This window comes from Lynx rufus, unplaced genomic scaffold, assembly GCF_022079265.1.
Source record: "Lynx rufus isolate CCGP_SWC_20201006 ecotype Redwood Valley unplaced genomic scaffold, mLynRuf1.p SCAF_10, whole genome shotgun sequence".
Taxonomy (NCBI): domain Eukaryota; kingdom Metazoa; phylum Chordata; class Mammalia; order Carnivora; family Felidae; genus Lynx; species Lynx rufus.
This window is the reverse complement of record NW_025814824.1, coordinates 38,424,050-38,712,407: the sequence shown is the minus strand read 5'-3', so window position 1 is coordinate 38,712,407 and position 288,358 is coordinate 38,424,050. Positions and strand designations below refer to the sequence as shown.

At 39.1% G+C, this 288,358-nt stretch overlaps 1 protein-coding gene and 1 pseudogene across 7 annotated transcripts; both read left to right on the top strand.

Moving 5' to 3' along the window:
• Positions 1-59,304: 59,304 nt before the first annotated feature.
• Positions 59,305-189,849, top strand: MPDZ (multiple PDZ domain crumbs cell polarity complex component). Of its 7 annotated transcripts, XM_047097973.1 has the most exons (46): positions 59,305-59,320; positions 62,140-62,306; positions 82,396-82,605; positions 83,234-83,373; positions 84,002-84,215; positions 84,939-85,067; positions 87,346-87,552; positions 89,953-90,067; positions 90,417-90,505; positions 99,454-99,637; positions 100,401-100,472; positions 102,402-102,511; positions 104,962-105,108; positions 105,960-106,124; positions 107,339-107,524; positions 108,670-108,879; positions 110,542-110,658; positions 113,184-113,351; positions 120,938-121,219; positions 121,495-121,618; positions 130,339-130,537; positions 136,362-136,466; positions 140,197-140,289; positions 147,432-147,609; positions 150,699-150,809; positions 155,573-155,671; positions 158,717-158,879; positions 160,688-160,884; positions 162,017-162,108; positions 162,329-162,419; positions 164,527-164,607; positions 172,730-172,822; positions 172,907-172,981; positions 173,713-173,884; positions 176,545-176,690; positions 177,627-177,710; positions 177,883-178,076; positions 180,353-180,500; positions 181,358-181,444; positions 182,260-182,350; positions 183,248-183,291; positions 184,394-184,516; positions 185,759-185,863; positions 186,428-186,540; positions 187,788-187,911; positions 189,703-189,849. In XM_047097973.1, exons 1-46 carry the CDS (start codon positions 59,305-59,307, stop codon positions 189,847-189,849), a joined length of 6,207 nt encoding a protein of 2,068 aa, XP_046953929.1. The 7 variants fall into 7 exon arrangements, with proteins under 7 accessions (XP_046953929.1, XP_046953948.1, XP_046953939.1 ...); XM_047097992.1 differs by lacking the exon at positions 155,573-155,671; XM_047097983.1 differs by lacking the exon at positions 181,358-181,444.
• Positions 125,099-125,675, top strand: LOC124525567 (60S ribosomal protein L9-like; annotated as a pseudogene).
• Positions 189,850-288,358: the final 98,509 nt, after the last annotated feature.

The following is a 288,358-nucleotide window of genomic DNA, read 5'->3' as shown; positions in this document are numbered from 1 at the left end:
TTATGTGTCGTATTTTGATCCATTTGTTGTCAGAGGATGTTATAATCTGAAAACTCATGACCTTTAGTTCTGGGAAATTTTCTTGAATTATTTATTTAGTGATTTTCTTCCATCTGTTTCTTTTGTTCTCTGTTTGCATTTCTGATTACTGAAAATCTGGACTTCCCAGCTTCTTATTTTTTTATCTTTTCTCTATTATTTTTCACTTTATGTCTTGTGCTTTATCTCCTGGCAGATTTCAATTTAATAATTTAAAATTGCTATGCAGTTTTTTTTTATTTCTACCATTGGTTTTTATATTTCCAAAACTTTTTTATTTTCTCTTTTTTAAATCATGTTATTTTTTTATGAATGAAATCTTTTCTTTTTTCCTCTACCTTTAAGTACCTTTAATGGTTTTTTTGGTTTTTTTTTTTTTTTTTTTTTTTTTTTTACATTTTCCTCTCCTTGCATATGTCTTCCAGGTTCTTTCTTATTCTATGTTTAGGGGTCTCTCTTTCATGTTCAAGGCTTTCAGATGTTTATATTAGCAGACTCTCCAGTGCTGGATGGTATTACCAATAACCAAACTCCTATTTTCCCTCCCTTTCAATGTAAATAGCTCCCAATGGCAGCTGCGAACAATTTATCCCATCCTTGTATACTTCTCTTCCCTTGAGTATGGGTTGACCAATGGAGTGCCTCAGAAGTGATGCCAGTTCTAGGCATAGGCCTTAGGTGGCCAACAACTTCCATTTTGACTCTCGTGAAATGCTCTGACCACCATATAAATAAGTCCAGCCTAGCCTATTGAATAATGAAAGACCTCATGAAGGAAAACCAAGATGATTCCAACCAACAGCTGATACCAACTGTCAAACATGGGAAAAAGGCCATATCATGGCTGTTTTAGCCTCTGCTAAGTTCTTGGTCAAATGCAGCTACCTCAGTGAATCTGGTCTACACTGTAGAAAAGAATCACCCTAATGAGCCCAGCCAACCTTTAGAATCATGAAAAATAATACATCAATACATATTGTGTCAGGTCACTAAGCTCTGGGGTAATAGATAATTGATATAAAGGGTATTACGTATCTCTATGACATTAGGCTTAGCCATGTGATATACTTTAACCAATGAAATGTTAGCAGGAGTGATGTCTGTTACTCCTGAGCTTTATGCGTCATTACACAGTTTGCTATGCTCTTTGTAATCTGCAAAAAATCAGCAATATTTCAGTTAGAGGTTATTCCCCAGTAGCCTATGTCTCAAATGAAAGCTGAATTTGAGCAGAGCACTGCATTGTTATAAACCATTGCAATTTGGAGATCATCTGTTACTCCAGCACAACTTAACATTTCTCGCATGATACAGACTCTAAATAGCTAATGGGGAACTTGTGTGTGTGACAAATGTGGGGCTCACTACAGACAGTCTAGCAGGTGTTCCCAGCTCCTTCAGAACAGAAGGTCTAATTTTCTTAGCTGCTCAAAGTGCCTCCAGTTGACCGTCTTCAGCTGGAAATTGCCCTCTTTGGAAATAGCCCCCAGGTGAAAAAATTTTCCTCACCAAAGTGATGCGTCCTTCTTGGGGGCAACCTGCCTCCAATGACTGGCCAGTATGAAGGCATAAAAGCCCATTCCCTGTGTGGTAATGCAGGGCAACTCTGAAGGACCATACCTGCTCCGGATCTCCCATGGCATCAGTTTGAGATGTGGTCATAGCCCAATTACCTCCCTCCAATCCTGCTTCTTCCCTTCTCTCCCTTTCATAGGTGTGGTTTCCATGAGTACTCCCTAGTTAATCTCCTGTAAGCTAATTTCTATTTCAGAGTCTATTTCCTGGGGAACCTAACCTATAATTGTTTTTATTTTTATTATTAAAAAAAATAAATTTAGGGGCGCCTGGGTGGCGCAGTCGGTTGGGCGTCCGACTTCAGCCAGGTCACGATCTCGCGGTCCGGGAGTTCGAGCCCCGCGTCAGGCTCTGGGCTGATGGCTCAGAGCCTGGAGCCTGTTTCCGATTCTGTGTCTCCCTCTCTCTCTGCCCCTCCCCCGTTCATGCTCTGTCTCTCTCTGTCCCAAAAATAAATAAACGTTGAAAAAAAATTTAAAAAAAATAAATTTAGGGAGCATCTAATATCAATATCTTTAGGAATTTAATCTTAGCTTGATTGGATTCTTCAGTAAAGAATATTCCAATTCCATGCTTAAGGGTATAGGTCAGGTTGCTATTGTTCTGGGAATTGAATTGAAGAGGAGACTGTTGGGCATTAACAATTACCTTCTCACCCTCACTTCAACATCCCTATTTTTCAGTACAGTTTACACTAGCTCTCAAATGCCCCATTTTCTCCAGGGCAGAGGCCTTTGGTTTTACTCGTCACAAAGAATAATGACCCCCCCCCCCCAGAACCGTCTGTTATCATGATGGAAAAGACACAAAGGCCCAGGTGTGGAATGGGATAGGGAATCTGGGAGCTACTTCAGCTTAAAGATACTTTCAGCCAGTCTACTATTTTTGCACTACCTTTACTCTCATTTCCAGAAGTACCTGGCACCATCAATTCCCAACTCTGCAATGCACATCAAGTGGTTTTGTGGCTTTCCATTTCTTTCCAACATTACGAATTTGTTACTGTGGACTCTTCTTGCAATATTTTTACCCTTGTGTATTTATGACTACTTTTTATATGGTCATATCCACTTTTTCTCATGTAAGCGGGGCTCAGTAGCAGAGGGAAATGTGTGTATTTTCCTATCAACCAACTTTAATTAGAAGGTTCATGTATTGATTTTTCTATATATGCATTTGAGTTATTGGACCATTTTCCCCCTAACAGTTTCTAAGCAGATCTTTATAAGAATTACATTTAAATTCTAGATTAATGTAAGAGAACTGACATGCTTCTCAGTCTTCTTTAACAACAAAACATACTTCTCCATTTATTTGTGTCTTTTTTTGTGTGCATCAAGTAATATAGTCTTTTTAGTGTATGTCCCATGTTTTTTTTTTTTTTTCAACGTTTATTTATTTTTGCGACAGAGAGAGACAGAGCATGAACGGGCGAGGGGCAGAGAGAGAGGGAGACACAGAATCTGAAACAGGCTCCAGGCTCCGAGCCATCAGGCCAGAGCCCGACGCGGGGCTCGAACTCACGGAGCGCGAGATCGTGACCTGGCTGAAGTCGGACGCCTAACCGACTGCGCCACCCAGGCGCCCCTGTCCCATGTTTTAAGAAGTTTCTTCTTAGTTTTTTTATTCTATTGATTTTATAAATGGAATATTTTCTTCCATAATATTTACTAACTGTATTTGCTTATTAATAGGGAAAAGGTTGAATTAATAATATTAATTTTGTAATTAATTTTTTGATATATTAATTTTGATAATGTTGATTTTGTAATTAATTATTGGTGATGATTTGTTGAGTAATTGGAATGCTTTCGTTAGAGAGATGGCAGAACTTCCCATCTCAGGGACAATATAGGTGACATCTAAGAGATGACAGGCAGTTATAGAGGTCATATTAGAAGCTTCAGTACATGCCCCCATTTCTTTTTTTTTTTTTTATATGAAGTTTATTGACAAATTGGTTTCCATACAACACCCAGTGCTCATCCCAAAAGGTGCCCTCCTCAATACCCATCACCCACCCGCCCCTCCCTCCCACCCCCCATCAACCCTCAGTTTGTTCTCAGTTTTTAACAGTCTCTTATGCTTTGGCTCTCTCCCACTCTAACGTCCTTTTTTTTTTTTTTTTTTTTTCCTTCCCCTCCCCCATGGGTTCCTGTTAAGTTTCTCAGGATCCACATAAGAGTGAAACCATATGGTATCTGTCTTTCTCTGTATGGCTTATTTCACTTAGCATCACACTCTCCAGTTCCATCCACGTTGCTACAAAAGGCCATATTTCATTTTTTCTCATTGCCACGTAGTATTCCATTGTGTATATAAACCACAATTTCTTTATCCATTCATCAGTTGATGGACATTTAGGCTCTTTCCATAATTTGGCTATTGTTGAGAGTGCTGCTATGAACATTGGGGTACAAGTGCCCCTATGCATCAGTACTCCTGTATCCCTTGGGTAAATTCCTAGCAGTGCTATTGCTGGGTCATAGGGTAGGTCTATTTTTAATTTTCTGAGGAACCTCCACACTGCTTTCCAGAGCGGCTGCACCAATTTGCATTCCCACCAACAGTGCAAGAGGGTTCCCGTTTCTCCACATCCTCTCCAGCATCTATAGTCTCCTGATTTGTTCATTTTGGCCACTCTGACTGGCGTGAGGTGATACCTGAGTGTGGTTTTGATTTGTATTTCCCTGATAAGGAGCGACGCTGAACATCTTTTCATGTGCCTGTTGGCCATCTGGATGTCTTCTTTAGAGAAGTGTCTATTCATGTTTTCTGCCCATTTCTTCACTGGGTTATTTGTTTTTCGGGTGTGGAGTTTGGTGAGCTCTTTATAGATTTTAGATACTAGCCCTTTGTCCGATATGTCATTTGCAAATATCTTTTCCCATTCCGTTGGTTGCCTTTTAGTTTTGTTGGTTGTTTCCTTTGCTGTGCAGAAGCTTTTTATCTTCATAAGGTCCCAGTAATTCACTTTTGCTTTTAATTCCCTTGCCTTTGGGGATGTGTCGAGTAAGAGATTGCTGCGGCTGAGGTCAGAGAGGTCTTTTCCTGCTTTCTCCTCTAAGGTTCTGATGGTTTCCTGTCTCACATTTAGGTCCTTTATCCATTTTGAGTTTATTTTTGTAAATGGTGTGAGAAAGTGGTCTAGTTTCAACCTTCTGCATGTTGCTGTCCAGTTCTCCCAGCACCATTTGTTAAAGAGGCTGTCTTTTTTCCATTGGATGTTCTTTCCTGCTTTGTCAAAGATGAGTTGGCCATATGTTTGTGGGTCTAGTTCTGGGGTTTCTATTCTATTCCATTGGTCTGTGTGTCTGTTTTTGTGCCAATACCATGCTGTCTTGATGATGACAGCTTTGTAGTAGAGGCTGAAGTCTGGGATTGTGATGCCTCCTGCTTTGGTCTTCTTCTTCAAAATTCCTTTGGCTATTCGGGGCCTTTTGTGGTTCCATATGAATTTTAGGATTGCTTGTTCTAGTTTCGAGAAGAATGCTGGTGCAATTTTGATTGGGATTGCATTGAATGTGTAGATAGCTTTGGGTAGTATTGACATTTTGACAATATTTATTTTTCCAATCCATGAGCAGGGAATGTCTTTCCATTTCTTTAAATCTTCTTCAATTACCTTTATAAGCTTTCTATAGTTTTCAGCATACAGATCCTTTACATCTTTGGTTAGATTTATTCCTAGGTATTTTATGCTTCTTGGTGCAATTGTGAATGGGATCAGTTTCTTTATTTGTCTTTCTGTTGCTTCATTGTTAGTGTATAAGAATGCAACTGATTTCTGTACATTGATTTTGTATCCTGCAACTTTGCTGAATTCATGTATCAGTTCTAGCAGACTTTTGGTGGAGTCTATCGGATTTTCCATGTATAATATCATGTCATCTGCAAAAAGCGAAAGCTTGACTTCATCTTTGCCAATTTTGATGCCTTTGATTTCCTTTTGTTGTCTGATTGCTGATGCTAGAACTTCCAGCACTATGTTAAACAACAACGGTGAGAGTGGGCATCCCTGTCGTGTTCCTGATCTCAGGGAAAAAGCTCTCAGTTTTTCCCCGTTGAGGATGATGTTAGCTGTGGGCTTTTCATAAATGGCTTTTATGATCTTTAAGTATGTTCCTTCTATCCCGACTTTCTCAAGGGTTTTTATTAAGAAAGGGTGCTGGATTTTGTCAAAGGCTTTTTCTGCATCGATTGACAGGATCATATGGTTCTTCTCTTTTTTTTTGTTAATGTGATGTATCACGTTGATTGATTTGCGAATGTTGAACCAGCCCTGCATCCCAGGAATGAATCCCACTTGATCATGGTGAATAATTCTTTTTATATGCTGTTGAATTCGATTTGCTAGTATCTTATTGAGAATTTTGGCATCCATATTCATCAGGGATATTGGCCTGTAGTTCTCTTTTTTTACTGGGTCTCTGTCTGGTTTAGGAATCAAAGTAATACTGGCTTCATAGAATGAGTCTGGAAGTTTTCCTTCCCTTTCTATTTCTTGGAATAGCTTGAGAAGGATAGGTATTATCTCTGCTTTAAACGTCTGGTAGAACTCCCCTGGGAAGCCATCTGGTCCTGGACTCTTATTTGTTGGGAGATTTTTGATAACCGATTCAATTTCTTCGCTGGTTATGGGTCTGTTCAAGCTTTCTATTTCCTCCTGATTGAGTTTTGGAAGAGTGTGGGTGTTCAGGAATTTGTCCATTTCTTCCAGGTTGTCCAATTTGTTGGCATATAATTCTTCATAGTATTCCCTGATAATTGTTTGTATCTCTGAGGGATTGGTTGTAATAATTCCATTTTCATTCATGATTTTATCTATTTGGGTCATCTCCCTTTTCTTTTTGAGAAGCCTGGCTAGAGGTTTGTCAATTTTGTTTATTTTTTCAAAAAACCAACTCTTGGTTTCGTTGATCTGCTCTACAGTTTTTTTAGATTCTATATTGTTTATTTCTGCTCTGATCTTTATTATTTCTCTTCTTCTGCTGGGTTTAGGCTGCCTTTGCTGTTCTGCTTCTATTTCCTTTAGGTGTGCTGTTAGATTTTGTATTTGGGATTTTTCTTGTTTCTTGAGATAGGCCTGGATTGCAATGTATTTTCCTCTCAGGACTGCCTTCGCTGCGTCCCAAAGCGTTTGGATTGTTGTATTTTCATTTTCGTTTGTTTCCATATATTTTTTGATTTCTTCTCTAATTGCCTGGTTGACCCACTCATTCGTTAGTAGGGTGTTCTTTAACCTCCATGCTTTTGGAGGTTTTCCAGACTTTTTCCTGTGGTGGATTTCAAGCTTCATAGCATTGTGGTCTGAAAGTATGCATGGTATAATTTCAATTCTTGTAAACTTATGAAGGGCTGTTTTGTGACCCAGTATATGATCTATCTTGGAGAATGTTCCATGTGCACTCGAGAAGAAAGTATATTCTGTTGCTTTGGGATGCAGAGTTCTAAATATATCTGTCAAGTCCATCTGATCCAGTGTCTCATTCAGGGCCCTTGTTTCTTTATTGACCGTGTGTCTAGATGATCTATCCATTTCTGTAAGTGGGGTGTTAAAGTCCCCAGCAATTACCACATTCTTATCAATAAGGTTGCTTCTGTTTATGAGTAATTGTTTTATATATTTGGGGGCTCCGGTATTCGGCGCATAGACATTTATAATTGTTAGCTCTTCCTGATGGATAGACCCTGTAACTATTATATAATGTCCTTCTTCATCTCTTGTTACAGCCTTTAATTTAAAGTCTAGTTTGTCTGATATAAGTATGGCTACTCCAGCTTTCTTCTGGCTTCCAGTAGCATGATAAATAGTTCTCCATCCCCTCACTCTGAATCTAAAGGTGTCCTCAGGTCTAAAATGAGTCTCTTGTAGACAGCAAATAGATGGGTCTTGTTTTTTTATCCATTCTGATACCCTATGTCTTTTGGTTGGCGCATTTAATCCATTTACATTCAGTGTTATTATAGAAAGATACGGGTTTAGAGTCATTGTGATGTCTGTATGTTTTATGCTTGTAGTGATGTCTCTGGTACTTTGTCTCACAGGGTCCCCCTTAGGATCTCTTGTAGGGCTGGTTTAGTGGTGACAAATTCCTTCAGTTTTTGTTTGTTTGGGAAGACCTTTATCTCTCCTTCTATTCTAAATGACAGACTTGCTGGATAAAGGATTCTCGGCTGCATATTTTTGCTGTCTAGCACCCTGAAAATCTCGTGCCAATTCTTTCTGGCCTGCCAAGTTTCAAAAGAGAGATCAGTCACGAGTCTTATAGGTCTCCCTTTATATGTGAGGGCACGTTTACCCCTTGCTGCTTTCAGAATTTTCTCTTTATCCTTGTATTTTGCCAGTTTCACTATGATATGTCGTGCAGAAGATCGATTCAAGTTACGTCTGAAGGGAGTTCTCTGTGCCTCTTGGATTTCAATGCCTTTTTCCTTCCCCAGTTCAGGGAAGTTCTCAGCTATTATTTCTTCAAGTACCCCTTCAGCACCTTTCCCTCTCTCTTCCTCCTCTGGGATACCAATTATGCGTATATTATTTCTTTTTAGTGTATCACTTAGTTCTCTAATTTTCCCCTCATACTCCTGGATTTTTTTATCTCTCTTTTTCTCAGCTTCCTCTTTTTCCATAACTTTATCTTCTAGTTCACCTATTCTCTCCTCTGCCTCTTCCATCCGAGCCGTGGTGGTTTGCATTTTGTTTTCCATTTCCTTTAAAGCGTTTTTCAGCTCCTCGTGACTGTTCCTTAGTCCCCTGATGTCTGTAGCAAGAGATTCTCTGCTGTCCTGTATGCTGTTTTCCAGCCCAGCGATTAATTTTATGACTATTATTCTAAATTCACTTTCTGTTATATTATTTAAATCCTTTTTGATCAGCTCATTAGCTGTTGTTATTTCCTGGAGATTCTTCTGAGGGGAATTCTTCCGCTTGGTCATTTTGGATAGTCCCTGGTGTGGTGAGGGCCTGCAGGGCACTTCCCCTGTGCTGTGGTGTATAACTGGAGTTGGTGGGCGGGGCCGCAGTCCGACCTGATGTCTGCCCCCAGCCCACCGCTGGGGCCACAGTCAGACTGGTGTGTGCCTTCTCTTCCCCTCTCCTAGGGGCGGGATTCACTGTGGGGTGGCGTGGCCCGTCTGGGCTACTTGCACACTGCCAGGCTTGTGATGCTGGGGATCTGGCGTATTAGCTGGGGTGGGAAGGCAAGGTGCACGGCGGCGGGGGGGGGGGGGCAGGCTTAGCTCGCTTCTCCTTAGGTGATCCACTTCAGGAGGGGCCCTGTGGCAGCCGGAGGGAGTCAGATCGCTGCCGGAGGTTTGGCTCCGCAGAAGCACAGAGTTGGGTGTTCGCGCGGAGCGAGCAATTTCCCTGGCCGGAGCCGGTTCCCTTTGGGATTTTGGCTGGGGGATGGGCGGGGGAGATGGCGCTGGCGAGCGCCTTTGTTCCCTGCCAAACTGAGCTCTGTCGTCTGGGGGCTCCGCAGCTCACCCTCCCTTTGTCCTCCAGCCTTCCCGCTTTCCGAGCAGAGCTGTTAACTTATGACCTCCCAGACGCTAAGTCGCGCTTGCTGTCGGAACACAGTCCGTCAGGCCCCTCCGCTTTTGCAAGCCGGACTCGGGGGCTCTGCTTGGCCGGCGAGCCGCCCCTCCGCCCCGGCTCCCTCCCGCCAGTCCGTGGAGCGCGCACCGCCTCGCCGCCCTTCCTACCCTCTTCCGTGGGCCTCTCGTCTGCACTTGGGTCCGGTGACTCTGTTCTGCTAATCCTCTGGCGGTTTTCTGGGTTATTTAGGCAGGTGTAGGTGGAATCTAAGTGATCAGCAGGACGCGCGGTGAGCCCAGCGTCCTCCTACGCCGCCATCTTCCCAGAATCCCCCCATGCCCCCATTTCTAACACCTAACCTAAGATACTAGAACTCCATCACAGGATTGCAGTGTGGTTCCTTGATTTTTATTGACTCTAGAGACTATAGCTGGGGTTTACTTAGATCTTACTGGGGCATCTTACTATAGCTCAGGTGGAATCTTAGGAGTACCTAATATTTCCACAAAATTAAAAAAAAAAATGCTTCCTCCTCCTAGCCTACCTGTGAATGCCTTGTAACTCTCAGATATAAGCCAACTGGAGCAACCAGTGATAAGAAGAAAATTGTAGTCTATTGTTTCTGAAGATGGTCACAAACATCCCTCCCAAATGACCCGATGTCATGTGACTCTCATTTTTCTCCAATAAAGAGGTTGAGTCTCTTCCTCTTGTCTCCTGATGCCTAGGCCATACTGGTTGTTAAAAATTTTGAAGACATCCCTGGTTAGGCTCCTATTCAACCTCAATCAGTTGCTGATTCTGGATCATTGTGTTACATAATCTTCCTTTACTGAAAGGAAATGGGGCCATTGTGAATGGTTCATGAAAGCATCCTTTCTGGTAGCTACCCAGGTAAGAAATAGCATTATTGTTACTGACGGATTTTTGTAGATCAACTTTTAAAAACATCATTGTAATTTTGAAAAACGTTTATTACCCCAAAGACATCTTGGTGCTTTCAACTCAAGACTAGCTAGTATATTGTGTGACTGGCTTCCCACCTCTCATTACTCATAGTAGATCTGAATTCAAAGTAAATAGGTATATGACCATTTATAAAAAAAATAGAACCAAATCATATTCTGTTTCGTTAGCAACTGAAAAATCTTTTGCATTTGATTTTATCAGTTTCACTGTGTTTACTATGGTAAAAGCTGAAGCAGTTGTTGTAAGATTATTTTTGTGCAATAGGAAAAGTATTTTAATGTGTTGTAATTGCAGAGTCCTCTTAGTAGTGGTTAAAAAAATTCAAAAATGATAACATTGTAATCCCTGGTTCTACATTAAGGGCCATATTCATCCCAAGATACTAATGCATACAGTAGAATAGTAATAATAGGTACTTGAAAATGTGTACTCAGGGAAGAATATAACCTTTTAAAATTACTTACAAATGGAAATCCATGCACTAGGAGTGCCAAAACACATTTCATCACAACTAAAGCTAATTTTCTATTCTTGCAAATACAATTATAAAAATATACAATGAATTCCAAATAGTAAACTTAAGATAAAGTTTTCTAATTTCAAGTTCACATAATAATATGGATGGTGTTTTATAAACTTTCTCTAATACAGTAGTTTGCAAACTTTCCAACAGAGGTGGAGTTTTTCCTCAAATAATAACTTACCCAGAAGACCAAGTGATACAAAACAGATTAAAAATAAGTCTTCTTGGGGCACCTAGGTGGCCATTCAGTTAAGCATAGGACTGTTGAGTTTGGCTCAGGTCATGATCTCACAGTTGGTGGGATTCAGCCCTATATTGGGCTCTGTGCTGACAGCACGGAGCCTGCTTGGGATTCTCCCTCTCCCTCTGCCCCTCCCTCACTTTCTTTCTTCTGTCTCTTTCTCTCTCTCTCTCAAAATAATAAATTAAAATTAAAAAAAAAAAAGTCTTCTCTAGTTACAGGACTCAGAGGTCTGCCCAACAGACTCTCCTACTCCCAAATTTATTGATTGTTTTTTCAGACAGGTCTATGAGGCACTTCTTAGAAATTACTTATGCTTTTGAGACACTTAAAACCACTGATATCTCATATATTAAATTTTAAAATATATTGGGGCACCTGGGTGGCGCAGTCGGTTAAGCGTCGGACTTCAGCCAGGTCACGGTCTCAAGGTCTGTGAGTTCGAGCCCCGCGTCAGGCTCTGGGCTGATGGCTCAGAGCCTGGAGCCTGCTTCCGATTCTGTGTCTCCCTCTCTCTCTGCCCCTCCCCCGTTCATGCTCTGTCTCTCTCTGTCCCAAAAATAAATAAACGTTGAAAAAAAAATTAAAAAAAATAATAAATAAATAAAATATATAAAAATTATTTGATAATTTTGAAAGTAGGGGACCCCCAAGTACTGTAACAAAGACATGACAGTTTATTCTCTCACCAAATATAACCATCTAAACAAGTAGACAAAAATAGGTATGAAAACCTCACAGAGGCAACAGGGACCCAGGTCTTCTATCTTACTGCTCTGCTGTCCTCGGGTTGGGCTTTTATCCTCAACGACACTGCATGGTCCAAGATGGCTGCTAGATAGTCAACCATCTTACTTTATTCCAACAATAGAAAGGAAGAGGAGATAAAGGACAAAAAAAAAAAAGTACACTCTAGCTAGCTATCGTCCTTTTAAGAAGCTTTGCACAAATTCCTCCCAGTAATTTCTACTTATAGATCCTTTGTCAGAATTTACATGCCTGGTTATCCATACCTACAATTACTTTTCCACAAGTAAACCCTGGAATTTGATTTTACCTAACTTACAAGCTATTATGTTATCCTATTTCATGGATGCTGACAGAAGACAACAGACGATTGGGTCTTTATTAATCGTTATGCAGCATATCTTGTCCCCCTAGGTCCTCTGGGAATGATGTCATGGCCTTGACAACAGCCTGCACATGCGATTGGTTGCATTACAGGAGAAGAACACTGAGTTTTGGGAAACACAACATCTTACAGCAAGTAGAAAGCAAGCCTACTCTTGGTTCTGCCTGCTGCAAAAACAACCTTGAAAAATGGTCTGGGTCAAGAGTAGTCAGGACCTTGCATTCTTGACATACCCAATGAGAAAATGCAGGAATGCTCAGGGTCCATGCCTCTCCCAACATACATTACCACCCTGAAAAAATACAAGATTCCTTCACTAAGGAAGAAGGGAAGAATAAAATTTTACATAAAATGAGTAGTCTCTGTCACATGTCACTGTATTCTTGTGAGATTCCTACTTTATATAATGATTTTTTTTTAATTTTTTTAACGTTTATTTTATTTTTGAGACAGAGAGAGACAGAGCATGAAGGGGGGAGGGGCAGAGAGAGAGGGAGACACAGAATCGGAAGCAGGCTCCAGGCTCTGAGCCATCAGCCCAGAGCCCGACGCAGGGCTCGAACTCACGGACCGTGAGATTGTGACCTGAGCTGAAGTCGGACGCTTAACCAACTGAGCCACCCAGGCGCCCCAATAATGATTTTATTTTAATGAAACTTTAAATAATCCAATATGTTCTAAGGTATTTAAAAAGATATTTTATTATAATCTAGCATTCTGGCTAGATTGCAACTGGAACTTGCACATTTAGGGTAAATATGTAGAATATACTTCCCTAAAAATCCTTCTTCGACTCATGAGGTCTTTGATTTGGAATAAGAGCAAGAAACTTTTGGTGAATTTGTTTTTCATTTGTTTGTGGGAAGGGAGTGTTGCGATGATGTCTTTGAGGTGAGCAGAGGAGAGATGAGCATCATGGAGAAAATGGCATCTTTTCATGCACCCAGGCCCACTAATTGGTTTGGTTTCCATATCCTTCAAGTTATCCCTACTGACTACCTATTGTTTATTTATTTATGCCATCTGTTTCCTACTGGAACCATGACTGATGTATTTGTCAAACATATTTCAGTTTCAGGGTCTTTTCTTTGGCTGGTCTCTCAGCCTGGATATCTGCAGTATTTGTTTCCTTAAATTATTCAGGTCTCTGCTCAATGTTATTTCAGCCCAAATGTCTTCCAGACCACACTATCAAAACAGAAAACTCATGCACCTCTGCCATTCCTTTCTTCCCATCCTGCTTTATTTTTCTTCACTGCATTTATTACCACCTGAGATTTAAAAAAAAAAAAATCTATCTCCCCACATGAGGATGACCATGTCTCAAAATGCCTGTGTCTGAGATTTTTCCAGGTTCAGTGCTGAAGGTCCTACATCTAGAGAATCCCCTCAGTCCTCAGCCAAAAGAGACAGTTGCTTCTACTACCTCACGGTAGTATACAAGCTCTATGAGAGCAAAACTTTAATTTTTTCACTGTTGTGTATCCTCAGCACTTAGAACGGTGCCTAGCACTCAATAGTAACCTAATAAATATTAGCTGAATGAATGAATGAATGAATGAATGTAAAGGTGTGCAAGATCACATGGAAAGTATAGTGGGACACAATCCCCAATAAAAGGGAGATTAGAAAGGACCTTAGAAGTCAGTGTAATCCTCACGTTGTGTAAAGGGACACAAAAAATTAGTGGCTGTATCAAGTTTCCGACAGAAAAACAGTCTATGCCAGCTAGTTTCATAAAAGGAATTTAGCATGAGCAATGACCTACAAATGTATTGGAAAGACAGAAAAAACAAAGAAGGGCTGATGAGCCCTCCCAGATGTTAGCTACAGCAGAAAGCCCATAGTGTCCTTAGTGAGGGATTAAGAGACAAAGGGATGATGCAGATACACCAGAGCTCAAAAGCAGGGTGAATGGGGGCCCATGGATAAATCCAGAGGAAACAGACATCTCCAAGGAACAAGGCATTGCTAGAGGCTGCCCAAAGCAAAGAGAAAGAGGTCAGAAATGGTTTCTCCCTTTTTTTCTGTCCTTTTGTGGAATTGAGCTGGAAGTCAGTTGGTCAAAGAGCTTGAAAAATGTTGTTTTCTGAGCTAGGTAAGAAATGCATCTTTTGTGGTTCCATACTAATTTTAGGATTGTGTGTTCTTATTTTTTTTTAATAATTATTTTTATTTATCTTGTTTTTCTGTTAATATCTTTCCATTTATTTATGTCTTCTCCAATTTCTTTCATCAATATCTTACAGTTTTCAGCGTGCAGGTTTTTCATCTCCTTGGTTAAATTTATTCCTAAGTGTTTTATTCTGTTTCTGCAATTGCAAATAGGATTGTTTTCTTAATTTCTCTTTCCAATACTTTATGAATGTATAGAAATACAACTGAGCTTTATACATGGAGTTTGTATCTTGCAACTTTCCACAATTCACTTATTAATTTTAACTGTTGTTTTTGTTTTTGTTTTGTTTTGTTTTGCTGAAGTCTTTAGGGTTAGCAAATAGTGACAGTTTTACTTCTTCCTTCTTGATTTGGATGGCTTTTATATATTTTTCTTGTCTAATTGGTCTGGCTAGACTGCACTGAATAAAAATGGTAGGAGTGGGCATCCTTGTCTTATGTCTGATTTCAGTTCAACTTTTCACCATTGAGTATGATGTAAGCTTTAAGCTTGTTACAGCCTTTTGATGTTGAGGTACGTTCCTTCTACACCTACTGTCTTGAAAGTTTTCATCATAAACAAGTGTTGATGCTTTTCCTGCATATATTGAGTTGAGTATATGATTTTTATCCTGTATTTTGTTAAAGTGGGGTAGCACACTGACTGATTTGCATATGTTGAGCAATCCTTGCATCCTTAGAATAAATTCTACGTGGAGCGCCTGGTTGGCTCAGTCGGTTGAGTGTCTGACTTCGGCTCAGGTCATGATCTCGCAGTTCTTGAGTTCGAGCCCCATGTCGGGCTCTGTGCTGACAGCTCAGAGCCTGGAGCCTGTTTCCGATTCTGTGTCTCCCTCTCTCTCTGCCCCTCCCCTGTTCACGTTCTGTCTCTGTCTCAAGAATTAATAAACATTAAAAAAAAAACATTAAAAAAAAGAATAAATTCCACTTCTTCAAGGTGTGTGATCTTTTAGTGTATTGTTGAATTTGGTTTCATAATTTTGGTTTGGATTTTATGAAGAATCTTGCATTTGTGTTCATCAGGGATATTGGCCTGTAATTTTCTTTTCTTGAGGTGTCCTTTTCTGGTTTTGGTATCAGAGTAATGCTGGCCTCCTAAAATATTTGGAAGTGTTCCCTCTTTAATTTTTTGGGGAGTGTTTGAGAAAGATTGGTATTCATTCTTTAAATGTTTGGTAGAACTCACCAGTGAAGCCATCTGGTCCTGGACTTTTGTTTTTTGGGGAGGTCTTTTAATTACTGATGTAGTCTTGTTGCTAGTAATCAGTCTGTTCAGATTTTCTATTTCTTCATGATTCATTTCTCTTGAAAAAAACCCAAACAGTAAGATGTCTCCTCTCTTTGTGTCCTTTTAAGCCACACTAACCACTTCATTTACTACATATTTAGGACTAAATGACCCACAAAGCCACACTGTGGTCACGGGGTGCTATTTGTAGCAATTGCTTTGTTTTTGACCTACTCGTGCACTGCTCCAGTTTCTTCCCCACTCCAGTTTCTGTCCTTATCCTGATACCCAAATACTTTTCCTGTTTGTTCATTACCCTGTTTCTGCCTTTGGAGTCGACCTTTGTACTTGCTTTCCCAGGCTTGAGTCAGTCATGCCTTTGTCTCCTTCCACTTGAGAGTGCTTTGATGTGCTGACTGTACCCTAATCTTGCTGTAATCATCACTGCAATTTTTGTACTGCACCCTTGTGTATGGAGAGAAGGAGAGGTGGGCAAAACTCATTCAATGTAATTAGATTTTATTTGAAAAACAACTATAGAATTAGAAAAATATCTGGAGCAAATCGTTGAAGCAAAGTCCACAAAAATAGAAGGACGATGTTGTTGAAACAATCTTTGGGAATCATGTTTAATAAGTTAGGCAAGTCTCATGGACTTATAAAAGGCCAGACCACTTTCTTCAAGGTGGGATGAGTCTAAAGGGCCACCTTAGTTCAGATCACCTGTAGGATCTGCTTTGTTGCAAAGCTTTAACATTCAACACCTCCCTTTGCCCACTCCTATTACTTTCATGATCCCCTCACCTAAGTGTTGATCCCCATGGCATCCCCCAGTACACTTTACACTTCCCAGGGAATCCAATGATGACAAAATGTACAAAGTTAAATTTTACTTCAATAAAAGCTAAAACCAAAAAGTCAAAATCTCACAAAGTACAATCATTTTGATATGGCAAGAGCTTGGTTTTGTCTAAAGGTTTTGGAGACACCTATCTCTAGACAGAAAATCAGTGGTAAACATTTTCAAGGTTTTTTATAGGAAGATTGACATGATCAGCAGAGGAGAATTGCCTAAAATCCAAGAGAAGAGAAAACTTCAGGAAGAAGACATTCTCTGCAAATATTTGTTGGACCTGAACTAGGTCAAGTCAGGCCATCTAGTGCAGAAGTTGCTTGGATAAAAATGGCTGTTGGGACACCTGGATGGCTTAGTTAGTTGAGTGTCTGACTCTTTTTTTTTTTCAACGTTTATTTATTTTTGGGACAGAGAGAGACAGAGCATGAACGGGGGAGGGGCAGAGAGAGAGAGGGAGACACAGCATCGGAAACAGGCTCCAGGCTCTGAGCCATCAGCCCAGAGCCTGACGCGGGGCTCGAACTCACGGACCGCGAGATCATGACCTGGCTGAAGTCGGACACCTAACCGACTGCGCCACCCAGGCGCCCCAGAGTGTCTGACTCTTGATTTGGGCACAGGTCTTGATCCCAGAGTCATGGGATCAAGTCCTGCACCGGGCTCCATGCTGAAATGGAGCCTTCTTAAGATTTTCTCTCTCAATCTCCCTCTCTCTCTCTCTCTCTCTCTCTCTATTTCTCTGTCTATGCCTCTCCCTCTTGCTCTCTCTCTCTTGCTCCCTAAAATGAAAAAAAAAAATAATGGCTATAAAAAAATTAAAAAGTGTAATTTGGGTGGGCGGGTCAGAGTTGGGTGTTTTCTATGATCACATATGACTCTGCAGACATGTTGGACCTGGGAGATAAACACCATATCAAAATGTGGTGAAAAAAAAAGGCAAGAAGATATCCAGAAAAGAAAGCCAAAAATAAATCAAACTGGGTGAAGCTCAGCAATAAGAAACTGTAGCCAATTCCCCTAGTTTCTCTGTTTTCACTGAGGGGAAAGGAAATGTCCCAGAATTTGATTTTGGAGGTGCATATGCCCAGGTCACACTGTGTGTGTGCACAGAGTGATCCAACTAGGGCTCACAATTGGGTATTCACCTAATGTCCAAACATACAATCACCACCCACACAGTTGTCTGCAGCATGCAGTGTTGTTGGGGCTGATCATGGCCATGCGGGATAGGGAGGTGACTGGGAGAGAGTCGGTCGCAGCACTGGTGGTAGCAGGAAAGTGTCGACAGTAGGGTCCTTGTAAACAGCGTGTGTAGGTATTAGGAGCTATGTCAATGGGGTCCCTGAACAGTTCTGATATACATATCACCCCCATGGTTGAAGTCAATCCATTGTGGTGGGCCCGCTGCTTCCCCTCTTTGCCTCAGACTCTAAGTCTGGATGAATTTCACCTCACGCTAAATATTATAGTAAGTATTATTCATGTAAGCTCAGTTTCACAGGCTATCATCCATGTTATATGTAACATAACTCATAATCGCAAAAGAAAAGAGAAAAGCCTCAAAATTGAATTGCTGTCGATTATAAACAAGCCCATACTTTCTGAGTAAACTGGAGCAAGTTTCTCAATAATTGAACATAAAGACCATGGCATATATCGCAGCAATAAAGAGCCAAAACTCAGACACTGTTATGATGAGGCAAAGCCCTCCAAAGTAGGAACTCAAATATTTACCTGAAATGATATTACTGATATGTTAGTGTGCAGATGGTGTGTGTTATGTTAGTGTGTTTTCGTCAAATTTTTCACCTTCCCCTTTTCAATTTTGCTATAACGTTACTGAACTAAGATTACGAAGAACCCACCAAGTTTATTCATCTCATGCATTTTTTTTTAGAAAATATAATCACTATGCTCATTAAATGTGTAATTCTCTTGCAAAAAAGATAAGAGCTTTCAAAGGTGAATTATTTAGTCTATGGATAATTTGAATCCCTCACTTCTGTGTACCTAATGCCTCACTTAACCCCTTATCATGTATTAATTTGATAGGTGGCTGCTGGCCGAATAACTGGGTTTTTAAAAGGAATGTCACAGGGCGCCTGGGTGGCTCAGTCAGTTGGGCGTCTGACTTCGGCTCAGGTCATGATCTCATGGTTCATGGGTTCAAGTCCCGCGTTGGGCTCTATGCTGACAGCTCCGAGCCTGGAGCCTGCTTCAGATTCTGTGTCTCCCTCTCTGTCCCTCTCCTGCTTGCTCTCTCTCTCTCTCTCAAAAATCAATAAAAACATTTAAAAAAATAAAAAATAAATAAAGGGAATGTCACAGAAAGAAACACATCTCAAACGCATTGCTGTTATTGCTATCATCTATTTGCTTAGAAAATACAGATTCCATAAAATCTGCAAATGTTGCAACCTGTAACAAAATGCAAATAACCTTAGATTCTACTGAAAGAGAAAAAGAAACTACAAACTCCATTTGGATTGACTTTGGGTTTTCTAGTATTCTTGATTTCCACAAATTGAAGTATATAATTAAATAATTTTTCTTATCAGCTAGGAAAAGCTACGGGAATTTTGAGAAAATAAAAAGGTAGTGGTGAGAGAGCACCAGTTTATTACAACCTATTACAAAGTATAATAATTAAAAGGATGTGATATTGATGCAACAAATGGGACAAATGGGGCATGATCCAGGAACAGGCACTGTCATATGTGACTCTAAAATACAACAACACAAGTGTTGGGGCACTGACTGGCTCAGTCAGTTAGTAGACTGACTTTTTTTTTTTTTTTAAGTTTACTTATAGTTTTGAGAGAGAGTGTGAGTGAGCACACAAAAGTACGACGGGGGATGGGGGTGGGGGTTACGGGAGCGGGGGACCAGCAGTGAAGGATTGAGAGAGGGAATCCCAAGCAGGCCCCCTGCTATCAGTGTGGAGCACCAAGCAGGGGCTCGATCTCATGAGATCTCACAGCGAGATCATAACCTGAGCAGAAAAAAGTCAGTCGCTTAACCAACTGAGCCACCCAGGTGTCCCAAGCATACGACTCTTAAACTCAGAGTAGCAAGTTCAAGCCCCACATTGGACACAGAGGCTACTTTTAAAAAATGTTAGAAAATAACAGAAGTGTTAGTGATGTCAATTGGGTCATTTCTGTGGTCTTGAAGCTTTGATGAAGTCCCAAATTTCAGGCCCCAAAGGCTATTTGCTCCACATATTCTAAACAGAGAAATTGTTTAGACACATCGTCACCGCACTTAACTAAAAAACACAACATGCATCCTGATGCCCTTTCAGGCCACATTAAGAGAGACTAGGATTTCAACCAGTGTCTTCCAGGTGAGGCTTTCTGTGGCGAAAAATGCACACTTGGGAGAGAGCACTATGTTTCTTTACCACTTCTCATAGTCACAGAATCTCACTTCTTCACCATCTCCCTATAAAAATGGGGGGGGGGGCTTCAAGAGAATCTCTTACCAAGTCTAGTTGACTGATAGAGAGGACGCATTTCATTACCCATCCTGGATGCTTGCCAAGCTGTAAAACTTAGATCCTGCCTGGTGTGGTTACTGAAACGGAACCTGGTCAAGCATCTGGGTGGCTCAGGTAGCTGAGCATCAGACTCTTGATTTCCACCCAGGTCACGATATGGAGGTTTGCGTGTTCAAACCCCACGTTTGGCTCGGTGTTAGCAGTGTGGAGCCTGTGTGGGATTCTCATTCCCTCTCTCTCCCTCTCTCTCTGCCCCTCCCTCACTCATGAATGCTCTCTCTCTCTCAAAAATAAATAAACTTTTTAAAAAAAGAACATGGTAAGTACGTCTTTAAAGAAACTCATTCTGGGTCCTCTGGAGTTTGGGGAACATAAGGAATACTGACTCTTCCCTAGGAAAGTCTGGATATGAAAGCCTGTCTAAAATTGCCTTTATGGAAGGGCTAAGACCAATCCACAGATTTGGATGTGGCTAAGCTGCTGAGCTTTTCTGCAGTGCCATAAAGACAACTTGGATGTATTAGGTCTAGACTAGTGCCATTTTGAAAAAAAATTCCCAAAACAACTGCCTGCCTGGATGAGTGGACGCTACAGGAAGAGGCTGTGTGGGGTATATCAAGAAAGCAGGAGCTGAAGGAGAATCTTACAAGGTCAGCAGGAATGTACATCGTCCCTATAATGACAGAGGTCTGAGGAGCCAGAGTGGAGAGGGTCTCCCCATAACCAAATCACCCCCTAAGAGAAGGAGATGGCCTTTGGTTATCTGCCCTTGGAGATTGATTTCAACATTCGGCCAAGTAAAAAGATGTTTTCATTCCTTTTGATCTTAGTCTCAGCTTCTTACTCTTAATTTGGATGGGACAGAAATAGCAGTGAGTGAGTGAATGGAGAGGAAGGAGTGAATGAAACCAACAATATCCAATTAAACTTGGGTATAAAGAGGAGACACTTTGAATTGAAAGGAAGATGAATTTTAAAAAAAAGTCGTTTGGATAGGAATTTTTAATACTCAAAAATAAGGGTTATTCACTAAATCCAAAATTGGCTACAAAAGCAATGGGATCCAGGGTTTAAAAATACATCTGAAAATTCTTTGATACTCCTTCTGTCAAGAGACAGAGTCTATGTTCCCTCTCCTTGTACTTGGTGAGACTTTGTGACTGTTGTGATGAATGAAATATGGCAGAAGTTAGTTGCCTTGGGTGACTTCCAAGGCTAAATCAGGTAAGGAATACAGCTGGCCTGTGGCTCTCTTGGGCACTTACTCTGGAAGCCTTTAGCTACCATGTAAACAGCTCAGCTATATAGAAGATATCATGTGGAGAAATCGCATGTAGTTATCATATTAAAAAAAGAGACAAAGGGCTCCTGGGTGGCTCAGTTGACTGGCATCCGACTTCTGCTCAGGTCATGATCTCATGGTGCGTGAGTTCAAGCCCCAAGTCTGGCTCTGTGCTGACAGCTCAGAGCCTGGAGCCTGCTTCGGATTCTGTGTCTCCCTCCCTCTCTGCCCCTCCCCCGCTTATGCGTGTACGCACGTGCTCTCTCTCTTTCTCCAAAATAAATGAACATTAAAAAAAAGAAAGAAACAAGAGACAGACAGAAACAGAGGTTCTCTGACTGCAGGGCAGCCACTAGGAAGACTCATGTAAGGTGTGTGCGCTGGCCTTGGGCCAAGATTTAAGACAGAGGACATTAAACAACAACAACGAGTAATTAAGATAAACCATATTTAAATCTTTTTTTATGTTTATTTTTGAGACAGAGAGAGACAGAGCATGAACGAGGGAGGGTCAGAGAGAGGGAGATACAGAATCCGAAGCAGGCACCAGGCTCTGAGCTGTCAGCACAGAGCCCGACACGGGGCTCGAACTCACAGACCGCGAGATCATGACCTGAGCCGAAGTCGGCTGCCTAACCGACTGAGCCACCCAGGCGCCCCAAGATAAACCATATTTAAACGCAATATATTTCTTAAAAATTAATGTAAATGATGAATAAAACATCAATATATTACATAAAGACAGGTTCGATATTCCCGATTGTTCTTTGTTTCCAACTCCAGTATGGCTCAGCAGGGTGCTGTTACTAACGGGACTGACTGGAAAGGTCAGGACACAAGCAACTTTCCAGGCGTTGGAAATATTCTACATCTTGGTTTGATGGTGTCTATGTGGATGCATATAATTGTCAAAACTTAAAGAAATTACCTTTAAATCTATACATTTTAACGTTTGTAATTATACCACTCTATATGTGTATATGTATTAGAATGGGCCTGTGATCCAAATCAGTCGAAGGAACGTTGGAGGAAGGTTGCGGGAGGTTTGGGGCACAGAAGTCTCCTTACCTCGAGAGAGAGAGCAATGTGGTCTCTGGGTCGCACTCCATGAGAACGTGAGAGCCAGGACGCTGGTCCTCCAGCCGCCAACATGAACAGGAAGCTGGCACATGGAGAATGCACAGGGCTGAAAAAGTTGGAGGGTAAGAGGGCCGGAGCCCTGAGGGAACTGGGTCTGACCACTGCATTTACTGCGGACCTTTCCAGTTACTTACGCCAGCATCCTTGTTTTTTTATAAGCCAGTTTGGGTTGGGCTTTCTGCTACAAATTCAGAGGGACACACAGAGGAAGCTATAGACAGAAAGGGTGAGGCAGTAGGAGCCAGGGGCGAGCAGAGTCATGAAATTAACTGGAGCACAGTGTAAGCAGTGCTGAGTCCTACCCCCAAGCAGGCAGGGAGCTGGCACTGGGTAAAGGACAGGAAATGAGACAGATCTCTGCTCTCATTGAGCTTACATTCTAGCTGGGCTGAGTGCAGGGGAGGGGGTGGGGCAGGCAGAGTCAGCAATAATTTTAGATAGCTATAAATAATGTAAAGAATATAGTACAAGGTAATGTGATGTGGAAGGGGCTGCTAATTTTATTGGAGAGCCAAAGAAGCCTTCTCCTCAGAGGTGATATTTGATCAGTGGCATGAATGAGGAAAAGACAAAAAGATGCCAGCAATCTGAAACTCAGAAAAAAAAAAATGAAGCTTTCTGCATAAAGATATAAGTGGTACATTCCTGGAAGACAAAAAACAGATGAAAGAGTAGAAATTCTCTACAATCTTTAACATGTGTACAAATCACCTGGACATCGAGTTAAAATGAAGATTCTAATTTAGCTGTCTCGGGTGATGACTGGGATTCTGCATTTCTAACCAGTTCCAAAGAGATGCAGATGTTTCTGGTTTATTGACCATAGTTGGAGTAACAGGGCCCTGGAGAATTGCTTTGTGGGTAGCCTGGTCCACAAAGAAATTAAACATTTCTTTCAAGCTCTTTAGAACAATTGAACATTGACCCAACATCTACGCATCTAATCATTCGTAATTCATTTAAGGTGCATTGGTCAGTGATACTTTGGAAATTAGAAGCAGAAAGCATAAATAAATAAATAAATAAATAAATAAATAAATAAATAAATAAATAAGAAACAGAAATCTTCACAAATAGTTTGAGAAGCACTGCCCTAAGGCCTAAAATACTACAGCTATGGAGGGAAGCAATCCATGTACTAAGCTGCAGAAAAGCTGTGGATATTGAAATGTCACATATAATGGAGAGTTGAAATAAAATGTCAGGTACAAAACATGGGGATTAAAACAAATGACATTACTGGGGTGCCTGGGTGGCTCACTCGGTTGAGTGTCTGACTCTTGATTTTGGCTCAGGTCGAGATCTCACGGTTCATGAGTTCGAACCCACGTTGGCCTCCACACTCACAGTGCGGAGCCTGCTTGGGATTCTCTCTCCTTCTCTCTCTGCTCTTCCTGTGTGTTCTCTCTCTTTGTCTCTCTCTAAATAAAAAAATATTTTTAAAAACCCTGACATTCACACTACCATATACATGCATATAGACAGGCGTGCACACACACACACACACACACACACACACACAAATAAATATGTGCACACATATGCATATATACACATGGGCAGCTACCATACAGAACTCCTGGCAGCCAGGGGTCTATTTCTCAAACACCTAAAAACATCCTCTTTAAATCATCAAATGGATCTGAGAAAAGACTTCTTTTTCTGAAATTTCAGGGCTCCTGAATGTAATGCTGCTCCCTTAAAAGTGAAACATACATGGGGCTCCTGGGTGGCTCAGTCTGTTAAGCACCCGACTTTGTCTCAGGTCATGATTTCAGGGGTTCATGAGTTCGAGCCTCACGTCAGGCTCTGTGCTGACAGCTTAGAGCCTGGAGCCTGCCTCAGATTCTGTCTCCCTCTCTCTACCCCTCCCCTGCTCACACTCTGTGTGTATGTCTCTCTCTCTCAAAAATAAACATGAAAAAAATTACTAAAAAAAAGGAAACATATATGTCAACAAGCCTTACTGTGGGTACAGAACACAAGAGCTGTTCATTGCCTCATTGTTAAATCAAACAGAATATGAAGAATCACCAGATTTTCAAGGAACCAATTTAAGCAAACATTGTTAGAGGCAGAAGGAAAACAAGGTAAATAGAAACAAGGCTGTGCTAAATCATAATTATGGTAGAAGGGCAAAAACTCCAAGAAAACTAGAACTTAAGAGCTGGATCCTCTGAACTGACCTCCCCTTTCTCTCTGTGTGCTTGTGGTACGACCAGAAAGATGTCACATTTCACCTATGGAGACTCTTGTCTTCTTCACGATCCTAGCTATTCTTTAACAAACTCCTTTCAGTTGAGGTAATCTCAGTGTGTTCTTTGACACTTGAAAGTACCTGTCTAGCTCACTGTGAATGGCTTAATATGGATATTTCATAAGCTTAAGTGATTTTAGTTGCAAATAACAGAAAACCCAATACAAGCTACTTTAAGAACTAGAGGAGACTTTTTGGCTCATCTAAGTGCAAACTCAAGAGATGGGGCAGACTTCAGGTAATATGTGATCCAGTCACACAATGGTCATCTCGAAAGCTCAGTTGTTTTTTTTTCTCTATTCTTATAGAACATAGAGGGTTATTACCTAAAAGACACTGTGCAACTTGAACAAATTGTTTTCATTACTGTTAACTGCTTATTCATTGCTTATTTTTCTTGACCTCTGTTTGGATATTTGACTTACAGTCATATTTTGTAGGAGAGAGATTCTAAAATGTCATTCAAGTTTGCATGAAGTTGAGTCAGATTCTGGAACAGTGTTTGGATGTATCTACCCCCAAAATAACCCAGTTCCAATGTTTTTGCCCAGGATTTCCTCATTGCGCCGGAATTCTGTGGGTATAAAAGCAAATTAACTCAAGGTCAGATGGTCATGACCTCCTAGTGCCCTTTCTTTCTTCCTTAGAGATATGAGACCCAATCAGACACATTGTAGATTTCACTGCCTCTAATCTTCTATAAACAGTTGTTACATGAAGAGAGACAGATTTTTCTACATGTTCTCAAAAGAGATATAATTTTGCATTTTTCTCATGCCTGGAATTCTTTCTTAGCCATTCCCTCCTCCTAATGGCTTTCTCCTAGACACATATATATTTATTATGCTAACATTCTTTCCTGTCTTCTTCATATTCTTCTCTTTCAATCTTGTCTGTTTCCAATGGTGAAAACAAGCCAAAGATTGTTTAAAATGGTCTATGTTTTTCTAACATTAAACAGACTGAAAAAAAATCTCTTCTTTTATTTGAGAAACTAGAGGCCAACTGAACCCATTAAATCAGTCAGCCAGTGGACAGAAAAAAAAATCTTTCCGCAAACTGTAACAAATCAGAAATGTGTATCTGTTATGTAGTGGATAAGCTTTAGGCAGAGGATGATGCACACATGCTACCCTCTTTGCTCTTAAATGAAACATTAATCAGAGTTAGAGTGGAAATAGTCCACTGTCCCACACTTAGAATTTCTCCAGAGTCATTTAGTCCTGGGGAAAGGATTTGGTTCATATAAAGCATTGACCTGGAGTCCTGCAGAAACACCTCCCAGTGAGAGATGCCCGTCTTGCGCACCAAGGCTATCCGCCTGTAGGAAGGTGGAACAGAGACTGTGTGCTTGAAAGGCAACTAAAAGGGTCCTTCCTCTGTATCTTCATGAACCAAGAATTGAATGTCCATGGGGCACCTGGGTGGCTCAGTCAGTTGCACGTCCAGCTTTGGCTCAGGTCATGATCTCAGGATTTTGTGGGTTGGAGCCCCGTGTCGAGCTCTGTGCTGACAGCTCAGAGCCTGGAGCCTGCTTCGAATTCTGTGTCTCCCTCTCTCTCTGCCCCATCCCCACTCACACTCGGTCTTTCTCTCTTTCTCTTTCTCTCAAAAATAAATAAACATTAAAAACAAATTAAAACAAAAAATAATTGAATGTCCATGATCTATCCTCCTAGCAGACATTAAAGATTTTGAGCAGACAACTTGTGCCTTTCACCAGTTTTAGAGTTACAGAGGGGCAACAAATGTAAAATAATATTATGTACTTCATTTATGCTTGTGATTATTAAATTATAATAAAAAAATAATTTAAATCAATCCTGGAAGTCCCCCAAATCGTTTCCTGTATAAAAATGGTCTGAAGATTACTCAGATTTGAGAAAAACAAGTTGGTGTGGAGAATGCCTCACTGAGGATACACTTGGGATGCACACAGCATTCCTAATTCCCTCATCTTCAGATCCCAGAGGCTGTGATCTACACAAACTAGAATTATTGATCTATATGCTTGCGATGCGTTTCAACCCACCTCATAGAGAAGTGCAGCTCTATTTCATCTACTCTATAATTTGGGTTTCTCTGTAAGGTTTTGCTTGAACCTCTTGATTTTTTATTTATTTATTTATTTATTTATTTTTTTTTAATTTTTTTTTCAACGTTTATTTATTTTTGGGACAGAGAGAGACAGAGCATGAACGGGGGAGGGGCAGAGAGAGAGGGAGACACAGAATCGGAAACAGGCTCCAGGCTCTGAGCCGTCAGCCCAGAGCCTGACACGGGGCTCGAACTCCCGGACAGCGAGATCGTGACCTGGCTGAAGTCGGACGCTCAACCGACTGCGCCACCCAGGCGCCCCTTGATTTTTTTTTTTTAAATCAGAGCAATACACCACAGTGCCTTGCTTCTTGTAGAAAATCTTGGTCCCTCTGGCTTAGAACAAGCAGAGGACAAAAGAGCTATAACTGTATGGGTTAACTTCAAAAGGGGAAGTTCCCAGATGAAATCATCCCCAAATGCTAGATAATTTTATGGAAGAACTGACCTAAACAAGATGCCTGTTGTCCTCTGATATATCACTTTTTAAAGTGGGCCTGTAGGATTCGCTTTGCAAAATGAGACCAGAGCAACAGTGTCTTTTGGAACGAGGTAGAATCCTTTGGTTTTTTTTTTTTTTTTTAATGTTTTATTTATTTTTGAGAGAGAGAGAGAGAAAGAGCACGAGTGGGGGAGGAGCAGAGAGAGAGGGAGACACAGAATCCGAAACAGGCTCCAGGCTCCGAGCTGTCAGCACAGAGCCCGACGCGGGGCTCGAACTCACAAACTGTGAGATCATGACCTGAGCCGAAGCCGGATGCTCAACCGACTGAGCCACCCAGGTGCCCCTAGAATCCTTTGTTTTAATCTCATTTATATACTTGCATTAAATCAGAAAAGGAAATTCCTTAATCTTACCCTCTAATAAGGGCTTTTCCCCTAGAGTTCAATAGAACAGATGTCATTTTACCTTTTAAGACCCTCAGAATACCTGCAGTATTCAGATTTGTTCCCTTCCTGTACTTTCCTAGCGGTTAGCATTTCATGTACTTATTTCCTTTGCCTTTGAGAATGACCAGATTTGGAAAATGACAAATGGCAATGCTTTACTATTCAAAGAAGAGGAATCCTTCAGAATTTGTAAGCAATAAGAGAATCCTTTCCAAAAGGGATGCCTTGAGATGAGTCTATGGCGAGAACACAGAAGTACGGTAGATGAATCATTCATTCTTGCAGTCATATATTTGTCTATGTCATTTGAACATTAACCAGTTGTGAAACCTTTTGCTGGTCTCTGAGGATGAAACAGTGACCTGGTCCCTGCTGTCCTGGGGTTTGTGGCCTAAGGGGGCATAAAGCCACTGCATAGGCAATTGTAAAACTAACTATATAATTACATAATAGGACAAATACTATGAAGCAATAGAATACAAGGGGAATGTAGCACAGTGGGTTTATACTAATTTGTGGGAATCTGAATAACATCCATGGTAGGTCCATTCACTGAGACACTGAACTGTGAAAGATGACCAAGGTTGAGCAGAAATATCACGGTTCCATTTTGGATAATGTAGGTTTGAGACAGGCAAACAGGGAAGTCAAGTAAACACTCAGATACATAGAGAAAGCTAGATTGAAGTAAAAATTTAGGAACCTTTGACCAATAGATGATAAGCTGAAGGGGAAAATCAACTTACTTACGTAGGACCAGTAACTGAATCTTGAGGAACTCCAGCATATAAGGTTAGGGAGAGGAGGTTAGTTGGCAACGGAGATTGAAGAGCGGCCCGAGGTCAGAAGCAGATCTACTCTGAAGCTAATGAAGCCTAAGATTCTGGGTCTTTCTCAGAGGTGCTGGACTGGTTCAGTCAGAAGTGCATGCGGCTCTTAAGCTCAGGGTCATGAGTTTGAGCTCCACACGAGGGGTAGAGATAAATAAAACTTAAATAAAACTTTATAAAAAGGATTCTGGGTCTTTCTCTTGCCTAGGAGAACGTTTGCAATGTGTTTGCATGGTCACATATGTCTGTAAAGTTTTCAAAAGAAAGATATATTTGGTTTTCTTTTCTTAAAGCAGAGCCGCAAATTATATAAGCTTCAGGTCCCACACACCTGCCCCTGAATAAGAAGGAGCGAAAGAGTTGGTTTTTTGGAATCACGAGGTGGGGGGTAATACTTCAAGAGAGGGTTCAACAGTTATAAATGCACCTGAGAGGACAAGAAATATGACGAGAGAAACATACCCATTGGGCTTAGGTAATGGAAGGTTATTGGTGTCCAGCAAAAGCCCTTTCAGTGCAGTTGATGGGGCAAGAAGGCAGGATGCAGTTAGCTGATGTCAAGAAATCTAATAGCGAAGGAAAGAGAAAATGTAACTGAAGAGAGATGGGCTGGAGAGTAATGTTTTTGTCTGCCTTTCTCTCTCTCTCAAGATGAGATTTGAGCGTGCTGATTGAAAGATTATGCAACACAGAGATGTTGCAGATATAAGGGTTGAAGATATAAGGGATGAGTTTTCCCTTCAATCCTAACTTCACTTTCATTTTCAAACGACCCAGAGGAGATGGATATCCACAGATGCTGAAGAAATTTAGTCAGTGTTTTTAATTCGCTAGTGGGCAAATCTACGCTGATGCCGACTTTTGGCACAATGGGTCTTGGGCCAAGGACACTTCCTCCACCCAGGGCACTTGAATTCATTTTACTCCCAGTCATTTGCAGGCAAATGATCTAATTCGAACCTTATTCATTAAACATAGCTCAAATCAGTCTCCCTCTGCAGCTCTGTATGTTTTAAAAATTGTATTTCCCCTTAAATATTTGGTGAATACTGGAGAAATACAATGGACTATTTTTAGTAGACCAAAAAGAAAAAAATTACAAGTTTGTCAAAGAAATCGGAATTTTTAATTCAGGATATTAAAAGAAATTCTTGTAAATATTTTAAATTGGACTTCTGAGTATCTTTGATGTATGCCCTAATATTAGATTTATGTTTGGAGACAAGGAGCAATTTTCTTCCAAGAAAGGTCCCAAGGTCCTGGGACTCAGGAATTGAGGGTATCAGAAACATCCTTTAATGGCACAAAATAGAAATGAGTAGGTTTTTTCCTGGCACCGTGCGATTCTGACCCCTTCTTTGATGTTTACTGCTTTTGTCTGTTAATTGGATGTCTAAGAAGCACACCAAGTTCTGAAAGTTAGAATGTGAGATTATTCGTCTCCGCGCCCCATGCCTCATTAAAGCGCTTCTCTTCACCATCCCATACCACTTACCTAAGCTACCCATATAGAAGGCATCCACAAGGCAGTCCACGTAATAAAATATAAAAATAAAAAACAAAATTAAGACCTCAAACTATAAATACAGGCTACCAGTTCCCACAGGTTGCCAGACTTAGAAACGACAATACAGGCCGCCCAGCTAAATTCGAATTTCAGATAAACAATGAATAATTTTTTAGTATAAATGTTTCGTATGTCCCAAACATTGCACGGGCCACACTTGACCAAAATAATTATTCCTTGTTATTGGATATTCCCATCTAACGGGGCGCTCCGTATTTTCCCAGGCAACCGCACGGAACCCACTCCCCGCACCCCAGGACCGGCGGGCTGGGCCGCGCCCCCTGATTGGCCGAGGCGCGCCCGCCGCCCCGCCGGCCGCAGGCGTCACGCAGCCCCGGCAGCTCCGGCCTCGCCGCCGCCGCCGCCACCGCCGCCTCCTCCTCGGCAGTCCCGGTCGGCGCAAGTGCGGCGCGCGCGGGAGGGGGGGGGGGCGCGGCGGAGCGCGAGACTGGCGTCGGGCCGCCGCCGGCCGGGCGGGATTAAGTTTCTCGGTCGCGCGTGAGTTTCTGTGCGCGTTTATCCCGGAGCTCCCCGCCGGGCCGTTACTTCAGCAGAGAAGAGGGCGAGCGCGAGCGAGGCGAGGCACCCGAGTCCCCGGCGACCCCGGCTCCCCAGCCCTCCTCCCGCTCCGCGTCCCCGCCCGCGGCGGCCGCCGCTAGCCGGGTAAGCGGCGCCGGGGCCCGGGCCCGGAGGCCGGAGCGCGCCCCCGCGCTCTGCGCGCGCGCGCCGGCCGGGAAGGTGCGCGGGCGCCGGGGGCTCCGCGCGCGGGGCGGGCGGCGGGCGGGGTGCACTCGCCCCACCCCGCACGGCCGGGCCGTACCGGGAAGCCGCGGCTCCTCCGGCTCTTTAAAAGGATGGGGTCTGGAAGTTTCCTTCGCTGTTTGCATGGCCCCCGAGCGCTAGTCCCAGTCCTTTCAGCCCTCCCACCCCCCTCTTTGCCCTCGCTTACTCTAAACGGTTTAAAAGTTTTTTTTCGTTTTCTTCGCCTGGAGGGGCCCGAGGATGGTGCCAGGAAGGGGAACGGCGGGCCTGGCGCGCGAGCCAGTGCTCGGGGGGGGGGGGCGGGGGGGGGCGCGGGAGCCTGTTGCTCGCCGCTGGTGTGGCCGCGGTCCAGGCCGGACGTCCCCTCTAGCGTTATGCTGTGCCAGGCGGGTAGCGGGTGGGGAGAAAGGCCCCCCAGAGTGGCGTCTCCAGCCTAGTCGTCGGGACCCCAGAGCTCCGTTAATTGGTACCCGCCCCAACCCCCCGCGGATCGTGTGTCCTTTCATCCGCCGCCCCCCCCCCCCCGCCCATGGTGGGATCAGTTTGCTCTCGCCACCCTCTTTCTCTACCCCGCGTCTTTGGGGCCCCTTTGTCTGCGATTCCTAGCCGGATGTTTCTCGGGAAGCGCGGTTCGGGAGATGCTTTGTGTCTTGGAAGTTGTGTGTGTGTGCGTGTGTGTGTGTGTGTGTGTGTCGGGGGTGGTGATGGTGTACATTTTTGCTTGCGTTCCTTGCGGAGGCCCAAAGGCCAGGCTATTCTTTCCTGCAGATCACATGGGAATTCAGGCTGGGACTGCCTAACGTAGGAGGGGCCAGGCGACAGCGGGGAACTGGGGGGTGGGCGCCGCTGCGCAGTGGCTGGGGGCGAGTCGGGGGCGGCTGGACGTCTCCATCCAAGCGGGCGGGGCTTGCAGAGCTTGCTCAGCTTGCGAAGAACCCGGGCGTGGGCGCTACATGCCTTGTGTGGGGAGGGTGCCGGTGGCGGCTAGGGTTTCTTTGGTAGCATCAGATAAGAGGACCATGACTTCAGCCTAGAAAGAATACTCTCCATATTCCTTAGATGTCCAGAGAGGAAGAATCTGAAAAGTGTCTAGATGCTGTCATCCAGCTTTGGTGCACAGCCGTGGTGTAAATATACCTTTTGTGTTTCCCTAGACATCGCTCATTTAGGTTACCTTTTATGGAGTGGGGGGGGGCATTATCTTAAAAACTTATGAGATTATGGTTTGGGGCTTGGGAGTTTTTATATGTTGAATGCGGGTATAGGTGACTACAATGAACCTTTTTAGAGGGTCGAGTCAGCTAAATTTGTATAATACATGCTTTAGCGCCTGGTACATGTAAAAAACCGACAAAACTTCCAAGTTCTTAGGTTTGAACTTCTAATTCAATGTAAAACTCTGGATGGGTGCACCTGTGCTCTTGCCTGAAAGAGGGGCTGAGAGGGTTAGAGAGTGGTGAGGATAGTCTTGTCAAGGATCCTCAGATTTCCAGCTTGCTAATAAGCTAGTTTGCAAATGGGCAGGTCTATCTGGATTGGGCTCTATCTCTGCCCTGAGTTCATAATAGGGTCTTTTAAAGCTGAGGTCTCTAAACTTAAGGGCCATAGGCCACAATGGCCAGCAGCAGCCTGTTTTTACCCATAAAGTGTAGGAGTTAGAAATCGTTTGTACGTTTTTAAATGGTTGAAAATTAAAATCAAAAGAATAATATGTCATGTGAAAATTATGTGAAAACCAAATCTTAATGTGCATAAGTAAAGTTTTATTGGCACGCAGCCTCACTCATTCCAATCGTGTATGGTGATTTTTTACTGTCTGTGGCTGTTTTCAAAGCAGCAGTGGGAGAGTTGAGTAGTTGCATAGTTGAGACATAGATGTATAACCTTCAAAGTATGAAATATTTACTCTTTACAGAAAAAAGTGTCAACGCAGAGCAGCCTTTAAAAGTGTTGCTTAAATGCTCCCTCTTGTGATGGGTACATTGTCTAATCTCATTGCCTTTCGTGCTCTGTTTCTGGTATCCCTTGAACTGTCTGACTTTTCCTCAACAGTCAAATTAAGTTAATGTGTTGGATTTTTTTTCATTTCCAAGTTTCACTCTCAGAAACATTTCTTAACCTTTCAGTATTGCTCTGGGTCAGAATCTAGAATACAGTGGGTTTTCTGATTGGCAAAAATTGTGTGCGTAGTTACTTTAATATAGATAGCCAAATTATCAGGGTGTTCTGCAGTTAGTACAAGTGACATCTTACTGCCCTGCTACCTGAGCAGGTTGAAATTATAGTTTTGTGTTTTTAGGTAGAGACCAGCAGAGGCTGGGGGGCATCATAGATTCCTTTTTGTAGGGAAGTTACCACTTGAGACAAAGCCAGTTTGTTGGGGAGGCTCGACTCTTCACTCCTCCTTCCCAAACATTTGCTGAAACAAAAAATGATGAAGTTTATTCTCAGTATTACTAAGAGATTGATCATATGTGTACATGCCTCTAACACGTGTTCCTTTTCTTCTTCTTCTTCTTCTTCTTCTTCTTCTTCTTCTTTTTTTTTTTTTTTTTTGGCTCCCATTGGTCTTTCTTCTTTCCATTTCCCATGTCTCGTTTCTGGTTTTCTTTCTTGCTTTACCATACTTCTTCCTTTTATTGCCTGAGCCTGTTGCTTTTGACTTAGGCAGGGAAAGATGTCAGTTGCAGCTTTTAGTGTGCTCCAAATTCCTGTTACATAGACATTGCCCTGTTTGACCGTTAAAGACTTCTTTGCATTTCTGATACCTTTGAAATGCACATATATCATGAAGGAGTGGAGGCTGTCCCTAGAGTTTACTGTCTCACTGCAAGGTGGGAGTACTCAGAGAGATGTGTGGAAATCCCTGAAATGTAAGTTTGCATTGATTCAGGCTTTTACCCATTAGCTGCTGGCGTGTGGAGGCTCTGCCTTACAAATGAAGAAGTGGATCCATTGTCTAGAGTTAAGATTAAGGGATTTAGAAGCTGGCATCCAGCAGTGAATTGTACAGAAGATAACTAACTGCCCTGAGTTAAAGGCAGATTATTTTGTTCAGATTACATTCCAAGTCTGAGATCTTAACCTGACTCTCTTAGGTTGAGTTGCAGGTTGGTTCCACTTTGTACATTTATAATATGTACAAAGTACTTGATGAATTTCATAAAATATCTTGGAGCAAAGTTGATGTGTTGGACTGGAAATGTCCCCATACATGCTTGAGCAAACAACACATCTGCCAGAGAGAGATCCTGTACTTCAAAATGAAGAGGCAGAAAACTTCCCATAGAATTCTTAGTGGGACATATGACTGATGATATATTTTATCATCGTTGTATTTCCCAAACAGCTGTATGTGCTTTTAAAGTACATTTGGCCTAAAGTAGGAATTCATTTGGTACTGTTACATTGTTATGTACATTATCAACCCCTTATTTATAACAAGAAAGGTGTTATTTTCTCTTGTAAATTAGGGTTAGTATGGTAAAGTTGATATACTATGGTTAAATAATTATAGTGGGGTTCTGTGTGGGCGAATAAGGAGATGAAGAACTACTTCTACTTAAATAATCCATTGTCTTCCTGTGAAATATTTTCTGGGAAGATCTGAGGTAGTTATTTGTTCAGTAGATAATAATAGATGGACTAGGATGCATGTTGCATTGGGTTAAGCACTGAGGAGAACGTCAAAAAAGATACTGCTCTAGAAGCTTACTGTCTTGGTCGAAAAAGTAGTCACACAAAGAAAGGAAAGAATAAGAAAGTTTTACACATGTTAAAGTTACAGGATTTCAAAGAAATTGGAGATCAACATAGGATTGCTTCCTGGCAGTTTGTAGATGGCCATCTTCTCCCTGTGTCTCCCAGTCATACTGGATTAGGGGAGCCCCAATGATGTCATTTAATTTTACCTCTTTAAAGACCCTGTCTCCAAATACAAGGACATTCTGAGGTATGGGAGGTTAGGACTTCAACACGTGAATTTTGGGGCAGTGGGAAGAAGGACACAGTTCAGCACATAACAAACTTCTTAAAGAGACCTTAGGCTATACACTGGTGGTGACCTTGAAGAATGGACTGGTTTAGGGTAAGGAGGGAGGACATGTAGGAGGCTGTTGTGTGAGTCTAAGTGTTATTGTGGTAATTTGATGTTTGGGAAGAAAGAGAAACTGCCATTTGAGGAAGCCAGAGGCCACTTGTTTTCTTTTTCTGGTTTTCACTGAGAAACTGGCCTTTGTTTTTTATGGACAGAGCATTCATTACATTAGTTCCTTCTTATTGATGTGTAATTTGTAATTGATGTGACAAACTTCATGTATTGAAAGTGCAGCTTGTTGAATTTTGGCCCCGTGTAACTATCCCCATAATCAAGATAGTGAACATATTCGTTACCCTCAAAAGTTTCCTCATGGCCCTTTATAAAACTTCCCTGTCCCCCCTACCTACCCATCTCCTATAACCAGTGATCTTTCTGTCAGTACAGAGTAGTTTGCATTCTCTAGAGTTTTAAATAAATGCAGTCATACAAGATATTCTCTCATTTTATGTGACTTCTTTTGCTGTGTGTTTTGGGATTCATCCATGTTGCCTCTCTTCATAGTTTAATACTGTTTATTGCTGAGTACTAGTTCATCTTACTGAATGGATATACCATTCAGAGGTTTTGTTTTAAAGAAATAGTTTCGGGTTGCCTGGGTGGCTCTGTCAGTTAAGGGTCTGACTCTTGATTTCTGCTCAGGTCAAGATTTCAGGGTTTCTTTGGGCTTCACGCTGACAGTGGGGGGCCTGCTTAGGATCCATTCTCTCCCTTGCTCTCTGCCCCTCCCCTGCTCAGGTGCTTAAGCTTTTGCTCTCTCTCCAAATAAATAAACTTAAAAAAAATAGTTTAGAATTCTCCTGCACTTTATTCATTGTGTTGTATTTGTTGTTCGTTTTGACTTTGTTTTGTTAGACTTTTGTATTTGACAGTATTACTGACTCTTAAATTCATGCCTCTTTTGGATAAACTTAAAATTTAAATGCCCCTATATAAGATTACTTGAGATTTCAAAATATGTAAATTACATATTTTGTAAAAAAAACTAACAATTGTAAAATAGAGATTTAAAATTTTTCTAGTCTTTAAAGATATCAAGTAAAAAAAAAGGTCACGTGAGTATTGAGGCTTTCCACAAGCCTATGTATCCTACTTTGTGAAGTCAGTTTCAGTATTGAGCTCAAAACTTTTTTTTTGTTTTGTTTTTTTTTGTGTTTAGCTTTATTTTTTTTTTATATGAAGTTTATTGACAAATTGGTTTCCATACAACACCCAGTGCTCATCCCAAAAGGTGCCCTCCTCAATGCCCATCACCCACCCGCCCCTCCCTCCCACCCCCCATCAACCCTCAGTTTGTTCTCAGTTTTTAACAGTCTCTTATGCTTGAGCTCAAAACTTTAATACTGCTTGCCTTGTGCTCGCTTCGGCAGCACATATACTAAAATACTGCTTGCCTAATTCTCCTGACTTATTTGCACATGTTTCTGAAGTTTTTATAGTTTTTGATGAATTTATTTGTGATTTCTTGGGATAGATTTATGTGACGATCATATAGTAAATTTGCTAAGTTGTAATTTGGTGCCTAAATTGTCTAAATAATTGCCATTCAGTACATGTTACAACTAACATCGTCAAAGGTACCAAGAATTGGAGAGAGGATGATCGTTAAATTGTGAAAACATGTTGTTCTTGTTGGCATCACTCGGATTTTGGGGGCCGCTTTTAACATTTATATGTTTGTCTCTTAATTTTAGTCACTTAATTGAAATTAAGTGGCAAAAGCAAAGCAAAACAAAACTCAAACATTTAAGGCAGATGTGTTCTCTGGGTTATTACAAAAGTAAAAGTTGGTTTATAATCTTAATGTTAACAGTCTTTTGAGTACCATAGTAAAAGACTGTTAATGAATGTAGTTAAATTGTGGTTGAGTTAATTAAGAAGCAAATAGTCATGTTTATTGAGAGAAAATAAGACCTCTTAAAATGTTTTCAGAGAGAAAATACCAGTTGTCAGGATGGCCCTAGTGAGTCCTGTGGAATTATATGTAGTAACTAAATAGCGTAGCCTGTTAACAGTTTTCTGTCAATTAGTAATTAGGGGGTTGAATTGGTCCATGCTTATTTATCTTACATGGCTAAGTTTCATGTTTGGATAGGTTCATATGAATTTGGATTTCTTTGTATAATTTTCCCTAATCTGAAATACCTGTAATCTTGCCAGCAAGATGTAAATTGTCATCTCTTTTGCTGACTTTCCTCAGTGTATTCTCAGCAGTGTAGACTACCACTGACAGGCTTATCTGCTGATTTAGACCATGACATCTCTTTGGTGTCAGAGCAATACAAGGTTCTCTCCAGCCATTCTTTAGTTCCAATTATGTAATACATTGCTTTTATTATTATGAACAAATTTTGTTTTCCTCTTGACTGTATACATATTCAATTAACAAATTATCTGAAGGTGAATTTGTTTTGGTTTGGAGGTGAATAAGAGAGGATTATAGCTGATTTTATATTTTTTAAATATATTCCTTTCTGTATATGTAGACTTTATTTCGTTTTTGAAGAAATAAAGATTTTACTAGGATTTTTATTTATTTGAGAGAGAATGGGCGTGAGTGAGCGAGGGGCAGAGAGAGAGAGGGAGGGAGGGAGGGGGAGAGAGAGAGGGAGAGAGAGAATCTCACGCAGGCTCCACACTGTCAGCACGGAGCCTGAAGTGGGTCTCAAGCTCACCCGATGTGGGGATCAACCTCACCAACCATGAGATCATGACCTGAGCCGAAGTGGAATACTTAACCAACTGAGCCACCTGGGTGCCCCAGTTCTGCTAGGATTTTTAATTTACCTCACAGATGATTGTTGATGTCTAAGATATTTTGATTTGGGGCACCTGGCTGGCTCAATGGTAGAGCATGCAACTCTTGATCTTAGGGTTGTGAGTTTGAGTCCCACGTTGGGTGTGGAGTTTGCTTAAAAAAATACTTTGATCTCACCCTGTTTTTAATTTGATCTTATTAAGGTTATCTTCTGTAAGTAATTTGTTTTCACATTGGTCTAGGAACCAAAGTGAGGTCAAATAAGCTTTATTTTATATCAGTATCACAAATAACCTTGCCTAGTGTGTTGGCCATAGTGGGTGCTTTATGCATATGGTACTTAGAGTGATAGAGCATGAAGGGCCGGCCACTTGGCCGGCCTGCCTGCCTGCCTGCCTGCCTTCCTCCCTCCCTCTCTCCCTTCCTTCCTTCCTTCCTTCCTCCCTTCCTCCTTGAACATCCTCGTTCACTTTCTTGTTGAAGGGTCTTTATTTCTAGTTGATTTTTACCACTAAAATAATTCTTATATATTGAGCTATATTTTAAAATGTTCATGTTCCCCAGGGTTCCAACTTTAGTTCTCTCTCCTTGTTAATCCCTACCTACTTCTTGACTAATGTCTTTTATCTTCAGCGACACCCAGAGGCTAGTGATCACCTACTCTTAGGTCTTCCAAGTTCTTTTCTCCATAGATGCACATATGTAGTTGATTCATTCTTTCAACAAATATTTAGTTAGTGCCTAATCCAAGCCCACCACTGTTTGTGGTTCTGGGGATATAGCCCTGAGAAAAGAAGGGACCACCACTACCACGAAAACAACAGCAGCAACAACAAAAATTCCTGCCCTCATAGAGCTTAAATTCTAATGTTTCCTATTTTCTAGAAACATTTCAAACTGGTTATGTTCACAGGAGTGTATTTCCGCCCCTTCCTCTAAAAAATAGAAGACGATTCTCTTTCTGCTGTTTAAGCTAACGATGTCCCAATATTTCTTGGTTTCCCAAATTAGAAACATTGTGAGTCAACTTCCATTGCTGTTACTTACTCAGTCTGCCTGCCCCCAGAACACATCTAGTAGTCATTGAATTTTTTCATTTCCCTGTAATGAATGTGTCTGTATTTCCTTGTTTTTCTGGTCTTTGCCTTAATCTTGGCCTGTATTATTTTTCTATTGGTCTGTTTTAACAGCCTAACGTGATTATGCTATCATTATTTCTTTGTCTTTTTCATAAGTTACTTACCCTATTACCAAAATTGTTTTTCTAGGAAATGAATTTTAGTTGCCCCACCCCACCCCCAGTCCTGGGTATCTATGTATATGCACTGCCTCACCTGCAGGACAAGGGCCCAAGGAGGCTTGAAACATCGCTTTCCTGGCTCCTGTCTAGTTTGGGAGCCCTGTACTATAGAACTCCTGTCATTTAAATTCTCTGGTTTCTTTGTGGTTTCTTTCGTAGCAAGACATGCCCTTCCCTCTTCATGCCCTTGCCTCTTCTAGGCAGAACTCCTAGGTTGTGCCTTCTTTGGGACAGTTCACATGTCACATCTCCAAATTCTTTCTAATGCATGCTGAGAGCATTGGATTCCAGTGTACTCTCACAGAATTTAGCATATCCCATTGCAGTGTAGTTATTTAACTGTTTTCCACTAAATCGAGAGCTCAGAAGTTAGGTATCTGTCCATCTGATAGAGGCAGATACAGATTGTGGGGGCTTACAATTTGTAGACTTTGGGAGGCCCTCTTGAATAAAAACGTAACAAAATTATGAATACAAAATAAGATGTGAGAGTGCCTATTTATTTGAGAATGGAAGGATCCTGTGCAAATATTTCATGCTAAATCTGTTTAGGGGAACATAAGTGTGTGGCTAAAACTTGGTGAAATAATGCTGTGTGTATCTGTGTGTGTATATCCACACACACACGCACACACACATATATGGATAGATTTTTTTGCTTTGATTTTCTTGTTTTTTTTAAAAATGTTTACTTATTTATTTTGAGAGAGAGAGAGTGCACACGCACACAAGCAGGGGAGGACAAGAGGGAGAGAGAGAGAATCCCAAGCAGTCTCCATGCTATCAGCACAGAACTGATGCGGAGCTTGAACCTACGAACTGTGAGAAAATAACCTGAGCCCAAATCAGAAGTTAGAAATTTAACCGACTGAGCCACCCAGGCGCCCTTTTGCTAATTTTCTTAAAATTAGGACAATATCAGTTAACCATACTGATGCTGATAATAATAATGCGTAATGCTCGTACGGCACTTTTCATTTTCTCCATACTTTCACACACTTTATCTTACGGGATATTATTGACAAGCTAGTTACAAGGAAAGTGACTCAGACTTAATGATTGTTACTGTGTATGATTACTTGGTTGGTGACAGAAAATAGAGTTGAAGTTTTTCCTTTGAGATCAGATTTCACTTTGGTGGGGGAAGTGATTCAGTTCTTGTGCGTCTGGAATCTCCGTTAACACCCTGTTCCACCTCCTATTAGGCTAGTGAATGCTAAGGAATTTTCTCAGAGTTTTGTAAATTATCTTGCTGCCCCTCCATGTTTTCTATCTCTTCTCCATTTTAGCTTCCTCACCTCATTATTTTTTATTCCGTTCGTGCCCTATTTGTTTATCTCTGTCTTGCCACACATCAGACCTGTTCTCTCTCCATCTGTCTTCTCTGGAAGACAACATAATACTCTTAAGTGACAGTTCTTTGTGTAAGCTGAATTTGAGTTTGCAATGGTTGGATTCATTTCGACTTCTTTGAAGTATTGTTGGGGGTGACTTGGGGGATATTCAGCAGTACAAAAGTATGTATAGTTTTCAGCAATGGGGAAAGAAATGTCCTGAAAGCTGTGTGCTTTCTTTATTGTGCTTTGCAAATCCCAGTTCAGAAATGCTGGATTTTCATTTGTTAAAGAGTTACTGACTTAATAAACCTGATTAATCTGATAGAAAATTGGAAGTAGCAAAATGGAGAGATTAGCGTCCACACACTAATAGAAAACAAAATAATAGTAGCTTTTGGTTTGCTTATTATTTCCAGTCCCTTTGAGTGTTATTGTAAATGTCCACTTTACAACAGCAGCTCAGGATCTTACAATTAATAAAAAGGTATAGTGGTTTTGTAAGTGAGCTTTATAAAGTATTTTGGGAACTCTGAAAGTAAAGGCGCCTGGGGCTACATAATCTGAAGGTAAATAACTATTTTCTTATCTGCAGTAGTCTTATTAGAGCACAGAGCTATGAGGTGGAAAGGTCTTAGTTTTGATATCAGTCAGATATCAATCAGATCAGACTTGGGTTCATTTTAAATGACAGCTCTCTTGCTTACAAGCTTCATCAGGTTTGGGGAAACACTTTATCTTTCTGAGCCTCAATTTTCTTATTTAAAAATGTGTGTATCTAATATGAAACTGTTGGTAGGGTTAAAGGAAATGTATGTGTGTGAAGCACATATGCTCTGTTTAAGAAGACAGGGATACAGGAAGGCTATTTCATAAATAGTTTCATTTCCTACACTAGACATAATGTTAGTTTATTGCCAAAAATAGTCACTCATGGAGACTATTTAATTCCCTGGGAGAATTACTGTTATAGTAGATGCAATAGCAATCAATTCTTATATGCAGTTTTATTATTATTTTTTACTGAATAGCATATTTTTAACGGCCCCAAATAACAAGTTATTGCTTTAATTTATGGATTACAACCAAGTTTACATTTTAGACATCAGTGGTGAATATATGTTTGGAAACTTTGCCTCCTGAAGGGAGTATTTGGTAGTCAATTTATACCTGAGGAATAAAGTTTTTTTTTTTTTTTTTTTTTTTTTTTTTAATCAGCAAAATGACATGGAAAATTAAACACTTTGTTACTTAGGGAAGCTACTAACAGACATCCAATCAGATTGAATAAGGCTTTTAAGCCTATTATTTCTTTCTTCTTCTCTGTCCCCAAATCCTCTTGTAGCTGAATTAGATTACTTTTGATTGATAGTTTCAGATAATTGTTGATGTTTTATTACATAGACTTTTTGGTACCCCTGTATAGTAGTGGCTATCGAAATATGATTGCTTAGTAAACGTCTGAGTTATGTGACCTTGAGAAAGTAATCTTTTTGACTTTCTACTTCCACATCTGTAAAATGTGGTATTAGCAGGTTATATTATGGAAAGAGTAAAAACTCAGGAAATTTTCTTATGTTTTCAGATAAGATATTCGAAATGCTGCATCAATAATTGCAAAAACATACATTGATTTCTTCTTTCAGCTGAATTTAAGGGTTCTGAATTGGTTCATGAAAAGAATTGCAAAAATGGGCTCAGAGAAAGCATAATCTTTCAGCAGCCCTTCTCAGTACACACACGGTACTTCTGTGTGCAGACCAGGAAACCAGGCCACCGGGGGATGCAGACTACTAGTCACCCCGAGCAAAGTACAGGAGAGAAGAGAAGCCACATTAAATATCCCTCCAATATGCCATTCTCTTCCCAGAGGACTTCCTGTCAGAAATTTGAGCCTGCCCTTTTCTGAGTAAAGTTTATAATCTTTATCTCTGTTCATATCCAGAGTCAACAGGGGGAGATCATAAGGGCCACAAACTGAATTTAGGAGGCACTGATTGATGGGGAAGGATAAAAATATCTATAGCTTCGTGATAGCCAAGTAGGCGATATGATGATAGATTGCAGTCCTCCTAATTTTTGTAGAAAAGATTCCCAAACAGAAGAAACCATAAGGGACAACAATGGGGAAATGGCAGAAGTAGAGTTATTTGAAAAGTGATGGGAAAAAGCCCTAGAAAATGGATCTTGGCTGAAGAGCATGAACTTGAGGTAGTTGGGTGGGGAGCGAAGTTGAAACAGTAGGGTTATAATATTCTTTCCTCCCCCGCCCCTGCCTTTCTGCAGTTTAGCCTGCATTGAAAACATCTCTATACTGTCCTTTAAGGCTTTACCCTGAGGAATTGTTCAGTCACAGCTGACAAAGCTGTATATTGTTCTGCCTGGGTATCGTCATTGAGATCTCACAAACTCAATGAAAGTCCTGTCTCTGAGAGGGCAGCTGAGAAATGACAGATACTTCTGTACCTCCTCCTGCAGTTGACAAGTCCTAACAGCAGCTGTGGGCTGTGTTTCAGGGTCCCATGGGGACGCTTGGAGTATCCATGCTTTTTCTAAGCACCAAGGATACAGTTTGCTTCGGGTCCACTGGAGAATTGCCTCGCTCCAGGCAGGCAAAAGGGCAGGAGGCAGGAACCCGGAGTAATTTCCCTGGAGGATTAATGTTGCCAGTTCAGGAATTGCACCTGAGAATTCTGTGGCCTGAAGTTAATCCTTCTGTGCATTTTTGGTTTCCCTCAAGAAAATTCTGTGCCTAGAGTGAGTGCTCTGTGAGCAGTACCTGCCTCTGGAGTCTGATGCCGACCCGTTGTTGTTCCCCTGCAAGGGCAGCCCTTGGAGGGGTCCTCCGGTCTGGTTCTGTCCAAGAAATATGCTGGCCTGTTGCATGTTGGTCCTTAACACTGCAAATGTGGTAGCAAATCGTGGCAGACTGCCCAACAATCCGAATTCCTCTGAGTTTAACTAGGGAGTGAGAAACAGAAGGGTCTGAATGTGCATTCTCAGAAGCATCTAAATCTTTTCCCTGAGTCACCATGTTTGGGGTGAGTTCACAGTTTGGGGGGAGGGCTGCTGTCCTTCTGGGGATGTACTAAGATAGGACAGTATGCATGGAAAATATGTAAAAATGGGTCCCCAGAGAGCAGGTATTGTGAAGTCCGTATTTCTCGTGTGTTTGTGTGTGTGTGTGTGTGTGTGTGTGAAGTTATGAGTGAGGGTGAGGAGAAAGGAAATAAATATAATACAGTAGATTACAGACAGAATTGATGTGTCTAATAAATTTAAAGAGAAAGTTCGGCCTTTCAGATAACCAGCTGAGTAATAGTAGCAGGCAGCCTGAGGCTCTAATCCCAGACACACCGCCGATTTGTTGTGGAGCCCCTCCTTGTGAGGTGAGCTTCTGCTTGTCTTGTCTCTGAGCCGGATGTTTTCTGACATTCCTTTCAACACCAGCATTGGACTCCTGCTTTGGTGCGTTTAGCAAATAGGGGAAATTAACTCAAAAGCATCACAAAATATGATTTAAGTGTGTAATTCTGGAAGTGGTTATGAATCTGGTAAATGTCTTTATAAAGTAAGTATGTGCTTTAGGGAATCTGCAGTTAAGGATAGAATGTGCGTACTTTTTGAAGGGATAATGAACCCTTTACTGCCAGCCAACGGTCTTAAAGATAAAAGGAAATAACTTTCAAAACCAAAAGAAGTTTAATCAGCATGTTTGTTAGTGTAACTATACTGTGAAAATCTACCTGTAACAAAATATTCCAGTTTCTGTATTATGTGTATTTTCCTTTTCAGTAGGTTTTTTTGCCCTGTTAGGAAATTACTGTGAAAAGGAATGAGGCGATATTATTTTCACCAAAACTTGTTTAAAGTATGTGGATTCTTGGTCAAAGTAATGATTTTGATTTATGTATGTCTGTGTAATTGTGGATTAATTTGCTGTTTCTCTCTCTTATAGTATTAGCTTAGATATGTGACTGTTTATTACATTGAATTGTCATTTGAATATACATGAAAGATAAGTTTTCTCTTACTTGAAACGGACTTATATTTATGTGTACTCTCTTGGATTCACCCATCATTTCCAAAGGTGGGGCTTTGCATCTGCACTGTATATGCCTTCCGAAGTAGAGCAGCAAAGGTCATTCATCACTTCCTGCCCTGCTGCTCTCTCTCTCACAGAGTGGGCTAATCCACAGCCATTAGCTTCTGCTTTTACTAGGCTCTCACTTGCCTTTAGTAAGGCTCTTACTAAAACAGACTGGTAAAACTAGCATCTGAGTAGCCGTCAGGAAATCAGAATAAAGACACTTGTTGTTTTAAAGATTTATTTATTTTTGGGAGAGTGAAGTGGGGGAGGGTCAGGGAGAGGGAGAGGGAGAATTCCAGGCAGGCTCTGTGCTGTCAGCACAGAGCCCGATGTGGGGCTTGAACCCACGGACTGCGAGATCGTGACCTGAGACGAAGTTGGAAGCTCAACTGATTGAGCTACCCAGGTGCCTCTAAAACCTTATTTTTAACGATAAAAATGAAAATTCTTTACAAGACACTAATTTTTGAAGAAATCTTTTCAGAATATTTCATTTCCTTTCACGGGAGTTAAGTAATAATATAGCCTGCGACAATTATTTTCTGGCAGCATTTATCAATGACATTTTTTTTCTAAGTAACTTAGTAGTTTGAGGTGAAATCTTTTTTTATTTTTCCTGAGCAAGAATGAAGGGTTTGAAAAACATTGTGAATTATAAAAAAGGAAATACTCTTCTCTAGTTCTATTTTCCAAAATTAGTTATTAACATTTTAACATGGTTACTGCCCAGGTTTTTCTAATTTTTATTATGAAAACTTTCAAATGTACATTTTACAGTGAAGTATTATTATAGAGAATCCTCACGTGTCCATCATTCAGTTTCAACAGCCTTTGGTTCATGGCCAGTCCTGTTGCTTTTGTCCTCTTTCATTTTTTAGAAGTAAATCAGACATTTCACAATTTTATTCATAAATATTTCAACCTGGGTACTTTTTACATATATACTTTAAAAATATTTTAAAAGTATAGTTTCTTTAAAAAAATAGGGAAAGCTAAGGCACCCTTTGATCTCTCTGTGATCTGAGACTACCATTTTTGTCTGTCTACACCTAAAAGTAACTTATACTGTAATTGATTTTAGAATGTGCCCTTTTAATTCATTGTTGAATATAATGAAATCTGAAATCTGTATGTATACATATTTATATGTAAGCATATATTGTTATTTCATTTATGTATATGTGTGTGTGTGTATATGTGTGTGTATATATATATATATATATATATACACACATTTTTTTAATATAGGTAAACAATGCCAAATTCTTCTGCAACTCTAAATTTCATGTTTGAAATCTGGATTCCTTTTTGTTTGTTTGTTTGTTTATTTTGAAAGAGAGAGAGAGTGCAAGCTGGGGAGGGACAGAGAGGGAGAGAGAGAATCCCAAGCAGGTTTCATGCTGTCAGTGTGGAACCCGATGCTGGACTGGATCTCACAAACTGTGAGATCATGACCTGAGCCGAAATCAAGAATGGGAGACTTGGGGCGCCTGGGTGGCGCAGTCGGTTAAGCGTCCGACTTCAGCCAGGTCATGATCTCGCGGTCCGGGAGTTCGAGCCCCGCGTCGGGCTCTGGGCTGATGGCTCAGAGCCTGGAGCCTGTTTCCGATTCTGTGTCTCCCTCTCTCTCTGCCCCTCCCCCGTTCATGCTCTGTCTCTCTCTGTCCCCAAAATAAATAAACGTTGAAAAAAAAAATTAAAAAAAAAAAAAAAAAGAATGGGAGACTTAACTGACTTAGCCACCTAGGTGCCCCAGATTGTGAATTTATTGTTAATAAGTGAATCTAACCTGTTTATATTTATTGTGAATACAAATATTTGAATTTATTTTAGTCCCTTTGTTTTGTGTTTTTTATTGACTATGATTTTCCCTTTTTTCATTTTTTCCCCTCTGTTCCCAAGTTCTTTCAGATTGCTTGAGTATTCTTTGTTGCATCTTTTTTCTCCTGGTTTATAAATTATATCCATTTCTGGTTTCTTTCTTTTCTTTTCTTTTCTTTCTTTCTTTCTTTCTTTCTTTCTTTCTTTCTTTCTTTCTTTCTTGTTAATTTAAATCTTTTAACATGCATACTTGGCTTATTTTTCTAGTGGAGTTTGAAGTGAATATTTCTATTCTCCTATGACTAGAATTTTGAAGCCAGAAATATTTTAATTATTTGTGTTTTTTTCACATTTAGTAAGGTATTTATAAAATGAAGCCTTGTCAATTAGATCTTATATGCCTTTTCAACAGTGGATTTGTTTTGTTTGGTTGGAACCTGGGGCTTTGCTCAGGCTCTGGTCAAAACTGAATACTTCAGGGATGCCTGTGTGACTCAGTTAAGTGTTCAACTTTGGCTCGGGTCATGATCTTGTGGTTCACAAGTTTGAGCCTCGCATCAGGCTCTGTGCTGACAGCTCAGAGCCTGGAGACTGCTTCAGATTCTGTGTCTCCCTCTATCTCTGCCCCTCCCCCCACTCACATTTGGTGTCTCTCTCTCAAAAATGAATAAAAACATTAAAAAAATTAAAAACAAAACAAAACTGAATACTTCATAGTATTTTATTCACCTGCCATAGCAGCTGCTTCCCTATACTTTGTTTTTCTGATGTAACTATCCCCCCTGTAAGATTCTTAATTATTTCAGTGGTCTTACTAAATTTACCTTTGCCTGAAAGCTCCCTCAAATTCTTATTGGAACTAGTGTGTCCAAATGAAGTAGTTCAAGGAGCAAGGGTACTTCTTAAGCAGGATGCTTGGAAGGATTGCTTTTTTGGGGTGTGATAGTGTGATGCTGTACCCAAACAGGCTGTGATTGGTAGGTATTTGAATGGGACAAACAGAACCTCATACAAATTATTTCTGTCAAAATGAGGTTCACAGTAAGAATGAATGTCAGTGACTGTGCATCTTATGGACCAGCTATTCTGTTTACCTCTCATTGGCTGTGTTGGATCTCACAAGGAATACCTGTCACTCTCATGTCAGTTGTGTTATGTCTCTGTCAGCTCATTTGTTTTGTTCTCTTATAACTAAGGCTTGTGCTTTATCTTAGCCTTTTTTTAAATTATTCATCCTCTTATCTTTTCAACTCTAACTTCACTATCCGTTTATTCTCTCAGTGTTTCTCTTCAGTTCCCAAGAGAGAGACTCTAGCCCAGTTCTGCCTTTCAGGTCAGCACTTAGATTATCTTCCCTCAAGTGAGGAGCCCAACCCTTGTTCTCCTGGTTATGGGTGGAAGAGAAGAATGTAGAATAGTGTGCAGTAGCATATTCTTTGGAGCAGAGGCAGTGGAAAGGTTGAAATCTCTATTAGTTAGGTTGGTCTGCCATAACAAGTACCACAGACTAGGTAGCTTAAACAACAGAAATTACTTCCTCATGGTTCTGGAGGCTAGGAAGTCCAACATCAAGGTCTAGTAGGGTTTTGTGTCTGGTGAAAACTCTTCCTAGCTTGTGGATAGTCACGTCCTCACTGTGTCCTCACATGCCTTTTCTTTGGTACTTGCATGTGGAAAGAGGGAGGGAAAAAGGGATAGATAAATAGCTCTTCTTCTTATAAGACCATTAATTCTATTGGATGACGACCATTCCCTTATGACCTCATTTAACCTTAAGTATGTCCGAAAAGCCCTACGTCCAAATACAATCACGTTGAAGTTTACAACTTTAGCATATGAATTTTGGGGGATAAGTTCAGTTGATAGCAGCATTATAAAGTACTAGAACTCAGCCTTTTAAACTCTTGGTCAGGACCCATCTTAATTTCTGGAACAGTCATACCACACCCTTTTCTCATATTCTGTATCTTGGTGATTGATATTCCTATCCAGTCATAAACTCAAGCAGGAATGTGGGGTTCATCCTAGGCTCATCGTCCTTGCTTCCACATTACCAGGTCCTGTTGCTTATAGCTTTTCATTAATTCTTGAATCTGTCTCTCGTTTTCATTTATTCACTTTCATGTCTGTTTTTGAAAATGCCTCTTACCTGGCTTTCTTGTTTCCAGTTTCTCTTTTTACACGTCTTCCACACCATTATCACAGTGATGTTTCTAAAACAAAGTTTGACCATGCCATCCACTATACCAAATAAACTTCAAAATTAAATGTCTGGGGGCGCCTGGGTGGCTCAGTCAGTTAAATGCCCTGTCTCTTGATTTTGGCTCAGGTCATGATCTCATGGTCATGATATTGAGCCCTGCATTGGGCTCTGTGGTGGGCTGGAAACTGCTTAAGATTCTCTCTCTCCCACAACCCCTCTCTCCTCTCTCTCCTCTCTCTCTCTCTCTCTCTCTCTCTCTCTCTCTCTCTCAAAAACAAGAACAAAAAATGAAAAACCCTAAAAACCAAAATTAAATGTCTGAACTCTTTAAGAATGGTATGCAGAGCCTGTAGTAATTTAGCCTGTACCCACATCTCTAGCCTTATCACCTGTTTTTCCTTTTCTCCAGGCCCAGTCCACGTATAAGGAACTAATGGGGGGACCTGGGTGGTTTAGTCAGTTAAGTGTTCAACTCTTGATTTCAGCTCAGGTCATGGTTTCACAGTTTTTTGGTCAATCCCCATGTCAGGCTCCATGCTGACGGTGTGGAGCCTGTTTGGGATTCTCTCTCTCTCCTCTCTCTGTCTGTCTGTCTTTTCCTCCATTCATGCGCTCTCTCTCTCTCTCTCTCTCTCTCTCTCTCTCTGTCTGACTGTCTCGATAAACAAACAAACATTAAAAGAAACTACTTGCAGTGCGCAGAAGGAGCTGTGTGCTCTTGCCTCTGTGTGGCCTGAGAGTCATGACTCTCACCCTGACTCCCACCTGTTCTTCAGGACTCTGTGTGGGGCTCTTTGCCTCCAGGAAGCCTTCTCTTTCTCTTTAATTTGGGATTGGTGCCCTGCTTTTGTCATTTGTATTTTAATTGTCTGCTTATTATTTTTTTCTTCTATTCGCTTGGCCCATGAGTTCCCAGATCATGTCTTCATTTTTCCAATTCTGCCACCCAACAACATGGCAGTCACATAGGTGCCCCATGTGTTGTTGAATTGGTAAAAAACAGAATTTGAGTTCTTTTCTTGCCCTGTGATCCCCTTAGCATGTTTCACTTTGGACAGGTAATTTATCTTTCTGTTTTATAAAGGAATGACAGGACTGTCAATTAGCATTTCAAGTATATTGGGAAGGCAAGGTTATTGAATACTTGATTTCCTTTGATTCTGGGGAACAGAATGGAATTAATAAATTCTATTATTATCGAAGGCATTCGGAAAGATTCATAAATGTGAACTTGAGAATAAAAATTTTGTTCACGAATGCCTTTTGATCAAGCCTATGGAAATGAAGGGGAATTTGAAAAGAGCAGATACTAAGAAGAGGTGGAGTGTTTTCTGTCGGATGGGTGCACTAACATTGGTGGGTAGGGTGATGTTTCTGTGCTTTTGGAGTCCTCGTTCGGTAACCTTACCCTAGAATGTGAACTATGATTACAGGTGTAAGGTTTGCTCTCATGGCCAGTTGACATTGTGTCAGACTCCCTGCTAATGACTACAGCCTTGCATTTGTCTGCTCCCTTCAGGAATGCCCAGGCCACTGTAAATGAGACAGATGCTAAATTTGTGTGCAGTAAATAGATGCTGAGTGACTGTGACCAGCCACATAGCATTGCAGCAAGCTCATTTAAAGTTTACCCCTTTGGCCAGAGCATCTTTTTTCCTAGATGTCTCCTGAGGCAAGGGAGACAGAAGCAAAATTAAACTATCAGGGCATCATCAGAATAAAAATCTTCTGTACAACAAAGGAAACCATCAACAAAACAGAAGGCAATTTACAGAATGGAAGAAGATATTTGCAAATGATGTTTCTGATAAAGGATCAGTATCCCAAAATAAAGAGCTTACAAAACTCAACCTAAACACCCCACTCAACTTACAAAGCTCAACCTAAAAACAAATAATCCAATTAAAAATGGGCAGAAGACATGAACAGACATTTCTCCAAAGAAGATATCCAAATGGTCAACAGACACATGAAAAGATATTCATCATCACTTACCATGGGGGAAATGCAAATCAGTACTACAATGAGGTATCACTTCACACCTGTCAGGATGGCTAAAATCAGCAACACAAGAAACAACAGGTTTTGGTGAGGATGTGGAGAAAAAAGAACCGTCTTGCACTGTTGGTGGGAATGCAAACTGGTGCATCCACTGTGGAAAACAGTATGGAGGTTCCTCAAATAGTGAAAAATAGAATTACTTTATGATCCAGCAATCGTACTACTGGGTATTTACCCAGAAAATACAAAAACACTAATCCTGAAAGGATGCATGCACCTGGCTGATTATAGCAGTACTATAATGAAATAGCCTAATTATGGAAGCTGTCCAACTGTCCATGGATTGATGAATGGATAAAGAAGGTGTGAGACACACACACATGCGCGCGCGCGGACACAGACACACACACACACACACACACACACACACACACACACTGGGATATTATTCAGCCATAAGACAATGAAATCTTGCTATTTGCAATGACATGGATGGAGCTAGAGAGTATAATGCTAAGGGAAATAAGAGAAAGATAAATACCATATAGTTTCACTCATATGTGGAATTTAAGAAACAGAACAAATGAGCAAAGGGAAAAAAAGACAAATCAAGAAACATACTCTTCTAGAGAACAAACTGATGATTAACCAGAGGGGAGTCGGGGGGGGGGATGGGTTAAACAGGTGATGAGGAATGAAGAGTGCACTTGTCATGATGAGCACAGGGTGATGTATGGAATTATTGAATCTCTATATTGTACACTTGAAATTAATATAATACTGTATGTTAACTAACTGGGATTAAAAGCAAAACATAAAAAATAAAGTTTTACCCCTTTCACGGTTGAATGGTTTAAGATAACTAGAAAATTTTATGCGTTTAGGACAGTTTCTCTTTCTGGGTTATTTTTAGCCAGAAGCTTATTTTCACTTGTTAGTTGCCATATAATCTGCATTGGACAGAAAGATCTATTTTATGCCTGAAGCACTGATTCTTTACTGCATACAATCTGTGCCCACACATTACCAGTGCAACTTCTTGAAAAATAAAATGATTAGTCAATTAATCAGGTCCTATTTCTAAGTAAAACCAAATTTGATCTGATTTTTATCCCCTGCTGAAACTAGTATTATCAACTAGTTGTTGCACAGTCATTGGGTCCAGCTCAAATCTTTAGAGATTTGTAAAGAGATTTATGCAAGAAGCATAAAGGCCTTAAAGTAAAAATGATTTTCAAAACTTGATTTTCCCCTAAGGAAATATATGTATAAGTGGGATTGCCAGATAAAATGGATGTCTAACTAGAAATATGAATTTTAGGTAATCAAAAAATTGTTTAGTTGTATGTGCCAAGTATAGCACAGGATATGCTTATACTGAAAAATTATTTATTTATCTGAAATTCAAATTTATTTGAATTTGAAATTTATTTGAATTTTTTTGCATTCTGTATTTTTACTTGCTAAATCTGGCAACCTTAATATTGATAAAAAATTTTAAAAGCCCCAAAGAAATGCAGTGCAAAATAAGTTTCTCGGTGTCCCTTAGTCCCTCATATCCCACTATTAGTGTCTTTGGAAAGCTTGCAGAAATATTCTGTGCTTTTGTAAACATGTATATATTAATTTTATTTACATAAACATTTCCCTCCCCCTTTATACAAATACTAACAACTTAATACATTGTCCTGCACAGTCTTTTTTTTAATTTTATTTTTTTTAAATTTACATCCAAATTAGCATATAGTGCCACAATGATTTCAGGAGTAGATTCCTTAATGCCCCTTACCCATTTAGCCCATCCCTCTCCAGTAACCCTCTGTTTGTTCTCCCTATTTATAAGTCTCTAATGCTTTGTCCCCCTCCCTGTTTTTATATTATTTTTGTTTCCCTTCCCTTATGTTCATCTGTTTTGTCTCTTAAAGTCCTCATATGAGTGAAATCATATGATATTTGTCTTTCTGTGACTAATTTCACTTAGCATAATACCCTCTGGTTCCATCCACATAGTTGCAAATGGCAAGATTTCATTCTTTTTGATTGCCGAGTAATACTCCATTGTGTGTGTGTGTGCTTGTGCGTGCGTGTGTGTGTGATATATATATGACACATCTTTATCCATTCATCCATCGATGGACATTTGGGCTCTTTCCATACTTTGGCTATTGTTGATAGTGCTGCTATAAACAATGGGATGCATGTGTCCCTTCAAAACAGCACACCTGTGTTCCTTGGATAAATGCCTAGTAGTACAATTGCTGGGTTGTAGGGTAGTTCTATTTTTAGTTTTTTGAGTTACCTTCATACTGTTTTCCAGAGTGCCTGCACCAGTTTGCATTCCCACCAGCCGTGCAAAAGAGATCCTCTTTCTCCGCATCCTCGCCAACATCTGTTGTTGCCTGAGTTGTTAATGTTAGCCATTCTGACAGGTGTGAGGTGGTATCTCATTGTGGTTTTGATTTGTGTTTCCCTGATGATGAGTGATGTTGAGCATTTTTTCATGTGTCCGTTGGCCATCTGGATGTCTTCTTTGGAGAAGTGTTTATTCATGTCCTTTGCCCATTTCTTCACTGGATTATTTGTTTTCTTGGGTGTTGAGTTTGATAAGTTCTTTATAGATTTTGTATACTAACCCTATATCTGATATGTCGTTTGCAAATATCTTCTCCCATTCTGTCAGTTGCCTTTTAGTTTTGCTGATTGTTTCCTTCGCTGTGCAGAAGCTTTTTATTTTGATGAGGTCCCAGTAGTTCATTTTTGCTTTTGTTTCCCTTGCCTCTGGAGACATGTTGAGTAAGAAGGTGCTGTGGCCAAGATCAAAGAGGTTCTTGCCTACTTTCTCCTCGAGGATTTTGATGGCTTCCTGTCTTGCATTTAGGTCTTTCATCCACTTTGAGTTTATTTTTGTGTATGGTGTAAGAAAGTGGTCCAGGTTCATTTTTCTGCGTGTTGCTGTCCAGTTTTTCCAGTACCACTTGCTGAAGAGACCATCTTTATTCCATTGGATATTCTTTTCCTGCTTTGTCAAAGATTAGTTGCCCATACATTTGTGGGTCCATTTCTGGGTTCTCTATTGTGTTCCATTGATCTGAGTGTCTGTTTTTGTGCCAGTACCATACTATCTTGATGATTACAGCTTTGTAGTATAGCTTGAAGTCTGGGATCGTGATGCCTCCTGCTTTGGTTTTCTTTTTCAAGATCGCTTTTGTTCTTCGGGGTCTTTTCTGGTTCCATACAAATTTTAGGATTATTTCTTCTAGCTCTGTGAGGAATGCTGGTGTTATTTTGATAGGGATTGCATTGAATATGTAGATTGCTTTGGGTGGTATCGACATTTTAACAATATTTGTTCTTCCTATCCAGGAGCATGGAATATTTTTCTGTTTTTTGGTGTGTTCTTCAACTTCTTTCATAAGCTTTCTATAGTTTTCAGTTTATAGATTTTTCACCTCTTTGGTTAGATTTATTCCTAAGTATTTTATGGTTTTTTGTGTAAGTGTAAATGGGATCGATTCCTTAATTTCTCTTTCTGTTGCTGCATTGTTGGTGTATAGGAATGCAACCGATTTTTGTGCGTTGATTTTCTGTCCTGCAACTTTGCTGAATTCACGAATCAATTCTAGCAGTTTTTTTGTTGGAATCTTTTGGGTTTTCCACGTAGAGTATCATGTCATCTGCGAAGAGTGAAAGTTTAACCTCCTCCTAGCTGATTTGGATACCTTTTATTTCTTTTTGTTGTCTGATTAATTGTTTTGTGGATATTGACCCAGCTCTGCATCCCAGGTATAAATTCCACTTGGTCATGGTGAATAATATTATTTTTTTAATGTATTGTTGGAGCTGGTTGGCTAATATCTTGTTGAGGATTTTTGCATCCATGTTCATCAAGGAAATTGTTCCATAGTTCTCCTTCTTAGTGGGTCTCTGTCTGGTTTTGGAATCAAGGTAATGCTGGCTTCATAGAAGAAGTTTGGAAGTTTTCCTTCCCTTTCTGTTTTTTGGAACAGCTTCAAGAGATTATGTGTTAACTCTTCCTTAAATGTTTGGTAGAATTCCCCTGGAAAGCCATCTGTCCCTGGACTCTTGTTTTTTGGGAGATTTTTGATTACTAATTCCATTTCCTTACTGGTTATGGGTCTGTTCAAATTTTCTATTTCTTCCTGTTTCAGTTTTGGTAGTGTATATGTTTCTAGGAATTTGCCCATTACTTCCAGATTGCCCATTTTACTGGCATAGAATTGCTCATAATATTCTCTTATTATTGTTTTTATTTCTGCTGTGTTGGTTGTGATCTCTCCTCTTTCATTCTTGATTTTATTTATTTGGGTCCTTTCCTTTTTCTTTTTGATCAAACTGACTAGTGGTTTATCAATTTTGTTAATTCTTTTGAAGAACCAGCTTCTGGTTTCATTGATCTGTTCTACTGTTTTTTTGGTTTCGAGAGCATTAGTTTCTGCTCTGATCTTTATTATTTCCTGTCTTCTGGTGGTTTTGGGTTTTATTTGCTGTTCTTTATCCAGCTCTTTAAGGCATAAAATTAGGTCGTGTATGAGAGCTCTCTTCCTTCTTTAGGAAGGCCTGGATTGCTATTCTTTCCGCTTATGACTGCCTTTGCTGCATCCCAGAGGTTTTGGGTTGTGGTGTTATCATTTTCATTGGCTTCCATATACTTTTTAATTTCCTCTTTAACTTCTTGGTTAGCCCATTAATTCTTTAGTAGGATGTTCTTTAGTCTCCAAGTATTTGTTATCTTTCCAAATTTTTTCTTGTGGTTGATTTCGAGGTTCATAGCGCTGTGGTCTGAAAATATGCACAGTATGGTCTCGATTTTTGCACAGTCTTTTTATCTAACTGTGCATTTCCTCCATGTGATCTTTGCAGTACAATATGGAAAATATGGGGCTGTGTGAAAGAGTGAATGTGGGCTTTGAAATCAGGCAGAGTTGGATTCAAATCTGGGTTCTTTGCTTAGTGGCTTCGTGACCTTGAGTCAGACCTGAGTCTCTCCCTCCCTCTGTTGTCTTATCTGGAAGATGGAGCGGATATATGCAAGGCAGTGGAAGATATTGTGGAGAGCATGAGGGTCAGTGTCCCTGCTCCCGTGATGTAATGTGTGCAGACTGCCCTTGCCCAGCACTGTAGAGCTTCATAGGTGCTGAATTCATTGAGCCTTTTATGGGTGTGTCTTGTAGTTCTAAGTGTCACGGCTACTGAAACAGGATCGGTTGTAACCAAATAGTGGTTCAATTATATGGGCAGTAACTAGAAGGACTAGTGTACAGTAGGTATGTTTTTGACACTGTGAAAAAATGCATGTTTTCATTGTGCTGAGGGATTTAGCACCTTGAAATATAGCAGCCATGTTTTTTAATGCAGGTCGAATATTGATATAAGGAGGCTTATTTTTTCTTGGAGATTTTTCTTGAAATCTTGGGTTTTAAAAGTGATGTTTTTAAACATACATGGACATAATATAAATGGTGAATATTACTGATCTTTCTTTCATGTACCCACCCGTAGTTTCCAAAGTGCTTTGTTCTGAGTTACTCAAACCTTTGCTTGGATTGTTGGTTGCATTATCTACCCCAGTCCATTTCAGACTCCATGCAGTTTGGGCCTCTGTTTTTTCCTTTGGTTTCTCATTGTGTAGGGCAAAGTCAACATAGTTTTGAACTTGGAAAGAGGAAGAGGATGGTAAAGTGATCTTCCTCTTAACAAGAGGACCATATTGTAGAAGTTAAATTGTTAATTGGCTCTGGAGCCAAGCTGCCTGGGTTCACCTCTGGCTCTGTGATGTACCCGTGGTATGACCCCGCGCAAGTTACTTACTCTTCCACTTCCTCAGTTTCCTCATTTGTAAAGCGAATGGATAGTGTGAAGATTAAACGGGTTAGTTGGATGACATGTTCCGAACGGTGCCCAGGATGTGGTAGTTGTTATGTATGTTTGCTGTTTTCACCACTGCTTCCGCCCCAGCATTGGAATCACCTACTTGCTACCGTATCCACATCTCATTTCCTCTCTTTACTGCCCCTCTGACCCATCATCCTCACTCCTAGCCTGAATTGTCCAGAAAAACCCCAAGAATTTGGTATCTTCTGACATGTATTGGATCTACTTTACGTCTTACCCATGGGCCATGACCCACTGTTATCACCCAGGTGCCCCTTTGTTTCCACATGGTGGTGAGATAGGTGAAGGGGGAGGATGGATGGTGAGGTGAGAAGGAAAATCCATGCAGTTTGACGGAAAGTTGTGGTTACAGATGAGTTTTTTTATACTTAGAGCTGAATCCTGGGGATGAAGTATAGGTCATAGAAAGGAGCAATTTTTTTTTAACCTCTTGTCTCTTTGTCATGGCTACTAATTGTAAAAACTAGAAAACCTCAAAAAAGCCACATATTTATTTTAGGGACATCAGAGAAGAAAAACCATGGAACTCATTTTTTATCTCTGAAATCCAGAGGAATGGAGCTCTCCTCTGGGAGCCAATGTCAGTGACTTGCAGCTGAATTGAGCTTTTTTTGTCCTCTTTCTTCTTCTTCTTCTTCTTCTTCTTCTTCTTCTTCTTCTTCTTCTTCGTTTTAATCCTTTATGATAAGAGTTGCTCTGGGGAAAAGAAAGTAATTCTCTTTCCACATAACTGACTTGAGGTTCAACTTTGGAATGGCAGTGTTTTTCTCAGTAGGGAACTGCTTACTCTGTACTTTCTCTGTAGACTCCTCATAGGTCACTGGGTCTGTAAATCCACAGGCTACCACCCGTTCCACGTCATCAATACTGCCTGTCTTTCAAAGTTAATTTTTCAAAGGGGGAAGAAGATAGAGCTAACTTTATTGTGCATACCAAAGACTCGTGTATATAGTTTTTTCCTTTCAAAACTTTGAGTATCACTCATTTGCGGTTAGAGTTTTCTACTTCAGTAAAGATAGATAAGTGACTTAACAAGGACCTATAGCTGGTAAATGGTCAAGCTGAAATATTAATTCAGGTTATCAGACTCCCTAGTTCATGCAGTTTCATTACTATCATGCTTCCTCCTGGACATATATCAATTATAGACCTTCTTTATATTGGGGTATCTTTACTTTTATTTGTTAATTGTCAGAAGTTGGTAAGCTTTTGAGGGTGGACCTAATAGTATACTATTGTATGAAGTGTCCTTGTAAGTTAGAATAAAAATACGACGAGCTTATTTTAGAGATCTCCCTGTATTTTTCCCCATGAAACCATGCAGTGCATAAATGCTCACCTGTATGGGCTCAGCCTTGTTCCTGAATATATATTTGATAGTTATGAGTTATACTCTTGGAAATTTGTATACCTTATTTATCTCATTTATCACACCATACCCACTGATTAAGTTTTCTAGGAAACGGAGGTTTGGGTGATGGGCCCCTGGCACAGGCCTGTACTGTGATTTAGGGTTCAATTCCACGTTAGAGCTGGTGTTCTCATTTGACACCAGGGCATTTTATAAAACAAGTGCTAGTAGTTGAGCTATTTGACTATTGGAAGTGGAATTGATGGTTTAAATAGTGTATTCTAAATTGGGGCAAGGAGAGTCGATAAGAACTGTTCCCTGTTATCACACAGAGCTAATTACAAACGTTGGTTGTCTATAAGTCTGCTCACGTACGTCACATACTTCGTTTTTTCCGGATGCATTTTCTGTTAAAGAGACAACAGGGATGGCTTGTTCCTTCTCAGACAAATCCTGTTTCATCTTCCAAAAGTGAGGAAGTCTGGTTGTAGATTTTTTTTTTCCTCCCTTGAAGGAGTGGCTGAGGGTTTTCTGCAAGGCAGAGGATAGGTGTGACTAAGGAGAAGATTTATAAATTGTTGGAGGAGATGTGGTTAGCAAACAGTAGATGTGGTTAGTGATATGGACATTGTCATCAGAAATCTGTAGCTGGTACTTTAAAGAGTCTAGGTAAATATTTTCAGAGAAAGATGAGTCTGTGTGAGTTGAAGGAGTCGAGAAGGTTTATTTTGATTGAGGGAGAAGAGAATATTATAATCAGGAGGGTATTTTGAAAACCTTTGAAAACCCTTCTTCCATTGAACACTGTGCTCTCTTTTATTCAGCATTTCATTCATGATTTAATGTATTAGCTCCCCGTGGTTCACATACTCTGAGTGTCATAGTTCATTTCTAATTGGTATGCATATATTGTCTCCCCAGTTAACACTATGAGTAGTCAAGGGCAATATCACATCTTATGCTTTTTAAGTTTTAATGTTCTTCCCCACAGAATTTCCCATGCCAAGCCAAGTATGTCCTTATTCTTTGGGTGAGAATCTGTAAGTGAATCCAAGATTATAGTGGGCTGTGTTGAGACGTTCTTAAATAAATATTTTGGGGGCGCCTGCGTGGGTCAGTTGTTTAGGTGTCCGACTTCGGCTGAGGTCATGATCTCACAGACTGTGGGTTAGGGCCCTGTGTCAGGCTCTGTGCCAGTAGCTCTGTGCTGGCAGCTTGGGGTCTGGAGCCTGCTTTTGCATTCTATGTGTCTCTCTCTCTCTCTCTGCCCCCCTCCAAAATAAATAGGGGCACCTGGGTGGCTCAGTCGGTTGAGCAACCGACTTCGGCTCAGGTCATGATCTCACAGCTCGTGAGTTTGATCTCCGTGTCAGGCTCTGTGCTGACAGCTCGGAGCCTGGAGCCTGCTTTGGATTCTGTGCCTCCCTCTCTCTCTGCCCCAACCCACTCTCATTCTGTCTCTCTCTCTCTCTCAAAAATAAACATTAAAAAAATAAAATAAATAAACATTAAATTAAAATATTTTGGGTACATCTATCACCCTATTTAAAACAGATTGTATGCCTTTTACTTTACTATGGTAGTGTTACCTGCAACTGTAATTTTGAGTAAGTCCAAAAATGATTACTTTTTCCTACATAGAAAACTATCTTAAGTTAAATCGACAAGATTTTAACGATCAAAGGAATTATAGTAGCATCAAGTACTTTTTAAAGTATATAGTTTTAAAGTTGTGGTAAAACATAACCATTCCATTTTATTTTTTCTCCCCAGAGTTCTGTTTTAGTTGCTGTTTAAAATCATCGTAGAGAAGAACGCTGAAATTGGGAAAAACATGTTAGAAACTATAGGTAAGACCTATTCTTTCTTCTTCTTATTTTTTTAATGTTTACTCTCTAGAGAGAGACAGAGCGTGAATGGGGGAGGGGCAGGGAGAGAGGGAGACACAGAATTCAAAGCAGGCTCCAGGCTCTGAGCTATCAGCACAGAGCCTGACGTGGGGCTCGAACTCACAAACCGTGAGATCATGACCTGAGTTCAAGTGGGACACTTAACTGATTGAGCCACCCAGGTGCCCCTATTCTTTCTTATTTTTATAAAAATCAAACCTTTTTCCATTGGGATCTTTGAAATGGTTTTTCTACATAGCAGGATTTTGACTTAAAGTTTTTACAAGTTTGTATCCACTAGAATTATACCAGGGTAATGTGTTTCTGTATTTGGATGATTTAATCTGAAGTGTTTCAGGCAAAAGATAAAGCCATATGAAACGTTCTACCAATTATGAGAAATTTAATGAAACCGTAGTTTAATGTAAACCTAGTTGATTTATGGACCCACTTCTGGTTAATGGTTGTGTATGGGTAGCACCAGAAAGTTTAACAGTATTTTTAATACTGAAAGAAGCTCAATGCCTGCTTTATTTGTGGCAGTTGAAATACTACTGAGCTTTGCTTTTAAGTTGATGATGAACAATAACGGTAACAAACATTTAGTGACAGTTTAAGGCAGTTTAATTTCTGCATGAGATAATATAGGTTGAAATATCCAAATTCATGTGTTAGTCTATTTTTCAGTGCTCTTTAGTTTTACAGAAGGTAGTTTGTAGAAATTGTTTGAGGTATATCAGGTATACCCATCCCTTGTCTGATGGCCCAGTGCCTCATATTTTCCGGGGAAGTCTTTGGGTATGATTATCGGGAGGTATCTGAATTTCACCCTGGTGCCTTTATGATTGTGGCTGGTGCCTTGATACCTGCATGGTTTGGGGAGTAGGATGAGAGTAGGTAGCAGGGAAAGGAGAAGGAGCTGTCTTTGTGATAGATGGGATCATGACTATGACTTTTGTTCGTAATGTGCTGTGCCAGTGATGAAAATGCATGGGTGTGTATTTCCCTCATCTCATTTTGTGGTAAAGTCACACACCATAAAGACTACTAGTCCACAAAGCAGAGTCTCTCATAAAAAAGTGGATAGCAAAGGGGAAATACAGAATTATTTAAGCTGTCCCCTTCCAGTCTTTATTTTGTAAGTTATTACTGATCTGTACACTTTCTGAGAATTGACATGGAAATTAATATTAGATTTGTATTCTGAGATCCCATGGGAAATAAGCCTAGAATAAAATTCTCCTGTCTTTATTATGCCTTGTAAAATTATGTGTAAGAGTAAATCCTGTTTGTTTAAATTTGAGTATGTGTGTGACCTCATGGTCAATAATAATTCATGCCTTAATTTCCCCATTTCTGTGTAATCCCACATTTGGTGCTATAGAAAGTGTCTGTGGTGATCACACTCTTTGATTACTATAATACAGCAAATGAATGTTAATAGGTACACTTATTACCATGATGAATCCATTAGAACATATATTTGAGTAGTCTCTATTCCTTTAAAACAAATTTGGGTTCATTTGTCAGAGAGTGAGAGATAGTTTTAGGGAGATGTTTTGATTTTTTGTTTTTTAAATGTTAATTTATTTATTTTGAGAGACAGAACAAGTGTGCTTGCATGGGGGAGGGGCAGAAAGAAGGGGAAAGAGAATCCCAAGCAGGCTCTGCACTGTCAGGGCTTGATGCAGGGCTCAATCTCATGAACAGTGAGATAGTGACCTGATCTGAAACCAAGAGCTGGACGCTTAACCAACTGAGCCTCCCAGGCGTCCTAAGGGAGATGTTTTTAACTGTTATTTGTCATAGAAACTCACCATCTGGTAGTAGCATGCATGTAAAATGGTAGGGATTAGGGCCGGTAGGTAGGGTTACTAGGGATACACTGATTCGAAATACTTATTTTGCAACTTTATGCCTGATACATAGGGTGATCGATAAATATTTGAATTATTTTGCCTTGATGCCTATATGAATATGCTATTTAATTTTAGGGAAAGACATTTAAAGGATTAAAAAATAGTGTTTTTAGGGGCGCCTGGGTGGCTCAGTCGGTTAAGTGTGACTTCGGCTCAGATCTGATCTTGCTGTTGGTGAGTTCAAGTCCCACATCGGGCTCTGTGCTGGTAGCTTAGAACCTGGAGCCTGCTTCGGATTCTGTGTCTCCCTCTCTCTCTCTGTGACCATCTCCTGCTCACATTCTGTGTCTTTCTCTCTCTCTCAAAAATAAATAAAAACATTTAAAAAAGTAGTGTTTTTGAAGGGTTATACATTGTTGTGATATATTTTCAAGTAAATTCTCAAGTATAGAATATTTGTTCCTTAATATATGAGACTGTCATATTTTGGATGTTTTGCTCATCAGTGACATTGTCTGCATCCACTTATTGGTTATATTTCTAATTTTTCTTGAATGTAAATAATGTCTTTTAAAAAGTAATAACACCAGCATTTGCCAGATCACAAAGTGGTTAGTTTCCAGTAGTTTGTATAAGAGCTGACGGTTGGCACTGGAATTCAACTGTACTTCATCTGAATTGGTTTCCATAGTTTACAAGTAGTTGCATGGAGCATACGCTATACCCAGTTCTCTGCTTTCACACAGACTGTCTTACCGGAAACTTGAAGGTTTGAAGGATACATTTATAGGGACATACTATAGTCCCTTTTGTGCTGAGTCAATTTTATGCTCTTGAAAGGAGTAGTGTTAGGATTTCTGTAAGCATGGTTTGATGTGTGTCTTTCGAATCTTGTTAATGACCTGCTGCCCTTTGATTTAGACAAAAATCGGGCCCTGCAGGCCGCAGAGCGTTTACAAGCCAAGCTGCGAGAACGCGGGGATGTAGCGAATGAAGACAAACTGAGCCTTCTAAAGTCAGTCTTGCAGAGCCCGCTCTTCAGTCAGATTCTGAACCTTCAGACTTCAGTACAGCAGCTGAAAGACCAGGTAAGACACGATGCTCCTGAAACAGGCATTCATGGCAAGGATCTCATGAAAGTCTTGTGTTTTTCTAAAAAGCTGATTTTTGAATGTGTTAATGAATAGTTAATGAAGTCATTTAAACCTCCAAATGAGACATTCAGATTCACTGTGACTTTTCACCCCCCCTAGTTATTTTTGTAATGGTTGTTGCTGTATATTGTAGATGGTATGACATTGTGTTGAAAGCTGTGTGGATGCTGAAGTGTGAGTCCTTACAGGAGAAGGGGATGATAAAAATAAGTGTAGGGTAGATGGCCATAGACTTGGTTTCCCTTCCCATTAAGGCTTTTTGTTCACCTGATCCTGTGTCTTCAGATTCAGACATTCAGCACGCTTATGAGATTTCAGATAAGCCTGGATTTGCATGTGTAATCATGTGTGTGAGGAAGGGAAATCACCTCTATTTTGACAGTAAAAGAAATAATTACATTGTCATCAGTTAGAGGAATTGCAATTCTCACTTCTTATAAGAGTGTAAGTAGCAATTGCTTCAATGACAGCATCAGATGGTGATAAACATTAGAACTTCTAAATGTAACACTGTTTTTTTTCTGTAAAAATTAAGAGCTTTAAAATTTCCTAGCATTTATATTAAAATTGAAACATTGCAATGACAGAATGGGCACTCAAGTTAGATGTTCTTTGAACTTAATTTAATAATTACTTCTCAGGTTTTTTAACAAAATGTTTTTAAAATGGTTTTTATCCTTACATCGTTTCAAGTCAATCTCCTCATGCTTTCAACCTAAGTTAATTTTCATTCTGATGGTTTTAGAATTAATTGAATTACTATGGATGGGTTGCTAACAGATATTTTACCTTTTATTAAAAGGTTAAAAATGAAATTTGAAGACTAGTTTCATAGTTCAGTGAAAGAATAGCTCTAGCTAAAAACAAATGTGCCAGATGCAAAAAGAACAAATAGTAGCAATAGGGAAGGAATTTATTTAATGTCACATCACTTCTTAATCTAGATATTTTGGTAGCAGAAGGAAAGAAAAGAAAGAAAGAAAGAATTTTAAAAAATAGTCTTCTCTAGTGAATGTCTGCTTAGTGATTTTAAAAGTCATGATCATGATTTAAGAAAAAGGTGTGTTTTATTATATGTAGTTTTTTTTTTTTTTTTTGCAAGTTATTGTAAAGATTGGTTTTAGGTACTCCATTTCAGAATGAATGGGCAAGAATTTAGAGAGATCAGTGTCCTGAATAGAAGTGTAATTATGATGAGGACGATTATCTGGTTTTTCAGAGACAGTGAAGAAGTTGAACAGGTATCTTCTCCCCCTATTATATTATATGAAAATATGAATAGAATGAGAGGAAATGTTGAAACAAAAAGTACTAGTGTGTTAGGAAATACCACTAATCCAGTGAGATAACTGGAAATATCCCTGCTAGCTCCAAAAGGAGGGCAGAAATGGCTCTGCTTGTTGACCCTGTTCTACCATCTCCAGATAGAAGTTGGATACGGGCTCCGAAACTTTGGGTCCCGAGTGATTCAGCTGAAATCTCCCTGGAAACCCTTGAGCAAAACGTTATCAAGCCAGACAGTCTGCAACTAAAGAGAGTGTGATCTTGTTCATTAGTGATAGATGTGGATATATTTCAAGACTCAGTACGTTGTGAGGTTTGGAAATTCTATGGGCATGTCTCACGTGCCTTTGGACTTCTGGCTAGGTGGTCTCTTCAAATACTGAAAGGGACCCAGGAAACGAACTGGCCCATACCCTGCTTATTTCAACTACTTAGTGAGGTGTAGTTACTTGCTTGTAAGGGCAGAGCCAGAACTAGAACTCGGTTTTCTTGGCTCCCGAGGTACAGTCTTCTCCCTTTGTTTTTATTCTGCGGCCTGTCTCACATCTTTTTTTTCCCGCAAGGGTAGGGTAGAAACTTGGCCCCTGTAAGTCAAGAGTTTAATTTTGGCAAATACCATTGATTTCTCTCACAGTTTTTGTGACTCCTCGCTTCATTCTTCATTCTGACTAACTCAATTTCATGTGTTTGTGGAACCAGTGTTTTTCTTACATGAGTAGAGTAAATTTTAAAACCTTGTATTGTGTTCCATTTTAAAGTTTAAACATAAATATTATAGGCTTCATCATGCTAGAATTAAATTTTCTATGTAGTTTACCCACTGCTAATTTATAAATAATTGTTATTTAATATTAATGAACCTAGGAGTTAAATTTGTGCTTTTAAACCAGTAGCTACACCAGTCTGACTGCTGGCTAGCTTTTACTTATCATCTTCCACCTGCATTATGTTTTAGATGTATAGTTTTATGTGCACAACAGGTACAAGTTATTGTCTCCATCTTTTTTAGTATTACCAAAAAATTTGACTCCTTCAACTTTACTCCACCATCATTTCTCCTACCTTTTAGAAAGTGAAAGGAGCGAATAATTGAAAAGCCCGAGGTATGTGCAGCATATTGGAGAACATGATCATATTGTTGCGTTAATGACAGATGCTGACATGCCATGTTGAATTAAGCCAACTATTTGTTCCCCTCAGATCCTTCTCATTACTTCTATTCAATAATGTGTAATTTTTCCAATTTGCTTCTTCAGTATTAAGACTGCCCTTAGAAATCAAACTGTTTCCCTTTGGCAAATTAAACACTTGACAGGTGTGTAACTGAGAGGGCAAAAAAGCCATGCCCTGAAGGGATGTGCTATTTAAATATTGTCAAAAATATTAACAGGTCTGAGAGCATAATTGATGCCTCTGTTTAACTCTGCCACATTGTGTATTGTTCTAACCGCCAGCTAAAAGGATGTGTGCTATTAAACCTGAATAATCTCTAATAGCTCCAGTTCTTTTCCTATTGCATGATTCCTGTTTAAGTGAAGAGAAGGAAGAAAAAGAGCTGTGACTGTGTGTCAGTGATCTGTCAGATGCAAATTCTCAAGTAGTGTCCTCACTGTCACCTAGTCATCACAGCTAATCACTGCAGGGCTCACCGCGTATTCACGACAGAAATCCAGCTATTGTGGGGGAAATAAACACGTTCGCAGTTTAATAATAGAAACTTGTCAGCCATGAGGGTGTTGGATTTGCATATTTATTCTGTGATGTTTCTTCAGTCCAGTAGAGGTGGATACTGCTTTCCTGATTAATTAATTGCCTTGCCTGATGAGCTGACCATAGACCTGAAATTAAATGTCTTTTTGCCCAGAGTTATTGTACAAAAACTGTGAATTAAAATTATTACTTTCAGTGGAAATTTAGGACTAGTACCTTGAAATCGGCATTGCTGCGATTTTGTTTTTTTAAGCTATGGCAGCCAAGACCAAAAAATGATGTGGATAATTCAGGTTACAAATGCTGCTGATACAGGGAAACAAGCCTCAGGGCACAGCATATTCTGGAGGTTTCTCCATGTCTATGATTTCCAGCTTTTTTTGGAGTATGATATTCTGTTATTTTGCTGTTGTTTTTGTTGTTTGATATTTCAAGGCTCCTTGTTCTTCACCTTTTTTCCAGAAAAGTGTTGGCTTATATACATACCATCTAAATGCATAAAGTGTATATATACACACACAAAATGAAGCCAGGATTTTTCTAAGTTTTTCTTTGGAAACTTTATGACATGTCTTGAAATAATTGGACAGGTAGAATCATGTTGGAAATTATTGTTCAATGTTGATTAGAATAATTGGATCCTTCTTTTTTATTTGAAATATAGTCTTCATGGTATAAAAATTTTGTCTTGTATTTCCGTGTTCTTAAATTTTACCTATTCACATTCCCAGAAAAGAATTTGGAACAACTCTCATGGCAAAATGTATTGACTAATGGGTGATTCAAAGGTAAATCTAAATAAAGACCAAATATAAACATCAGAGAACTAGATATTCCAACGACCTTGGTTTACTCAAGTTGAGTATTATTTAATTTCCATTTCCCAGGAGCAAAGGCAGCAATAACAATTGTATACATATAAAGAGAGAGCTGGAGGGTTATATATTGCTCAGTGTGAGACATCAATCTGTGAGCCAGATTTTCCTTGGCAATTGGGGGGTTATCTCATGGATGCTTTTATAGAAGACTTATAATCATTTAGTAATAAAGTCGATAAAAATACAATGAATAAATAAGATGAAGGTTCCCATTATATAGAGGGGGGAAGAACATACATGCATTTTATGTAACTAAATGAGAAAGTGAGAGGTATAAGAAGAAGGAATTATTAACTTTGACTTTGAAAGAAAACTTTGCATTGGAGGGAACTTGTAAGACGGATCTGAAAAGTGAGTAGGAGTTTTCTGCAGTGATAGGGGAAATTATTTCAGGTAGAGGAAACAGTGTTTACAAGGGAATAGAGGAGTTGTTCTCAAGTGAAGGTGATTTCACATTCTCTCTCTCTCTAGGGGTTGTATAGCAATATGTGGAGACATTTTTGACTATTGTAACTTGGGGGTGGTTAGGGCATGCTACTGGCATATAAGTGGACAGACATCAGGGATATTGTTAAACACTGCTCAAACGCATAGCACAGCTTCCTAAAACAAAGAATTGCTGGGTTTGTAATATGTGTAATGCTGAGGTTGAGACCTTGATACAGAATCAGCTAGAGATGTATGTTAACAGGGCAGTAGCCTATGTGTGGGCTCTTGGCAAGGGAGGAAACTCTGGAGCCAGATTGTGAAGGATTTACTAAGTGGGCTTTTTTCGCTTTTCTGGGGAGGGTTGTATGTATGTTTATCATCTTTTCTCTTTTGCACTCAGCATTCTGTATCAAACGTCATTGGATCAAGTTGAAAATTGTATCAACTTCTAACACTTCTTTAAATACGATATTCAGCCATCATATATTTTGTTTTTCCACATTTTAAAAATTATAGCAAAAACATGTAACAATTAAGGTAAATTTAAAGTTTTTACTGACATTTTGATAAATAAGACCTTGAGTTACAATCGTAAAATGCATAAACTGTTCAAAGAAATGCTTCTTTCATCTTTCTAAGAATGCAGTACATTAAGAGCACACACTATGAATACAGTGTCCCATCCTAATTTAGTGATGGCTCTTCTGCTAAAATGTACTGCATTCTATGAATTTTTTTTTCTGATGCTCTGTCTTAAAAGAGGGTACGTTTTAGAGAATCTGGAGAAATAAGTAGTCAGTATATATTTCACAGTATCCCTTTCAAATATCCGATGTAAGCAGGGGGTGTTGGCTAAAACACAAGTATTCAGGGGCATGCCTGAGGAGTTACTATTCTGTGGGTACTCATTTGTAAGACTGCTAACTCAGGTTCATGGCCAGCCTGTTAAGGTATGTTGCTTTTAAGCAGTGGCATCAGCAGCACTGGTAATTTCTTACAATTATATTTTTTAGATTGGTGGAAAGACGAGAATTTTGATAACTGGGCATTTTGTAATCAGAAAGATACAGTTTTGTAGGATTCATGGAAAAGAGCAGAAATGCCTGTGTTTCTTCAGCTTTATTGCTTACATAAATGGTAAAAGCATCACCCCTCTCTCTACGGTTTCTAATTTGAGACTGAAATGGAGACGATTCGTCTGCAGTCTTGCTATCAGTAAAGGGAATAACTGCTGTCTCCCAAGAATGCCTGGGTTAAGTTATGACTTGGTGGTGGCGGGGGAGGAAATACAGAGAGAAAGAAAATATGCCTTGACCCCATTAACAGGAATTATCTAAAAATGGAATGGAATTCTTCCAAGTTGGTGTTGCTTGTGAAAATGAAAAAATATTTTTCTTACCCCTGAAATGGTTTTACTTTCATGATAGAGCGTTGCAGCATTGCAGCTGCCTAACAGGAAAGTATCTGTTTCTTGAGACTTCACCATACATTATCTAGGGGAAGTTAAAAGAGAAGGAGTGAGTCTTATGTTTTTACATTTACCATAGAGTTTATTTACTGTGGGAATTTCAAATACTTTATTTTTGGTACAATAACAGCTTTTAAATGTTTGTTCCTTTAACCAAAAGTTTGTAAATATAGAGCCTTTGAGGGACTAAAATTCTTGTTTTATCCTGGGCAAGAAGGCACTGTTCAAGCTTTTTATACAGTGCTGGATTAAAATGCAACACCATCTTGCTATTGGGTATGCATGTGTATCTAAAACAGCAAATGGTGCTAATTGTATGGTGTTTTTGTGACAAAGTTAAATGGTCTTTGGAGAAGAGGGAAAAAATGTGAAATTTACTGGGTGTAACCTAAATGAGTTTTTTAACCCAGGAATTTACGAACAAGAGAGGTTGATCTACATCTGAAGCTATAACCAAAACAACCACCACTGCCTTTAGGAAGCCCTCCACTGCTGTGGACTTTGTCTCATTTAACTAGTCCTTCAGCTCTGTGAGGTATGTATTATCCCCATCGTGTCCAGGAGGAAATTGGGGCTGAGACAGGTGATGTAGCTTAGTCTGGACCACACGATTAGTCTTTGGTAGATTTAGAGGAAGAATGTAAGTCCATCTGACCCTGAAGCCAGAGTGCTTTTTTATTTTAATTTACACTGTTCCTAAACTCTTAGTTCTCTTCCATAAAGGAACAAATAGGTTAGAAAAACAGTTATTAGCATTACTAAAGAGAAATGCACTTAATGTTTAGTAAATTCACGTTCATGAAGATTGGCCATTTCCCTTAAATTCTCCCCCAGATTTTAATCAGAGGACCTTTTACATACAAAACAGAATTTTCATTCTGCTTTTTAAAATATTCTAGATTTTAAAGTAGATGAACTGGGTGGGATAATAGTGGGATGGAGAGGCCATGTGACAAAGTGACATCAGCTTCCTGTGCCCATTTCCATATATTTATACTTGTCTGTAAGGTTTTGTTTTATTTTTCTCTAAGCAGACTGTGAACTGTGAATCAGTTTTATTTGTCTTCTGGAAAAGTGGGACTGATAGAAAAAACACTACAAACATTCTAACATGTTGTTCGTCTGAGTTTTCAATTTCTAAATTTCTATTTGTCCTGGCGTTTAAAATATACTAATTTACTGATTTTTGATACCTTCACCCCTTTAATGTAGAAAGTTTTAGCATACTTTGATAAGAATATTACTTTTGGTCAAGCTACATTCCTTAAATTTTTTTCCCTTGGAACTTTTGCTAAGAAAGCACAGAAGTGTTGAGGTTTAAATAAAGAAAAGACATTCTGCAAATACACATCAACACACATGCCTAGACCGTGGTGTGTATGCTGCATTCCACTTGCCATTTGTTCTCACCAAGCATAAAAAGGAGTTGTAGAATTAAGTGCATTTCAGATTTGTTTGGAGACCATTTATTGCTTTTTGGGATAAAACCATGTCATGTTCATCTTTGACTGCTTTGTGCCTAATACATTTCACCCAAGGTCAATAAATGATTGCTTGATTAAGGAATATGTAAATATTCATGAAAATTCAGAATTGTTATACATCAGTGATTATCTTTCCTTGCCAGAGAACTAATCTTTAATATAAATAAACTAGCCAAGTAACTGAAGTTACTTTGAAGACCTTGTATTTTTCTTACTAGCCATATTGGAAAGATGCACCACTTTTCACCGTCAACATCATAGCAATTAACAGCTATGAAATTCTTACTGTGTGCCAGAACTGTTCCAAGTACCCGTTTTGTAATTACAACAATACTGTAAAGTGGTAGATACTAGGAGATAGATGGAGTAGATAATGTTACCTTTCTTCTTTAAGGGATAGGGAAATGGAGGCACAGGGAGGTTGAGTGGTGAAGCTAGTATTTTGTTTTGTTTTTTTAATATTTACTTTTGAGAGAGAGAGAGAGAGAGAGAGAGAGAGAGAGAGAGAAAGAGGGAGACAGAGAATTCCAAGGAGACTCTGTGCTGTCAGCACAGAACACGGTTCCATGGTTCATGGAACTTATGAACCATGAGATCATGACCTGAGCCGAAACCAAGAGTTGGACATTTAACTGCTGAGCCATCCAGGTGCCTGAACCTAGCTTTTCTTTAAATGGTAAGCTTAAAATTTCTGTAAAAATTTTATTTACATAAATACAATTAAATAAATAAATTAAATAAATAAATACAATTTATTTTTATAAAATTTACAACAATAATGAAAAAAAGTTTAAAACTGTTCTAAACTGACTATTTTAAGCTCAGTTTCTATTGCAATCTTTACTCAAGTATTCATATATATTTTAGGAAAATGGGTCGAGGGGAAGAACTTGAATCTTTTCATCTATGAGTATTTCTAAAGATTTTAGTGAAATTTAGACTTTTAAAAAATTAGTTTATAAATACACATGGAGCCCCCTGCTTTATGATGCCTCAGCCTGACATTTTAGTGCCGTATGCCTTGTATATTGATTCTACTTAGTATCTTTTGTGGTGTAGTTTTAAAAATAAATCAAATTTTCATAGATGCAGCTCTGAATGAAGACTGAAACGTTATAAAATAGCATAACTTGCCGTGTGGCCATTCATTTAACTTAACAACATCACCGAAGTTGTATAAAGGTACAAAGTTTACCATTTTGTTACTTGATCTTGTCATTTAATGGCCTATAACAATACACATTACTTTAGGTAGATTTTTGATGATTTATATATATCTTTCTAAATATCAAAAGGGAGAAGACAAGAAGAGTCGTGGGTACTCTTTAATTCATTTTTTTCTTTGTGTTTCATCTTGGGTTTCCTGGTTGATCATTTATCCTTTTTATGTAGCACATGGGAATTTTAAGACAAATGTGCCTCTGAAACTTTGTACTTGTATCCACATAGAGGCAGATGCAGAAAATTTACATTTTGATTACTCAGAATGACTGCCTGAATGTTCTTGGGTTAAGGGATTATTTTCTAAATTCAATAACCTTATATTTTAAATTTGTCAGCCAATGATCATCAATGGCTACATTAAGAATATCTGTAAATTCTCATCCACTATCTGCCTTGCTATTCAAGAACTCATAGCTATGAAAAGAAAGTTTTCTATCTCAGTAGGTGGGTTAACTATGCCTGGTAGAGTAATTTTATAGGATATCTAACATATTAGTGATTATGCAAAGCATTTTATATGTTTAATTTCTGTCCTGTTACCTAGAGCCCAATGTCTTGGACATTTGAGGTACTCAGTAAGTATTTGAATGAATGAAGAGAAGTTTTCATAGAAAACACGAAATTATGCTGATTCCATCAGAAAATACCACCCCCCGCCCATACCATCTTATAATCTGCTCCATTTTGTATCTTGCTTAGTTCAGGAGCTATGAGGTACTTTATGTCCAAAATAGTCTCGTCACATTAAGCTAATCCCCGTTGAACATGCAACTCAATTTCTTTAATTAGCTTTAAAAATAAGGATCATTAAATCAGAGTGCCACCATCAATTACTGTGCAAGGGTTTGCCTGTTCAATAATGCATCAGAGTTGTGCTCTAATCAGTATTTCACTGAAAGATTTATGGAAAAGGAGGCCTCCCCTGGTTCCAAACTTGAAATGCAGTTCTATTATGTGTAAAATTTTTTTTCTTCTGATTGCTACCATTTTAGGTGCTGTATTTCATTGAATACTCTCGGTATCTTGTCTGTCTTTGCATTTCATGTTTGGGATCAGTTCCAGAGAGTGTTTTACAGCAGTTTTGTAAGTTCACAAGAAAATAAGCACTTCTCTTCCTCTGCAAGAAGAAAAGACAAGGTGCAGATTAAAAACAACAGTCTGCATTTCTATGAGGTGCACCTGTTATGGCAGATTCCCCAGAGTGCCTTATTTCTTATTTCTCATTACATTAAGGAGTAACAAACAAACAGAAATTGGGAAATTGAACTAGCAATATTTGTTTATAAATTTGTTTAAAGTCTACCAAAACTAGGACTGCAAAAGCAGTGGTCATTTTCTTACTTAATTCAAGATAATATATATATTTTAGCTTTTAAGTGATAGAAATATCCACCAAATTATATAAGCATTTGGGTCACTGTATTCTCTTTGCTATTCTAGCATTCAGAATAAGTCAAAATAACAGGACCATAAACAGGTTTTGATAATCTGTATAAAAATGCTTTAGGAAATTTGGTTTGGTCCTAAGCAATCCTTTTTCTAGACAATTATACGAGTACTTCTGGAAAGATTGATGCTAGCCATTAAAACAGAGTTAATAATATTAACTTCATCTTCAGTTAACAACCCAGAATAGATGGAGCATAAGAAGTCAATATTTCAATATTTTGTAGCAGATTAGTTAAGTGAATCTACATATTTGAGAATATTCTATTTTGTTAAACTTGAGAGCATAGATCATATTTTTATGATCAAAATATTTGAGACATTGATCTTTTCAAGTATTTTTGGATTGACATTAGTTTTACAGGATAGGTATTGTTGAAAAAAATTATAATTTTGAAACCTCATGTTGTGTCAACCTTGTATCAGGGTAGATCAGAATACTTAAGTATAAAAATATTAGATAGCATAATGATTATTTTTTCTTCTTGTAATTTGCTGTGCGATTAAATGATTACAAGTTGCAAAAATTCATGATCTTTGAGGAAGAAACATCTACATATGCTACAGAGGTTAAAACACATGTGCTGAGGATTCATCTTGACTTGAGCACTTGTTGAAGGATTTCTTCTGTAGATGGGAATTAGCCAGTGGAATCCGTATCAAGCCTGCAGAGGGCCATCCATCACAGTAATGGTCTTGGCTTCGTCTTCAGATACCTAGTTTCTGTATTCTCTTTCATTTAAGGTGAGTGCCTGATAATTGAACTTTAAATTCCGAGTTTCTGTCAGGAGATTTAGCTTAATAATACGGAGGTTGTTCAAACCACCTTCTTTCTTTCAGAGAAGTAGGGTTTTGTTGTTGTTGTTGTTGTTGTTGTTGTTGTTGTTGTTTTACTAGTCATTGGAGTGCCCCAAGTTCTTAGCACTTAACTACCTTGCAAACTTAAAAAAAAATCAGAATTAACATAAAGTCAAGGGAAAAACTATATAGCTCATGGGTATTTTATAAATGGAATGTACACATAAAACTCTTCACCTAAATCAAAGTATAGAAAGTTACTAAAACTCCATCATACTCTGTATCCCCTCAGTCAGTCCCCATCCTCTACCCCCAAAAGAATCACTATTTTTTTTTTCCAGGCTGCGTGAGATAAAATTGACATGTAACTGCATAAGTCTAAGATATGCAAAGGGATATTTGATACACATGTGTGTTGTGAAGTGATTACCAAAAATGAGGCTAGTTAACACATCTGTCACCTCAGTAATAACCTTTTTTTGTGTATGATGAAAACATTTAAGATCTGCTCACTTCACCACTTTCAAATATACCATAGAGTACTGTTAACTGTAGTGACCACAGTGTACATTAGATCCCCAGAACTTACTTACTTATAACTGGAAGTTTGTACCCTTTGATCAGCATCTCCCCATTTTCCCTGCCCCTGGCAACTACCAGTCTTCTCTCTGATTATGTGAGTTTGGCTCATTTAGATTTCTCATGGAAGTCAGATCATATACTATTTTGACTTTTATCCCATGAATAAGTATTTGAATTTTACATAAGTACAATATGAGTATACATGCTTTGTTCCTGGCTTTTTCTTCACTTTGTGTCTGTTATATTCCTTCATGTTGTTATATATAGCTGTAATTCTTTTCCATTTTTCATTGCATGAATGTACTAGAATATATCTGTACTTTCTTCTGTTGATTGTAATTTTTTTCCAGTTTTTTGCTATTACAAACAAAACTGCCATAAACATTCTAACACATGTCCTTTGATCTTCATAAGTGTACATTTCTCTTGGATGTTTACTTATGAGTGAAATTTCTGGGCCTTAAGGTATTTTTTCAGCATTTGTAGATTCTGCCAAATTGTTTTCCAAAGAAGTTGTAGGTCTACGTTCTCACTGTAATGTAAGAAAATTCTCATTGTTCCGCCTCATTGCTGGTACTGTCAGCTTTAAATTTCTCTTTTTCCATTTCTAGCCACTGTAGGGGGTATGTTGTAGTATCATGTGATGATTAATGATATTGAGCACCTTTGTATATGCTTATTGATCATTTTGATATCCTCCTTGGTGGAGTTCTGTTTAAGTCTTTTGCCAATTTTTCTATTGGTTTGTGAGTCTTATTGATTTACAATAGTGTGTTGTTGTTTTGTTTTTTTTGTTTGTTTTTTGGTTTCCTGAATACAACTTCTTTTTTGGATATTTGTATTGCAACTGTTTTTTTCTGCTTGTGTCTTGCCTTTTGACTTTCTTAGTTATATGTTTTGATGACAAGAAGGTTTTTTTTAATTTTAATAAAGTCCAGTTTTTAAAACTTTTCCTCTATGTGTATACACTGCCTTTTTTGTCCTACTTAAATCATTGATTATGCCAAGGATGTAGAGATTTTTCTCTCAGAAGCTTGCTTTAGCTTCTAAATTTTGGCTGTTTTGTGAGGTAAAGTATGTTTGTGAATTAATTTTCCATTTGAATATCCATTTGAACCAGAACCTTTTATTGAAAAGACCATTCTTTTCTCCCTTACATTGGCACAGTAAATCATGTGGTCATGTATATGTGAGTGTTTCTGAACTCTATGTTGTATTCCAGTTTTTTCAAATAATTTTATTATATTTTAAATGCAATCTTTTTTTAAAGCTTTTGATTTTCTAATTGCTTTTTCTTTTCTAGGAATATAGTTTCTTTTTTATATTGTTTCTATCAACTTTATTTAGAATTTTGTTCAGATCTTTTATATCCTTACTGATCCCCCCCCCCCATTCTGTTAGTTACTGGGAGAGATGTGTTATAATCTCTAATTAGGACTTGGATTTGTCTGTTTCTCATCTGGATTCTGAGCCCTTGTGCCCTACGTGATTTGAGGTTATATTTTTAGGTGACTGAGATTGTCTTATTTCTACTGAATTGACCCTTTATCTCTATGAATCATCTGCCTTTGTCTCCAGTAATGCTTCTTGCCTTAAAGTCCACTTGCCTGGTACCAGTTTAGGTGTACCAGGCTTCTTCTGGTTGATGTATGTATGGTGGACCTTTCTATTTTCATCTTTATCTTTTTTATTATTAGTCATATCTTTCGTAAACAGCAGGCATTTTGTTTTGTTGTGTTATACAGTGGGGCAATTGTAGTCATTTAATGCAATTATTGATAAATTTTTATTTTGATTCATTATTTTTTTCTCTTTGTCTTGTTTATTCATTTTTTTCCTTTTGGTATTAGTTCACTTTTAAAAATTTAAAATTTGGTGTCTTTTGTTTTCTTTTTCGAGAGACAGAGTGCGAGACAGAGTGAGAGAGGGAGACACAGAACCCGAAGCAGGCTTCAGGCTGAGCTGTCGGCACAGAGCCTGACATCGGGCTTGAACTCATGAGCCATGAAATCATGACCTGAGCCGTGAGATCAGGACAATTAAGCAACTGAGCCACCCAGGCGCCCCTAGTTCACTTTTTATTTCATCTTCTTCCTCTATTAGCATGCTATTTATACTTAATTTTATTATTCTTTTAGTGGTTACCCTAAAGAGTAGAGTGAGCATCCTTGGCCTATTAGAGTCAACTTTTAAAAAATCTTATAATAATTATAGATTCACAGGAGGTTTTCAATATGATAGAGAGGTCCTATATGTACTTCACCTAGTTATCTCCAGGGGTGATGTCTTGGTAATTACAGTAAAATATCAAAACCAAGAAACTGATAATGGTACAATGTGTGTCCATTTCTTCAGTCCATGTCATTCTCTGGCATACATTTGTGGAGCCACCATCGCAATCTAGGTACTATTTCATCACCACAATGATCTCTCTGTGCTACTCCTTAATAGTTACACCCTGTTCCCTTCCTGCCACCACCCCTGTCCTCTGGCAACTTTTTCCATCTTTATAATTTAACCATTTCAAGAATTTTATGAAAATATCATCATAATGTATGTGACCTTTTGATATTGTCTCATGTTTTTCATTACTCATGACACTCTTGTGATCTATCCAAGTTGTTGTGTATATTAATATTTTATTCTTTTTTGTTGTTTAGTATTATTTGCTGGTAGGGGTACACCTCTTGAGAGACATCTTGTTTGTTTCTAGGTTTTTACTCTTGTAGATAAAGCTTCTGTGAGCATTGCATACATGTTTTTGTGTGAATGTTAAGTATTAATTTCTATATAATAAATGCCTAAGGGTGTAATTGCCATGTTGTATGGTAAATGCATGTTTAGTTTTTTTTCAGAAACTGCCTAACTCTTTGCCAGTGGGGCTGTACCATTTCACATTCCTGCCAGCAATGTGGGAGAAATCCATTTTCTCCACATTCTTACCAGCACTTGGTTTTACCACTATTATTTATTCAGTCATTCTGATAGATGATGATAGTGATAGTGTTTGTGCTTTTAATTTGCATTTCCAGGATGGATAATAATGCTGAACATATTTTATGTTCCCATTTGCCATCCACACAACTTTTTGGTGAAATGTCTTTCTTTGTTCGTTTTCTACTTGGATCTTTTTTAATATTGAGTTTTCCTTTTTTAAGCCAGACCTGAGTCCTTTGTCAGATATATTACCCTGAAGTTATTTTGATTTTATTTTAATTGGAACTTTTACTACTTCTTGGAAAATGAAAGGAGCTTAGTACAGTTCAACCTCATGTACCCTACTCGTGTCTTTTATGTAATTGACATGTACTTTCATTCTACTTATATTTAAAACTCCACAAATTTTATTTATTGTTTTAAGATATCACCATTGATTTACTCATATTTTTGTTTTCATTTATTTATTTATTTTATTTTAAGTATATTTATTTATTTTGAGAGAGAGAGTGTATGTGTGCACAAGCTGGGGAGGAGCAGAGAGAGAGAGAGAATGAGAGAGAAAGAATCCTAAGCATGAACCATGAGATCATGATCTGAGCTGAAATCCAGAATTGGATACCTAACTGACTGAGCCACCCAGGAGCCCCTGTTTTTATTTTATTTTATTTTATTTTATTTTATTTTATTTTATTTTATTTTATTTGAGAGAGAGACAGACAGACAGAGATTGTGTGAGCAGGGGAGAAGGGCAGAGGGAGAGAGAGAAAGAATCCCAAGCATACTCCACACTCAGCATGAGCCCAGTGTGGGGCTTGATCCCACGAACCTGGGATCATAACCTGAGCCAAAGTCAAGAGTCGGTCATTCAACTGGACTGAGCCACCCAGACACCCCTACTCACATTTTTAAAACTTGTTTTTGTGTGTGTGTTCTTCAGTCTTTTGTGCTAATGTAAGGAAATTCCATGAGGGATCTTTATTAATTCTAAGAATTTACTTGTGAATGTCTTTTGTACAGTTCTGAAGCAACACTGTGTGTGAGTATGTGTGTAGGGAAGGTGTTCTGAAAATGCTCAGGTGACCTTTTTTCGTTGTTGTCATTTTGTACTTTTTTATTCTATTGTCTTCTGTTTTTCATTGATTAACTTGAAAAGTCAGCTGTCTGTTTTACTCTTCTCTGAAGATAAGGTTCTTTTTTGTTCTGGTGACTTTTAAGATCTCCCCTAGGTCTTGGCTTTCAGCAGTTTTACTATGACACTCTGTGGTAGTCTACCTCTGGGATGGACACCAATAATCCCTGCCATCTGGTATTCATGCTTTTGTGTGATCTCTTCTCTTTGAGTGTGGGGTGGGTTTATTGATTTACTTCTGATGAATAGAATATGGCAGAAGTGGTTGTTTCTTTTTGACACCTTCAGAGTTGTTCTCACATACAGCTCTTTGTATAAATTTTCTAATTGATCTCAGTGGAAGGATTACTCTGATACAGCTATTCCCACAGGGTGGGCTTAATTATATATAGAACGAAAGAGAATTGTTTATTTTCCTGGCATGCTATTGTAGAAGAGCAGCTCTCTTAGCAACACCTTCAGATGAGTGGCTTGCTTTTCAGTAGTCCTGGAAGGCATAGTGACTGATGCTCAGAGCACAACTTATTTCTTCAGACATGTCCTGTGTGCCACCTGTGTGCAGTGTCACCTGGGGGGCAAATGTACATTTGTCAGAGTCCTTTTTAGAGCTGTTTTGCCAGTCATATTTTTTTTTGTAACTATGTGACTCCATTACATAACATAAAAGTTATGGCAAAAACTTTTTCCATGAACATTTACTTAAATTCTCTTGAAAGACTATGTAAATGAATTGAGAAAACAGTTGTTGGTAAATTTATTGGGTGTGATCAAACTGTAACATTCTGAAGAAAGATCTTCTAAACGTCGAGGTTTTTTAATGAAATGGTTTCTCAGGTGTCCAAACTCTTGCTCCATCTTAAAGAGACTGAAATTAAAAATAATGCCATATTACTTGAGTGCAGTTCATGCAGGAAAGAAGGTGGGGACCTCTCATGCATCAAGATACTTGTGAATGAATACATACATGCTTTGGATCAAAATGCTTTCCAAGTTATGTATTTGTCCTTTGTTATGATTTCTGCTCAGTCTGACATTTTGAGATAACTCAACCAATTCCTGTTCTGACTGCATCTTATAAGACGACTTCACCTGTACTTCTAAAAACTGAGAGGTGTTTCATCCTGCCTTTTTACAAAGACTTTGACAACTTTTTCAATTGACTGATTTACATAACTTTCATTTTAAGTTATGTTTTAGGTATTAGCACTAATTAAAATCCATAAATTAGGTTAATCCGTCTATTTACTAAGAACACAAAAGGACCTTTTAGATTGAAATACTCAGCCAGAACTTAAACAGAGAACAGTTAATTACTTGGTGACTCTTGCTCGTTTACTAGCAACTTACATAAATTATACAGATTGTTTATCTGTATATAAAAATCACCAGATAGTTGTGTTTTCTTCTGTTTATTTTATATTTATAAACCAAGATGGGAGTCAAGCTTTTTTATTAAACATTTATGCTGTGTCTGCTATGAACAGGTCTGTCAAGGCAAGTAATATCCATTCCTGTTTTTCAAGATTATATATATAGTTCAGAAAGCCATTTTATTAAACAGTTATAGCAGAGTTGAAAGATGTGTTTGTGCTTTCTCCTATGAATGCAAATCTGCACATTTAAAAACAACTCTTTTGTATAATGATATAATTAGGTTATAGTTTTTAAATATGTGATCTCTTTAACCCTTGCTCTTATATTTACATAGACCTCAAGGGCCAAGAGGAGTTTGGAACAGTTATTGAGATTGGTTAAACCTTTACCAAATTTGGAGAAAACAATTGATATTCAATACTTTTAAATGATTCTCATAGTGTTGTACTTTTCTGGTCCTGTAATTTCACTCTTAGAGTGCCTTCATACGTGGTCTTCTATGATATCAGAGCTTCTGTTTCACCAGTCAATTTCATATAGGTAAACTCTCTGTTCTTGGAATGTGATTTGTTCATTCTGGCTTACCGTAGCAGAAGTCCAAATATTTTTCTCCTGTGCAAACATACCATAGGCATTAGGTCTTGGTGTGTGGGATCCTCAGCCTGTCACAGAAATCATTATGCCATCTGCTTCAACCTGAGCGGTGTATCTTCTGCTGGCAGACTTCATTGAAGTTGCCATGGTTGAGGATTAAAAAAAATCAAGTTTGGCATAAGGATCTTGCTTTTGAAAAAAATATTAATTGATAATGCCTGCTGTATATTGTAAAATGACCATTTGAAAGATTCCTAAAAGCCTCTTCTAAACACATTGATCTTTTTTTTGGTTTTTAATCCATGATTGTAGATAGCCAATATAATGTTTGGATTATTGGTAACTTTGTTGACTTACTGAATCTTCTGTTCAATTTTAATGATAGGTAACAAACTCTTAGGCATGCATTGGTGATGTGTTGTAAAATATTTTGATTGCTCTGTCAATGTAAACTCTTTACCGAATGTCCTATTTCTGGAAATGATACCTCAAATGACTGTTTGCTATATGTATAATTTTTTTTAATGTTTATTTATTTTTAAGAGACAGAGAGCATGTGAGCGGGGAAGGGGCAGAGAGAGAGGGAAACACAGAATCCGAAGCAGGCTCCAGGCTCTGAGCTGTCAGCACAGAGCCCGATGCAGGGTTCGAACCCATGAACTGTGAGATCATGACCTGAGTTGAAGTCGGACGCTTAACCAACTGAGCCACCCAGGCGCTCCTGTTTGTGATATGTATAATAGAAACATAGGAACAGTGTGATGAAAAAAAAATCTAGGTCACAGTCAACTTATTAGACGTGTGACTTTGTGAAACTGTGTCATCTGTAAAATGGAAATAGTGATAGTTGGGTTGTTGGGGAGATGAGATCAGAGTAGGTCCCTAAAAAGATGAACATTCTGCAAATGTGTATTGAATGCCAACTCTGTAAGGCACTCTTCTAGAGAATGAGGATATAATAGAGAATAAAATACTCAAATTCCTCCACTGGCGAATTCTACATTCTAGTCTGTCCCCACCAGCTGGGATGGAAGGTCTATGACAACAGGGTGCATCCAGGTGGTAATAAGTGCCATGGAGAAAAACAGGGCAGGGTAGGCTCATGGAGCCTAATGATGGGGTGCTCTCTTGGATAGCATTGTCAGGGAGAGCTTCTCTGGGGTGAAGTTGAGCACATCTCAATGAAATAAAGAAATAAGCATGTCGATACTTGCGGAAGGATGTATGTGGCTGATAGAAGGAGCAGGTTGGCAGTCTGAGGAGCCATGAAGGGGTCAGTATAGCTGGAGCCTGGCAGGTGAGAGACACAGTGCAAGAGATGAGTTCAGAGACATATCCATAAAGCATCATTGATGTACTCTTTCTGATAAATAATTGTGGGTAAAAATTTACATTAGAGACACCCTACAGAAATAGGAAATTATTTAGCCTTAACTGGTGCTCTTTATAACAGGTGTATACAAGTAATTATAGAATGCTTTTCCAAAATGGAATTATCTTTTTTTGTCACTGTTGTTACTTATGTGATTGTACCCGGAGTTAGCCAAACTGTGAGGTTTGAGGGCATAGTCCTCTAGACTTCCACCTCTGTTCAAGACTTGACACCAACAGCAAAGAGTTAAGATCTAACTATGGAGTTAGAAGGAAGAATCCACAAAAGACCATCCTCATTTCTGAGATGAGCTGAAAGTCCTGGATCTTCCTCAGACCATCTCCAAGTTTAATAATTCAGTAGAAGGGCCTACGGAACTTTCTGGAAACTGTTATATGCAAGCTTATGGTCCATTATAAAGAAAGGGTACGGGTAAAAAACATTAGCCAAAGGAAGACATAGTACAGGCTGAGAGGATTTCAAAATCCGAAGCTTCCATAAACGTTTCTTTTCCCAAATTGGTAGGCAACCAGTATGCATGGAGTATTGCCAACCCAGGAACCTTGCCTGATTTCGGTGTTCAGACATTTAATTACGGTATCATTTCATAGGCATAATTGATCGCCTATGTGTTGAACTTTGTGTCAGTGTGGAGTGATATCTTGTAGCTTTGGAGCCCCCCATGAAGAGCAAGAAGACCCTCCTATCATTCTGGAAAGTCCATGGGTTTAGCGGTTACTTCCTAGGAGCTGAGGATGAAAGTCAGACCTGTCTTTGGGAAAGGCCAAATTTCATTACTATATATATTGTTCTAAATAGAATTCAAGAATGTAGAAGGTAAATGGTGCCCTGGAATCCCCTCTCAGGGACAACTGTTATATTGGTTGGTGTATAATCTTCCAGATGTTTAATACAAATGCAAACATCTTTTTGAATGTACATTGTATCATACTATGCACATTGTTTGATAACTAGCCTTTTTCACAAGTTTGTATATGAACGTATGGTTGTGTGTGTGTGTGTGTGTGTGTGTGTGTGTGTGTGTGTGTGTTTTAATGATACCTTCAACACTGGAGGTAGTTTTTAAAAATTGTCCCATCTAATAATACTGCATTGAGCTTCCTTTTACACACATCTTTGTGTAGTATTCTCATTTTGCGCTTGAAATTAATTTATTGAAATAGAGTTGCTGATTGAAAGGGTACAATACTGAAATTATATATGTAACTTCATTATTACCCTCTTGGGATGTTTCCTATGAAATAGTTTATGGAATGTCAAAATTGTTAATAATCTCCTTATTGCTCCTAGGTAAACATTGCAACTTCGGCAATTTCAAATGTTGAATATGCCCACATTCCACATCTCAGCCCAGCTGTAATTCCTACTCTGCAAAATGATTTATTTTTATCATCATCAAATAATGGGAATCTGGAAGCATTTACAGGATCTGGTACTCCACACATCAATGGAAAACCTGCTTGTGATGACTTTGATCAACTAATCAAAAATATGGCCCAGGTAAGAACATTTCTTCCTGTTAGTTATGATAGAACAGTGCAGTCAGGTCCTGGATAATTGGAAGAATATGCTTGTTTATATTAACATTATATAGATATAAACATATATTATTAAATGTATTTATGGCGACATAACATTTGAAAAAATTGAAATGGAAAAAAAGTGGATTTTGCGTCAGTTTGGATGGTTCAGAGATTTTTCTATTTCATTTTTCTTTATTTTTTTATTCTTCAGGGTCAAAATAAAATGTCTCATTGTAGGTGATGAGTGATAAAAGTTATCTGAGAAAATTCTTTGAAATTTCTGTTATTTTTTTTTTAATTTTTGTTTTAATGTTTATTTATTTTTGAGACAGAGAGAGACAGAGCATGAACAGGGGAGGGTCAGAGAGAGGGAGACACAGAATCTGAAACAGGCTCCAGGCTCTGAGCTGTCAGCACAGAGCCTGACGCGGGGCTCGAACTCACGGACTGTGAGATCATGACCTGAGCCGAAGTCGGACGCTTAACCGACTGAGCCACCCAGGCGCCCCTCTGTTAATTTTTTTAAACAAAGTAATACCATTAATAAAATAACTGAATAGAGTGATTGACTTTTAATTTGATTTCTTGCTTTGTTTCCTGAACAGGGTCGCCACGTAGAAGTTTTTGAGCTCCTCAAACCTCCATGTGGGGGCCTTGGTTTTAGTGTTGTGGGACTTAGGAGTGAAAACCGGGGAGAACTGGGAATATTCGTGCAGGAGATTCAAGAGGGCAGCGTGGCTCACAGGTGAGACTCTCATGGTATCTTCTCTGTGTTTGATACCACATTCAGAAGGTAGAATATAGAGAAACAAAAATGAATTAAAACAGAAACAATCTGTTATTAACCAGTTGTTAGAATTCTTTAACACTGCTATGGTAAGCAAGTTATTTTAAGGGAGAATATCTTTTAAATACAGTCATAATCACTTTTTAGGAAGAAAAGGAAAATTTAAGCAGAACATTATTCTCATTGTTATTAAAACGGCTCTTTTTGATTAGTTTAAAGGTTACTATATAGAAAAATATACAAATGACCCATGATTGCTTGAATTACATTTTTAGTAATATACTCAAAGCAACAACTAAATGTATACACCTTTGCTTTTATTTGTTAGTAAATAGGAATATCTAAGATAAAACGTATAAGTTGAGTGAGTAGCTGTAAAGGTGGCTTTTAAATGGGAAGGGTTGATTAGGGATGGACCGGCTGGAGCCAAAACTTATATTTTTGAAAGTAAAATTGTAGGGAAAAGCTTAAAAAGTGTGGACATTAGAAAACTGGATTAAAAATAACCTGAGAATATATGCCAAAGAAGCTTTCCTTTTCTTGCGAGCTGTCAGGTATCTTTTACCCCTTTTTTCCTTCTTGCTAGAGATGGAAGATTGAAGGAAACTGATCAGATCCTTGCCATCAATGGACAGGCACTTGATCAGACAATTACACATCAGCAGGCTATCAGCATCCTGCAGAAAGCCAAAGATAATGTCCAGCTAGTTATTGCCAGAGGCTCATTGCCTCAGCTCATCAGCCCCATAGTTTCCCGTTCTCCATCTGCGGCCAGCACAGTTTCCGCTCACTCTAACCCGGTGAGTCCGTAAGATTTTTAAAAGGGACAGAACGTATTTTTCCATTCTTGTTGGTTGTCTATAGACCTACCTTTGTGTAGGTCCTATGTAGTCCTTGAGTTTTTCCCATTTTATGCTTTTATCTCTCCCTAGCTTGGAAAGTTTGTTATTTAAGTGTATGTCTTCTAAATCAACTTTAACCTTTCTTTGTGTGATTCTTTCAGTTGACTGACTGCATTCCTCAAAAAAAAAAAATTATTTCTTCAACAAATCAGAGTCTATCTGTAGGCAGATACAGTCTTGATTTGCTTTGTAAATTACAGAATTATACTGTTAGTGGTAGCTGTCAGTGACTTCAAAGGAATCTTGTAATTTGAAATTCTCTGAGTCAAGATTTTACAGAAGATAATCTTAGCAGGTGATGATTTCTCCTTGATCTTTTTCTTTTTTTAGAAGTTCTAGAAAGGATCTTGCAAATCAGTGCCTATCTTCAACTGATTAAATGCGGTCACTATAAAGTTGTATTGGTAATTTCAAGAATGATTATATCAGTAGCAGTAACAATGTGTTGAAAGGGAAGTATACTAAATAAAAGGGACATTGTTAAGGCTTATTATTATGTCTGAACTCCGTTATTTAATATTAATCACAAAATAATATTCACAGAAATCTCAACTGTAATAGAACTTTTAGTTTCCGCAGATTTTTTTTTTTTTCAAATTCATACAGGAGTTTTGTTTTCAGGTTCACTGGCAGCATGTAGAAACTATTGAATTGGTGAATGATGGGTCTGGACTAGGGTTTGGCATTGTCGGAGGAAAAGCAACTGGTGTGATAGTAAAAACCATTCTACCTGGAGGAGTAGCTGACCAGGTAAGCTATTCCAACAGGTCTCTTATGTCGTTTTATCAAATTGTATGCCTTTATTTATTTATTCATTCATTCATTCACTCATTCATTCTAAGATACAGACATTGAGTGGGGGAGGGGCAGAGAGAGATTGGGGGGGGAAGAATCCCAAGCAGTTTCCACACTGCCAGCAGTGGAGCCCAGTGTGGACTCACAGTGTGAGATCATCACCTTAGCTGAAACCGAGAGCCAGGTACGTAAGTAATGGAGCCACCCAGGCACCCCTGTGCCTTCATCATTTATATTTTGTGTTAGAAGAAACTTCGGCTTTACATAATGTCAAAGAAGCTGAATGAGAATCTTCTGTTTTGCTGGGCATTTTCTAAAGTGTTTTCGTAGATTTGGGAGAAATACTTTTGAAAAGGGACATTGATCTTAAGTTACAGTTTTAGGCAGTGATCTTAAGACTCTTGTAGAACCACAGATTAAAGTCCAGGTTATGGTTTTGATCCTTGTAGAGGTAGCTACCTTTTATTTTACAATCATGTATCCTATTTATAAACCCAGTTAGCTGCTGTATAGCCACAAGGTATTATGGAAAGAAGAATACTTTATTACTGAGAGGAAAAAAACAAGATTCAACTTGTCCCTTTAGTGATGGGTCACTTGTGTCTTCTTTGTAAAAGCACAGCCTATTTTTATCTCTCGGAGTAGTTGGTTAAAGCATTGCCGTTTATGCTATGTGACATTGCTGGAATATATGAGAGAAAAAATGGAAAGTTATTGTGATTTATATATTTAAAAAAATTTTTTTAATGTTTATTTTTGAGAGAGAGAGTCAGAGTATGAGTGGCGGAGGGGCAGAGAGAGAGGATGACATAGAATCTGAAGCAGGCTCCAGGCTCCGAGCCATCAGCACAGAGCCTGATGTGGGGCTCAAACTCACGAACCGCGAGATCATGACCTGAGCTGAAGTCGGATGCTCAACCAACTGAGCCACCCAGGCACCCCTGATTTATATTTTAATTTGAGAATTTCTAGTGTCAGAAACTTTTGCTGTTGTTATAACATTTTGTTTATAAATTTGTTTTTCCATGTGTATTTGAACTTAAACTAGGCAGGCAATTCATCAGATATTTCTCATATTCATATATACAAGGCTTGTTTAATGGCAGCTTTATCAGTAGAAGTATTAGCAGTAACACAATAATGTGCATATTTTCTTCCTTTTAGCTCTTAGCCAGCATGTACAGTATTGAATGAAATTTCCCTAGGTGACTGGCTTGCAGTAAATTAAGCTTTATCTTCAGTGTAGAATTGCCCCGTCCAATAATATAGCCACATGTAGCTACTTGCTACTTGTAAAACTCAAATTTAAATTAATTAAAATTAAATAAAATGACAAATTCAGCTTTTCAGTTGGACTAGCCACATTTCAAGTACTCTGTAACCACATGTTACTAGTTACTGCCATACTGGATGATGCTGTCATTGAAGAAAGTTCTAGTATGGAGATAATAAGTCTGCTTTTTTTACTCCCCTTATCCATCTAAATTTTCATCTCATAAGGATTTCATCTGCAAATGAGTTTTTTAGGGATATTTTTAATTGAAAACACAAGACAAAAATTGTAGTATTAATTCAGTGCTTTCTTGTGTTCTGTACTATATTTTTTGAGTAATATGTATTTGCATAGTGACTTGGGCTTCATCTTTGCTTAGTGGCATTTTCTTCTTTTTCTGTTCCTCAAAAAATTTTCAAAAGGCTTCATATTTTCTTGCATCTGGTGGGTAGACATCGAAGTGATAAGCTCTTATCAACTATTGGTTTAGGGAATATTTGTGAATTTCAGTTACTTTTATCACATTGAATAACATTAAGATGCTTCAAAAGGCAGTTAAAATAACAACCACATGTTTAATATTCCATGATTGGTAATTCGCATTACTGCTATTTTTACATTATTCTCTTTCCCTCGTTTGGGATCTCTCTGATGAAATTAAAATATTAATATCCTGGGGGCCTGGTTGGCACAGTCAGTTAAGCCTCTGACTCTTGATCTCTGCTCAGGTCATGATCTCATGGTTTGTGAGTTGAAGCCCCTCATTGGGCTCTGTGCTGACGGCACTGAGCCTGCTTGGGATTCTGTTTCTCTTTCTCTCTGCCCCTCCCCAGCTTGTGTTCTCTCTCTTTCTCTCTCTCTCTCTCTCCCTCTCTCTCTCTCCCTCTCTCAATATAAATAAATAAACTTAAGAAAATTAAAAAAAAATCAATATCCTGATTAACTGATCTCTTTCTTCAGCATGGGCGATTATGCAGTGGAGACCACATTCTAAAGATTGGTGACACTGATCTGGCAGGAATGAGCAGTGAGCAAGTAGCACAAGTGCTCAGGCAGTGTGGAAATAGGGTCAAACTGGTGATTGCAAGAGGTGCCATAGAAGAGGCAGCAGCACCTGCCTCTGTGGGCATCACCCTTTCCTCATCCCCATCTACGCCAGAAATGCGGGTGAGTAGGTGGAAACATTAGGAGGAAAGGCGCAGGCACTAGCGTTTAGATGATGGTGATGTTTAGAAACTAGTCTTAATGATATTCACATGTTAGTGCTAAAGAATATAAATTCAAGTGTAACTGTGTTTCAGCACTAATATCTTATTAATTAGGAATAATGTGTAACAGATGAAAAATAGGTTTCTTTAAAAAATTCTAGATTACTGTTTTACATAGTAAATGTTTACATGAAATGTAATGTTACATGAAATGTTTACAGAAATGTTTCGTGTGCTTTCTCTAAGCAGCACACTTATGAGGATAATCTTTTGAAATAATGGACTAAATTTTAAATAATTACTTGATACTGATAACTAAAATGTTTAATTCTATCTATCTCTTAACTAGAAGGCTCTAGTTAGGTGAGCTGGGAGTTCCAGTCATTCTCCTTCAACAGCTTTCCTTTTAGTGACTTTGGATGGGGGGAGGAATAGGGGTGGGAGTATCAACAAAATAATTTTATCCCCAAATCTCTTAAATATTTGAGAAAATAATTACACTCAATTTCTAGATAAGCTTTATAGCAAATGCAAGTGCTACATTCCTTTCTGGTAGATCTAAAAACATCAATGATTTTTTTTTTCCTGTTAAAGTTTTTTCTAATTAGTTGCTACAGATTCTTTTTTTAATATCCTAACCTCCTCCACAAGCCCTTTAAAACTTTATTAGAACACTTGAAATTTCCATGATTCTGTTGTTTTTAGGATTGAGTTAGTTGCTATTTTTTGCAGAGAGAAAGAAGTAAAGAAAGAAAGCTTGTGTATGAAAGTATTTAAATCACATTCTTTTGTGGTAAACAAAACATTTTATTCAGCAATATATAAATGAATGCAATACCGAAAACCACTTGATGTAATTGAAAGCTTAGAAAAATATCTATTCTGTGCATATCATCATTTCTGAAGCTTGTGCCCCTTTTAAAACCATTCGATAGTCAAATTGCCACCCTCTAAAATAGCACTCGCATAAGTCTTATTAAAAATAGAAAACACATTTGTTTCAATTGAAGCAGATTTCATCCTGTCATTTTCTTGTAATTATCTAAACTTTAAACTTTTGCTAAGTTTGCACAGATAATTATGTGCAATGAAAAAAATAAATCAAACTTTACTATAAAATTATATCTCATTTAGATGGACTATCAGTGAGATACAGAGTTTGCTTAAAGAAAATCAAAACCATTACCAGCTCACTGCAACGTGTATGGGCATTCGAACCCATAACCTTCGTTCCGTTACGATCTTTGTAGGATTCTCTGGGGACTCTGCTGGAACCACACAAGTATGTAATGCCAGTAGCTTGTTGGTGACTTACCACTCTAGTCCACCAGTGCTTAATTCAGAAAACCATGCCCTTCAGTCCAATGTATAATTAATAACAACTCTACATGTTAGAGAAACTTGCTTTCAGCTGTCATTTCAGGAACGAAGATCAATGCAGAAAGGCATACTTTTCTTACAAAGAGCTTTTTATGTTAAAGTCTGAATTTATAAAACAAATACAGTAACAATTTTAAATAGCTTTGTTGCATTTCCCTGGCTTTCAAAATAATCTTCAGTCTATTAATAAAATACCTGGAAGATAGATTAACTCATATTCATGGTACTAGAATCAACTATCAACTTAAGATCATAGCAGCAACAACTTAGTGGACACTGTGGCTCCTACATTCTCCTAAGGATTTTACATGCTGAAAGGCATTTTAAGAGCCTTGGTTTTGCAGCCAGCTTATCTGCATTTGAATTCTGCCTCTACCAGATTGCTTGCTGCTTGTCTTTGGTAAGGTTTATGTTCCTCAGTTTCCCCAGAGAAGAATTTATCAATTGTACCTAACCTCATAGGCTTGTTCTAAGGAGTAAATTAACTAAGACAAGTCAAGTGTCTGTTACATAGAAACCACTCAGTAAATGTTAGCTGGGCTTGTTATTCTTATTCCTGATAGACAGTTGAGCCAAGCGATGCTTAGAAAAGTTCAGTGGCAAAACTGGATTTGAACTTGTTGACCTGAATTCAAAATATGAGTTCTTTCAATTGTGGAAATGAATATAAACCATCTCTAAAAATAGAATTTGTTAATAACAGACTATTTGATTTAAAAAAAATTGTACACACAAATAATTATGTATTTCTCTGATAAGGGGGTGTTCACCCTTACTGCTGACATTCCTTTTGAGTAAAAATGTAATGGACAGTTCATGTTGTCAACATTGAAGGAGTAGTGCCTGCTATAATTCTCTAGCAGAGTTATTTGCCATCTAATTACATTGTATTATTCTTAGATAAAGGTTGTTGCTTTTTGAGTTTATCTTGTTTGTTTACATGTCTAATTGCTCTATTTGTTTACCAATTTTATTTTAGGTTGATGCTTCTACTCAGAAAAGTGAAGAAAGTGAGACATTTGATGTAGAACTCACTAAAAATGTCCAAGGACTAGGAATTACCATTGCTGGTTACATTGGAGATAAGAAATTAGGTAGTTTTAAACACTTTTTTTTTCTACCTGAGAATTGCCTCTCATATCTTTTCTTTGTCTTATGAAACATTGAATCGACATTATTATGTATTTTCAGATTGTTGGATAAACTGATGGAAAACTTCCTTGGGAATAATTCAGTGTAGGAAACTCTGATACTGTATTTGACAGACAAAATCATTGTCATATTTTCTAGCCTAAGTTTCTGTTGGTTTTGCTTGTGTGGCTTGTTGATTTATAATTATTCATAATTAGGACTTCATATTTGGAGAATGAAGGATGTATAGTTTTTGAGTGTGCTTTGTAAATAGTAAAAAATAAAATCTAAAAACCCTATTTCTAATCTTAGAGCCTTCAGGAATCTTTGTAAAGAGCATTACAAAGAGCAGTGCTGTTGAACATGATGGAAGAATCCAAATTGGAGACCAAATTATAGCAGTAAGTAACACATTTAATAAGAGCTTTGTTAATTTTCATGGTTGAGAAGTGCATTCTCATAGTTTACTCAGTTTTGGGAACTACTGTTAGCTCCATACTAATTTAAGCTTTTTGGTAATTTGAGGCTATCATCAGTCACCAAAAGACAAGTACTGTGTGTTTCCACTTCTACGAGGTACCTAAAATAGTCACACTCAGAAATATAATGGTCATGGCAAGATTTTGAATAGAGGGCCAATTGGGGAGCTGTTGTTTAATGGGTACAGAGTTTCAGTTTTGCAAAGTGAAAACATTCTGGAGATCTATTGTATGACACTGTGAATAAACTTAACACTACTGAACTGTCCATGTAAAAATGAGTAAGATGCTAAATTGTTTTGTTCTGTGTTTTCTACCGCAATTAAAAAAAAAAAAAAAAGAGGTGCCCTTATCTCTCTGCCTTTGCTTCTACATTGCAGCTTCTTCTTGGGCTTCAAACTAAGCACACCTGTTCACTTCTTGAAACCTATTCTGAAGATGCAGTTGTGCTTGCCACTTAGGTTGGTTGGCTGTATCCTGTGCATGAGTTTTAACCACTGTATTTTCTTTTTAACATAAAGTGAAAAGTAACTACTTTTTTTTTTATTTTGGAGGAAAAGAGAGAGAGAGTGCATGGACATAGACCCTAAAAACCATATCCAATACTGAATTAAAAATTGAAAACATAGCTAATGTACTCTTTTTTCCCCCTAAGATACGTATTTTAATCCATTAGAAAGCTGTTTTTAAAATGTTCAGTTACTTTTGAGAGAGAGAGCCTGTGAGAGTTGGAATTATACAATATGTGGTCCTTTGTGTTTCTTTTTTTTTAAATGTTTCTTTATTTTTGAGAGAGAGAAAGAGAGCGCAAGCAAGGGGGCCACAGAGAGAGAGGGAGACACAGAATCCGAAGCAGGCTCCAGGCTCTGAGCTGTCAGCACAGAGCCCGACACGGGGCTCGAACTCACAAACTGCGAGGTTGTGACTTGAGCCGAAGCCAGACGCTTAACCAACTGAGCCACTCAGGCGCCCCAACATGTGATCCTTTGTGATTGGTTTATTCCGCCTAGCATGTTTTCATGGTTCGTCCGTGTTATAGCATGTATCAATTCTTCATTTGTTTTTATAGCTGAATAATATTTCATTGTAGGGATATACCACCTTTTATTTACCTATTTATCAGTTGATGGACATTTGGGTCATTTCTGCTTTTTGGCGGTTATGGATAATGCTGCCATGAACATTCATGTACAAGTTTTTGTATGGATGTATGTGTTCATTTATCTTGGGTATATAATTAGGAGTGGAGTTGCTGGATCCCATGATAACTGTTTAGTAAGCTTCTTTCACCTACAAAATTGGGATAAGGAAACTTCCCGTGTGTAATTTCTAGGAAGACCAAATGAGTAATTAATATACCTGTAATTTAATTAACATAATTAATATACACTAGACATAGAAGTACCGTTTTATTAATTAGGCAGATACTTCCTGAAAATCTGAAATGATTACACATTTTAAAGAGTCTCACAATAGCTTCCCTCCAAACTTGTCATTTTCATTCTTATAAAAGTGGAAATTCATATACGGTTTTGCTCACATAAGGTCAGTAATAAAGGGCATTGTTGAGGAGAAAGTAGAAGCACCCTTCCTCTGTTTTCTTGCTTTCACTAAAATCACTTGTCTTCACTGTCATCAGTGTTCTGAGTTTTAATTTTTAGCAATCTGCTCTTCAAAGTTGCAAGCATCTCAGGCTCTAAAGAAACTTCCTGCAGTGCTTTTGCTCATGCATGAATTTTTGTGAATGTCGCCATCTTGTGGACTGTTGAGATGTTGGTGGTGGCATTCTTCACCCTGGTTGCGTTTTCACAACTGTAGTCTTTGCTTTTCAGTTTCTGTTTTGGCAACAGCTGTTTGAAGCTGTGCTATACTCTGTTTTTGTTTTGTAGTTGTTGAGGTGGTGAGAAAATTGAGAAATTGTTTCTTACTATTGTGAGGAAGTATTTTATAACATTAAACCAATTTTGCTATAAGATTCCTGTTTCACACATTGTGATCTGTTGACCCCTAGGGTTTCACTGTGACTATTACAGGGTAGGGAATAGAGCAGTTGACTCCATTTTATTCTGGTATATTGGTATTCCGTATAAGAATTATTTGATCAAGGGATTCTATTGTATTTTAAAAAGTTGACCAAACTTGTCATCTGATGAGATCATATACTCATTCCATTTAATTAATTAATTAATTAAATTTTAAATTATTTTTAGAGAGAGAGGGAGTGCAAGTAGGGGTGGGGCGGGGGAGAGAGAGAGAGAGAGAATGAATGAATGAATGAATGAATGGATCTTAAGCAGGCTCCCTGCCCAGCATGGAACGCAATGTGGGGTTTTAATCTCATGAATGTGAGATCATGACCTGAGCTGAAATCAAGAATCAGCTACTTAACTGACTCTGTCACCCAGGCATCTCATTCTTTTTAGATTGATATATAGAGGTCTTTGCTAAAAGCGATGTGGAATTATGATTGATTGGGGTTTTCAAGTTGTTTCAACTAGTGATTCTCTCCTGTAACTGTTCCTGCTGATTGTCGTGTCTGCCCTGTGCATTGTGAGGTTACTGGAGCTCTCCTTGAGGGAGCACATAGGCAGTTCTGTTGCTGTTGTTTGTAGTTCCGGTGCCCTGTGGTACCATTGGGTCTGAAGCCACGTCTTCACTCTGCCTGTGATAATGACAGACCATGGCCGCCTGGGGCCCTATTTTGGGCTCTGGTGACCTCATCTCATGTGTGTGATGAGTGTAATGATATTGAACAGAAAGTGCTCTCGGGAAGGCCTGAGATTTTCATGTTGGTGAATCACTTCTTCCGTCTGTTAACAATACCCGCTTCTGGGTTCCTTCCCAGTGTAAAGTGCTCGGGCACTGTAATTTGGGGGAAATCGTACCCTTATTCCCATATAACAGATGAAGATACTGAGAAATTGGAACTGAAATCTAGTTCCATGATTATTCCATTACAGCAATTTCTTTTGTACTGGTACCATCTCTATCTAACATTTGGGTAAAAGGGGATATGGTTTTAAATTGAGGTCATCAAATTTTGAAAGTAAAGGAAGAATGCAGGTTTTGGTTTGTTTTTGTTTTTACCATACTTGAACTTTATTGCTATTGACAAAATAATGTGCATTTGATTTTTAAAAATGAAATTGAGCTTTGAAAGAGTTGAGCAATAAAAATCTATTATAGATGAAAAGTTGCAACCTAAGTGAGCCTCAAAGTTGAGATTTTTATGATTTTTTTTCTTATTCTCTTTACTATCCTGGTGGTAAGTAACATGTTCATTTGTTTTTAGATTAATATTTGTCTTTGAGGTTTAAAGATCATAACATTGGAACATGGTTGAAAAACCTCATAGAAACCACTATTAGTATTTCAGAAAAATTCCACATATATTTAAATAGGATCATATTATATTTGCTTTACTTTTTTTTTTAAATTAATGTTTATTTGTTTTTGAGAGAAAGAGGGGCAAAGAGAGAGGGAGACACAGAATCTGAGGCAGGCTCCAGGCTCTGAGCTGTCAGCACAGAGCCGGAAGTGGGGCTCAAACTCCCGGACCACAAGATCATGACCTGAGCTGAAGTTGGACACTTAACCGAGTTAGCCACCCAGAGGCCCTTTTTTACCTTTTTTTTTTTTTTACCTTTTTATTTTTTATTTTACTTAAAAACATACTTGGAAGGTATAGTCATCTCATCACATGTAGTTCTATTGTAATATATTTAAGCGGTACATATTCATGGATGGTTAATGTTTTTTACAGTTTTCTGCTGTTATAAACACCTGGCATTACATACCACTTTTTATGTCTTTTACAGGCTGACTTCAAGCATCTGATTTTTCTCTAATACTGTTAGATTTGAATTTTACTTGTTCCTCAGCACTGGATCTTGTATGCCACTGTTTTCTTTCTTTAAATTTTAAATCTGATTAATCTCTCAATCAGCTAGAGTGTTTTGAGTAAATTTTATGGAAAGAGAATGTATTGGTAGGCTTGCCAAACCTTTTCTGTCTGAGAATCTCTTCTGCTGCCTTGGACAGTTTGGCTGGGAATAACAAAAACATTCCATAAGAGAAACTTAGGGGAGGTAATCTTAAACAACTTTTAAGATTTTGCAACATTCCTTTTTAATTTTTAATAGGGAAGGATTTTCCCTTTCCCTCTGGAAGAAATCTTATACAAGTATCATGGCTTACCTCATTCTCAGAGAATAAAATGCCCTATGGCCAATTAGAATCACTAAACACAGTCCCAGTTTAGTGACTGAAAATTTCTTCAGGCTCCTGGGTGACTCATTCGGTTGAGTGTCCCAACTCTTGATTTTGGCTCAAGTCATGATCCCAGGGTCATGGGACTGAGCCCCACGTTAGACTCGGCACTGAGCGTGGAGCCTGCTTAAGGTTCTCTCTCTCTCTCTCTCTCTCTCTCTCTCCCTCCCTCCCTCCCTCCCTCCCTCTGCCCCTCTCCCCTACTTGTTCTCTCTCTCTAAACAAAAAACGGAAACAAACCAAACAACAACAAAAACCCACCCCCCCCCCAAAAAAAAAGAAAGAAAAGAAAAGATAGAAAATTTCTCCTCCTAAGTAGTAATTGAATTTTAAACTACAGCCCTGGTGTAGCAGAAGCTTGCCCTGAAGTGATGGCTTACCTAGGGATAGAGAGTGTATGCTCCAGTTTATCTTTCCCTACCTAGCTATTCTTTTTTTCCCTCACCTTCTTATGGCAGGTTCTGCCCCTACCACCATGAAAGGTGAGAGAAGGAAGTGTAGGGAGGATAATCAGATAGACTGTCCTTGACTCTTCTGCTGTAAGATGGTTTTGTGCCGAGTGAGCCTGGCAGATGCTTAAAACTGCTGCTTAAGAGTTCCTTCTTGGATTCTTAGGAGGTCCTAGATGGGTTCCTGAAGATGTTTGATTTAACTTCCCAAGACGGATGATGGAGTTTTCATCTGATTTTTTTCTTACCTTTGGCCTCTGGTTTCTCAGCAGTCTACTCCGTAGATTGTCTTTGGGGTACCATCATTCCCTAGGGGCACTCTTGGGTAGGTTTCAAAATGGCTTGAGCCCGACTTTGTCATGTGTGTGGCCTCCCTCAGGTCTATGCCCAAAGTCAGACATTTATCAACATAATAGCCATTTTTCTCTTGCTCCCCTGTCAAAGCGACTAAACAGCCTCTCCCTTGTCCTCCCGATGAAGTTAGACATAATCCACTGCATCCTTCCCTACTACCGGTGACTGATCTCTTCTGACTTGAGGCCAAGGGTGAAACATCTAAGTGGGTGGCTTGGGGACTTACAGTCATCTTCCGTCTTAAACAAACAAACAAACAAAACAAAAAAAACAAACCTCTCTTTAATTTTTCCTGACCTGTAACAACCCACCTCTTCTATGCCGTAACTGTGTGTACGTTTTCATCCTTACTACTTGGTTTAAATTTCTGCCTGATGGGCCCGCTCATAGCTCGTTGTGGTACAGGATATAAATCATCTTAGCATCTCAACCATGATTTCCAGTTTTACATATATCACACTAAATGTAAAACTCTTGATTTGTAATTTCTTTACCACAAATTCTCTGGATAACCTGCTCACTCTGTTGTCTAAATGCTGGCAGATTCTTTTTTCTTTTGACCTTTGAAATCCAAGAATTTTACCAGGATATGTCTAAGTGTTAGCATTTTCTTTGGTTTTGTTTTTTAAATTTGTTTTCTGGTTTTTCATGTACTTCTTTTATTTGTAGACTAAGGTAAATTTTCCTAACCTCCTAATCATTTCTTTGCTTATTTTTTCCTCATTTATTCTCTTTTCCTTGTAATTCTTTTCATTTATATTGATTTTTGGATCAGCCTATATATGTCTTTAGTCTTTTCTGATAATTTTTTTGCTTATTCTTTTCTCCTGAAATAGGGGAACATTGTATGCTCCTGCCTTCCATTACCTGGCTGTTTTTGTAGTATTTAAAATCCTGTTGGCTGCCCTCGTTGTAACAGCTTTCCTTTTCTTTTCTGGTAGATATTTGTTTTTTCTTTATAACTAAATCCATGTTTCCGTGAATGCAGTGAAATATGAATCCTTTGGAGGGAAGTTTCAGAAAATATCTTTTTTCCTGTTCACTACAGTAACAATTTCATTGGAAGATGTTTGTAGTGATGCCTCAGTGCAAGCGCCTTCTTTTGGACATGGTATCTTCCTCCATATCCTGTGACCTTTCATCATTCTTAGTAGGAATTGTGCTTGTACAAATGGGATTTGAGATGGATTCTGCCAAAGATTGTGTTGGTTTTGTCCAGATGATTCAGGAATTGACAGAGCAAGAAGGAAGGGGAACATTTAAATTTATTTAAGTTTCACTTGTAGATTAATAAAGATGAAACCAGTGCTGGGGTATCACAGTGGGGAATTTTGCCCCTGTGTGCTGAGAGATTGTTTTCTGTGTCTGTTGTGGAGCCAGGAGTTGGTTGGGGTTGTGTGGGTGCATGTGTGTAGGGTGTGATGTCATTGCATATGTGTAATTCCATGCTGCTGCATGCTGCCAGCATGGTATGCAGCCTTTAGCACTTGGTGTAATTTTGTGGAATCACTGGTTAAGATCCACAGGTACCATCTGACTACCTCATTTTAATAAGAGACTGTTGTTGGATTTTACTGGAGTTTCTTCTCAAAGACCAAACAAACTATTCTTTCACATAGATTCAACCGGCCTGCTTTGGATCTGGTCATGTCCAGGCCACTCCTAGTAGAAGTTTCCTCCAAGTTACTGGCATAGGGACTTTTATTTTTCCATGGTTTCCAGTTGTGTTGCAGTGTTTTCTCTGTTGTTATATTTTTATTAGTTATTCCAAAAGGGAATCAACAGGGTGAAGGTAGGAGGAAAGAGAAGAGAGGTAGACACCTAAACTCAAAAGTATTATGTCAACTTTAAGTAACTTGCAAAGGGTAAGATTGTTGTCTAGATAAATGTAGAAAAATCTATATCAGAAGTCTCTAGATTTTTGAGTATCTCCCAATTAAACACTGCATTCTCCCTCTTCTTCCCCCCTTTATGTATTCATATGTGATATATATTTTCTCTTTCTCTCTGTCTATATATATATACACATATATGTATATATATATGGTATTATATATATATTGTTTCATATATAATTAGTATATATGTTATATGTGTACATAAAACAAATGGAATTTTAAAATATGTTTAATTAAAAGTCCTTTTATATTCTTTCAGAAACCTCTGAAGTAAGGTATTATATCTTAGAGATCATGATCTAGCTCTTGTAATTCTCATTCATTTCAGTGCCTAATGTGGCCAGCACTGTGCTTAGAAAAGCATGACACTTACACAGCCATTTTATACCCATTTTACAATGCAAAAGAAATATCAATGACTTTGAGTTTCAATATTAAATATGTTACACTTTTCCAAACTGTTTTCAATGTAGTTTTGAAATTTTATAATTTTCAATGAAATTTTTAAAAAATAAGGTGCTATAAACCACTTATTTATTCAAAAGGTAATTTGCTTTACAAATAAATCCTTGACAAATGGACCAATGACTCTATATTCCCATTTGGGATGAATATCTGCTGTATAGACAGCGGTATGTTTTGGTGACATCAGAGCCCGTCCTTTTGGAGTATGCAGTCACAAACCTAATAATGACAGAAACTGTAAAATTAAAGTTCTGGTAGGGGCGCCTGGGTGGCTCATTCGGTTAGGCGTCCGACTTCAGCTCAGGTCATGACCTTGCCGTTCCTGAGTTTGAGCCCCGCCTTGGGCTCTGTGCTGACAGCTCAGAGCCTGGAACCTGCTTCAGATTCTGTGTCTCCCTCTCTCTCTCTCTGCCCCTCCCCCGCTCGCACTCTGTCTCTTTCTCTCCCTCCCTCTCTCTCTCTTATAAATCAGTAAACATTAAAAAATTTTTAAAGATATTCTGGTTAATGCTGGGAGGGAGAAATGGTAAAGGGGGCTTTGAGTTAGTCAGAGACCTTATGATAGCTCAGTTCTGAACGTAACTATTGCACGGACATCTGAAGCAAGTACAGGTGTTTTCTGGGTGGACAGATGAGAAAGAACATGGGCTGGAGGGAGCCCAGAGAGTCTAGACTCGGGGAGCAGAACCTGCAGAGGTCTTCTGGCTAAGGGGAGCATTGCAGGGTGGGAGTGGAAATGCGTGTATGGGGGCTGGAGGGCACAGGGGTGGGCAGTCCTGTGCCACATGAGATTGGTGGTGCAGCTGGGGACACTTGACATAGGTCTTTCTAAGTTGTGTTCACAGTATGGAAAATTGACCTAAGGAATATTCTACCAAAGGCAGGGTTGGGACGATGTGATCATATCTTCAGTTTGGAAAGATCACAGGGGCATCTTCAAATGTTTCATCCTTTGTGAACTAGAAAAAGGGAAAACCCCATGTATTTTTTGAAGAGGCAAAGAAATAAAAAGGAAGGTAGTTTTGTCGTCTTTTTTTAAAGCTAGGTTAAGTGTGATTTTGGAATACATCAGTGCTGTCAGGGACTACTTTTGTCACTGTCTTCTACACTTTATATCCTGCAGAGTACTGGTTTCCAAGCTTGACTGTGTATCAGGATCACCTGAGGAATATAAAAGAGTATTCCCACCCTGGAACTGTTGGTTCCTAATATCTAGAAGCGAGACACCATAATCTCTAATACGCAAAGCAAAACTCTTCTGGGTAATTCTAGCGCTCTAAGTTATTACTAGTCCCCAAACAGGTGTTCGTTCATTCTGCAATTAGGGGAGCACTCAGCCCCATTCTTTTCCCACTAACAAGCAGTAAACATGCATTACGTGAATCGGTAATACAAATATTCATTTATTTTTTAACATATGTTGCTCTTATCACAGGTAGATGGCACAAACCTTCAGGGTTTTACCAATCAACAAGCAGTAGAGGTGTTGCGACACACAGGACCAACTGTGCACCTGACACTAATGAGGAGAGGAACGAAGCAAGAGGCTGAGCTGGTGTCAAGGGAGGATGTCATGAAGGACGCGGTCTTGTCTCCTGGGAATGCCAGCGGAAGCAAAGGTAGTGCCAGGTTCGGCTGGTTTTCAGTTAGACCCTCATATCCCTTAGATGTTTTTCTAATTCTGAAATTATTTAAAGAATGGTCTTTAGTCTTAACTGTTCACTATGAACCAAGTAAAAAGGAAATTTGATGAAGTTGGGACTAACGAGAACCAGGGATGTGTCCGTTGACTATAAAATGGGCTCTCGATTAAAGCAAATTTCTTTCTTTCCTGTTTGTTCAGTCCCCATTTCAGAGTCGGAAACGTGCATCTATCCTTCTGTCCCTGCCTTACTTTTGGGTGTCATTGCCATGTTTTCTTTCCCTTTAGGGGGAACCTTTTCGGCCTGGGCTGTGTATGTATGCAAGCCTCATGTTTCTAAACATCCAGCCTTCCCCTGAAGGAATCTACTTTAATAACACATTTAGAAATGTCTTTTATAAGCTGTTAGTACATGAATATCTCTGAAAATTAGTGAAATCCCCAGGTAGCTGACTGGTGTTAGAGTTTGTTAGTAGAAACCAGGCTTTTGGTTTGAAAATGCTGTTTCATTTCTCAAACTGTTGACCATTCTGGTATTTATGCCATATACTGTTCATTGCAGTACTAGGAAATTGGGAGGTCACAGGATTACTTCCCTTTAAGTACAGGTGGTTGTTTTGAAAGGTTTACTTACAAAAAAACACTCATTGAGGGGTTCAGATAAATAGAGTGGGATTTGAAAAACGTCATGTGCTTGATTATATCATAGATGTAACTACTAAAATATTCTTATCTTTAAGAAAATTATGAAAAAGATGAAGATTCTTCATCTTTGAGTAGAAACACCAGCATATTACCAATTGAAGAAGAAGGTAAACACCTGGAGCCAGGTTATTACGTTCTTTATTGTTTGTTTGTTTTTTAGAGAAATGATTTTTGCAAATGTGATTAAGCCTCTATGGATATATTGTAAATTACTAAAAAAAATCTATCATGAAAGAAAAAGAGATGTTTTTAAGTCTTTATTTGTAGATAGGATTAATTTCTCTAACAGATTAAAATAGTTCATTTATAGCTGGCATATTTTATGGTCGTATGTTCTTTCTTACATATTTTTTTAATTAAAAAATGTTTAATGTTTTTTCATTTTTGAGAGAGAGAGAGAGAGAGAGAGAGAGAGAGAGACAAAGATAGCATGAGCCGGGGAAGGGGCAGAGAGAGAGGGAGACACAGAATCCGAAGCAGGCTCTAGACTCTGAGCTGTCAGCACAGAGCCCGACACGGGGCTTGAATCCATGAACTGTGAGATCATGACCTGAGCTGAAGTCAGATGCCTGACTGACTGAGCCACCCAGGCACCCCAGTCTGTCTTACATATTTTTGAAACCAGAGGGCTTTAGGAATCAGTCAGTTATGTACAAGGTTTTGTATCAGTCCCCTTACTTCAGTATAGCCGACATGTTTGAATCTTATTGAGCAAGCAATAATAAAATTATGAAGTATTTTTAAAAGAAACATGAAAATCTTCTTTTAAAGCATAAGCTCTTAGGAATGAAACCGTTCTATTTTGGGAGGCTTTTCCTTGTCAATTTTTCATAAATTCTAAATCTTAATATTGGGGAATTGGTTTGGAAAGGAATTGTATGGAGAAATTATTAAACCTTTCTGAGATTTCTTTCAGGATAAACGTAGACTTCATCGAGCCATTTAAACATTTTTTAGAGCAGCATTGTTTTAATATATAATTATGCCAGAATATTATTGCCATCTTTTTAGGCTGGGAGCTATGTGCTTTCCTTAGCTGTCAGATTGCTTTAGGCGCTTTGGTAACTTACATCTACTGAACAGAGTCCAAGAGTGGTCTTCCTGTTAATAGTTCCTTTGGAGCTTTGTGGTTCTTTAAAGTATCTACTCCATTATTAACAGGTTTTATTTTCTGCTGAAAATTTTGCTTTACTTTTATTATTTTAAAAGAATATTTGTGTTTGCAGTAATATCCTGAGAGTGTGATGTGTAGGATTCATATGTGTTAATTGCACTCTGCCATTTTTATACAAGTAGGTGAAGAAATTATTTAGGCTAAAGTGAGTATCAAGAGTAGCAGGAAAGAATAAAAAGCTTTTAGAGCATGAAACTTGAGACAGTACATAGGGATGGGTGTGGGGGATCATCTCGAAGGCCCAGACCACGTCTTTGCTTGTGAATGTGCATATGTGTGTGGGAGAATGGGTGGGAGAGGCTCTAGACTTAGAATTAGAAGTCCCAAATTTCTTTTTTACACAAACTAGGGAAAAGCTTCTAAATGATTCGAATGCATCTACCCTAGTGCTTATCCTTAGACAACAAACAAACAAAAGAAATTAAATAGACCCATAGATATAGGAAACAACTGTTTGATACAAGATGAGGAGGGGTTCAGGAGCAAACGAAATAGGAGACAGGGATTAAAAGGTACACACTTTGGTTATAAAATTAATAAGTCATGGGGATGCATTGTACAGCATAGGGGATACAGTCCGTAATATTGTAATAGCTTTATATGGTGACAGATGATAACTAGGCTTACTGTGGGGGTCATTTTATAATGTATGAAAATATCAAATCACTATGATACACACCTGAAACTAATAGGATATTGTTTGTCAGTTATCTTTTAATAAAAAATAAGGGTAACATATACTGGGTGAAGAGTCAGACTTGCTACAACAGACAGGTTCTGATCACAGTGTCTCTTATATAGAATATTAAAATATGGAGATTTTTGTAGTTTGTCACTAACGTCATTGTGTTGACTATTTCAGGGTATCCATTATTGGCAGGAGAGATGGAAGAAACAGAAGACCCACAACAACAGGAGGCTGCCCTGCTGACGAAGTGGCAAAGGATTATGGGAATTAATTATGAAATAGTGGTAGGTTAGCTTAGCCTCCCTAACTTCCTAACTTGTAACTGTATTTGAGCAGGAAGTTCATGACAAAAATAAAGATGATCTTCATAAAGAGACCTAGAGAAGTAGCAAATGCCCAGGACTTTTTTTGAAGACCTAAATGCATTGATTCCTGTATTAAAAAATTTAGGTGGGAGAAAGTTGGATAGCAACAAAGGAACTGAGATAAATGGGTTGAAAAATTTAGGACTTGTAATTCACCAATATTTCGACAAGAGGAATGTTTTTTTTGTTGTTGTTTTGTTGTTTTGTTTTTATTCTTAAGTCTGGGATTTAGAGAAAGGATCAGAATAGAATGACAGAATTTACTTAAAGGTAAAAAAAAAAATCATCATGATCCATATATAATATTGTAAGAGGATTTTTCCCACATTTTTCCTTTACATATATATTTTCCTTAAGAGGCTTAATTCTGCATTCTCTTTTCATACCACTTATGCCACAGTGAATGTTTTATGTTTATTAACAGTTTGCATATCTCATACAGCAATCATGATTCGCTGTCCTGAAAAGAGACTTAACAATTGTGACCCAAATTGTCAGTCTTGAGATGTACACCAGCAAATTTCATAGTTTTCCAAAGGAAAAATAAAATACTAGGTTAAGTAGAATTTTTCCTATTGCTTATAATATTCAAACAACTCTAGATTAGAAGAGATCAAAGAACAGATGTCATATAATAGTAACTAGCATTTATTGAGCACTTTGTGCTAAGCGGTGTTCTTAGTGTTTCATTGAATCTTCATGACAATGATCTTTTTTTTTTTTTTTTAAACTCAAGATGGTTAACAAATAAGAAGTCCAGCTTCTGTTCTAATCAAGTCAGGGAAGAGTACAATAAGGTCCAGCTTAACTGTGGTTAATTTGGCATGAAAAGAAAGTTGGGAGATTCCTTCTTTGGGCTGGGATTAACATGGCTGGGACAAATAACCAGACTGCACTTCTTCGTGGGTAATTGAATAGTGAAGGGAACCTTTTAAGGAACCACTTGCTCACAGGACCTTGAACTTTTGGCTGCCTTTCATGCGCATTGTCCAGTAATCTGGTAGCACTCCCAGTTATGTGTCAAGGGCAAAGCATGCTGTAAGCAAGAGCTAAGCTATTTATTGGCCTTCATTGAACAAAGACATAGATCTGACTTTAAGTTGTTTGCTATGTGATTATACAGAATAAATGTAGTCATAAGAGGAGTGGTATAGTAGAAAGAAGGATTGATGGACATTAGCCGAGAGGGACCTGGAGAGCTGCTCAGAGGAAGTGACATTTAAATTGGGTTTTAAGGAGTTAGAAGGATTTCATCCAGCAGATTTCAAAATTGGATGATGCAGTTTCTGATAGTAGCCCTGCACACATTAGCAAGATTTGAAAGAGATCTTTTTTAATTAAAAAAAAATCTCTTTAATTAAAAAAAAAATTAATCTCAGCCCCTCTATTCCATAGTTTCTTGAACTGTAAAATAAAGGGACCAAAGTAGATAATCATTGGTATACCTTCTGATTTTAATATTATAATGATTGGATTCTTTGTGAAAGTGGGTGATTTCCTAACATTCTTCATTATTTAGTGTAATAGTGGGAAATAGGAAGTTCATTCTCCTATTTTAAGGTTTGGTTCACTTTTTTTTTAAGTTTATTTATTTATTTTGAGGGAGAGAGAGAGTGGGGGAGGAGCAGAGAGAAAGGGAGAGAGAGAATCCCAAGCAGGTTCTGCGCTGTCAGTGCGGAGCCACACGTGGGGCTCGAACTCGTGAACTGCGAGATATGACCTGAGCTGAAATCAGGAGTTGGATGCTTAACTAACTGAGCCACTCCGGCGCCCCAAGCTTTGATTCACTTTTAAAGACCGTTGTCGGTTGTTGACACAGCATAAGCTCAGGAGTGTGGGCTCCAGGTTCAGACTGCTTCAGGTTCAGAATTCTTTTAGAGCTGTCTGTGTGACTCTGGGAAAAGGACCCTCTCTGAACCTCATTTTCCTAATTTGGGAAACAAGGATAGACATTGGAATTATTATGAGAGGCATATGAGATAATCTGTGCAATGGGTCAGCCCGGTCCCTAGGACATAGTTTAAATGCTAGGTATGTGTCTTTTCTATACTGTTGTTGGAGCTCAGGCATTTGATTTTATCCGTGGTAGTTTAGACGACCCTCCATCTGTTACCAGCATCTCTAGGCACTGCAGAGTATCTTGGGTGCTTGCACCTGGCTCCTCCTTCGGGGTTTGTGTTGGTTCCTAGAGCTGACAGATAATCAATAATCCTTCAGAGGCAAAGCTCCAAAGCTTTGCAGCTCTACAATAAGATTTTTGAAGCTTTTGTGAGAAAGTTGACTGTTTTGGGGTGAACATAAAATATATACATGAGGGAAAAAAAACAAATGAAAAAAGTGCTAGATTCATGATGATTTTCTCCTTTCAGGTGGCCCACGTGATCAAGTTCAGTGAGAGCAGTGGGTTGGGGATAAGTCTGGAAGCAACAGTGGGACATCACTTTATCCGATCTGTTCTACCAGAAGGTCCTGTTGGACACAGTGGGAAGCTTTTCAGTGGAGATGAGCTATTGGAAGTAAAGAGCTATTCCATTCCTTTATCCCCTTAAGTAAACTTCTGAAAAGGCTGCAGGAGGGCTTAATGTGTAATAATAGTATGCATAATAAGTAAGTTCTTATTGTAAATTTCCCCTCCAAAGGGTACTTGAGAAAAATAATGCAAGTAAAAACCCACCAAAAGTAGAAATTTCAAATCTGTACGTACATTGATCTTCACACATAATTCCATGCTGGGTATTTTTTGGTTTGTTTTAGTCCAGAGAACCATAAACACTTTCTTTTTTAAAAATGTTAAACATCTTTTCATTTTTTAGACTAGATAATACATGTACATGTTTCCGAGTCACAAAAAACGTAAAGATGGGCAGTGAACAATCCAGCCACTTCTCATTACCCTTTATTAAGTAACTACTGTTATATCTGGTACTGTGCCGTCTTCCAGATATGTTTAAGGAATAACTAAGAAAATTTGAATATATTCTTTCCCCCGGCTTAGAAAAGCATACTGGCACGCTGTATGTACTGTTTTCCCTTGTAATGTATCGCTTAATGATATGAAATGTCACTTTGTAAAATAATCCCCTCCTTATCCCTTCATCCCTGGGTATTTTTATCATTACTTCTCCCTTTCCCAGCTACTACAGTGGCACATGAAATGTGGGTGGAAGATAGTGATTATCTTCCGACACAACTATAAATTGCATGTGAGTTGTTTTAAGTCAACTATGTAGGTGACTGTAGTTCCGAGCACAGCAGAACGATGGTAATCACTGGAGTAAAATCCCTATTTATTTAATAAAAGATGGATTTCAAAGGAGTATTCATGTTATGAAATGTTCCCTCTTGAGCAACTTCTCTTTTTGCACAGGTGAATGGCATAACTTTGCTTGGGGAGAATCACCAAGATGTGGTGAATATTTTGAAAGAATTGCCCATAGAAGTGACAATGGTGTGCTGTCGACGGACTGTACCGCCCACCCCCCAGTCAGAATTGGATAGCCTGGACTTATGTGATATTGAACTGGCAGAAAAGGTATTAGATCTGAGACCACTCGGAATCAATAATGGGAAGCCTAAATGGCGTCTAAAATGTTTTTAAGCCTTTCTTCTTTCATTTGGTATTTGAATTTGAATTTTGCATAATCTGCAGTCTAGTCAAATCTCATTTAAGGTATAATGAGACATGATGTTAGGATTTGATTTACATCAGACTGCAGGAATCGGTACAGTGGAGTAAATCTGAAAACTTTGAAGAATGTAGTATTCATATGAGTAGAACAGGGTAAATAAGGAACATAATTCTGAATTGTAGAGACACCAGTCTGGCACCGTGCATATCCGTATACATTTTAATGTGGTATAAAGGGGATTATTACAATAAAGCAGGTAGGCAGATTTGCATCCATGGTCCTAGCATATGCAGTAATTAACAGCAAAGGTAGCATATCAACTAGAATTTCATCATCAGAAACATGCCTTTCCTGAATTTGTTATGTTCATACAGATAAACAAAATTGAATTAATTTAGGTTCACTTTAATATATTTTTACTGAAAGAAGCTAACATTCTGTATTCCTATTTCTGTGCCAAATGCTTTATAAATGTTACCTCCTCTAATCTTCAAAACTTTTATCAAATGGGTAACTCTGAAGTCCAGCTTAAGAATATTGCTCAAGGCAACACAGTAAGAAATCATAGACCCCGTCTTTAAGCCCAGGCCAGTCTGACTTCACATCTTGTCTTAATGTGCGTGCTAATTTATTCATGAAATAATCACATGCACAAGTCACAACATTTTAGAACCTTTGTTTGCCGAGAGTACAAAACTTTTACGTATAGCCGTTTCCTCTCCAATTGTTGTTATTTATCATAAGAATTCCTTTTCTTTAATATCAAAATAGATCTACATTTTGTTTTTGACTGTAGAGGTGATTCAGACACTTGATGAAAAAAAGTGAAAACCGCCCACAGTCCTGCTGCTGAGATGTAACCATTGTGTATTTTTATAGGTGATCTTTGAACCATACATTTTTAATGCCTGTTCCAAGTTAGGTATTTCTTCCTCTGTAACAACTGTCAGTAATGACTGCCTTAATTTGCAAAGGTTTCATGGTAAGCTGTTGCTACCCTTATTTGTGGGTGTTTTATTCTGGACAGATGCGGGGCCGCTCCCTTTCCCTTGTAGTGTTGGTATGTGTCTGCTAAACTAGTGACTCTGAAGTAAGAGCTGCCCGGTCTGTTACGCAGCCGCACGTAGATCTGGGCGAGTTCACCGGGTCCTCGGAGACAGAGGATCCTGCGCTGGTGATGACCCACGTGGGCCAGAACGCGGAGGAGGTTCAAGGACCTTTGGCCATGTGGGAGGCTGATGTTCAGCATATCGAGCTGGAGAAAGGAAACAAAGGACTTGGGTTTAGCATCTTAGATTATCAGGTAAATATATCCTGTTTTTAACAATTTTTTTAAAAAAATGATACAATACTAAAGGTATATTGTGGATAATAGAAAAATCAGTTAATATTTTAGTTTTCAAAGACATTTCCTTGTTTCTAGCAAATCTTTCCAAATGATGATATATAGGATTCATTTATCATGAAAGGTTCTTTTAACATTGAATTCATTGAGCTCTTCTAGATTTCAGCCTTGAGAATTTGAAGAGCTTACAAATACATTTTAGGAATATCCTAGAAATAGAGTTTTGGTTTTTTTTTTTGTTATTTGGGGAGTATGTCTAAATTATTCTTATTCCCATGCTCATAATTGATAGTTCATACTTTAGTGGTAAGACTGAAAGTGTTAAATACTTATTTCTTTTGTCTGTAGTGAATGACTGAGTTCTAACTGGATATGGATTCCTGTCATTTGACTAAATGACTAAATTTATGAATAAGCTTACATTGGTCAAGTGCGGCCTCCACCCTTACCCTGCATTGTGTTCTGTGCTGAGTAACTGAGGAAATGCTTATGCCGGGTACGAGAGCACAGCTGTTGCTTCTCATTAATTAATACTGAACCGGAGAGCCATCTCTGAGGACTCATGGGAGTTGTGTTCTTCATGGGGCTTGATTGCAGAGCCTTGTTGCTGTGTATCTGAACGCTGCATCGTCACATACTACTGTACGGACTCTTTCTAGATGTCTTCATTTTAAGAAGGCAGGCCTGACCGTCATTCAGTACACTCCACAGCAGTAGCATCCTACTTAACAAACGCTGTTAATAATCCTGTATCTGATGTCTGGCCTCCAAAGCCTGTTATAAAATTGGGCAGCTTATCGAAAATTCAAATTACAAGTTTAAAGGGATCTGTACAGTGATGAGGTCTCCTCAGAAACAGCTTGGTACTTGAGGATGCCGTCCTTCAGGGGGGGAACTCCTTCTGCACTCTGCAAAACGGAGACAGCCTTTGCCCCACTCATTCCTCAGAAGTGGTGCTTGAAATTCTTTTTTGAGACATTTGAAATGAGTACCCATCCATTACAATTCAGAGTGACCAATCTATAAAAACTCCCACACCACCACCACCCCCCCCCATGTAAAAAGAAGCTACCTTATTTTTTTTTTTCCCCTCCTTTTGTCAGGATCCCATTGATCCAGCAAGCACTGTGATTGTAATTCGTTCTTTGGTGCCTGGGGGCATTGCCGAAAAGGATGGTCGACTTCTTCCTGGAGATCGACTCATGTTTGTCAATGATGTTAACTTGGAAAACAGCAGTCTTGAGGAAGCTGTGCAGGCGCTGAAGGGTGCGCCGTCAGGAACTGTGAGAATTGGAGTAGCCAAGCCTTTACCTGTAAGAATTCATGTTTTACTGTTTTTTTAAAATTTGTAAACAGAATGGCTTTCAGGCCTACTGTTAGCTTCGGAAGGTGTTCTCGTGAATGAATCATGACATTTGCTAATTTTGACCAAGATGGTTATTGGCTCTATGAGTATAAAGATTTAATTTTGAGTAATATTTTTTTAAAAAGTGAAGAAAACTGACACTTCAGAAATAAATTTGTAACTTTAAAATTATAGTTTTGTAGTTCACTTTTGATCTTTTTTTTATTGGGTAATAAGGTCACGATGAGTAGCAAATGAGTATTTTCAAAGAAATATGCCTTAAAACATCTATACCAATGTAGTGGGGTATTAGAGAAATTAATAGCATTAACAACTGACAGTGGAATCTTTAATTATAGTGGAATAAAGTAGAATCTCTGTCAGTGTGGTTTAAGGTCCTGCATTCTGTTGATTTCAACACATTTCTTGTCTAATTACTGCAGAGCAAGAAATTGAACTTTTCACAGTAGGTTCATCAGCTTCTGGCTCTCCTCCTGGGAGGGAATAGCCCTCCTGTTATTAATTAGTACAGTATTAAAAACAACTAATCAGTTCATGCTACATAACGTCAGTATGTTTATTAGGTATAATGATTACAACATAGCACTTATCACTGAATTGCAAATAAATATTAGAGACATTCTCAATATTTGGAGGGCTTTTTCAGTGTATAAATCTATTTTAAGTAAAAAGGGCAAATACACCTTTCTTAAAACACAAACACAGAGGTGTATTTGCCTAAACAGCAAATAACAATTTGCTGACTTTATGAAAGCATTTGTTCAAATAGTAAGCTTTATTAATATATTTGCAATGTTAATTAAATTTTTCATGCCTCACTTTGTATTACAAAGTGAACTTTGGTAGCCTATGAAAATATATTTATGAAAACAGAGAAAAGGAGGCAAGTTCTGCATATGTTATTAATACAGGGTGATGTGGGCAAGGCAATCTGAAGATTTTAGCCTATTTTATTTGAGATTGAAATAAAAATGTTAGGTTTTCTGTCAGTGTGATCAGTTACAATATCCTTATATTGGGTCTATAATATAAGCAGATTGTCTAGAGAGAGAATTTTTGTGTGTTTTTTTAAACCATGCTCAATTGAGAGGCTTCACTGTAGAGGTCACTCACATTCCTTGTCAAGTAAATCACATGCTTTATAATCATGTTCTAGTAAAGGATGACAGCTAGAAGTTGATCCTTCTTTTTAATGTTCTTTTTTTTTTTCATGCAGCTTCCTTTATATCTTAACACCTAAAAAGTGCCTTACTTATTTTTATATTAAGAAGTCATTGTGTAGCCAGAATATTTGGCAGATAAAAATGGCCAGAAGATTACTATAATATAAAAAATTATTGATTTGGATGATCTTTTATAAGAAGAATGAAAAAGTTAGAAGGGATTCTCACTTAACAATTGATGTGTTGGTATTAGAAGAAATATCCTTGTTGTATTTAACAAATCAAAACATTAAATATGAATATTTATCATTTGAAAACTTTCCCATTTTTTTTCCTCTTCTCTTCTGACTGTTCTTCTCCTATCCCCCTCCCCTGCTTTCCTTCTTTCCTCCTTGCTGTTCTCTCTCATCCTCATCCTCAAACACTGAGCCTCATTCTCCCTGCAGCTTTCACCAGAAGAAGGTTATGTTTCTGCTAAGGAAGATTCCTTTCTCTACTCGCCACACTCCTGCAAGGAGGAAGGGTTGGCTGACAAAGCCCTCTTCAGGGCTGACTTGGCTCTGGTTAGTGGCCACAACTTATCAAGCTTTCTTTCAGAAATCTTATGAGTCTTATATTTTGCCTTTCAAAATAGTCTAAAATCTTACTCTACTCATTATTCATTATGTTTTGGAAAAGTAAACACTTTAATTTCAACTGCAGTGGTTCTCATAGTTCAGAAATCATGTGTGAAAACCATTTGTTGGATTTGGGGAGGAAATTCAGTTGGCAGTGCATTCTGACAACTGGTAGAATTAATCTTCACGTCATACCAAAAGTTGTTGAAACACCCGATTGTTTTAATTTCATACTTGGGCCATTTCTAGGCATTTATGTAACTGTTTTTAGTATTCAGTAATTAATCAGGTGTTTTGGCTACCTGTTAACAAGGTTAACAAGTGTATTTTTTCCACTTGATATTTAAATAATGTGAAAATATATCAATTGATGCAGTTATTAAGAACACAAAAGTTTCCAAAATAGTCAAAATCCATGTTTTCTCGAATTACAGAACGTAAACATCACTGATTTGCTGGAAAATTTTTAATTAAAATTTTATTTTTACTTGATCTATGTAAAAATTATTTGTTGGAATAAGTGTATTTGTGGACCACTGGAGGTCACTTTGACGAGTAAACACATGAACCTTGCTCCTAAGAACTTTACAGTCTGGTAGAGGAGACAATACTATAGCAATAATTAAAATATAAAGGTAAATACTAGATATAAATAAACATGTGGCATTTATACAACATAAATATAACAGATTGTATATCCTATTGCATTACTTCTATTAAAGCCAGGTTCCTGACCTAACTTTTCTTTTGGGCAGACATTGCCCTGTGTGACTACAAAGGAATATGCCCAACTTTTTAAATTCTTGTGTCAGGGCATCAGACTAGAGCAAGGATTAAAACCCATGACATTCTCCATTATGTACTTATAACCAATTGTGCATATCTTGCTTTAAAACAAAGTATGAATTATTTGATTTTGATAATTCTAATTCTGGGGAGACAGTTCTCCTTGTTAATATTTTTATATTAACCAGCTCCTAAAATTGCCTTTTGGAAAGTTTTGGTGTATATTAAATGCAACAGTATCACATTACAATATTAATAATCCATTGCACAAAGCTTAGTTAATACCATCTATCTAGATAGCAGTGTTATTTATTATCTAGATTGTTCTATATGATGTGTATTTGTGAAGAGTAAAACTCAGCAAAGCAGTTAACTAATGAATTTTGAACATATATTTAAAATGTATTATTAGAAAGAGGGTCACTTGGAAATGGCCTGTGTTCTTACCATGTTTTTGTAAGAATGTGACCTGGTATAATGTTATAATTCTTCTCTTGGCAAAACACATGTAAGTTGAAAGCACAAAGAAGTAGAACACCAGGGATTTTGCCATCAAGACAGAAAATACTGGTAATATTGGAGAAGAGTAGTATTTATGTTAGTTCTATGTATTCTAAGGTGTAACTGTAAGTGAATTGTAAATGGAGCTTCAGACTCATCATGAGTTGATTGTTTCACTTCGTTCTGCTACAGAAGATAGTAATAGGAGTTGGGGTTTTTTGTTTTGTTTTGTTTTTTAAGTTTATTTTGAGAAAGAGCACAAGCAAGGAAGGGACAGAGACAGAGAGAGAGAGAGAGAGAGAGAGAGAGAGAGAGAGAGAGAATCCCAAGCAGGCTCTGCACTGTCAGCACAGAGTCTGATGTGGGGCTCAGTGCCACGAACCCTGAAATCATGACCTGACCCAAAATTCAAGAGTCGGATGCTTAAACACCTGAGCCACCCAGGTGCCCCAATAGTAACAGGAGTTAATATACAGTCAAATTCTCTACTTTCTATGAGTTTTCCAACAATAGGAGTTTGTAACTTTATATCTTCCCCGCAGCCATAATCAGGCCCCTTGTTAGTATAATTTCAGCATGAAACCACAGATACTCTTTCTGGTTTCTGATGATCACCATCAGGTTCTGAGTTTGCAATTTGAATGGTTTTAAAATCTAGTTAAAAATAATTTAAAATATATTGTTTTAGTGAGTTTTCTAAATAGATATTTGCCTGGATGCCTTGCTGAAATTTAATTCAACTTACATAAATAAAATCTAATAAACTTTAATAAATTTAATAAAATCTAATAAACTTGTTGAGTTTATGTTAGTTGAATAGGGAAGGTGTTGACCTCATTCATTTTATTAGACAGTTCTAGGAGTCGGGCAGGTATTTTTTAAAATAGTGTGACTGGAAAAAGTAAATATTTTCCTTAATTTATGGAACTTTTTAAACTTAGAATTGATCCAGGCCATTTGTTAATTGTTACCTTTGCCCTTTTATTGTTGGAATAAATAACTGATGCCAGCCCTGATTTGTCCTTACTCTCTTGCGTTAGTCGGTCTCTGATGTGTCGTAGAGTGTGAAAGGGGTCACGTAGGAGATAGAATGAATGCCGGGATGCTTTTTAGTCTCAAGTAGAGACTTGTCGTATATGTAACAGAACAGAATTTCCAACCGATACTATCATTTTTGTTCCTAGGTGGACACAAATGAGGCTGACTTAGCAGATGAATCTACATTTGAGTCTCAGTACTCTCCTGATAATGACAGTATCTACTCCACTCAAGCCTCTATTTTATCACTTCATGGCAGTGCTTGTAGCGATGGCCTGAACTATGGTCCCTCCCTTCCATCTTCTCCTCCCAAGGTACAAAGAGATTGTCATTTTATTTATGGGAGAGCCTTCCGTGTAATTTTCCAGAGGTCAGTGTTTATGGGGAATTGTGGGAGTAGCGTGTTAGAGGCACTGTGTTTCTCCAGTCATGGATTCATTCAGACTAAAGCGCAGTTTCATTCAGGTAGTGCTGATTGAGCATCTTTTACTAGACTACTAAGTACTACCTAAATGTTCGGTTTTACAGAATGATAGACCCAAGGATTCAAAGCTTTGATTAGGATTTGCATGTTAGAAAGAAAAAAGTCAATGTATTTCTCAAATTGTGTTTTTAGCTGTGTCTACTTTAGAAAAATCACAAGTATAACTTTATTTTCTTAATGGTTTTAAAATTGATTTTCATGCAGAGTTGGATGGTAAATGTTTCTCGCATTAATATTTACCAGCAAGTTAAATTTAATGCTGTTATATGTTTTTATGTAAAATGATGCCAAAAATACTTTATGTAGAAATCACAGTGAATGGCAAAGTATGTTTAAACGTCACTGGATGAAGAATTTAGTTATTATTTGACATATCTGTGCCAAGTATATTTTAGAAATAGAGTATTGGCATGAGTGCCCCAACTCCATTCATTTTCTTGGTGAGGTACTTTATAAGGTTTAATAAGTAATATTTTAAAACCTGTCCAATCTTCTGGATGTGAAATGGTATCTTACTATTTGGATTTGGAGTTGATTTCTAGTGGGGTTGAACACCATTTCATATATTGGCCATTTGGTTTTCACTCCTATCCATGGCCTCTTAATATCTTCTGACAATTTTTATATTGTGTTGCCTATCTTTCTGTTGATTCGTTGGGTTTTTAAAAATATTTTCTAGAAACCGATAGACAAAACAATACAGTGTATTTTATGAGGATTGTGTGTGAGTGTGTGTGGGAAATGACATTTTTTAACTTCAGGAAACAATTTATTCTTTGAGAAAGAAGGAAGCGTAGGAATTCAGCTGTATCTGTAATGAATTATATCCTTTTAAGAGGAAAGAGAGATTGAAGAAAATATGGCAAAATGTTAACATCGGTTAAATCCGGGCCAAGAGTTCATATATGGATATATTTTCCTTATTCTTCTATGTTGGAAATGTACTATAAATAAACATTAAAAACTAAGATAAAAAGACTGGACAATAACTTACTTAAATATAGGAAACATCTGTTTTCCACATAAATTCAGTGGGAAGGAGATCTGTATTTTTGAACAAGATGGAGAGCAGAATTTCCGTGAGTCTAGCACACTTTTTTTCCTCCTTTCCTGATTAACAAGTAATTTTTTGGCCAGAACATTTTCAAAGCATTTTCTTTCACGTTCAAGGTGCACCTGTTACCCTTGCAAATGATGCTGGGAAATCTCCTTGAATTGGTTTGCAAGGTATAATCTTGAATGGAGCAGCTGCTCCTCTCTCACCACACCTGAGACTGTCTGTGTGACCACGTCCCGTCTGGAACGGGTTCAGTCTTTACTGGCCTCAGGGCTGGAAGCTGAGTTCATCTCCTAATGGACTCTCCTAATCCACAGCATAGCACACTTCTTCTTGCCAGCGGGACAGATTGCATTGTTTAACTTAGTAATTGTTACTTAAAGGGATTACACAATCTGCATACTGAGAAGCATATATTTTACAGGGCAAATGCTGGCTGTATGCAGCACACCATATTGGCTTACTGAAGTCTATTTGCCTCCTTTTTTTTTTTTTTTCTCCCTAAGCAGTTTACTCTTTTGTTGAAGCAAATTTTGGCAAGCTGGCCTATCAACTGAAATATTTAAGCTACAAAACAACAAAGAAGACATTAATGAGGGTGTTTTAAAACACATTGAGAAACTCCTGTGTGGTTTCAGTTTTTCTTAGCAAGTAGGACTGTATCTGCATCGTGGTAAATCACTGCAGCATTGTTTTTTATTTTTGTTTTTGTTTTATGGCATCTTCATAGTACCACGGTATTTACTAGAAAATTGTACATAAATAAAAAACCAGATGATGCATCCATCTTCCTGTTTCTTTGCACTAAATTTATTTTAAAAAGACAGCATGGTTGGGGCGCCTGGGTGGCTCAGTCGGTTAAGCATCTGACTTCGGCTCAGGTCACGATCTTGCGGTTCGTGAGTTCGAGCCCCACGTCGGGCTCTGTGCTGACGGCTCAGAGCCTGGAGCCTGTTTCAGATTCTGTGTCTCCCTCTCTCTCTCTGACCCTCCCTCGTTCATGCTGTCTCTCTCTGTCTCAAAAATAAATAAACGTTAAAAAAAAAAAAAAAAGACAGCATGGCAATTTGACATGGAATTTAGAACTGGCCATTTTTCTTTTTTTTTTTTTTTTTTTTTAACGTTTATTTATTTTTGGGACAGAGAGAGACAGAGCATGAACGGGGGAGGGGGAGAGAGAGGGAGACACAGAATCGGAAGCAGGCTCCAGGCTCTGAGCCATCAGCCCAGAGACTGACGCGGGGCTCGAACTCACAAACCGCGAGATCGTGACCTGAGCCGAAGTCGGACGCTTAACCGACTGAGCCACCCAGGCCCCCCAGAACTGGCCATTTTTCTTAAAAGCGAGTTCACTTTGGAATCCTTTAATTGATAAGATAAAATCATAACAGTATATGATATTTAAGACAGCAGAGCCTCCATACTGATTTGAAAGAAGTATAAAATGAGTGTGAGGATCTCAGTGATTGCTCACAGTTTTGACTTTACTTTGTTAGCTATGTAATAATCTTGGTGGTTGGAAATGCACAAATAGTTTCACCTTTCCTCTTCCTTGATGAGAGAGAAGTCTTTGACCGTGGTCATGTACACTACCAGAAGCTGTAAGAACTAATCATCCAGAGCGGGGAGTCCTCTTAGGGGAAGGCCTGACTCCTACAAGCATTGTGTGGGCCTGGCCAGCAGCTTGGATACCAAGGCCTGGAGGCACACCTTGGAGCTCCTTTGCCCCAAATTCTCCCATCTGGGAGCCCATTCTGATTTTTATTTCTGAAGGAGTGGTGTTTGCTTAATTTGATTATCATGTAACAGTTCAAGGAAAATAACCATTACTCAGGAATCTGAAAAATACTGTCCAGCTACTTCTGTGGCATCTGGACTAACAGAGGAAGGTCATTGAAGTGTGAATTTGAGTGGCCAGAACCCAGTGGATTTTCTCATTGTTATAGGTTTGAATTTTTTTTCTTTTTATCCCCTTTTCCTTGTCACCTTCACAGACATAACAAAATGCAGAAATAATTGTTTTACAAACTTAAGTGCTTGTAGACGTTTGTTTAAAAGCTCAACATGGTTTTGGGAAGAGGATGCTTTCATTTATTTTTTCCTGTTTTGGATTTTTAAATACACCCAATAAAGATCAAATACTTACATAAGAATACATACGTACTTACATATACTTATAGAATACTTATATAGAAAGGAGTCTTCCTTTCTACTCCTTATCCACATTCCCATGCCCCGCCCTTTGTTTTACATCCACGCTGGCTCTCACCCCAGGGATGAAATGATTACCAGTTTTGTGCATGCCCTTCATTCTTCATATTGGTCCCACTAGGAAATGCTGTTGATTCTAGTGCAAGGGAAACTCGGTGTTTGTCCAGAGAGAAGCCCCTTCTTGCACCATGCACATAAAACACAGCTAATGGATTCCATGATTTAAAAAAATAAAGTAAAATCTGAGGCAGCTGGGTGGCTCAGTCAGTTGAGCATCTGACTCTTGATTTTGGCTCAGATAACGATCCCACAGTAGGTCCCGAGATCAAGCCTGTGTTGGGCTCTGCGCTGAGTGTGGAGCCTGCTTAGGCTTCTCTCTCTCTCTCTCTCTCTCTCTCTCTCCTGTAGGTTTCTCTCTCTTTCTCTCTCTGTCTCTCTTTCTCTCTCTGCGTGTGTCCCTTTGCCCCTCTTCCCTGCTTGTGCTCTCTCTCTCTCTCAAAAAAAAAATTAACAAAAAATAAAAATCTACCTATTCCTATAGATCTCCATTTAGAGTCATTCTGTAGTATTAAATGTTGCTGCCTTCACACCCATGTTTAAAATGTTTGTTTCTTTCTTTGGAGCAGGGGTTAGTATGAAAAACTAATTAAAGCACTTTAGTCAGAATGCTGAGAGTGATTGTGGAAGTCTTAGTGACAAACCGACAGGCTCTCAAGGTATAAAACCAGTCACTTCTTTTGCTCAGTCGGGTCAGTGTACCAACAATAAAGGAAGCACTATACCTTATCTCAGAAAGGGTGGGAGAATGATGGTAAGTTGGGGCAGCTGTGCTTGTAGTACACTTTCCCACATGAAAAGACTATGAAAAGGCTTTTGTGGTAGAGTGCTCATTGAGAATATTAGGTTGTGTCCAGTAAATGTTTCAGTATTTACTTAGTCTATATAAATAAATCATCTGAGTAAATAATGTGCCCAGGTATTACCCTCACTTATTCATCACCTTTAAATGGCGGTTTACAAGTGTCCTTGACATTTTTATTTAACCTCTCATTTTGTTTCCCTGAGAACAAGGCCGTATCAAGTAGAGGCACATATTAATGTGGATTTTTTGCAAGACTTCGGTTTAGCTACCAAGTTGCACTGGGAAATTATAGAATTATTTTTGAACATCTTACAGGGGAAGAGCTGCTTTTCTTTTAGATCCATAAGACTTTTTAAAAATAAAACTCAGTTGGTTGTTCAGCAACCAGAAACGTTTCTGAAGTAGGCGTATGTTGTCTGCTGTGTTGATTAGCTCTTTCTTTTCTGTGTGTCTGTGTTAACTCCTTTATGAATAATGCATGGAAATTTCTGTTACACGATTTATAGTAAACCCCAGCTAACAAGGGTGGCTTGACCTCTTTTTGTGATGAAAAGTGGTTTTTAATTGTAACCTTTATTTGAGGCCTGAGGAAGATGATTTACTGCTAAATATTATAATTAATATAGTAATACAGAAGCTAATTCTGTAGTAAGTGCATTGTTGTTTTTCATTAGAACAAAATCACCAAAGTTGGGTGAATGGGCCAACAGGTTATTGGTTAGACTCCAACTGTGTGGAGGATGATGGTTTCCTGTCATTGTTCCCGAAGAGTCTAAAGGTGTTACTTGCTTGCGTGATGCTCCCACTTGCCTCAGTTCTTTGTACCAAGAATATTTGATAATTCCAGAGAGATGATAACTTACACTGAAGAAGAGGAATGTAATGGACTGTATTGGAAAAATTGATTACCTTTTTATGAAAAACAGAAAGGGACCCATATCTCTTGCCACACCCTGAAATCAATTCTAGAAGGATTAAAACTGAATCTGAAAAGAAAGCATTTATAAATAAGAAAAATACTAGAAAGCATCTCATTTACTTTGTGTGGAAGGATTCATTAAGCAACTTACGAAACCCAGAAGCACAAAAATAATTTGACACTTTGCATCAAGAATTTCTTTCCATAAAGAATTCTTGATTACATAAAGAATTTAATTCCTGCATGTATATCTATATAATATAACATGTACAGGCTGAGGAGATAAGTAAAGACTCAGAAATATTTGTGGTATATATCACAGACTTTTCATATACAGTGTATCAATCACAGGAACAAGTGGAAACCCTGATGAAACTTATGAAAAGTTGGATTAAATATATGAAGGGAGTATTGACAGGAGATATACAATTGTCACGTTCTCACTAATTGTCAGGGACATGCATAGTAAACTCTAAATTTTATATTTATTTAGAATATATTTCTTTCAGCTCAAATTAGCAAACTAATTTAGGGTTGGCAAGGTCAGTTAATAGGTATTCCCATATTTTTGTGAGCAAAAATTGGAAGACTCTTTGGCAATATATGCCAGCATCTAAGTGTGCATATTATTCGTCCCATAATTCTAGTTTATACTAAATAAATTTTCTCATATGCACAAAGATGTGTAATAAAGATAACAGCAATGGCTAATAATTATTGGGCATTTTCTCTTAAGTCAGATATCTTATTAGTACTTTATAGTATTATTTTAAATTTTTTTAATGTTTATTTTTGAGAGAGAGAGAGAGAGAGTAAGAGAGAGAGAGCACAAGTGGGGCAGGGGCAGAGAGCGAGAGGGAGACACACAATCTGAAGCAGACTCCAGGCTCCGACCTGTCAGCACAGAGCCAACGCAGGGCTTGAACTCACAAACCGCGAGATCGTGACCTGACTGGGAGACAGATGCTTAACCCAACCAACTGAGCCACCCAGGTGTCCCAGTACTTTGTGGTATTAACTCTCTCTGTCCTCCCAACAGTCCTGAAATATGTCCTTTTATTTTCCCCAATTAATAGATGAGGGGACCACGACACAGAGTATAACTAGTGATGCAGTGAGCATCTGAGCCTGTGCTCCAGAGTCTATGCTCCAGTGCATTTCATACTTAGGAATAGTTTTGTGGTCACACGATTGAAGTCGATTTTTATTTACGGACATGGAAATCTCTCCTGCCCAGATATTAGATACTTCAATAAAGAAAGTGAAAACATTCTATTTAACTAATGGTTTCAGTGAGGTTTTAAAAATGTACAAGTGCATGTAGTATGTGTGAGTATGCACGTGTATGTGTATCTATTTATTATGCAAATAAATACAAACTTCTGACAGACATCCAACTGACTCCAGCCATTTCTACCAGGGAAAATAATGGGAGTAGGAGCCATAAGGAAAAGCTTTCAGATTGTACTCTGTAAGCACACACGTATATATCTGCATGGCTTGAATCTTTGCTGACGATAATGTATTCATATGCTACTCTTATACTTTAAAAATATTAATATGAGGATTGTAGGGAAAATTGATGTTTGTTCACTAGCAGTTCGTGTAGCAACGGCTTGCCCAAAGCACACAAGTGATACCGTATGTCTGTTGTAAGTACATGCCTGCATTTATGTCGAAGTACTGAATTTTAAAGTTTCAGGGAATTTTAGAAATTAAGTAAAGTATAAAGCCAAGAGAGGTTCTGCGGTGATGTATATAGATTGTTAATAAGAGAGCCTACTTTAGAACCTATACCTTATTATATACCTTCTTAATATTTCCTGTGTATATCTTGCAGAATATTTATGAAAATTTTCCCTATAATAATTTGAATAACATAGCTTTCTGTTCTCCATAAATACCTACAAGTGACTATCAAAATAATTTTTTCATGGAGATTCTTGTAAATCAGAATCAATATTCTCTTGATATTAAATAGGAACTTCGTACTGATTGAAAATGAACTGCTTGTTTAAATAGGATTTGAAAATACAAGTTACTTGCCTTCCTGTGTGGATTGAACTAAAAATAATTTTATTTGTGAATAGAATATAATATTGTATTTCAGTGATCTCGTGTATACAAGAATAACTCAGTTGAACATAACATCTATGATTTGTAGGAAATGTATTCAAAAGCATTATAAAAATAAACATCTACAGAATGTTAGCTAAGTGAAGAATTTGTATGTTTGCTAATACTTTTTGGGTAATGAATAATTGTGTTTTGTTTTCTACCAGATAGTTATTCATTAAGAAATGGTCTTACAAAAATACATTGATGTCTCTGGCCATGATTTTTTATCTTTTGTTCTTTCATCATCAGGATGTTACTGAAAATTCTTCAGATCCAGTACTTGATCTGCACATGTCCTTGGAGGAACTGTACACCCAGAATCTCCTGCAAAGACAGGACGAGAGTCCACCTTCAGTGGACTTGACCATGGGACCTGCCTCTGGCTTTACCGTAAATGATTATACACCTGCAAATGCTATTGAACAGCAATACGAATGTGAGAACTCGAGAGCATGGACTGAATCTCACCTGCCAACTGAAATTACATCCAGTGTAGAGCTTACTTCTGTGCTTCCTGATTCAGCTGGAAAGGTAACGTTGTAAAGATATGTATCGTATATTATGATGAGGTTGGAAGCAGTGACGTGGTCGAGGATTCAGGCTGGTCTCTGCATTTGGAGCAAGTGCTCTCTTGACGCTGAGATTTTCAGAATCCAACCTATGAACTTGTTTTGGTTATAGCTTCCTGCTGAAGAAAGCGCAACCAGTTAGAGAATATGGGTGATGTTGAAATCATACTCCAAAGTCTTGTTTTCCTTTCCATGTGACTTATTTATTTATTTATTTATTTATTTTTTTCCTGTCAGGGCTCCGAGTTCTTAATTCAGCAGAACTCCCTGACCTCAACTGCTGAGTGCGTCATGCTCCAAAATATAACCAACGAATCTTTTGAGAGGACTATTACTATAGCAAAAGGCAATTCTAGCCTAGGTAAGTCCCTTCCTTTCCACATATATCTTGCCTCTTCAACCCTCTTGCCAAAGATGAAATATCAAACATGGTTTCAGCATTGTTGGCTGTAGGTGATAAAAAAGGTGTTACAAATTTTCCTATAGTTTTTGTGGTTTCTCTTTTTATGTACTCTTTATTTTTCCTGAAATGGTTAATAGGTTTGTTTACTTCAGACTAGCGTAAATCCCTCACTCTCTTAATTATTTAAGAGTATTCACAAGCATCATTTACTTTCAAGAACAGATATACGAACTGTTTGTGTATGAAACAGCAAATCAGAAAAGGAATTCTTCGAAAATGAAAAGTCAGCAATTTGGAATTTCAAATTCTTTGAAAAAGTAAATTATTAGTTTCTTTGAATGTTACCAGTTATGCATAAGTCAGTTTGTGTTTAATTTCTCTCATTCACTGAAATAAAGACTAAAAAGACAGCCAGGTGTGCCAGCACCAAACTATAAATGCAAGTTATTCAGTATTTCTTCCCAGGTGGCAAGGGTTTTCGCGTCCTCTTTTACCCATAAAGGGTTGCATTTGGTGAACAGTCATAAAACTTTCTGAATCGGACAAAGAAGATTTCCTGTAGACATGCGGTCCCAATTACAGTAGCTAAAACCGTATGCAGGCAGAGCACAGGCTTTTGAGTTGATGACTCAGCTCTGTCCCTAGCGCTTGGTGCTGATAAATAGGATCATAAATTAGTTGCTCTGGATGCCCAGTCGTGGCCCGAGACACTCTGTTTAGCTCCACATCAGAGGTGATGTTCTTCTGTCATGGGACCAGGCAGTTTCCTCTGCATTGGTATCTTACGGAGGAGTATTGTTTCCTTGTTAAATCCGAGACTTGGTGGAGAAGCCAAACAGTGCTTCCTTGCTGAGCGGGATTCCAGTCTCTGTCTCCAGGATGTTGTTCCATTCGGTGGCAGCCAGGTACTGCTAACAGCAGCTAAGTGGAGAGTTATAGCAGAGAATTTCTCCGTAGTTACAATATTTCTTATATATTGTATTTGGTAGAGTAACATAGAACTTAAGCTACAGAGCTTCCTATTAATGTGTTAATTATGAGACAGATATTACGGGTATCTAAACGTGTCAGAAATATTACATCTGGTAATACAGGGTTTCTGAAAGCATGTTACTTTGTTTTTTTTATGTTTTTTTTATTTTATTTTATTTTAATTTTTATTACTTATTTATTTTGAGTTGAGAGAGAGAGGCAGAGAGAGAGAATCCCAAGGAGGCTCCGAACTATCAGCATGGAGCCCCACACGGGGCTCAAATTAACAAACTGTGAAATCGTGACCTGAGCTGAAATCAAGGGTTGGACACTTAACTGACTGAGCCACCCAGGCGCACCGCCCCCCATTAATTTTTTTTTTTTTTTGAGAGAGAGAGAGAGCTAGCAGGGAGGGGCACAGAGAGAGGGAGACAGAGGATCTGAAGCAGGCTCCACACGGACAGCAGAGAACCCACAATGCGGGGCTCAAACTCATGAACCCTGGAATCATGACCTGAGCCGAAGTACAATGCTTAAATGAGTGAGCCGCCCAGACACCCCTGGAAGGAAAGCATGTTACTTTGAATACTAGTTCTGTGGGATGTTCATAGGAGTGTAAATGGGCTACAAGTTTAGAGGTCTGGAATGTGATACACGTAAGGAGACAGATTTTTGTTTGCAAAAAATACTTCTTGGAATCTTCGGCACTCAGATGTGCACTGTGGATCTCTAAGAAGAGGTTATAGAATGCAGCATTTCTCACATTTCATTGGCCACGGAACCCATTTTTTTGACTAGCTTGTAAGGCAGAGGTTTTGCAAAGCCCATGTGAAAACCCCTATTCTAGTGTATTTATTTATTCAACTATCAAACACTTATTGTCTTCTGTATTCTCACCACCATGCATAGATAGCATGATTTAATCACTTTCTTCAAGGAACATGAGTTTTAGAGAGTAAGAAAATCAACATATAGGATCCTAAATGCATTAAAATACTCTACACGCTATGATAGACACTCATATAAAGAACATTTGAAAGCTTAACAGGAATAACTGATGCCTACTCTGAGTGTCGAGGAGTTTAGAAAGATTTCAAAGGGGAGATTTTTATCACATAACTGAGGGATGGGGAAAAATCGGAAGCTGCTAGAGCTGAGGCAGAGTGATGTGAAACATGACTGGTTTCTGTGGCGTGGATGAGGTGGGGTGTGACAGTGGGCAGAGTGAGAATTGAAGCTGAAGAAATGATAGGTGGGATACGGTTGCTGGAGGGGTTCCTGTGCGGGACACAGGACGTCTGTCCTAACACCCTCCTGCTTTAGGTTCCTACCAGAGGTGGTTGCTAAGGGCAGAAGAGGGACATGATCTGATTGCGTTTCAAGATCATTCTGGCACAGGCTGGTAGATTATATTGGAAGCAGTTGGGAGACTCTTGTAAGAACCATGGTGTGAGTATACCTGATTTTACAAACTGACCCCTTGGATTGCTTGCCTATTTTTAGTTTGCTGAGAGGATGTTGACTTTTGTCAAATATTGTTCTTCATCTGTTGAGACAATCATGTGGATTTTTTGCTTGCTCTATTTTAGTATGTCAGGCTATATCATTTTTTAGCGTCATACAGGATATACAGAATTGACCGTTTCAAATATTTTTAAGTGCGTATTTCTGTAACAATAAGTCCATTCACATAGTTGCACAGCTTGTCACTACCAGCCATCTCCAGTAGTTTTTCATCTTCTCAAACTGAAACTGTGTACTCATTAAATAATAAATACCCATTCTCCCTGTCCCCTGGCACCCATTCCGCTGTGTCTATATATATATATATTGACTGTCCTAAGAACCTCACGTAGATGGAATCATACAGTATTTGTCCCTTTGTGACTAGCTTACTTCTCTTAGCATAATGTCTTCAAGATTCATTCATTCAAATCACATGTCAGAATTTCTTTTATTAGGTTTTTTAGGATTTCCTTCCTTCTTAAGACGAAGTAAGAATGCCATTTTATATATAAGCACCACCTTCATTTATTGTTGGACACTTGGGTTGCTTCCACCTTGACTTTTAAGTTTAGATGTAAGAAATACACTAAGATGATGAAGCTCTTGGGGAAAAAAAGCAGTCAAATGTGAACTATCCTTGCGTTCTACCATATCGGGAAATCCCTTTAAAAACATTTTTTTTCACACTTATTTATTTTTGAGGGAGCTAGACAGAACACGAGTGGGGGATAGGCAGAGAGAGGCTGGGACACAGAATGCAAAGCAGGCTCCAGACTCTGAGCTGTCAGCACAGAGCCCCACGCGGGGCTCGAACTCATGGACCACAGGATCATGCATGACCTGAGCCGAAGTCGGACGCTTCACCGACTGAGCCACCCGGGCGTCCCAGGAAATCCCATTAAACCTCAGTTTGACTTTAAAATTAAATTCTAAGAGCTCTTTGCTGCATCTACTGTGAGAATGAAGACCATTGTCAGTAATTAGACCGTCAACAGCACAGAGAATGTTGACATCATTCTGAAGAGATGCACCGGTACAGTGAAGGTCCCCGGAGGAACTGTATGGAAGGACTTCAGTCACATCAATATGGAACTCAGTCTCTTGGAAGGAAAAAGAAGAGGCTCTGAGTTGACAAATGGTGGGGAAATAGAAATGAACTGGCTACCATTTGTACTATCTGTAGTCACGTGCAGAACGTGGTCAAGGGCGTTACACTGGGCTTCTGTTATAAGATGAGGTCTGTGTATGCTCATTTCCCCTTCAATGTTGTTATTCAGGAGAAGCCTTCTCCTGTTGAAATCTGAAATTTCTTGGGTGAAAAATACATCCACAGGGTTGGGTGAGGCCGGGTCTTGCTTGTTCAGTATCTCAAACCCAGAAAGATGAGTTAATTCTTGAAGGAAATGATGTTGAATTTGTATCAAACTCAGCTGCTTTGACTCAGCAAGCCGCAACAGCTAAAAACAAGGGTATTGGAAAATTGTGGGATGGCATCTATGTTTCTGAAAAAGGAACAGTCCAGCACGCTGATGAATAAGATCTAAGTCGTTCAGCTACAGAAACAGCAAGATGCCACATGATTTTTCTGATTTTTCAGCCTTCCTTGTGATATTTTAAAGAGGCAATAAAAGCTGCATTGATTTGGGGCTTTTTCTTAAAGTAAAAGAAAATAAGGTTAAATAAAAGCATAAGGGAGCCGTTTCATTTGCTTTTGAGACTAAACCACTTACTTGTAAGTGGGAAATTATAGCACCATTAGTTTGCCAACTAATTTGTAATATAAAAGTATAAGTAACTTGTAGTTTTATTTCTCCAGTTCATTGACATCATTTCAAATAATTTATGTATGCAAAATGTTTTCAGGGCTTTGTTCCTGGATGTTACACTTCCTGGAACCCATTGAGGTTCCTCTAGCATTTTGGGGTTCAACTTCAGTATGCCAAAGAAAGAACATTTATCCATTACCTCATTTGACAGATGTTGGACATTCAGATTTTTATAGCATTTATCGTAAAGAAATGCAAAGGGATCACAAAAAAAAGGACTATTTAAAATCTGTGTAAAACAATAAAATAATTAAATCATTCATTTAAGCTTTTAAAAAGTGTTGCCTTTACAATGTAAATTAACAAAAAAGTGTGTTTATGTTTTAGAAAACCTAAATAGAGAGGCTGGCTTTGTGCTGATAGGAGAGTATGCTCTGAAAGGGTCTATCACTGAACACATTTTCTTAGATTCATAGTCTCCCCTTAATTAACTGTATAAGGTTGTTTGCACTTTCAGCCTTCTGGATAATTTGTTTCTTTCTCTAGTGATAACCAAAAGAAATTGTTAATAAATGACAGACTTCCATAAAAGCTGCCACATTCTGTTTGCTTTGATGTCATGAATCACTTCTTTTTTAACTTTGTTAAATTTAAGGGAGAAATGTTATATTCAGATACATACACATGCACATAGTATCTTTAAAAAAATCTAATCTTGATGATTTTTGATAAGGTTGTGGTCCATTGGCTAATTACATTGTATTAGAACTTGAAGGTAAAAAGAAAAGGTCAAAAGGTCAGATGGAAAGAAAGGTATTACCTTCTTTTCACTGATTAGGAACAGAAACATAGGCAGACTCAGGAATTTCTCTGAAAAGTATTCAGCAGTTGGAAGGTGGAGCCAGTACTCAAACCTTAGTCTGTCTCTGGTTTTCACGTACCATAGGTCACACTTTAGTGCTTGCGTTGCCCAAGGCTACATCAAGATTACTAGAATATGCTTTACTTTAAAGCTGAATTAAGGGGCACTTGGGTGGCTCAGTCAAGTTAAGTGTCTGACTTCAGCTCAGGTCATGATCTCATGATCTCCAGGTTTGTGAGTTTGAGCCCCACGTCAGGTTCTATGCTGTCAGCTCAGAGCCTGGAGCCTGCTTCCGATTCTGTCTCTCTCTCTCTCCGTCTCTCTCTCTCTGCCCTTCCCCCACTCAAGCTCTGTCTTTCTCTGTCTCTCAAAAAATAAATAAATGTTAAAAAAATTAATACATAAAGCTGAGATTTGCATTTAGCCTTTAGAGAGCAATATAGCTTTGGATTGGGCTAGAGATGCATTTACAATACATTTTTGTGAGTTTTCTTTTGCTTTTATTTTGTACTTTTTTTAGAACTTTGTGCCAGGCACTTTGAAAGGTACTCCCCATGTTTTTCTCATATAATTCTTTAAACAACTCTAAAAGGATATATTATTCCCATTTTATAGATGAGTAAAATGAGGCCAAGTGTGATGTTAAGTCAGCGCAAGGCCATACTGATTAGAAGTGGTGAAACTCAGATTTGGAATCAGTTCTCTGGTTCTACAGTGTGTGATTTGGCTGTTCTATTATATTTCTTGCAGGAAAAACATTGAGAGATCTTAGAAGTTACAAGCAAAATCTCATTAGTGGATATTATATTATACAGAATTTCTTGAACCCCCAAAATTATCATCTAGTGAAAGGAAAGTATAAGCTGAGCAAATTGGTGCCAACTTCTTGGTTTACGTAGTTGATGTGACTGGGAAACCTTAATAGCTAGTAGCTGGTGGAATCGTGGCTTAAATGTACCATTAAAAGTGAATTCAGAGGTCATATTGACTGTAGCTCATGATGATTTGTCCCATGTCTGTGACTTGCTTTATTTTTTTTTTTTAATTTCTTTAATGTTTATTTTTGAGAGAGAGAGAGAGAGAGACCGAGTGTGAGTGGGGGAGGGGCAGAGAGAGAGACACACACAGAGTCCGAAGCAGGCTCCAGGTTCCAAGCTGTCAGCACAGAGCCCGACACGGGCTCAAACCCACAAGCCGTGAGATCATGACCTGAGCCAAAGTCAGATGCTTAACCGACTGAGCCACCCAGGTGACCCAGTGACTTGCTTTATTTATACCGCACATGGTGGCAGTGAGAACAAGATGATGGGTTAGAGTCCTGGTCTATACCACTGAGCTGATTTTTGTTTTGTACTCTTGCCTTTTAATTTTAATTTTACCATAGTAGTTATTTGGTGGGTCTTGATGGGAGGAAGGGTGGCAGCATCAGGACAAGCTAGAGTACCTATTGAAACATTCCAGACCCACCCCATTTGCTTGTAAGAAACCCATTAGGGGTGAAACAGCATCCGAACTTGTTGCTTTATGGGAAGCAGGGGTGTTTCCTTGACAACAATACATTTAGAAATCATCAGTTCATTTCTATCAGAAAACTGTAACTAGAGCTCAGATGTCCCATATCCAGGTATGAAATATCAAGTTGGAAACATTATAGTCAGGATTATTCTCAGAAAGGTATTCTCAGAAATCTAGTTTGGTATTATTAAAGTTAATATTTAGGGGCGCCTGGATGGCTCAGTTGGTTAAGCTTCCAACTTTGGCTCAGGTCATGATCTCGCGGTTCATGAGTTCAAGCCCCGCATCAGGCTCTGTGCTGACAGCTCAAAGCCTGGAGCCTGCTTCGGATTCTGTGTCTCCCTCTCTCTCTGCCCTTCGCCTGCTCTCACTCTGTCTCTCTCAAAAATAAACAAACATCAAAAATTTTTTTTAAAAGTGTTCGTATTTAGAAGAATTTCTTTATTTTTATATTGAAAACAAAACCTAAAAAGGAATTTGTGACTTCTCTCAAAGCAGGTTTTTGCAAACTACCCTTATAGAGTTGTACCTCTCCTTATATTATTTAATTATATGATCTTGTTTGGAAGGAACTTCTAGCACTTGGTTTTAAGTGAATTTACATTATTTTATGTAAAGTTTTAAACATAATTTCAAAAAGTTTTATATTTTTGGAGAGAGGGTAGGGTGAGAAGGGAACATAAATTCAGAGGGCGTTTGTTGAGAAACCCTTTTGGAGGAAGTGGTGTTGACGAGCAAGAAGGAATTAGCCATACGGGAGCTTCGGGAAGAAGGTGTCAGGCCAACACTGAAGTGGGGAGAAACTAGGTGTATTTCTGAAGGCAGTCAACATGGCGGGAGGAGATGGAGCCCAGGGCGTGATGCTGAAGAAGGGCGCGCGTCGGGAGGGCCAGGCCAGCAGTGCCCTATGGGTTGTGCCACTTAAGTGTGTTGTAAGTGTGTCCTGCACGACAGGGCGCTGGTGAAGGATTGTTAACAGGGAGTGATGTGATTTGTCTTGTTTGAACGGTCGCTGTGTCTGCTGTGACAAGAGTGCAATGGGAAGACCAGTTGAGAAGCTCTTTCAAAAGGTGGGGCCAGAAGTGCCAGCTTGGCGTGGGGTTGGCCTGGAAGCGGAGAAGGGTGAATGGATTTGCGATATGTTTTGGAGACAGCGATGACAGGACGTGGTGAGGGATTAAATACAAGAGCTGAGAGAGAGGGGTAGGAATCGAGAACAACTCCAACATTTCTGCTTTGAGAAATGGAGAGTAGGGTACTGGTGCCATTGTCAAAAATGGGAAGAAATACGGGAAGTGGAAACTTGGAAGTTCAGTTTTGTACATCCCAAGGTTGTGTCTCCTGTTAGCCATCCAGGGAACATGTCGGGACAGCAATTAAATACCCAGATCTGGAGCTCATAGCACTTCAGACTTAGAGATAAAATGGGAAGAGATTAGGATTCAGTCCACATCACTTCAGTTAAACAGACCACTGTACATCAGTCACTGAGGATAAGACTTGAAGAAACGCTTCTTGGTGTTAGCTATCCTTTTTTTTAATCTCAAGAAATCAGCATAGTACTTGGCACATAGTAGGCATGTAGTAAATATATACTGAATGAATAAATGAACTAGAAATAATAATAAATAATAGCACAGAGTTTCTTAATTTACACAACTAATTTTCCCTTTGTAGTCTTGTTATCTATTCTCTTACATGTCTAAGAAACGAACTGCTATAAAATTGATTTGTTTCTGTCAAAACATTTTCCTCAGGAGCGTTTTCTCTTTCAGGGGCAACACATCAATAACCTGAGTTGTAGTCACTCCACAACACAGACCTATTTCATCTCTGATATGTCTAACATAGATTATCATTTTCTGGATATAATTTCACAACCATTTCAAAAAGTAAATTTTGTGTTAACATTTTTTTTCTTTCCTTTTGATTGTGTTTTATTGGATAAAAAAAGTTACTCCTTTTATCTGTGAATCCATAGGGTATATTAAATTCAACTTAAAATGAATTTGAAGGTCAAGTATTTGATATATATCTGTGCTTCCCCTTTACCATAGGGATGACAGTAAGTGCTAATAAAGATGGCTTGGGGATGATCGTTCGAAGTATCATTCACGGAGGTTCCATTAGTCGAGATGGCCGGATTGCCGTTGGGGACTGCATCTTGTCTATTAATGAAGAATCTACTATCAGTTTAACCAATGCCCAAGCACGAGCGATGTTGAGAAGACACTCTCTCATTGGGCCTGACATTAAGTAAGTATCATTTGGACTCCAGTTTGGCTTGGGAAATTCAGGAAGTTCAATTCACGGATCATTTTTTTTTTTCAGTATGTACTTCTGTTTAATATGCTAAAATGATCACACATTTATTAAAAATAAATTACTCAGAAATTTGACTATTCCTGAATAGTTCTTGATTGTAGATATAGTTTCTTTAAGATGATACAATGTTTAAATATTTGAAAAAAATTGCCTGCTGTGTTTAATTTTACTCTAATAATTCTGCGAGAACCTTAGGTCTCCGTGATATGAGCCATCTCTCATAGAACAGGATGTCCACTTAGGATCAGTATAAGGAACTGTGTACTACCTAATTGACCTATGCGAATCCTAGAACTAAGCTAGTTTTTCAGTGGTCGGTCATGGAAGAGACTATATAGAACAGTGTCAGTCTGACCCATAATTCACCCTTTGGTCAACTACCTCGTGATCCAAGAGAATTCACCAATCTGTTGGTATAGTCTGATTGTAGGTCATGTAGGCCATTTTGTCAGGAAGTGCTTAAAACTACTCCATAATCCCATATTGTGCTAAAAGCACATCATATATGTCGCTTGGTTTTTAAGTCACAAAACATTTCTTGAGCAAACATAAAAATCAGTTTATGACTCTGACACACCTCATCAGTGTAATAGCTTGGCTTTTCTTCTCTCACATCAACTATTGAATATTTGTATTTAATGTATAAGGGATAAAATAGTAAAATAAGAGCACAGGGAAAGATGGTTTAGCTTACATTGAAGTAATGATTACCAGTATGGGAAACTTTGCTGTATTAATGTTATTTTACTGACTGCATTCTCTGTTATTCTTGTGCAAAGTATATACTGCTAGAGCTTTGGTAAGAAAACTGTATTTACAATCTGTTTTTCATTCTGCCATCAGCAAATAGCAGAAAAATGTATACTGTCTGAAGTGGATTGTGCTATCTTACACAAAAGAAGTATTATTTTTAGGCAGAATTTCAGTGATGGACTTTGTAAATTTGCATGCCCTTTTGACTTTTGTAATGGAATGGATCATCTCATCATGTGACAGTTCCTTAATTATCTGAATAATGTGAGTCCAAGAGAATACATTAAAAATGTCAGTGCCTCGAAGAAGAAAGAGAAACTTTAAGAGCTTTCTTCACCACTTATAGACCAGTGCCCATTCATCTAGCTTCAAAGATGAATGACATAGACCCACATGGAGACCCTTTTTTGCAAGGCTTTTAGCTTACATGGTTTAGATGGAGTATAAAACACACATGGCCTGGTAACTGATCATTTGATTTATTGTGTGATACGCACGTCTTATGCTCTAGGCACCAATGCGAGTCCCCTGCCCAGTTTTTGGCACTGAGGCCCGGAAACGGTGCCTGTGTCTAGTCTTCCCCCTCAGTTCAGATGTCCCGCAAAACTTACAAAGTGGCCGAAAAATAAGACGATTGGGACACTGTTTTGGCCTAACTTAGGCATCTAGGCAACTCTAGAAAAGTCTCAGGGTACTTTTTCAAGCTCCCAAAGTCATTTTTTCTCTTTTCCTCATTTCTGCTGCTACTGTCCTTTGCTTTGTTTGTTCTCCCACCTTCTGATTCAGCACCAGAATGGACCCATTCATGCTGACAGCAGCTTCATGAGGGCCTTGAGGATATCTAAAGAGAGAGCCTCATGAATTACTGCTTTAGGATCCCAGGAGTCAGAACATATCGTAAAGAGTAAGAAAAGTCCTGCATCTTCCCCTCCTCTGAAGACCAGTCAATCCATTTCTTTCTCACATGGTCAGGTGTGTGGGGATGTACACAGGCAGAAACACGCGAAACACATTGATTTCTTCTCAAGTGTCCTGGTAAGGCTGTGATTCAGATGGGTTTGATTTGACTCACTGGGTAAATGGTAGAAAGAAATTAGAATCACATGATCCTCTTTCAGAAAAAGCGTGTTAAATGGTCAACACAAATAGCCATTTAGATTGACCAGGGCTGAGCAGCGTGTTCCGTGCATTTTGCGTGAAGTGTTTTGGCCCCGTCCCCTTCTTATCACTTGCTTTTATGAAGCAAAGGTTTAGAATTACCTTAAAAGCTCTGTGAATAATCCTCCCAAAAAGAAAGTCTAGTCCTTCCACTACTCTGAATGGAACCATAACGTTGCCCCTGGCCAGTTAAGCTTTGCTGTCATTGCTGGATGTAGGCTCCATCCACGTCTCTTCCTCTTTATTTCTGGTTATGAGCCTAGCTTGATGTGGGATAGGAGTGGAGGGAGTGTATTGGGGGGACTTAGAAAATAAGAGGCTCTAAATGGTTCAGTTACATAACTGGCGGGTTTTAGGAAAATCATTGCTTATTGAAGATAATGTACCGAATTTCTTTTTTGCTGTTTACGATAGATAGCTGGGAACTTGGTGTGTGTGCGTTCATGCGTGCCTGGGTAGATAATGTGAGTTTCAAGAGTTCAAGAACAGCCAGTTTAAGTTCCAGGTTTCATTATTTTCTATGGAAAACCAGATGTGAAGCCTCACCAGAATGCACTGTTTCACTTCTCACTCCACCTTGCCAGGAGCTCTTATATTTCTATAATAATAGCCAGGGTTTTGTGCTTAGCAGCAGCTGCTTCTAACATCTGCCAGATAATTACCGAGCTGAATCAGAATTCACCTGCCTTAACCCAAAGTGTGGGATGAATTCCTGATCAAGGAATAAAAGATTGATTGCAGTTATATTTTTCCATGCTTGTTAATAATCACTGCTATAGACACCAGTGAAGAGCAGATGCTTTTCTGGGGGAGGTGTAGATGGGGAGGGAGGTGGAAAGGGGAAAAAAAAACAACCAGGAGCACCCACTTTTAACTACATATGTATGCATCTCACATTCAGCACAAGACATTGACATTTGTTAACACCATTGTAAAAAGATGCCGCGGCGTATGCTTCACATTCTAGATTTTCTACAGCACCTGCTGATGATCGAGCCCCCTTTTATGTGTGAGTATCGGTGATTCAAAAGCTCATTATGGCTGTGTGTTACAACTTGTCTGTGAAAACCATTTCATGCTTTTATAACTTCCCAGTGCAGGGATACATCCAGATAATAGATTCAGTGTATACATTTTGCACCCCCCCCCCATTTATTTCAGAACATAAATCCCAAAAGAACTATGAGATTGTTACATTTTCACATTGCACTGCTGATTGTGAACTCATTTGAAAATCACATTTTCCAACTACTAAGCTACCAGGCTCTTTGTCAGGGAATGTCTGCATGTGCAGACGCGGTCTCGGGATTAATAGCCGTATCACATTTCGGCGTTCCTAATGCTATTCTTTTTTCTTCCACCCCATTTGTAACCAAAGATTAGTTTACATTTAAGAATTTTTAATACAACTGTCAAATAAGCTGTTGCGGTGTGTTTATTTTTGGTGCTCTGGCGATTTGGAGGTTTTGTGTGCTGTATGACCAGGCGTGTGTTAGAATTGCTTTGCATGTGCTGTTGCATTGTGGGCCTCTTGTTCTGGTGTGCTCGCTGTCTGTGGGCTAACTACTTATGAAAACTGCCTTCTTTTCCATTTCTCACTGCCATCTAACGTATCAGAAAAATATTTGTAAAACTCCCTGTCCCCTAGCCTTGGTAAAAGAAAAAAACAATTTGGGACGAACACGGAGGAAAATTCATTTTCAGCGTTGTTAGGGGTAGAAACCTTTTTTTCCTTCTCGAAACATTTAAAAAAAATCAATACTTTGAACTGATTATTATTATTTTTGCTATTGTGTTCCAGCTCCCCCCTCAACTCCTGACTTTTATTCATTTATAAAAGTCTTTTTATGTGTTTAATCTTTTATTTTTATGTTTTTATTTATATGTTTTACCTGACTTTTATTTATATGTTTTACCTTTACTGAGTCTTCAGAAATAATGCCAGTTTTCTTGAATGGGCTTTTTAGTTTTAGGTTTATCTTTACTTGTCTTCGTGTAAAATAGAATCAATCTTCCTGACATAATGTGTTACACATTTTTTACTCATTATTTTTGAAGGGATAAATTCAAGTTTATTATTCCATATATTTTTAACACCATGGAGAAGGTGTTTTTATAGATGAATAAATTAGCTAGAGCCAGAATTGGAATGTGACTCTGTCTCCCAGTGTACTCCTGAACCCTCTCAACTGTGCTGCTTTATTTTTTGATCCTTGCGGTAAAAGTGTCATGAGGAGACTCCCAAGGGTCCACGGAGTCGGCCAGAGCCATCAGGTGCGACCAGGCTAGCTGATGCCCTGGTACAGCACTGCGTTACATTTGTTTTATGCTTCTTGGGTTACAACAGCCTCATAAAAAGTGACGTCCTTTTCGTGATTGAGGATATAGGGATTTGGTGGTGGTGATTTACCCTCCCATTACACTCTTGATGAGCAACAGAGCTGTGTCTTCTGACTCCAAATTTAAGTGACCTCACAAGAGTGAATGCTTTTTATGGAATAACCAATATGTCTGGAATTACATATCCTCCTCACTCAGTAAATTATGCCAGTGGTATAATTCTTATTTTATTATGGCATAAAAGACAGTCCTTTTATCCTCGCCCTCCGTTGCTAAGGTTTTATGTACTTATTGTCTTCATGGGTAAGTTATGGATAGCTGGCTTAATAGTCTTCATGATTTTTATACTGTGCAATTTTGATACAGACTTCTTCTTTTAGTTGCGCAAGGTGCTGAACCAACTTCAAATTGAGTGTTTCTCTTACCTAACTGTTCCTTAATTTGAAGATCTCGGGACCACCTCCTTGAACAATCAGTTCTGTAGCCTTGTATCAATCAGTTCTGTAGCCTTATAGGGCAGCAGTAAACTTGAACTTCTAAATATCAGTTTCTAAACATAGCTGTAGTCAGCATCTTGCTTCATGCCCTCCATATTGTAGGCAGTCAGCCAGTATTTGTTGAATTAGTAAGTGACCATTCAAGGGCAAATATCAGGCTTTTCTCTAAAACCAAAATAGCTTATTAGGGAGTTGCTACAAATTAGGAAGAGAATCTTCCCATAAACTTGTGATAGTTTAACTTCAGACTTTCGGGTTCATAACTTAATAGAGCTAACATATAATTATTATAATGCTTATCAGTGCCTAAAATTAATTATATATTATGGATGAATATAAAATAATTTGGGGTAAGTAGTGTTTTAGTAGAGCATGCCTGATTTTTGTCTGCTAAGGAACCCAGAAATCTTTGGATGAAATCAGTGTTATTGCTGTCAGTTATGTTTCTAAGGATTAGTAGATCTTTCTAAAAATTGCTGTTACTCTTCTCATTCAGAAATGAAAATAACGCTGCTTTCCTCCCTCACATAATTATTAGTAAGCATATAGTTTATCAGCAGTTTAAAGTTTAATTGTCGCTTGACATTTAAAGTAAAAAAAAAAAAAGGAAACTTTAGGTGCAGCTGGGTAGCTCAGTCAGTTAATTGTTCAACTCTTGATTTCGGCTCAGGCTCAGGTTATGGTCTCATATCCTGAGATCGAGCCCCACTGAGTGTGGAACCTGCATGAGATGCTCTCTCTCTTCCTCTGTCTCTCTCTCTCTCTCTCTCTCTCTCTCTCTTTCTCTCTCTAAAAAAAAAAATGTAAACCTTAACCTGTTATTTTTGCTTATAGGATGCTTTATCTTTTCCAAGTGTGGATCCTCTGCTGAATAAGCTGTTAAATGAAAAAGTGAAAAAATAGGGATGAAGGGACAATATAATTTTATTTCTATATTCCGGAAACTTTGCCTGTTAGGCAAAAAACTTTGCTTCCTTTTTTTTCCCCTGGATTGTGTTCTGTTTCAGAATTACTTATGTGCCTGCAGAACATTTGGAAGAGTTCAAAATAAATTTGGGGCAACAATCTGGAGGAATAATGGCACTGGATATATTTTCTTCATATACTGGCAGGTGAGTGAAGCTGTAAGTTGGCTGCAATGAGTGACTGATACAGAAAGCTAGAAAGACTTTAGGAGCCAGAGTCAGGGAGGACTAGCAATGAAAAAGAATGGATTCCTTTTCTCTCTTCTAAGATTTTAAAAATACTCAGCCCCCATTACTTAAGAAATTATCATATAGTGTGGAAAATATATGACAGTTCAAATCAAGAAATTAAAACCCTCTTTAGTTGCACCACTCAGTATGGTACTTTTAACAGACTGGGTTTTGGGAATTTACCCCAGATTTCAGTATTATTTCATTGATTCCCTGGAGCCTACAGTTCGTATGGTATTGTATCATGGTTTTTCCTCTTTCATAAATGTTTTCAAACACATTCAGAAATTATACTTAGTTTTTTATTAACATACATACCAATTCAGAAACATTTTTAATGATTATTTCTTACTCTTTTGGAGTGTTGTGAACTGAACATCTTTGTATATATGCATGTTAGGCAACAGTGTATGGCTTTTTGAAGGCTTTTGACACATAATTTATTAAGAACCTTTAACACAGAGAAAGGTTTTTTTATCTCCCCTAAGAATGTCAGAAAGTAAATTTTGCTGCTGCTGCTGACTGAGTTCAACACAGGAAGAGAAATGTTGTCAAATTGCTTTTCCATGAGGAATGAACCATTTTACACTCTCAACCCCAGGCCTGTTTTTTCAGTTGCATTAACAACTGAGTACCAGATTTCCCTTTAAGTATGGCAGAGAAGTGATGGCTCTGCAAACATTCTGGAGTGTTCTCACAAGAGTTCTGCCATTCCATAGAGGATGTCAGAACATCCCGGAACACCCGGGTGTCCAGTGACCGTGCAGGTATCTTGATACGGCATCACGGTTTCCTCTGCGACGTGCTCACGACTGGAGTACTACAGAAAGTGTTAGGGAAGGGAAAGGTATTTTATGAGCTAATGAGGAGGCGGAATGTCATAGGCCTTGGGGCCTCATGAATTTTATGGGAAAAGGAGTATTCACTCCACCCTGTGCACAGTTCAGCCATACCCCTCTCTAGAATTTGTCTCATGGTTAATGGCATTAATTGATTATAGCTTCCTGTCACAATGGTAAAGCAATAATTCCAGGATCCCCCTAAAATATTATTTCGAATAGTTTAAAGACTATGCCAAGGTAACATCATATTCCTATTAAGTTCTGAGGCCTCACAAGCTCTCAAAAGTCATTAGAGAAACAGCCACTTTCAGCGCTGTGTGCTCCCTCCCAGCACATTGACCTGGATTGTCCAGTGCTGTGACTACCTGCTTCATTGCAGAGAAAGTATATTTGCTGTTAGTACAAGGGCCCTCAAAACAAAACAGCCTGCATTTTGTAGAAAAGGAATCTGCACCAGAGAGGATAAGTAACTTGTCCAAGTTCCAGAGCCACTAATTGGCAGAGCCAAGATTAGAATATCAACAGTCAGGCCCTATGTTCTTAACCTTTGGACTCGAAGAGAGAATTGCACAAGCCCAGTATAAAAATATGGGACAGTATAGCATGGAGGTTAGAGCTCAGGTTTTATAATAAGATGGCTTCAGTTCATACCTTACCTCTGTTACTTTACTGTGTGACCTTGTGCCAATTTCCCAAATCTGAATGCAGATGTACAAAGAGTTGTTATACTTGATAGAAATGTCATCGGTAGTGGCCAAACACAGGTGCAAAGAAGTCTAATTCATTCTTAGCCAAGTGAGTTCAGAAGAGAACTGGTCCATTCTGTTCTCTGGAGCACACGGCACTTGATTCCTGTAAACCACATTCTAAGATGGATAAGGAATGAATGAACAGCACATTTATAGGAGCTTATCTGGGTTGATGAAAGGATTCTAGGATTATAGAATCATTTGAAGAAAATGGAGTTTTTGTATCAGAGGATTCGGGATATTAGTCTTACAGCTAAAAAGGTAGGAACATGAGGTTAGTGTATTTGAGAGGGTGTCTGTGTAGCTCCCTGAGCTTGGGCTTGATGGGTAAGAACTTCTCCCATCCCCATGGCTGTCACTGAATATTTCAGGAACTCATTTTAAGTTCTTATTATTGTCTGTGTTCCATACCGGCTTCTCTGCCATCTTCCCTCCAGCTGTATTTCCTGAGGGTTAGCCTAGTTTTCACCTGTCTACCCTGTATCTTCAGGAGTACGGTTTCCCTCAGTCTCTCTAGTCCTCAGTCTGCTTCTCAAACATCCTTCTTAAATCCCCTTTTTGGACCCATTCCCATCAGTCTTGTCCCACTGTCAAGCTTAGGCTCCTGGGTCCCAGCCTCATTCAGAACCTTGTTACCTCAATTTGCACAGGAAGGGAATTCAAACATACGACAATGGGTAGGACAGATAGGCAGATTTCCTCTTCACATGAAAACAAAAATCTAACATTTAGGTCAAAGGAAGAATGAGACATTCAAGGAGAGCTTGGACAGTTGCTTTCCAAAGATGTTGTGAAACACATTCAAACACAGATGGATTATTGGGTTTGGGTTATATGACTTCTGATCTCAGAGTCTAAAGGTTATACAATTTGACAGAGTTGAATATTCATATCACTGGAGAATAGACATAATTTGAGCATACACTTTCTTTAGATTATTCAGCTTCTATAAAAGTCAACTGGAAACATTTATTAAATTAGAATTTTTATAGCCTTCTCTGCTTTCAAAAGAATGTGTTCACATATGTCTTTAGAAATCCAATTTTTACTAACAGTGTAAGGACACACTATAATCGATTTAATCATTCTCTCTTGCTCTTACAATGTATTGATGCAAAGTATACCTTTCAAAAAACAAAGTATGTATCGATATGGTTTATTTACAGTTTAATTTAAAATTAACAGACGGAACATATTTTTTTATGTGCCTGGCATTTGGCAAAATCTGAATTCCTAAAGAAATTGAAAAGTGGCCTTGAATACAGGTACATTGTACACTGCTTTCTGTGAGGAGTATTCTATGCATGACCCCTCTGGGTGGGCTGAAGCTGGACCTAAAGCATCTTCTGTCTTCCTTGAAGGGAAAGCTTTGGTCTGTCCTTAGGAGGCGGAGATGCTAATTTTCTGTCTTACTTGTGGATAAGTTCTTTCAAGAACGGAATCAATCAGGGCCATACAAGTTTATAACCCACATGGTGCTTCTATCTCTTATATCTTTAGTTTAAGAAATATTTGTTGAGGGGTGCCTGGGTGACTCAGTCAGTTAAGCGTCCAACTTCAGCTCAGGTCATGATCTCACAGTCTGTGGGTTTGAGCCCCGCATCAGTCTCTGTGCTGACAGACGGGAGCCTAGGGCTTGCTTCAGATTCTGTGTCTCCCTCTCTCTCTGCCCCTCCCCCACTCCCCCCCCCAAATAAATAAACATGAAAAAAATTAAAAAAAAGAGAAATACTTGTTGAATGTTTTTCTTTAAAGTTCTTGCATTTATCCCTTTCTTGTTCCTTGCCCATATTTCCTTGGGAAAGAAACAGACTAGCTAAGAATCTTAGTGTTCAGCTATATCTCCAGACTAAGTTGTGGTAGATTGATTCTAATATAAGGTTTTCATTTTGTTTCATTAGGTTTTTCTTTTCCCCTTAATGTAAAATTGGCCAAGTATGTAAAAATATAAGGTAGCTCTGCATTTTTAGCCAAATAAATAATACGGTATATATAAGACAAACTTGCATAGTTTTACTAGGATTTTGGAGTACTCACTATGTAAATTTTTAACAGAGACATTCCAGAACTACCAGAGCGAGAAGAAGGAGAGGGAGAAGAAAGTGAGCTTCAAAATGCAGCATACAGTAATTGGAATCAGCCCAGACGGTAAGGACTATTTCTGTCTTCTGCCTACTCAGTGTTTAAAGATAGGGAGGTGTGGTTTCAAGTACTGGATTACAACTTGCTGCTGTGACATCAAGCAAGGTGTTTTAATATCCCTTACCCTCCGTTTCTTCATGTGTGCAGTGGAGAAGATAATGTGTTACTCCACGGGGTTGAAACTAACATGTATACAAAGGTTTGGCACGTAGTAGGGGTAAAATGTGGTTGACTAGAGAAAATTATGCACAGGTAGATAGAATGCATAATATTTTCTATAGAGTTTGATTTTAGGTATACCACCAAATGTTAATTTAAATTTTCTCTAGCATTTATAGCATATATATTCAAAACGTGTGTGTGTGTGTGTGTGCGCGCGCGCGTGTGTAAGCATCTTGTTATCACAGGCTGTAGTTATTTTAACCCATGCTCTGTCTGGAGCCAATTTCATATATAGAAAAGATAACTTTCCTAAATATGTTCCTATATATCCCTATGCATCACTAAGGCATATTTTTGTATTCATGCTGAGTAAAATCAAATTCAGTTTCATAGGAATTTATTGAGCTCTGATTATGGATGCACATGTTTTTGTGAATAACAGGGAAGTATAAGACAGAAATCCTACCTTCAAGGAAGTATAATATACTTGGATAGACAAGATATAGAGACACACAAAATAATTAAGGGAAAAAAAGTAAGGTATTTTGCATTAAGTATAAAATAGAAGTAGTCATGGATCGTCCCTATAAACAGATCTACAAGTGACCATCATAATGGTTTCTTGCACTTATTTAGTAAACACTTAATATTTATTCTACACTGAATAAATAAAATACTCTGAAGAGAAAAATTTCTACTAATCAGGGATGTAATACAGTTTGATGATTTTCCTTGCTTACCTTTAAACATTTCTGGTTGAGTCATATTCAAAATGTAGGAAACATTTTATATTGCTTTCACAAAAATCAGTAAGCATTTCTAGCCATTTAAAATGACTTTTTGAGAGGCTCCTGGGTGGCTCAGTTGGTTAAGCATCCAACTTCAGCTCAGGTCATGATCTCATGGTTCATGGGTTTGAGCCCCGCCTCAGGCTCTGTGCTGACAGCTGGGGGCCTGGAGCCTGCTTCCGATTCTGTGTCTCCCCCTCTCTCTGCCCCTCCCCCTTCATGCTGTGTCTCTGTCTCTCTCTCTGTCTCTTTCTCTCTCTCTCTGTCTCTTTCTCTCCCTCTCTGTCTCAAAAATAAACACTAAAAAAAAAATAAAATAACTTTTTGATTGGAATTCTTGTAAAGCTATTTAGGCTGCTTAAAGAAATCAAGGTCTTTCTGAATCATTCTCACACTCAGACCAAAATATAAATGCTAGATCTGTGGCAGAAAATAGATTATGGTGTTTCTTATTTATATGAAGATAAAGGCAAAAGTAAGTTAGATGAAATTATTTTGTAGCTGGTGATCCTAGTGATAAACTTGAATTTTGTTGGAGGACAGAAATCACAAGTCTAACTTTTAAGATAGATTTATCAGCTTTTAATAACATTGTTGGAGAAAAAGTAGATTTTAGGAGACAATATGCAAAAAGTTTGGAGTCCCTAAGAGCCATGTTAGAATTCTAAGTTTGACACTTTTTAAGATAAATTTCTTAATCTCTGCTAGGTTTGTTTCTTCATCTGTAAAATGAGGTTAATAATCACATCTTTTAGATTTGGAGAATTCAGTGTGATAATGCACGTAAAATTTTTAGCACAGTGCCTCGTGCAGAGTAAGCAGTCAGTGGTTGGCCTGGTCAGTAATCACCGCCATGAGTAATAACTAAGCAAATAAAAAAATGTTGAACACAGGAATCATCTGATATTTTATTATGAGAAAGAATTGGGTGTAACTTCGGAAGTGGAAAATTTTTATACTTCTAGCCTGAGTTTTAGTCTTCACATCTCTAAAGGTGATAGCTACTTTACAGAGAGAATATGTTCGGAGCCTCCAGAAATCTTAAACAAGGTACCCTGTGCTAAGGTATTTTTTGGGAACAGTTCACAGAATAGCATGAGGAAGCTTATCGAACTAACCAGAGCTTTTAGTAAACGAGGAGCAAGTGTCATGAATATGCATTACAACACGGGAAATATGATGGGACATTCATTTATGCAGTTTAAAGAAGTTTACTTTGTGTGGCAATAGAGGATATTTGTTAGCGAAGCATAAATTTTAAGAATGCAAATAAGCTGTTACTCTTATTTTGCATGTGATTTTCATGTACAGAATTGGTATCATACTCTATGTGCCATTTTCTAGCTTGCTTATTTTCTCTCAATCCAGTGATTTGGAGATCTATCATGTTGATACTCAATTCATTCAGTTTAGTTGTTGCAGTGCATTTCAGCACATGAATACACCACCATTTATTCCCAGATTGCTACTTGAGTAGTTAACATTTATCCACAACTACAATAATTGTGTGCAATAAATATATCTATTTCCTTACACGTATGTGTGAGAATTTATCTAGGTATGTTTCCAAAAGAGGAATTGCTGGCTCATAGATTTAAATGTATTATTTATTTTATTAGAAGTTGTCAAATTGCTTTTTAAGGTGGCTGTACCAACTTTTAAATCAGGCAGTTCTAATATATGAGAGTTTCCTTTTCCCCGTGTCCTTGTGACCACATCATAGGATCATTTAAAAAACACGTTTTTTGGTCAATCTGATGGTTAGAAAATGGTATCTTGTGTTAATAAGCAACGTATAGGTATAACAGGAGTAAGGTGGTGGGGTACACATTTTCTCATCTGTCATCTGGATTGAATTTTATATCTTGCTTACCTTGCTGCAGTAATCATAATCTCAATCTTCATAATAAGAGTAATAAAAGATTTATTGATTGCTTGCTCTCTGCCAAAGCTTTGTTTTGCATTTTGCATACCTTCATTAATCTGGTCCTCACAGTAATTGACATAGAGAGACTCACTAGATCCATTTCCCGGCTGAGGAAGGGTAAAAGAGAGACTAAATAAGTTGCAGAGGGTCACACAACTGTTAAGGAGCAAAAAATTGGGACTTGAAAAGAGGGAGTCAGTTCAGAGCTCAGGGCTCAGAGCTTTGCTTTTCTGAATTTCATTCTCCGCAAACCTGTGTATTGGTCTCAAGGAAGGCTGCCATTATTCCGTTCAACTGAGTCTGAACGTGTTCTATAACATTTTTCTTTTACACATCTCCTTTTTTCTGTCCATGGAATGTTTTACCATGTCCTGTTCAGTGAATAACGAGTCTGGTTCCTTGCTCTGGTCATTCGGCAGCTCGGTCCTTGTTACCTTCCCCAGTGTTTTAAGGAGTTACAGCCTTTCTCCTAGCAAATATGTTGTATTTGAAAACACTTTACTATCTGCCAGACCCTATGTGGACATACAGTGCTATTTTCCAAAGGTTGTTTAACTTCTCTGAGCCTCTTCCCTTTGTGAAATGAATGAAAGTAAACAAACTCATCTAGAGAATAATGCTGAGCACATGATAAGCTCTTAATAAGTGTTTCCTGCTGCTATTTTTATTGTTTGAGAAATTATAAGAATCGGTCTCCCCAATTCACACTAACTACAAAGAACCCTAGGAGACATTTTCTTTCTTTGCTTTATTTTTTTCCTTTTTAAGAGAAGGGTTAAGGAGTCCTACATACGTATTCTGAATTCTTAAAGGTCTCCCTCCAAATGGCTAAATTTACTGACATCTTTACTTTGCCATTTTATCTTAGGAATTGCTTTAAGAAACAAGAAAGAGTTTTGGTTCTTGTCTTTCACAGAATTCCCACAGTGAAAGAATATGAGGACTAGGATTTTAACCAGTTTAAACTATTTATACAAATATTATTAAGATTCAGGAACCTGATAACATCCTTTCGAACTAAATAGTTAGGTCTCTAGGATTATAGATTTCTAATAAAAAAAAAAATGCTGACTTCATCTGCCTTCATCTGGCCAGGAGCTGTCCTCTCCCTCCACCCATGGTACTCCTTTTTACCCAGCCTTTTCTTACTGGGACCTCCCTCATTACACGGGAGTCCACACTCCAATCATTCCTCTCCTCTGGACGCTCCTCAAAGCTCCTCAAATTGAGGCCATGTTTGGACCACGCGTTGTTTTCCTATTTAATGCCCGACGTTGTCTCCCATCCTGTAGCACGGAGCAGACTGCATTATCTCAGAGCTCTCTGCTAGGTTTCTCTGCTTTTTTTCCAACACCCTGAGCTGCTTGTTCCTCCTCCCAGCCAGACACCTACCTCACTGCAAATCACCTTGTTCTTATCCCCCAGCCTTTTCTTAAGACATAAATTTAGTGCATTCATAGCTCTTAGAGCTATATGCAGTCACTAAATACGAGTTCCTGTGTTTATTATAGGGGTAGGGGAAGTGCACTCAAGCAGGGGAGGTGGCAAGCACCAAGGCCCCAGAGCAGAGAGCATGCGTGACCTACTTAAGGAACAACAAGAAGATGCTGGGGTAGCTGGAGTATAGAGAGGAAAGCAGAATTTTGGGAGAGGAATTTAGGGTGGCGGTGTGGGATCAAATCACGTAGGATATTGTCAGCCACTGCTTTTCGTGCCCGGACTGTTAGGTACCAGGTCTACCTTGGCAAGGAGGATTTCTACAGAGATAAGCTTCTGACATAGAGTGTGCAGGAATGTTCTTTTCCTTGATTTGATTGCCAAGTGTAGAAGCTACCATCTGTTCAGGGGTAGCTGAATTTCTTGGTTTCTTAATGTCTGCAGTATTAGAGCTCCTGGAAAATGGTACTTTTACATTGGTCTGTGTCCCAGCCAGGAGTGTGAGTCCAGCATTTACTTGTAACAAATCAGCTTCAGAATGGCATTAGTGTTTATCAGACCCTATAAAACATATAATTGAGAAAGTGTTTAATAAAATGGTTTTGTTTCACTACCGGTAAAACCTTAAATTGGCAAAATTTCATAAATTGACAAAAATTAACTTACATTACAGTGAGTTTTTAAAATTACATTAACTTACATTACATTGAGCTTTTAAAAATTTTGTTACGATTTTTGACCATATGAACCATTTTTTAAGTGTGCAAATCACTGGCATTAAGAACATTCCCATTGCTGCATAGCCATCACTACCATCTATCTCCAGAACTTAAATCCTCTTACAAAACTGAAAATGTGTACCTGTTAAATAATAACTCCCCATTTCTGCCTACCCCCATTTGCTAGCAATCACCATTCTTGTTTCTTTTCCCCCAGTCTTACTGAGAAGTAATTGAACATACATCACTGTATAAGTTTAAGGCAAATAGCATGATGGCTTGATTTTATATGTGTCCTCGAAAGATTATCACAATAGGTTTCAAGCCTTACGTTTAAATCCTTGATCCATTTCAAGTTAATTTTTGTGTGTGGTATAAAATACGAATCCCTTTCAATTCTTTTACATGTAAATATTCCATTATCCTGGCACCATTTATTGAAGAGACTTTCTTTTCTCCATTGAGTATTCTTGCCTCCCTTGTCAAATATTAGTTGACCTTATTATATATTCTTGTGTTTATTTCTGGGCTCTTGATTCTGTTTCACTGGTCTATGTGACTGTTTTTATGCCAGAACTATGCTGTTTTGAATGACTGTAACTTTATAAGTACAGCTTGAAATCAGAAAGTGTGATGCCTCCTGCTTTGTTCTTTTTTCCTCAGGCTTTCATTGACTATTTAGATGGAGTCTTTTGTGATTTCATATAAATTCTAGAGGAGTTTTTTTTTTTTTCTATTTCTGTAAAAAATGCCATTGGAATCTTGATAGGAATTGCATTGAATCTATAGATGTTTTTTGTTAGTATTCACATTTTAGCAATATTCTTCCAACCCATGAACACAGGATACCTTTCCATTTATCTGTGTCTTCTTTGGTTTATTTTGTGAATGTCTTGTTGTTTTCAGAGTAGAGAAATGTCAAGTCCTTAAATGTATTACTATTTTATTATTTTTGGTGCTACTGTAAATGAGATCAATTATTTTTTTCCAGAAATTTTGTTGTCAGTATATAGAGATGTTACTTATCTCTGTATGTTAATTTTGTATCCCACAACTTTACTGAATTCATTGATTAGATTTAACAGTGTTTTGATTATTTTTGATTTATGTATAGAAAATTGTGTCATCTCCATAGAGACGATTTTAATTCTTCCTTTCCAATTCTGGTACCTTCTGAATATTTTTCTTGCCTGATTGCGCTAGCTGGGGTTTCCAGCAATATGTTGAACAGGTGTGGTGAAAGTGGACACCTTTGTCTTGTCCTGATCTTAGAGGAAAAGCTTTCATCCTTTGATCCTTCCATACTGTTTTCCATAGTGACTGCAACATTTTACATTCTACCAACAGCACAGAAGGATCCAATTTCTCCTTGCCAACACTTCCTTTCTCTCTTTGTTTGTTTGTTTGTTTGTTTGTTTCTTGATAATAGCCATCCCAGTGGGTGTGAGGTGGTATCACACTGTGGTTTTGATTTGCATTTCCCTAATGATCAGTGATGTTGAGCATCTTTCATGAGCTTTTGGGCCATTTGTATATCATTTTTGGAGACAAGTCTGTTTAATTCCTTTGTCCATTTTTTAATCAGACGGCTTAATTTTTTAATTTTTTTTTATTTTAATGCTTATTTATTTTTGAGAGAGAGAGAGAGAGAGAGAGAGAGAAAGCGAGAGTGTGAGTGGGGGAAGGGCAGAGAGAGGGAGGAAGACACAGAATGAGAAGCAGGCTCCAGGCTCTGAACTGTCAACAGAGAGCTGGACACAGGGCTTGAACTCACCAGCTGGAGATCATGACCTGACGCTTAACTAACCCGATGGCTTAATTTTTTGTTGTTATGTTTTGGTGTTCTCTAAGAATTCTAGATATCAATCCCTATCTAAAGAGTGATTTGCAAGTATTTTCTCCCAATCTGTCTGTTTCCTTTTTACTTTATTGATAGTATTTTTTGATTAACACAAGTTGTTTTTTTTTATTTTTTTGAAGTCCAGTTTGTCTGTCTTGTCGTTTGTTGCTTGGGACTTTGGAGTCATATCCAAAAATCATTGCAAAGCCCAGTGTTGTGAGACTTCTCTCTTTAAGCTTTCTTATAAGAGTTTACAATTTTATTTATCTTTATAGGGTTGAACTTTGGAGAGAACCAAGCAAATCCTTGGGCATCAGCATTGTTGGTGGACGAGGCATGGGGAGTCGTCTAAGCAACGGTGAAGTGATGAGGGGCATTTTCATCAAACATGTTCTTGAAGATAGTCCAGCTGGCACAAATGGAACCTTGAAACCCGGAGATAGAATAGTAGAGGTATCCTCTAGTGAGCTTTCTGTGCCAAAGTTCCCTCCCTCTTCCATCCTTTTTACTAAGGGAATTGTTGTCTTTACACTGCTTACTCGACCCAACATGAAAGTCAAATGTGCTTATGGTGGAGGCGTCTCTCTCTCATATGTCTCATTTCATCTATAATTTTTCTCTTTAGAGCATGGTGACAGATTATATATCTTGATTCAGACACTGGTGTTTGGAGGTATCATCAACTATTTTTAAAAACATTGGCCCTGAATTAAAATAATGAAGTTCTGTTTGAAAGAACAAAGCAAATTTCTTGGGGAAAAATTGAATTGTTTGAAATTATGTATACATGTACAGAATGTGTACATCATAACTAAGCTCTCCAGTGAGATTTTATTTCAAGAAATGCTTTGTCACGATCATTTCATTGTAGATTAACTTCGTTGGATAAGATTGTTTTCCAAGTGAGTCTCTTTGGTAAATCTTTTATGCTAATCACGCTGGTAACCTTTTATATAAATGCCCCACCCCCACAATCCAGGCTCAGATTTTCCTCCTACTTCTCAGTGCTGTGCCCATTTATCACTGAGGGGTGTGTGTGTGTGTGTGTGTGTGTGTGTGTGTGTGTGTATGTATTTACACACTCACGTATGTGTAACTTTGTTATGAACAAGAGAAGTATTTGGTCAAATTGTTGCTAATCTCTTAATTCAAAACAAAGTATAATATGTTAAATAGACTTTTCTTCCTTGGTCACTACTCATTTACTCAGCAAATATTCCTGGAACAGCTGTTGCATTCCAGATGCTACGACAGGCTCTGGGCATTCTTCAGTAAACAAGGCACCATGCCTGCCTGTCAAGTGTGACAGACTTAACAAGTAATCAAGTCACTTCAGAACAGTGTGATAAATTATTTGATCAGGGTAAGTGTAGTTTTAGTTAAGAGGGTGGAGGGAGGGTACCTGACCCAGATTTGCTAAATTGTCAGGATTTATAGAGTAGAATAAGAGACAACTTCCCAGTAGAAACCAATCACTTTATTATTATAAGGACCATTATATTTACTTTATGCAAGTGATTGTCTCTCATTTTCTAAATCCATATAACTAATTAATTAATAATTAATAATGCATTAAAATGCATTAATTGTGTAGAAAAAGATGATAACATATTAACCACAACTTTAAAATGAACAGTTTCAGGATTTATTTATTTAGTCCTTTACTGGTTGATTGTCTGTGAGAGCTAAAGAGGGAGGAAGATTGAGACATGGGAGGACAAGGGTCATGTCTTTTTTGTTTTGTTTTGTTTTTTTCCTCCAACCATTTATAAGGGAGAATAATGGGCTTTTTCTCTCTTCCTGCATCCTTGCCTTTCATTAGGTGATATCTTAGCCCCTTTTTAAAAGAAATGTTTACTTATTTGTTTTGAGAGAGAGTGCACGTGTGTGAATGGGGGGGAGGGGCAGAGAGAGAGGGAAAGAAAGAATCCCAAGCAGGCTCCATGCTGTCAGCACAGAGCCCAGTGCGGGCTCAAACTCATGAACCGTGAGATCATGACCTTAGCCAAAATCAAGAGTTGGACATTTAACAGACTGAGCCACCCAGGTGGGTGCAGAGCACCTTTTTAAAGAACTCTTTCTTAGCTAGAACACTATCTAAAGTTCCCAATTTCAGATTATCACAGGGCAGTTTATTTTATGGATAATTCACTATTAAATACCTTTGACCTAAGGCTAAAAAGTAAGGAAACATTTATAATTATTTCTAGAAAGGACTGATTATGGTTTGTACCAAAATGTTGTTTAAATGTATTGAGGGAGTTAAAGCATCCCTTTCAAATTGAAAAGAAAGTATGTTTCTGTGTGTGGTAAAATACTATATGCGTTTTAGCACTAGTTTGTTGAAGGCTCTTATATACAGGGGCTTTTCTAGTAAGTAAGAAAGCCTTAGGCCTCTGGGATCCTGGAGATTCTAAAACATGTCTCTGCCAAGTGTCTAAAAATGTATTTAGACTAGACGAGTAGAGACCTGCACACTATTCCATTCTAAGTATAGAGTTCTTTGGACTTGAGCAAAGATCTGTAACGTCCTGGTAAACATCCACAGATGGAATATTTAGTGGATGTGAACACTAACTTTTATTCTACAAAAATGAAAGCCATTTTTAATACGCACTGAAAGATGTAATACATTATCTAAGTATCAACCTGAGGGGGGTTTTCAATTAAATGCATGTACTTCTTTTAAAGGTGATAATGTCCTATGCAGAGATCGAATAATTAATTTTCTTTTCCAGAATTGTGCCTACTCCGATTTTCCTATTTTGTTGCATATACCATATTGTGGTAATTGGAAATGATAAAATGATAACAGTATCCTATAGTTTTAACCTGGCAGGATTAGCATTTGGCCTTTCGAACTATTCTCCTTCCTATTCAGTGCATAAGCTGACCTGATCATCACCCAGGCATTCCATGGTCAAAAAAAGGTTACAAAATAACTTTCATTTTCAAGCTATTTATTTAAGAATTACTAACAAGCACAAATTCTTGGCTTCCAGCTCCTGTCACATCTACTACAAAGATTCTTTTGCAAAACTAATCTTGTCATAACCCGATTTTTCCGAACATCAGACTTTTGTTTTTAACTTCAAGCGTCTGTATACAGAGAGAAACACACAAAGCATCGCCCACCCATTTCCCAAACTAATCTATAATGAATCGGAAGCAAATGTGTATGGTGATTTTCCTGATGAAGACAGTGCTGTGGGACAGATCCCTCATATGATTTCTTTAATGATGTTGATTTCCTAATTTAAGGGAACAGCTGATAGTGTAAGGAAAGCAGAAGCAGAGCCTTCATTTCAACTGATTATTATTTTAGTTGATTATTGGAGACAGAAATCTGTGTCCAAAAAAAGGGACCACAAGTCTCCTGGACAAATTAAGAGTTCTGGAGCCTCAAAAGTAGTCACCGTTATTTTTGATTCTGAAACAGAGTTTCCAGGAGCCTCACCCAGGATCCTCAAAACTCCAGATCCACAAATTGTTCTGTTGTTCTGTAGCTTCTTGAAATGTTAAGCTGAGGCCTTCCATTGCAGGTGGATGGAATGGACCTCAGAGATGCAAGCCATGAACAAGCTGTGGAAGCCATTCGGAAAGCAGGCAACCCTGTAGTCTTTATGGTACAGAGCATTATAAACAGACCAAGGGTAAGCAAACAAAAAGGGCAAGGTAGGCAAACCCAAACAGTGTTCAACTTGGAAGCTAATGTAACAAGGGCCAAGTTGTCTCTAAGAGCAGATAGCCAGTGTTGAAATCTCAGGAGACTTGTTAAAATTTATATTGTTTTGTTTTTGTTTTTTTTTTAATTGAGTTATCCTGGAAATCCCTTCTGCCATGTTTAATAAACACTGGAAGCCCATTGAAGACACAGAGAAGTAGGATTCATTGATGGCCATCGGTGTCTAGATGGATAATTGTTAGTATTCACCATAGTCACAAAATATATAAGTTGTTAAGAGGAACGTGATACAATCGTTTAACTTAATAGTGTGTGACCTCTGGTGGAGTCGCTGAGAAGCCCGAGTGATTACATTTTCCTTCTACACTTACTTTCTAGACAGAATTTCTAGCTGATGCAATCCCGTGATCACCTGTGAATCATCTTGAGTGTATTTGTCTGTCCCACTGAACATTCTACACAGTGGAAATTTAAGCTGTGTGTTTATACACTAGTGATTTCATAACTGAAGCTTCCCAGCCACAGTCACTGTAAAGGTCTTCATCCCTGGCAGACAAAAACCTACTGACCCATTTTACCATCAGTCCTGACAGGTAAAATGGCTTGAAGAAATATTCGAGAAAGTAGGATGAATGAATTTAATGAATGTTGTTGATGGAGAAGAGACGAAGCAAGGCTTTGTGGATTTGATATGCCCTAACGATTCCGAAGAGGAAAACGATGCCAAGAGTTTACAACTGTTTTTTTTAGCTATTCCTTCTTTAGGTCTCACTGAAAAAGCTTATTTTCATGTGCAGCAGTTCTTAACCATACCCCTTGGAAAGTTCTTCAGAGCCATACACATTCACTGAAAAGTTTGCGTATCATTTCAGGAGCTTCCTAAATGTTCTGAAGTTCACAGAGGTTCTAACTTCTGGATTTTAGTAAAAAGAAAACAAAACACAAAAAGACCCTGCCATACTGGTTGTCTTTCAAATACCTGCTCATTAATTAGCTTTATTTAAAAGAAAAATGTCAACATATGTGAGGGAAGTTAAAAGAACCTTCTAAAACTTAAAGTAGGTAATTATTTTATAACTTTAAAATCAAGAATACAAGAAATCAGTGCTCAAATGATGGAAAGAGAGTAGCAGGCAGCTCCATAGATGAGGTCAGCAAAAGTGACTCGTCAGTATTCTGTGCAGTGGAATTCGAAGTGACCAGATTTATCCTGTCGGTCCTTCTGTTGTCAAGACAGGTGTAGCTCTGGTCTGGGTTTACTGTAAGAAATGAATTTAGTCGTTCTTCATGTGAGCAGTTATCTTCACATCTGCAGTTTTTAATCATTCCGTTGTTTATTGTTAGGTAATAATTGCCCATTCAGATGAGAAAATCTGCCAAATGGTAGGGCTGCACCATGCTGCAATTCTCTTCAAATGGTATTCAGTTTGTTTAAATAACTACAAATCTTTCCACATTTGTTTCCATTTGTCGTGTCCAATGTAGATACAGAATGATGATGTTGGCAAATGGCTGTTTAAGTTAAAACCATTTTTTTTTGTACGTGGGTAGGTTTTATTCCTTTGTTTTATTTTTAATTTCCAAGTTGCATATCATGCAGGACAGTACTGTAAACTGCTGAATAGGATTCTTCATATTAGTTTTAAAAACTTAAACTGCAGACATTTCTTTCAATGCTGGTCACAGTTTCTAATGAGCTGGGAAGATATTTTCTCATACACCTGGAAAATACCGCTATTTTATTATCTGAGGTATAATGACTCTTGATTTTATAGCAATTACTCCAGGATAAATCTTTCTTAGAGTGACATGTTTAGTCAAGTTATGTGTGACAGGATTCAGAGTATGCTACCCCAAAATAGAGAATACTGAATATTTTAAGCCAAAGGAATTTAGGAAAAGGCAGGTGCTGGAAGGACTCAGACCTCCCCCTTCTCCCCTGATGCAGGTTGTAAAACCTTCCTCTGAGAGGCGCCCTCCCCATACCTGGAGGAAAGGAACATCCCTGCCTCCAAAGACAGAGGGACACTGGGAAGAATCTGAACGAAGAGACCTTCCTAAGTTTTCCTCAGTTTCCCTACTGTGTTCATACTCTTTTGTCCTATCATATTTTCCATGACTTCCCACTCTTTTTTTTTTTTAATTTTTTTTCAATGTTTTTATTTATTTTTGGGACAGAGAGAGACAGAGCATGAACGGGGGAGGGGCAGAGAGAGAGGGAGACACAGAATCGGAAGCAGGCTCCAGGCTCTGAGCCATCAGCCCAGAGCCTGATGCAGGGCTCGAACTCACGGGCCGCGAGATCGTGACCTGGCTGAAGTCGGACGCTTAACCGACTGCGCCACCCAGGTGCCCCGATGACTTCCCACTCTTAAGCAAACCTCCTGTAAAAAACCTCAAGTCTAACTATTGCTTCAGTTCTTCATTATCTAATGAAGGCTCTGTGTCATGTGAAAGTTAACATTAAATCAACATAAGTACTTTTCTCTTGTTAATCCCATTTTTTATTACAGAGATCGAGCTGAGAACTTCAGATGAATAGGGGAAAGATATTTTTCCTCCTCTTCTTACGCATTCAGCTTTGGGAAATCAGAATCACTTTTGCATTTAAAATGAGGTCTATTTTCAGTGTTTTACTTCCTTGTGGAAATAATCATGTTTCCAGTAATCTAAAGGGAAAAACAATCACCAATACAGAAGACTCTCTTAATGGAAAATGTTTTCTTTGTAGATACAATAAAACTTCAAAAAAAAATCCTGTACATAGGATGAAAAGATAGTCAATCTCTTTGGCACCTAGACTATTCAAGAATCAGAATTTCCCAGAACTGAGAATGATGATGATAATCCTCATGATAATTAATAATATATTCTGTACTTATTATTACTGACAGTTCCATCCGTTGGACCACATGGTCGTACCAAAGGGTGGACAGACCCTATTAATATGGACCAGAGAATGGTTTTGCTTTCCTATGCTTTGTCTTAGTTAATAACATTTTCGTTTTTATCAGCCCTTCGAACTATAAGTAGAAGTTTCATCATTGATTTTTTAATAAAGAATATGGCCTGTTCCTATAAATCTCTTCATAGTAATAGATCTACCACTCCATTTGCTGTACTCATGCTGTACTTTATACTCTGCTATCAGGGCCAAATTCTAATCCTATGTAGGAGCTGCAAATTAAAAAAAAAAAAAAAAAAAAAAAGCAAAACAGGAAAGGAGAGCTCTCATTAAATATTCCATTTCTTACCATTATGTTTTTTTTTATTATTCTATAGAATTATAAAGGAACTTTAAAACCCAAAAATTCCATGTATGAGGATCAGAAATAATTTCCACCTTCCATAGTATGGAATTATTTTGCCTAGAATATGATTTTAATCTCTGCCTAGTCATTTCTCCCACCCTTAATAAACGGTCGCGTTCCTTGGCATTCGTGATCTTTTCTTTTGTAAAGCAGGAGTTGACATTTAAACTGAAAAGCAGAGAGAAAGTTGAGATGAGCAGAAATGTCATTGTGCCCATTTCTTTTTCCCATCTTCCCTCTGTAGGAAAAACATTGCAGGAAGAGCAGATTGAAAGGGTAATGTGGCATAAGCTTTAGTACAGGCGTACTGAGGATAGAGCCTTTCCAGAGTATTCTCCCGTACAGGGTGGCGTCACATGACAACCTCTCCCTACTCTTGATGCTTGCCAGTAGGGCTTTTTTATAGACAGAAGTAACACAAACATTTAATTGGAGCCAAAATGAATTTTAAATGTCTGCAATTTCCCCTGAAAGATACAGTCAATAAAAGAAGAAGATAGCGGGTATGAAAAGAAGGAGAAGAATTTATTGTGCTAAGGAAATTACTTTCATTTTTTTTAAACTATGAAAATGCTAAATTCTATCTGGCAGTCATCCTGCCTTTAATACATATATTCAACTCCAGTAGTCCTAGCTCAGGGAGTATCTCAAGCAAGCCACAAAATCTGTGAGAAACACTCTAAGGCAGGACTTCAGTATATGCATAGCCTCATAAATTCCCTCTCATATGGGAACTTTTATAGGAAACTTTTAAAAATCAATGTTTCTACCTCCACAAAAAAAAAAAAGGGCAGAAATAAAGAACACCACTGTAGGGTGGTTCATTTATGTAAAATTGTTGATTTCCCTTTTTAAAGGGAAAAATCCTATTGACCTGATGTAACCTTAATATCCAATCTAAGTTTGAAAATTTTCCTTCCTGGGAAACAAGATAAAAGAATCATGAAGGTTACCAGTGAACTAGCAGACAAATGTTTAATTTGCATTCTGCAGCAGATAGACTGTTTCTTTTTTGTTTTACAATAGAAGCATACTTTGCTTTTAAACGTAAACAAAAAACATTTAAGGTTTTCGTCTTGAAACCTGTTTACTGATATGCATGGGACATACGTGAATATATAGATTGGGCAACGTGTATGTGCATCTGTCTGTGACAGTGAAAATAAAAGAAATGTGGTATCAGTTTCACCAACTCATATCCTACGTAGTTCGTGGCCAGATTTAGGTCGAGGTGTAGATCCAGATCGCTAGAGGTTAACCTTTAGTTCTAGACTGTTTAATACGATGTTGCTCTTAATGACTAGATCTGACTGGATCTAGTAATTTCACACTGTTATTTAAATCAGTACTTTGTTCTTAAAACTTGAGTTGTTTTAAATATATTTCTTTTGCGCTCAGCGCCTCTTATGTTTCCTTTTAGAAATCCCCTTTGTCTTCCTTGCCGCACAACCTTTACCCTAAGTACAACTTCAGCAGCACTAACCCATTTGCTGATTCTCTTCAGTTCAACGCTGACAAGGTTGGATAATGCCATTGTCTTGCCATTCGTTGCCTTTTGCAAATGTTTCGTTCTTTGTTGTGCCTTTGTCCTAGTTCACTGTTTACTAAATTGGGGCAGGGAAAAAAAAAAAAGCAAAACTGTGTGTTTGGAGTGGGCATGCAGATCCTTTCATAAGCACATTTTTTTTTGCCAGAGCATATTCATTTTTATAGCTGAAATTAGATGGCCCTTCTGAACAGTAAGGGAGAATCGTGAGTCCAGTGCCTTTCCTATATTTTGGTGTGAGTTAAATTTTCTGATATTTGAATTTTTGTTAGTTGCCAAATGTATGAAGTACTTTCACACATAATTTATTTAAAGCCTTGTATTGATTTAAATCCTTCTCAGACTTCTACAAGGTGGTCCTAAAAAAGCCCTTCTGTAAGTTAATCACTCCACAAATAATTGTGTGTATGCAGGAGTATGTTGAATATTCATAAAGTGTGTCCATATAAATGCCTGAATGAGGAAACATGCCCCTGTTTCAATGCTTGTAAACCTATACTTGGATAGTCTCATATTCCGATGAAATTATAAACCCAGAATTGAAACAAAAACTTACTTACAAGAATCTCTATATGATAATTTGATCATGATAAGGAAGAAAGCTCTCAACAGTTTCAGGAAGCATTTTATGAATATTCATTGGGTTTTCATGTTATTGTAATATGGATAACCAAAGATGTTGTATCTGAAGGAATATGTTTTCTGTTACTATAGGAATTACAGAATTCAAGTAGAGTTATCTTCCGTTGTTCCCCAACTAACCCTTTTGCTCCCACACCATTTAAGGTTTGTCTCAGTGTGAAATTTTCATGAGTAAGTAGGTGTGTTACCGTGTGCTATGTGTGTGTTACACTTGTGTGCATACATGGCATGGAGTGATCTCAAGTGCACTTTGCGTTTTTTGCCAATGAAGGCTAAACAGTCTCTGTTAAAGAATTGTATTTTCGTTAATAAATCTTAAGTGTCAACCACAAGCTAATTACATGATCTCATTCAGAAGGAGGGTTTTCGGGAGTCGTAAAATAGAACACCTAATCGCTTGCCCCTTTAGTAAATATAAATAACAGGCTTGTATTCCCTTTATGATGAGTCAGTAATGTGAGGACCCACCGTTTTAGTTTACTCACGGTATGAAAATGGTGTGCCTAAGTCAGTTCCTAAACAGTTTTTTAGGCAGATTTTGTTATCTTTAAGTAAAATAACAGCTCAGGAAAGATATGCAGCAAGATCTATAATGTTTGCGTCCATAAATTTATTAAAATTAAGGGAGGTTTAAATCAGATTTTGTCCCCCTTTTTAAAAACCAAATGGGCTTAACCTATCCTTGCTAATATTCTCTCTTGTTATAGAGAAGTTTTTATTTTAACCAGAAAAAAAGTAAATTCCATACTCCCCCCTCCCCCACTCCCTGCCTCCCCCGCCGCCCCTACCTTAGTATGTTAAATGAACCTTGTTTGTTTGCTGGACATTTTTATTTGTACATTGTTGATTTGAGGGTTTTATGGCACAGTATTTGGGAAGACAACAAGGGTTTTGTTTGCAGTGGTAGTTTTTGTCTGGGTGGCCAGCTGTGTGTAAACCAAACATTTGAACACAGTAGATTCTGTCACTTGAAAATCTATTGCCTATAAGTCTCTACCAATGAGCTCTCTGTTACTTTGCCAGAAAAATAGTAATTGATATTTATTAGGTTCATTTTGGGGCAGCTTAGCATCCTAACGTGGTTTCTGAATCAACAAAGAAAGATCACCTTCAGTGCTATATAGTTGTAGTATTAGGTGTATTTTGTGGTATTCTGGTTCTTGACAAGAGTTAACAATTGCTAACTATTTGTACATGCTTATCATCTGATGTGTTCTTTAGAAGGTTTTTTTTTTTTTCATCAAAATCTTTTCCCAGATCCACACATATAAAATGAGGTATATCAGAGGGATTTTTGTATGAAAAAAAGGTAAAATAAGAATAGGAAAAATGTTGATTCAAGGCATCAGGGACAGCTTCATACCATGGTTAGAACTTTAAGTGGGTATCTCTGAGCGTTGGATTAGGTACTAACTGTGGAAGTTGGAGGAGACAGCATGGCATAATGGAAAGTGCATTGGATTAAGAACTAAAAGAAATCTAGTACCGGTGTGATTTTGAACAACATCATCTCATGGCCTCAGGTCTTTCATCTGCAAAATGAGTAAAATGAGCTCAGTGACTTATAGGCCTTTCCAACTCTAATATTCTATTTGATAATCTGCAATATAAGAGCTTGATACCAAGCCCTTTTTTTGAAGTAGGACCGATAGCCCCAAGTGACAGCAAGTATGCCGTACTCTGGGTTTGTATGAAGTGGTCTCTTGTGTTTTCTCACTTACCTTGTGAACTCCCTTGGCAAGGGAATGATGGGGCCGTCCCTTAAAACCTGCTCCTCAGATCTGAGTCTGTGCGCTCTGTGCTAACAAACCAGCTCCCCTGGTAGATGAGCCTGCATGTGTAATGCTCATTTTCATGGGTTTGTTAAGAGAGTCATTTGGAGAGAGGATTCAGGTAATGATGAAGAATTCTTTATATATAGTCTGACTGCCAGCCTTTGAATGCCTTTCATTGTTTGATTAACTTATTTGTTCATTTTTTTTTTCCAATTTCTTGGAAGACTTTTCTAGACACACAAAATCTCGCCTAGACCCCTGCATATTTATGAAAACTTTTGAATGAGAATTTTTTTCCAAAAGGGGAAGTTTGCACAGTTTTTTTTCTATCTTGTCATTTAAGCCTTCAAATTGAAAAAAATCATTGGCCTAAAATACCAAATAATAGTTTAATGAATTATACTTTTTTATTATATATTATGCTATTTTTTACTATATTTAAACTTTACCTGAATCCTGTCTACCATTGTATATACATTTTTTGATTATATATGTGTTAGATATTTTAAAGCCCGTTTTTGACATTATACTTTTATTTCTTTTACTTAAGTTGGTCTTCCTTAGACTGCACGTACCCACTGTATTCTTCTTGTTCCCGCAGGCACCCAGTCAGTCAGAATCAGAGCCGGAAAAGGCTCCATTGTGCAATGTGCCTCCACCCCCTTCTTCAGCGTCTAAAGACATGAGCAGCGATCATACACAGTCATCCACAAGCAAAGTCTCAGAAGATGTGGACAAAGAGGATGAGTTTGGTTACAGCTGGAGTAAGTTGTCTTTTGTGATGTATTCAGTTATAATAGCGACATTAAAGTAGCTCTGGGTTTCTCAAGGCTTATGCCCTGGGTGGATAAGTACGTTTCAGCTTTAGTTATATATACTGCAATTTTGTTTGGAAAAAATACTGTTTGTTTTGCCTGGATACAGCCCACATTCCCAAAGCATGAAATCATAGTCTCCTTTCCTCTAACCAAACGTTCCTGCGAAGCCCATTTTGCCGTTTGTATGAGCGTTAAAGAGGGCAGGGCACTCTCTCAGAACCTAGTACAGGATCCGCCACCTTGTGGTCTTGAACAAGTCATTGCCCCTCTCCAGACCTCACATTCCTCATTGTAAAGTCTGGTTGCTGTTCATATTTTGCCTTGAACTCTGGTATTGTCTTGCCTAGGGTGGTAGCGTAGTATGTGTTGAGATAAAAGCTTGGGGCCTTTGGCAAGTTGTTTAACTGCCTCTAAGTTTTTGCCCAGTGGCTATATCTCTTTTGAAAATTCAGTCCTCACCTCAGGTTGCTAACATCAAATTTGATAATGTCTGAGGAGTGCAAACCACAATGTCTGAAGCATAGGAAGCATTCAAAGGCAGCTATTCTTAGGATCATTGGGGTGTCTGTTTTTCTAATGAAAGAAGCCTTTTTATAAGGAAATATTAAACATTTAGTGAAAAGTTACTCATGTATCAGTGCTTTAAGAAGTTCTGTTTTAAAAAATATAATTCCTTTAAGAAAGCCATGGTATATGCTTTTAGGAAGCACAGGGTATAAACTTTGTGCCGCTGGATTCTAGAAGGAATCAGGAAATGGCAGTTTATGAAGTTGGCGCAGGTAAGAATCAATATGGAATGCAAGACATCAGCCGTGTAGTAACATTTTCTAAGACAAGATTTGTAAAGTTTGCAGTTTTCTAAGTCTGTTTTCAGTAAAATAAGAGTATATTGCTAATCCGTTGAGGTGGCCAGAATATACTCTGAGGAAAACATGAAAGGGAATGTCATGTCACAAGCTACCCCAATACTTAAGGGCTTAAGGAAACAGTTTATTACCGTGTTGTGGTGTTGTGGTCGACTGGGCTCAGCTGGACTGGGCCTTAACGGTAGCTCACTCGCATGGCTAGAAGTCTGTGTTGGCTCCTGGCTGGTTGTTCATCTGGGCCTGTGGCCTAGGGCACCTCCATGTAGCCTTGCCCTCTCAGATTCAAGAATAAATTGTACCTCTTGAACATGTGGGATGGGAGAGTTGAATGGTCTCATCTAGTGAGGACATGGGTCCTAAATCTGAGACGGGTACATTGATTTGTCCTGGCCTAATGGCTCTGTGCAATAAGACAATGCATCCTCTTTATTCTGGGTGTATGTACCAAGCAGCTGCCCAACATGATGTGACACACATAGGCCAGTTTTTCTATGGGAGAGATGTCTCCACTGATCAGTGAAGATAAATCCTTCACTGAGAAGAATGTTCTCTTCTCTGTGAATGATAAACTAGTGCTTTGTTTTAATCAGAGTCTTTTGTGAGTTGGTTAATAATGAATCTCTTGGGCCTGATCACCCAGATGAACTGATTAATTAGACATGATACTGTCTGCACACTATATGCAAAGAAATTCCTCAGAGTTTGGGTACTCCAGGAACCCAGTCTTGACGCCTAGGGGACCAGAGTTTTCTTAGCTTTCCTTAACTGCCAAGGATTTACATTTTGGTCCAAGTAATGCTCTTTTGAAGCCAGATGACCCTCCATAGTAAAACATCTGGCTGTGAATTAACCTATAATTTGTTGTTGTTTTTGTTTTGTTGTGCGTAGAAAATATCAGAGAGCGTTATGGAACCCTAACAGGAGAGCTCCATATGATTGAACTGGAGAAAGGTCGTAGTGGTTTGGGTCTAAGTCTTGCTGGAAACAAAGACCGATCCAGGATGAGTGTCTTTATAGTGGGGATCGATCCAAATGGAGCAGCTGGGAAAGATGGTCGACTGCAGATTGCAGACGAGCTTCTAGAGGTAAGTTCTTAATGGAAAATGCTGAATTCATTGCTGAATTGGTGCACTGGAGTCATCAGTTTCCAGAAAATCCACCCGGGCCTCATATGGTGACTGAGAAAACTGTTGCTTGCCTAATAAAATAGATGTGCTGCAGCAAGTTTGGCTCTAAACCAAATCTCTGCCAAGTAGAGTCCGTGTTCCCATTAACTTCCATTAAAAGGTTGTGACTGTGTCGCACCAGAAACAATTTTTGCCCCAAGACAGTAATAAAGATCACACTTCAAAAACATTTTTTTGTGTGCTGCATTTTTATTAGGAGCTTTTGAAAAGCCAAACGACCGATCACTCCTTAGTAATGAGATTGACCCACTGGACGTTCTGGAAGTTGAATTCCTAATGGTAGAAGCGATAGGGGTCGGGTGAGGTGGGGTCAAGGTTAAGGCTAAATAACAAAAACAATAACTCAGCCCTCCAAACCAAATAAATTTCTGGGCCAGACTTTATAGTGTTTAGAATCACATGTGCTTGTTTTGTTTGTCCTTGCCTCCTGGAGGCTGGGATCCACGTGTCTTTATATTGCCTTAATACTCTTCCTTGCACTCCTGTGCTTCTCCCTTGGCCAGGAAGGCTCAGTCAGCAGGGGCTAAGTGACTAGATGACCGGAAGTTCCCATTAGGTACTGTTCTGCTTGGGCAAGTTCTGCTTCCCAAATCCCTGGTCTGCCGGAATGCTTCTCCCAGCGGCCAATCCCAGGGCCTGATTCTTGAGACTAACTAAGATCTGTGACCACAGGGACTTCCCTTGATGATCTGCGGAGGTCACTAGTGCTTCCAGGAGAGCCCTTGCTTCGACAGAACATGCTGGAACCCCAGTGCCCTCCAGGAAGCTTGCTGTGCTTTTTTTTTTTACAGTCCCAAGTGCTGCCTCTGTTGTCTATTGGGATCACACTGAACACACGTCATCGTAACGTCGGCTTCAAACATGAGCTTTTCTTTACTCTCCTTCAGAGTTAGGTTCATGTTCTTGGAAGAGACATACATATAATATTTTATAGGAAGGAAAAAATGACCTGTATGTTAGCTAGATAAGGTGATAAGAAATGAGCAAAATTAAAATTTCAGGCTCAATTAATGCTATTTGTTTCTCATAGATCAATGGTCAAATTTTATATGGAAGAAGTCATCAGAATGCTTCTTCAATCATTAAATGTGCCCCTTCTAAAGTAAAAATAATTTTTATCAGGTAAGCACTTTCTTTTTCTGGTTTACTAAGTATTTTTGATTAGGCTTTCAATTCAGAGTTCTTTTGAATGAAAATAAGACATTTATAAATGTATGAGTGTTATAGTCCAAAGTCTTTGAGGTTGCAGAATTTTCTCTAATAATCCTTCTGAGTCCTCAAGTAAAAGAATGAATATAATATGAATCATTATTCTATGATAGGTCAATACTCTTTCTTTTAGAAATAAAGATGCGGTGAGTCAGATGGCTGTATGTCCTGGAAATACAGTAGAACCTTTGCCTTCTACCTCACAGAATTCTCAGAATAAGGAGGTATGTATTTTCTGTCTATTTCTCTGGGAAGCTTTGACTGATGTACTATGTATTAATTCAGTGAACAATTACACAGCCCTTATTGGGATGTTGAAGATAAATGACTCATAGTCTTGGCCCCCAAGGAGTTTATAGCCTAGTACAAGAAACACTCCTGTAAATAGGCACACTGCTTACGTGGAGGCCACTAGTGGCGTCTGCATGGGGAATAACGAAAGTAGAAAAAGTTGTCAAGTCTCCTTCTGGAGAGAGACAATGACTCCCTAGGGGAAGTGACACATGAAGTGTATGTCGGAAGTAGAAGATGTGGGGGGGCAAAAACCTTCCAAACTGAGGGCATGCACTGAGGAATGGCGTGTGGACTCTGGCTGATGCAAGGAATGTAAATCACAGGGCATCACTGAATAGTGGGAGCGGGGGAGTGGGTTCCTGGTGAGGAAAGGGTCACTGAGAGAGAGGAGGTAGGGTCAGACCATGGGACTCATGATGGAAACTTTGTCTTTGAGGCCTTGGGGACCTCAGTAAGAATTGTATTTTGAAATACTTCTTTGGAAATGGCACAGAGAAAAATCAGAGGTTGCAGGGAAGAGATGATAAACTTAAGAGGAGGAGGAGGGGGGAAGGGAGGGGGAGAAAGAAGAAGAAAAAGAAAAGAAAGAAATGGTTATGTCAGAAATTTCAGAAGTTTAGGATCCACCTTAGTGTGACCTTATCCCTGACTAAATGTACTCAGTGAGGAACAGTGAGTGGTTGACGATCTGTTTGTCCAACAAGCACTTGCTGAGTATCTGCCTTGTGTCTGGTGCTGCTTTGGGGGCTGGAAATGGGCTGGTGAAGGACACAGACAAGATGTAGCAAGGTTTGGGTTGGCTCACTTGGTGACCTGGTGGATGGCTGACTTTTACCAAAAAGAATATTGAAAAGCAGATGGCTGTAAAAGTGGAAAACATTCTATTTGAGGCTGCTTGAGAACGAAGTGCCTGTTGAAGAGCCCGGGAGAAGTGTACATGGGGACACTGGGTCTAGAGTTTAGAGAGGAATTCCCTTAGATGCAGATTTGTCATTTGTTAGCCATAGGAGCTGAGGCTCTTATGTACAGAAAACACTTAGAAAGAAGAAGAAGGCCAAGGTCAGAATTATTTACTAGCAATAAGGAGGAAGCCTAACAAAGAGTGCTCAGAGGTAATGAGGAAGGACCAGCGGGCATGTTGCATAGCAGCCAAAGGGTGCATTCTCCAATCTTGAGTGTGGCAAAGAGGTCAAATGAGGAGATGACTAAAGAGAGTCCATTGGACCTGGTGGCCAGATGATTACTAGTGTTTTTTGAGAGAGCAAATGGTGGCTAAAAAATTAGGAAAGAGAAGGCAGTAGCCAGACGGTGAGTCTAGAATTTGGAGTTTTTGGTGAGAGTTCTGATGTGGTAAAGCTTCCAATACTTGTTTAGGATGAGTGAAAGGAGGCATAGAGAATGAAGAGCATAAAATGAGAGAAGCCGTGATGATCGTGGTGGAAGAAGGTGCAGATACGGAAACACTGTCCCCTAAAGGAGCGTACAAACACTGGGCGCGTTGGTACGCGATGTAGGCTGCTCGTTCTGGTAAACTGGGCAGTCATTCACAGTGGTGCACCGAGCGAGTGATTTCTCAAGATTAGAAAGGAGAAAATTTTATTTTCATGTGAATGGCGCTGCATATATCCCTTAGGAAAATGGAATGTTTTAATAATTTTCAAGTAAAACGTTTAATAGCTCCCAAATTCGCTTGATGACTAACAGAGTGAAAAGGAGTGAATGGCGCCTCTGCTCGTGTTCTGTGTTTAAAAAGCGAGTTTCGCCACTTGGTAGCTGGGTCGCTGTTAGATTTCACTGAGAGGAAATGCAGGCAGTCTTGAGAGCCGCTTTGTGCCTAAAACGATTTGTGGTCTAAAACAATTGCTGTCTAATCATGCCTTCTTAGTATTTTGAAGAGAGTCTAATGTTCATAAACGTCATGAAATGTTAGAATAATAACGAATTCTAATATGTGAAACAATTTTGATGAAGTGGCCCTTATTAAGCAAAAATGCATAACACTCGGTTGTCTATTTTGCCGTTCTTTCCCTGTGTCAGGCCGAACCAAGTGTGACTACTTCTGAGGCACCTGTGGACCTCTGTTCATTCACAAACGTGCAGCATCTGGAGCTTCCCAAGGTAAGTCTGCTTTGCGTTGGAATGAAAAGGTGTGAGCACCTTCACACCAGTGGTCTAATTTACTGGCTGTCAGAAGTGTGCTGTCTAGACCAGCAGCATCAGCATCACCTGGGATCTTGTTAGAAATGCGGCCGCTTGGGCCCGCCCACACCTATGGAATGAGAAACCCTGGGGGTGGACCGCGGTTTGGATTTTTATAAGCCTTCTTGGCGATTCCGGCGCACACGGAAGTTTGAGAATTACCGTGTTAATTGATACTTTAGCAGGGACTAAGCTTTTCCTGCCTTTAGGATTATCTCCCAGCATGACGGTTAGCAGTCTCTGCTCTGATACATTCACCAAAGACCTGCTGTGGAGGAAATAAAAAGAATAAAGAAACAAGTTATAGTCTTTGTGCTTCATAAAACCGAAAGCTCCAATTACTAGAAGTTTCACTGATAAACATCAGCGAAGTATTTACTTTTGAAAAGATCTGAACCTTTGGTTCAAATGACCACTTCAAAGAAGTGGTTTCCTGAACAGAAACCTAGAAATGCTTTCAGGTGCTGCGGGCTCATGCTGGAATACAGGCAGGCAGTAGGTGAAGGAGAACACAGAGCCCTGAGGTGCTCAGGGAGAAGGGGAAGGCGGCGGGGCGGTGGGATATTCGTCATGGGCGGAAAGAAGAGAAGTGGTCCATACGCCAGTCTTCAGCGATGAGGCAGTGCAGTGTGATGCTTACCGCCTGGGCTCCAGAGTCTGTCTGTCCACCTTTGATCCTTGCTTCGTCAGGTACACACCTGACACATTATGCGATCTTCCTTTGCCTCCGTTTTCTCACCAGTAAATTGGAGATGATACTATCACCTTTGACCTAGTTTTAGAGGTTAAATAAGTTGTGTGTAAGGAGTTGGCATAATGCCTGGCACACAGCCAGTCTTTGTTAAGTATTTGCGAGGGGTGGGGTGGAGGAAGACTGTGGCTCTTGATTTTGTTTCTTTTTTTCAATAAATAACCATGAGCAAAATGGATTGCCCTGGTCCTGTCATTTACAGTACACGTAGAAGAAGTCATTATTATGCACAATTTGTCTCCTGGTAGAAGGAGAAGTACATCAAGTCATTAAAGTTTTTGCCTTTTCTACTGAGAAGTTCATACACTTCAGGAACCCCTTGCTCTGTTGCCATGTAAGAGAGAGGATACCTTTCTTTCTCTCCTGCTAGTTTCAGATTGAGTTTCCTTTTCCTCCTAAATCCTGAAGTGTCAGAATTTATAGTATTTAACAGTGCAGTTATTTCCCTACAATTTGTTAATTATGAAGCATTTAAATGTAGGCTGGATTCATTATACTATGTGCTTTTTTTAAAATACAGGTTTGTGCGTATCTTTAGAAAAGCCCAAAATAATATATATTTTTTACAAGTACCTTTCATGGCACTGATTTAATTTATTTACCAAGGGTTTAGTATATCCTAGAATATGAGTACCCAGGAAGTGTTGGGGGAATGACCCAGCTAAACAGATGAATAAGGAACAGAACCCAGTAGCAGCTGAACAGGCAGATTTAGAGCCAAACCTTCCGAGTCGGAGCCCTCTTTTGCCTCTTACAGGCTGGGACCTTGGATAGGGTTCTTAATCTGGAAAACTTCCCCTCTACCAAATGGAGATGATGGTAGTGTTCGCCTCATAGAGTTGTACTGGGAATGAAATGTATGTTGTGTGAAGAGTCTAGAACCTTGCACACATACATCAACACTGCCTGTTTTTGTTGTTGTTGTTTTTATTGTTACTAGGAAGGAATAAGCTGGCAGAGAGGGAGATGTCTAACTGCTTGTTGGCACTGTTTTTTTGTGATGCTTTCTCCTCCTGCCTCAGGCTACCTGATGAAGGTGTTCTTTAGATGTTTAATCGTCCTGATCCCCTGTTCAGAATCTTTCAAGGACTTCCATTCCCAGACAGATAAAGTCTCTTGACCTGGCATTCAGCAGTGGGGTGGACAGAGGCCTCCTTTGTCAGAAGCCCTTCTGAGTGATCTCCCATAAATCACTTGGAAGCTTGATATCACTGGTCCCCGCTCTCCTCTTCTGTAGATGGGGCTGCTTGTTTCAGGGGTTACTTCTGAGATTCTTCAAGCTAATGGACAAGCTGCCCTCATTCTATAGCAGCTTAAGAGCTATTCTCTGTCTTTAGCCTACTGCTGATTTATTCAGCAGTTGTCTAACATGTACACTTCCCTTTCTGAAATAGTTGCTGTGGGGGAAACCTAAGAACTCGGAAGAATGTCAGATTTTATTGCCCACAGAAAGCTTCTGATTATATGTCGATTTCAAACACATCTAAAGCTAGGTAACTGAAATGTGTTTATTGATGAAAGCCAAAGTGAATAAAGGGGAATATTCAAGGATCTTTTAAGATCAGCTGACAGAAGAAGCAATCAGCTATGACTTAAAATGTGGGCTTTTGGGGTCACTTGACTTTTCTGGGTCTCAGTTTCCTTACCTACAGTATAGGGAAATAATAATACCTTTATATTGGAAGTATTTTTGTAAAGATTAAACGAAAGAATTTGTATAAAGCACTTAGTGTGGTGTGTAAATGTGATGTGTCTCCTGATCACATGGGGGCCCCCGCATGTGGGGTGACGATCTGGTGGAAGCCAATGGCACAGGTGGTAAAAGCATTTACTTGTAGTAGAACAAGGAAGATAGAAATTTACTGAACACGCCGCAGGGGAGCAGTAGGCAGGACAGCAAAGGAGAGGCTGTCTGCAACCAGGGAGGGACTGGGGGCCATAGTTAAAGTGAGAAGGTGAGGAGGTAAGGCAACAAATGGAATTTTCCCTTTTTTGGTAACTGTGCCTGGTTATAAGTAGCCTATTGGTTAGTTAGGGCCTGTGGACATTTTGAGGGGGGGGGTCACCTGATGAGCCTGCCTGTATTCAGCCAGGGGGTCGCTGTGGGCTCTTTCTACATTCCATCACTCAAGCCTGTTTGCCTAAAGCAGCCTTTACACTTGGCACAGTTTGAGTTATTATTTGCAAGTTAATATTTTAACCATGAGGTTCTGAATGCTCCACAGAATGTAGCCTTGGAGGAAGCCCTTGCTAAAAATGACATGTTAAGAGACGGCATATGGTATAAGCCTGTCCACTCTGAACCCCATTATTAGTCGACTCTGAGAAGAAAATGCAAGAAAGCAAAGAAGGGGGAATTAACCAATCTTCTAGCATTCATACGTCATCTGCAGTTCTGTGTCCTTTATACTCCCAGTATTTTGAAAAATTACGTTTATTTGAAAAAAATTAAAGGTAAAGTCACACGTGCACTGTGTTCTGTACTTCTCAGCAACCCTGTGCGATTGGTTTGGCTTTTCCCACTTGTAACAGTTCCCATAACTCAAAATGGTACCTACCGCTAGAACTTAAACTCTAGTCTTACATTTGCCATTCCTTGTTTCAACTTGCAACCAGGGCCCATTCACCTTTCCAAAAGACCTGTGTCTTACGAGTCTTCTACTTCATTCAGGCTGACTTGTATCAAGAGCCCATGGAGATTTATTTTGAGAATTCATCCCTCCTTGCCTCTGCACTTGGGATGCCCTTCTGCTTTCTTTTAGCTTATCTACACCCTGGGTAACTCAAGACCCAGTTTAATCTAATGCCTGTTTATTTTGACATACCCCTTCAACATTCTGGCCTATGTAATGCTTACTAGTAATATCTTCATTTATTTGTCATTTAACGAATCATAGCTCAAGAGCATGTCTCTTGCAGTAAACATTCATGTGGGTAAGTTTTCTGTACGTCTATATTGCAAACACGTTAAGAAGGGAGAAACTGCCATACTTTTTCTCCCATTACAAGTGGGGGGTTACATAGTATGGGGTACCATAGTTCATGCCAAGTATGCGACAAGGAGGAATGCACGGATGCTTACATGCCACGTGTGCACAAAGGGAAGATGTCAAGTGTACTTGAAGAGTACAAGGAGGGGAGAATAGTTTTTGTTACTGTTTCAAAACAGAAATTGTAGTAACAGGTCATTTCTAGTTCTGTTTTGACTTCTTAAACACTTGAGACAGGTTGATTATCTTTTTTTTCTTTTTAATCCCCCCCCTTTTGAAGTGAGAAAATAGAAGTATAAACAAAGTTTATAATGTATATAATCTGAACCCTTAGTGTTGACTGAAATGCCAGTTCAGTTTATCAGACAAAATGTTTTTGATTAAAGAAAGATTGATTTTTTAGTACACATTGTCCTAGGAAAGTACCTATACATCAAAGCAGGTGACAACCTTACATGGTTGTCAGAGATAGGTTTCGTGTCCACACAGTTTTATAGGCTATAAGTCTTCAAATACATTGAGAATTTTTGGGGGGAATGTTCCAACTTCAAAATAGCTCTCCTGACAATAATAGGAGTTTAGCTTTGTTGCACTTTTAATTCTTGTTCACTCTTTTCTAGCTGTTTAATTATACAACTGTTGCTCCATAAATAATTTGGTCCCTTTATTTGTTTCACCTTCTCTGTATGGTGGTGTTTTAATAACTGGCTCAGAACAGTGCTTCTCAGCTCTTTTTCTGTTAGGTACTGTATGTACTGTTGCAGAAGTGAGGTGGAGAGCTAAGCAGTTAGCTAAGACATTGCTCTCATGCCCTGTTATCCTTTACCCGTGTTTTATCCTGTTCTTCTGATACCAGTAACATCTGTATATATGTATACACATGCTTGTTTTTATAGGACTCCAGGTGGAATTGGAACATTTCGCATTTGCAGGTGTGCAGCTTATTGTTCCTTTTAGGACTCTGCCTGTTGCCAATAACAAAAACAACAACAAGAAAAACCAACTTCCTCCGACAGGCTTAGTCAGCGAAGGGGATTTATGGGCTCGGGTTACTGGGCAGCGATCCTCAGGCATAGTTGATCCTGTGGCTCCGTCGTGTTGTCAAGAACCAGTTCTTCTCCTCCCTGCACAGCCGTGAAGGGTCAGCGGTATCCCCGGGCTGGTCTTCTCTCAGTTTTACAACGGCTGCCAACCACAGTTGGGGTCATGTGCCACTTCTTCCACATGCAGGGTGGGGGCAGAGTGGCTGTCCCAAAATGCTGAGCACAAGCCCTGAGACCCGTGCTGTTAAGCCAGTTCAGATCATATGCCTGCTCTTGAGCTATAGGGACTGTGGCCAGGGGACTGGAATTGTACTATGGACTTCACTCATTCACGCTCCATCCTTGGGGTCATTTATCCACTGTTACATAATGAATCACCACAAAATTTGGGAGCTTAAAACAATAGACATTTATTATCTCTGTTTCTGTGGATCAGGAATTGGGGAGCAGTTCAACTGGGTGGTCTGGTGAGACTCTGTTGTACATTTTGCCAACGAACGGCCAGCTAAGGGCTGCAGGCATCTGAAGGCTTGACCGAGGCTACAGGATCCACATCCGGGCTGGTTTGCTTAAATGACTGTTGGCAGGAGGTTCCCTTTGCCTCTCTGAGGTGCTGCTTTCATGTCCTCATGACAGGGAACCGGCTTCCCTCAGAGCAGGTCATCTAAGAGGGAGAGTAAGGAGAAGCCCCAGGGCCTTTTGACATAGTTGTGAAATTACACACCATTCTTTCTGTTCTGTATTTTATAATCAGGCAACCAAATCCAGCCCACATTTCAGCATCTCCTTCTTGAAGGGAGGAATGGTGAAGAGTTTGTATACATATTTTATTTATCTTTTTTATTTATTTCTTAATTTTTTTAATGTTTATTTGTGAGAGAGAGCCTGCACATGCGTGCATGTGAGTGGGGGAGGAGCAGAGAGAGAGGGAGACACGGAATCTGAGGCAGGCTCCAGGCTCTGAGCTGTCAGCATAGAGCCTGACGCAGGGCTTGAACACACAAACAGTGAGATCAGGACCTCAGCCGAAGTCAGATGCTTAACCTACTGAGCCACCCAGACACCCCTGTATATATATTTTAAAACCACCACCCAACACGTAGGCAGAGAGGAAGAGAGCCAGCGAGAGAGAGAGAGAGAGAGAGAGAGAGAGAGAGAGAGAGAGAGTGCTCCTGTATGTTATTTGAGGCAGCAGGGGGAATGGGGCTGGATATTCTTTAAAACAAATGTATGAGCTTATACAAAAGAGTAAGATGAGAATGGGCATTAAGCAAACAACCAGCAAATGCTCACTGTACTAGTAAAATACTTTCCTGACTGCAGGTAAGTGAATAGGCAATAATAGAATCAAATCCCAGAGTTGAGTACATACAATCATTGTAGATACAGAGTAATACTCAAACAAATATTTCTTTGTGGTAATAGGAAAGACCATTGGTGTAGAAAATCCCAAATAGAATGTTTAACTATATTAGATGCACTTGGCATTGGCATTGGGATTTTATCTTTTTGGTAGCACATTCACCTTCCTACTCATTAATCCTGATTCTTTTACCACTAAATCAGGATTCAGGTCTCAAAATCCTGGCAAGTTGAGAGAATTTATCTGGAGTAAATCCAGTTACATTCTGTAGAGTAACAAGCAGAAGGAACGTATACTGTATATAGCGCATCAAGTTTTCGATCCCTTCCTTATTACATCCGATCTTCAGAGCAATGTCATGGTTGGGCAGGAACAGCATGGGTTTGAACTGTGTGAGTCCATTTATATGTGGGCATTTTTGATAATAAAGGATAGTACTGCAGTTTATTTTCTCTTCCTTATGATTTTCTTAACATTTTCTTTTCTCTAGCTTGCTTCATCGGAAGACACAGTATACAATGCATATAACATGCAAAATGCATTACTCAGCCATTTATGTTATCAATAATAAGGCTTCCATTCTGTTGGTAGTTCAGCTTTGGAGGAGTCAGCAGTTATGCATGGGTTTGCACCTGTGCAGAGGGGGATCAGCACCCCAGCCCCCATGTTGTTCAAGGGTCACCTGCATCATTACTCCTTTCTTCAGATAAGAAAATTGAGGTTCAGACATGTTATGTGGCTTATCCAAACTCCTGCAGGTAGGCAGAAAGTAAATTAGAACTGAGCTCTTCTCACCCCAAAAGTGCAATTTTTTCTGTATTACGCATGTGACTGATTGTCTAGAAAGAGAGCAGTGGTAGAGAGAGATGCCCAGTGACAGTCTGAAAGTCTACAATGAATAGTCTACCTCAGAAAAGCACAGTGTTGATAGTCTTTCAAATGGCGGTACGACCTTACCTGGTGTCATGGTCATGGTCCTAAAGGCCCGATGGCTTGGTTGGCTCTCATGTGTACATGTCGTAGAAATCACGGCAAGATTTCCCTTTCCCTCTTTTGCTTTACATTTGCTTTACATTTTACATTTCTGGGTAGAAACTACAATGAAAAAGGTTGCTAGCTCTAACCAGAATGAAAATATCCAAAACCCTATTTTAATTTTATTAATGTAAACATTAAAGAAATGTAAAAGCCAATACTATTGAACATTTGGTCTTGATAAAAGAAAATGTGGAAAATATAGACAAAACATGGATGGCTCTCTAGGCTTGGCAGGTTTTCAGTGCACGTCTTTGGGCTCAGGGTTGAGAGTGTTTTCACTCTGCACCAAATCAAAACACAAGTGTCTGGGGAAACAACGCTGGGCATTCAGCCCCAGAAAGGACAGAGCACGCAGAAGTAATTGCAGTCTGTCTGCTCCAGGAAGAAGGGCAGGATGAAGGGGCCAGTTTGGGTTGTTATTTCTAAGTTGTAGGCCACAAAGAGGAAGCAGGATACTTTGATTTGGTTTTAAATGACTTACGCTGTCAGCCAGTTACACAGAACTACATTGGCAAATGTTGTATGTTTATTGAGTTATTGAATGCATTTTGTTCCCTGGATATTTTTCTAAAGTTACTGGAGATGTGTAACTGGATATATATGCTAAATATACTAGAAACAGTATACATATGGGAGGAATGAATACATTTGAATAGTTGATGGAAGAGAATTCCTTCCCATTAAAAAACTTGAAAGTTTGCTTAAGAAGAGATTTTTATTAATGAACTTTAGAATGGCTCTAATCAGTTTTCTAGCCCTTGGGTGGAAGATAATGTTTAGAAGTTATGGCCACATAGCTTTCCTTTCGATAAATTTAATCTGTGTCAAGTCTTCTAAGTTGTTCCTATTTCTCTAGGATCAAGGGGGTTTGGGCATTGCTATCAGTGAAGAAGATACGCTCAGCGGAGTCATCATAAAGAGTCTGACAGAACACGGAGCAGCAGCCAAGGTGAGGCTTTCTCATGGTCATAAAGTGGTGGAGAAGGGAATTACTTCCATAAGATCGCCCCAAATCTTACATGTTTCCATTCAGGATGGACGGCTGAAAGTTGGAGATCAGATATTGGCTGTAGATGATGAAGTTGTTGTTGGCTATCCTGTTGAAAAGGTACTTTTCCAAAAGAAAGCAAATAACGCTGTAAACCCGTCCGTGGGCATGGCCAGTGTTTGTGTGTGTCTGTGTGTATGTGATCATAGGGAATTGGGACCATGTAGCTATGTTAGACCGATGTCGTTAAGTAAGAAAAGAGATTATTTGGAAATCCTCCAATTTCTGTTTTCTGTTTTCCGACGGAATGATGTTAAGATATTTTCTCTTGCCTAGTAAGTCCAGTGTTCAGTGCATGTTTTTGATAAATATCATTTCCATTTTCCCTTAGAAAAACTTGCATTTCTAAATAAAGATCAACTTAGTGTTAAGATCAAAGGAATTTTTATGAATATTTGCTCCAATAAATATTCCCTATGTCTGTACTTACTAGTAGACTCACTTAGGCCTTTCATATATAAGTGCTAGAAAAAAAGCTGTGTTTCTTGTGAGATTTGGTGTGCAAATGTTTTTGTTTCTACATTGGCCAGCAAGAAGCTTAAATCATTTTTAAATTCAGTTTTAATAATTGTCTAAGGTTGGACCCTTTAACCCATGCGTCTGTATTCTCACTTTCCCTTTGGCTTAATTCTTTGGTTGCATCGTTTTCCTTACTCTGAAACTACAACCATTCTTTCTTGACTCCTCAAGTTCTGACAAGGAAAGAGATTCCAACTATAATAGTGACTTACTGGTATGTCTACTAATTCGCTTTTGAATTTTGTTTCCCTGCCATACCGACACCCCGCCAGTTCATTAGCCTTTTGAAAACAGCAAAGACAACAGTGAAACTTACCATTCGTGCTGAGAATCCAGACTCCCAGGCTGTTGCTTCAGCAGCTGGTACAGCCAGTGGAGAAAAGAGCAGCTCCTTGTCTCCGATGCCCCCAGCTTCTGGCTCCCCGGAACCGGAGTCCATCCGAAGTAAGGGCTTGTATGGTGCACTTAACCTCAGAGCTGGTTCCTACTTGGGAGCCACCTGCCTGTATGTAACTCACTGTTTGAAAGGCTGTAGACAGGGAACACTTTGGTGACAAGATGGTTTAAAGAGATGAGCTCCTGGGGCGCCTGGGTGGCGCAGTCGGTTAAGCATCCGACTTCAGCCAGGTCACGATCTCGCGGTCCGTGAGTTCGAGCCCCGCGTCGGGCTCTGGGCTGACGGCTCAGAGCCTGGAGCCTGTTTCCGATTCTGTGTCTCCCTCTCTCTCTGCCCCTCCCCCGTTCATGCTCTGTCTCTCTCTGTCCCAAAAATAAATAAACGTTGAAAAAAAAAAAAAAAAAAAAAAAAAAGAGATGAGCTCCTGAAGAAAGAGTGCTGGACTTCCAGGCAGGGAGTCTGTGGGCTGTACGCTAACCAGCCATACGGGCTTGGGAAACCCATCCAGCCACTCTGAGCCTCAGCTGCTTCCTCTCTAAAGCAAGGCAATGACACTCTTTGCTCTCCAAGGATCTTTTGCTGAAGGTACCTGTGATTCTGGGTGTTTGACTAATGAAGTAAACAACATTTGGAATATCCCCTTTTTATATTGAGCAAATAATTTAACTTCTCTAAAGCCTCAGTGATCTAATCTGTAAAACGAATACAGTGGTATCTCTTTACCTGTGGAATCAACAATGCCTGGCATTACCAGAAACTCTTAAAAGTGCTAGTTATTGCTATGGTAAGCATAATTGATTTGAGTTCTGTCATTTGGGTGTAATTGATTCTGTCAAAATAAATGAAGTGGTTGTATGTGGACTGTGGAATGAGACTGGTGTGTGCCATTAAAATACCAATGTGGCATATTGAGGCAAATCCTTCCTTTAAGTTGCTTTTTGACAACAGTTCACTAACTTTTAAGTAAGACCGTAAATTTCAAGCTTTGCAACATTGAAAAAAGTACTTAAACACATAGGCGTTTTGTTTTTTTTTTTTAATTTATTTTTTAATTTGTTTTTGAGAGAGAGAGCATGCAAGGGGGCATGGGGCAGAGAGGGAGACACAGAATCCAAAGCAGGCTCCAGGCTCTGAGCTGTCAGCCCAGAGCCCGACGCGGGGCTCGAACCCACAAACTGCGAGATCATGACCTGAGCCAAAGTCGGACGCTTAACTGACTGAGCCACCCAGGCACCCCCACGTAGGCATTTTCTGTGATGGGAGAAAAAATCTTCTGGCCTCCAGTCTGAAACATTAACTTCTTTTGACAGGTAATTAGGGAAACAGCAATTTTTAAAACATATGTAATATAGTTAGATACAAAAAAAAAGTAATACATATGTGATGAAGGTAATCCTTTATTTAGAAAGACTGGGTAATTCACTGAAATGTTAAAAGGTTTTACAAAAATTTTCTCATTTTTCAATTTTATGTCAATCTGTAAGTAGCACTGTCTATAAAAATATGAAATGCTAAATGAAAATGTAACATAAAAGAAAACATCTTACACCTACTCTTACCATTTCAGGAGCAAGAATTAGTGTGTTTTCGATTTCTAAAAAGAGCCTCTTGTCTTAAACTACTCATTGAGTATCTTAACTTTTTCATTTTTTAAATTTTTTTTAAAAATTTTTTTTAACATTTATTTATTTTTTGAGGTACAGAGACAGAGCAAGAGTGGGGGAGAGGCAGAGAGAGGGAGTCACAGCTTCCAAAGCAGGCTCCAGGCTCTGAGTTGTCACCACAGAGCCTGACGTGGGGCTCGAACTCATGAACCATGAGATTGTGACCTGAGCCAAAGTCAGATGCTTAACTGACTGAACCACCCAGGCACCCCTCTTAACTTCTTCAAAACATCACATTTGCTGTATGCTCTTTGGGATATCATAAAACATATGATATGAAGACTATCATAAAACAAGGTGTGAAATTATATTCTCCTAGTTTTCTCCTGATCTGTTCTTATGTCTTCAGTCCTGAGCATATATGCACTAGGATTTAATATCTGAGTTTGTAAAACATCACGCGAGACACACAACGAACGAAACTGCTTGTGGGGGTGGGGGTCCCCTGACGTTTTATAAACTCAGATAGTAAATCCTGGGGCATGTAGACACAGATCTGATTACATAAGAAGAGATGCTCTAGGAGACGAAGAAAAGGAAAACCAAAACAAAAGCATAAAAAGCCCTGAAATGCGGGCACCATGATTAGAATTATTGATGTGCTTTTTGTGTTTTCTGGTCTTCTCAGAATGTGTTTTTAGTTTACTGCCACATATCACAGTTCTGAGTTTTACAAATCATAATTTCATGAGAAGGTTTTTTGGCTCTAGTGAAATGTCGACTATCAACATGACACTAGAGGTTCAGTTCAACTTTCTGTCCTTGGGCTTTTATACATATTATCTCGGGCGATTTAGAAAATACACAATAGTGCAGAAAGTAACTTGGCACCCATCACCCTAATTAATGATGATGTAATCATTTTGTTTGATTTTTTTTTTTAATATAACTGAAAGATTAAGATAAATTTGACGTTTTGCTGTCCCAAATCTTGGGCCCTTTTTCTTTTCCATCCCCCAAAGGCAACCAGTGTGGTGACTTTGCTGTTTATACCACCTAATCAATTTGTATCCTATTTCATTTCATGTTTAATTTATTTTTAGGTACAAGCAGATCGTCAACACCAGCGATCTTTGCTTCTGATCCTGCAACCTGCCCCATTATCCCAGGCTGTGAAACAACAATTGAGATTTCCAAAGGGCGAACAGGGCTGGGCCTGAGCATTGTTGGAGGGTCCGACACTCTGCTGGTGAGGACACTCAGATACACAGAGATTCTTCGGTTACTCAGGCAACCTCAGTGCACCTGAGAGATCACTGTCCAGGAGGTTTTTTATCAGTTCTATTAAATGAAATATAAAGGCTTAGAAAAATGCATCATTCACTGTTGTTTTCATTTGTAGAGCAAATACCAGAAATTTAGTACTGGGATTTGTATTTGAGGAAGTGAATACCGACTCACTAAGATAGTTACACTCGTGATCGTGACTTTTAGGTCAAAATAGGTCCATCAGTTTTCCAGTCTTTGCCATATTTTAATTTCCTTTATTACTAATGGGATATGGTTGGGTCAGTCCCATACTGAGGAGTCTGAAAAGTCATGAACAACATTTTCTAAAGGTCAAAAATCTTCTAAAATCTAGTAATTGCATTTGTGGATAGGAAAGATGATGTATATCTATCATTTTCATTTGCAGATAGGAAAGGTGATGTCTATCTATTATATATACATATGTATGATTTATATGTTTCATCATTTTTTTTAATGTTTATTTACTTTTGAGAGACAGAGTAAGAGCGGGGGACGGGCAGGGAGAGAGGGAGACACAGAATTTGAAGCAGGCTCCAGGCTCTGGTCTGTCAGCCCAGAGCCTGACATGGGGCTCAAACCCACGAACTATGAGATCATGACCTGAGCCGAAGTTGGACACTTAACCAGCTGAGTCACCCAGGAACCCCCATAATTTTTTTTCTTTAAACCTCCCTATCATTGGAAAAAATACATAAATATAAACTTCTTTGAAAATCGCATTACACGTTTCTTTGAAATTTGATATGACTCACTCTGGATCCAGTGAGTATAGAACCCTTAGCATATTTTTTGAAAGTACAGTGTGTTTTCCTTTTATTTTTGCTCATCAGTCCTAGGGAGAATGGGATAAAGCATATTTTGTTTGGGCCCTTAGGGTGCCATTATTATCCATGAAGTTTATGAAGAAGGAGCAGCATGTAAAGACGGGAGACTCTGGGCTGGAGATCAGATTTTAGAGGTACAGAATACCTTTATAATTAACAAAGAAAGACCTATTCTGGGGAGGGTGGTCTCTGTTTCTTTCACTTCCTCTTTCCTCCTCCTCTCGTCTCCCCCTCATCAGCCCCCCCATTCTTGCTTTTTCTTTATTTGACTCACCCGGGTCCTCACAGTGTCCTGTGTCTGTCCAGGTGAATGGAATTGACTTGAGAAAGGCCACACATGATGAAGCAATAAATGTCCTGAGACAGACGCCACACAGAGTACGCCTGACGCTGTATAGAGATGAGGCCCCCTACAAGGAGGAGCATGTGTGTGATACCCTCACTATTGAGCTACACAAGAAGCCGGGGAAAGGCCTGGGATTAAGTATTGTTGGGAAAAGGTATGACCGACGAGGGCAAACCCAGTGACCTTTCGGAAATGATTGAATGTCACTACTTTTAAAGAATATTAACAGTAGTAGACTTCTCCCAGGCGCTGGTGTTCTGTAGGCAGCTGCTATCAGCCCATTCAGTAACGGAGCACCAAACAACCTCACTTTTGAACTTTTTAAGTTAGTACCTTGGGGGATTTTGAAGGTACTAGGCAAAAAGATGTTTGGTATTTCTTGAGTACCTGCTGTGTGCCAGGGAAGACATTAGGTTCTGGGGAACAAAGTTAAATAAGATATGGTTCCTGGTCTCAAAAAACTCACAGTTTGGTAAATGAGAATTAAATATGTTCCTGCAAAGAAGGATTCCATTGATGAGTGACCAAACCATATGGTGGGGGAGCTGTGGCAGCATAAAGGGACAAATGACTCTATTTGAGGAAGCAGATTAGAGAAACTGCTCAGAAAAGAGGTGCCGGAGCTGAGGCTGAAAGTGATAAGTGATAGTCTGTGCGCAGGGAGTGGAGGATATTCTAGGGAGGACTGGCTTGAGCAGAAGCTTGCCATCAGAAGGGAACAGAAAGTAAGAGGCCAGGTGGTAAATTGGTGAATTCAGTACCTAATTTATTTAAATATTTATAGATAAGTATCAACCGATTCATAATCCAGTAAATTCCAACACCTTTATGCTAAAGATAGCAAAGCCAGAGGATCAGATGGGGAAATGGTGCATTTGAGGTTCTGACCTTGACAAGAAGTTATGTGACTGCACTTTCACTGCAGTTACGGTTATGTTTTATGTCAGCAAGAAAATGCTGGTAGTTTTGTAGTTTTATGAATGGAAGGAAGGTTGGAATAAGATTAGTATTAGTTCATTTTGCATAAATCCATCTTGCACGAAAGTTAGATTGTAAGAATAATCCATTTAAAATAAAAGACATCACAGGAATGATACTTAAACAAATGGTTTCAGTTTAAGGTACACATTCACTATTTATTTTCTTTTTTTATGTTTCTATTTTATTTTTGAGAGAGAGACAGGGTGCGAGTAGGGGAGGGGCAGAGAGAGAGGGAGACATAGACTCCGAAGCAGGCTCCAGGCTCTGAGCTGTCAGCACAGAGCCTGACGTGGGGGTCGAACTCACGAACTATGAGATCGTGACCTCATAAGCGGACCTTAAGCAGTGGAAGTCGGCTGCTTAAACGACTGAGCCTCCAGGTGCCCCAGAAGTCAGTTATTTTATAGAACACATCCGCTGTTTGGATCTGCCGGTTTGCCTGCGGTTGCTCATGTGAGGGTAGGTCAGTCATCCTTGGCAGGAATATCACAGATGCGGAGCGTTGCCCCTTTCACGCATCCCACCAGGGGGCACATGGTGTCTTTCTGCACTGGGGATGTTGATTTTGATCTCTTGGCTAAGGTGCTATGTTCCAGGCCTCTCCACTAGTAAGTTCTCCTTTCCCTTTATCATCAGTGAATATTCTTTGTGGAGCTGTTTTGAGACTTTAGGATTATCCAGTTTTTCATCCTGCTTTTGCCCATGAGTTTCATTGTCCATGAATGTTTTCTTGCCTGAATTAATTATTCCTATGATGTTTGCCAAAAGGTGATTCTCTTTTAATTTTTTTTTTTAATCTTTATGTATTTTTGAGAGAGACAGCATGTGAGCAGAGGAGGGGCAGAGAGAGAGGGAGACACAATCCGAAGCAGGCTCCAGGCTCTGAGCTGTCAGCACAGAGCCCAACGCTGGGCTTGAACTCACAGACTGTGAGATCATGACCTGAGCCGAAGTCGGCCGCTTAACCGACTGAGCCATCCAGGTGCCCCGCTATTTATTTTCAATAATGTTAATGATGTTGATGATAACACCCACATATTTATGCTGCCACAGCTCAATATTCATTCAGGGCTTCATTATGGTGTAGAAAGAGCAATAGACTTACCACCCAAGAACTAACTCTAAAGTCCCATTCTTGCTATTTAGTAACTGTGACCCATAAAATGAGAAAATAATAGTAGCCACTTCACCTCACACTATATAATTGTTGAAGAATAAATATGCTTATGAAACATACGTTTAATCCATGAAATACTATAAGACATAAGCTATTATTATCATAGAAAATAATTCTAATAATGTTGCCCCTGTGTTGCTGAAAACAAACTTTTAAAGTCATCAAACTAAAAGTCAAGTTTTTAGTTAAAAAATGTTCTCTTTTCAAAAAGTAAGCAGTACATTCCAGTGGCAGAAAAACAGTCATGTTCAATTTCAAAATTATGTTTGCAGAAGTGATAGTGGAGTATTTGTATCCGACATTGTCAAAGGAGGGATTGCAGACGCTGACGGGAGACTGGTGCAGGGGGACCAGATTTTAACGGTGAATGGAGAAGATGTCCGTGATGCCACCCAGGAAGCTGTGGCTGCTTTGCTGAAGGTAAACCTCAGAGGCCAACAGTGAGTATGCAGGGCATGGGGGAAGGAGGGCGAACTAACTGGGCTACCACAGTCAAATAAGCACTGAATTCTCTTTATTTAAAATGTCTCAAATGAGACACATTCTTAGTGGCAATTTCTGAACAATCTGTAATAGTGCTTTATTATATAATGTCTTTTCTGTTATTAAATGTCACAGAAAAGCCTTGTCAAGGTTGACATCCATTAAGGTCACATAGCTAGTGAATCACAGTAGGATTTAAACCAGTGCGTCTACCTCCAGAAGCCCAGGATCTCAGACACCTCATTGTGCTTTCACATTAGACTACCTGGTGTGTTTTGCACGCCTATGATTTATTTGGCAAAGGTCACAGGGAAGTTGTCTTCATTCTTATTTTGTGTTTATAGCAGTGTGGCTTATTTCAGTGTTGTGTCATAGGTCTGTTCAGGTCCAGTGTGGCAGTAAAGAGTTTGCCCAGTTATCGATTAAGGACACGGTTTTTCTGTTGTTTCTGTTTTGTTTGTTAAGCCCTGGTTAGTTAGTACACTTGGCCTATCTGAACCAGTAGGTTTCCTGCGTTGATGGCTTGATTCTCCGTTTCTCTCTTCCTCAGCAGAAACAGTCTCCATGTAAATCATGAGGTCGTGAGGCAGACACTGGGTGTTGCTGCTGCTTGCTGTTACTAGTTTTGTGTTTTAGGAAAGTCTCTTTCCACAAAGCATTGGAGGCATCCTTGACCGTGGAAACCCCACAACGAGGGTGCCTTTCAAAAACCTAGTCTTAAAGAATATTATGCACTGCTGACGATAAATGGAGCGTTTTAATTGAACTTTTTCATAAAACAACCACTCCCCTAGTGTTCCCTGGGCACGGTAACCTTGGAAGTCGGAAGAATCAAAGCAGGTCCATTCCATTCGGAGAGGAGGCCTTCTCAAAGCAGCCAGGTGGGTAGCTGTGGGATTCATCAGGGTGATGTGGTCTGCATGCCAAAAGGGACTTGGCCATGTCCCCGAAGGTGGGGCTGCCCAGGGTGGGCATACCCAGTGAGGTGGGGAGTCTGAGGGAGGGGCACCTGCTGAGAGGGACAGGTAAACAAGGTGTGGCTCTTGAGTAGTTTGTAAGTCATTCTAAGGAACTTGATGTCAACAATTCTGCTTTTCTGTTCCCATAATTACATACGTTAACCAATTAGTGGATGTAAAGCCTACCAAGATGACACATTTTTAAAGTATATAACAAACATTTATCAATATTCAGCGGAAAAACTCCCATTTAAGTTGAACAAACCACATTTGTTCATGACTCTCCTCAGTTGTCTTCTGATGACAGAAGCCCACTTCCATCACTGGTCCAGAAAGGCCCCTTCTTCACCTCCTCAGGACTACCATTCATCTCCAATTGACTGGCCCTGATTTTACAGTTTGCACAAGCCCCAGTCTATGTACAACATCCGTTTCCACCTAGAGAGGGTTCGCTTGAATGAGATTATGAAAATCCACTAAAATTTTAGTTGGGTTGGAATCTGCCTCATCTATTCTTTTAGTTTTCATTTTTTATGCCACTAGGAAAATTCTTCTGTAATATGGAAAAAAATTAATAGAAACTATTTAAGGTGCCCTTCTAATTATCAAATGCCACTGTTGTTTAAAAGGTATTTCTCTCTAGATGCATTAAAAAAGAATTTAATTCCGAAATAAGTGGTATTTATGCAGTATAATTACTTCCAAAACTTTCTAGAATAATTATTGTGTATTTGTAGATGAGTGAAGGCAGCCTGTCATCATTCACTTTTCCACTTTCTGGATCCAGTACATCGGAGTCACTGGAAAGTAGTTTGAAGAAGAACGCATGTAAGATCGGTTTGATACTTTAAACATGATTTACTGGTTTGAATTTTGGTAACCAACACTGTTGTTTTTTTTTCCCCTGTCTCAATTTACCTTTGAGCTCTCTTTCCCTAAATCATTCTGTACATTAATACAGGTGCCAAGGTGTGCGTCGACAAAAAATCTGAACGTGAAGCTGTGCCTTTGTTCTTTGGCAGCTTTTCCATTTGTTGTTTTTTCTATGAGCTATGCTAAACATTAAAATCAGGATTCTGTAATTTTTTTCTTACTAAGAAGACTGGTGCACTTGATTTTCATTTCCTTTTTCTGTTTAACACCAATAATTCAGAAGATACCATTAAGTGAAGCCTTCTTTTCCATGAAGACCGCAAAATTTTGATTGAGAAAATTAGTATGATCCTCCTGTGTTTTAATTACATGAAACCATGATGCAGAGGGTTTTTTGGCTTGGAGCATTGGTTGAAAGTTGTTCAAATTGAAGAACTAACCATATGGCAGTCTCTGTTTGCAATGTGACTAATATTCTAGAAATTTAGCCACTTAGGTCCATGAATTCCTTTTAATGTATCCATGACTTTATTTTTCTCAGCTGTGCGCATGTGTCTTTCTGTCCAAAGCTTATTCTGTCCTTGACTCATTCAAGGTGGATTATGCAGTTATATAATCAATGATTAAAATAAGAAGGAAGAAATGGGATGGTGTGCATATTTTTCCAACTGGAAAAATAAAGAGTCCCTATGTGAGATGGATTAAGTCATGTGTACTGGCAACTTTGAATACCCCCCCTTTCAAAAAAAAAAATAGTGTGTCTCATTTAGTCGCATCCAGCTTCAGGCATTGACTAAAATTTAGTTGAACATAAAATAATTTAATAACCCTATTCTTTTTTTACCTTTACAGTGGCATCTGAAATACAGGGATTACGGACAGTTGAAATAAAAAAGGTAATGGGGTGCCTGGGTGACTCAGTCTGTTAAGTGTCTGAATTCTGCTCAGGTCAAGATCTTGCAGTTCGTGGGTTTGAGTCCCGCGTCGGGCTCTGTGCCAACAGCTTGGAGCCTGGAGCCTGCTTCGGATTCTGTGTCTCCCTCTCTCTCTGCCCCTCCCCCACTCACGCTCTGTCTCTGTCTCTCAAAAAAATACCTAAACATTAAAAAAAAATTTTTTTTAAAGAAATGAAAAGGGTAACTTCGGGAAGAGAAAACAATATAAATTCTGTTGAAACTTCAGAGGCATCTGCATATATACTTTCCTATTAGCAGTCTTACTGTTTTACCACGCCATCTGAAAAATTATGTCCGAAATACAGTGGAAAGTAGCACAATTCAGTCTTCACTGAATTTCCTGGTCACAGGACCTTGTTTGAAAATCTTTGTTGGCATATCCTGTATTACCCAAACTGGCATCCACTGAGTCCTACACAAATGATCACTCCATCTCTCGCTTCTCATAAGTGAGCCTTGGCTTTCAACAGCTATTTCTTATTCTCATGAAACAGATTTCCCTGACCGCCATCCACAGAGAGAACATAAAACCAGCTACAATTTATTGAGCCTTTTCTATATGCTGAAAATTCTCATAGACACATCATGCTGTCACCATCTCATTTAATATTTTCTGCAGCCCTTTCTGAGGGGTGCTCTAATCTCCATTTCATCGGTGATGGCCTAGTTACTCATTAAGAGGGCTGAACTTCATCAGGGCCCAATATTTGTAAGTGTGGGTTCCTGGCTTTGAATGCAGACCTTTCTGATCCCAAAACTGGGGTCCTTCAGTTCACCAGTTTACCTGCTTTCTTTCCGTCACCCCATAATGATATGTTTTTCATTTAATGTGTTTTAATTTCTTTCATTTCCTGGAAGGATGCTCATTTTCCTAAGTCCTGCTAAGGACCCATGTCACATGAAATAATGCAGCTTTCTTGAGCTTCATTTTCCTCACACCTCAAAGACCTAAGTGAACTGTATGATAATGTGCCAAAGAAACCAAACATCAATTTTAAATACCACATTGACCAAAAAAATATTCTAATCTCTTCCATGGCAGGGGCCTGCTGACTCCCTGGGAATCAGCATTGCTGGAGGAGTGGGCAGCCCTCTTGGTGATGTTCCTATATTTATTGCAATGATGCACCCAAATGGAGTTGCAGCTCAGACCCAAAAACTCAGAGTAAGTTCTACTAATAACCCTGGCGGCCCTCACAGAGCTGGCAGAAGTTTTTATAAACCCTTTGAATCCTCCCAGCTGTGGCAGGCAGTTTTAAATGTCTGATTCTGCTTTTAAATCTGCTAGTCCAGCCACAGGAGGGCTTGCTTGGAGTAAAAGGTGAAGAGAAGTAAGAGAGGAGAATTTCCCGCTGTATGCAAATTGATAAGTAAATGAGCTGGGAAGATTTACCATCGTTTCTTAATATTTTTTTTTTTTTTACTTGTATGAAGGTCTGTGAAAGAAGTTAAAAGAAAACAAAGTGTTTTCAGAATACCAGTATGAAGTGAAGTTTTTCCTTACACGTGTCACTGGCTCAAATGCCAATTTAACTTTATTAAATTGAAAACTATCACGTAGGTTGTGGTTGATCTTCAGTTTTGCAGAAGTTTACTATAAATGTGACCTACGTTGTAAAACCGTACAAAACTTGCTTCAAAGTTGAGGGATTATGCTAGCATAGAACACTGTGATGAAATTTACACTAAATGTCCAGCCCGAAAATTACGTGGATATTCCAGTAAAATCTGTGTGGCCTCGTGTCAAAAAGGGTCTCAAGACATAGCCACGTCTTAGTTTAAATAGTCTCTAAACTAGAAATGATGGAGTCTATTTTGATAACTACATTTGTGACTGACACTTTAAAATTGATGGTTGCACCCAGTGGAAAACTTTGCTGTGCAGGGCCGGAAGTGAATACTTTTGTCTTTGTGGGACAGATGGTCTCTGTTGCAGCCACTCTTCTCTGCCCTGTGCAGACAACTGAGTAAGCATGGCTGTCTTCCACCCAGACTTTGTCCACCACAACGAGCAGTGGGCCACACTTGGCCCACGGGCCATTGTTTGCCAACTCCTGACTTAGAGACACAGCTAATGTGTAAATAATAATGTCCAAAGAAATTTTTTTAATTGATAGCAGGTATTTTATTCTATAATAAGAAGCAGTGCCTCCTGAGGAGAAATGAAGACAAGGGATGAGTGATTTTCCCCCTTCCCCCAGAGACTTCTAGAACTCAGTCATTATGTACAGCTTCTTTTTATCATCACTCCTTCTTGAAATGATTGGGTTTCCTTGATTGTGTTTCAGTTGCTGGGAGCACTGTGTGTGTGATGTTCAAGGCAGAGAAGGAAATGACTGTTTAGGTCTCAGGGTCCCACTCTCCATGGCTGCCTTCGCAGATGTCTATTTTCTTTTCTCCCTTGCAGGTTGGGGACAGGATCGTCACTATCTGTGGCACATCCACTGAGGGGATGACTCATACCCAAGCAGTTAACTTACTGAAAAATGCCTCTGGCTCCATTGAAATGCAGGTAAGAGTTGGCATCCCGACCACTCTTCACAGTGTGGTTAGCTTGACACATGAGCTTTCACAGTAAGGTGGTAAAACTGCCTAAATCTCCTGATGCTATTGTATTTAATATTTCCCTTGAACACAGATGATTACATCGAGCGTTCCAAGAAAGCATGTAAGAAACATTTTATCCTGATGCGTTTATTGCTTCATATTTTATATCTAAAGGGATATATGCAAGGCCTTAGTGGTAAACAGTTAATTGCTAGAATTTTAAGTGGTGTGAGTGGCTTTGTAGTCTGAAGATCTTTAAAAAATAACTGCATATGAGATCACCTTTGAAAAACATCAAAAAAAAAAAAAACTTGGTAGAATTGAATTACTCAAGTATTTTTACTGTCAGCTGAAGAGGCCTCTGGACCTTGTGGAATTTCTTTCTTTTCAGTTGAATATGAAGTTAACAGAAATGATTAAGTGGACATTAAAGTACATGTTTTAATCCAAAAGTTATTTTTGAAGAAAAATCACTGATGTGGCCCTGGCCACCTGAACGTGTGTTTCTGTCTCTTTCTCCCGTGTACAGGTAGTTGCTGGAGGAGACGTGAGTGTGGTCACGAGTCACCAGCAGGAGCCTGCTGGTTCCAGTATCCCTTTCACGGGGCTCACGTCAAGCGGTATATTTCAGGATGATTTAGGGTGAGCTCATGTTATGGTTTCTATGTCCCTACCACTCACCTCAAGGTGAAAAAATAGGAGATGAGTTTTTTAAACTGTCAGGTAATTATGGCATGGATTCAGTTTATCAAGCATAGGTACATAGCATGCCACTGCCCTGAGTTTTCTTTTGGGGGTGGGGGGGCGCATTTTATTCTTGATGTCACTACCCTGTGTGATATGGAACCGATCAAAGCTATCCCTTTTAAATTCCAGTATTGCCAACTCATTTAATAAATGATAATTTTGATTAAAAAATTCACAGTTCCGGGGCTCCAGAACTGGGTGGCTCAGTCAGTTGAGCGTCCGACTTCAGCTCGATTCATGATCTCATGGTTCATGGGTTTGAACCCCACGTAGGGCTCTGTGCTGACAGCTCGGAGCCTGGAGCCTGCTTCAGATTCTTTGTCTCCCTCTCTCTCTGCCCCTTGCCTGCTCACGCTCTATCTCTGTCTCTCAAAAATAAATAAACTTAAAAAAAATTCACACTTCCCCCAACATGTAGTACAAAAGAATTAGAACATAAAGAGAGGGGAAGAGGGGTGCCTGGGTGGCTCAGTCAGCTGAGTGTCTGACCTCAGCTCAGTTCATGATCTCACAGTTCGTGAGTTTGAGCCCCGCATTGGGCTCTGTGCAGACAGCTCGGAGCCTGGAGCCTGCTTCAGATTCTGTGCCTTTCTCTCCTTCTGTCCCTCCCCTGCTTGCGCTCTGTCTCTGTCTCATAAATAAATAAACATTAAAGACAAAAATTAAAAAAAAAAAAAAAACAAGAGAGAGGGGGAGAGAGGAACATCTTAAAGTCTTTTAAATAATTTGATGCAGCCTCTACATTGTTAGAAATCGATTTTTTTCTCTGAGCTTGGGAATACTGATGTTTATGCCTTTTCCACGATAGTCCTCTGTACTTTAAGCCATCTCCCTTTAGATAAATGGGAAAAAGAATGTGCATGCATGCAGGGGGATCATGTCATGAACATGTTAGTGTAAGGGAACTTTAGATGAGTAATAGAATTAGGGTGTGTTAAGTAGGATTTTGGCAGATTATGTAAATTTAAAATACTGAGACCGGCATGCACTGACAGTTTAAGCATCCCCAAAATACCCGCAATATACTCGTTGTCAGTAGCACAGAGAATTTTCCTGGTTCTAGGTGGATGTCACATAATCCATAACTTACAGATTTGATTTTGAAAATCAGAAAACCCTTTTTTTCCTTCCATTTGCTGTAGGCCTCCTCAGTGTAAATCTATTACACTAGACCGAGGACCAGATGGCTTAGGCTTCAGTATAGTAGGAGGATATGGCAGCCCTCATGGAGACTTACCCATTTATGTTAAAACAGTGTTTGCGAAGGTAAGCTTGCGAATGTCAACCTCCCCCTTCCCCCCTAAACATTCATTAATAGTGGTCAGCAGCTGGCTTATTAGTTTATGGCCTGAGGTAACGCCAAATGGTTAACAGTTGATCATTTTCTTTTGGAACTCCCTTCAGGAACAGGTCATTAAATATTTTTGTCCAATTTGAGGCTTAGTTATGTTTAAAGGAAAAGAGGCTCAAATTGAAATTCCATGGGAACTCTTGACAACATGCAATAAAAATATTAATGAACTTTAGTTAGACAGTAAGACCTGATTTTTTTGTCCTTTGAAAACAGGTCGCCTATGATTGAATGTCTTTTGAAAATGGGACATTTTAAATATGTATGCTGTAGAGGGCTGGCATTTATTTTTCTTTGCATTTTTTTTTGTTGTTGTGAAATACTAAATAGACACAGGAAAGTACATAAAATAGCTACACAGATTCAATAATATCTAACCTGCTACTGTAGCTACACCTACAGTAAATCAGCTATTTGTAGCCCAGGGATTCGATTTCTTAAAAAAGTGTATATAGTTGTATATACAGTAAGTGTTCTGATTTAAGGATGTTGAGAATAAGTTTATCACAACGTTGGTGCTGTTTAAAATAATCCAAACCCACATAATTATTATTAATTCGATCTTGAGACATTTTCTTCAGGAGCTACAAAATTGGACATAATTTCCTACGGAGAAAATCTGGAATCTCAAGATTTTACAGTGCAAAGGAGCAATCCTTATGGCCAACCTATCGAACAGTTTGATGCTGCTTTAGGTTAGCGCTATAGTCCTTTAAAGTGCCTACATGTGGAGGTTTTATTCCATTATTTTGAAAAAGAATTATTATTTTTAACCAATTTAAAGCGCTGTATCTACAGCAACCTAGTTATAGGCTTAATTTACGAGATTTTTTTAAAAGCCATTGGTATGTCCAAAAATACAAACAGCATTTGTCAGTGAATAGAAGACTCATGCAGTCCTTTTCCTCAGCCTGGGAACAATTTATTTAAGGCATGCTAGTTAGAACATATTTTAAGAATTTCATCATTATGGATTCCTCATTAACTTTTCCATATTTTTAATCTTATATTTAATTGCATAATTGCCTACTGTAAGCATGCCTTAAGATGGGATTCTTTTTCAAACGGCAGTGTCTGTGTTTCATCTTAATCATTTAAGGCCCATAAGAAATGCGAAGACTGCACATACCCTCAGGAAGTAAAGAACCAGCAGCTTGAGCGGCCTATTCAAAGCCCCAGAAAGAATTACATTTAGAATTAGTAGGACTTGCATCCTGCCTAGTCCTTGTCAACATGCATACGGGCTTTCTGCTCCTGTAGACCTTTGGGCTCCGTGGCCTGATGCCCTTGTCCTGTAAAGCTGCTTTTGTTCGTATCTAATCCTTTGTCGTCTTCTGTAGGCCTTCTTGACAGGAGGAAAAATCCTGGATTCTATGAAATCATTGCTGCCAGGCAGATTCCCAAATATTCTTTATTAATTTGATTTCCCACCAACTGCTGTGCTGAACAGCCAAAAACCATCCAACTAATCTGTTGACTGCTAAATTCTCTCTAAAATTGGAATCTCAGTGTTAAAACCACGCAGGAGCAAGACCTCCTTTGTGTATGTTCATCATTGCTTAATGGCTCTGGAGCGCCCATGGAGCTTCGAGAGCAATGTGTGTGTACATGCAGAGCAATTTACATTCTTGTTTAGATCTTTTTCTGTTGTGTAGCTGCGAGGCAGCATTTTTTGAGAAGCAAACAAGTCTGCTTTATAATTGCAGGGAGCAGCGTCGGAAGATGGGCGTCTCAAAAGGGGTGATCAGATCATTGCTGTCAATGGGCAGAGTCTGGAAGGGGTGACCCATGAAGAAGCTGTTGCCATCCTTAAGCGGACAAAAGGAACTGTCACCTTGATGGTTCTCTCCTGACTGCACTGCAGAGTTGAGCCAACTCAACCAACCCCTCACTCACCTCCCACACCGTGGAGAGAATGGGTCTTGTGGACACCTTTCCCCGTGCGGTCTTCAGCAGGCTCTTCAAAACTCTGGGTGGGGGAAGTACCATCTAAATTTGTTTTTCTCGTGTGGAAATGATTCTCTTACCACCTAGTGTCATTTTGCCTTTCTCCTTGGATCTTGTGAACGTACACTTAAAGAGAAGGACTGTGTGCATAGGTAAATCCAGCCTTTCTTTGTAAAGATGTCTGACGACTTGTCATCACATGTGCAGAAAATGCGATACGCTGAACTGGTTAGTAGAGAAAAAAATAGTCTAAAGCTAACCTAAGAGAAATGGCTTTAATAAATTAGGGTAAGAATGAAAATATAAAATAAAGAAGAAATCTCAAGTGTCATAAAAAATGCCTCATTTTGTCAGTCCAACTCCTCTCCCCATTGCTAAATAAAAAAGGAAATTAAACAGTTTTTCCGTTGGAAAATCTTTAAAAATACTCTCAGTAGTTACAATATTGAATATTATAGAAAAATTGCATCTCCTCACCTTTAAAATACACATATACATTTTACCCTAAAATGGGTTTCTAAGATTGAGTAAATAGCAGTTAAATGAAGCAGTGTCCCTAAGTTTGTAAAGAAAATGTTTGATGCAAATCTTGATGTTCATTTTTATTTTTGACCTGTGATAAAATATTTTCATGTTTCTGTAAATACAGTGGTGATGCCACCCGCTATTGACTGTAGTTTCTCTAGAACGCGGCCAAGCTGACCACGGAGGAACATAGACGTCTCTCAGAATCTTTAATGCTGGTTGTAACCGATGCAACACTAAAAATGTGTTAGCGCGCTGTGCAATTGGTTTTCAATTACTATTAATCTTAATGACAGAGAAAAAAGCAATGTGTTAGTAATTATTTTGGTTGTGTGCCATTAGTAAATTGATAGAAAAATTAAGGGGATTAACATAACTTCATTTCATTGCCTTATATTAACATCTTATAATACAATAGTTTAAGACTAAGGGAAACAGATGGAGCTGTTTATTGAGACAACTGGTGAGGAATTATCATGTGTTCATTCCCATTTTAGAGCGTGAAACTCCTACATTAGAATATATGAAGTCACTTTAAATATTATCTATATTTGTAACAGAAGTAGTGTACAGATATTTTATTACAGCACTTTTGTGTAAATGCAGAATTGGAGTGAATAAATAAGAAGTTTCATGGTGCACGAAGAAAGAAACAGGCGTAGTTTTTGTCTGTTCTTTTTACTGGGAAAAAGCTTCATTATATTGTTCAAGATTTACAATTTAAAATGGGTTTTTATCCTGTCTAACTGAACATATGGTGTCCATAGTTACAATCAGAGGAAGTTTGGACAACATCATTATGAAAAGCCCCATGTTTTTTACATCCAGAATTTTTACTAATACTGCAGATCCATAGACTCCTCCCGGAGCGGTGGAAGACAGACAGCATGGTGGAAAGAGACGTGTCCTGCCTCTGTATTTTTTCTGAGGTGCTGTATTAATGTGGTAATACTATAAATTGTTCTTGGGGGTAGTCACGAGCTAAAGTGAGTTCAGATGGAAAAAGTCCTAATGGAAGTTATTTATATTAATAGACATGAAAAGTCTGGTTGAACACTGAGGAAGGAATTGAGGAACGTCTGTTCTGCTAGTTCTGTCCCCAATTAGCTAATGAACGTGTGCATTCTGTCTGACTCACCTTATCTGTAAAATGATGGGTTATCTTATCTCAAAGCGTGCATCTAGTGCTAACATGTAAGAATTCCGTGGTTCTTACACAGGATGGACGAAGCCACACACACCACCAGCAATCCAGGAGGTATTCTTCTCCCACACTTCACGCTAGACTCTAGGGGAGCAACTTAACCAACCACATGAACATTTGAGTAAATATGTGGGGCACCCCAAGGAGAACAGTCCCTGGTATGTGTCTGTACTTGCCTGAGTTGCGTCTCCCCACAGTTCGTGGCTACAAGGAGCCCCAGAACATGATCTCATTTGGAAATAGGGACTTTGCAGATACAGCTAGTTGAGACCGTGCTGAATTACAGCGGGCCCTAAATCCTTACTGCCATAGAGAGACACACAGACATAGGGGAGGAAGGCCATGTAAAGATGGGACAAGAAACAAGCCAGAGACCACCTTGGGGGCTACCAGAAGCTGGAAGAGGCAAGGAAGGATGTATTCCTGAGGTCTTCAGAGGGAAGCGGTACCCTATTGACACCTTGATTCCAGACTTCTGGCCTCCAGCAGGTCTGTGAAGGAATAAATTTCTGTTGTTCTAATCCACCCAGTTTGTGGTAGTTTGCCATGGAGGCCCTCGGGCGCTAATAATGAGTGTCTTCGATGTTTTTACATTCATGGCTGCTGTCACTGGACCTGGGAACAGGAGGTGCACTGCACCTGTTGGTTGAGCACACACATGATTAAATCATAGGTCATGACTCATTTCACAGTATTAATATTGTTTTACAGGCTAGATGCAAACAAAGAAACAGTGGAGGGAGCCTGGGTGGCTCAGTCGGTTGAGCTTCTTTACTTTGGCTCAGGTCATGATCTCAGGGTTCCATTCCCGAGTTTGAGACCCATGTCAGGTTCACTGTTGTCAGTGTCAGTGCTTGGGATCTTCTGTCCCCCTCTCTCTCTTCCCTCCACCCTCTCTCTCTCTCTCTGTCTCTCTCTCTCTCTCTCTCAAAAACAAAATACTAAAAAAAAAAGAAGAAGAAGAAGAAGAAACAGTGGGTATGCCACTGTAGGGATATATAAACACTGAGGAAAAACACCCCTCCTGAAACCTACTAATTTTTTTTTTCAACGTTTATTTATTTTGGGGACAGAGAGAGACAGAGCATGAACGGGGGAGGGGCAGAGAGAGAGGGAGACACAGAATCGGAAACAGGCTCCAGGCTCTGAGCCATCAGCCCAGAGCCCTACGCGGGTGAAACCTACTAATTAACAGAGTCAGCACATGAAAGAGGAGGGAGGGAGGAAGAGGGGAGAAGGAAGAGAAAGACTGAGGGGAATATAGATTCATTAGCACTGGAGAAAAGTGAAAAGGCTTAGGCTTCCTCTATTATTATTTTCTGTAGATCTAAGAGCAAGAGTTCTCTGTAGTGAAGGAACAAAGTGAACAAAGAGTCTGAGGACTTGAACGTTATAGTGTTGATGTTACCTACACTCAAGATGGCGGATAGCCCATCGTAGGTGCAATATAATCGCTTGCGTGATTAAGTCACACGGCAGAACACCACACATTCCTGGTGTTCTTCGTGACCCCCCCCCAACAGGATGATGATGGCAGCGATAACAATAACTATAACCGTGACAAGAGTAATAACAACGATGTGTTTAATTTCGGCACCAACGGTATGTAGCGGTGGGAGTAGCAATGTGGTGCGGCACGTCCGTGGGCTCCATACATCAGAACGGTGATCAAGTTGGAAGCATGAAAACCAACCTTACAAGCCACGAAACGTAAGAGGACACGTTCTTGTTGTGTTTCTGGGAATCTTGGTAAAGCAGATTTTGATTGGTTTGGCGAGGCAACTGGAGCCCTTCCTTGCTGGAGGTGTAACTGTAGAGGTTGTCTTGGATCTGGCCAGGGAGCCTGTTGTCTGAGAATGGCGTGGCATGTGTGATTTAGTGCCTTTGTTCTTATCTCAGGCCAGTGAATAGAGGAGTTGAAAGGACGCCTGCAGGGAGACAGGAGTAAATAGCCCTTTTTTTTGGCCTAGGTGTGGGAATGTCAGAACTATCATCACCTGCTTTCAGCAGCCCCGGTGTGTTGTTTCATGTCAGTGACAGGTATTCTGGAATGCATTCGATTTGTGCAAAGAAGGTCCTCAGTTTTGTCTACGGGGAACTAACGTTTAACGTTGCCCCTTTCTAAAGAGAGTTATTTGTAAGGCGGGATTGGCCTCCGTTACCTCAAGAGGAAAAAAAAAATGATCAGCGGCAAGAAATTTTCTAAATGAAAGAGCATGAAAACTAGGCAGAGCAAATGTTTTAAAAGTGACTTTTGTGTTATTGCTGTTGCTTTTCCCTTTCAAAATATAGGTAGGTAGTCCACATTGCTCATTTTGGTGTCAATTAGAAAAAAAAATTGTATTATTTGTCTCAGAATTGTGCTTAGCGGTGAAGTACTGAAAGTTCAATCATAGGCCCTTAAAAAGAATTCTGTCCAAAAGGAGGCATATCTGTGGGAATGATCTCAGAATTTTCTCACTAAAAATGTTTCTAGAAGTTTCTACAGGTACCACCGTGGAAAGACTGCTTTAGGCAGCTTCTGGGGGGAGCTTCAACTTGTTCATTTGACACTGGGCATTTTTTCAGAGGGTGTGTCCTTTGGGAATACTTTGTGATCCCTTCTCCTTCCCTCCCCCACCCTCCTCCTCTTTACTTGTGGACATAGTTTCAGGAACAAGCACACTTACCCTTGGAAAACATACTTTTTCTCTCATTTCTTTTCTTATTGATGGACTAGAAAGCATGATATTTCTTTTTCACCTGAGTCTACCTTGAAATATTTGACATTCAGAGTTCCACTCCCCTGAACTTCATTACCCCAAAGGAACAAGATTGACCTTGCTTTGGAAAATTCAAAGAGATAACTGTATATAAAGCATCGACACTGTCCACGGGATAATCTCTCAAGAAATGGTGATAGTTGTACATGTGTGTTATATCCTGGTAGACACAGAGCAATATAAATTTAAAAACTTTCTTAAATAGCCTTCAGTTTTCATTTTTGTGTAATCTTGTCTTTTTCTTCTAAAGTTGGGTGCAAATCAACTTACGCTAAAATTTCAGTTGTCATACAACCCATAATTTCCATATCCTCATATAACTCTCCTGTTAATTACTAAATATTCTTTTTTAAATATAGACCAATTTTTAACTTAAATGCATCTCAGCACTTTCTTTATTTATTTATTTTTAGAGAGAGAGCCTGAGCGGGGGAGAGGGGCAGAGGGAGAGAGAGAGCCCATGCTGAGCCCGACGAAGGGCTGAATCCCACAACCCTGAGATCATGACCTGAGCCAAAATCAACGTTTGGACGCTCAGTCGACTGAACCACCCAGGCGCCCCACGTCTCAGTACTTTAAACAGAAAACTATTATCATTTGCCATCAATATAAAGTAACTACAAGCAAAAACTACATTATTAAATTCTGTCAAGATACTCTTGCCTACCTAAGGTCAGAAGGCCTGCTCGCTTTGCTAGAAAGGGAGAATGGCAAATGTCGGAATGGTAGTAATAATTCAGGGGAAACTCTTTTCTTAAAGGAACTGAAAGAAAATGTTGTTCGTTATGTAATTCAGTATTTTCTAGAGCCTCATCAGCGCCACCTACCCCATAGGTGTCTTTGTCTATAGGCTCCTTTTTTAAAATGTGAAAGCAAGCCAGTCAATTCCTGTTCTTAAGAGTATTCTTGTTCATGAGGTTAAAATTTTCTTTATAAGGCTCCAACACTGGGGTTGGGTCATCACCTCCAGTGCTTTTATTTTGGCAATCCGAGTTTGAAATAAAGGGCAAATGACATAAATTAATGAAGTAAAATTAATGCTGTGGTAATATTAAATAAGGCTAATGCCTCTTGCACCTGGAGGGCTATGCAGATGGCAGGCATACCTAATGATGCACCCCGCTGCCTTTAAGTGCACTGATAAAAAATCTCTCAACTGAGTATAAAATATGTTCCTTCACTGGCACCAGACAAGTTTGGAGTGAGGCAACGCAACCTGACATCCTTCTTTTCTAAGGAAAAAAAGGCGATTCTGTAAGTGAGATGAAATAGTGAAATATTTACCTAATTTAAAAAATAAGTCCTTCCTCACTGTCATGATCTTTTTCCTTTCTGTGAATATAAAAATATATGTCCCATAAGAGGATTGCTCTCAAACCAGCAAGGTGGTACTTAAGTTTACATTTTACTGGCTACACGTTAGTTAAAAAGATAAATTTACTAATTGAATATTTAATAGGTTTACTTGATCGGCCAGTCATCGCTCAGATAATAATAAACGTTCAACATTTTCAGAAGTAGCTAGCTACTCTTGAAAATATGTCAGTATAATGAAGTATATAGACAATATGTTTTGCTATGGGTATTTCAGAGACGTCACTGAACTTTTTAAATTTTTTTTTTTTAACGTTTATTTTTGAGACAGAGACAGAGCATGAACGGGGGAGGGGCAGAGAGAGAGGGAGACACAGAATCGGAAGCAGGCTCCAGGCTCCGAGCCATCAGCCCAGAGCCAGACGCGGGGCCAGGGCTCGAACTCCCGGACCGCGAGATTGTGACCTGAGTTGAAGTCGGACGCTTAACCGACTGAGCCACCCAGGCGCCCCTGAACTTTTTAAAACTTAACTGTGAGTTCTCTGCATTTAAGGAATGTGAATTTTCGTGAGCTTTCTTTTGTGGCTGGTGGATACCTATGCAGTTAAAAGGACACCCAGAATCTTCTAGTTTTAGCTTCACAGTGGTTTTTTAAACGCCTTTATGAAATTTGTATACATACCTATTATTTCCCTTACGATCAGATATGTATTTGTTACTCACATTCTAAAAATAAAAGGACAATCTATCCTTCTTCAGACGTTGTTTCCACCGAAACAGGAGATCTGGTGCCAGATATTCACTGTATGATAAAGGACCCTGGCCCACCTTTAAAAAAAGTCGGGGGAAAGAACAGAAAAAGAGTGGAGGGTTTTTTAGGCCAAGGAGCATATAATTTCTTCATCTTTTAATCTCAGGATTAATAAATAAAGGAATTGTACATTTAAAATCTATTTTTGTAATTTCTATTGGCATTTGGATAACAAACGATGTGAATTATTTCCACCCCATTCATCTACATTTATTGCGAGGGACCTGGCCCATTTTCCTTCTATTCAGTAGTTGATGCTTTTTTTTAGTTTTTCCTCTCTGTATGTTACAGGTATTTATGTAATGAAGTCGTCAAAATCTCAACACCCACTTTGACTGTCTTGCATGAATGTAAGTCATAGGTGATCAATGTCTTCTGCTGAAGGAATTCTAGATTTCTCTGAAATAGAGTGTGAAGAGCATGAGCCTTCATCTCCTAATCCCTGGATTCATACCCTGGCTTGGCTGCCACAGGGCAACTGGCTGACCTCTCTCTCTGAGCCTCTGCCTTCTTGACTGTAAAATGGGAATAACAGCATCTTCTTCAAAGTTCTGTTCCTATCAAATGATATGAAGGGTCTCCACATGATGGCACTTGAAAAATGGTAAAGTCCATGAACTCAAGGGCTATGACGATGCACGTAGAATTGTGGGGGCCGTATGGAGTATGCTGTCACTAGTATTGGTTTATATTTTGACTTTAAAAATAACCTTGTAAAGTGCCCCTTACTTTCTCACTCTAGTAATTTCCTTATAGTTTCTGCTAGAATAGGAAACAAAAGCGAAAACAATTCCAGGAGAAGTGAGAGCTGCAGAGTCTCTTTGGTTGGTGAAATGCATGTGCCACTCCTTAATATTGTAAATAAGATGTATTTGGGATGGGAATTATTTAAACCCGGTGGGAGTTTTTATCATCAATCTAACCACATCACTAGCATAATCCATAAGTATCTAGTTTTAAAAATAAATGGGAAATTGTACGATATCCATCACTCACATAATCTATCTTCCTTAGTCCTCTGTGTTAAATTGGGATAGATTTTATGTTCATCCTCCTTTTCATGCACAATCCCGTCTCAGAAGGGAGAGAACAAAGAAGAAACTAGTTTGGTAGACTAAACAGTCTTCTAGAAGGAAGTTGGTAAGTCTGAATGTCTTCCGGGTATTCCTTTCTTTCATATTAAATCATATTTCTTAAGCGACTGATACTAAACTGGATGGGGAAATGTAAGGTCGAAGTTACATGTAGTACTAATGGTTAATTTTTTTTTTATTTTTAATTTTTGAGTTTCTAAGGATTCAAGGAAAGGGGATTTACTTTTCTTTTTTTAGTGTTTATTCATTTTTGAGAGAGAAACAGACAGAACATGAGCAAGGAGGGGCAGAGAGAGAGAGGGAGACACAGAATCTGAAGCACGCTCCATGCTCTAAGCTGTCAGCACAGAGCCCTCTGTGGGGCTTGAGCTCATGAACTGTGAGGTCATGACCTGAGCTGAAGTCAGATGCTTCACTGCTTAACCCCCTGAGCCACCCAGGCATCCTGGGGATTTACATTTAAACAGAACTTCTCCCAAGTGATGATCACATTTCACAATAAATAAGCTTCAAGGTCTGTGTGAGTTCATACCATTTAAGATTTAGGTGAGGGTTGGGAAAGTAGAAACTTTTATTTTCTTTTTTTCTCTTCTCTTCTCTTCTCTTCTCTTCTCTTCTCTTCTCTTCTCTTCTCTTCTTTCCTTTTCTTTTTCTTTTCTTTTCTTTTCTTTTCTTTTCTTTTCTTTTCTTTTCTTTTCTTTTCTTTTCTGGAGAAAGAGAGAGAGTCAGGGAGCATGAACAGGGGAGGGACAGAGGGAGAGAGGGAGAATCCCAAGCAGGCTCCACACTCAGCATGGGACCCAACGCAGGGCTGGATCCCAAGACCCAGGGATCGTGACCTGAGCTGAAATCATGAGTCAGCTGCTCAACCGACTGAGCCCCCCAGGTGCTCCAGAAAATAGAAGCTTCTATTTGGGATACTGCACACTTTTCTTTGGGTGTGATGAAGGGTAGTGTTTTTCTGAACTGGAGAGCAGACCGATTTATAGGTTTGTACATTGAATAGGGTAAGCTTCTAAAACATTCTCAATCTCCTTATGCTAATAAAATAGTTTATGAGTCTTTATAAAAGAAACCATGTTTTTCAATTATCTAAATATTAGACTCTAGCGAAGGGTCAAGAATCACCCTTAAACATTTACAGAATTGAGATCCCAGAGAATACAGTGTGTTTAACCACCTGGTAGATAGATGTGCCCGTGAGAAGTTGTGATGGCAGGGGCGCCTAGGTGGCTCGGTTGGTTAAACAGCCAACTCTTGATTTTGGCTCAGTTCATTATCTCACCGTGTGTGAGATGGAACCTGGAGTTAAGCCCCACGTCCAGAAGCCCAGAGTCCAGTTAGTGCTAATAGCATGGAGCTTCCTTGGGATTCTCTCTTTGCCCCTCCCCAACGTGTGCATGGGTTCATGTGCGCTCTCTCTCTCTATCTCTCTTTCTCTCTCAAAATAAGCAAATCAACTTATAAATAAATAAAGTAAGTAAAATGAAGTTGTGATTGCAAGTCCTAAAGTGTGCAAGTCTTTGGTGAACTTTCCTCTGTGACCGTGCATCATATTTTTCTGTGACATATTTACCATGATGTTAGTACTAGAAAGAGAGCTTATCTATTTTTCACCTTCCACGTGAAAAACAAGAAAAAGATAATTAAAATTAACTTGACTTTCCATATGGGGACTCTGAATACTGGAGAGAATAGAAATTTAGTTACTAAAGAATTTGAATGGGATTGTGGAAAATGTTCTAAAATTCAAAGGAGTAAAAAAATGGGATTGGATTCATTAATCTTTACTAGGGCCAGATAGTTTCTCTAAATGTATTCATGGGAATAATACCTTCTACCCAGGTTTTTGAAAGTCAAAGCACTTTTTTAAAGTTTAAAAGCCTAGCTCATTGTTGCATATTAGCTAAACCACACATTTATAGCAATTTTGATTAAAAGTTATCACATTAACCAACACTGTCTATATATGCTGTCATTTTCCTGTTATATAGCCTTAGAAATGAAACATCCTTACTGATGCAGTGCTTTATTAATGAATCACATATATCCCATTTTTTCCAGTGTATGAGGTGGTATATAATTCTTATTTTACAATATGTATATGTTTGTGTATATATATGTATATGTATACATACACACACATATATATATATACATACACATATATACATGCATATACACACATATACATATACATATATACATATATGTATATACATAAACACATATATACATATATACATATATGTAACATATATATAATTTAAAAAAATATATATTTTATATATATAAACATGTTATATATATTATATAGTAACATATATAATTTTAAAAAATACATATATACATATATACATATATATGCATATACATATATACATATATGTAAAATATATATGTAACTTAAAAATATATATTTTATATATAAAACATATGTTATATATATTATATAGTAACATATAATTTTAAAAATACATATATACATATATACATATATATTACATATATATATATGTATATATGTAACATATATGTGTGTGTGTGTGTATATATATATATATATATAATTATAAAAATATATTCACAATAGATCCATTGAAGAACAAACCCACATCCATTCCCAAGTATGCTATTTCCATTGTTTTTATCTTCGCTGTGTCTTGGATATACATGTTTTATTGGAAATGATTGTACTTTGTTGCTTTATTTTATCTACATTATGGGCTTTATTACTATACTGAACATAATATTAGCTCAGGAGTTTTGCTTAACAATGGTAAGAGGGCTGAGGGAGAAAAAGAAGAAGGATGGGAGGAAGAAGGAAAAAGGTATTTTATTTTATTTTATTTTATTTTATTTTATTTATTTTTTAAAGGGAAAAAGTTAGCTTAGAGGAAAGGGGAAGATCATTGGCTCCAAGCCTATTCTGATAAAATGTCTACCATTATATATGAAGGTTAAATAGAGGCTTCCTCAGAGCCCATGGAAAACAAAAGGGCAAGGTCAATTCTAATTTGAATTTGAGGACAAAGAGAACTTACAAAACCTCACATATTGCATACAATTACCAAGGGCTTCATAAGTGTTTAGTGACTAAAGATAAATGGATGGTAAAATCATTTTGGGACAGACTAAGATAGATCAAGAAAAAACAAACCAAGAATTACGCCAATGGGGGGAATTGCTGGCTTGTATCTTCTCTTTCCCTTCTTTTTAAACATTTTGTTTAACTTTGGGAAAATGAGACTAAGAGAACGATGGTAAGTCATGGCTATTTTTCACTCTGAGGAAATAGAAAAAATTGCTCACAGTCAAAGGCATGAAGGGCAGATTGTCATTGTTGCTTATTTCTGCAGACATTGCCAAAACTTAAGTCCAATGGATGCTTTCCAGGGGGAACGGATGCTATCCAGGTAGATGCTGGCAGTATGGTTTAAACCTTTCTGGAATTTGAATTCTTCTTAATTGGAGTTGTTCACCAAGATAGTCTTTATCATAAAAAAGAAAATACATGTATCTCCTTGAATCAAACCCACTTTATACAGCATATCAAAATGAGTGCCCTATCTTCTGGACAAACAATGAATCTTTATAAAACTTAGCACCTGGGCCTTCTCAATCTCCTTGACTTTTATCTTAGGAAATAGTAATGATAATCAGAATAGTCCATTCCAGTGGTGCTTGGTACCACGCAAGGAAAATATTATTTCCTCTGCCCTTCAGCCTGTGAACCATCCAAAGTCCTCTGAGAAGCATCATGACAGATGGGCTGAGAGAAGAAATGAAGTAAAGCCAAAAATCTAGATATTTCAGATGAAATTAGTTTTCTGGATTAAATCACTCAGTAAGTGTCCCAGTCTCCCAGATAGTTCTCTTAGGATAGATTTGGCTAGAGGTATAATCAAAATAAAGTACTAACAAAAAACTGAACACACAGGGCTATGGATTAGATATTTGATAAATAAGCTGAGTGTTGATAACCAGAATAGTCTTTGGGCCAGGAAGTATTTTCTTACCTATATTCTGCATGAAGTGTCTAGACAGTGAGTATTTACTAGAAGTAGATGATTGGGAGAGGCTCGGTGACTGCAAAGACATCCTCTGTGGGATCTTGCCCATCCTTGCCTTCTCCCCACACCAAGCAACTCTCCCTCTAGTGAAGGATATTCGTGCATTCTTCACACCCCAATGCAGCACGTCCCTTGCAGCACTGACATGCTTCCCGTCCACATGATTATCATTGCTTTTGTTTAGGACTGTAGGAAGAATGATTCCTTGCCTCTCTCAGAGAAACAAGTAGGTGCCAAGTTCCTGGAAACGAAAGGGCGTGGTCTTTAGTTTGGATCAGTACAAGTGGAAAAGGGCGATGCTGGCAAGCCTTTCCTTAAGAAGGATCACAGCATGAAGTATCCTAGTTAAGACGAGTGGACTGAGAGACCATTGCGTAACACTAGGCTGAGAGGGAAAGGACAATCTGATTCTAACAGTCAAGGGAAGCCTTCACTTCCAATCTATTGTTTGGCCACAAAGACTGAAGCCCACAGCTCACTCCCATGATTTTATTAACATTTCATCCAGAAGAGGTACTTGCAACCCCTTCTTGACAAATATAAAGCAAACAGAATCCACGAGACTTAAGTGAGTTGAATAGTTTCGTGAAGTCTTATTTTCCCCTAGTTTTCCATCATTAAACATGACATCCCTGAAGACTATGCCTTTTCTACCCATAGCTTATTTATCAACTTTCCACCCTCTTTGGCTTTCTTGTGGGCCCCCTCCAGATTTCCAAATACAAATTTTATGGTAGATTTGAACTCTATGGTGGATTTTCATAAAGGCATGATCAATAGGTAAACCCCCATTTATATGTAGTACAAATATAAATGGGCCATAGTCCAAGAAGCGCCACAGTCTGGCAACCGAATAATAAAAGTAAAAGGAGTCTAAATATTTATTTCCTTTATGAAATCTTAAATGCTATGCTCATTAAATCTTCTTCAAATTCTTTGTTGGCCTGTATCTTCTCTTAATCTTCTACTCGCAAAGAAATGATTAAAACTGACATCGCCTCCCCTACTCATTCTCTGATGCTTTCCTCTCCCTATGTGCTGCCCCATTTCTTTCTTCCACCTTCAAGCCGGAATGACCACTTGTGCCTGCCAGGCATGGCAAGTTGACCTGGGACTGCTGGACAACCCAGAAGTTCCATGTACTCCTTGACTGTCATGGAGGGTAGCACAGAGTAACCCCTAGGAAATACATTGAATCTCTAACTCTGACAACTTTTCTCGGTAAAAATCATCCCATTACCTGGTTTCAGCACGTAAATAAGTGATAGCGAGCAAAAATAAAAAGCTTGGGAGATTGTATAGGGAAGGCAAACCAGGATATGTGAGTTATGTAGAGAGCAGTGCACAGGCGTGTGGGGGGGATTATATTTGGAAATGTAAATAAGTGTGTCTTCTATGTATTTCTTATCTTTTCCCCCTTGCCCCCCTTTCCACGCGTCCCCCCTCTCTCTTTCTTTCTCTCCTAATCAAAAAGCCATTTTCCCCTGCCCCAGACCACACTGAACTATAAGCAGAGTCTCAGAGTGGTTGATGGCAGAAATGTTAGAGCAAAATGTCTGGGTGCCTAACGCATAATTTTTCACTCCACAGAGCTCCATCAGAATGAGGCTTGTGAGGGGGAAAGAATAAAGGCATGAGAGGCCTGAAGTGAGGAGGTGGGGAAGAATCCTCAGCATAAGGACCAGGAGGCTGGGGGTAGAGACTAAGTGACCCGTTGTCCTTGAGTGATGATCCCTGGTCACCAGCTCACATGCGGGTGGCCAACAGTGCACCCACTGTATCCCTCCTCCCCACCCCATCACCTGTGGGCAATGCACCATGTGACAGAACCAGTCCCGGTAAGTCCCCCAACTGAAAGAGGAGGCACTGGATGGCTTGGGTGAGTTTGGTGACATGGAAGGAAAAAAACCAAAAACCAAAAAACAACAATTCTTCCTGCCTTTCATTAAGGACATGGGCGTATTTCATTACCAGGTAGGAAATTCTCTAAGGGGTAGGGCAACAAGGCTTACGGCACTTCTGTTTCCCACAATGCAAATTTCTGAGTCCCGATGCACAAAGGCCATCTCCAGCTTCCAACTGGCTGCTGTTTCACCATTTTAGCTGGGGATAGTTGGGGATGAAGAAGGTACTGGTTGAAGATAGGCCTTAGGGCGTAATTTTACCACTGCTCTAGCCAATGGTTAGACCCCACCCCCCACCCCGTACCCAGACTGGCTTGTTAAGGGAAAAACCTTCCTTCCTTGAACTGCAAAGATAATTCAGCAGTGCCCTCCTCCCCTGGGCCCTGGCAGAGGTCTCTCTCCAGTTTCAAATATGGCCTGCATTTGTCATTGTTGTCATCTGCCCATGCTTTGAATGAGATAGAGATGCACCTCCGGCTTACCTTAGTGTCTGTCCTTTCTTGCTCCCTCCTTATCTGGGTTGGGAGCGCAGGTTGCCCTAATGCCACATGTTTGTCCGCTGACCCAAACCTGCCCTTTGCACTTGCAGGGTTCGCCCATCCTTCTGAATGGATGGGTCCTCCTGCCGTGTGTCTGGCCACTCCTCTCTGCTGCTTTATAAGATGGGTTCCCTCACCTCTAAATATTTAACTCACAAAGTGGATCAGCACGTTTGCAGTTTTTAACCAAATAAATAAATAAACAAACACTACTAATGCTGTATTCTGTTAATAGTTGAAATCAATTACCTAGAAAACTAGTGTTGGGGATGTGTCAGAAGCTAATGTTTGAAGAAAAGTAGGCTTCACTGAGGAGTAAAACACTTTTGCAGAGATTTTGCAGAAAACCTCTTGCCGTGCAAGAGCTCTAGAAGCGAAGAAAGTACTGGCTCTTTCTGAGTCCTGATTTCGACTTTCAAATGCGTGGCTTCTGTTGTCTTTTATTTTATTTTTTTTTATTTTTTTTAACGTTTTTATTTATTTTTGAGACAGAGAGAGACAGAGCATGAACGGGGAGGGGCAGAGAGAGAGGGAGACACAGAATCGGAAGCAGGCTCCAGGCTCTGAGCCATCAGCCCAGAGCCCGACGCGGGGCTCGAACTCACGGACCTCGAGATCGTGACCTGAGCTGAAGTCGGACGCTTAACCGACTGAGCCACCCAGGCTCCCCTGTTGTCTTTGATCTACATGTATCACAGTGCTCGGACCAGTTGTTCAAAACTACCACTTGCTGCCCACATGCGTCTCAGGCTTTCCACTGGTTAGAAAAACAAGTCCGTGCTTTGCTCAGTATTTGAGGCATCTACACCCAAGTTTCCCATCTAACTCCCGAGTTTCATTCTGATGGAGAATGGCCTATTGTTCTCTTTATAATTTTCCAAACGAGATTGACATAGGCTGGCCTTTACGTTCCTATTTATACTTGGCTTTGTTCTGGAATAACCTTATCCTCAAACATGCCCCCGGGTTATTCATTCTTTAAGTTCTAGCTCAAAAAAAAATTTTTTTTTTTATTTTTCACAAAGTTTTCTATTTAATGGGCTAATATACATTACAGTGCTTCTCATGGACGGTGTACCTAGAATATAATGAACGCTCAGAAAATAGGAACTATTATTAATCAGAATTCGTCTTTCTTCTTGTGCCTATAAAATTGTATCTCTGGCACAGTATTTTTCAAATGTGATATATTCACAAACCATCCACGGTCCAAAAATAAATGGCTGAAACATTGGTAAAACACGGTTAAAGAGATCTGTTTTGCGTCTGATTTATCAAAATGTCAAATATAGCAATATATTGTAAATCGCCACTGACTGTGGATACCATTTTCCAAACCCACTTGGCCAAAAATATCTAGTGAGGCTCAAGTTCTAAGGAATACCTTTTTGGGAGCACACCTCTCCCACACTAGCCTTTGATTTGACAGAGTAATTCAGCTGTATATTCTCTTCCCCAACAGATTTTGAGCTTTGGGGCAGAAGGATTGGGTCTCCTTCAGTTTTTTAACCCACAGAGTGAAACAGGACATAATACATTCTTTTTTTCTTCCTGAGAGAGAAAGATTTTTTTTTTTTCCCCTAAAGGAACTGGATAGGGGTTGTGCTTTTATTTTTGAGGAATTAACTGAGTTGTGAGTGGTGAAAAGGAAACCCTCTGTGCATGGTCTAACCTTCAGCAAACGTGGAACTGGAGAGGGAAACATTGGGTTAGCTGTTGGCATAACCATTAAGTTGCAGCAAAACAATTTAGTTGATATTGGAGGATTAGGTGTAGAATACAAGCCAGTCCTTTAATGGTAAAATATGTTTGCAGGTTGGCTGTTCTTACTTGGTAAGTTCCTGTGCTTGGGTATATTTTCATACTCCAATTAGCTACCATCTCTCTAGCTTGTCGAATTTGGCCCAAACATGGATCATATTCTATGGGCCCGGCACGGTGTTATTAATATGACTAAACAACATGCCTGGAAATTTCTGATTTTCAATAAGATTAAAGATTTTAAATTGGGAAAGAATGCAGTTCAACGCAATCATGTTCTACACGAGTAATCTTCAAAATTGCCAGTAATCTGTGGTAAAACTGGGACTAAAAGTCCCAACTTTTCTGACAGTCAGTGGCTCTCTTAATTTACCGCACGTATATGAAAATGATGTTTTTAAAAGAGTTCATTTAAATAATTTCTAATAATAGTATCGTACCATATTAGCTTAATTCAAGGAAAATGAGCCCGATGCATCTTGGCTAATCTTGTTCATTTGAAGTTGGGGTAAAGAAGACAAATAAGTAATAGCTGATTGTTATCATTAACATATTGAACCGTCCTCCCCAAAGTTCAGACATTAAGCCACTGGAATTCATAGCCATCAATATATAGAAATTTCCAGCAGGAAGTTACTTGAAAGATCTTTTCAATTCAAGTCTTTCTTTGACAGATGAGGAAGCTACATATGAGTAACTTGCTCAAAAAGTATTAAATAAAGATCATGGTTTCCTAAACGGTATCTGTGATTTGGAGTTCATTTAACTTTTATCTGCCCTACCCACGGTAATATAAGGCAAATGCCCCCATCAGTTTCTTATCATGCGAACAACTAAGCCTTGGGACAGTTACACAAAAGCAAAACTAAGCTAAATGATACTTTGATTACTATTGTGGTTATTATTGGCACAGATTCCCTACATAACCTTGATTAAATGTCTAGGTTTGTATAATAGGGATTAAAATATCAGAATATAAAGTAGAGCCATTTTGTGGTAATTTAATATGTTGTGCAGTTGAAAAAGCATCTGTACATAGTATCAGTTGGATTATATGTGATTACAAAGTACACTCAGTACATGGAAATGCATTAGAAATTGATCAATATAGATTAGCAAGGAACACTATTAAGATGTTTTAGTGTAAGTTTCTAAAAAGTGCAAGTCCTATTTGAAGGGAAAATTTAGGAATAAGGGAATTAAGGATTAGCCTACGGTTTTCAGAGACACAATAAATAAATGTAAAAGATGAAATAAACTTGCGCCCACATTAAAATCTATGGCTTACCCCAGGAGCATCACCATTTAGGTTTCAGTATGTGGGTTCAGGTGTGCGCATGCAGTACAACAGTGACACCACCGGGCCAGATTTATCTTCATCCCTGAGCTCCAGAGTGTAAAAAGAAAGCTAGATGTTTAGGACAAGTGGAGACACTTGAGGAAAATGTGCCTACATTTCTGAAACTGCGCTATTGGGTTGGGTGGGGGTGGGAGGGGGAGGGGGGAGGGAAGCACTTTCCTGTGACGCTTTTATGGTGCTGATTCTGTGTTTGGTATGCTTCCTTCGTGACCTGAAAAAATAAGGGACCAGATGATAACTATGACTGATGCAGTAAAATATGGCCGCTCCGGAGACTTCAGGAAACGTTAATTGGTTAAAGACCTTTCCATTTACTTTAAATTCTCAAAGGAAAAAAAAAAGCTGCTAGAGAATAAAGGAAATCCATGAAACGGTTTAATATTTTCTGGAGTCCAAGCCCACTAGAGGGCAGTAGAGTCCATGCTCTTTGGGTTGTCTCCATTACCCTCCCTACCCCTGAATTCCCACCCCCAACCTCTTCTCCATCCCCAGCCAAGCCTTCTCCTTCTGAGTAGCTAAATGGATTCTTCAGGAAAGGTTTTTGTTTTGTTTTGTTTTGTTTTTCTCATTTCTAAATACAGGAACATTGTATTTCCTCAGATTCATACCTAAGACACAAAGCAGAGTAGAATGTGATAGATACCCCTTTCCAAATTTGAGAGTTTGATTATATTCTTTTTATTAGCTGCTTTTGAAGTAAATGCTTAGGGCAAAAAGAAGAGTACATTTAGGCTTTTCTGTGTTATTGAAAAATTACTAAGCACTAGATCAATTAATTGTTCAGTCCTTTTTTTTTTTAAGTTTATTTCTTTATCTTGAGAGAGGGAGAGAGAGAGAGAGAGAGCAAGTGCACAAGTGGGAAGGGGCAGAGAGAGGGAGAGACAGAATCCTAAGCAGGCTCTGCACCATCACCTCATCAATGCAGAGCCCGATGTGGGGCTTGAACTCATGAACGCTGAGATCATGACCTGAGCTGAAATCAAGAGTTGGACACTTAACCGACTGAGTCACCCAGGCGCCCCCAATTGTTCAGTCAGTCCTTAAGAAAATCTTCCATTCCTGAAAATTTACCTTAGGGTCAGAAAGTATAGGTGATAACGCCAAGCTCTTTGTAATCTGAATAAGAAATTCTATATGAAGAGGATCACAACAATAGCCTCATGAAATACTTGATACTTAGAAGCCTGGCTTTTCACGATGCTATTATCGCATGCCACGGCTAGAATTTAAAAGAGAAAAGTGGCTTTTTAAAATCATCGTTTTCCATTGTCTTTCTCTTTCTCTCCTAACAAAAGGAAGATTTTCACTTCTGCTAAAAAGAAAGATTTGGTTGCAATTTTTCTTTGACTTATTTTAGACAGATTTCATAAGTGTTTATTTTGTATTTTACCCAATAAAGATTATGTTGTAATATGTCACTGATAAAAATCCAATCATTTTTCTAGGTTCTGCTTTCAGCTCTATCAGTGATTGTCACTGTAGTCTTCAGCATTTTGTACTTAAACTTTTCTCTGAAGGATAAAAAAATACGTAGCTAGTATCTTTGGCCTTGGAACACTTAGAAGTAAATTTTTCTACAAACATACTTACAGAAATGGTAATTTTACCATTTGAGAAATGGAATGCCATGGAGAAACATTTTGAACAAATATGGGATTTCCTTAGAAAACTGTAGACATGGTTAGACTTTTACTTATACTTAAAAAAATTTTTTTTAACATTTATTTATTATTGAGAGACAGAGAGAGACAGAGCATGAGCGTGGGAGGGGCAGAGAGAGGAGGAGACCCAGAATCCGAAGCAGGCTCCAGGCTCCGAGCTGTCAGCACAGAGCCAGACACGGGGCTCGAAGTCACAGACCCTGAGATCATGACCTGAGCCGAAGTCGGACGCTCAACCGACTGAGCCACCCAGGCTCCCTGACCTATACTTTTGAATAACTATTTATTCCCAAGAGCAGGGCTGGGCATAGAACACATGGTCCGTGTGTCCAACAGAAATTAGCACATTAAGTATATCTGAATTCTAAACATTATGCTGGACACTCCTATTCTTCCTTATAGGAGCTAAAGTCTCTAGATTAATAAATGTTTGACATTGATAACTACACCAAATTAATTTTAACACCTGTATTTGCTAACGTTAAAGTTTCCACTCTGCACACAGACGTGCTCTCTGCCACGTATGTTTCTCCAACTAAAGAGAAGTGAATTATTTTAGCGGAGAAGCTTTAAACAGACGGTGAGATTATTACAAACAAACTATAGTGTCTCAAAGACAGTGCTGTCAGTTACTGGCTTTGGTGATGAATCTGCTCCAAAATTCCTGTGTTATAACCAAAAACCATTGCTTTTATAATTCCATAGTGCTGTGTTCTGCCCCTTCTGCATAAATTCACTTCGGAGATTTGCAACGGATTTAATTCTGGATGTGACCTAGGGCTTGACAAATAACTTCCTGGAAAGGGTTTGCAAGGAGAGCTGTTGAGACGAAAATCCTCCTGGCTCAGTCTAACTATCTCCTTGGTGTATAAGTCTGTTATTACTCAGGCACTGTTGTTTTACGTTGGTCCTTCTTAGGAAACTCCAAGGACATGATCGCAAGGAGACAGTGTGCTCGTATCAAGGCAATCTACTGATAATTTTAAAGGGGACTCCCTGGGAGATAGCCACAGTGGATCCGGACATTTCTGTCTTTAAAAAAATACAAGTTAACCTCCAATATATTACCTTTATCTCCTTAGAACAGATTAGACCTTGGAGCAGAGCATTGGTATTTCAGGTATGAAGACCTGCATTTGTGCAATGACTTTTCTGGAATTGGAAGCCTGTCAGGACTGTTTATCTCATGAATATCACCCAATTTGAATGAGATATTTCATTTGGCAACTTTTCCCGAGGAGGGTTTTTTTTTTTTTTTTTTTTTTTTTTTATAGGGGAGAGAGGTCTGTGAAAGAATCCTTTTCCTCCCTATGGATAAGATGATTGCTCAAATGAGATGCTTGAAAACATTCAGCTGGAAGGGATAACCTCAGCCCAATGTGGAATCCAGTTCAACGAGCATTCCAGTTTGTCCAACTTTGCAGAGCTTCTGTCGGTTGACTCTGGGGGCCAGCCTGCCCCGGAGAGTAACAGTCGATTAATCCTCTTCTAGTGGGGCACAGTGTAATAGTTCAACCATCCTCCGTTATCTGCTGCATTAGTTCTTGGTGGCCTCCAACGCGTTAGCTTTTTGCCCAAAACTCCAGTTTCCTATTCAACCATTATTTACTCGGGGCTTAAGATGACTCAGTTGACTCAGATATGTTATAAAATGGAACGCTAAAAACACTCATGTGATGAGGGCAATGATCTCCATTTTACATATGAGGAAAATAAAGATCAGGTAGTTGAATAATTGGTCTGAGGTCACACAGGTTAAAAAGAGGCAGAATAGGAATCAAAGCCACATCTTTTGACTTCATTTCCACTCTTGTTTTTGCCAGAAGTGTAGCCGTAGCTACATTCCTGGAGGCAAAAAATGGTATGAACCGGACTAAAACAGGATTTGAAAGCACAAGCCAGGTTCAAGGGTCATCGTTACTAAATGGGAACAGTTGCATAAACCCCCAACAAGCCTTCTTGCACCCACAGACCCTATCCTGCCCTCAACCACCTCATTACAGCTCGGAATGCAACTGTTCCGCTCAAGTCTTTAAACAGGAAGGTTGCGCCACGATTCATGCCTAATAAGTGCCAGTGATTCTGCCGCTATTTTATAGAGCAGCAAAACAAGTTTCAGCAACCCAGATCTTTATCGGCTTCGGCTGAAAAGCCCAGTTACATTTTAATCTCAGTTATATAAATGATTGTTTTGAAAGCAAGCTGGCACATCTCTAGAAGGATTTTTTTTCTCCCTTTAATGCCCATTAATTCTTTTTTTTTTTTGAAGTAAAGAACAAATTGAGGTACAGTGAGCATAGAGAATGATGTAGATCTCACCATTGAACAGATGCCCTGGTCAAGATGTTTTGTGGAGTTAGACAAACTAGAGCTAAAATCACTGTTAACAAGGCATATTTATATTCAGTAAAATGTACCAGGTTTAACTGTCGATCTGAATGAATTTTGATAAATCTGCACGCCAATCACTTCCAGTATCCCCCCAAATTTGATAGTGTCCGTTTTCATTCAAGTGTCCTTCCCCCGCAGTGAGTATATCCCGTCACGGGCAACCACTGACCTGTTTTCTGTCACTACAGATTAGTTTTTCTTTAATTTTTTAACGTTTATTCATTTTTGAGAGAGACAGAGAAGCAGAGAGAGAGGGAGACACACAGAATCCGAAGCAGGCTCTAGGCTCTGAGCTGTCAGCATAGAACCCATCGCTGGGCTCGAACCCATGAACTGTGAGATCATGACCTGAGCTGAAGTCGGACGCTTAACCAACTGAGCCACCCAGGTGCCCCTAGTTTTTCTTTATTAGAATTTCATATGTGGGCATCTGGGCGGCTCAATCGGTTAAGCGTCGACTCTTGAGTTTGGCTCAGGTCATGACAGCACAGAGCCTGCTTGGGATTCTCTCTCTCCCTCTCTCTCTGCCCCTCCCTTGCTCATGCTCTCTCTCTCTCTCTCAAAATGAATAAAATAAATGAAAAAAATGAAGAAATCAAAGAATTTCATATGGATGAAATCATACATATTATGTATTCTCTTTGTATTGGCTTCTACTGCTCTGCTTGTTTTTGAGATCGTCTATATGGTATGTATCAGGAGTACATTCCTCAGTGGTATTTCACTGCTGGGGTAGCTACAGTCTATTTATTTGTACCACTGTGGTTGACATTTAAGTTTTCAGCTATGATAAGTGAAGACTCTATGATGATTCATGAAAAAGCTTTTGTGTTGATATAACATTTGTATTTCTTCAATAAAACCTACAAGTAGAATTGCTGGGTCAAGAGAAAAGTGTGTATGTGTGTGTGTGTGTGTGTGTGTATAAAATTTTATAGGGAACTTCTAAGCTGTACCACTTTATGTTCCCACAGCCAAGTATGAGACGTTTAGTTTCTTGATATCCTTGCCAATACTTGGTATGGTTAGGCATTTTAATTGTGGTCGTTCCAATAGGCATGTAGCAGTTTTACACTGCAGTCTTAATTTGCATTTCCCTCATGAATAATGATGTTGGGTAACTTTCCATGTGCTTATTAACTCTATAGATCTTCTCGGGTGAAGTATTCATATCTGTCTTGCACATGCAAAAATTATGGCTTGTTTGTCTTTAAAATTTATTTTTAATGTTTATTTATTTTTGAGAGAGAGAGACACAGTGCAAGCAGGAGAGGGGCAGAGAGAGAGGGAGAGACACAGAATCCGAAGCAGGCTCCAGGCTCTGAACTCTCAGCACAGAGCGCCACACAGGGCTAGAACTCACGAACCGCGAGATCATGACCTGAGCCAAAGTCGGACACTTAACTGACTGAGCCACCCAGGCGCCCTTGTTTTTCTTATATTGAGTTTTGAGAGTTCTGTATATATATTTGATGCAAGTCCTTTGTTTTATATATATATATATACGTACATATATATACACATACGTATATATACATACATATATACATACGTATATATACATATATACATATACATATACACATGTATATACATATACATATATATACATACATATGTATATATACGTATACATATACGTTTATATATACGTACATATATATACATACATACATATATATGTACGTATATATATATATTTGATGCAAATATATATATTTGATGCAAGTCCTTTGTTTTATATATATGTGTATATATACGTACGTATATCTATACATATATACATATATATACATATATACATATATGTACATATATACGTATATATTTATATGTATATATGTATATATATATACATATATTTTTTCATCTTTGTCTAGTTTTCTCTTCATTCTCTCACCACTATCTTTCAGAGAGCAAGAAGTTTGATTTCAATAAAGCCCAATTATTAATTTGTTCTTGTATATATCATGCATCTCAAAAACTTTGTCTAACTCAAAGTCACAATGATTTTCTCATATCTTTTTTCATAAATGTATAATAGTTTTGACATTTAGTTCTGCGATCCATTTTGATTTAATTTTCATATGTGGTGTGAGGTATGTATCCAAGTTCATTTTTAACGTGTGGATGTTCAGTTGTTGTAGCACCATTGGTGGAAAGAACTGTCCTTTCTCCCCTGAATTATCTTTGCACCACTGGGGAAGATCAGCTGTTCATTTATGCGCCAGTCTATTTCTGTTCGATTATTTCACTATTTTTACATACATACAAAAGTATTCACTATTCTAGCTTTAAAAGAAGCGTTGAAATATAGTAGTATTAATCCTCCACCTTTGTTTTTAATATTCAAAGTGTTTTTGGCTATTCTGAGCACTTTTCATTTCCATAGCAGTTTTAGAATCAAATTTTCAATTTCTACAAATAAGCCTTTGATGATTTTGAATGGATTATTATGAATATATCAATCAACTTGAGGTGAAGTGACACTTTAACAACATTGAGTCTTTTGACTCATGAGCAAAGTCTGTTTCTTCTTCTTCCTTTTTTTTAAGTTTATTTATTTTTGAGAGGAGTCGGGGGAGAGTGTGAACAGGGGAGGAGCAGAAAAAGAGAGAGACACACAAAGGCTTTTGTCAGGACAAAGCCTGATGCAGGGCTCCAACTCACAAGCCTTGAGATCATGACGTGAGCTGAAGTTGGACATTCAACCAACTGAGCCCCCCAGGCACTCCTATTTCTTCTTTATTTAAATATCTAAGACACCTTTTATAGTTTCTGGAGTTCAAGTCTTTCACATCTTTTGTGAGGTTTATCTCTCCTCAGTGTTTTATATTTTTGATGCTATTTTAATGGGTATTGTTTTCTAAATTTCAATTTCTGGTTCTTTTCGGCTACTATATAGCCATGCAATTTTATATATTGATCTTGTAGCATTCAAACTTACTAAATCTCTTACTATTTCTAGTAGCTTCTTTGCAGATTTTATTTCATTTTCTATATAGGCAATCATATCATCTGTGAATAAAAAGTTTTATTTTTACCTTTCTAGTATGGATAATTTTAATTTATTTTTCATGTCTTATTGCATTAGCTATAAGGTCCAGTGTAATATTGAATAGAAGTGGTGAGAGTTCACTCATTTCCTTGTCCTGTTTAATTTCTTTCTTTCTTTCTTTCTTTCTTTCTTTCTTTCTTTCTTTTCTTTTTTTTTTTTTTTACTATTTGGCATGATATAGCTGTAGGTTTTTTTGTCTATTCCCTTTATCAGGCTTAGGATGTTCCCTCTTTTCCTAGTTTGGTGGGAGTTTTAATCAGTATCTTAGATTTTGTTCAGTGATTCTTCTGTGTCTTTTGAGTTGAATTTTTTTAAAGTATATTAATATGTTGAAGTACCTTAATTTATTTATTTTCAAATGTTCAACCAACCTTGAATTCCTGTGATAAATCTAACTTTGATTATAATGTATTATGTTTTTATATATTGTTCAATTAAACTTGCTATATTTTGTGTAGAAATTTTACAAGTATGTTCATGGGTAATATCAGTCTATGGTTTTCTTGTATGTCTTTGTATTTTGTTATCAGAATAACATGGTCTTCATCAACTAAATTGAGGAATATTCTTTTTAATTTTTTGGAAGAGTTTATATAGAATTGGTATTATTTCTTCTTTAAATGGTAGAATTTATTAGTGAAGCCATCTGGGTCTAGTGTTTTCTTTGTGGAAAGACTTTCAACTACAAATTAATGTGCAATCCACTTTTGTTGGGTGGAGTGGTCCATAAATGGATCAAATGGATTGAAACTGTGGTTCAGATAGGGATATTGCAATCTCTTACTGAAATTGTAGGTTTGTCTGTTTTTTCTTTGTAGTTCTGTTTCTTTTGTTTTCATGTATTTTGAAATCAAATTATTAGTTGCAAGAACATTTAAAATTGCTATGTCCTCTTGATGAACTAATCCCTTTGTCATTTCTAAATGAAATTATTAAGCTCTAATAATATGCTTTGCTTTGAAATCTATGTCTGATATTAATATAGCTACTTCATATTTCTATTCATTAGTGCTATTGTATCGTTCCTTAGCCTGTTTCTGAATTGTTTATTTCATGTGAGCTAAATTTCTTATAGGCAGCATATAGTTGGGTCTTACTTTTCTATCTGAAAATCCTGTGTTTGTTTTTTTTTTTAATTGGGATAGTTAGACCATTGATATTTAATATAAAAATCATATGGTAGTTTTAAACCCCTCATCTTGCTGTTTGTCTTTGCCTCATCTGGTCTTTATTCCATTTTCCTTGTTTATATATTCTTTTGCACCAGTTAAATATTTTTATAGTCACATGTTACCTGCCATTAGTTATACACTATAGCTCTTTATTTTGCTATTTTAGTGATTTATGGTATTCATCTTTAAGTTATCATACTCTATCTTCTGTCATGTGTTAAGTTATAGATTTTTGTCAAATTTGGAATAAATGGTCATTATTACTGAAATATTTTCGTCATCATCCTTTTTTTCTGGGACTCCAATTATATGTACATTAACCCACTTAATATTTTCTCAGTCAGCGTTCATTTCCCCAGTTTTTCTCTTTATGTGCTTCAGTTTGTCATTCTCTATTCTTATATCTTTAATTTTAGTGCTCTTCTGTAGTGTCTGTCATTAACCATGTCCAGCGAATTTTTAAAATTTCAGTTATCTTTTAGTTCTAGAAATATTTATTTGTTTCTTTTCTTTTTTTTTTTTGATGTCAGATTTTCTTTTAAATCTTGAGCAGATGTGTAATAATTCATTTAAAGTCTGCTAATTCTACCACTATTTGGATTTCTGCATGCTTCTATTTACTGATTGTGTTTATTTTCCTTATTCATGGCTATATTGTTTTGCTTCTTGACATGTTTAATAAATTTTCATTATATGCTAGACATCTCTGGTTTTTATTTCTAGAAGTTTGCTATAGATTGTTTATGCATATAATTGTTTGATTCTGTTGTCTTTCTTTAAACAGTGGTGGATATGGGGGACACCTGAGTGGCTCAGTCAGTTAAGCATCTGACTCCGGCTCAGGTCATGATCTAGCAGTCATGAGTTCGAGCCCACATCGGGCACTGTGCTGACAGCTTGGAGTTTGAAACCTGCTTTGTGTTCTCTATCTCCTTCTCTCTCTGTCCCACCCCTCCACCCTCCCCCTCTCGTGCTCTCTCTCTCAATTAAATCAAAACATTAAAAAAAAAAACAGTGGTGGATATGGTTCTGACATGGTAATTTACATATCAGCCTCATTTTTTTTTTTAATTTTTTTTTTTCAACGTTTATTTATTTTTGGGACAGAGAGAGACAGAGCATGAACGGGGGAGGGGCAGAGAGAGAGGGAGACACAGAATCGGAAACAGGCTCCAGGCTCCGAGCCATCAGCCCAGAGCCCGACGCGGGGCTCGAACTCACGGACCGCGAGATCGTGACCTGGCTGAAGTCGGACGCTTAACCGACTGCGCCACCCAGGCGCCCCTCAGCCTCATTTTTTAAGTCTTGCTTTTAAGCACTTTTAGGGCTGGCCTAGCACAGCTTTTACTCTAGAGCTAGTTTAACTCTATTACTAAGGCAACATTTTGTTGTTTTTTTTTTTAGGGTCAACGCTGAATGCCCTGTTTTTTCCACAAGGATTCTACACTTTCTTTGGCAGACTCATTTGTTTCTCAGCTCTGTGTGAATTCTGGGAACTCTATATTTTACAGGGCTTCAGTGGCTCCCCTGTGAAGTTTCATCCTATATATGTGCAGTGTAACATTTAGCAACAGATTCAACAGGAATCCTATTCAAACTCTTGGAGGTATTTTCTGCAACGCGACTCTCTCTCTCTTGTAATCTTCCTGAAGACTTCAGTTGTTCTAGTCTCCCCAGACTCTGATTTGTGTTGTCTGTGCTCTGCTTGAGTACTGCTATCCTGCACTATGGTCCAGAAAAATATCTTAATGCTATAGTCATCAGGGAGAGTGTAGGAATGATCTGAATTAGACTTTTTCCTCTTGGATCACAGTCCTGCTCTGCCTGTTCCCGCCATCTGAATATAACTATCTCATATTTTGTCAAATTTTATACTACTTTTTTTCTTTAATAGCAGGATGGTAGGTCCCACAGAAGTTACTTAAACGTGGCCAGAAACTGAAAGTCGACAACAGGGATTTAATTTTTAAAGGGTATGTGTATGTTATATTGTGGAAATTTAACAGTTTTATAAAAGGTCTTTTTTATATCATTGTCAAATTTCATATTTCATCTCTAAATACATTTACACATGGGTCAAAAGACAAACCAGTGCTGAAATTGAAGATGAACCTAGAGCCACCTGAGTGGCTCAGTCGGTTTAGCGTCCGACTTTGGCTCAGGTCACGATCTCGCGGTCCGTGAGTTCGAGCCCCGCGTCGGGCTCTGGGCTGACGGCTCAGAGCCTGGAGCCTGTTTCGGATTCTGTGTCTCCGTCTCTCTCTCTGCCCATCTCCCACTCACTCTGTCTGAACCTAAGTGTTCAAACAGAGTATATAGAAATTCTAAAAATTCCACAGTTTTATTAGAATAGCCATCTCCACACATGTCTTGAGCATGTAGGTAAAGTGTGCAACAAGTAGCATATGACATCAATGTGATAGGATTTGTAGTCATCTTGGTGAAAGTGAAAAGAGAAAGGAAATATGTTTACGATATAGTTTTTTAAAGAAAGAAAAGAATAATACATTCAAGAAGGAAAAAGAGAAGCACAACGAATTTATAACCTGCCCCATATGCTTTTGAATATCTACGTACATTTAAATAAAATCTAAGTGAAACTTTTAACACATTTTTATTTTTTTCAGCATATACTATGTTCAAGGCAGTGTGGCGTGATGAGCCAAAAAGCAGACATAATATTTCTTGACTTTAAAAAATAGAGTCTTTAGTTGAGGAAGTCAGTAAAAAAAATAGCCATATATAACCAAAAAATAGCAGGTAGTGGCAAATGAATGGTAATGTCAGTAGTATATCTTGGTCTCTGTAGTTTGTAGGGAACTCCAAAATATTAATATACATCATATTCACAAGAATCCAATGGAATCCAGTTGTGTTAAGGCAGTTTCTTGGTACCCTAAGCAATACAAGTCATGATGCCCCAAGTCCACCACGGCTGACTGCCGTTCTCCTTCTTCAAAAGATTGTTGTTCTTCTCAGTGATGGTGACATTCTCTCTACTATTCCTGGGCAAAGAGAGACTGCTTTCTCAGACAGAAGCTGCATCCTGAACTCTCTGTCCTAGCTTGTGCTTCCGACAGCCACAGGCATGCACCGGGTAACACCCTTTGTTGGGTTAATCCATTTCTAAATCACTTATCTAAAGTCTTTCTGTATGAAGACTTAAGAGGCACTCTAGGGCAACTTAAAGTACAGAAGGTGTGGCTCTATGTGAGCAGAATCTATGAGAAACAAGAGTTTTGTGAACAAAGGACATGTAAGCTTGTCCCTCAGGCTATACTAAGCAATAGGGATGATCACCCCAAAATTGTTTTATATGTGTAACTTACATTCCTATAATTAACTGGGTATCGTCTGTATTCTGTAAGAAAATAATGTTAGCCTATCTATTACATATTTAATTTTAACCTATTTCCAACATTATTTATTTCACCGGTAAAATGAGTGAGTAAAATCCCTTATGAATAAACAGGTATTATTTCCCTTTTTCTTATTTCCTCTCTTGTTCCATGCATTTCTTCTCTTGCCACCTTATCTCTAACGTCAAGTTCCTGATTCTTGACTCCCTCATCTCTGTTTTCCATTCTTGCCTCCTCCTTATGCATGTGCAGGAGGGACTGGGTTAATATTTCTGATGGATTTTATTAAAATCAGTAGTTGAGCATCCAAACGAAGGCAGTCTTCCACAACAGTTATCTCGGGAAACTATGTAATATGGTAAGAACATTGTCATTGTTCATAGTCTTTTTTATTTTTAATTTTTTTTAATGTTTATTTTTGACAGAGAGAGACACAGAGCATGAGCGGGAGAAGGGCAGAGAAAGAGGGAGACACAGAATCCAAAGCAGGCTCCAAGGTCCAAGCTGTCAGCACAGAGCCCGACACGGGACCCGAACTCAGGAGCCGTGAGATCATGACCTGAGCTGAATTTGGACACCCGACTGACTGAGTCACCCAGGCGCCCCCTGTTCATAGTCTTTTTAAGAATCCATCTTTCACAGGCCCGTTTTGTCATAAGCATATTTAATCCTACTTTTTGAAACAAAAAAATTATTTCCCAGACTTATCAACAAAAGTTTCCACTTATGTTACCTGTTAACAACGTTAGGTTATTTCAGAAACTCAAAGAAAAAAATAATGCTTGCGAGCATTGAAGATGTTCAAAAAGATGCATCACAGCCTCTTAAGGTAGCCTGAAGAAGAATTTCCCAAAGATTTTCATTTTGATAGCATCATCACCCAAAGCTGTGGATGCTCAAAATAAATGTGATGTTTTAAAAATACTTTTTATTTCAGTAGATAGTATGGAGTTTCCATCTACGCGCCCCCGCTGGCCTTCACATGGTTGTCCCTGTTATTATATTGCGTTGTTGTGCTTGGTGCATTTGCTATAATTAATGAGCCAGTGCTGACACATTGTTATAACCAAGGTCCATAGTTTAAATTAAAGTTTACTCTTTAGGGTGGACAGTTCTATGGGTTTTGACAAATGCATGATGCCTTTATCCACCATTACGGCATCATAAAAAGTAGTGTCATCATCCTGAGAAGTACCTATTAATCTCTCCCCCTTGCCCCTAGCAACCACTGATCTTTTTGCTGCCTCTATGGTTTTTCCTTGTCCAAAATGTCAGGCACTTGGAATTATAGAGCATGTGGCCTTTTTAGACTGGCTCCTTTCACTTAGCCATAGACATTTAAAATTCCTCCATGACTTTGGTTCTTTTCCGTTCTTTCACCTCTGAATGACATTCCAGTATGTGAATGTACCACGGTTTGGGTAACCATTCACTTGCTGAGGGGCATCTTGGTTTCTTCCAAATTTTGACAAATATGAGTAAAGCTGCCTAACCCTCATGCGCAGGCTTTTGTGTGGACATAAGCTGCCAACTCAATTGAGTAAATACCTAGGAGCATGAACGTTGGGTCATGCAGAAAGAGTTAGTTTCATTTTTGTAAGAAACTGCCAAGCTTTCTTCCAGACTGGCTGTACCATTTTGTACCACCACCAATGAATGAGAATTCCTGTTGCTTTATTTCTCCACCAGCGTTTGGTGTTGTCAGTATTTTACATTTTAGCCATTCGATTAAGTGTGTGGTGGGATCTCGTTCTAATTTGCAATTTTCCTCATGACCTATGTCGTATGACATTTCATACACTTATTTTCCATCTACATATCTTGTTTGCTGAGATGTATGTTCAGATCTTTTGCCCATTTTTAAATTGGGTTGTTTGTTTTCTTTTTTTTTTTTTTTAATTTTTTTTCAACGTTTTTTTTAGTTTGTTTTCTTATTGTCGAGTTTTAAGGGTTCTTTGTCCATTTTGGATACAAGTCACTTATTAGATACATTTTGCAAATATTTTCTCCCAGTCTGCACCTTGTTTTTCGTTCTCTTAACAATGTCTTCCACAGAGCAGAGGTTTTTTTTAAGTCAGTCCAATGATCAAATTTTTTTCCTGTATTTTCTCAGAATTTTGGTGTCATATCTAAAAACTCATTGCCAGGGCACCTAACTAGCTCAGTCAGTTAAGCATCTAGCTCTTGATTTTGGCTCGGGTCATGATCTCCTGGTTTGTGAGATCGAGCCCCTCATTGGGCTCTGCACTAACAGCACAGAACCTGCTTGGGATTCTCTGTATCCCTCTCTCTTTGCCCCTTCCCTGCTCATGTGAGTGTCCTCTCCCTCTAAAAATAAACATTTTTTAATGAGAAAACAAAACAAAACAAAACAACCTCCTTGCCAAACTCAAAGTCCGCTAGAAGTCCTCATATGTTATCTCCTAGAAGTTTTACAGTTATGCACTTTACATTTGGGATTATGATCCACTTGAGTTGTTTCTGTGAAAGATATAAGGCCTATGTCTAGAGTATCTAGATTTATAGTTTTGCATATGAATGTACAATTGTCCCAGGCTCATTTGTTGAAAAACCCACTTTTTTTTTATTATTATAATTAAATTGCCCTTTTTTTCCCCCCACAAAGATTAGTTGGCTATATTTGAGCAGGTCTGGTGTTTTTTCTCTATTTTAAAAATAAAGCTTATTATATAGAAAGAAAAATAAATAAGAAAAACCTAAATGATCTATAAGGAGAGGGTTTTCATTTGAATTTGGTAGATGATTGAATAAAGTTGGTTTTGTTCCCTTGTTTCAGAAATGACTCCAAGCAACAAGAATAATGGCATACACAGACACAGCTTTTCACTTTGATGACAGTAGGAGATGTTTTTTTAATTCTAAATCACAGTGTCTAAGAAAAGGATTGCCAATATACTGCTGGTTAAGTAAGGATGCCAGGAGACACCTAGACTTTGTGTGGGGCTGTGAATCTCGAAACAACTGGAATTTCTCCCAGGTTGACATATCTCCTAGGAACAATGGCTTCTTTGGAACAACAGAAGTGAGTAATTGGGCTAGCGACAGAGCTTTTCTGGAAGCTATTTTACACACACACACACACACACACACACACACAGTCACCATCTCACACTCAACCTTGTCCCATGAGCCTTTCCATATACACCAGAAAGAAATGTCTCCTGTTTTGGAATGCTGGCCTCCCATGCATGAACTGCCTTAATTTCCCCTTCCTGACACAGGCCAAAATTCCCATTTTTCCTTAACTAATATGGGAAGGCCAGTCAGTTAAAGATTTGGGTCCCCAGTTTCCTCACCTGTGAAAAGAGAGAGTTGGACCAGATAATCTGTAACACCCTTTCCAGAATTCTTTGATTTATAGCCTGGGTCCCATTCAAACCTTTTATTGTGGTAGAGTTGCACACAGAGAGGAAATGTTCTCAAAATGACAATGAAATTCATTGAACATAATTCCCAGGGGACAGGAAAATGGGCCAGACTTCTCCTACAAGTATGTGGCATCTAGTCCCTGGCAAGAAAAGGAAGCTGTCGGACTAAGCTTAAAATATTCCTCTTCCCTGATATAGTGTTAATTTAACCTGCTTAATCACTACTGCAACTGCTTAGCAGAGAAAACGTAGGTCCAGAGAGCTTGGGGAGTGAGCAGGTTCTGGGAGAGTATGAGAAAGTCAAGGGCAGAATGACTTATAATGAAAGTATAACCTCCGCCTCTTCATCTTCCTCCTCCTTTTTATTTTTTTGTTATTTTTTTTTTAATCTGAAATTTACTGTCAAGTTGGTTTCCATACAACACCCAGTGCTCCTCCCCACAGGTGCCCTCCTCAATGCCCATCACCCACCCTCCCCTCCCTCTCACCCCCCCCCATCAACCCTCAGTTTATTCTCAGTTTTTAAGAGTCTCTCATGGTTTGCCTCCTTCCCTCTCTGTAACTTTTTTTTTGTTTCCTCCCCTTCCCCTCCCCCATGGTCTTCAAAATTCTATGGAATTGAACAGTTGCTCAGAGACCTTAGGGAGTGGGCTGGAGCTCTGTCCGGTTGCACAGTGCTGCATTCCTAGCTCCCTGGCGGTTACCCATGGTAACTAATGCCGACGACGGAGAACATGCGCGCGCGCACACACATGTCCCTTTCAAAGGGAGACCATCCCATCCACTCCCACTTTCCTAACAGGCTTTCTCAATCTTCAATAAGTTTGTGTTAGCTGGGAATGAATGTCTGAATTTAGGCTTCAAAAATGTCCCTTTCTCCCCCCCTCCCCCCCCCCCAATCTGTATAATTACTGTTTTTTTCCTGAAGCCTTTCAAAATACTATAATTAACAGATTGGCAGATAACCCATATAACTGCAGTTAAGGCAAATATAGTATGCAGCTGTCTTTGCATTAAGTGATTAAATCAAATAGCATAGTTTTGAAGTACATTTATGAAGCATACATTTACCTCCTGGCAAAACTGTCTTAAGTAACACACCCTCCACCATCTGTTCACTCGGTGTTAGAACCGTATTTCCCAGGACTATAGCTATGGAGGTCAGAGCCACCAGCTGTGCAGAACCAAGAGGTGCTGAGGGATCTTTTGGGATACTCAGCAGCTTTTGGATCCTCCTAAGGATGCTCACAGAGATTGTGCATCTGTAACCCACAACCGGGGCACACACACAGACACACGTGCACACACGTGCACACATACACCTACCTCTTCAAGTTAACGCTGACCGTGTGTTCGTTCTCCACGGACAAGATAATGCGCCGGCATGACTTTCAAGGCATCCATTCAGGTGCTTATGTTTTCATTGACCTATTCATCCAACAGTGATGTATTCAATGCTTCTGTGTGGTTAACCGGAAACGAGGTGGTAAATACAGGGGTCAATACTCATGGCCCCTGCTCTCATGGAGTTTACAGTCCAGCACAGAAGTCGCTCATTAACAGACTCGCTACCATAAAGGGTGATGGTCTTAAGACCGCGAGCTGAACCTCATTTAGGGTTTGGAAAATCGAAAGCTATCACTGTTTGCAGTTCAAGAATATGTACAGTAAGTGAAAATGGCTCAGTCATCAAACATTTATCCAGAACCTGCCATGAGCAGTGGTAGACAACGTAGCAAAAAGACATTTACAATCTGGTGAGGAAAACTGAAGCTAGCAGTAAAAAAGAAATGCTGCACTGGGGGATGCAGACTATTGTGCAGGGTTTCAGCGATATTGAGCAAGCGCTGAGACACGAGAAGCCTTGAGAAGGTTTCATGCAGCCGTGGTCAACTCTGGCTGCCCCCATTAGAAACTTCAGGGAACCTTTTAAAAATAGTCATGGCCAGGTGCCACCCTAGCTCGATTAGATTAGAAAATCTGGGGATGGGATTTGGATCTCTCTCTCTCTCTCTCTCTTGTTTTTACATTCTTGAGGTAATTTTAATGAGCCTTGGTACAAAGCTAGAGCTGACAAAGTCATAATCTACAGTGAAGACGGGTCATCCAGGCCAACATTCTCATGTCATAAATAAAATCATAGAGGTGCAGAGATACCGAATGAATTCCCCATGGCCTCACAGCAAACTCAAGGCAGATATTAAACCAGTGTCCAGGATTTTCCAGTTTCCGAACTAGGCATCTTTTTATTCTATACCATGTTCCAGATTTTCAGCATGTAGTGAAAATCAGAGCCAATCACAGAAAGCCAGATTTGTCATCAAAGTTTTCAAAATGGGAGCATTCTGGGGAGGAAAGCTAAGGGCAGAAACGCAAACAATTACTCGGAAATCAAATATTCGAGATTCTTAATTTGTAGAGCAAAGTCAGAGTAGACTCTTCAATCGTCTGGTTTTACATGAAACACCACGAAGGCAAGCCTCTAAGCCCAGCAGTTATTGCTGTTACGTGCTAGTTTCCTTAGACGTAACCAATTATTTGACCTTTGGGGGGACTTCGCATCACATAAACTCTTGTCTCCCCAAGAATCCATTCCTCCCATGTGGACTGTAATGCCTCCTTACTAGAGAGACATAGAGCTTTCCATTGTTATAGTTTATTCTAAAAAAAACAAAAGAACAAAAAACAATAATAGATAAAGACGTTTCCCTTCATTAAAGCCTAAGTAGCAGAGAGCTGCCAGACTGGACCGCAAGATTCAGGCTGCAAAAGAAGGTAGGGGCGCCTGGGTGGCGCAGTCGGTTGAGCCTCCGACTTCAGCCAGGTCACGATCTCGCGGTCCGTGAGTTCGAGCCCCGCGTCGGGCTCTGGGCTGATGGCTCGGAGCCTGGAGCCTGTTTCCGATTCTGCGTCTCCCTCTCTCTCTGCCCCTCCCCCGTTCATGCTCTGTCTCTCTCTGTCCCAAAAATAAATAAACGTTGAAAAAAAAATTAAAAAAAAAAAAAAGAAGGTAACATGAGTTTTGTTTTACATCAATATTTATTACCGTCTCAGCAGCTACACTGGATGTGCTTATAATTTATTAGGAGTCTTTATCTGGAAGCAGAAACAGATTCCATAATTCTTGTGAATCACATATCCTCCGGGCATTTTCTTTTTAATCCAACTTTTGTTTACTGTCACTTCTGCTGAACATTTTGCATCGCGATTCACAAAGAAGCAGTTCACAGAAAACTAGTATCTGGCCTACCCCAATATTTTCCATTTTATTAGTCAATGGGAGTTGGCTTTAAAGTACCCAGCTTATAATTTATAACCGGAACAGACAATTTAATCATTTTAGGATGTGTTCGAACACAGCTCAAAGTTTTAACAAGGCTTCTTCCTTTATTTCAGAGCCCCTCCCTGTCAAGAAGCCTCTTGTATTTTAGAAAAGAAAGAGGTCCTTCTTTTCAGTTTTTCCCTGAGTTAGAATGGGTATTGAAACACTTTATGAGAAACGTGAAGGGGGAAATCAAGCACATCTCCAAGAAGGAAAACAAACAAACAAACAAATAAACAAACAAACTGGGGGTCTTGGGGGGATCATATAAACACTAAGGAAAAAGTGGCACAATTATTTTGACAACAGGTGGGATCTCCAAGCTGTTAATTAAGAGACTAGCCATTAGGAACATGAGGACTCAAATTTCTATACATTTACTGATCTTTTCTGGTATTTTGAGAAGATTTGATTATATGGTACTATTGTTAAATGTCATTTCATAGCTTTAAAAAAAAAAAATGGCGGAGGAAGCACCTGAAAATGATCATCCCTAAGGGGACAGGAGCAAAAATCACCATATGCCAGATTTTCATTTTACGTAACTCAAAACTATTTACCCCATGGACAAAAGACCATTCATTATGAGAAATAGGTAATTACAATGAAACATGCCTGTGCTAGGCCCACTAAGAAACTGGGCAATTCAGTGTCCTGGGCAACAGAATGGTATCTTCAGCTGACGGAGTAAGTAGATGGAGAGAGAGATTAAGAATAGGCTAATGGATAGATGGGAAGACAATATTAGCATTCATGTAAACAAATGACAGCCAACATTAGCTAGGCCATGTCATGTCAAACAGAAACAAGCAAGAAGAACTAAGAGAACTGCAAGCTGGCAGACGGATTACACCTTCAATAATGGTGTAGAAATAGTGACCGTAATGACAGTGGAAATAACTCCAAGAACTCTCTGGGTTCTTTCTGGCAGGAGCTTTGTCTTCCTCTTCTTTATACCCTCAGCATCTATCACAGTTCCTCTCATTCCGCAGTCGTTCAATCATGTTGGATAAATGGAGGTAAAAGGAAGGGAATAAGAAAGGATTCCTGGATACAAATGCTATCAAATTACCCTCAAGTCAACAAGAACGGGATTTTTCCATTACAGTTCAATCTTAATATCACAGAAGGAAAACTAGGATGGAAATAAGTACTTCAAGATGTTATTCTGAAGCAACCTGTCTAGAAAGCCCTGGAGAGGCCTTGACAGGGAGGGGAGGGGTATCGGAGAGGAGGCTGAGGAATGGTTGCCACGTGCAGGCCCATGAAGCAAGACAATGCCAGCGGCAGGAGCAAGGAGACTAATGGAGACCCGGATGTGCTGTCTGTAGCTGAGCCGTCCTGGGCAAACCTCCCGGGAGCCTCAGTTTCATATTATATGGAATAGAGAGCTAAATTGATTTACCTCTTAGATCCTTACCTGGGTCTGGTGTGCATTTTCACAATCCTGTGTTCCATTGTTGAAATCTCTTCTCTAACTCCCTGGAAAAAAAAAAAAAAAAGGTGATTAATTATTTTCTCTTTGGGGGAAGGAAAACAGAGCACGGAAATACCGCTCATCACACAGTATTCCAGTTCGTTATGATTTGAAAAGTTTTCCTTATTTCTCATATGATTTTATTATACAAAACCCTAAAATGCTGAGTCTACATAGGCTTTCCTAAAGCCAACACTTGGAAAACAAATGTATTTGAGACCAAAAAAAAAATTAAAAGACTCATCTCTAAACCATATCTGTATTTTGGTATGGATTTGTAACTGCATAAGCCATGTGCCAAAACCTTTGTATTCTTTCCTTTTTAACAAAAATCATTCAGTATTATTTAGCACTGGGCTACATGGTAGAGCCTTATGTTTTATTGTCTCAAGCTTTCAGATTGGGAGTTTTCATTGTCTTTTTTTTTTTTAATGTTTATTTATTTTTGAGAAAGACAGAGACAGAATGGGAGTGGGTTGGGGCAGAGAGAGAGGGAGGCACAGAATCCGAAGCAGGCTCCAGGCTCCGAGCTCTCAGCACAGAACCGGACGCGGGGCTTGAACCCACAGACCAGGAGATCATGATCTGAGCCGAAGTCAGACACTCAACCGAGCCACCCAGGAGCCCCCTCATTGTCTTAATCAAGACCCTGGTGAAGCACGCCTTCATCCCCAGATATGGTGGTTGGTTTGTAATTTCCAAATTCAGGTCATACTCTCTGTGCAGCCATAGATTTCTTTCTAGGTAGTGACGCTGATGTGTGTACAAAGGAGTAGTGGACGCCTGTCCCTGAATATTTGTTTCTGTTCTGTAGGAGACTGGCAGCAAACGTATCTGTTAGTAGAAAATGACAACTCTAAGTTGATTTTCAGAGAGCAAGTGAAGAATAAGAGGGAAGTACCGAAAAATGAGACATGGTAAAGCAAACATGGGGCAGATCTATCCCAGTGTAGAAAAGCTTTGAAGGGAAGTAGAATTTAAGTGAAATCTGCTTAACCCATCACTGGGAGGGGGCCTATAGGAAGAGAAAACCCTGAGGTAGGAAGTGTCTGCCTGGAGCAGGCTGAAATGTGCCCAATCTGGCCTGTGGCGGGTCCTCAGTAGATCAGCATTTCCCATTCAAGGGCAGTGATATCAACACGCAAAAATAAGACAAGGGAGCACTCCATCTTGGCAAGGAGAATCAATCTATGGGCTTGTAGGACCCTGGCCCATGGATTATTGAGCTGCGAGTTGTGCCAGACGCACTCAGAAAAATTGGGGTCTTCTGAATAACGAGATTTCAGGTGTGGTTATCTCCTACTGATTCAGTTAGTGTTCTTACTCATAGCTCCTACTTATCATGTAATCAAGGGTTTGTATCTGGACTTTCCAGATAAAGAAATTGAAAAAGAAAGATTTAAAATGGCCTTTCCCAAGTCATTGAGCTAGTAGGTTACAGGGCAAGGGCTTGAAACCATGATATTAATGGGATTATTTTTGTCCTTATATGTAGTTGTATTATGATTCCATTTGCATTTTTTCCAATATATACTTTTTAATTTTTTTTAATGTTTATTTATTTTTGAGACAGAGAGAGAGCATGAACAGGGAAGGGTCCGAGAGAGGGAGACACAGAATCTGAAGCAGGCTCCAGGCTCTGAGCTGTCAGCACAGAGCCTGACACAAGGCTTGAACTCACGGACTGTGAGATCATGACCTGAGCCGAAGTTGGACGCTTAACCAACTGAGCCACCCAGGCGCCCCTCCAATATTTTTTTAAAACGCATGTTGACAGTGTTGGAACCATAGTTGTAATAAGACGATCCCAATATTTTTGCCCAAGATAGAACCTAATAAAACTGTTTAAAATTTAGTATTCCTCAATTTCAGGAGTTGGGTTTAATGGTGATGGCTGTGGACATCAGTCTGTTCATCTCAAGGGGAGTTAAAACCCAGTGGGACTGACCAATGGGCCATGTCTTTTTCTTTTCTTTCTTTTTTTTTTTAAGTTTATTTAAACTTAAAATAGAGATAGAGAGCAGGTGTGTGAGTGGGGAGGGGCAGAGAAAGAGGGAGAGAGAGGGAGAGAGAGAGAGAGAGAGAGAGAGAGAGAGAGAGAATCCCAAGTAGGCTCCACGCTGCCAGCACAGAGCCTGATTTGGGGCTCAAACTCATGATCCTGAGATCATGACCTGAGCCGAAATAAAAGTTGGAGTCACCAGGCATCCCTGGGCCATTTCTTAAAATTGTTAGGAAACAATTTGACACTTATGGAAAAGTTGTAAGAATGCCACAATACCCTTTAGATTTACTTATTGGTTTATAATTTGTCCTACTTGCTGTCTTTTTCTCTCTATAAACATTATTCTTTGTCTCAGACTTTTGAAATGTGATGGCATACATCATGACCCTTTAGTTCTAAATGCTCTGCTGTGTATTTCCTAAGAAAAAGAGCCTTTCCTTACACATCCACAGTATACTTATCAACTCGAGTAATTTAGCATGAACACTGGATTTTTATGTCCTCTGCAGCTTGTTTTTTTTTTTTTTTTTTTTTTTCCCTCCAGTTCAGGATCCAGTTAAGGGCCACTCATCGTACTTACTTATTGTGATCCTTTAGTCTCCTTTCATTTGGAACAACTCTCCAGATTTGTCTTTTGTGACTTTGACATTTTTTAAGAATGCAGTCGGTGGGCCATTTTTACAGCCCATTCTTTGACCTGGAAATAGTTTTCTTAGAGCTTGCTTTTGCTAAGCCTTGAAAGGATGCCTATAGATATGGGAGTCCTTTCACCTTTGTGATCAATGAGGGATAGAGTTAGGCCACAAATGATAATATCAGAGACACTAGGATGTGTGGAAGGACTTTTCCGAGCAAAAATGAATTTTTTACTGAAGTAGGTAAGGGTAGGGAAGAGCTTGAAATGTAAGCCTTTTGTGGGTAGGTGACTGTGGAGAAACTACTGATGCAGAAGGAAATGGAAATCGAGGAGCTGCCACCTGAGGTGAAGCCACATCCCCTGGATGGGAGACGTTTGGAATTCTGTACAAAGTGACCCATGAGCATTAGCAACCAGAACTGAAGAAATCAAAGTAAGGAAATGATATGGTGCTTAAATTCTCCAGTGTAACATCTTAAGGGTGAGGCCATAGGTAGAGTAAATCTCTTGAATGTATGGCTAATGTGAGTAGATAAAACAGCCATATAGACACCATGATATCAACTACTTTTAACGACTTTATGAAAGGGTAATTGATATCCACCTAACTGCACATACTTCATGTGTACAGTCTGATAGGTTTGAATGTATGTCAGCATTTGCAAAATCATCAGTCTGACCAAGGTAGTAAACACATCCATCACCCCCCAAAGTTGCCTCTTGCCCATTTGGTTTTTGTCGTGGTGGTGGTGGTTTGTGGTAAGAATGCAACTGGAAATCTGCCCTCTTAACACAACTCTCAGAGGACAATACGTTATTGTTAACTGCAGGCACCGTGTGGTCCCTCAGAGCTCTAGAACTTACTCATCTTGCGTAACTGAACCATTTCACCTGTTGAACACCTCCCCATTTCCCCCTACCCTCCAGCCCCTGGTAACCACCATCGCTTGTTTTGAATCAGTGTAAGACACTAGGATGTGTGGAGACTAGTAGGGATTTTGGTGAAGAGTTAGCAAGTAGATGGGAAAATTAGGAAAACTTTTATAAAAGAATCAACCTATAGATGTGATTCAAAGCAAACAGACATACCTACTCTGTACAAAAAAGGGAGACTGAAATATTGTGGTTCTGGTGTGGGAATCTGGGAGCGAGGATAGAACCAGGAGGGCAGGGCACTGCTCAGGTGTGGGGGGGTGGGGTTGGGGGAGCTGAGGGCCTGAGGGGCATAAAAGTCCAAAAAGCACTTTGGATGGAAAACCATTTTGAAGAGAAGAATGTATATTATTTGCAGTGGGATGGGTTATCCACCCTTTATTACCCGTACAGAATCTTTAGTAAAGACTATTTTGCTCACTTAGGCTTTTTTTGTGAAAGTGGCTTCCTTTGGGGATGCTTGAAGGGGAGGCTGAGGAAGGTGTCTGGGTTGATTCAAGGCCAAAATAGATTATGTGGAGAAACTGGCGTGACGAATGGAAGAGAGGGGCGCTCAGGGGGCTCAGTCCGTTAAGCGTCCAATTTTGACTCAGGTCATGATCTCACGGTTTGTGAGTTCGGGCCCCACGTTGGGCTCTGTTGCTGACCGCATGGGGCCTGCCTGGGATTCTCTCTTTTTTCCCTCTCTCTTCCCCCACCCCCGCCTCAAAAATAAATAAGTAAACACTAAAAAAAAAAAAAAAAAAAAAAAAAAAGAACGGAGATTTCAAGAGTGTAAATTCCAGGAAATTTGCAGAAATTCTAGAATAAATCCTTGACTTTCAAGGCTGCCAGAGAATTGATAGGTTCAAAGCCAAGATCTCCAGGGGTAAAAGGTGGACCCAGCTGCGTCTGTGTGACATGTGGAATAAATAAGAAACTGTGCTAATGTATATATATATATATATATATATATATATATATGACATGATAAAAGGGTGGAGTGGAAAATGGTAAGGTCCAGAGAAGGATAAGGGAATCTAGTGACCCAGAGAGTGGGTGCGCATTTCCTCTCTCGGCTCCTCCCACACCCTTAGGAGGCCTCCGTGAAAGGTACAGAGCCATGTGATGCAGGCCTAGAACCCCACTCTGGAGTGTACCTTCCTCGAGTACCTAGTTACCTGTGGATTCAGAGCACATCAGATAATGCAGAATGAGCTCTTTTTCTTCCGTGGACATTTTCTGTCCTAGGAGTGAGCGCAAGTTCTACTCCCTGGGGAATTTTGATTTGATTGCCTATGTTGCTTGGGGGATGTGGCTCCTCTTTCTGTTTTTATCAGTATTGGGGAAAGAGATAGAAATCAGATAAGGGAACTCTAGACCTAGCCCCCTGGAAGAAGTTGAGTCTTGTTTTTCCTATTCTGCTCACTTTTCTAACTCATGTGGGAGCAGAGAGACACTTGAAATGAAAACGCTCAGGAGGCAGTAGAACCCATCTTTTGAGGGGAACCAGTGGGATGGGACAGAGGTGAGAGCGGGGACTGGGACTTCAAGCAGAATTGTCAGACCGTCTGCCTGGGTGTGGTAGAGGTTCCTAGGATAAATTCCAACTACTATTGCTTATGGGTGGTTATTTGACTTCTCAAGGTATTTCAGGGCACTTGAAAGGAAGAGTTTCTTAAAATCGTTTATGAGCTATCTTTTTTTTTAAATTTTTTTTTCAACGTTTTTTATTTATTTTTGGGACAGAGAGAGACAGAGCATGAACGGGGGAGGGGCAGAGAGAGAGGGAGACACAGAATAGGAAACAGGCTCCAGGCTCTGAGCCATCAGCCCAGAGCCCGACGCGGGGCTCGAACTCACGGACCGCGAGATCGTGACCTGGCTGAAGTCGGACGCTTAATCGACCGCGCCACCCAGGTGCCCCTATGAGCTATCTTTCATGGCGTGTGTCCTTGCACCAATTCTTCCCCTTGTGTTTGGGCTGACGTGGAGAGAAATGGGTCTCTAGAAGACTCTGATCGGATGCTAGCCCACCTGTGCTCAGAGAACAGAGCCCTGCTGAATTGAACTAGATGTTTCTAAAGGTATGAGGAACTGTGTCCTTTCGTAAGAAACTGCCGGTGGGAATATCAGCTGAGGACCTCAGGCAGGAAACCTTGGTTACTTGCGTTTCTCAGAGATGAAACCGTGGGGCATTGTTTCATCCACTTTAAGAACGAATAACAGGATGGGCGCCTGGGGGGACTCAGTAGGTGAAGCTTTTGACTCTTGATTTCAGCTCAGGTCACGATCTCCTGGTTCGTGAGGTGGAGCCCCAAGTGGGGCTCGGCTCAGACAGTACAGACACTGCTTGGGATCTCTCTCTCTCTCTCTCTCTCAAAATAGATAAATAAACCTAAAAAAAATAATAATAGGGAAAAGAAACAGTCTTAATTAATTCAATGAAGAAAAGCATATTATTCATGAATAATGAATGCCTGCAGCTTGTTTAGAGAGAAGAGTGAAGATTAAGTCCCAGACTCTCATTCTTTCTTGTCTCTCAGCATCCACACAGATCCAGGAAGAAGATCAAAGGTAGGACATTAACAGGAAGGTTCTGCCCATTAGACTTTGCTTTCCAAGGGTTGACCTTATGCTTTTCTTTCTGTGAAGACCCAGGTCCATAATCTGAGGAGGTCTGTTTCTAGCATAGGTCCTTCTCCGAAACAGAGCCTTCAGAAGTGAGATCCAAAGGAAAGAAATTAGGAAATTCTGGGACGTTCTCGGATTCCCCGCTCTGCCCATCTTTAGGAACTTAAGAATGATGGAGCTAGCTGCACAAGGGGCTTACCTATTTGGTGGTGATGTGAGGTGCAGTGTGCGTTAGTCAGGGTTATCCAGAGAAACAGAACCAATAGAATGTATACATGTAGAGAGATTTATTTATGGAATTAGCTCACATGATAATGGAGGGAAGCAAGTTCAAAATCTGCAGGCTGAGTTGGCAAGCTGGAGGCCCAGGAAAGAGTCTGTGTTGTGGTTCAAATCCAAAGATCAAATGTTAGAAAATTTCTTCCTGCTTAGGGAGGTCAGTCTTTTGTTTTATTCAGACTTTACCTGATGGAATGAGGACCACTGGCATTTTGGAAGGCGATATGCTTTACTCAAGTGCATTGATTAAAATGTTACTATTATCTGAGACCCATTCACAAGAACATTCACAGTGCATAGTCATATTTAATTTTTAAAAGTTTTATACAGGGGCACCCGGGTGGCTCAGTCAGTTAAGCGTCCAACTTTGGCTCAGGTCATGATCTTGCGGTTTCCTGAGTTCAAGCCCCGCGTCGGGCTCTGTGCTGATAGTTCAGAGCCTGGAGCCTGCTTTGGATTCTGTGCCTCCCTCTCTCTCTGCCCCTCCCCTGCACCCCCCTCTCAAAAATAAACATTAAAAAAATTTTTTAATAGAAACATTATACAACAAACTGCTATTTTATTTTGTTTTTCCCTGACAAATTTCAGTTTCCATTTTATGTATTTGTGACAAACCGTATTCCTTCTTTTTTTTTTTTTTTTTTTTTTTTGCCTTTATTGCTCCGGTCATAATACTTACTTCATTATCTCCCCTCACATGTCTTTATTTTAAATTATAAAATTCTTTCCATGCTTTGCTCAACTAGAAAAAATAAGTTAATAATATCATTGTAAAATCATTCATTTCCATTGAGTTACCAATTAAACTTACATAGATATCATAACCTATGGTATTTTTCTTAAGATGTTGAAGTAAACACATTATAATGTTGCATTGGTGTGTAGAAAACAAGCCACAGTTGAACTGAATTAATCCATTGGCACGGCCTAGATCAGTGATATGTTTATTCTGTAAGATACTGGAAAAGAAGCTTCACACATAGTGCAATACGATATATTACAAGATGCAACAGAGCAAGGTGGAAGGACTAAAATTGTATTAGATTAAAAAACTGATGCACATTTTGATTGTTTTCATGACTTTTGTGAATAATGCTTTGATGAACATGGGAGTGAAAATGTCTCTTCAGGATCCTGTTTCCAAGGCAGAGACATGTTTTAGAATCTCCTGGATCACAGAGGCCTAAGACTTTCTTATCTACTAGAAAAGCCCTCATACCTAAGACTCCTCAGCAAACCATTGCTAAACGGCATACAGTGTTTTATAACACACACACAAAAATGCTTTCTTTTCAATTTGAAACGGATGCATTAACTCAATAAATTTAAACAACATTTTGGTGCAAATCATAATCAGTCCTTTCTAGAAATAATTAAAAATATTTCTTTACTTTTTCTCCTTAGGTCAAGGTATTCAATAGTGAAATATCCATAAAATAAACTGCCCCATGATAATCTGAAGTTGGAAACTTTAGATAGTGTTTTAGTTAAAAAAGAGTTCTTTGAAAGGGGGCTTGGGGTGCCTGGGTGGCTCATGGGTTAAGCGTCTGACTCTTGGTTTTGACTCCGGTCATGACCTCACGGTTTGCGACTTTGAGCCCTGTGTCTGGTTCTGTGCTGACAGTGCAGAGCCTGCTTGGGATTCTCTCTCTCCCAGTCTCTCTCTGTTACTCCCCTGCTCTCTCTCTTTCTCTCTCAAAAATAAATAACTAAACCAAAAAAAAAAAAAAAAAAGATCCTGATTTCAATTCCCTTGGGTACATTACCAGAAGTGGGATTGCTGGATACGGTAGTTCTGTTTTTGATTTCCGGGAGAACCTCCTTGCTGTTTTCCATAGTTTCCAAGTTACATTCCTCTCAGCATTGTACAAGTTTTCCCTTTTACCACATCCATCAATACTTGTTGTCTTTGGGTGTTTTGATAATAGCTATCTCTCTCCAAAGACGAAATATAAATGGACAACGGGTACATAAAATGGTGCTCAGCATCACTAATCATCAGGGAAATGCAGTCAAAACTACAGTGAGATATCACCACCTTAGCTTTGGGCCAGGGACATAAAATTTCTGGAAAGTCCCCAGCCATGTCTGAGTATGGAGGGGATTCTAGGACTTGGCCATGTTGGTAGGACATGTCTTATCTAGCAGTCTTCTATTGCCCTTCCTGTTGGATTGGCCAAGTTTGTCCAAACTCCCCTCCCCAGTTGTGCCCCTCCCTGCCTTCCTTACATATGGGTCAGATCTGCACTGACTGATTTAATGGCTTCTCTCATCCAACCAGCTTCCTTCTCCTTTTCTCTTCCTTGGGCATCACTACCCCTTCTCTTGCTCTCCAAATTCTGTTTTCATGTTTGCTTCCCAGGGACACAGTTTCTTAAATCATTTCCCTTTTCTTCCTCTCTGTGATTGCTTGAAAATTTTAGTGTATCCCATCCTTGCTTGGGGGGGGGGGGGGTTGTTAGGTTCTCCGGCAGTAGAAACCCACATTTCTACTGAAACCTGCTTTTCAAAAGTCTATATTATCAAGAACTCTAAGATTCTCATATATCTACGTGATATATCTAGGTTCTCATTTTCTGAAGTCTTTTGTCCTTTTTTGGGTAATAGTTACAAATTTTATTTTTATTTTTTAATTTTTAAAATTAAAAAAAAATGTTTATTTATTTTTGAGAGAGACAGAGTGTGAGTGGGGCAGGGGCAGAGAGAGAGGAAGACACAGAATTCGAAGCAAGCTCCAGGCCCTGAACGGTCAGCACAGAGCCCGGCTCAAGGCTCGAGACCATGAACTGAACCAGGAGGTCATGACCTGAGCCGAAGTCAGACGCTTAACAGACTGAGCCACCCAGGTGCCCCAATAATTACACATTTTAAATGTGACCTAATCAAATTATTCTAGAGTTGTAGCCACCTTACCTAACCCCGTGGGGTTTTTTTTTTGTTGTTGTTTGTTTTTGTTTATTTGTTTTGTTTTAATAATGCTATGATAGAGCTGAGGGCCAGAATAGTTAAGTGATTCATCTCAAATTGCAAGAATGTATATATACAATATAAAATTTATTTTCGTCATAGGGTAATTGTCTCAAGAGAATGTCTTCACTTTCATGACATTTCTAATCAGAAAGTGTCAGATCTTAGCTCTCTCTATACTGCTCATTTACTAATCTTATTAAATTACTTCCTAATGTCTTTAACTAAGATTATTTTACCCCTCTGGGGTTTGATAGATTCGTCCCCTAAATGTGATGAGTGCCTTCTCCTGGACCGTACATATTTCATATATCCCAAGGAAGGTTCTTTGTTGATAGCTAGATTAGCAAGGAACAAGACAGTCGCGGAAAGCCCATTTATATATATTTTGTTTAATTAGGCCACACCAGCAAGTTAATATACAGTGCCATATCAAAAGACGTAAAAGTGTTAATTAATAATGAAAAATGAATTAAGATAATCTATGGAATGTATTCTAAAAGTCTCCTTTTATTCCTTGTTCTATCCATACCGCCCCCCGCGCCCCACCTCCTCCCTCTTCATCCAAATGGCTACTGCTCTGATTGGCCATTATTCGATCAACAATTAACCCCAGGGAACAGAATCTAGAATTTCCTAGGAAGGCATTATTGGCCTGTTTTCCTGCAGACACTGTGGTGCATCTTGGGAAGAGAAACTCAAATTAGTTACCAAAAGGTAAGATAGGACTGGGGGGGTGCCTACTCAGACTTGGGTAGGAGGCAAGGAGGGTGGCAGTTCATAACAATTATACTTTACAGTCTTGAAAGGATTAAACACATACACACCCAGTTAATTTGCCCCCGGGAGGCATGCAAGTGATTTTCCTCCCCTAAGTAATACTGTCAAATGTATCCATGTTTTCATTAACTGCTGAAATAATTTTTTCTATTCATCGTAGGGTTATACTGTACTTTTTTTGTGTTAATAAGTATTTATCCTCTTACCTTATACTATTATAATCATTAACTGCAGTGTGTAAGTGTACTAGTTATTACTGTCTAACTTTTGTTGAAAAAAAGCACAATAAGGGAGTGAAGGTGAAAAAAACATTACATAAAAAGCATGCAGCAGTTTCCTGCCAAGTAGCAGGGCACTGAATTCATGACATTTAGTTTCTGTGCCCAACAGCTATGTCCTGTGGTTTTATTGAAAGAGAATACTGATCAGCCCAGGGAACATAATATTCTTGAGAATTGCACATCTTGGAATTGAAGAAAATGAGAAGTTGGAGGGAAAATATCCATGGGTTTCTTTCTTTCTCTCCCTCTTTCCTCCCCTCCCCACCTCTCCCTCCCTTCTTGCCTTCCTGTCTGCCTTCCTTTTCCTTCTTTATGTTAGTGGGGGTGGGGGGCAACATGGGCCAAGAAGGCCAGTCAGATATTATAAGATACAGGTAAGATGTGGTAACGTCCAGTCTGCAATATCCACTTGGAAATCTCCATGCAGAAAAAAAAAATCCAAACAAAACAACAACAACAACAACAACTCACGATTTAAGAACTAACCATAAAGAAAAGTGAAATTAAATGCTGATAAGTGATACTAAAAGAAAAGAAAACAAAACCAAACCCCCAAACCCCACAAAACCCAAAAAAACATTAAGGGGAACAAATGCATGTATACATGGCTCAGTTACTTAAAAAAAAAAAATCTCTTAGCTGTCAAAGCACTTCAGGGATGTTGTGGATAAGCAGTATCTCGAAGATGACTTTTTTTTTGTACACAATATTTTAAATGAAACAAAATCTGGGAAAAATGTAGCAAGTACAGCCTTTTCACTATGCAGTATGTTAATGTGTCAGATTGGTGGTGCGGCGGAACAGCTTGAGGGAATGGCAGTATTTTAATAATATTATATGTTAACCTGGCCTTTATAAATAATCTCTGTTTACCTGCAAGATGCTATTAGCCTAAGTACATGACTTAAAACTTCTATAGGTATTCATCGCTCGCCCCTTGTTTCCTATTTGTATTAGCAAAGTAGCGCATGAGTCTTTCCCAAGAAGAGGAACGAGATTAGATTTAAGAGAGGAGAATACTGATTGAAGGAACGACTACTGAAGATAAAATATTTGCAAAAGTTAAGGCAACAATACTTGAGGATCTTGGAAATAAATATATGTAGTCCTGTTTCTTTCTCCTTGATTGTTCTAAAAGCCATTTCACACGTTACTAAAGAAGGGCCATTGGCCCTGATGAAGAGTCTGCAGTATGGAAGGGTTGTCTGGGGGGCCTGGGTGGCTCAGTCGGTTAAGTGACTCAGGGCATGATCTCACAGCTTGTGAGTTCGAGCCCCACATCGGGCTCTCTGTTGTCAGCACAGAGCCTGCTTCAGATCTTCTGTCTCCCTCTCTCTCTGCCCCTCCCCTGCTCTCTCTCTCTCTCTCTAAAATAAAGAAGGGTTGTCTATGTCTATGTGCAGCTCTGTGCTGCCCTTATTTATGCTTCTTATATAGTGTATATTCAAAATCCAACATGTCTTTACTCCATTTCGGTGTTTTTCTTTCTTCCTTCAAGTAATTCCTGCCTATATATAAACAATCTATGTTGATCAATTAAAATGCCTTAATCCAGATGGAAGGCAACTATACTAGCTGCTACACCACACCTCCCAAAAGCATTTCGTCTAAAACTGATGTAGGTCTTGTCCACTCCAATGAATTATGCATAACTAGAGGGCGATTTCTTGGCATGGGAAAAAATGTGACATGTGAGATTAAAATTAAATATTGAGTAGGCTTTCTCCTAGAGACACGAATTAGAGATAGGTACTTCTTTTCCACCAGTAAAGTATACAGGCCTTCATTTGTGCGTGTCACGTAAAGGAATGGGACCGTCCAGACACAGTGCAGAATGCTGAATACGTGCCGGCTTGGCCCTCCACAGCTGGTTGCAGAAGGAGATCTCAGCCGGTCTTAGCAATGGCTTGGAGCTCAGGATCTTTTGGTGGGCTTTGCTATTTTCCCCACATGCCCCTTATGGCCTTTGGCTGAGTGGGGCCTGGGTTTAACTCACAGGCTGTCATTAGGGGCAGTTATGAAGCAAATTACAGCAATAATGACATCACCCATGAAACTGAGAGCCACTCTGACGGGGCCTGGGAGGGAACAAGACAGTGCAATGGCCAAATGGGCATACTGACCTTCTCAGAAAATACCAACCCCAAATTTCACATTCACTTGTTGGTTTATTTCCTTGTTCCTTCTTCCCTCTTTTTATTAACAACATTGGAAGAGGTTTAAAACATGGCCTCTACTTCTTCAAAGCAAAGTCAACCAAGCACCCGAAAAAGAGGTGATTTAGGTAATGTCTGTTGCACACTTGACTTTTCCAAATGGAACCAGTCTTTTCAGTCTCCTGGGTTGGAGTCTCTTAGGTCTTTCTCATGACACTGTAGCTGACCTTAAGTCCTGAGACTTGGCGAGGGGAAGAGTAGGTCATTTCTATGGCAGGATGGGCATGTAACAAGGCATTCATTTGTCGGCAAACTAGAGGGCCCTTTGCACACGTAGGACTTCTCTCTCTAATGGCGTTCCAGTGCCCCCTGAGGGCTTCTGAGTGTAATAAAAGCGAAGAAAAATGCGGCTTCGTATGAAATCATTCATGTGACTCAAAGCGTCTCTGAAGTAAAGATTAACTGCCAGTCATCAGGAAACCCAAAGTCATTTAAAGTAAGAGGTGCCACAAGCCAAAAGATAGAAGCCATACACACATACAATATTAATAAAGCAATTACAGTAAGTGCTATAACATTCTGCTTTGCAAATCTCTTGCCACTTCAAGAAACATCTGTCTCCGCCACTAGAAATTACTGTTAAAAAAACCAAACCAAACAAAACAAGCTGTGCTTTGTGTTTTGGCTTTTCATTCAGTATCCCGATCAGCCAGTCTGCTACCAAAGCTTCCGTACCAATTTCATAGTCTATTCCCTGGGTTGGTTTTCCAACCAATGTAGCCAACTGTGCTTATAGTGAGCAGAGGGGCAATTAGCTGATCCATTGCACTGTGCAAAATGCCCGAATCCAATCACACATCACGTCTCGGGAGGGTGAGGAGGAAATTCAAGTGACCAGATGAATCCTTATGTAACAGAAACTGGCTTGAGTCTGAGCCTCCCCAGATCCTAAAAGTTGTGAGTGCCCTATTTTTTAAAGAACAGATTCTCAGGCTTAATTACAACGCACATGCTGGTTACTTGGTTACTGGTCAATAAAATCCAGATCTGGCTGGGAGAGGGAGGAGCCACAGAGATCGATGAACGTGTTTTCGAAAACCTGCAGCCTGGGCTGTACCCCTATTTGAACAGAAAAAGCACAAACTTTCTGAACGTTCCATTTTCTTCATTGTAAAATAAGGAGATGAATTCCTCCCCAGCTGTCTCAAAGGGGATCAAACTGAATATGTTCCTGGAGATCCTGCGTATACGGTGGAGAACGGTAGCAGTATAAGGAGTTGCCCCACGTATAAGCTACGGAATATTTCCTCCTGGAATAGCACCCGGTTTCTTAGAGGATAATTGAGAAGAAAGGAAAACATGTCCATAGTTATTACTGAATGCAAATAGGTCTTCTATTAAGAGAGAAGCAACAACAGAATAATGTGATTTAGAGAAGAGAGAGCGAAGGTTTGCTCCAACGTGAAGAAAGAGTGAGGTGACCATCGTTTCTTAAATGGAAGATTGTAACGAAGATAAATGTTTAGGAGTTGTAGATGTGAGTGAGTAATTGGGTTTAAGGACCATTCGCTCAAATATTTAACTTGATTTTCGGGTCCTTGAGCTTTCCTGTGCTGACAAATGAACATTTCTGGTAATTGTATATCTTCCAAAAGGACCAACTAGTAGCGACATGAAATGAAGGCTTTGTGTGTAGCATGGTCCATCATGGTCTTACCTTCTCTCTCCACTTATTTGAAGATTGAATCCATGATACCTAAATGGCATTGCACTTTGACACCGAGTGGAACATGGCGTGTGAAGCAGGAAATAGAAAGAGATGGAGATGGCCAGTCAACTAGAGGTTATATGGAGGAGCGCCTTGAAGCCCACGTTGTAACTCGGACATTACCCTGTAGGGGATTTAGAGAAGGGTTGCACCAGGGATGTGACAGAAGCAGATGTGTGATTTAGGAACATTTTATTTGGAAGATGTATATCGGATGATTATGAAGGGAGTGAATCTAAAGAAGAAATATGATTGAGGAAGTTGTTGAATAACCAGTGAGGTGATAAAGACCTGGACAGAGCAGTGGTCAGGGCCAGCTTCGGGAATGTGTGACCCGTGCAGTCCCAGAGGGCTCCCTGCTTAGAAAGGCCCACACTCGGTTTCTCAACTCTTGAAACTCTTCATAATTTTAGAAGAAGGGACCCCTTGTTTTCATTTTGCACTTAACCCTGCAAATTATTTACCTGGTCTTGGTAGAGGTGGTAGGAGAGACACCAGGATAAATGAAGATGAGAGTTCTGCTCCTCTTTGCTCTGTTTGCATGATTTTCTTGGTGTCCTCAGGCTAACCCCTGCCTGATCGGAATGCGGTCTGGGTGTTGCGGCAAAAGGACTAGAGGAGATTTAAGAATGTTATTACAGCAACATAAAAGGAAAGAATTAATGTGCAGTCTCTATCCTTCGATAAGGAAGCTCTTTGCATTCTCATCCAGGTAAGGGATATAGTCAGGATTTATTGAGAGTGGGAAAGAACTAGCTATGTTCTTTTATCTTTCCTTGATTAAAACATAAAATCGTATTCTATGCCCCAAGTAGAGGGAATGCCATGTAAAGAATATGAGACGCTAAAGTCAATTCCTTTTAGCCTGAGGGGTTGTGACAGCAAGATATCAGAGAGGGACCTGAAGGGGAGAGTACCTCTTGGTATTGAAGTTCCCAAGGCGGGCAAGCGGTCACATGCCCCAAGAACGACACAGGAGCAGTGATGACCGTTTCAGCATCTGAGTGGCTGCCAATGTTTGCAGAGGACTGGTGCTCACTCTTTCCCCACACCCCACGTCAAACAAAACTAAGCTTTGCTGCAATAGATGACCTTGGAGCAGAAAAGCGAAAGTCCCAATACTGATTGCGACTGGATTTCCTGACAGCCTATTGGGACGGGTGCTTGGAATCCAATTTAAATTAATTAAAGGAAGTAAAATGTTCTATTTCTGTTACTTAAAAATTAGGTTGCAAATTCATATATGCATATGGTTGTACATTTATATATGCAAATTCACATGTGCATAAACCACTGGCTCTAAGAAGATGAAATATTAGGACATAATCTTACTGCCAAGCTTAAGTATATAACATTTCAGCATTATATTTATTCTTTACCTTTAAAGTTGAACGGACCTTTATATTATTAGGAGTTGTACAACCACAACATATGTGAACAGTTACCTATTGTTAAAATCGATACCTTTTGGATTTCCTAACTGCTATAGTATGGGGTTTAGCATTATAATGCTTTTTCATTCCTTTCTAACAATTTCTTAATTACAACTTTCCCTTTTATCCTTGCATAATTAAGAATTATTTGTTTTTATGGGATGTTAAAAGAAACAGTAACTACCAGCATGAGAGATTTATTCCCACCTCCCTGACGGGCACGCATAAACGCATTAGGAAATGCTAGGCTTGCACAATTCTTACTTGTAGAAACCAAGAACATTATCTCTTCCTGCAAAAAACACAGACCCATCACTTTTTTGTATTAATTACTCTGTGCTTCTGGAAAACTCTGTTTAGGAGATTCTAACAGTGATGCCTCTCCAACTTGATGTTCCCAGCTGTCCGAAGGTTTTGAATGCAGCCCATTGCATTTTTTTACAGATAGTCATAATTAGAACTAATATAAGATTGGCCTGTGAGTGGCCGCATTTCCGACAGCTGGTCTACCACGCCGGAAGCTCGCATTGGAAACCGAGGGCGGTTAGTGTCTTCTTGTTTGTAATTGCCCCATTGGCTTGTGAGCACTACTATTAATATCTGTTGTTTTGATTTCTACTTTATTTACCTGATTCTTGAGACAAAATATATTCACACTAGAAAGAAATGCAAAAATCCTTAATGAAAAATTTTAAATGTTTCTCATAATTTTTTTTGATTTTTGGCCCGAGTTATTTTATTTGTCCTGTGTACTTATGAATACTTCCAGTGAGAGTGCGGTCTAGGCCAAGGATCATTCTAAGGGCTTCCCATTCATGTAATTTCACAACTAGGAACTTTGTAACTTTCAACTTTGTTTTTTGTTTTTTGTTTTTTGTTTTTGGCAAGGAAACTGAGGCTCAGAGTGATTAACTTTTCCAATGTCACATGGGAAATAAAGGACAGAAGTAAGACTTGAACCCGGGACTGCTAAATCTTCATTCTTAACCAGGACACAATAGTGCCTTAGTCCGAGCTTAAACTACATGCATTTTGTCTTTTATTCCCCAGAGATTATAATGATATAAACAAGTCTGTTCTCATTAAACATTTTCATAAATGTCATCCTTAATAACCGTGAAGCATTCATTATATGGATTTTTTATAATTCATTCTGTTAATTTTTTAATAGTAAACAGATCTAGTCTCCAAACAGATCTAGTCTCACAATCTTTTTTACTGATTTAATAGTAGCGAACTCAGTTATATATTTCCCTGAGTGGAGGAAGATACACTAGTCACTATGATAAGTTTTAACACAGATTTTTCCAATACATCCTGATTTCAGGAAATATTATACTGGGGGGGAAAATACATTTTCTGATGGAAGGAATATAAGAATCACAAATGGTCAGCTCAATGAGGGAGAAGCGAGCTGAGGTTCTGCGCTTCCTGACAATCCCAGCAGATGGCACCTGCAATGTGGAGACTAACTTTGCAACTATCCCTTGAGAGCTTCAGGGTTCCCTGAGTCATTGTGGTGCCCTAGACGCAATGGTTCCTTACTTTTGCAGCTCTCAACATTTGGGATTTGGAAAGATGAAACAGAATCTGGTGCCATCTGGGTATTTCATTCACTGAAAATCCGGCAGAGGGTGGGCTACCGTGAATAACAGTATCTAGGAAACTATGGCAGTTGAACCGCTTTCTTTAAATGGTCTCACTGCCTGGGTGCCTGGGTGGCTCAGTCAGTTAAGCATCCAACTTCGGCTCAGGTCATACCCCATGGGTTCAAGCCCCGCATCGGGCTCCGTGCTGACAGTGCAGAGCCTGGAGCCTGCTTCAGATTCTGTGTCTCCCTCTCTCTCTCTGCCCCTCCTCTGCTTGTGCTCTGTCTCCATCTCAAAAATAAATAGACATTAAAAAAATTGAAATGCATCACTGCCATGGCACAAGATGCTTGAAGCAAATGTTGGGCTGTGACAATAAATAACACTTTGCTTTCATGGCTTTACCTTCTGAACACTGAAATATTTCATATGGAAAGAAACACAAGTAAGAATGAAAATAAGCTAACATTGAAAATATCTGAAAAGTCGAATTTACCAGGTGTTTCCTTCTATGGTTTTTTTTTTTTCCATAGACATTCTGTTCAGATATATTGCAAATATATAATTAAAGTGCCCGGTGAAATAAAAGAACAATGTGGATAAAACTGACTTGTTTTTAACTTTCAATAACTTGAATATACTGAATAATAATAACTACACCGTATATTTTTCTACCAAATCTAGCCTATTTAGAAGTTAACAAATAAAATGGCAATTAATTTTTTAAATAAAGCTTCCAAAACATTTTTAAAGTTATAGTTTTACTTACAAGTATATATATATATTTTTTTCTAATGTCAGAAAAATTCTTTCTCAGACTTGAATTATTGAGCCTTTTTATTTTATTATGTATTTCCAAGGAAGAGTTGCTTAAAATGGACTGGATGATTTCCAAGTTTTTCAAAATAAATTCTGATCTGGCTTAAGATTGTTATACATATTTTTCAAAGACAAAGCAATTTAAGGAAAATTTAAAAGATTAGAAAATGAGCCTTTCTTAGCAAGAAATGGATTTTACAAATTAGCTATTAAAAAGCCTAGTTACTGCATATTAAATTAAATTCTAATAAAATCCAAAGAAAGGGTTTTTTTAAATAAGGAATTGAAAAGCTAATTCTGAAATTTATATGGAAAAGAAATGTACCTGGAAGAGCCAAAATTATCCTGAAAAAGAACAAAATTGGAAGACTCCCACCACCTGGTTTTAAGACTTACTATAAAAATACAGTAATTAAAACAATGTGGCAAAACTAGGCAAATAAGTCACTGGAACAGGACATGTACCATCAATTAATTTTCAACAAAACGGTCAATTTTCAGACAAAGCTGTTTAATGAAGAAAGAACAGTATTCTTAACAACGGAGCCAGAGCAACTCAATGCATGCGTGTGTGTGGGGGGTGAAGAACATTGATTCTTACCTCACGCTATATGCAGACATTAATTCAAGACAGATCAGAGAATTCAACATAAAAACCAAAACTACAAAGCTTCTGGAAGAAAATACAACATCTTTGCAACCTTGGGTTTGGGTAGATTTCTTAGAGGCACAAAAAGCACTCAACATAAAAGAAAAAGTCGAAAACCAGGCATTGTCAGAATTAAACTCCCATTCGTCAAAATACACTGTAGGAAATGACAGGGAGAAAATATTTTTTAATGTATTTATTTAAATTCAAGTTAGTTAACATACAGGAGAGTACTGGTTTCAGGAGTAAAAACCCAGGGATTCATCACTTAGAGACAACACCCAGTGCTCATCCCAACAAATGTTCTCCTTAATGCCCATTACCCATATAGCCCATCCCCCCACCTACCTCTCCCCCAGCAACCCTCAGTTTGTTCTCTGTATTTAAGAGTCTCTTATGGTTTGCCTTCCTGTCTGTTTTTATCTTATTTTTGCTTCCCGTCCCCGATGTTCATCTGCTTTGTTTCTTAAATTCCACATATAAGTGAAATCATATATTTATCTTTTTCTGACTGACTTCTTTCGCTTAGCATAATATACTCTAGTTCCATCCATGTTGTTGCATATGGCAAGATTTCATTCTTTTTGATCACCGAGTAGTATTCCATTGTGTGTATATGTGTGTGTGTGTGTGTGTGTGTGTGTACCACATTTTCTTTATCCATTCATCAGTTGATGGACATTTGGCCTCTTTCCGTAATTTAGCTATTGCCGATAGCACTGCTAGAAACATCGGGGTGCATCTGCCCCTTCAAATCAGCATTTTTGTATCCTTTGGATAAATACCTAGTAGTGCAATTGCTGAGCGGTAGAGTGGTTGCATTTTTAATTTGTTGAGGACCTTCCGTACTGCTTTCCAGAGTGGCTGCACCAGTTTGCATTCCCACCAGCAGTGCAAAAAGGGCTCCCCTTTCTCCACATCCTCACCAACATCTGTTGTTTCCTGAGTTGTTAATTTTAGCCATTCTGACAGGTGTGAGGGGGTATCTCATCGTGATTTTGATGAGAAAATCTTTTCAACACATATATTTGACAAATTATTTATATGCAGATCATATAAACAACTTCCACAAATCAATCTAAAGAAAGGACAACCCAGTTTTTAAATGGGCAGTCATCTTAGACACTTTACAAAGGAAGAATCCTAACTGACCAATATGTATGTAAAAAGATGCTTGACATCAATAGTTATCAGGGAATTGCCCAATAAAACCAAAATAAGATACTGCTACACACATACTAGAATGGCCAAAACTTTAAAAATTGACAGTACCGAGATTGGCAAGCATGTGAAGTGACTAGAACTTTTGTACATATTGGTGGGAGGTGAAAACTTGTTCAAGCAACCACTGTACTGGGTCCAACACTGTCCCACCTGAATTCATGCCTACCTGGAACCTCAGAATGTGACCTTATTGTGAACTAGGGTCTTTGCAGATATAATAAAATTAAAATGAGGTCATAGTGGATTCAGATGGGTCCCAGAGGGGCACTTGTGTGACTCAGTTAGTTGAGCATCCAACTTCGGCCCAGGTCATGATCTCACAGTTGAGTTCGAGCCCCGTGTCGACCTCTATGCTGACAGCTCAGAGCCTGGAGCCTGCTTCGGATTCTGTGTCTCCCTCTGTCTCTGCCCCTCCCCCCTCTTGCACTCTGTCTCTTCCTCAAAAATAAATAAACATTAAAAAAAAGATGGGTCCCAGGGACGCCTGGGTGGCTCAGTCGGGTTAAGTGTCCAACTCTTGGTTTTGGCCCCGGTCATGATCTCACAGTTTGTGGGTTCAAGCCCTGCATCGGGCTCCATGCTGACAGTTCAGGGCCTGCTTGGGATTCTCTTTCTTTCTCTACCCTTCCCCAGGAGTGCCTGCTCTCTCTCCCTTTCTCCCTCAAAGTAAATAAATAAACTTAAAAAAAAATATATGGACTCTAAGGCCAATGCTTGGTGGAGTCTTATAAGAAGAGGGAAACTGAAACACAGAGACACAGGAGACATACAGTGAAGAGACCATGTGAAGACAGAGGCAGAGATTGGAGTTAGGCTGCCACATGCCAAGAACACCTAAGAATTGCCAGTAACCACTAGAAACTGGGAGAGGCAAAGAAGGATGCTTCCGTAGAGCCCTCAGAGGGAAGTTGGTTGTAACAACACCTTGACATCACACTACCAGACTTTAGGGTTTCTGGACTTCTGAACCCTGGGAGAATACATTTCTGCTGTTTTAACCCATCCTGTTTATCTTGACAGTTCTAGGAAACTAATACAAGAACTTTAGAAAACTTTGGCAGTTTCTTATAACTTTAAACATATACAGTTACCTTATGACCCAGCAATGCTACCCCTAGCCTGGGTGTTTCCCCAGAAGAAACGAAAGCACGCATTCAAACAACAAACAAACAGAAGCCAAAAACACAAACTCAAAACAAAACAAAAAAACCAAAAACCCACACACAAAAAAAACTTGTGTAAGGATGTTCATATCAGCTTTAGTTATAATAGCCCAAACTGGACACAAAGAAAATGTCCAAGAAGGGATTGGATAACCAATCGTCTCATATTCAGCAAGAAAACAGAATAAACCGCTGTTTATACTCCAAAGCATGGATGAACATCACAACACAAAACAGAAACAGCAAAAGAACCCAGACACCAAAAGGGTATGTATACTGTATGAGTCCAGTTGTGTGAAGACGAAGTTCGGGTAAATGGATTCTCATGTAATAAAAATGAGGTCAGGGAGGCGAGGGATTGACTTAAAGGAGCAAAATCTCAGGCGTTGGGACTGTTCTCTATCTTGATTATGGTGGTTTACACTAGCATATGTGGATTTGTCAAAACTCACTGGACTATTTACTTAAATGGATGCTTTGTATTAAAAGTAAATTATTATCTCAACAAAATTGTCCATAAAGAAAAGTTTAAATCTTGGAGCATTTCACCATTTATAACGTTTGCCTCAATTAAAATAGAAAAAAAAAATCCTAGTTTAATTTAATGAAAATCTTTATCCCTTTTTTGTTTTTGAAAACCACATTGTCTGCTTTCTACACTTATTTTTAATTCTTAGCAAGGAGGTGATTTCCAAGTAATTTATTTTTGTTCTGTTTTCCAGTCTACTTTGAACGTAGGCATCCATATGCCATATACTCTCCCTGTGAGTCTAGTTATTTGGTATATGTTGTCAAAGCCTTAAGTCTCGATTTCCTTAGTTGGAAAGCTTCTAATAACTCATCAGGTCATAATTTGCTCTGTCGGCTGCTTTATTTAGGAAGAGTAAATAGGTCACTTGCAAGGGCCAATCAAGTGCAAAATAAAAACGCCTATATCTCAAACCAAGAATGCGCAGCTTTAAACAACATTCAAAATGTTTCTAGATTTTTTTTTTTTTTCAGATGGGAGGAATTTATAGAATTTGGCCTGTCAGAGAACAAAGAACATACCAGCTTCAGGTGGGCAGTACCCAGTTCCGGTTTGACAGCTTCTTGGCAAGTATTATATGTATCAGGCTTGACTGGATGGAAAGGGGGACCTGAGGGGAAACACAGCAAAAGATTGGGGGCAGAAAGAGGAGGGAGAAAGGCACGTGGAAGGGCCCAGGGAAGGCACACAGCCCGGCTGCTTCTGTATTTATGGTGCAGCGCTAGCGCCATCATGTGGTTGTCGGTGGAACTTCAGAGGAAGAAGGCGTTCTTTCCCCACTATGTTTAAAGAATGGACTAACGGACCAAAATAGTCTAAAAGGCCTGAAAAACCTTGAGAAGGATATCACCCTATAATTCTTGTCCATCTAAAATCTGAAGGCATTCTTGGCCTTTCTCTTAGTAATGCATCTGGTATCGTGTTTGCTATTCGGGCGACTATTTGTCCCTTCGTTCATCTCGTGTGCAATGAGTATACATTGAATAATGTGTCAGACGCTACAGAGCTGGAGAAGAGCAGGTCTCATGGTCTAGTAAGAAAGACTATGAAGGAAATGTTAGAGCAACCTCCTACTCTAATGCGGGAATGAGAGGCACACTAACTACCACCACAAGAGCCAAATGGGCACATTCAATATTTGCCAGATACCATCATGCCCCCACCTCCCATCTTGGTGCTGTCACAACCACCCTTGCCTTGAAAGCTTGTGTCGTTCTTATTACCTGTATCACTTGCCATACCCGTTTTAAAATCTGGCTATAATTATTGATTGATTGATTCAATAATTATTTACTGATAGCCTGCTATGTTTTAGGAAGTCCTATAGGTGCTGGTGGATACAGACACAGTGAGGAAAGACAGAAAATCTGTCTTCTGCCATCAAGCTTATGTTAGGGAAGTGAACCATCAAGAAAAACAGTGGTGTGTGTGTGTGTGTGTGTGTGTGTGTGTGTGTATGCTACTTTCTTAGTTTTCGCCTGCTTATTTTTGTTCTTTTAATTTCATATATCCCACCCATGTTTTCCATTCCCCGCTTATTAAATTCTCAGCAGTTAGTCTTAACTATTTCAAGTGAGTTTGAGATTTAAATCAGCATGGCTTCCTCAAGGGTTCTGGGAAATTTACTTAACGTCCTGTTGCTCAGAACTCACTTGGGTTTCATTTGTTTGTTAAGCCATGAAGTGGGAATTGGGGATGAGATCTCAAATCTTGGTTCTATTAATGTTTCATTTATCAGGCTTACCTCCCAATCTCCATTTCTCTTGGTCACTTTAGGGTCTTGCGTGTAATAAACATGAACAATCTCAGCATTTTCTAATCAAAACAGATACTAGGAGGTTGGCAGTAGCATGGCATCCACACCCAGCACCCAGGCCTCAGCAGTCACAGCTGTCGGGGGGCTGGAGGGGAGGGATGGCAACCTCAGCTCAGCGGGACTGAAGGAGCGGGCTCTCTCTTCCTCTGCTCCAACAATGGGGAGCCAGAGCAGGAAAGAGGGACTTTTCCTCTTTAGGGCATTAGCGCCCTAAAATCAGAGAAAATGTGAATAATCAAGCTGAGCTTACTACCAAGCTGGAAAAAGATAAGATCTCAGTGAGTGGCATATATTTGTTAACAATTATTGGAAAAAATAGACCTATCTCATGGTTATGCTCTCAAAGAGTTGAGGCTCTTCGTTAAACCAAGAATGCATCTCATTCTGTTAAGTTTGTTCACTTAGGCCTTTGTTCCTATGTGCACAGCCCAGGATAAATACCAAATGGTTGGTATTTATAAATGAGGTCATCTCCCCTTAAAAAACAAAACAAAATACAAAAAAGAAAGTACTCCAGGCCTGCTTGTGGTAAATCACTACAGACTTTATGTTATGCAGGAGAGGCCCGGAAGCCCAGAGTTTCCCCTTCAGACTCCATTAGTTTCCCCACCGAACTAATTAGCCCAGTGTGCCAGACTTGTAAACATATCAGCTTCCTGTTCAGCTCTGGAAGATTCTGAAAACTAATTCAAATTTTCAGAGAAAGTCTTCTAAAACTAAAGCTAAGTAGAGATTATGTAATATTTCATGCAAAATATAATTATAAATTGTGCTGTGGAGCTTTCTCTCGGCTCCAGGTGTTTCATACATTAAACACCTTTATGCTGTTTATAAATTTAAAGGAAAATGTCTTTTGATTCAGAGTCCCATTTGAGAGGAAAGAAACATAATCTTTGCAAAAAAAGAAAGAAAGAAAGAAAGAAAGAAAGAAGAAAAAAAAAACTTATGCTCAACAACTGAAAATATCTTTTGCCTAATTTTCTCTATATTTACAGGGCCTGGTTATGGTTGCCAAAAATATACAGTCTACATATATTTGTTATCAAAACTGAAATATTAAAAATTTCTTTGGTATATCTGTGACTCAAACCTGGAAAGACATAAATGTCATTTGTACGTGCTTCTATGTAGAATACAAGTTATGGTTCATCAGGATTTTAAACAGGTGTGATTGGTCACTATTTAGGACAAGTTGAATTTAAAACAATGAAATCTTCATTTAAAATATGTATTAAAAATATTTTTCAGAGGCATCCAACTCTTGATCTCCGCTCAGGACATGATCTCACAGTTTGTGACATCAGGCCCTAAGACCCAAGTCAGGCCCTGCTCTGACAGTGTGGAGCCTGCTTGGGATTCTCTGTCTCTCTGCTTCTCCCTGGTTTGTGCCTACGTTCTCTCTCTCTCTCTCTCTCTCTCTCAATGAATAAATAAACTTAAAAGATATTTTTTCAGACATTATGGGGCATCTAGGTGGCTCAGTCAGTTGAGAGTCCAACTCTTGATTTCAGCTCAGGTCATAATCCCAAGGTCATGGGATCAAGCCCTGCATCAGGCTCCATTCTCAACATGGATCTGGCTTAAGACTCTCTCTCTCTCTCTCTCTCTCTCCTTCCCCCTCTGCCCTTTTCCCTCACTCACGGTCTCATTCGTTCTCTCTCTAAAATAAAAAAAAAAAAATTTAAAGTCACCCAAAAGCAAGTCTTGCAATTTTATTTTTAAGATTTTTGCCTTTAAGGGATATGAACCAGCCATTTCTAACTTTGTAAAAAGGACCTGTGCTGTTCTCATCTGAGCGTGCCTCTTCAGGGGATTGACTGCTTCCCGCAAATCACCAGCAGTTGAACCCATGAAGTATCCTCGCTGCACAACAGAACAGGATGTACTGGTGAGATAGTCCTTTCCTTGGTGAAGGGCCACTTTGAGAGACAGGCTCGACTAACAGGCATGAATTTTTAAACCAGTTTCATTAAATTGTATTAATAATCTTTACAGTTTTGTTGCAACAGTAGCTGGTGAACATTCTGATGTAAAATACGTAGGCATTTCTACCAAAAATGGTTAATGTCCTCATAGCCATATATTTTTGAAGAAGTTATTTCTCTAAAATTTTCTTAACCCTAATCCTGTGTCCAAGCTGAGTCTGATGAATATCATCAATAATGCAAACAGTTCAGATAGAATCTTCAGGAATTAAGCGACATTTTTTCCCACTCAAGTCTACCCCAATTTAACGGTCTTGAACTGTCTTAAAATTCACTTCAAAATCTAGGTCTGGTCTATATATTGCTGAAATGGTCTGCTTAATCAATTGTTACCAAAAAAAAAAAATGACACTGTTTTGTACATAAAACAACAATATAGTGAGTTTTGTCTTTACTAATGCCATTTTTCTCAGTTTGGATTTGAAAATCAAAATATAAAGTCCATAGCCGTATGGACTTTATTCATTTTCATGGACTTTATTCCATTATTCATGGACTTTATTCATTTATTCATACTTATTCATTCTCACGATGAATAAGAAGGATTGTATAAGTAAATACTGAGAGTAGAAAAAGTTATTTGAAGATTGCTCAAGTTCATTGCTTAAAAAGTCCTTCATCTATGTCATTTAAAAACAGTAACAAACAACGATGAAAATAACACAACTAGAAAACACTAGAAAACACTGCATTCTAGTAAGTAAACTAACTCATTGAACCCTTACAACAATGGTCTGAGGCTTGTATTTCTGACTACCGTTTTATAAAGGAGGACACTGACCCTGGGAAGGGAAAGTGTCTTTCAGAGTCACAGGGAGAGTGGAAGGAGGACAGAGTCACGTCACCTACTCTTAATTAACATCTATGCCATACCAATCGTTCTCTCTAGGCCAGCAACCTCCCCTCAACTTCAGGTGGGGCTGCAGAACATCTCTTCCTGAACAACCAACCGGATCAGTCAAACTCCGCCTGTTCCAGACAGTATGGAGAATCTGCTCCCTTCCAGTTATCTGCCCCCCTTCACCCTTACTTTAATTGTCTCACCTATCCTCCCAGTGTTGGTAAAGATGCCTTCCAGCTCGATTCTTTGTTCCTGTCAGCCATCGCCACAAGCTGGGCCCTCCCGGTTCCCGTACTCCACCTGTGAAACGGGGTTAGTCTCTCTTCTTTCCTGTTCCCACTGCTCCCTTCTTCTCTCTTAGGCACTACTTATCTTTCACCTGGACTTTTGATTGACCTTGAATGGTCTTCCTATCTACATTCTCTCTCTTCTCCAGTTCAGCCTACATACTATTACCCACTGCAACTTATTAACACATATGTCAAATCATTTCTAGCAAGAACCTGGTCTTGCCTACAAAATGAATAATAAACTTCTAAAGTTTCCACTCCTGGGCCATTCATATCATAACCTCGACTTTGTCTCAATCCTTGTTGCCATCCTGCCTTTCCATCTCTGCCTGTCCTTTGCTTGTAAAACATTATTTAATTTTCCTCTGCAATGCCTAGCACCAACCCATTGGCTCTAAGGCACCATGCACTGTCTCTCCCATGTTCCAGAGGAGATGCCCACTTGTCTGGCAAACTTTTCTATCCCAAGTTTTCACCTCTCCCCCTTACTCGACATTCCCTGTGCTCTTCCTTGGTTCGGGCATGCTTGCCTAGGCTCGGATCGTGGTTTCCTCACTAGGCTCCCAGTTTCTACCTCCTCCTTCAATAAGCCCACTCAGCATTATCACTGTCAGGGTAACTGTATCAAAACACGTCTACCTTGCAAATGTTCTGCTCAAAAATTAAAAGGGTTTCCTGTTTCCTACACATGAAACTCCAAACAGACTGCCATATGGCCCAACTACAGGGAGCCCCATGCAGGTTTTATTTTATTGGAGTCTTCAAACTTCTTGGTTTGGCATTAAGCCGTAGTTTGAGAATCAGCAGTAGGAAAGTTATTCTATTACAATCTGCCCCTCCACTCCCCCCACCCGCCCCTCCAGACACATACCACACCAAAACCATGACCATCATTTACAGGTACGTTGGGGAAAGTTTGAGTTCAATAGGTTCTTTTTTAGGATGAGCATCTTTCATATGCTCACGTGTATTATAAATATCCAAAAAGAGTCATTGAGGAAAAGGGTTTGTCTTTTTTCCCCCCTCTCAGTCACTCTTAGATATTTCCCAGGACTCCAGAGTTCAGCAGCCTAGATTTGAGGCAATCTTGCCCTCTACATTCCCTGCTCCAGTCCTTGTCACAGGTCAAATGCCACCTCAGAAGGTCTTCTCTGACCATCTCGGTTCAAGTTGCCATCCCTCCCCGCGCCATCGTCTTGTTTTATTTATTTCATAGCACTTACTCCAATTTGATGAGATGCTTATTGTTTATTCGTTACTCCTTTTTTTGTTTTGTTTTGTTTTGTTTCTGTTTGTTTGTTTGTTTGTTTTTCCTCGAAGATACTGGATCCAGGGGAACTTCTCGTTCGTTACTCTGTCTTCACCAGGGCAGGTGGCTAATACACTTAATACAGTTTGGCTTGCTTTCTTTTCTTTCTTTCTTTCTTTCTTTCTTTCTTTCTTTCTTTCTTTTTCTTTCTTTCTCCTCTCTCTCTCTTTGAAGGAATATATATCCCACCAAAAGCCTTGCTTCTACCCATATCCACATCTCTTAACCTACCTAACTGAATTTAGGCCTATGTTATAAGGCTGAAATACAAGTTTCCTCATCTCTGAAATTTTCCCTGATGATGTTACTGAACTCCTGCAATATTAGCATCTGAGCAGCACAATTTATTTTGAACAGTTAATCACTTTTCACATAGAAATGCTACCTTATTCCTCCAGCCATAGTGTATTTGCCTTGTGGTCAGGACTGTTGCCATACTTTGAGTATCTTCGAGGATTTAGCAGACCGGGCTTCTCAGGTAAGCCATAAATATCTATAGCTTGATTACATATGATGCTATGCAGTAGATTCCGTTTGGGTGAAGATGCTATACATTCTCACCTTTAAAATTCTTTCTTACTCTTGAAAGAAGTAGGTCTAAATGGAAGCAGTGGGGTGAAAAGGTATAATGAAGAAATTAAGGGAAGAGGGAAGTTTATTATCCAATAATACAGTGTGATTGAAAATCCTCGTTTCGTGCTTACATGGTTTAAATTCAACAAACAGCAAAATCCCTCTAGTATCAGGGATCTTGGATCGAGTTGATATTTCCTGTAACATTTCAATAGCCACATGCATTTTTGTGTAAGTCACTTAAATGTTATCCATTTTTAAGGCCATCAAGCCATTCCATTTCTTCCTTGAATTGAGATCTTCTTTGCTGAGACAAGTTCAAGTATTGGCCCTCCATCCAAATGATGTGGATTAGGACGTCCGGAGAACCTACCTTTGTTTTCTGTTAATGGAAAGCTTGGAAGGCTCAGTGATTTATAACTTCTGTCTATTTTAACACAATGTCTGACTTTTTTTTTCTCTGTAGAATTTTATTCCATTTGGAACATTCATGTGATCCAGTAACATGCCACGCATGAGACTTTTCGTGTCAAAAAACCAATGTATCTTCTGCTCGTCAAATTTCATAGCCAGGAGGTTGTGATTTGGGGCAGACGCCACCTGGGTGCCTGGATTTTCTGGAATGTTGTCAGGGTGCTTGTTTCAGCCTGTCTCAGAGCATTCTGTCTCTGCCTCACCTGGGACCTTAAGATGAAATCTGCCCACAGGTGGGTTCTGCAGAGTGCTAGTGCTGAAGGTACCCTGGGGAAAAAAGTGTTGGATTATCAAATACATTTGAGGCATCGCGGGATTCTAAATCTCCTTTTTGGAAAAAAAAAAAAATCACACGGCTTATTAGCATGTGAAGGCTTTGAGAATTTTTAGAGCTCTGCAAAATTGGGTCTGCCTGCTCCCTTGACTTTCCTGACTTCATTTCCCACATCTATCACTTTCTTGTGTCTGACCATACTGGGTTTCCTGTGATTCCTCAGATACACCACCAGCACTCTCTTAACATGCTTTGTTTCCTTGGCCTGAAAGTCTCCCTCTTCCCTCCTGGATCCCTGCAAGGGTCCCTCTTGTCTCCTTTAAGTCTTATCTGAAATATCATCTTCACAGTGAGGCCTTCTTTGATGCCCTTATTTCAACTTATGAACTCTCTCCTACTGGCCCTCTCTGTTGACCTTTCCAGCTTTCTAGTTCTCTGACACACTCATCACCGGAACCACAACCATGCTGCATTAACAAACAACCTTAAATCCTCCTGGTAAGCAACCGTAAACATTTATTTTGTTTCGGATGTGTAGTGCTTATGTGACCCGCCCTGAATTTGCTCTCCGGACGACTGGGGGTCATCCCTGCAACTGTACTGATACGGGGCTAAGCTTGTTCACGTGTCTGTGGGGCTGGTGGATGTTGGCTAACCTAGGAGGGTCCCAAGGAGATGACTGCAGTGTCTGGTCTCCGCTGCATGTGTCTCTCATCCTTCAGCAAGCCAGCAGAGGCAGAGTCTGCGGGCAGGCCCAGAGAAGCAAGAGGCAGCAAGCTTTCGAGGAGTTGAAACCAATTCGCTGATGTCCTATTGGCCAAAGCCTGTCACGTGGACACACACAGGGTTGGCGTGGGTGGTCATTACACTGTTGCCCCGCACGGATGTGGATTCAGGAAGAGGTGAACAATTTGGACCAGTTTTGCAAACTACCACACATATCAGAACGTCGACTTCGAATTTTTGTTTGTTTTGCTCTCTAAGGATGTAAGTTCCATGAGGGCAGGGAGTTTTTCATCTACTTTGTCGACTACTTTATTTTCCTTTATCTAGAACCACGCCCAGCACAAGGTAGGTACTTAGTACATGTTTGCTGGATGAATAAATGCATAAAAATAAACCCTTTAAACTTTAACTCAATATTTGCAAAAGTATTTTTCAATTGATCCATTTCAAGTGATGCCATTTGGAAAGGCAAATAGAACCTCATTTGGAATCAGACACTGTTCAGATCCCTCACGCCTTTCTTACTAAAAATGTAAACCCCAGTAATGAATTTTAATTTTCAGTATTTATTTTGCCTTCTTTCATTTACCTAAGGCTTAGTAAATGACGTTTATTTTATTATTATTATTATTGTTTTTTTTTTAGCAAATGACTTTTATGTACCAGATAAGGTACCAGTGTTAGTGGTAACAGGGAGCAAGGATACAGCCCCTGTCTCGGAAAAGTCTCAGTTGAGTTGAAGAACAAAACAAAATAAAGCAAAATTAAGCAATATGATATGCTCCGTTATAACGTTATGAAAACAGTACCCAAGCACGCGAAGGAAGAAGTGTTCAGATGTACTACTTGATAGTAGATAGGGGGTTCTAATTTGGATCTCTGTATCTATTTAGACTGATAAAGTCACTCTTCTAATACAACTTGCTGATTTGCAACATTTCTATTTATACCATTTAATCTCTTCACCCATCCACACCCTTACCCTTATCTTCTTTTCTTTTTTTCTTTTTTTTTTTTCCAACGTGTATTTATTTTTGGGACAGAGAGAGACAGAGCATGAACGGGGGAGGGGCAGAGAGAGCGGGAGACACAGAATCTGAAACAGGCTCCAGGCTCGGAGCCATCAGCCCAGAGCCTGACGCGGGGCTCGATCTCACGGACCGCGAGATCGTGACCTGGCTGAAGTCGGACGATTAACCAACTGCGCCACCCAGGCGCCCCTCTTCTTCTTTTCTTTCTGAATCCTCTGCATCTTTCAAATTTGAACAGCCACGGAACATTCTCTGATCAAGTTCGCTCACAACCCTCCAGCCCCTGAATCTATCTAAATTCTCTAGCATTTATTGTTCATATCATATTACTCTGTAATGGTTAGAGATCTCTATTCTACTATTTTTAAATAGACTATTTAGCTCTCCTATTGTTCACCTTTTCACATGTGGATGTCTTGTCTTTTCAGAGAGTTAGTAACCATGTTGAGAGCAGAGATTTTGTTTCTTTTCTGGTATTGCTGAGAATAACATCATAACAGGTACTCGGATAATTAATTAGAAGGATATACTGAAAACCAAAAATTTTAACGTAGTTAGGGGCAGGTCTGAGAATGCGTATGTGGGCTGTTGGCTGGCAGTGTAGAAAATGATGATTATGTACCACCCTTACCTATGTTGGAAACCAGTTACTACTTTATAGAAAGCTGTAACTACAGACCAGGCTTATTCACAGGTTAAAATAAAACTGGCAGATTTTGAGAGGGCTTGAAAATGAACAAGGGAAAAAAAAATTAAATGCCAAACTACAAATGTACAGAAAATAAAGAGATTGCTTGTTGGCAAAGAAAATGTTGGGAAAAAAGGAATAAGGAAAAAACAAAGATGTGTTACCTGACGTTCTCCGGCTCCTGGGCAGAACAGAGGATCATTTATCTTTCAATTAGTTTTGCATATCTACACACCTGTGTATCCTATTCACCAGCCCAATAAAACTGCCCTTCAGGGGTGAATTCTGCTTAACATGGCGCTTGATGTGTGGGAAAGCCCTCAAATAAGCTACAAAAGTAGCAAGTCAATTCACTTAGCTCAAGTAGAATCCAGATCTTACATTTGTCTGGAGGCCTTGGAAAAAGACAAAAAGCAGCTCATCAAATATTATAATTATTTACTGATAAAAACTATGCTATAAGTCATAGAAGTGAGGATAAGAGAAGAGACATTATTAGTTGACTCATACTCACAGGAATCAAATTATAATAATCCATTCAGATCCTAGTAAAGACTGCATCTCACTCAAGATGTTTCTGGGTAGTTAATAGGCTAGGCCATTACAAACTCTTTTTCATTTAGTTCTACAACCTGCAAGGAAATTCTGGGTTCTCATATTAAGGAGCAGACTTTACAGCTGGCAGACTAAATGATTATTTATTAGCTTATTTCCCATTTTAATTGAATATGTCCATTTGGAGGTCTCTGGCATTTCATGGTGTGAGTCATTTATCTTTAAGTTTTATCCTTTCGCAGCGGACTATGTATACCTCGTGCCTGCACAATTGAGAAATTGTGGACTCAGAGAGATCTCACAAAGGTCAGAATCCTGAGCTGACATGATTTCTTTGCTTCAAAGCCAAACATAATCAAACATACATATATCGTAAAACACATATGATATTTAAAAAAAAAGATGTTACTTTTCCATAGTCTGTCAAACGTGAGATTCTTTCGTTCTCACATTTCCCCCTTCATTTGTTTTTGATGTAGATGAGGAAAAAGATTAAGTTATTTGATTACCTTAAAACCCAGTCTAGTCTTAGCTAATGCAATAAAGAGAGGAGAGGAGAGGAGAGGAGAGGAGAGGAGAGGAGAGGAGAGGAGGGGAGGGGAGGAGAGGGGAGGAGAGGAGAGAAGAGGAAAGGAAAGGAAGGGAAAAAGAAAAGAAAAAGAAAGAAAAGAAAAGAAAAAAGAAAAGAAAAGAAAAGAAAAGAAAAGAAAAGAAAAGAAAAGAAAAAAAAGGTGTACAGTTTGAGAATTGTCTTCATTCTCAGATGACATGGTCATCAGTGTAGAAAATCCAGAAAAACTGATAAAATAACTTCTGGAACTAATAATAATAGCGAGGTAATGTACAAAAGCCAATCATTTTCCTGTGTACTAGCAATGACCAAGTGGAATTTGAAATCAAATGCACGATACCATTTACCTTAGCATGCCCTCAAAACGAACTACTTGGGTTATAAATTTAACAAAGTATTTATGCATCTGTATGAGGAACACTACAAAACCCTGAAGAATGATTGAAGAACTAAATAAATGAAGAGACATTCTGTGGCCATGGATAGGAGGACTCAATATTGCAAGATGTCATTTCTTCTGAAATTGATCCATAGATTAAATGCAATCCCAATCAAATTCCTAGCGAGTTATTTTATGGTGATTGACAAACTAATCCTAAAGTCTGAATGGGGAAGTAAGAGATCCAGAGTAACCAACACCATATTGAAAGAGAAGAAAAAGCCGGTGGACTGACACTACCTGATTTCAAGATTAGTAAATTACTAAAGCTACAGTAATCAAAACAGTGTGGTATTGGTATCTTTGACAAAGGAGCAAAAGCAATACAATGGAGAAAAGACAATCTTCTCAACAAATGATCCTAGAATAACTAGACATCCACACGAGGAAAATGAATCTAGATACAGATGTTATCTGCCTTCCCAAAAATCTTCACAAAAATTAAATCAGAATTGTTCCTGGAGTTATGAATGCACATGTAAAACACAAACCTCTAAAACTCATAGAAAATAATATAACAGAAAACTTGGGTGTACGGATAACTTTGCAGATACGACGCCAAAGACACGGTGCATGAAAGAAATAATTGACAACTGGACTTCTTTGAGGTTAAAAACTTGTGAAAGACCTGAGAAAGACAATGTTAAGAGAATGAGAGCATAAGCCACAGAGTGGGAGAAAACATTTATTAAAAAAAAAAAAAAAAAAGGCACGTCTGGTAAAGGACCATTATCCAAAATATACTAAGTACTCTTAAAACTTGGCAACTAGAACACAAACAACCCAATTAAAAAACGGGCTAAAGGCCTGAACAGACACCTCATCAAAGAAGGTCAAGGATGGCAAATAAGCGTATGAAAGATACATCATCTGTATCAGGGAATGCAAATTAAAGCAACCACAGGTTACCACCATATACATAGCAGAACAGCCAACATCTGGAACACTAACAACACCAAATGCTGGGGAGGACACGCAGCAACAGAACTTTTGTTCATTGCTGGTGGGAATGCAAAGGTACGGCCATTTTGGAAGCTAGTTTGGTGGTTTCTTACAAAACACACTCTTGCCGTATGATACAGTAATGGTGCTCCTTGGTATTTTACCCAGAGTTGAAAACTTATGTCCATATAAAAAACCTGCACATGGATGTTTAGAGCAACTTTATTCATAATTGCCAAAATCCGGAGGCAACTAAGACTTCTGTAGACACATGGATATATACACTGTGGTACGTGTAGGCGATGAAATATTTTTCAGCCCTAAAAGGTAATGAGCAATCAAGCTAGGAAAAGACAGGGAAGAACCTGAAATGCATATTACTAAGTGAAAGAATCCAATCTGAAATGGCTGCAAATTGCATGCTTTCAATTATACGACATTCTATTATGTAGGGAGACAGTACAAAGATCAGCGGTTGCCAGGGGCCAAGGGCCAGGGAGGCACGAACGGTAGGAGCCCAGGGGATTTTTTGGGTTCTGAAAATGTGTTAGGATACTTCAGTGATGAATACACGTCATACATTTGTCTAGACTCATGGAACGTACATCAAGACTGAACCCTAACGTAATGTAAACTATAAACTTTGGCTGATTATGATGTGTCAAGGTGATTGTAACAAATGTACCGCTCTGGCTGGGGGTGTCAATCATGGGAGAAGCTATGGATGTGTGGCGGCAGGGACTATATGGTATTATCTCTTTCTTTCCTCCCAAGTTTGCTGTGATGCTAGAACTTCTCTAAAGCAAACAAAAACAAAAACAAAAGAACAGCAACAATGACAACAAAAACCAACCTCCTCTTAAAAAAAAAAGAAAAAAAAACGCCCATTTGAGGAACCTATAAATAAAACAAAGATAAATTAGAAAGACATGTTCATCATAAAGAGCTTATATGGGTGTATAAGAAAAATAAACACTCTCTTTCTGAGGGCAAACGACATGAGCTCATCAGGTTAGAAATGCAAATTTCAAAGTGTTGTGCCAGCTTTTGCCTACCAAACTGACAAAGACTGTTTAGTAGTTTTTGTTGTTGTGGTTAAAGCCACAACACAGTTCTCAATGGTGGCAAGAAACAGGGGCTTTCAGGGGCACCTGGGTGGTTCAGTCAGCTAAGCATCCAACTTCAGCTCAGGTCATGATCTCACGGCTCATGAGTTCAAGCCCCGCGTTGGGCTCTGTGCTGACGGCTCAGACCCTGGAGCCTGCTTCGGATTCTGTGTCTCCTTCTCCCTCTCTGCCCCTCCTCTGCCCCTGCTCACTCTCCCTCTCTCTCTCTCTCTCTCTCTCAAAAATAAATATTAAAAAAATTAAAAAAAAAAAAGAAACAGAGGCTTTCATTCAGTACTGGAACAATTGTAAACTGATATCATATTTTGGAGAAGTTTTTGTACCCCAGTTTTCCTTCCATCACTTTCTGCAAAAAACTTATCCTCAAACATTCAGAGACATTCTATTTTAAGGACAAGACAGAGGAGGACAAGAGGTACAATTCAGTGCTGTGGTCTTTCCCATCCTCCCTTGAAAAATAGGAAATGCTTAGTCAATGAAACCCACGTAGAAGTACATCTGTCTCTTCTCTAGAACAAAATTGGGATAATACAGAAATTTCTTTCCCAGATTATTTTATCTTGGCAAATGGCACTGAGTTCCTCAAGGACGCTCTAAAATCTTCCTGCTTCTGTGCTCTTGGTTCATAACACTCCTGGGGTTCTGCCATAACCCACTGACAGGGATGAAAAGAAAATATGCTGTATTTAATTTGGTAGGGATATTAGCATTTTATAGGGAGAAGACTCACACCGCATATATTTGACTTTGAACATCTGTAAACTCCTTTGAACTTTTCACTAATGCCACAAGGCACAGGGTGGAAACTGTCAATGTAAGAGCCATTTGGTGACTTTGGCTAGTCAGACACACTTGGGACTCCCAGAGAGAGGAATGTTCTCGTGGGACAGACAGCTATGTGGGTGTGACACAGACCATTAGCATACTGTGCCTATATCCCAGCCTGATGTGGACTAACAGTGTGGGGGCCCTAATCATACCTGCCCAAAGGCCCATTTTAAATGCCACGGATTATTGTTATTATTATTTTTTAATTATATGAAATTTATTGTCAAATTGGTTTCCATACAACACCCAGTGCTCATCCCAAAAGATGTCCTCTTCAATACCCATCACCCACCCTCCCCTCTCTCCCACCCCCCCCCCATCAGCCCTCAGTTTGTTCTCAGTTTTTAACAGTCTCTTATGCTTTGGCTCTCTCCCACTCCAACCTCTTTTTTTTTTTTCTTCCCCTCCCCCATGGGTTCCTGTTAAGTTTCTCAGGATCCACATAAGAGTGAAAACATATGGTATCTGTCTTTCTCAGTATGGCTTGTTTCACTTAGCATCACACTCTCCAGTTCCATCCACGTTGCTACAAAGGGCCATATTTCATTCTTTCTCATTGCCACGTAGTACTCCATTGTGCCACGGATTATTATTCATTAAACATAAGAATTCCCCACAGCAACCTAATACCCAGCTTTGGAATGGAAGCAAATTTAGGAATTTGGACTTTTCAGAACAGAAAGCCCGTTGTCTCATATCCGTTGTCTCATCCAGATTTTCTTTTCCTTGCAATTCTTGAACTGTAATCTTTCTTTATTTTGTTCCTACATTAGTCTTTGATGGTGAAATTTCTAATTTTCTTATTTGTATTTATTTTTGACAGAGAGACAGACAGATGGTGAGCAGGGGAAGGGCAGAGAGAGGGAGACACAGAGTCCGAAGCAGGCTCCAGGCTCTGAGCCGTCAGCACAGAGCCCGATGCGGGACTCGAACCCACGAACCATGAGATCATGATCTGAGCCAAAGTCGGACACTTAACAGACTGAGCCACCCAGGCACCCCTGAAATTTCTAAATCAGGGAGAAAGGTGGAAATACTGTCAGGAAAAATTTCTTTCTTCAAAGCATTGATGGTGCTTTCCTCATATAGTATATTTATAACTAACATATAAATGCCATAGTTTGATCTTAACTACTATCTTTCCTGTGAGGATATGCATGTGCTTCATTAACAGTAACTAAGCTTCATGAGACACATATATATTATGCTCACTTGAGAGGTAGACAAACAGACATTCTAGGAGAACAGACCTCAGCCTGGCCAGCATCTAAACTAGATGGCAGATACTCTGTGCTGAGTGCAAAGACAAGTCTCACGCGTAGGAAGCGAACCAACTTCCTTTCAATTAGTGTCTCTACTTTCAGGGAGCAAAAGAATGTCCTGGGAAAATTTGAGAGGAATTAAACAAAAAGGATGGAAGCATTTTAGGAAGTGGCTTATGGGTCTCTTGGGAAAACAAAGTTTTTAAAAGTTCAAGCTGTAAAATAGCAGACAAAGGCATGTATTAAATGTTAAGAGGAAATTCCATAAACATTTTTCTTGTTCGGTGTCTGTGACACTAACACCCTGCCATCTTCTGTCTACACCCCTTTGAAAGGAGGTGGGGGGCTGGGGGAAGCAGCAGGCAGGAATCAGAGATATTTTCTTGAATACTCAGAAGAAAAAGGCTATTCCGAAGCCAAGTATCTAATAATCTCTGCTTTGCTTAGAAATAAGAGAGCAATTTTTCCAAAAGCCACTTTGCTGATAAACCCACTCTTTGTTTCTTTTTAAAATACATGATTAAAAATCTTCCTTAAATGACAGTCTATCAGGAGTGTTGAAGTATTTTGGAATATCTAAATGCTTCCAGCTGCTATCTTAATTTAAAAATATTTCTTAAAGGGGATTTCCAGCCTGTTGGCAGCAACAAAATAGAATTTCTGGTTTTTTCTTTTTCTTTTTTTTCTTGTTTCTGTTTCTATTATTGGATTTCACAGTGTATCATGTGATTTACTTTGGAGCGACAAGAAAATGCATTCATTTAGAAATTTATATTACTTCTCAATTACTCAAAGTATATTTTTACATTGGAGTTGTTCAAGTGAGTGGAGAATGATACGTAAGTACGACGTCCCCCTACAGAAACTGGAAATCTAGGACTAGAAGGATTCCATTTTGTCAAAAGATGTCATGTGTAGAAACAGAGATTTAACTTAGATTTTTAAAAATCAAATGTCTTGGCCTGAGCCCATAGGATCTCTAAGATTTCTTTTTTTTCTTTTTAAGTTTATTTATTTAATTTGAAAGAGAGAGGATGCAGGTACAAGCCGGAAAGGGGCAGAGAGTGAGAGAGGGAGGGAGAGAGAGAAAATCCCAGTGCTCCGTGCTCTCGGTGCAGAGCCAAACTTGGGGCTTGATCCATGGTGAGGGCATAACCTGAGCTGAAATCAAGAGTCAGAGGCTTAATCGGCTGAGCCACCCAGGTGGCCCCCAGCCGCACTTCCTTGAGAGAGAATCTGCAAAATCTATGACTCTGAGCTCTTCCTCCTGCTCTAAGCTACCTGCACAAGGGTTGAATGAATACCAGACACAAAGGACAGTTTAGATAGTCTCTCTCTCTCGATTTTGGAATAAGGCCATTGAGAGAATGAATTAGTAATCAGTGGAGAACCAAGGTGGAAAATTATGTAGTCCCTCTTATGAAGGCTGCATTTTGGGTTGGTTTTGATGGGCGAGTCAGTCCATGTACAAGGAAATGTCCCAGGAGACCTAGAAATAAGAGGCATTGCAACCAGACAGACAGAGAAACTGACAGATACTGCTCCCAAGATGTTCCTCAGTGTGTATTATGTTCCAATGGTGGTGTTCCCAGCTGGGCAAGGGTTGGGTATGTGGGAGGCTAATAAAGCTCCTGAAGATATGTCCAAGACCTAATTCCTGGAATTAGGTATGTATATGCTACCTTATTTGGAGAAAGTGGCTTTATGGATTTGATGAGAATCTCGAGATGGAGAGATCATCATGGGTTATCTGGATGGATCCTAAATGCCAACATAAGCATGCTTCTGAGATTGCTACAGAGGGAAATTTGACACACAGGGAAGGGAATGAGGTATGAAGGCAGAGATTGGAGTGATGTGGTCATGAGTCCAAAAAATGCTGACAGCCACAGAAGGAGGAAGCCTCAAGGAACAAATTCTCTCCTAGGGTCTCTGGTGGAAGTGTGGCTCTGCTGACAGTTTGATTATGCCTCTGAAGCTATTTCAGATGTCTAACCTCCCGAACTTTGAGGAAATAGATTTCTGATGGTTTAAGCCACTAGGCTTGTGATAATATACAGGGTTTTTCTTAGCATGAAATAAAATATACTTTCTGTTTCCAGGTAGTTCAAAATCAAATAGATGATAAAATCAAGTACTTAATTCACTAAAAAAAAAAAAAAAAAAAAAGGATTTTTTCATGTTTATTTATTTTTGAGAGAAAGAGGAACAGAGTGTGAACAAGGGAGGGACAGAGAGAGAGAGGGAGACACAGAATCTGAAGCAGGCTCCAGGCTGTGAGCTGTCAGCACAGAGCCCGACGCGGGGATCAAACTCACGAACCGTGAAATCATGACCTGAGCTAAAGTTGGCCCCTTAACCAACTGAGCCACCCAGGTGCCCCCCTCTCGAAATAAATCCTTATTGAAGAGATTGGTTAAACAAATGGCAAGAACTAACAGCGGAATGAACATATACTTTCTTCTAGTGAGTTCTTTTTTTTTTTTTTTTTTAGTTTTTTTTTTTTTTTTTTTCCAACGTTTATTTATTTTTGGGACAGAGAGAGACAGAGCATGAACGGGGGAGGGGCAGAGAGAGAGGGAGACACAGAATCGGAAACAGGCTCCAGGCTCTGAGCCATCAGCCCAGAGCCTGACGCGGGGCTCGAACTCACGGACCGTGAGATTGTGACCTGGCTGAAGTCGGACGCTTAACCGACTGCGCCACCCAGGCGCCCCTCTTCTAGTGAGTTCTAAGATATTGTGGCAATGATGGCATTAGAACTGGGCCAAGTCAATTAGTCTAAACTAAGAATATTTTAAAATTTCATGTGACAAGGCTTATTAGTACATGATTAATACATTATATCTTACTCCCTCTTCATGTTAAAAATATTTTATGAGGGGCGCCTGGGTGGCGCAGTCGGTTAAGCGTCCGACTTCAGCCAGGTCACGATCTTGCGGTCTGTGAGTTCGAGCCCCGCGTCAGGCTCTGGGCTGATGGCTCAGAGCCTAGAGCCTGTTTCCGATTCTGTGTCTCCCTCTCTCTCTGCCCCTCCCCCGTTCATGCTCTGTCTCTCTCTGTCCCAAAAATAAATAAACGTTGAAAAAAAAATTTAAAAAAAAATATATTTTATGAAAGACAGATATTGAAATCAAAGTGCTGTATCCCTTAGAAGGTGGCAGGCCTGGAACAATGATCCGTGTGTCCAGTGATAAAGGTATTTCTGTCAAACCTCTCCAATTATATAAGGCAAAGCAAATATATTCCAAAATTTACAGAACACATCAAAAATCAGATCTTTAAAAAAAAAAAAAAAACATTTTAGCTTTATCCTCATTTGTTTTTCCCCCAAGGTATGAAAATGCACCTTTGACATTATGAAAACCTGAACTTGACTTTTCCCACCCCATGTATATTTTGGGTTATCTCAGTTTTTCCTGTGGCTGATCAATTGCTTCTTGTTGACAGGAAAGGAGAGAAAGGTATTTATTGAGAAGTAAAATCAAATGCACCTGGCCAACATCAGTGGGGGAGGGATAGTGTTCTAATTCATAATAAATTAGAATGCATTACTTTCTAATCTCAAAGCTGAGAAACTCCTGTTTTGTTGGAACGTTGAAAGTGGAAATTCTGTAAGAGGCGAGCTCACAGAGGCTATAGCCGTGGATCTTTCCCCACCTGCTACCTTCCAGGACTGCTCTGTGTTCCTATCTGTCAGCTATATCCCTACTATATTAAGCTGATGCTTCCCAGAAAGGAATTTAGTAAGTACTATGCTTAGATTAAAATGTGCCAACGTAAGATTCTACATGGAAATTCCCAACGATTTTGAGACAAGTTTGGGTTGCATGAGATAAAACAATGTATGACCGAATTCCACAGAAACTATCCTACACAAGAAAAAATAAATACCATCATTGCAAAATAAAGTATATTAGTTCTGGTAGACATTATAATGCTTACCAATATCCAGTTCTCTCTTCTTCCTGGGCATCAGAGAGATCACCCTTGCCGGAACCCATGCCATTAAGGGGGGCCATTGACTAGTTCTTTCCCCGAAATGTAAGCAGAAAAGCCTCTGTGTGCTTTTCTACTGTTTCTACTGTCCTCTGAAAGGAGTTCTGAAACGACATTCTGATTGTGAGTTTCCATCAGCTGGAGACTTCGTGGAGTAGAGCAAAGTACTCTTGCACCCAACATTCAGAATTAAAAAAGAAAGAAGTCTCCATTGTTTTAAGACAGTTAGATATCAGAGTTAATTTGTAGCAACAAATTAACCTGCAATTTATCCTGACTACCATGCTGGTCTACCAAATAAGGAAATAGACAAATAAAAATTTGTGTTTAGAAAAAACTGGAGAGAATTTTGCTTGACTTAAAATAGTATGACTTTACTTCCAGGCCTAATGACACCTATGTTGTTTCATTAGCTTTCAGTAATGTTTTGTATGAAGAAGAGGGGAAATTGTTGAAACCAGTTATTGAGGCTTGTCTTTGCCCCTCCCCCCAATCTTATTTTAAGCCATGGAAAATCCCTCTGGGTTCTCTGCTAAGGGATCTGCCACCATGTGTAGATTTTCTACTTGCCTACAAGTCACAATTTTATCTTGGGAGTAAGAATAATTAATCAGCGTAAAGATGTTTGTGTGTACGTGTGTGTAACGGTGAACCAATTCCATGCTCATGCTCCCATTATAGTTGACAAACACTAGGTATTACTCCTCCATCTCCAACTTGTTATTTCTGTGTGTTTTAGGTTGAGAGAGTTAGTTACTTTAAGGAGTAAGTTTTAATAGTTAAACATGTAAAATGCAGCAGACATTTAGGTAGTCACCATTAATACCCCAAAACTGTAAAGACCCCCGAAAAATCAATAAAAAATGACAACCCAATAGAAAAATAGGTGAAGCCCGGGAACAAGCAATTCACAAAAGAAGAAGCCAGGATGCTCATTACACATGTAACAAGGTGCTTAATTTCGTTAGTAGTCAGGAGAATGCAACAGGGAAGTACTATTTTGTAGCTATAAAATTAGACATAGTTATAAAATTTGATAACACTTAACATGTGGGTAAAAGTGAATTCTAATACATTGTTACTGGAAGTCAACACTGGCACAAACAATTTGAAGAATAATTTGGGATTATTTGGTGTTATGGGTTGAATTGTACCCTGCCCCCCCCCCCCCCCGACACACACACCTGCGAAGATATATTGAAGTCTTTACCCCTGGTAGCTTAGAATGTGACCTTATTTGGAAATAAGGTCATTATAGGTATAATTATTTAAATGTCATACTTGAGTAAGGTGGGCCCCAAGTCCAATGTGACCGATGTCCTTATAAGAAGACATCCATGCGAAAACACAGAGAGAATACTGTGAATATGGAGGCAGAGGTTGAGGTTGAAATGCTGTTGCAAACGAAGGAATGTCTGGGGCAAGAAATGTTGAGAGCATGGCTCTGCCAACACCTTGATTTTGGATTGCTAGCCTTCTAGAACTAAGACAGTGCATTTCTGTAGCTTTAAGCCACCCAGTCTCAGGTACTTCGATATGGCAGCTACAGGAAAGTGTATATACACATGTAGTAAAGCTGAATATATGCCTACGAATGATCCATGATTCTACTCTCCCTAGAGATATTCTCCCCCATCCACACAAAACACCTCGTGTTTGAACTGAGGTCTCCCTAACGTGGTCTAGAGACCTCAGTGATAGATGTTTACATGTAAGTACAGAAAGATGGGGATGGGAAGTGGTAAGCTAATGTGGTTCTTGGCCCCTCACCCTGGCTTCAACCAGAGTTATTTGTTTTTATGTCTGCTTAAGATTTCTCTTGAAGAAAGGGTTCCATGACTAAAAATAGGCTTGGGAACAACTGGAATAAGAAAATATTCTTTTCCAAAATGATGACATGTCCTTTCTAAGGTCCTTTGATCTAATTTAAAACTTTTTCATTTTGCACCTGCTTTTTCTGTGTTACTGTTTTTATCTATGTACCATGTATATGATGTTCTTATTTCAGTGAAACCTTTTCCCCCTTCTGGTATTTTTAGTCTCACAGAGATGTAGTTTTATTCCTGACAGTGTTTGTCGTACTAGTGTATCTGTGGTATTAACCAAGATTATATTAGTTACTTTTTGGTTAACTATTTTAACTGTGTTGTTAATAATTATAGCCAATTTAGACGGCATGAGGCATAGATCAGAATTTATGTATTTATGTATTTATTTATTTATTTATTTATTTATTATTTGTATTTTTTTCTTTACATTCAAGTTAGATAACATATAGTGTAGTCTTGTCTTCACGAGTAGAAGCCAGTGATTCTTCTCTTACATATGACACCCAGTGCTCATCCCAACACATGCCCTCTTTAGTGCCCATCACCCATTGAACCCATCCCCCCCATTCCCCTTCCAGCAACCCTCAGTTTGTTCTCTGTTTTTATTTTTTGTATATAGATATCCAATTGTCCCAACATGATTTTTTTAAAAAAGATTATCTTTTTCCACTAACTTGCCTATGTACCTTTGTTGAAAATCAAATAAGTCATGGAGATTAAAGGTACAGCACAGGGAATAGAGTCAATAATAGTGTTTTAAACTTGAATGGTGACAGATAATGACTATATTTACCATGGTGAGCACTGAGCAATGTATAGAGTTGTCAAATCAATATGTTGTACACCTGAAACTAATATCACATTATATGTCAATTATACTTCGATAATTTAAAAAAAGTAACAAATATAATGGATTAAAAAAGAAAAGAAAATAAGACTATCAATTGACCATACAGGAATGAGTCTGCTTCTGGACTTTTTGTTCTGTTCTATTGATACATTTGTCTATCGTTAGACCAATACTACACTCTTTTGGCTACCATAGTTGTAGCATAACTCTTGGCCTCAGGCAGGACTCTGACTTTGTTTTTCTTACCGAGTTCTTTTGGCTATTCTAGGGCCTTAGGATTTCCATATGACTCAAAAATGAATCTGAAATGGATTGCAGACCTAAATGTAAAACTTAAAGCTATGTAACTTGTAAAATAAAACCCATGAGAAAATTTTTGTGACCTTGGGGTTAGGTAAAGTATTTTTAGAGGGAACTGGGTGGCTGAGTTGGTTGAGTGTCCTACTCTTGATTTCTGCTCAGGTCGTGATCTAACAATTGTAGGATCAAACCCTATGTCAGGCTCTAGGACATTGGGTGTGGAGCTTGCTTGGGATTCTCTCTCTTCCTGTCCCTCTGCCCTCCCCCACTTGCATGAATGCTCTCTCTCTCTTTAAAAAAAAAAAAAAACTAAAACTTAATAAAAATTTAAAAAATAGAGTTTTTAGATAGGATACTAGAAACATGATTCACAAAAGGAAGCATTAATAAATTAGACTTTGTAAAATTAAGGACTTCTGCTCTTCAAAAGACACTGGCAAGAGAATGAAAAGACACAAATAAGGAGAAAATATTTGCAAGTCACACATCTGTGAAGGACTTGAGCTACAGAAAGAATTCTCAAAACTCAATAATAAGAAGGCAAACAATCTAATTTTAAAAATGGGAAATGATTTGAAACAAAAAAAAAACACACTTCATCACAGAAGATACAAGAATGGCAAATAACCACATAAAAAGATGTTCGGTACTTTTTGGGAAACACAAATTAAAACAGTAAGGACATACTAAATAGTACAGCAAGAATGTAAAATGGTACAACCACTTTGATTTCCTCAAGCATCACCAACTCCCTTCCCATTTCTTTGCTTATGTCATTGTTTTTGTCTAGAACACACTACCTCCTTTTTAGTTAGATAAATCATATGCATCATTAAGCTTTCAGTTTATACTTTTGTTCCCCTGAGACCCTTCCTCTGACCATGGAAGTTCTTGTTATGTGTTCCTGTGTGCTTCTTCTATCAGAATAGCATTTAGAGTGTAACCTGGTCTAGAAAGGTGTAGATTGTGTTATCAGGCAGACCTCTCTCAAAATCTCAAATCTGTGCTTTCTTAGCTGTGTCACTTGGGATAAGCTGCATCAGGCTAAGCCTTAGTTTTCTTCCGTTGTAAAGTGATCCTACTGTTTTACGAAAGTTAGAGCAGGCAATGTTTATAAAGTGTTTAGCGTGGTGCATGATTTTTTTTTAATGTGTCCATGATAGCTGTTATTTTACTAATTTTTCTTTCTGGTCTAATTATCATTCTCCACCCTAACACTTAAGTTTTGTTAGACAAGAACTATCCTTATGAATGGCTGTATCCCCCAAATTTAGTAAAATGCTGGCAGATAATAGGTGCATGAATGAAAGAAGGGCAACTTAAGCTCTTAATTTCCCACTAGGAAAGAGCTCTTGTAGTCCCCAGGCTACCACAAGAAAGAGAAGCAGCCTGTGTCAGGGTAGTCGGCTCCCAGACTACAGCTAATTGGCTCAGGGATTGGTTGCCCCCCTGACTGGGCCAATGAGTCTGTGTATTGAGACTTAACACTTTGGCTCGAGAGACAGTTGGTCAAATCTTTCTCTGTGTGGTTGAGGCTATAAAATGTAAACCTTGGGAGTTCTCACTGAGCGTATTTTTGCTACGTTGTGGGGGAAAAGCCTACATTGGAAAAAATAAGATGGCTGTTACAAGCTGTTGCAAGAAGAAATGAGACTGTCAGGAATAGGGATCACAGAAGTAGCAGAGGTGGTGCAGTTGGGCAAGGGAAGGCTAGTGAGATTAGGTAGTGATTTTTATTATTCCCTAGTTTCAGTGATTTTACCTCATGTTTGGGGGGTCTGAGGACGTTGGGGCTACTTGACATTGTTGCAACATATACAGAGATTGCTCTTAGATGTGGATTTATAGTTTCCTAAGTCCTATAACCAATGTTACTGCTTGTTGAGGAAAACAGATGCTGCCACTCATCGATGTTTAACACTTTGAGTTTTCCTGCTTTAAAGTGTATCTATTAATTCTGGAGCCCAACACGGGGCTCAATCTCACAAACTTTAAAATCATGACCTGAGCCAAAATCGAGAGTCCGATACTGAACCAACTGAGCCGCTCAGGTGCCACTTGAGTTTTCCTGATTTAAAACCTTGTTCATACGACAAGTGAAAAAGGTATTTCAGAGCCCTGGGGTATTGATAGGGTAAAAGTCTTAACAAGCTACTGTCCACATCTCATAATCCAGGACACAGACACTCTTTTTTTGTTGTTTTAAATACACTGCAGTTAACCATAGAGGGTGAGATAAGCTCAAGTAAAGAAACTTTAAATTTTATTTGATAAACTCAAATGCAGAGCATACCGTTTTGGAAGACCAATAATAAAGTGAGCATGTTTTCAATTCAAGGTTAGCGGGATTAAGGAAACTACAAACTGGTTAGGAAAATCCTCTAGGAAATTCAGGCCTCTCGCATGGGGATCTGATCTAGCCACTAGGATGGGACCTTGATGCTGTTTATCCTTCGGTTTTATGTATTTTGAAAGTCTCCAGGCACCTAGTGCAAACCTTTGAAGGTTCCCTTGTCCCCAGGCTTATCAACTCCTGCAAATAGATGCCTGAGGGCCATCATCCTAACCAGTCAGCAGTCAGCCAGGCTCCACATCTCAGAGCCACTCGAGCTCAGCTGGGAACAACCTGCCACATTCAGAATAGAATGATATGGCTTCTGAGAAGATTATTTTTGCTGTTATTCGGGATAAATTCACATATGTTGTTCTCAAAATACTCCTACAGGCACAAATCCATTGAAAGATATAGGTCATGTCATGAAAAGTAGGAAACATCATATATCAGGTGCTATTTTTTGTTTCCCTTTGGGGGAAACGTGGCATGAAGAATTCAGAATAATAGGCTAAAATTATCATCTAAAAATTCTGAATCTCTTATTCACAAACTTCCTCATCTTTTTCTTTCCCCACCTTTCCCCAAGGGTCTCTGCTTTCTCTATCTCTCTTAAAGACGAAAGTCTGATGTTACAAATAATGACAGAAGGAAATGGGAACTCATTGCCAAGAGAAGAGATAGAGTGCAAACAGATCTTTATTCAGACAAAGTCCTTTTTAAAGAAAAATCGGTGCCAGGTAAGTCTTGTGGAATTCTGTATTAGCGTTCCACCTTTAGAATCCTTGACTGGTATCTCAATTTAGAGTATAATTCAAGTAAACTTAATAATATAAATACAGGGGCACCTGGGTGGCGCAGTCGGTTAAGCGTCCGACTTCAGCCAGGTCACGATCTCGCGGTCCGTGAGTTCGAGCCCCGCGTCGGGCTCTGGGCTGATGGCTCAGAGCCTGGAGCCTGTTTCCGATTCTGTGTCTCCCTCTCTCTCTGCCCCTCCCCCGTTCATGCTCTGTCTCTCTCCCAAAAATAAATAAACGTTGAAAAAAAAAATAAAAAAAAATAATATAAATACATAGTAGGATAGGGAATGGGATTTTTCTACTGTTTTAGAATTTCAGCTAAATCTCAAATTTAGGTTCATAGATGGTAATATGTCCATATTCTAGAATAGCTAGCTGCTAGATCCATGCATCCAGGACTTATTAACAAGAACTGGTCCAGGGACAATGGTTTACTTCCAGAAATCCAAGAGAAGGGTTCCTTGAAAGGAACGGTCCTTAGAAGAAAAGAGAGCTTTGGTTTTTCTCTTTTCCTTGACAGGGTAGGGAATGGAAAAGGCTGTTTACCTGATCCCTATTCCCATTCAGGCCAAACGCAAGGAAGCTCTGAGGGAGTCAAATGTAGAAAATGCAGGTGCTGGTAAAAAGTAGAATCTGACTTCTCCGTGCCAGATGGGAAGGAATGAACTTTAGCTACTCATAGTCCAGTCTTTGTGAAGCCACTGGGTGAGAGAATTCTTGCAAGAGAACCCGATATGTGTCTGTAGGAAGTTGGGAACATGGTTTAAATTGGTACCTGCTTTTATCTAGAGAGGGGGTAGCTGGTTGACATGGATACATAGGAAGAGAGAGGGACTCAGAGTAAACTGTAGATCCCCATCTGGTGTAGCAAAGATGCTGTGGGCGTCCGAGCCATCTAGAGGGTCCTGCCTGCAGGTCCCTAGTCGTAAGTGGCCAGGGATATACGCAAGCTGAGAAAGTGTTTGAAGAGGCCAGCCAGTGAGGGCATCATCCCCAAGCCCACCCAGTGTTCCATGATCCCAGCATTAATATTATGACCTTTGCCTATACCCGTATTCCCCCCATCCTCTGCCCTGATGAAAGCAGGTGAAGAATGAACCTAGAAACAGACCCTGGCCTTGAATGAAATTGGAGAAGACTGGGCGTTTTAATACACGAATGTGGGAATATCTGTAAAGTGTGGAGAAGGGGGCAACCCACGGAGCTCTGAAGGCAGGGATGTCTTCACTTTTTGATCTCACAGACAATAAAACCACCTGTTCAGCCGGCATCTGTATTCTCTAGTTGTCTGTTCATATGGCGCTGCACCCAAACGCCCAGAGGAACAACGACTGTCTGAGAACACGAGGAGCTGCCAGTCTTTATTTCCATTTGTTCTGAGGTAAACATCTGTCCCACACTTCTGGCAGGCTGGTCGGTGTGGCTTCTCTGTTTCCAGTTGGCCTCTTGTCGCCGTGACTGAACTTTTGGCGTGTTTCACGCATGCGCCCTTAGAGTGTGTCTTAGAGTGGCAGTGTCTTTTGTTTCTGCCTCAGGAACCCACACTGTGTGCGTCATTCCCACAGTTTTACACATGGTGCCTCTTCACAAATTGAAAAATTGCACAACCTTCTGGTCTGAGGTGGAAGAAAGCCGCGGTTCTATAGCTGAGGCTGGAAGGCAGCCATGTTATTTTACTGTGGCCTCAGACCTCATTTTTAAGGCAGAAAAAAACAAAACCAAAACCCAACTCATCCTTTTGGATTATTTATCTTTTTATTTTCTGTCTTGCCCTCTGGACTGTAAGCTCCATAAGGGTATTATCCCATCACCTAGAAAGTAGATATCTGTAAGCTTCTGAAGTGAATGAATAAAATCTCTTCATGGCAAACACAGTCATGATCACACACACAATCACGGATATCATTTACTGAATACCTGTTAGCACCCAGGCACTGTGCTAGGCACTGTATATGCAGGGAGAGACTACTTAAAGTTTATTTGTTTGTTTAGAGAGTGCGTGAATGAGATGGGGGCAGAGAGAGACTCCCAGGCAGGGCTCGAAATCAGGCCCTGAGTAAGATCATGACCTGAGCCAAAATTAAGAGTCCAAGGCTTACCCGACTGAGCCACCCCAAGGAGGAACTACTTAATTTCCACACTCACTCTTCAATGGGGTGGGAGATTATATTACACTCTTACTTCATCTGAGAAAAGTGGGTCTTGGCAAGAGTAAGCAATTTGCCTCTGATTACCTAGCAAGGAAGGGGAATCATTGGATGAAGACAGCTAAGCTTTTCCCACAGGTCATGCTGCCATTGCATTGCAAGCCATGGCTTGTTTATTTGTCTTCCCCATTTAAAAAACAATTCCAAGAAATCCATCAGCTTTAAGGAATTACAGGTGGAAAACCCAAGCAATGGCATAGAATCTGGGGCCATATGTTACATGCTAGATAGATTCTTAGCAATAAACATACAATGAGAAAATACCAATATGCTTATTCACAATTTAACTTCTTACTTTGTGATTTAATGAATCTCAGTCAGTCTGCTCAAGGGGAATCAAATATTTTGATTCTTGCTGTCATAACTAAGGATTTCACCTACATTTCCCAATGTGGCTCTTAAAGATCGTGCATATAGTGACCTGATACGCACTTGAAAGTTGTTTTTTTTTTTTAATATTTAATCATTTTGGGGAGAGCCCAGTGCAGGAGGGGCAGAGAGAGGGGGGGCAGGGCATCTGAAGGCGGTTAAGCGCTGACAGGCCGACAGCAAGGAGCCCAAGGTGGGGCTGGAACTCAGGAACCACAAGATCATGACCTGAGCCAAAGTCAGACCCTCAAAAACCTGAGCCACCTAGGTGCCCCAGCACTCGCCAGTTTTGTCCAAGTCATCAGAAAGTTTAACAACGAGATGGTAGAGACATAGTGAATAGCCATTGTAGTAGACTGGGGTAAGCTTAGATATTTCTTGCTGTATGCAAACCAACCGTTCAGTAAGTCCTGATTTAATGCTTTCACAAAGAATAGATACTATCTCAGACTTTCAGAAATGTGAAACACGTGGAAGGTAAAAGATAATATTTGAACGTATGAAACAAATAGGGTGTACTATTCTCCTGTATGCTTACCCTACGAAACATGCCCTGCCTTGGCTTAGGAAGCGAACACCTTGCAGTTCAGTCCTATGGAAATGGCAGATTTCCCCAGTGTAAAGCACATTACGAGTACGAAACTGGAACCCTTGTGAAAGCCGAAGTTATTTTAAGAAATGAAATATTACTTCCATGTAGCCCATTTAACCAGTATCTTTTCATAAAACAATAGGTCTCTTTTTATATAAGTACTGTACTGAATAGGAAAATCCAAGGTACAGTTAACCTTTGTTTTATTCCAGAACCATTCCCTGTGCTATTTTAAGATGGTTGTTTGAAAAAGAAAAGAAAAAAAAAAAGGCTTGAATATATCTCTCTGCCCTCTTATTAAGCAAAACCTGGACACAAGCAATTGAAAGACTTATGCAAAGAAGTTTCTAGTAAATTTAAAGCTAAGTAAACAGCTTTTGAAATGGATGAACTAAATGTACCAGGCAATTTTTAGGATAAAGAAAACATTCTTCATGGTATCTTTAATCATGTTACTCTTCTAGATACTTCCAAAAGTCTCTGGATGCAATGTAATAGGTTGATGGCAGATGAAATGTATATTTCTATACATTTCTATACACAAGAAAAGGTAATGTTGCTAGTGAAGGATTTGGGCTATTTTCTTTGATGAAGACTTTCCTCATAATTTACTTCACTGCTTTTCCTTACTCGCTTTTAAGCATTCATCCTAAATCTGAGATCATACTCAGACTGTGTGTGTGAGAGAATGTCACGTATTGTTCAAATTTTTTCCACTCAATTAGACAAAATACATAAATAACTGCAAAACTATTTGCACTTAACTGACTTAACTCAAAAACAAAGAGAAAGACAATAACAAAAATTCCCACTCAAGCCAAAACTTCCTGTGTATAGAACTCCTTTGTTTATACATTTATTTATTTATTTTCAATGTTTCTTTTTTATTTTTGAAGAAGAGAGAGAGCAGAGGGGAAAGACAGAGAGAGAGAAAGAGAGGGACAGAGGTTCTGAAGTGGGCTTCATGCTGAGAACAGAGAGCCTGATGTGGGGCTTGAACTCACGAACCATGAGATCGCCATCTGAGCTGAAGTCAGACACTCAACCAACTGAGCCCCCCAGGTGCCCCTAGAAACTCTTTAATACAGAGCTAAAATAGAGGGCGTAGGACTTTCTTTATGTGCAGCCAGTGCAATGATAGACAATGAAAACCACCTTTCCAATAGAACAAAACAATATAAGCTTTACATTGATTCCATAAACCATGGTAACTGTGGATTTGTTCTGCACACCCATATTGTAAAATGCAGGCACATTAGCTTTTAGCTCTGCAATGAAGCAACATTGGTAGAGTAAACAAGATCCCTGGGGATGCATTTGATACAGGTAATGACAGTGTCAGTCTGGTTTGCCTTCCAAGTATAATAGATTAGCCATTAGACAATAAAAACGCTGGTTAGTTTTTATTGAGACAGCTTTATCAGACTATAATTCTCATCCTTTCTATCTAGCCACCTTATTCTAGTCTTCTGTACCCATCTCACTTCTGTGCTCAAAAACCACCACTTTTTACTGACTCCATGATAAACTCCAAACGCTCCACTTGTCACTGAACCCTCCAGAATCTGCTCCAAACTGCCTATTGTCTCAGGGTCAGGTCCTGTGTCAAACTGCATTTTCCAAAATTGTCCGTAACAAGGTCTCACACCCCTTATGTTATTCTTACACCAGGACATTGACATTCCCCCCCCCCCATGGAGTGGTGGCCGTCTATGTCCCCTGCCCTGGAAACTGGGTGGACCTTGTGATGACTTTGGCCCTTAGACTATAGGAGAAATGACATCATGGCACTCCTGAAGTTTAGATCATAAAAATACCACGTAGTTCATTATTCTTGTGAGTGTTCAGGCCCTGCTGTGAAGAAGTCTCACTAATTCATGTAGAGAGATCACATAGAAAGGCTATGTTTAGATGTTCTGGAGAAGAACCCATCCAGTAGCCAAATTCACCAGCTATATGAGTGGTGACACCTCCGGATGATGTCACCCTCCAGCTGTTGAATCACATCTATCTTTCAAGTCTTCCCAGCTGAGGCCCCAGGTCCTGTGAAGAAGAGATAAGTTTTCCAATATGCCTGTGTCCAAATTCCTGATCCACAGAATCTGTATGATAAGACGGTTGTTTTATGCCACTAGGCTTTGGGATGGTTTGTCACATAGCCACAACAACTGAAATAGTCTCTTTAATTGTAAGTGGCAGAACCACATTTCAAACTAGTCTCAGGCCAGGAGAGGGAATTCTTGTGAAAATACAAGCGATCTCATCATGAGAGCTTGGAAACAGAAACTGCAAGTTCATCAGGAACAAAGGCAGGGATTAATTCTATTTGTCTGTGGTTCAACCTATCCATTGGAGATCTCATGTTCTGTAATCTTTGTTCCTCTATATATCTGATTTTTTTTCCTTCTGAGCTGTCCAACTTTCTCTGCTTTTCTGTATACATGGTGGTCTATGTCACCTCAATTTTGACTGCAAGCAGAGACTGAGATTAGTGTTTATCATCCTAATTTTATATTTCTGGGACATAAGTATTATCTCGAGTTTCCTCCAGTCAATTTTGGCCAGTAGGTCAAACGTTGCCTTACTAGAGTCCGCCTCTATGGAGGGATAGGAAAAAAAAAAAAAAAATTATCAATGTCCTCTGGGAAGTAGAGCCTTAGGCAAGGATCATAGGGCTAACATTTTATTTAGGAGTTACAAGCAAGGGTGGAGGAAATGTAGGAAGAAAAGGATATGAAGTTAATAAAGACGCAAAGCAATATGATGTGATACCTCACTGTGCTGTTACTTCACAGTGGACTGGAGAGAGACCTAAGGGAGTCAATTAGCTGCTGTATCAGCCTTCACTGGGGACCTCCCCAGAGAGATTCACCCTACAGGGAACACATTTCCTCACATTTCAGGTTATATCATTTGGGTCCTCAGTAGTCACTCAGGAAGCCTAATGTCGGTGGCCTTGGTGTGGTGTTTCATTTTAGTTCAAACATGGAAGGGTAATCTGAATGGGAAGGATACTGACGAAGAGAGAGAGGAGTCAACCAAGGGAATCTGAGAAGTTGTATAAGGTAGGCCAGATGATGGCTTTCCGAAGACATCCATGACCGAATCCCTGAAACCTGTGGATATGTTATACTACATGGCAAAGGGAATTTGCATGCGGAATTAAGGTTATGAACTTTAAAATAAGGGGATTATCCTGGATCATCTGGGTCAACCCATTCTAATCACAGGAGCTCTTAAAAGTAGAGAACTTTCACAGCTGCTGGGTGGCTCAGTTGGATAAGCATCCTACTATTGGTTTCAGCTCGGGCCATGATTTCATGGGTTCATGGGTTCAAGCCCTGCATCCGGCTCTGTGCTGACAGCACGGAGTCTGCTTGAAATTTTCTCTCTGCCTCTCTCCCTCTCCCTCCCTGTCTCTCTGTATCTCAGTATAAATAAATAAACTTAAAAAAAAATAAAAGTAGAGAACTTTCTCTGGCTCAACTCACAGGAACATGGCAGAAGCAGAAGTCCAGAAACTTGAAGTATGAGAAGGACTTGTCCTGCCATTGTTGGGGGGCAGGCGGAAGACATAAGAAATGCAGGGATACTCTAGGAGCAAAGATAGGCTCCTGACAGCCAGCAAGGAATGGTAACCTTAATCCTACTCCTGCAAGGAACTGAACTCAGCCAACAATATAAAACCCTGTAAATTGATTTATCCTCAGAGTCTCCAGAAAAGAATAGCCTTGAGAACCCCTAATTTCACTCTTGGAGACTCTAAGCAAATGAGCCAGTTGAGCCACACCATATGTGAACTTCTGATGTTAATGGATGTTGTTTTAGGCCACTATGTTTGTAGTTATTTCTTACAACAGCAATGGAAAACGAGTACATCGTCTTGGGTTTAAATATCCATGTGGGGTACCAGGTACTCTAAAAGGTGTCTCGAATCTACTGAACATAATTCCCACCATTTTTCTTCCTGGTTCCACTGCTGCAGTGTGGTCTGTCTGCTCACTGCTCATCAGGTGGAGTATCTGCTATTACATCCTTGTTCGTGTTCTTTGCCCACATTCTTCCACAAGCTTTGAAAGACCACCGTGTCTCATGCCTTTATGCCATTTGGTTGCACGTAACTTTCCAAACCTATATAGATTTTATGCAAGACAGTGAGCAATGAAAAATATTGCATAGAGAGGGAGAAGCAGGGGAAAAAAGAGAACAAATTCAGACTTTGAATGTGAAAATCATCCAGGAAAACAGGTGAATCTGTTTTATACTGTTTCAAATTTGTAATCACAAGCTTAATAGATAGCAGTAAACTCAATGCACCACTTTCCCTTTTATTTTTATGTTGTCGTCTCTTTCCCCTTTCATTATTTCCTCTCTCCTACCTTCCCTTCTTCTAGAAAAGCTCACAAGAGTATGATATTAACTATCATGAGCTGGTATGCCAACTCTCTATGGAAAATTTTGACTAATGAAACAACCAGGTTACCAGATTTCTCCCTTCGCAGATTTTTTTTTTGTATACATTTGAATAAATGCATGATAAGTTGATAAGATTTAAAAAGTGTAGCTGACACCAATCATAACTGGGAGCATAAGAAACTCAGTAGAGCTCTCTTAAATGCTCCTTGCCCCTGACTTTCCAGTGTCTTCTTGAAAGTCCCTGAGGTAAATCACCTGCCTGCAAAGTATAAGAAAAAAATAGCATACGTGCCCTTGGGTTTTTGCTAATTCCCAACTATTAGCCCAATTTTTATTCTAGTCTAAACATGCTTTTACTCGGAAATGCTCTGAGATTTCTGAAGAATGGCGCTATAGAATTCTAGAGCAGTCAATACTTAAAATGATTCTTCCAAATCCTGCTCCTACATTTCTGCATATTGTCGAGCTTCAAACAAGTACCTTTCAGGAGTTAACAGAAAGTCAATCTGAATTAGTTACCTGCCTCTGTAACAGTTCAGTTCTCCTCCTTTGACAAGGTTTGAATCTGCATTTCTTCATAAGTTGATAATAACCCAAGGGAGCTAGTAAATAGCTAAGGCACCACTCAATGGATTGCATGAAAATAAGGGTGTTCATGCTTTAGAAAGCCACTTTGTTTATATATTAGTTTGACACTGTTTCTGGAAATGGCCGAGCAAGTATGATGAAAGTTTTCTTCTCAGAAATTCAAATCAGACAGCTCAGATTGGCACCAGAGGTGAAAAGTGACTCCTGTGTCGTCTGATAAGAAACATTTCTTAAACTTGTCACATAAAACATTCTGTTATGCTTCAGGCTATTGAAAATAATTTCATGCACAGGGGCATAGTCACCTGAGGCAATTTTGTTGTTCAGCAACAGCCTTAGGACAAATGCACAGCTCGGAGGTGGAGATTCTGGGTTATCACATATTTGTAATCATTATCCAAGCTGAATAAGAGTGAGTCAGTAGAGTGGGAATCACAGGGATGTGAATTGACCTACTTTCACCTTTTAATGACTGTTTCTTCCACCCAAAAGATCAAAGAGTATTTGTCATTGAGAAAATTTCAAACATTCTTTAAACAGCACATTTCTTTTTAAAAAGTTGATCTGTTCTCTATCCCACAGGATTTTCAACTATAAGTATTCTGTTTTATCAACATATTCGTTAAATCATCTAGGGGAGAGCCTGTCAAAGAATTTAAGGACTTCAAATGCATTTTTGCAGAAAAGAAGAAAAAAGCTGAAGTCACCTAGGCATTGGCATAAAGGGTTCTTGTGATATCTCTAAACCTAGGTATTTCCTTGAATACTGACCTTGAGAAAGGGGGTGGAATTGAAGTCACAGAGGAGGCAGGAGACGCAGACGAAAAGATTTATTCACTCTCTTTTGCCTCAGAGATTTTGCATTTTACCTATAGAGGACTAGTAATTCTGACCCTGAGACTTTTCTTCAGGTGTAGATTCATTGAAATTAGTGACGGGAGCACAGTCGGAATCAATAATTGGTTGCCGTAAGTTCAGAGTTAAATAGAAACAGAGAGAGGTTGGCTGAGCTCCTACATTTCCCCAACTCTTTCTTCTATTTGTATCAGCTACAAAATCGACTCGTATATGGCCAGAAAATTTAAGAATGATAAGAGGAATGGAGACTCAGGTGTTTGTCATCTCAACTATTGCCTCCAGAACATTCACAGAATGTTATAGTGTCATTCCCATTAGCTGAATGATACTATAAACATTTGGTGCTAGGACATTAAAAACCATTATTAAATGGTCAAAAGGCACTAGCAAAATTATTTTGCATTTCTGCTATTATTAAACATGTATTTTTTTTGCCCAAAGATTAAAACAAAACTGTTAAGAGATTAAAGAGAAAAGGATACATATTTTATTTTTAATTTTTTAAATGACTTTTTTCCATGTTTCTTTATTTTTGATAGAGAGAGAGAGAAAGAGAGAGAGCATGAGCAGGAGAGGGGCAGAGAGAGAGGCAGACACAGAATCCGAAGCAGGCTCCAGGCTCTGAGCTGTCAGCACAGAGTCTGATGCGGGGCCCAAACCCACTAACTGAGAGATCATGATCTGAGCTGAAGTCAGACACAGACAACTGAGCCGCCCGCGCACACGGAGAAAAGGATACATATTTTAATAAATTGTGTTGCTGTTTAACCTTTTAAGTAGCCCACTTTTTAAAATCAGTGTTTCTACCTGGATTTAACAATACCAGACTTGACCACACTAACAATTTGAATCCGTCAGGCTAGGTCTTGAATTGTAGCATATGAACCTCAGTAAAATTAGACTGAGTTTTAGACTAGAGTTAGACTGTTAACCAGGGGAAGCCGTTAGCCAAGTTCGAGACTTACCCTAACACGCGGGACCATGGTGGAACCTTATTTTTTTTCTCTCCTCCTGGGTTCAGTGAGAAGACCAAAACAAAACAAAACAAAAAAATTAGAAGGGTCAATCTATGGTAGCTTCTCCAGAAGAGATATGGGAGGCACTATTTTCCGCTTTCTTCCAGTTATTCTGTTTGTCAACATGATTCCATCAAGCCGCAGTGTGCCAAATGTAGCTCAGAGCTTATTAAGAGTGAAAAATACCCAGGAACATTGTAGGCTACATGGAAACCTCACAGGAAATTATCTACACTTGGAACAGTGGAGCCCCATAGGCACCTTGGGTGACTCTGGGCGGAGAGAAAGCTTCGGGGAACTATACATGAGATTGCATGATGGGAGTCTGCCATTATAGACAATCCACCATGAGAGCTTTTAATATAAATACAAGTTATGTACACATGTGGATATTATTTCTGTTAATAAGTAGAATATCACAGACCGGCTGCCTACATTTGGATCCTTCTATACCACTAATGAGCTGTATTTGGATAAATTACTTAATTCCTATGTGTCTTAGTTTCTTCATTTAAAAATTGGGATAAGATCATAGTGTTTTGAGGAGTCAATAGGTTTTATGTGTGAAACATTTAGAACATTGCCTGGTGAGGCACTAAACCAGTGCTTTATTATTATTTCTATTATTCCTATGACATTCTCCCTTATAGGTTTTGATTTCACAGTAGGATTTATAACTTATTTATAACTTATTTTTAATCAACAGACGTTGGGTCATTAGGAGGAGCGAGTCAACTCATGGTTAATATTCTGTGAATACTTCTGTGAAACTACGCAGAAAAATTATGGACAGTTCTATTATGCTGATATATGCATTAAACTACCTTTGGTATTCAAACCAGCGTCTTTGTTGATTCATTCTTGACTTTGCAGTCGGTTATGCAGAACGACATTATTTTGAAAAGTCATTCAGCATATACATAACACTTACAGATTAAAAATATGGCTTTCTGTATTCATTTTAATAGATGTTGGTTTCCAGTTAGTTTCTTTTGTCCAAGAATCTGACTTGAAGATTTTAATGAGTTTTAGATGTTTATTTTAATTACATGAGTATTTCATGTTCCTCATAAAAATGAGACAATATAATTAAAAGAAGAAACTATTGCCCAGAATGCAACCAAATTATGGCCACTATTAACAACTTAGCATTTATTGTTTTAAATATTGTTTCTCCAAGTTTCCTCAAGGGCACACACTGCATTTTTCCTCCCCAAATTGTAGTTTATTATACATATTATTATGTAACCTGATCGTCTCACATTGCAATACATCATGAGCATTCATCCATACCTTTAAAGACTTATAGAATCCTTTTGTAAGGATTCTATTTTGTGGATGTAGCATAATCTTTTTAAACTAGTGTCCCATGTCAGGAAATTAATCTGTTTTGAAAAAAAATATTTTTATCAATAACTCCAAGATGTTTGATTTCAGAGAATGGGTATAATGTGATTGAAGTATTTTCCATGTGTGGATGAGCTAAATGCCCCACTTAATACATGATTTGTTAAAAGACAAGGTTGTCAGAGTCATTTAAGCCATTTTAGAACATCTGATGACATTGATAAAGAGAGGTTGTATTTATTAGTCATGACTTCTAGACATAAATTCTGATACAGAAAGTTCCTTTCCTTCTTAAACTCATACTATACTAAAATTAGGGCCTGTCAAAGAAGAACAAAGGAAACGCAAATAGACATCTAGTGATTAAACAGACATTATATTACAAAATATATTCACACATATACTTACTGGTTTTGACAATCACAAAAAATTGCTGTGTGACCTGAATAAAACAGCAAATCTCAATAAATCTCTCTTGGGTGATCATTTTTTTCAAGCATATATAATAAAGTGTATTTTATATAGATTCAGAATTTAAAAAAAAACTTTTTTGAGAGTTCTCTCTCTCTCTCTCTTTTGTTCAGAAAAATTTGCTCTTACTACTTTGGTTGATTTAGATACCTGCTCAGTGAACATATTTACTTCAAAATGGTTTATTTCTTATGCCCATGGATCTTGGAGCTGGAAGGGACCTCTAATGATTTCAGAGTCTTAATTTATGTTAAAGTCAGCAAGAAAAACAGGTAAGATATTTTCAAAAGAGAATAATACAGCGGAGATGCACAAAAATTGGAGGGGTGTTAGAGAACTGGAAATTAACTCTGGGAGGTGGTAAAGCGTGTACAAGCACAAATCAGCATTTCATGGCGAGAGATATTTATAGTCCGTCGGGTACTACCGAAAAGGAGTTCACAATAAAGGACACGCATAATAAATTCTGCCACCTCCGCATTTGTTGGCAGTCACATCCCGTCCCGTCATGTCCCTAGATAAATGCGTTCTGCTTGAACCAACACTCGCAGGAACTCAGGTGTTTTTTCAATGGAGAAGCTGAAGTGTCTTCCTCACTGGAGAACCATAGCAAGAAGGGAGAGCTCCTCCCCTCTTCCTATCTCAAACCCTTCTGTGGGCGGCAGCCAGCATAAGGGTCAGAGCTTATCTTTGGTATCTGTTGTACGCTTTTCTTTATAAATTAAAATAAAATCAAAGACATATTCTTCAGGGCCAACTGTTCCTTCTAGTCTCAGGAGTCTTACAGGAATTAAAAGCACAGCCTTTTTAAAGACACACACACACACACACACACACACACACACACACCCAAATTAGCCTGAGTGGAATTTTTCTGATCCAGGATAATATGAAAGAACAAAGTGAAGGAAGTTTACTTCTATCCTAAACTTTGTTTATTATTTCTCTCTGAGAACCCCATCAACCATTCTAATGTGTCTCTGCTTAACCTTTTACTCAATTTCCACAGTTTTTCTAAGCCATCGCACATCCTGTAGTGCCAATTTCCTTCGTTAACTCTTTTGGGAAAAGTAATGTAAGTTACACTTGCTTCCTTGAGTTAACTAGACGTTTTGGAATCAGAATGCACCATTTTCAATGAAAAGTTTTTTTTTTTTATTTTTTTTTTTCAACGTTTATTTATTTTTGGGACAGGGAGAGACAGAGCATGAACGGGGGAGGGGCAGAGAGAGAGGGAGACGCAGAATTGGAAACAGGCTCCAGGCTCTGAGCCATCAGCCCAGAGCCTGACGCGGGGCTCGAACTCACGCACCCCAAGATCATGACCTGGCTGAAGTCGGACGCTTAACCGACTGCGCCACCCAGGCGCCCCTTCAATGAAAAGTTTTGACCAAGAAAATTCAGATACAATTGGATAGTCAGCAACTTCTACTCACGTACAAATGCAGCACCTTGCACTGGACAATTGCAATGATTCATAACCCTGACTGAACAGGGTTAAATATTGCTTTTAATTTTTTTCTTTTTCTTTCTTTTTTGTTTTTTAAGAGACAGGGAGAGAGAACCTTAAGCAGACTCTATGCCCAACAAGGAGCCTGACGCTGGGCTCCATCTCACAACTATGAGAGCATGACCTGAGCCAAAATCAAGAGTCTGATGCTCAACCGAATGAGCCACCCAGGCTCAGGTTTTGTTTTTGTTTTTGTTTT

Bases quoted from the DNA above. Each gene is read 5' to 3' on its own strand.
- MPDZ (XM_047097973.1), top strand. The intron at 84,216-84,938 runs GTGAGTCCGTAA...TTTTGTTTTCAG, and splicing joins TTTCCGCTCACTCTAACCCG to GTTCACTGGCAGCATGTAGA. The intron at 90,068-90,416 runs GTAGTTTTAAAC...TTCTAATCTTAG, and splicing joins CATTGGAGATAAGAAATTAG to AGCCTTCAGGAATCTTTGTA.